General features: G+C 38.4%; 14 protein-coding genes, 1 long non-coding RNA gene and 1 pseudogene across 39 annotated transcripts; 6 read left to right on the forward strand and 10 right to left on the reverse strand.

Moving 5' to 3' along the window:
* Positions 1–21813: 21813 nt before the first annotated feature.
* On the reverse strand, positions 21814–23932 carry LOC113121400 (uncharacterized). Its single transcript, XR_003294721.2, has 2 exons — positions 23608–23932; positions 21814–22284 (listed from the first exon to the last, which is right to left on the reverse strand). It is a non-coding gene; the product is annotated as an uncharacterized LOC113121400 (long non-coding RNA).
* Positions 23349–28838, forward strand: rdh12l (retinol dehydrogenase 12, like). 6 transcript variants are annotated; one of them, XM_026291833.2, is made up of 9 exons: positions 23351–23520; positions 23737–23852; positions 26036–26191; positions 26277–26381; positions 26871–27080; positions 27246–27438; positions 27650–27756; positions 28283–28307; positions 28687–28838. In XM_026291833.2, the coding sequence occupies exons 1-7, from the start codon at positions 23507–23509 to the stop codon at positions 27750–27752; spliced, it is 897 nt and encodes a 298-aa protein (XP_026147618.1). In that variant the 5' UTR covers positions 23351–23506; the 3' UTR covers positions 27753–27756; positions 28283–28307; positions 28687–28838. The 6 variants fall into 6 exon arrangements, with proteins under 6 accessions (XP_026147619.1, XP_026147618.1, XP_026147617.1 ...); XM_026291832.2 differs by lacking the exon at positions 28283–28307; XM_026291831.2 differs by lacking the exon at positions 28687–28838 and having other exon boundaries at positions 27937–28395.
* Positions 28839–31150: 2312 nt separating this feature from the next.
* LOC113121398 (phthiocerol synthesis polyketide synthase type I PpsD-like) lies at positions 31151–42750 on the forward strand. Of its 3 annotated transcripts, XM_026291826.2 has the most exons (7): positions 31151–31326; positions 33360–33432; positions 33750–33903; positions 35392–35552; positions 35838–36044; positions 36230–36411; positions 36614–42750. In XM_026291826.2, exons 2-7 carry the CDS (start codon positions 33375–33377, stop codon positions 42161–42163), a joined length of 6312 nt encoding a protein of 2103 aa, XP_026147611.1. In that variant the 5' UTR covers positions 31151–31326; positions 33360–33374; the 3' UTR covers positions 42164–42750. The 3 variants fall into 3 exon arrangements, with proteins under 3 accessions (XP_026147611.1, XP_026147614.1, XP_026147613.1); XM_026291828.1 differs by lacking the exons at positions 31151–31326; positions 33360–33432; positions 33750–33903 and adding an exon at positions 33913–34365; XM_026291829.1 differs by lacking the exons at positions 31151–31326; positions 35392–35552; positions 35838–36044.
* Positions 42751–43718: 968 nt separating this feature from the next.
* Positions 43719–50447, reverse strand: pks1 (polyketide synthase 1). Its single transcript, XM_026292860.1, has 6 exons — positions 50390–50447; positions 50133–50286; positions 49881–50041; positions 49591–49794; positions 49314–49495; positions 43719–49205 (listed from the first exon to the last, which is right to left on the reverse strand). The coding sequence occupies exons 1-6, from the start codon at positions 50445–50447 to the stop codon at positions 43719–43721; spliced, it is 6246 nt and encodes a 2081-aa protein (XP_026148645.1).
* Positions 50448–51530: 1083 nt separating this feature from the next.
* On the reverse strand, positions 51531–59401 carry LOC113121696 (ATP-dependent zinc metalloprotease YME1L1-like). Of its 2 annotated transcripts, none has more exons than XM_026292403.2 (18): positions 59200–59401; positions 58482–58601; positions 57868–58036; positions 57594–57695; positions 57400–57485; positions 57029–57179; positions 56750–56857; positions 56200–56373; positions 55909–56061; positions 55687–55819; positions 55534–55596; positions 54967–55079; positions 54538–54693; positions 54196–54347; positions 53958–54084; positions 53591–53664; positions 52603–52689; positions 51531–52485 (listed from the first exon to the last, which is right to left on the reverse strand). In XM_026292403.2, exons 1-18 carry the CDS (start codon positions 59233–59235, stop codon positions 52345–52347), a joined length of 2145 nt encoding a protein of 714 aa, XP_026148188.1. In that variant the 5' UTR covers positions 59236–59401; the 3' UTR covers positions 51531–52344. The 2 variants fall into 2 exon arrangements, with proteins under 2 accessions (XP_026148188.1, XP_026148189.1); XM_026292404.2 differs by having other exon boundaries at positions 52345–52485; positions 56774–56857.
* A 107-nt stretch (positions 59402–59508) lies between these two features.
* mastl (microtubule associated serine/threonine kinase-like) lies at positions 59509–66059 on the forward strand. 2 transcript variants are annotated; one of them, XM_026292402.2, is made up of 13 exons: positions 59509–60105; positions 60226–60363; positions 60475–60614; positions 60725–60813; positions 60899–61005; positions 61112–61268; positions 61412–61560; positions 61874–62932; positions 63612–63753; positions 63904–63918; positions 64820–64933; positions 65081–65182; positions 65387–66059. In XM_026292402.2, the coding sequence occupies exons 1-13, from the start codon at positions 59938–59940 to the stop codon at positions 65542–65544; spliced, it is 2538 nt and encodes an 845-aa protein (XP_026148187.1). In that variant the 5' UTR covers positions 59509–59937; the 3' UTR covers positions 65545–66059. The 2 variants fall into 2 exon arrangements, with proteins under 2 accessions (XP_026148187.1, XP_026148186.1); XM_026292401.2 differs by lacking the exon at positions 63904–63918 and having other exon boundaries at positions 59549–60105; positions 65387–66057.
* Positions 66060–66345: 286 nt separating this feature from the next.
* acbd5a (acyl-CoA binding domain containing 5a) lies at positions 66346–76281 on the reverse strand. Of its 4 annotated transcripts, XM_026292452.1 has the most exons (14): positions 76175–76281; positions 75781–75901; positions 71953–72073; positions 71377–71449; positions 71152–71269; positions 71006–71038; positions 70498–70686; positions 70292–70417; positions 69794–69888; positions 69499–69712; positions 68733–68929; positions 68197–68256; positions 67920–68026; positions 66346–67835 (listed from the first exon to the last, which is right to left on the reverse strand). In XM_026292452.1, the coding sequence occupies exons 2-14, from the start codon at positions 75875–75877 to the stop codon at positions 67823–67825; spliced, it is 1443 nt and encodes a 480-aa protein (XP_026148237.1). In that variant the 5' UTR covers positions 75878–75901; positions 76175–76281; the 3' UTR covers positions 66346–67822. The 4 variants fall into 4 exon arrangements, with proteins under 4 accessions (XP_026148237.1, XP_026148238.1, XP_026148239.1 ...); XM_026292453.1 differs by lacking the exon at positions 71006–71038; XM_026292454.1 differs by lacking the exons at positions 75781–75901; positions 76175–76281 and adding an exon at positions 72172–73058 and having other exon boundaries at positions 71953–72130.
* Positions 76282–77237: 956 nt separating this feature from the next.
* Positions 77238–117555, forward strand: abi1a (abl-interactor 1a). Of its 12 annotated transcripts, XM_026292547.1 has the most exons (12): positions 77238–77466; positions 87858–88025; positions 100779–100955; positions 105719–105733; positions 106371–106474; positions 107005–107157; positions 110382–110479; positions 111691–111795; positions 114321–114578; positions 115714–115800; positions 116720–116905; positions 117004–117555. In XM_026292547.1, the coding sequence occupies exons 1-12, from the start codon at positions 77350–77352 to the stop codon at positions 117177–117179; spliced, it is 1644 nt and encodes a 547-aa protein (XP_026148332.1). In that variant the 5' UTR covers positions 77238–77349; the 3' UTR covers positions 117180–117555. The 12 variants fall into 12 exon arrangements, with proteins under 12 accessions (XP_026148332.1, XP_026148335.1, XP_026148336.1 ...); XM_026292550.1 differs by lacking the exon at positions 115714–115800; XM_026292551.1 differs by lacking the exon at positions 111691–111795.
* A 1162-nt stretch (positions 117556–118717) lies between these two features.
* pdss1 (prenyl (decaprenyl) diphosphate synthase, subunit 1) lies at positions 118718–123874 on the reverse strand. Of its 2 annotated transcripts, none has more exons than XM_026292562.1 (11): positions 123691–123874; positions 123257–123324; positions 121780–121864; positions 121338–121468; positions 121011–121152; positions 120771–120882; positions 120568–120677; positions 120383–120463; positions 120058–120171; positions 119809–119889; positions 118718–119587 (listed from the first exon to the last, which is right to left on the reverse strand). In XM_026292562.1, exons 1-11 carry the CDS (start codon positions 123844–123846, stop codon positions 119447–119449), a joined length of 1221 nt encoding a protein of 406 aa, XP_026148347.1. In that variant the 5' UTR covers positions 123847–123874; the 3' UTR covers positions 118718–119446. The 2 variants fall into 2 exon arrangements, with proteins under 2 accessions (XP_026148347.1, XP_026148346.1); XM_026292561.1 differs by having other exon boundaries at positions 121780–121912.
* Positions 123875–124103: 229 nt separating this feature from the next.
* LOC113121972 (uncharacterized) lies at positions 124104–126271 on the forward strand (annotated as a pseudogene).
* apbb1ip (amyloid beta (A4) precursor protein-binding, family B, member 1 interacting protein) lies at positions 124690–147292 on the reverse strand. The gene is made up of 14 exons (XM_026292006.2): positions 147076–147292; positions 143260–143319; positions 142321–142408; positions 139322–139596; positions 137922–137999; positions 135766–135925; positions 132865–132986; positions 131491–131565; positions 131228–131371; positions 130754–130864; positions 129126–129224; positions 128910–129033; positions 128738–128799; positions 124690–127872 (listed from the first exon to the last, which is right to left on the reverse strand). The coding sequence occupies exons 2-14, from the start codon at positions 143317–143319 to the stop codon at positions 127252–127254; spliced, it is 2019 nt and encodes a 672-aa protein (XP_026147791.1). The 5' UTR covers positions 147076–147292; the 3' UTR covers positions 124690–127251.
* Positions 147293–150015: 2723 nt separating this feature from the next.
* On the forward strand, positions 150016–155473 carry nell3 (NELL (neural EGFL like) family member 3). Its single transcript, XM_026292344.1, has 5 exons — positions 150016–150130; positions 150328–151014; positions 151550–152109; positions 152543–152609; positions 152850–155473. The coding sequence occupies exons 2-5, from the start codon at positions 150351–150353 to the stop codon at positions 154385–154387; spliced, it is 2829 nt and encodes a 942-aa protein (XP_026148129.1). The 5' UTR covers positions 150016–150130; positions 150328–150350; the 3' UTR covers positions 154388–155473.
* Positions 155474–168460: 12987 nt separating this feature from the next.
* Positions 168461–186198, reverse strand: gad2 (glutamate decarboxylase 2). Its single transcript, XM_026292195.1, has 16 exons — positions 185714–186198; positions 185335–185397; positions 185038–185166; positions 184178–184411; positions 182697–182787; positions 181700–181812; positions 181070–181185; positions 180537–180616; positions 179943–179997; positions 179641–179757; positions 178658–178722; positions 178480–178558; positions 173295–173444; positions 172909–173016; positions 171753–171842; positions 168461–168634 (listed from the first exon to the last, which is right to left on the reverse strand). The coding sequence occupies exons 1-16, from the start codon at positions 185787–185789 to the stop codon at positions 168461–168463; spliced, it is 1740 nt and encodes a 579-aa protein (XP_026147980.1). The 5' UTR covers positions 185790–186198.
* A 2128-nt stretch (positions 186199–188326) lies between these two features.
* On the reverse strand, positions 188327–237737 carry myo3a (myosin IIIA). Its single transcript, XM_026292287.1, has 37 exons — positions 237570–237737; positions 234775–234909; positions 226923–227027; positions 226669–226768; positions 221763–221839; positions 219264–219409; positions 215719–215784; positions 215430–215585; positions 215021–215062; positions 213978–214074; positions 213313–213429; positions 212800–212904; positions 212550–212633; positions 211751–211953; positions 210622–210720; positions 210389–210503; positions 209683–209809; positions 208968–209178; positions 208177–208324; positions 206380–206533; positions 205704–205792; positions 205461–205590; positions 204848–204930; positions 203457–203537; positions 203145–203350; positions 201052–201163; positions 200124–200286; positions 199972–200049; positions 199770–199893; positions 199474–199681; positions 198981–199332; positions 198319–198947; positions 198090–198234; positions 195032–195123; positions 193839–193879; positions 191216–191416; positions 188327–188477 (listed from the first exon to the last, which is right to left on the reverse strand). The coding sequence occupies exons 1-37, from the start codon at positions 237735–237737 to the stop codon at positions 188363–188365; spliced, it is 5304 nt and encodes a 1767-aa protein (XP_026148072.1). The 3' UTR covers positions 188327–188362.
* Positions 237738–251769: 14032 nt separating this feature from the next.
* Positions 251770–257879, reverse strand: LOC113121761 (coiled-coil domain-containing protein 106-like). The gene is made up of 5 exons (XM_026292528.1): positions 257779–257879; positions 253306–253523; positions 252924–253136; positions 252617–252823; positions 251770–252456 (listed from the first exon to the last, which is right to left on the reverse strand). The coding sequence occupies exons 2-5, from the start codon at positions 253511–253513 to the stop codon at positions 252077–252079; spliced, it is 1008 nt and encodes a 335-aa protein (XP_026148313.1). The 5' UTR covers positions 253514–253523; positions 257779–257879; the 3' UTR covers positions 251770–252076.
* A 1947-nt stretch (positions 257880–259826) lies between these two features.
* anxa13 (annexin A13) lies at positions 259827–268180 on the reverse strand. Its single transcript, XM_026292612.1, has 11 exons — positions 268044–268180; positions 266908–266983; positions 266692–266786; positions 266357–266527; positions 266176–266209; positions 263054–263133; positions 262770–262838; positions 262585–262686; positions 262205–262280; positions 261674–261786; positions 259827–261165 (listed from the first exon to the last, which is right to left on the reverse strand). Exons 1-11 carry the CDS (start codon positions 268056–268058, stop codon positions 261046–261048), a joined length of 951 nt encoding a protein of 316 aa, XP_026148397.1. The 5' UTR covers positions 268059–268180; the 3' UTR covers positions 259827–261045.
* Positions 268181–288358: the final 20178 nt, after the last annotated feature.

A 288358-nucleotide genomic window follows, 5' to 3' on the forward strand; every position in this document is an offset into this window, starting at 1 on the left:
CTGATATCTCCTACGTCTGTATTATCTACTGATAATATAGAGGATTGATGATGGGCGTGTCTCACCTTCAGAGGGTACAGCACAGGCTCTGAAGAAAATCACCTACATGCAACCTCAACTCACTGGCCACTCAGATAAAAAGAATGAGTTTATTCAGTGACTCTATCAGGGCAACAGTTTGCTTTGTGAAAGTGTGCCAAACCTGTATTATGGTTCATTCCTTGACTCTTTCTTTGACTCTTCATCACTCATGTTTCTTCATACACACAAGACTAACTTCTTGTGGTGGAGCGATGTTTTGCCTGAATAGAAAACACCAGTCTGTTATTTAGTGTCTCAAGTAATTCAATCTTTATTCCTTGCCCCCCAGAGTCACTCAAAGATAAAATTCTTGGTCCGTCTTCTTCATGTGGTTGCTTTTTTCCTCCTGACTACAGTCAAATGGGCCGGATTTCTGTTCATGCTCTCATGCTCTCTGGCTGCTTGCTAGCATTACCCATGGGAGTAGGGTTTCCTGTAGAGCTTCAGGAGGTCATGTCTCTCACATTACCACCTGTTAAGGGGAGCTTGTGAAGGTAGAGAAATGTAGTGAGGTGCAGCTATGGCCACATTTGGCACTCACCTGTTTGTGTACAAAAATGCTTTTATACTTTTAATAATATTTCATTTTTATTTTAAGAGATATTGCAGTTTGTTACTCTTATATTACCAATTCAATGTAACAAGTTGGACTATGGCCACCATCAGCATTTAAAGGTGTGTACATGTTTGTTTTAGATTGTGTATGAATTATCTAATATCTGGTTTACCTCTGTCATCAGTTTCACCACTTAATGAAAGATTACTGTAATCTGCTTTTATTGTGAAGTTTTTGTCAGCATTTTATTTTATTTTGACTACAGTGTATTTTTTTCTTGCAGTGTTCTGCATGAACGTATTTTAAACAAGTTTACATAAAAACAAATGACAGAATTTGTATTGACAGTGCACACTCTCAGACAGAGTTAAATAACATAGGGATCATATATCTGATATCTATGCATCCACTCATCAAAACAAAACAAGCCTAAATCACATTTCCTAAAAAGATTACTTAATGAGTCTGATGAGGGTAAGATCCTGTCCCCTAGATGCAGGATCTGCAGAGGGGTGGGGGTGGGGGGAGTAGTAGCATTGACTCCTCAGCTGCAGGCTGGTGCAGAGGAAAAGACTGAACTGTCGCAGTGTCTGAAGGTGAAGTCTGAGCTGCTTTGTTTAACTACAACAGCAATTTAACTCAAACCAGGTTACTTTAGAAATGAATGCATGCAGTAACAAAAGCATGTCTGTTACATCATTACATCTAGACGTCGGTAACAGGATGTGATTTTGAAGTCCATTTTGCCATTTACTGAACTTTGACTTAAATAAACATCAGATAGCTGTAGGTGCACCATTAATGAAAACAGTTATTCTTTAGGTTTGAATTCATAAAACTTACAGCGTTAGTTGTGTGGACAGATGCAAATGCACAAGATTGATATATATTGTTCCTATAGTTGTAGCTAATTGAGCACATGCATCACATATAATTTATTTTAGATATTAACTATGCTCACACCTTGACTCCTGGGCTGGTCTGGAGGTGGACAGGAGGCAAAAAAGAAACAAAAGAAGAGAGCAGGCAGAGGAGACAGAGGACATAGCCTCAGAAATAGAGGATGAGGAAGTGAGAGAAGAAGAAAAAACTGCAACGAAAATGTGGATAATACTAAATCAGAGGCACAGAAGCAGGGATGAGATGTCCAGTCAACTGGACTTTCTGGTATTGTTCTGGTATTTTTTTTATTCTCTATTTAGTGACTCAATATTTCATTGAAAAAAAATAACATGTTTCTAGTTAATGTCTAGAAACATGCAGAAGGGTCTTACTATCATCTATTACATATTATATAATGATATATATGATATATAATGATACATTCATGAACACCGACATACTGGTACCCTGCCGAAACCTCTTACAACCCCATGTAAAATTTCCTAAATCTTCCACTGCAGTGTAAGAATAGTAAATAAACGGCAATGCACAAGACAAAATACCTCTGATAGTCCAGAATAGCCTAAACAGCTTTAGAAGTTAAGGAAATGTGGGTTGGTGAAGTAATAAAGTGTAATAAGAGTGGCCTTCATCATCTTTCAAACAGGCTGGAAAACATGTGGAGGTCCCACAGTGGCCAGTCACACAAATCACACAAAGTGCAGACAACATTACATTACATTACATTACATTCAAGTGTATTCAGATTCACTAATGATTAACCCTTTAACAGTCTGCTCAGCTGTTCCTGTTGAAAAAATTGTTTAATTTAACTCAAGGAGCCTGCACGAAAAGAAAAACTGTGGCATCTAAGAATTTAAAACAGATTGATTTTTAATTGTTTTTAGTTGATTGCTGTTATCATTTCTCTTTTTAAAAAAAAAATTACAAATGTGTCTTGCATTTTATTTTATTTATAGTGGTTAACGACATGCCTGGTGAACTATTGCAGCTCTGTGGCTAACACTAAAAAGAGCTGTTAGTCTTTGCATACTCCCAGGTAAAGATTTATAAAATTCAAAAAACCTATTGCCACAGTTCAGAGTTATTAGTTTGTAATGTAAGTAAATGTTTTTTTAATTACAGTTACTGTACCAATTCTTACTGTCACTGAAAACTTGACTTCATACCCGGCAGCTCTTGTGCGTTTAAGGTTAAGAAAACATTTGGTTAGGGCTTAGGGAAAAATTGTGGTTTTGGCACTAGGATAATCAGTGCTTCCAATCCCATGCCTCTGGTCATAACTTTCCATTTCAATCTACACTACACTCCACTACAATCTAACTTACATCCTAACTTTTCCAAGTGTTTTGGGTTGTCTGAATGTAAGTCAGGTGAGTTAAGTCATGAAACAAAATGTAAAATTAGCAATAACTGTCTTTTCAAAACAGTAGATATTTTGTGGTTTACAGAAATTATGTTTTACATTGCAGTAAAATAGAAAAAGCTAATGAAAACAGTTTTTGTTAATAAGAGTCTCTAAATTGAATAGTTATTTGGTTTCACTGAAACAGTACATGAAGGTGTTACAAGGTGAAGAAGTGAAAAAGTAAGAACAAAAATTGAGCTCTCAACTCTGCTGGCCCTGAGAGCTCAACTCACTGCAACTTCGGAAGACACAACCAAAGAGGCTACACAAAAAGTGCTGCAAAAGAAATAACACAACCAAACCGACCCAGTCTCACAACTTCATATGAAATAGTGATTTAATATAGTTTCATGCACACTGACACAATGTCCTCTCTCAGCACAATTTTCCATCCATCCATCCATTTTCTATACCCGCTTTTTCCTGAAAGCCAGGGTCACGGGGATCTGCTGGAGCCTATCCCAGCTCTCTCTGGGTGAAAGGCAGGGGTCCACCCTGGACAGGTCCCCAGTCCATCACAGGGCCACATAGAGACAAACAACCTCACACACTCACACTCACTCCTATGGGCAATTTAGAGTCACCAATCAACCTGACATACATGTTTTTGGACTGTGGGAGGAAACCAGAGTACCTGGAGAAAACCCACACAAGCACAGGGAGAACATGCAAACTCCACACAGAAAGGCCACGTTGCGAACCCACGACCTTCTTAGCACAGTTTTCAAACTAATTCATTTCTCTGTCAGTGCTTTAAAGTATGAAGTAGGGCAACTTATCTTGCAGACAACACATAAATAAATGCGTTGATGTGCAGACTGCATAATAGAGGATTGAAGGTTTCATTTATCTGGGTTCCTGCACGTGTATGTGTTTAAGGTAATTAAGAAGTAGACATATAAGCCAAGCAAAAAAAATATATAATTAAGAAGCTTACACATAAAGCCTGGCAAGATTATTGGGATTTTAGTAACACAGGAAGGCATCTCTACATAAGGACATGTTAGTAAGAGTGGAATACAGGGCGGGACCCAGAGAGAGTTGATAGTTATGGCCCACGTGAGGATGGGACACACACATTCAATTATACACTTCACAGAATAAGCAAGCAGACAACTGGACTTGCAATCAACTAGAGACTGTCATACATATATTTGTTAAATATTTAAAGGAGACTGGGATATTAAAGAGAATCAAAGTTTTTTTTTTCTACCAATACTGCTCCACACTCCAGTCCAATAGGTGGCAGTAAAGCTCATTTAAGCTGTCTGCCAACCACAAATAAAAACAAAAAGCAGAAGAAGAAGAAGAACACGTCCCGCCAACGATTGTGACTTCATATGGCCAAACTACTGTCCAAGTTATTTTTACTTGTACTGCTTCGAAAGGCAATAAACAGACTATCTTTTTTTGGTTACATTTTAATGTTTTTCTCACAATCAGGTTCTGGCCTTACAGACCCTCTGAGCAAGCAGATATGGTGACAGTGGCAAACAACAGTATATTGTGTGCACATATAGTTACTGGTGTCTGGACTGATAATTTATGCAAAAATTATTAGTATTATTAGTTTTATTAAATGCATATTAGTTTGCTAACACTGGACGGGTACAGTCACTAGATAGTGGGCAACTCAGACTGTGACTACAGCTTAAATTAAGCAGGATGTTTTATGGGTGAACATTTAGCAGGTACTGTAGGAAAGCATTCATGCAATGCTTTGTCGGATTCACCTCAGTCCTTTTATCTTATAATGTGATTGTTAACGTCAGTCCAGTGCATTTAACAAGAAGATTATCTCTGCTGATTCCATGTTTAGCGGAAAATCTACTGTGCTCACACCTGCAGACAAACTTCCTGTTGTGACACTTACAAACAATATGAGTCATATTGTGTCTGATGGGGCTTGAATATGGTGCATGACGCTCATCACACTGCAACTAAAGAAACTGCATTGTGTGAAATTTTTGTAAGTCGAGGTTGTTCTAAACCAAACCTCCAATATTGTTTCATTGATTGGACACTAAAGTTGCTAACCCCTGAATGCAGTTGGCCTTTAGCGATATCAGAAGATGTTGCCATTAGTTTTTTCACCAGCACTTTGTATATTTAATGGGTGTGTTGAATAAAGACATGAAAGATCATGACTGTTCATATCTTATCAGAAAAGAAATATTGTGTAGTTACAGCAACAGGATGTGCTGACCTCCCCTTACTGTGGGTAAGGGTCCCTAACATCTCATTCAGCGGTTGAATATATTCACATATTTGTCCCACATAAATGCAGTGTACATCAAGCCATTCATATAGTGAAATTAAATCCTTGAATTTGTTAATTCACTTTGTTGTGTTGAAGGAATGTCATTCGGCTCGTCCACAAAAGACCATGTGATTTCATGAGTAAACAGAAACTCTGTTATCAGTTTCAGACACTTTAAAAACCTGCAAACATAATTGTGCCTCTTTTATGCTCACTGATATCATCATGCATGAACCGGGGTCACACAGAGTATTTGTCAGAGTCTTATTGGCTGGTGCTGATGTTTTCGTATTTAAAAAAAAAAGTAAAATGTAAAAGATAGTTCTGATGTTTGAGTATTCATTTTAAATAGAGTGGCTGAAAAATAAGATGAACACCAGTATAAGAAACTGGAAAATTATACCCTTGTGAAAGTGGAATTCAAAGCAGAGCTACACTGGATTGCATGAGAGTGTAATGTTGTAGCTATTTTATTATGACAATAAGATCATAGTACATTGCTTTATCCTGAATTTTGTCATCAGTAAGGTTATATTTTGTCAATAGTAATTTTTGCTAGCTGTTGCTTTATTTCTTCTTTAAATAGCCAGTACATAATGTTGTCATCACAGGTTAAGAAACTCCAAGCCCTCGGCAATAAGCTGGAGCTGCCTCTTGAGATGGACACCAAAACAACACCCACAGAAGATGGGCTCTTTCTATGAGCACCTTTGTGTAGGTGAAAATGTACTGCACTTTTAGAGTCACTGTTCATCATTAAGGTTATGTGTGCAAATGATTTCATCAATGCTTATATCTTCTTCTTCTACTAAAATCTAAATTCAGTCCTCAACTCCTCCCCTCCATGACAGGACAGGTTGGGAAAGGTGCCTTTCACTATTACAGAGTTAGTTCACACAAAAGTACCTCAACTTAGAGCAGCCAGTTCCTTCTGCCCAAATGTTGAGACAACATGTGCCAGTATTTAGCCTGGCTCAGTCAAATGGCACACCCAAAGACAGTCTTAAGACAGCTGACTCAAAGAAACTCTTCTACCTTTCACTGCCACTGTTTGTAACTGCACAGTAATTCAAGGTTAAGAAAAAACTAATTGCACAGGATTTGGGGATGAGAAAGTACGACAGGTTATTTCAATGTCAAATTGTGTCAATTGTGTTTGAACATGGGCTTAGAAAATTTTGTGTGTCATTAAAATGATTGGAACATGTTCAAGTATGTTTTTTTGTTTTGCATCAAGTCTTCACTGTTTCGAGTCACCATGCGTGCAAACAACAGAATCTAAAATCACATCTAATAAGCTGATTGACCTGGATTTTGGTACCATTGCGGAGACCACGCCAAGTGCCACCACATTACACTAATGACCCATTCCTTTCTCCTGGTACTGAACCTGCAAACAGGGACAGTGCAAGTGGAAACGGAAGGGGTCATGCCAACCTTTAGAAATTTTGTAGTATTTATACTGTGTGCTAGAAAGTGACTGCTCCACGTCTTTGAAAACTGAACTTGTGTCATTTACCACAGTCCCTCGTCTGCAGGCTCAGTGACAGTGCAAGAGAAAACGAAACCACAACTTTGTTGTTGTGGCAGATAACAAGACACAAAGAAGAACGCATGAATGGCCTAAATCTCTAGGTTGCAGACACAAGCATTCTTTTGTGGATGTGAGAGAGATGGATAGTGAGAGAAAGAAGGCCAGAGAGACAGACAAAGAGAGAGAGGTTGTTCACAAAGTATTCACTGGACTTGTTTCAAAGTGCACACTGTTAAGCTGACAACTGTTTGACCTGATAGACTCAAGCTCTCTGCCTCTTCCAGCCAAGAGTTTGGAGAAATTCATTCTCTGAGATGCTCCACATCCATTTGATACAACAGTTCAAACATTCAGACCAATGGATTTCTCCTTGTTTTCCGGTTTGCTAAATCGTAATTGTAATTGCAACACACTGGGGAAAACAGGGATAGCCATTCTAAACATGGGTGGAAAAAATGCATTCAGCATTTCACAGTATGTCGACTGAATAAATAATCATCACATACATATTACCTTTAATATTACGAATAAAACAAATTAGCTTCATTTATGTTGCTGTGCAGAGGTTCTATTTATAGGTTCTGATCCTCTAGCATATTTCCATCTCTTACCTTGCATGTAGGGCACAGTGCTTGACTCATTTCATTAAGCCATACAGGATGTTACTATTCTGCATCTGTACAGTGTAGAAGGCAAAACTGGATATAAAATGAGTAAGAAACATCAAACATTATAAACCATAAATGTGTGTTTCCTGGCTGCTGGTTTGGTGGTTTGATTCAATCTCTTTGATGATAATACGTGATAATGACTGTAGGTCATTATTGTGCTATCATACACAGAAGCATCAGAAAGCTGGTTGGGCTGGGTGCTGTTTTCTCTTCTTGTGCCTCATGTGAAATGCTGTTTCTACAGTAAATCTGCTGCATAGAGCCTTTTGACCTAAATTCAGTCTCTGGATTCTCATGTTTTAATTTCCAGGACACACACGCACACACACTGCTTAAGGCTTCTCATCTGCTCCAAAGCTCATATTTCAACCAAAAATGGCGTTAGACTAAACACTGTTTTAGTGCGATGTAATTAACATCCAGGCCAGTTCAATATCAAAACGCAAACATACTTTGCACGACATTTATCTGACCTACAGGTCTGAAGCCACCAGCCACCTTATCTGCTCAGCTCAAAAAACAGATACTGGCTGTATCTCAGTATTGGCAAAGCAAACAGAAATGCCTTTATCATTTGATGTAGAAACAGAGTTAACAGCCCAGCTGATTGCCATCACACTTCCTTCCCTGTGAGGTGCAGTGTAACCAGAGGGAGTGACCCTCACCGGGTCGCCTTATGCAACTAACCTCGTCTGAGGAAGAACATTTGCACTTACATAGGGAATTCACTGACTCCTCAACAAAATGAATAGAGCTGAGGAAATACATGAGCTGGGAGGGGGAGATGCATTACACAGCTGACAAAATCTCTCATTACACATGCATGCACCAAATAAAGGAGTGTTGAACTCAAAAGTTGGGATTGAGACATTAATTTAAGATTTCCATTACACAAAAATTGTCGTGTCTTTATAAAAATGAATAAACACTGCAGTGTGCATGCATTTGTCATTGTGGAGCTGTTTTTCCTGCTGAAGGCTCCCAAAACAAGCACAGACAATGTGTCTGGGATGCTGACGCAAACTCATGTATGAATACACACACACACACACACACACACACACACACACACACACACACACACACATATATATATATATATATATATAAAACTTTAGCGGATTGTGATTTAATATTTAGCATGGCTTGTGGGTTACGCCAATACACAGGACGTACACGTTCTAAATCAACATTTTGGAAATAAGAGCCCTGTACACAACCAGACACAGGCAAAACATGCGCCTTTTCACTGTGTAGGCAACTAGAATGGTTAAAGGAGAAGTGTTTGAAATGGACTAAAAAACGCAGCTGAAACATCACCTGTCTTTGGACAGAGTTTGGGGAGTTGTAGAGAAATGTGAAGCTTTTTGTCACTCATCAGAGCTGATGTCACTGGCACTGGTTGGGGCTAAAAACTACAAGACTGAATATTAAGAAACATACGGCTCATACACATGGATACAGCTGGATGCAACTGGTCTTCAGTTAATCTGTAGTGCTGGAGAAGTGTTGTGTTTAACGTGTACTCTGCACAGTTGATAGTGATTTGTTTCCACACACTGTTCTCTTTTTGATGTCCCGGTCACTCTTAAAGACATGTTGTTATGAGAACCAGGAAGCCAGAGATAACAACAATACGTTTTTCCTTCCTTTTGTTTAAAAATATTCATGGACTTAATCCAGTCTCTCTGTCTAATGGTCTGGTTATACCATAGAAGTTTTAATGCACTGCTTCCTATTGCACCAATATAAGATTAGCATATTAAAGAACAGGGTACAGTAGCAGATGTTTAACCACAAACTTGTAGTGGTGGTTAGTAAGTACAGTACCAAGGCCTGTGAAGATAAGATAAGATATCAGAAAATTAGGTCATTGCAGCAGTGAAGGATTGAGCAGAAATGAAAACACAACTCTTATAATCATTTTATATTTTATTATTTTTACTTTTACTTTGTTCACCTGGTAATAAGTTTATTTACATCATGCACACATTCATATATATATATATATATATATATCTTCATCCTCTTCAGGGTTTTTATTTGCATGTGCATGCATGGTGTGACATACCTAGTACTTTTTTTCTTTCTAGATAGAAAAATGAGCAGGAATTTTGTCAGGGAGACCAACACCGGATGTAATGCCACCGGATGTAATGCTCAGCATATTCAGAGAGGTGAAGCTGCACAACAGGTCAGTCAAAGGAATGGCTAAAGAATTTCACATTAGCTATCAAACACTGGCCAGATATTGCAATAAAATAAATCCATCAGTTCCTGAATTTGGCCATTCCTTCCAGTAGGATATATAGTATAGTTACTCCAGTGAAGTCAAAGCCATTTCCGAAGGCTGGACCCAGAAAGAAGAAGAAAAAGAAAAACCCAGGCAAGTTTCATACTCACCGATACTGGACTGAAGTAGAAAAAGTATTCGCTCAGCAGAGGATGAAAAAGTCCCTCTTCTCTCAAAGTGAAAAGAAAAAGACTAAGTCATCAACAAAGACAAACAAGAGAAGGAAAGAACAGAAGACAGAGTCATCATCAGATGAAAATAATGTTTCTGCTTGGTGTGTGTGGAGCCCTTCTCACACAGCCACCCCAGGGGGGAAATGATTGCAGTGCATCATGTGCAAGCAGTGGTCACACAAGGACTGCACGCCTGGACTGTCAGTGTGAATCTGTCAGAACTATGACTCTGGGTGTGGTAATGACTGACAAGATAAATTGAATATTATTGTTCTGTCTGTTGTTCTTTCTAGTGTTATATAATAGTAAATAAAAACACTCACAGGAAAGTTTTTTCCTGTGTAAGTTGTAATGTGATGTTAGGCTCTTGCATTTAATGAAATTCAACTTTTTACACTCAATTATTAGATTGTGTCATTTTTTTTTATTTTCCATCCATCCATCATCTATACCCTCTTAGTCCTAACCAGGGTCCCAGGGATCTGCTGGAGCCTATCCCAGCTCTCTTTGGGTGAAAGGCAGGGGTCCACCCTGGACAGGTCACCAGTCCATCACAGGGCCACATAGAGACAAACAACCTCACACACTCACACTCACTCCTATGGGCAATTTAGAGTCACCAATCAACCTGACATACATGTTTTTGGACTGTGGGAGGAAACCAGAGTACCTGGAGAAAACCCACACAAGCACAGGGAGAACATGCAGACTCCACACAGAAAGGCCCCTGATGGGTTTCTAACCAGGAACCTTCTTGATGTGAGGCAACAGTGCTAACCACTTAACCACTGTGCTGCTCTTTCTGAGGGATTTGTTTAAAAATAAAAAGTGTGACTACCAACCCAATCCTCTATTATCCTGACTGGGATTTATTTTAGTAACCTGGTCACTCACATGTGATTCTTACACAGCGGCGTGAGCAAATGAACCGCAGCTTCAGAAAAGTGGAAAAAAACCATCGACTATGTGAGACTGAGTCCCAGGCACCCTCGTCACATCAGCAGATGTGTGTTTAACAATGACTGACTCAAGCAATGAGAAGCAACATGTTTTTTCCTGGTCCCATGCCCCTCCAGCCAGTAGCGCCCCTAAGTGGTAGGCCCTCTATGTATGCATGTGGCACAACTAAAACATGCTTTTGTTCTAACTACCTGTGTAATATTAGTTCATGGGTGTAAATGGTGGACTGTCTTTCAGCTGTGTGATTTCTAAAGTTTCATGATGGATCCAGTCCATTTAATGCAGAAATTTAATTCATCAGTAATAGTGATAATCAGGCATTTTAAGAACATTAACATTATAAGAGTTACCAAAAATGCAAGTGGTTTCACCATGACAAATCATCCTTTTAGACTATAATATAGAATATAATGGAAATATATAATGCAGTAAGCCAGAAGCAGAAGATTGTGTAGAGTCCAAGAAACTACTTTGTAAAATTCAGTGAAAGGTATTTCATTGCAAGTGATTTCTAAGGAATTGTGCATTTTATTATTCTCAATATCAACTTAGGTTCTTCCACACCTGAGGAATACCAGGTAAAGATAAATCAAAACATAATCACTCATGTTCACATAAAATAGAAGAAGAGTTGACAATGAATAATACCACTATTCTCTTCTATTTCATCGCCCCAGAAATCCTGAACAAGTACACAGACACACTCTTGTTTTGCTCTTGGCACTTGCGGGACAGAGCATGCTTTCTTGCCAGTAGACCAGGGGGAGATGAGTTGCTGGAAGCCAGAAATAATGGCTGTGGGCGGGTTCAGTGTATATTCTGTATGTGCCAAGTCTCCCCTCAAATAACACTGTTGTATGCCCTGAAACTGGGAGGCACACAAACAAGGCCAGCTCCCTATTCTGCCTGAGTGACTGAAAACACAGAAGACACTTACAGTGATGCACGATTCTCTCCATTTCCACTTTTAGTTTTTTAACCTGCCTCTCGTTGAGCAGCACCCACTTGGTGTGAGTTCATTTCTCAATATTCAGAAATGAGCAAAAGATCTTTCCCATGTGTCTTTAGTAGACACATTCACTTGACTCTAAAACTTTTAGTACTTTTATTATTTTATTACCAACTGAAGTTAATTCGTGTTTCAAACCTCTGAACAAACAGACTCGCTGTGACAATTCACATATTACCTGCCTTCTTATTATTGACCTGGACTGTTTAATACATGTACAAGCTGTCAAATAATTAAGTCAAAATAAAATGTTATTATGGTTTGCCAGTGAATTCAGGAAGAAAAAATATAAGTTGAAATATACACTATTTTTATATTTATTATCATTTCCTTTATTCAAAATATGGCATTTTGAGAATCATTGAGGTCAATGCAGGGATTTTCATTTTGCAAATGTTTATCCTGCTCTCAACATTGTGGTGCTTCTTTCATTACCTTTTTGAGAAGCATAGATTCTGCAAATGCCCTTCATGTGGAGATGCATGTAAAATGTATGCAAACCTACACAGAGAACAATTATTATGGTTAACCACGGGTCACAGAGATTCTCAGAAGAGTTGATGCACATCCGTCCCCTATTTCACTGGTTCACTGTGGAGCAAACTGGAAAGAAATCTGTTCATCCATATCCAGTCAGAGAAGGCCATCAGACAGGAAAAATACATTGCTAAGCAGGTACAAAGTTTAGCATGCTGGTGTTAATGTGCTGACATTGGAAAAATGAGAAGTAAACACAGAGGACGGTTCTGGCTCCTGGAAATGTCATTACTTTGTCAACAAAGTCAGAGGCTTCCCGAAATTATTCTGGTTTATTTTGATTGTATTGTGAATGTCATTAACTACCAAAGTAACACATCCACTAAATGTCATGGTATTTCTTAGAAAACCACAAATGTTTATTTTTTAATAAAAAGTAATTTAGAGTCATTAGATTTCATCAGTGTCCATGAATATTTTTTCCATTTTTTCTGGGAAAGTATCAAGTAGGCAATATACCATGATAAATAAATCTGACCTTCTTTTAGCAATCTATCATCCCAGATCTTTATTATCGTCATTACGCAATGTTGTCACTACATAAGTTACATCCTTCCATTTAAGCATGACATCTACTCTGCTATGTTTAGGAACAGACTGTAACTTGCATTACATCTGTCTACAACCACTACGGGTCACTTCTTACTGTGTGCATGTTAATCAATCATAACATCTCCTCAACTATGTGTGTGTCAGTGCTAATGCTGCTAATCACCACTGACTCCATTTAGTGTAGTAGGGCCTTCCTGACCTATATTTTGGGACTGATACATGCTTATAATGTGTCTTCAATAGTAAATCTATTCTCAAATTGGCTGGTCCAACAGCTAAATACACATTGTATGTGACACAGCATACACGTGGAAAAGAAATAATCAAGTATAAAAATAAGAAACATCTCTAAATGAAATGTACGTGTAAGAAAATGAGCTTTAGTTTTCTTAGACAAACCTATAAGAAAGGTCACTTACAAATGCAAAAAAAAGAGGAGCAGAAACATGTCTCAGACAATCTTTTCAAGTATGAAGTGTGCCACAGGTAACTGAAACCTTAAACCCTTAAACTCTCCTCTGAACAGACACTCAAGAACATGAAAGGAATATCAATAGTTCATGGCTCAATATATTTTGTTCAGCTGGAATAGAAAGAACTGCCAAGGATCACAGCTTAAATCTGGTTTGTTCCTCTTCTTCATTCAGATGCATATAAACCCCTTTCTCTCTCAGCCTTGTGCTCTGGCTCTGTTTTCTTTTCAAAGTGCAGTTGTCTGTCCCTCCGGCTCTGCAGTCCACTTTCTGTGAACGTGTCCTGTGAATAGCAAAGAGCTCCTCACACCTATTTTACAGCAGACCACTTCTCTTTTTTGACAATGACAGCACTGTGCAGGCATGTCATTTGCATAGCAGCATGCTAGAACATAATGTGTATGAGACTGTTCATAGTAAATGTTATACAAAGCAGTTATTCATCTTCTGCATGTAGGATGTGGAGTTTTCACCACAAAGACTGCAGCTAAAATGTGTAGAAATACATATATGCATATAGGACTTGGTATCTTTTATGTGTGTGTTTCTTCTGCAGCAATTGCTACATACTGGTCTGTTATACAGTATGGTGCAGTGTTTAACATAACACCTACTACAGGACTCACTGCAATAGATAAATATGGGACCTTTACCAGTATTTTATAACACAGCTGCAGAAGCAGCAGGAACTCTGCATAGTGAGACTCATTGATGCATGGGCTTAAAAACTTTTTTTCTCACTAGCATTCAGTAAAATTGATGTAGAGTTTTAAATAGATGATATGACTGCAGCTTGTCACACACTGCAGTGTTTTTCTTCTTTGTTCATTCTGTGAACACTTTGTAATCCACTTTATCGGTCCTGAAATCTACTTTAAATACAAATTGGGATTATGTGAGATCTTATATTATGTAATCCCTGAAAGGAAAACAGATGAAATCTGTGTCCCAGTAGAGGTCATTGGAATTTAATTTAACCCACAGCAGGAGTGTCACAAAGGGCTGCACTGCCTGAAACAGTTTACAGAAAACACATGTATAGTGCTACCATGATTTACACAGTTAACTGGCAGGCATCAAACACACACTGCCCTCATGTTTCTCTATATCTGGTGTGGTAGTGCCTCTGCATGTTATATGTGTATGAAATGTCATTTATCTTCATGTATTATTCGTATTCTTATTATATGTCATACCTTTAGTTCTAAATAAACTAAGCAATTAAGAAACACAGTGTTATGGTCCAGGGATGGACTTCCTTCCCTGGACCTTTATTTTGGTTTATTGACTTCCTGTTCAGCCCAGGTGGCTTCAGGTAACTTAATTATGGTTGATGAGTCCCACCTGCTTTCTACTAGCCATGGGCCCAAGGGCCCTTTGTTTGGTGCTGGATTATTATTCCTATTCTCCTGCCTGCTTGGATTAGTTTTTATATGCACACATCGTACAGATACTGCGTGTTTGTCGCCTCGGAGTGTTTGCCTGAATGAACTGTGTGGATGGAGCAACATTGCGTGTTCTGTTTAATTTTTCCCTCACCTGTGACTTCTGAGTTTTTTCCTGCTACCATCACCATTCAGTTAAGTTACCTACCCTGCGTTTAGCTTGGAAATTAAATTTTAAAAAGCTATGGTCTGCACTTGGGTCCAGTCTCCCTCTTTTTCCCTTTGGGAAAACATAACACACAGACTTTCACTGTGTTGTTATTTGTGCCTTTAATATAACCCATTCATATTACGTAAAAAGCACACAGTGCACTTGTTCCTAATTGGTATTTTTTGGATCCAGTCTGTTTGAGGAGCCTAGTGGGCACATGAAGCAGACAGATGAGGTCAGGCTCTTTTGCTGTTGTAGGAGGGAGCCACACTATTATTGCTCCTCCCTTCAAATGTCCTTTTGTGCCACTCATCCATCACAGTCTCTGCCTTCAGCTGAAATGTGCTCTGCTTCTTGAGTGTTTTGCAGCCTGTCTCTGTATTTATATGTGCATGTGTGACTGCCAAATTACCGTCAAAGACAAAGGTTGTTGCGACATTGCTACAAAATTACTAGGTACAAACTATAATGCATCTAATTATTGAACAGAACATGATGTTCTTATGTGAAACTGCTGAAACTTATGAGATGCAGCATAGTATATTATATGTCAATGTTAATGTATGTACCCTATTATAATTTGTGGTTTGTTTGGGGATATAAATAAAATAGAAAAAAAATAAAAATGTCACAGGAGTGTGTAAAATGAGAAACCTAGACAGCTACCATCAACAATAAGACTTATAATAGTTGTAACAAAAATAATAATACAACACCAATTCAATTACTCTCCAAGATGTGCTTTTTGTAAAGAATCATGTTGCTGAACTCTTGCCAATTAATCTAATTATTTGCAAAATGTTCTACCAACTCTTCCTTGTTAGTACCGCTTACTCTTCCAGCTTATTGTTGCCTCACTTTCCAGTGCCACCCCAATACACAACAGGTAGTTGGCGAAACTCCAAGTATAGTTTTAATCCTTAAAAATATATTTTAAAAAGTAAAGGGTGTTGATGTGTTGAACTTGTGTTCAAATTCTCATCAAACATCTAATCTTAAAATTTATGGAGTATATTGGTTGAATACAGGATGGTATCATCTGCATATAATAATAATAATGATGATGATGATGGTGCAATACAATGCCAGTCAAAACATTTATATATATATATATAGAGAGAGAGAGAGAGGATGTATGACGACTGTAGGTCCAGAAAAGAACAACTCAAGGGCAAATTTTGGTATTACTCATTAGCATTCTCAATAATACCCTCAGGTAATGCAAAATTTTCCAAACCATTGGAAATGGTGACCATTAGTCATTTGTTTATTGAAATGCTTTGGTTAGCATTTAAAGGTAGGCTGGGTGATTGTGGAAAATCAATTTTAAATGTAGACAACCAAATAAATTATTTCTCTCCAGAACAACTTCTCTACAACACATGAATACACACTGACTACTGAGTGGTTGCTATTATGCAACAGATTCCATATTTTCATTGAAATCATATTTCTCTCAACATGAGTTGTACCACTGGAGGGGTCCTCTGGGTCATATTTTAGGTAGGGACAATAAATTGCTTGATATAAATCAAATATCAAACCGTGAGAACAGGAGGTGTGAGAACAATGGGAACAACAAACAGCTAGAGCATAAATCTCTCTAGATTTTATTATATTATATTATACATTTCAATGCACAATATAATATTTTAAGGACAAGATTATTCAGTGCTAAAATGATTTACTCGTCAAGTGGTATAACTGCCTAGAACAAGCAAAGAAAGAATGAGTAATAGAAACCAAGGGAATGATATATCCTTTATTTTGAATATCACATTTAAATGCTAGTAACCAAATGAAGGTGAAAGATGCTACAAACAAGGATGTATGTGGAAAAAATTTGCATAGTTACATGCCCTCTGGCAAAAAAAAATTAGGCTTTTCCTTTCTCATTTATCTCTTTATCCTATTCACTACTGTCAAACTGAACTGAACTTCAGTAAGGGGAATCCTGGCAAGGTCAACAGTCTTTCACAGGGATCAGATGATAGAGCCTAATAATTTTACTGTGGCTGCTGCAGTAAACCTCAGCTGCTCAACTGCTGCAAATATGACTGTGATGGATTAGAGCTGATACTGGATAATGCTCATACTTGTGAAACTACACATGATATGCAGGAAGAGGAAGCGAACACCAAATTTGCAATGTGAAAGTTAAACTTTAACAGAAATTACACATTCTCTTAGTAATAAAAGCAAAGATTATTGATGAAGTTGATGTCTCTATGTGGGTTTAGACTGGAGTAACATGTCAGAATGTAATGGCTGAATGAATTATGACAAAGTCACTCCCATGGTGAATAATTGGCACAGGTGAAATCTGAGCGATGACAAGAACAGTAAACGTGTCATGAGACGAGGCCTTGTTAAGTTACTGTACATACTTGTCAACAGATAAAAGGAACATGTTTTTCCCACTGTACAAAAGTCACCAGAAGTTATATTTTTGTTTGACTGAGCCAAATATCATGCAAAGTGACAACATTTCCAGATTTTTTTATCCACTATATTATTTAAATTGCAATAAAATAATTCTTTTAGGGATTTTAATATCTATATGTTTTCAAATATATTAAATACATTTCCTCTTCTTCCAGTTTCTACCAACATGTGTCTGGATGTGCTTAACAATGTGGTTGTCCGTTAGACTTTTTAGCGTTGCCTGATTACTAGACGATTCTTCTAAAAGCTCAGATACATATAAGTAATATGTCATAGTCCCCAACTGGAAAATGAAGTTCTCCTATCAGCAATCTCAGTCTACCCACACAGGAATTTAACAGTCTGCTAAAGTTGCCACAGTTTCTGTTTCCTTGGGACCCATCATGCCCTGTGGTTTACAAGATGATGTTGATAGCAAATTTATTCAGAAATGACATCACTTCAATTCCTGTATCTGTTGGTGGGTTATCATCTGAAGGCACTGGCACCACTTCTGACACTGTTCAGTTTGAAGTTTGCCACTACAATCCCTTCCCCTTCTCTTCACCTGATCCCTACTCTGGTCATTGTTAGTTTCACTGCCTAGACCTGTCAGCACCTGGTCAGTCAATTTTAGTTCCTGTAACATTTAATTTGGCATTCTGTTAAATCAAACCTTCTCATTCCTAAGTCTCCTTATTGTTGAGTGTATTTGTAGTGGTGCGTGTGTACTGTGAGTGCAAGTTCTGTACCAAATCCTGACAATTGCCACTGTTATACCGCACACTGCTATAGATGTCATAAAGCAGCCATTAAATCAGGCCACCCTTGTCCCACAGAGGCCAACTCCAGTCTTGACTCCTTGAAACAGCTCTATAAATAGCACTGAGACTTTACTGCAGGGCCATAATGAGTGTCTGCTCACCTTCAAAGGGTAACATAATCATAACCCTAAATTTACCACAGGGCCATTTGCATCTATCTTCAATTTTCTCTTTGAAGGAAAGAGCAGTTTTAGGTTGGTGTGACGCAGATGCTGTTTTCTAGTTTTCTGTGACACAGTTCAGCTATGATAATTCATGGCACATTATTATTAGATCAAAAGGTGGATATGAAGGACAGGGACTGAAAGGTGGGAACTCTGCAGAAATCTGATTTATGCTTCTGGTGTCCCTCTTCTGGCATATCTCAGAGACAAATCAAAGGTTGTGTACATTTATTTTGTCAGTCAGCCCTTTAAAAAGGGTCAGGGTTGTGTACAGGTTCACAATGTTCTGCTAAAATTCCAATAGTTTTGGTGATTTCCGATAAGAGATTTTCAGGATTTTTTTAATTCTGTGCTCAATTGAGCCTTTTCACAATGACGTCAGCTAACATGCTTGTTCCAGGATAGGTTTAGTGCCACAGGGGGATTTAAGAGAAAAGCTGCAGTTCAACATCCCCCTGAAGCTGGAAAAAATGCAATGTCAGTACTCACCAGCAATAGTTCTCAAATACTTTAAGCAATAGCATAAATAAGATACTGTTACAAGTAAGAGTTCTACATTCAAGATGTTACTTAATTAAAAGTACAAAGGTAGTATCATAAAAAATATATTTCAAATACCGAAAGGAAACATGTTCATTGTGTAGAATGGCACATTTAATGTAAATGTATATAATATTACTGGACTATTATTATTATTATTGATGCATTATTGTGCATCACTAATAGTATATGTGGAACTAATTTAACTACTTTACATTCTCATAATTTGAATTACTGTGCATTCCTTGCATTGGATGGCTGCAGAAATTTCAGAGACATATCTTATAATCTGGCAACGTCAAAGGTGCAGTCTTTACAGGGATCAAGTGATAGTATTATAGTGTCTGAGCCTTTTGGAGCAGAAGATAACAAAATGCATTGTGGGTATACATCATCTTTTGGGTGAATAAGAAATTAATATACAGAGACATTTCACCTATGACAATAGGTGACCATCAAAATGAAGAAGTTCATCTTGGACCACATTAACAACAGTGTGCCAGTGAACTTATAGTTGCATTCTTGTTTTACAATTTTAAAATAGGTTTTCACCATGTACATTATCTCTTGTTCTTGAATTGTTGTTATAAACTCAAAAAATAAAACAATAATTTTGGCAAATTGACCCTTTAAGCATATTAATCAGGCTAGTATAAAAAGAGTAAACTCATCACAGATTGAATATTAATATCTCTAGTCCTCATGCCTGTGTGCTACTTTTACATTAATAAGTAAAACTGTGATATGAGCCCAGAACAGCAAACGTATTGTAGACATAAAACTTGTTTTTTCTTGCTTACAAACTTTAGAGACCCATGGGAGAAAACATTCTTGACTTAAGATAACATTCCAGTTTTCATTTTTCCAGATAAAACACTGAGGAAAAGGCCTGAGACAAACTGCTATGGCTGGGCTGTGTGTGTGAGAGTAGTGTGGTGGTGACATGAAGGAGTCTATTATCTAGTGTATAACAAAACTAAATGAGTGTAATTATGAAGATATAAACATATCTCAGCAAGACGTTGCAACAGTTGAAAAAGCTATTACGTCTAAGACTGGATTAGCAACGACAAACAGCCTGAGCAAAAGAATTTGTGTGTTATGTAACCTCACAGCTAGGTGACGGAGGCTAGGAGGTTGTGAATACCTAGACATGGAAGGAATACAGACAAACAAGATTTGTCTGCGGAAGAAAGCTGATGCACTTGAAGATGTTTATCATGTCCCACAGAAGCACATAATCTGAAGTTAGAGCAGATAAGAGCTCGGTGTGGACTGCTGGCCGCCGGGAGTGTGAGAGGTAGAGGGAGGTAGTGAGGGACATGACCTTCTTATAATGTAAACATTAGTGTTGCTTATTCTGCCAGCTCTGTTACTGACCTGTTTAAGAGGGAAAGACATGCATTCATGTAATAGAGGTGGAAGGTTTGATTGTAGACACATCAATTTAAATCATTTAGAGATAAATACGTAGGTCTACAAACAGGAGTTTGTGAACACCTTTGCACATGCATAAATTACAGATACTTTGCAGTCTTTTAGTTTAGATATGTACTTCGGCTTTATAAAGGAGGCACCATGTGCTCTTCAGCTGCTGATTTTGTTGTCTTATATCTAAATCACCATAATAGAATTTTACACTGCATCTAAAATGTAAAGAAAAAGATTGTGGCTGTAAATGAACAGTTAACTAGATTGTCTATATACACGTAGGTTGAACTGTGGTTGGGTTTTTTTTTTCATTTGTTTTCAGTAGATTTCAGTGGAATCACTGAAGTCCTTTTATCATTTAGCATTACTGTATATATCAGTTAGTTGTGTTAATATCTGCTTTTGCCGCTATGTGTGAAAGATATAAAACAAGTCAAAAATATTTTAACAAGCTGGTCTTAAAAAGAAAACCAAGCTGATGTCTGAAGGTGAAAGGTGAAGTTTTCTGTCTGTTTATCTAAGCATTAAATGTCATTGTATCATGTATTAATTTAAAGATCTCTGTAATTAGAACTGAAACACAATATAAATAAAGTGTCTTGCTTGTTTTCATTTATGTAATATCACTGTTGTTGCTGTGACATTGACTTTGGCATGATAAAAGATAATTAAAGTTGATGAATACAAATAATGAATCTTTGCAAAGCAGCACAGCAACATAACAGGATGTCTCAAGTTTCACCATGTTACTCTCTATGTGCTTTTGTGATTTATACACATCTTTAAAATCAACATGTTAATTGTTTGTAATTGTTGCTCAACCTAGAGATGTTCTCCGTCACTTGTTTGTGTTTTTCCACTCTGCATAAAAATAAAAGCCTTACATCCCCTTGTTGTCCATCCGCCAAAGTTAATAGTCCCATTATAGCTAAGGGATTGTTCTCATAGTTTATTCAGTGCATCCTCTTGACTCTCCATTGTCTTGAACTCTCTGGGAGGCTCCTCCTAATATGGCTCCACTTATAACTTGGGTAAACTGTTATGTCTGATGTTTTTTTGTCACTAATGACAAAACAGTAGTCTATAAACAACAGCAAACATATGACAGAAAATAATAAACAAATGAGCGCATAGATTAGAATGTTAAGGATGATGATAATTTAGGATGATGCTAAAATCTAAATAAAAATCATAATGACATAGCCTTCATTGTACTGTTTTATATTGGTATTTCACTTCAGTAATGCATTTTCATGTATTTGTTGGACAACCTGTCACATATCCATGATTTACTTCAAGACAACCACAATAGTTTACAGTATATGAAAAATTAATTACCAGCCACTTAAAAACCACTTCCTGTGCCACTTGCCATCAGTTGTTTCTTAAATAAACATGGGAAATGAAGCTAAAGTGGAGGGTTGGACAGTCTGAGGGACACAATTCCACACAAATTTAATTTTGGTTCCTTTTTTCTAATCAGAGTGGGTACAATTTATATGAATACACATCTCTGTCTTTGTTTTTGTTGTCAAAATGTACATAAACTGTATGCAGAAGCAAATATACAAACACTCATACATTCCTTTACTGAGAAATGGGAAGGAAATGTGTGCTTGCGCACAGTCAGCTGATGACTAGTGTTTCCTGTTCTAATGACCTTCTGTCCGCAGCATATAATGTCTGTAATGTAAGAATGAGCCATCCATCGTGTTGAGGTGAAGTCTGAGGATGCATGATTAGGTCATTTCTGTTTCCTGCTAATTATTTACCAGCGGAGTGAGACCTCAGCCATGACTAGATTTAACCAAATTCCATCCTGTTAAGCTGGTGTCAAAGTAAGGCAGGCTTCCTCAGCTCATTCATGGTGATAGGTGGTATCTGACTGCCACCAGCTGGAGAAAGTAGCACAGTACATTGGAATATCTGGTTAAAATATGCTGACATATTTTAACATGCATTTCACAATCCAAAACCCAAAGAAATATACCAACTGTTTCAATCCTGTTTCCTGTTATTAAAAAAAACATTTATTATATAACACATAACTGGACAGTAGCTAAAATAAAGTACTACTATAACTACTATAACTACTACTACTACTACTACTACTACTACTTCTTCTTCATCTTTTCCTTTCGGCTGCTCCCTTCAGGGGTCGCCACAGTGAATCATCTGCCTCCATTAACCCTATCCTCTGTATCCTCCTCACCCACACCAACTATCCTCATGTCCTCCTTCACTACAACTACTACTAAAAGATAATAATAATAATAATCGCCCCCTACCCAGCTATATACATTCTAGTGACTTTTAGTGCATGTTTTATCTGACAGGGACAGGAAATTAAAAGACTAACAGTGATAAATTGTTGCATAGGTAGTTATCACTGAAACATATCATAAATAAATAATAGCTATTTACCAAATCATCAGTACATATAAAATACAGTTGGGTAATGTTTGCAAATAGATTGACTCAAATTCTGTGGTTAATGTTTTTATTTTTCATCATGATTTGCAGGCTACTTTTTTCTGCACTGCGCAATTATTTAACAATTTCAGGTACTTAGGAAATTAAGATTTTATAACAAGGCAAAAAATGCTTTTGGAATGTCATATTTGATGGTTTTACGTTTTAATAATATTGAGGGTTTAACTAGGTTACTTTGATTGTGAATAACATCAAAATATAAATTATAGAGGGTATTTATATTTATTGAGCTATTTCTCTTCCTAAGACTATATTAAATAAATTTTCAAATTGCGTTTTCTTTTAGTTAGACCTTAATGTCTAAGACGGGGCTCCCCTCCCATTCGAAGCCCACAAAAATAATCAAACCACAGACGATAGGGGCGGGCCTAAACCTAAAACATTAACCAATCAGCGTTGTCCATGATGAATAAAGTCGAAGTCGATTGGCTGGAAACCTGGCCAATCACTCATCAGTAGATACGATTTAATGACAGTTCCGCCTGTCGCCCTTTTCACGCACGCCTCCTTCAAGGTTTGCTGAATTTGTAAACAGCAGAATCTGACATTTAAGTTTTAGTTATTTGTTCGTTTTGGTTAGTTTTTGTGGCGTTTTCAGGCGTCATTTCCCTCCGACCGACTACGATGCAAATGTTACGGTAAGGAGTCTCATCAGCCTGAAACAGGCGATAACTCAACAAACTGAATATTAGTTATGATCAGGTGGTAAAGAAATGATTAGTTACCTTTTTAACACGACCATGGATAGATCATCGACTAACGCTTCTGTGAGGACAACGTGCGTGTTGAAACAAACCTGCTTTGTCGCACCCATTTTTTTTTTGCTAAATGAGAGTGATTTCTTAATTTCCCAGAAGTTTCTTCCTGTCTCCCTGGTCTTCTGCTGAAAGACTTGATGGCAAAACTGTGGTCATCACCGGTGCCAACACTGGTATTGGCAAAGAGACCGCCATCGACCTGGCAAAAAGAGGTGGGTCTGTAGTTTGAATGATATTTTTTTAAATCTAGTCCTAAACTGCACATGAGATTTTCCTTTTTGCTTTGTCATGTTTGCTCTTGCATCATGTGTGTCACATGGGTTTTTTTGGCATCTTCAAGTACTTTCAGTGTTCTTAGTAACAGCCCAGGTTGTTCTTACACAGTGATCCTCAAACTGTGGGGCGCAGCGAATGGGAGTAAACTAGTCTAATTGTGTGTATATCCTAATTCATAATTTTCTTTACTGACAAACACTATACACGCAAAATAAAACAACCACATACAAAGAAACGTGTCATTAAAAAAACACAAATAGAGGGAAACAAGAGGAACCATGGTGTGGGAAATAAATGTTTAACGTCGGCACTTAATTGTAGCGGAACAATAAGCAAACCTTCACGCAGCGACGCAATGATTAGTGGGCATAACAATGGATACATTTGTTACACGGACCCCTAAAAGAGCAGGCGACTCCACGCCAGCAGACAAAAACACGACAGACAGTAAGTAAATCAAGCAAAAAGCCAAACAAAAAGAAAATACGATGAAGCCGACCTGGGTCTTGGATTGACAGTGGGGCTGGTGGGGGCAGAGGAGAGACCCATGTGTGTTGTGTGCAGTGCAAAAACAGGCTCATTGCAGCCAGGAATAGTGATGATACCCACAGAATGACACCTTGACCTTGTTCTAGACTTTGTTGTTTTTTCAGTTATGTTTAATCTTTTTTTTTTTTTTTTGCACAGAATGCAACATGCCTAAGTAATTACACAATTGCACTTTCATTGTATTTGTTTTGAACTCTCTATTATTTATTTAGAAGTTATTTTGAAATAAGTTTCATTGTCATTTTTTTGGGGTGAAGTGGGGCTTGAAACTTTATGCTTGGCCTTAAGTGGGGAATGACATGAAAAGTTTGAGAACCACTGTTCTAACCTATTATAATATAGTTTATTCTATTTAACAAAAAAAAGCAGAACGTCTGACACTAAATTGAATATTACAATAAATAGAAGTTGTGATGTGGCTGCATTTTCTTTAGATTGATTTTTAAAGCGTTGAGAGCAGAGAGTACATTTTATTAATTGGTTAAGAAGAAATCACAACACAGAGATGTGAAGAGTGTTAATAAAATTATTTTTGTCTCTTCTTACAATAATTTTCAGAACTTTTGTACATTTTGTGTTGTTAGAGCTGAAGTGAAAGGAATTGTTTTTTTTTTTTTGTTTTTTTTAAAACAATAACTTCATACTCTGAAGAAATTAACCATCCATCCAGCCACGCCACAGAAAATCTGATATAACATAAGCTAGCCCTTATCTGTAAAATCAGTTTGTGGGTGGACTGCCATTCCTTTATTTGATTGTTTCTCAATCCTGACTCAACATGGAAGTCCTTCTGGTCCTCCATCTTTAATGCTGCCCCAGTAGTCTTATTTTGGCTCTAAAGAGTGAAGATAAAGGAGTAATGTCTTAAAAATGCCCAGTTAAACTGATCTGAAACTCTGTCAGGATCCCAAAAGTTTTATGCTCATATGGACAGACACATAACGAAACAAGTTTAAGACTCCCACATTTTTATTTTGTTTTCAGATTCACCATCTAGTTAAAAATCTGTTTAACGTTGTTTCTGATGGACAAAAGAACCCTGAACAGTTTTCTTCATTCATTAGAAAAAAAAATCTTCAAAATACATTATTTCCCATTTGAAAATAATATTTTAGCCTAAGAATTAAGCACATTTTAATTGTGCGACTTCTAGTTTGGAAAATACAGTTAAGCCAAAAATATAATGTTACATTATTTCATTATAGGATAAACTACTCATTTTTCATGCAGCTCCTTCAGAAACTACTCTGGGGTAATGTCACAGATTTGTGTTTGAAAATCTTTTTAAAACAAACACTGCTTTTTAAAAAAAAAAAAAAAAAAAACTGTGTGTGTGCTGTTCCTGTAAGAGGGAAATCCTGTGTTTGCCCCATGTTTCTTTCTGTCCATATTTAAACCTTTTGCATTAGTATGTTATATATCCACTAATGTACAGATTATGTCTTTAGAGGGTGCTGTTCACCCACTCATTACTCCTCTGTCTGTTGATTGTGCATGTTTATAAGGAACTAGTATGTTTATGCAGGCAGTGATTATGCTGTATTATGTGGATATCATTTTTTTTGTCTAGGGGCAAAGGTCATCATAGCATGCAGGGACATGGAGAAAGCAGAGGCTGCTGTGAAAGACGTCATCGAAAGCTCAGGCAATGAAAATGTCCTTTGCATGAAACTTGACTTGGCAGACAGCAGGTCAATAAAAGAATTTGCAGACGCCATCAACAAAGGTAGATCGATTTGTTCTTTAGAAAAGTGTACACACAAATGGACTTTAAACTAAAACATTTTACCTCTGAATGTTCTTTTCTACAGGAGAACCGAAACTTAACATCCTCATCAACAATGCCGGCGTGATGGTGTGTCCTTATGGGAAAACGGCAGATGGCTTTGAGATGCAGATCGGTGTCAATCACCTGGGTAAATAAATCCACATCATCTGTATATTGAGAAAACAAATTTTGTGATGTATGAATCATAGATAAACTATCTTAAAGTGGCCAGATTTCTTATTTTTTTATGAACACATGAACTATGAAATAGAACGCAGACTGCAAAAAAAATACTGATGAATTATACTGTAAGTATCATTGTTTGTTTAATTGGCTAATGATTTTCTCTCATGTGTGACTTAATATCAGTAGATTACAGTAGCTCTGGGGTCTCACCGGTTGTGTTAACAACCCAGTTGATGTGGGTGCTAACCACTACTCCACCGTGCCACCATTTATTTATGTTTATATTTAATTTATATTTATTATAATATAAATAAATGGTTTATATTATATATTATGTTGTATTATTGTATATTATAATTCTTCTCAATTGCTGCTTACACAAAAACACTTATGAAATTCAATATCTTTTGTCCAACTCTTGTTTTGAAAGTCATATTCCTTTTTTCTCCAGGTCATTTCCTCTTGACACATTTGCTGATTGATCTGATTAAAAGATCAGCACCAGCCAGGATTATCAATGTGTCTTCAATGGCTCACTCCTGGGGCTCCATCAATCTGGAGGACATCAACAGTGAGAATGGCTACGACAAGAATAAAGCCTATGCACAGAGTAAATTAGCCAACATCCTCTTCACCAGCTCGCTGGCCAAACGCCTAGAAGGTGTCTTATACCCATTTTTCTCATTTTTATTTTATTTTAGAACATCTACAAGTCATTTTTATTCTTTCCATCTAATTTAAAAGCTCTATTAGGCAACTTCAGTTTTAATGGGTAACTTATGTTGGACAGTGAAATTAAGCAGGGGATTCACTTTTGTTTTTCCAGGCACAGGTGTGACAGCATATTCTCTGCACCCTGGAGTCGTTCAGACAGATTTGTGGCGTCATCTGAATGGTCCTCAACAGTTCTTCATGAAAATTATTAGTCCATTCACCAAAAACTCTGTCCAGGGAGCTCAGACAACAATTTACTGTGCAGTGGAACCATCACTGGAGAAGGAGAGCGGAGGATACTACAGGTACAATTGGTTTTTACAAACAATCTAGCAATATTGAAGTTGACGTAATTTGCAGGGTTCCCACTGGACAGGCTACTAGTCAGTCACAGGGCTGTCCAAATCCAAAAGCTAGTAGTTATACAAAAATTGTTAGGTATGTAGGAAGTAAAATAAGGGGTGAGAGGTTATAAAAAAATCTAAATGGCTCTTTTTTTTTTGTCTTTGCCAACAGCGACTGTGCTCCCGCAAACTGCTCCGCTGCTGGGAAGGACAATGACTTGGCACAGAAGTTATGGGAGCTGAGCTGCCGTATGCTCTCAATAACATGGGAATGAGGAGGTAAAACAGATTTAAGTTTACAGTTTTTTGTTTAATTTTTTGGTTCCTCAGTAAGTGATGCAATGTCTCTTATTTCACCACTGCACTCCAATAAATAATAAAGCATCATCTTATTGAGTTTTTATACTCAGTTCTAATTAGGGGAAATACTAAATATATGAAGTTTGTTTTAATTTACAGAAACTACTTGCATGAGTTCCTGTACTGGTTTCTGGCACAAGGTTCATTCACTTTGCAATTCTGTTTGTGTTGCATATGCTTTATTTGTAAGTTTTAGTGAAATTTATGCAGTTTAATGTGCAAATGTAGGCCTACTCTGAAATTAAAGCAGAGAGCTAATCAACAATCAGAGGGGGGAAGAAGAAATCATGGAATTCTTTTAACATAATTTAAACTAAATGTATCTCAAAGGGGGAAAAAGACTAGTTTTCCACAAAAATTGAAATGTCCCTTAAATAGTTCTTAAACGTCATTTATTGTTTGTTCTTATTTTCTTGGGTATGCACCACTTTTGTACCACCTTTAGTCACTAGAGGGCAGTGAGGAGCAAGGTAGGGCTATTTCACCCATTTTTTTTTTTTTTTTTGTAGTTTTATTTAACACCCTTGACAAATGACACTGACGCTAAAAGCATGTTGACAATGAAAAAAAAAAAACGCAATTAAATGGGGGCCTTGTTTCACTGGCACATTTCAATAAACAGACCAAAAATCCTTGGCAATATGACTTGCATTGATTTTTGCTTCTATTTAAAGTTTTAAGCAAAATAATTCAAAGTGAATTGAGTATTGAATTGCCAATTGTAAAATAAATTGCAAATTGAAGAAAGAAACCAAAAAACTTCCATATTTTTCAGCAGCCAATATTTAGACACTCTGATATTATAGTAATGCATTAGTCTTTATTGTACTTTTTTTTCTTTGTTTCCAGATCCCTGTGGCTGTATTGTGTTACTTTTTTTGTCACTTAAGTGTTATGTTCTGTTTTTGCTGTTTCCATTTCATTTGTTTTTCATACTGTACCAAAACCTTCAGCATTTTCAAAGTACAGTCTGCTGGATATTAAAGTTGCATTGAACTCCATTGTCCTGTGTGTGAATCAACTTAAATACATTTTTGGTGTACAAAGTAGCCACATTTTGGAGATACAGTTGTGCTCATAAATTTGCATACCCCTTGTAATACTGGCTATTTGTAAAAGCTAGAAATAATCACACAGAAAACTTTTTGTAAGGGAAGTGGTGAGATAGCATTTTTAGAAACTGCAATTGTCATTATGATTTAAAAGAAAGTCACATGTTCTGCATGTTCAGTTTGCAAAAAAATTCCAGTATTTCTGAAATTGTGCCAGGCAGGGGTACTTAAAATTATCAGCAGATCTGTGTGACAGCCGGGCATACTCGTAGCATTTCTACAGTAAATATCAAGTATGACTCAAGGTTCTTCCCAAATCTGTTGCAGAAGTTCCCAGAAATGTGTTGCTTTTACTTTCTGTCTGATTCTGTCCAGTTCACCCCAAACCAGCTCGATTGGGTTTAAGTCTGGAGACATTGCTATAGTTTTTTCCACCTCTGGCGCTTTACCACCATTGTACCATTTTATGTTCTTCCCTGGACTTGGACTGCTTAAATTTCAATAAAACCTAGGAAAATGGGAATGTAATGAAACTTTTGACTAGAAATTACCGTTTTCTAATCTAGGAAAGATGGCTTAACAGAACCAAATCTTCAAGGAGGAAATAAATTGGAACAATCAAGAAATGGCAAATAAAAGCACAACTACCAGACAAAATAACCTGTGTATGAAGGGAAGGCCAACAAAACAAATAAGTGACTTTAGTTAATTAACAAGTTTTATGAAAAGTATAAAAATTGATCTTTAGCAGAGACTTAAAGACTGCAAGGGAAGGAGCAAGTTTGATGTATAACAGTAATTCTTTCCAAAGTCTAGGAGCTTCTACAGAAAAGGCATGTTCACCCCTAGACTTCTTTATTGAAGCTGGAATAACCAATAAAGAGATCTTTATTGGTTATTCTAAGGTTCTAGGTTCTATTGGGGCAATATGGCTTAAGAATGTCCAGAAGATAGCTAGGAGCTACATAATAAATTTTTTTAACATACAAAGGAAGCAAAGTGACCAAAACTCTAAATAGAGTTAGTGCTATTTGTATTTGAGCTGAAGATGGTCAATTCAATTTTGCTTCCATTTAAACATATGAATTTTGAAGCCATTCATGTTTTATCACCGAAGAGGCAGTCTGCCAAGGGTTGTAGGGGAGATTGCCAGGTAGATTAGTGATAGAGTATGGAAACTATGAAAAGGCAATCCAGTTTCCTGATGATAGCGCCAAGGGGGTGAATATATAGCAAATAAAGAATCAGAATAGACCAAATGTAGACCCTTGTGGGACGCCAGGGGCAGGAGAGGAAACAGAGTTACTAATATCAATATTAATACTCTCAAATATTTACAAGAGAGCTTTATATTACAAATGGAACAGCTTCTCAACAACTGTTTGGGGGATCAACGGTGCCACCACCTGTACTCCAACAAATTATAAGGTTTTATATAGTGAAACCTGCCACATTTGCTACTTAATGTTGTAGTTAGGATTGTGTTAACAGTAGAAGTATTAGCTTATATTATCTGCAGTGCTTTAAATTCGTTAATTTATGTTACGCCACATCAGTTAGTTTAATACGTATCTCTGTCCTTGTTTTGGGTTGAATGCAATTCACCCAAACCTACTCTGTATAAGGAACATCCTATTTCTTAACCATATTACATGCCATTCAGACAAACTCATCTGCTTTGTTAGAATAACCTAAACATTATCAAACATTATTGTTTTATTATTGTATTGTCACTGAAATGTTTCTTATTTTGCCAGTCCATCCTCGCCTTTTTGAAAATGATCAAGTATGGTATAATTGTACATATTATTTTTATCCATTTAAAGTTGTGGTGGGAGTAGCTTTCCCCCGTCCCATTTACAGTAAGTCACACTTTTAGGTCAAACCTTCAATTCTTTGGAAAATTCCCACCACACCTCTACAGCCTGCAGGGTGTGATCTTTAAAAGCAATAGGTTCCCTTTGTTTTAGTTTTCTTTTTGCATTTTCTCTCTAGGTTTAGTTTAGTTTGCAGCCCTTCTCCATATTTTCTATTTGTTCAAGTTACAGCGCATTGTCTCTTCACTTTTGTCCTTTTCTTTTCAAATATTCATTTTTATTATTCTTAATTTCTTTTTTTAAATTTTTATGTCGAGCCAAGCGATTTTCAAAATTTGATTAGAATAAATTAAAGAGTTACTTTTGCCGTTTTTGATAATTAGTAATTTTAAACCAAATCAACTCTGCATATCACCTACACTGCTGAGACCACCTTTTACAGACACTGCTGCATCCATCTGCTGAGCCGAGAGGCGTTCACAGACAGAATGGTCCTCACCCCACTTCCACTTTGACTTCAGAGGCGACGAGAGAGGGTCCACAAGCTGGGATCCGAAACACAGGTCAAATCACTACAGAATCCACGGGGTCCAGGATCCAACTGAACCATCATCTCTAAAGTAGGAATCCATCTTTTTCTATCAGTACCTGTTGGTGTCTTTGTCACTAGTCTCCCAGGTTGTGGGCATAACTCATATTTCCTACCTTCATTGAAGTAATCCTTTGATCTGAAATACAGCCCTCTCTAACCATCTAGATGTAGGTTAAGTAATAATAGCAAAGATCTAATCTCAATAAAAACTTTTATATCCAGATATACCAGTTCAAATCATTCCAACTGCTGCACTGCTGTATTTTTAAACTGTCCTCATTGCAGTTATCTTTGTAATTTCCAGTGATATACGTACAGTATTTAGCTGTCAATGTCACTTTATTGCCTTTATCAATTCACTGCAGTGACAGGGATCATTAGGTGATAAAAAAGTTTTTTTAACAATAGTTGTCTTTATTACTGTCTCTCAAAAAGCTGACAAGGCTCATAGTTTAGAAAGTGTTGAAGTGCAATAAAATTATTTGATTACGTCTTGGAAAAAAACAACTACCAGGACCATAAGATGATTCTTTTGAAAAAGGCAGCTGCTGTCACATAGCATTTGCATAACAATTTAGAAACAAGTATTATTGTAAATGTTGTAATTTCCCCAGAAGTTGCTTTTAGTTCCCCAAACATCTTATGTATGTATTAGTTCCAGGAAAACTTTCAAAATTATAAAATGACTGTATATGACATAATTGCAAATGACTGGATTTTAAAAGAGAAACTAAATGCAACTTTTGGAAAAAGCAACTTTTGCTGATAATTTAAGCTGATAATTAGAAAATTAAACAGTGCATCTGATAGTGCTTTCACTAAAACTCTAATTTATCTGCCCAGTTACAAAAATCATACATCTCCTCTTAAAATGTGTTACCAAATCACTGGTTTGACTACAACACAAATAATTCAATTTTTTTTTTTTTTTTACAAAAACTTCATTTACATATGCTTATTTGTTCTGAAGGTGATTTCAGTCCTTATTGGTTGCTTAATGCATCCAAAGGTAATTTCCAATACATTTCTATGTATTTATGAATACCATTGCTCCGGGTGTGTGTTCACTGCTGTGTGTGTGCACTTTGGGTGGTAATGCAATAAGGGTAATAACTTATTTCATTGTACAGTACTGTGCAGACATTTAAGGCACTTTAGATGTTTAAGATTGTTATCACACGGCACCATCAGGTGTCAAATTGATCGCAGGTTCGTTGTGCAGGACAACAAGCCCTTAAAGAACTGCAGCAGGTTCTCCAAGGTGCTGCAAAGTACCAGGAGAAACTGTGTGCAGGTCAAACAAAAAAGAACTGCTGCTTGTTTGTGGGCAAAGGGGAAGAGCTGAAAATACTGATTAGATTTAGGTTTTGTTCACTTTACCGCACTTTGATAAATGTAATTGATAAATTAAAATGTATTTAAGTCATTTATATTGAAAGCATACCCTGTGTATTTTTAGTGCCTAAATTTTTATGCACAATACTGTATATATTAAGAATTCAAACGTGACTATCTTTGTCCAGTTTGAGCGCATCTTTCCATACCTTGACCTTGTATTATCTAATCAAAATATAAAGTTAATGGAATATAAATCAAGGCCATATTTTTCCATGTGTTATCTTGTGCGTGTTATGCCATAAATGGGGCTAGTGATAACGACTCACCATTCTGAACAATGGCAGTAATTTGGTGTGCCTGAAAATCATCACCCCTTTGTTGGATAACATATTGATTTACTCATTTCACTTGGTCTAATCATTTGCAAGCCACCATAAATGTGTGCACTGAAGTCCTTCATCTCCATGGCCACGTATACAATCAGTCATTAATGTTTCATAATGAAAAGAAGCTGGTTATAAGAACCAACTCCAAGTCCTGTAGTGATACCATCAGTGAAGGAAAAGGCAATATATATGCAATGACATTCTGGTGTATGACTAAAGTGGACTAATTGCACAGTTTTACGGATACTGACCACAGTTATTTCTGCATGTGATGTCAGGAAGGAAGAATAATGTTGATGTGGTGGTGCAGTAAAGATTTTTTCCATTTCTCTCACAGTTATGGTCAGTCAGGATGGAAAAAACTGAAGACAGTATAGCAGTGGTGGGCATTGGATGCAATTTTCCAGGCGGTAAGCTATGTGAACTTTTTTGTTTGTATTTTTGGTGTCATAAATTTTCAGATTTACACATTTCACCCTTCCTCTTGTAATCTGTGATAAGATGAATGAACATTTTTTCTGAAAAACAAGTAATAATTTAGCTTTGTTATTTTGAACATATTTAATTGGTTCTGAAATATACAGATTGAAATGTGTTCACTTTCAGTCTCTTTAAAGTGTACATCTGTGTTGGTAAAATTAATATCTGTCAATTCTATGTCACAATTTATTTTGTTTAAATGAAGTTTCCATGATCTAATGCACTGTATCAATGTCTTTCTGAACAGGGGAAGGGCTTGACAATTTCTGGAAAGTTCTGGTAGATGGCAGAAATTGTTCTGTGCCAATTCCCAGGGAGAGGTTTGACTTAGCAAGCTGGTATGACCCGGATGACAACAAAGCGGGTAAATCCCGCACGGACAAGGCTGCTCTCATTGATGGGTATGGTATTCAAACTTTATTCTATAACCTATTTAGATAGGTCTTTTTACTCCATGTGGTATTTTTAGAGGATTCACCACAAGATGCAAACCACTGGCAGGGCTGAAAAATAAAAAGGCCAGGCTGCAGTTCAGAGAAAAAAAATTAGTAAATTAACAAATGATGGAAAGTGGAACGTGTGGAAACAGCTCAAAACAGCATGGTGGTTGCTTTCTGATGCATTATTACTTGTAGGAATGGCAAACTGGTATTTATTGATGATTTCACTGCTTACAGAATCAACATAATGTCTCGACTATATATTAATAACCTCCTTCTATCCATCCATTACTGTTTTTTCCTATTAACCACAGCAATTGGGGGCTGGAGCCAATCCTTCATCCCAATCCAACATTAAGAGAGAGGCGGGGTATACCCTGTACAAATCACCACTTGGTCTGACACTCACATTCACACCTACAGGTGATTTAGAGTCACCATTTAATCAATTAACCTATGCTTGGACTGTGAGATAAAGGCAAGAGTACCTGGAGAAAACCCATGCAGACATGGGGACAACATGCAAACTCCACACACATAGATCCCACGTTTGAATGGGAATATAAATTAACTTTATATCAAATGCAGTAAATGGAACCAAACCTAAATATAATCCGTATTTGCAACACTTTACCTTTAAACCAGCAGCAGTTCTCTCTGGTTTGACCTGTACACAGTTTCTCCTGGTACTTTGCAGCACCTTGGAGAAGCTGCTGCAGTTCTTCTGTAGATTCAGGCTGTCCCAGTGTTTCTGTCTCTTCATGTGATCCCAGATTGACTCCACACTGTGAGATCAGGGCTCTGTGGGGGTCAGACCATCTGCTGCAGGACTCCTGGTTCTTCTTGCCTCTGCAAATAGTTCTTCATGAACTCTAGAAGGTTCATTATTGACATGTCCTGCACAATGAATCTGGGATCAGTCTGACACCTGATGTTATTGTGTGATAAGAATCTAAAGTGCCTTAAATTTCTGCACAGTACTGTACAATTAAATTATTTTGTCAGAAATTACCATTGGAAGCATTATGCAATTATGTCATATACAGTAAGCAATTTTACAAATATGAACATTTCCCTGGAACTAATACAGAAATACAGAAACATTTGGGGAACGAAAAGCAACTTTAAAAAAAAACATATATTCTTTGTAAAGTAAATTTAAACAGGTCCCAAATTGTTGGATTGGGCTGAAATTGGGAAATGGGTTAGAGGTTGGGATGAACTCATGTGTGCCCTTGTAATAAACTGATAATATTACTGATTGTAGATTACCAGCAGGTGTGGGATGAGTCTCACACTTTTTACTATTATTGAACTTGCCTTAAAAGCCTATCGACATACCTCACACTTCTCACAATACACATAAATTAGACAACAAGAATAAAATTAATAGGTGGGGGGGGGGTATTTCACAAAATTAATCTAGTGGTTTTGACAAACTCCTTTCAGGTTCAATGAATTTGATCACAAGTTCTTTGGCATTGGTGACAGTGAAGTAGAACAAATGGACCCTCAACAAAAACAGCTCCTTCAGTGCGTCTACAGGGCTTTAGAGAACGCTGGAATTCCTATGGAGAAAGCCAGTGGGACCAGGATGGGAGTGTTTCTGGGTAAAACAAAACATGAACATGTTTCAAGTTGCACTTTACTCATAGCTGTGTGTAAAAATTAAACTAAAAGTGTAAAATGAGTGTTAAAATTAAACTTAAAATGTAATGTAAAAATTAAAACTCCATGCTGACTAAAAGGCAGCTACCTTCTTTTGGTTCAAATTCTTTATTTTAAACATCCAAATACCTACTACACTTCTTTGACTTTTCTAACTATCCAAATAGTCTCTAGTAACCAACAAGTGATGTGTAATTTTCCTATGTTTTATGTGGCTTGTATTATAGGCCTAATGAACAGGGATTATGAAACAAATGCTGCACATGTGCACCCAAGTGTGATCAACCACTGGACTGGCACAGGGCTTGCAATGAGTATAGCAGCAAACAGAGTGTCCTACATCTTCAACTTCACTGGACCTTCACTGTCTATAGACAGTGCCTGCTCATCATCGCTTGTTGCTCTTCATCTCGCCTGTCAGTCCATTAAACAAGGTCTGCAATGTGTATACAGTATGTGTAATCAAACCTTAAGGTAACCCGTAAAGCAATTCAGATGGAAAGCTCTTCCCCAGGACTGTTTTATTATGAGTGTTAAAAAGACAAATATAAATAATACTGCATAAGATTATAAACTACAATGATGAAATTTATAGATGAATTTACTTTTATCTTATCAGGAGACTGTGAGATGGCCTTGTGTGGAGGTGTCAGCTGTATCATAGAGCCAAGAGTGTTTGTTGCTCTCAGCAAGGCCAAAATGATCTCACCTGATGGGACCAGCAAACCTTTCTCCAACAGAGCAGATGGTTATGGTAGAGGGGAGGGCTGTGGGGTAGTTCTCCTGAAGCCTCTGAAAAAGGTCAGAATATTCAGAAAAGAATAACAGTTTTTCCATGTTTTTATTAACAGGCTGGCGTTAATTTAAAACTGACTGATTTACTATAACTAAGCATTTTATTCTTTTATTAACCAGATTTTAAACATTTTCTTTTAATTTTGAACAGGAATAAATGCACAATTTTGGTTCCATTGCCATTGTTTTATTTTCATCTGCTTTACAGGCTTTAGAAGATCATGACAATATCTGGGGCATTATCAGCAAAACAGCAGTCAACCAAGATGGTCACTCAGTCTCTCCAATCACCAAACCCTCCAAAACACAGCAAGAGGAGCTGCTGCGAAGAATCTATTCCCAGACTGACCTCGCAAATGTCCGGTACATAGAGGCACATGGGACCGGGACCCCAGTTGGAGACCCAACCGAAGCAGAAAGCATCTCCAATGTCATTGCTAAAGCCAGACCTCCTGGTTCAGAGATGCTGCGGATTGGATCTGTGAAGGGCAACATCGGACACACAGAATCTGCAGCTGGAGTGGCTGGACTCATTAAGGTACTCCTAATGATGAAGCATGAGACTATTGTTCCCTCAGTTTTCTACTCTGAAGAGACTGCAAGTGTAGATGCCAAAGCTCTGAACATTAAAGTTCCTAAGAAACCAGAAAAGTGGGAAGCCTCTGGTGCCAGAATTGCAGGAGTGAACAATTTTGGCTTTGGGGGTACAAATGCTCATGCCATTGTCAAACAGTACAAACATTCACCCACCAGGCGAAGGACTGATGAAACACAACCAAAATACTTTGTCATGTCTGCAAATTCCACAAAATCTCTGTACCTAATGATGGAAAACACTGGTAAACAACTAGCAGATAATGAAGTTGATCTAGATTCTCTTTTGTACACATCTGCTTGCAGAAGGAGCCATGCAAAACATAAATACAGAAAGGCCATCCTAGTTTCATCTGTAATGAATCTTAAAGAAGAGCTAAATGCTGCTCTTAGCAAAAATGTCAGCTTGTCCTACTCGGATCCAAGGTTAGTGTTCGTCTTCTGTGGGAATGGCACCACTTATCATGGCATGTGCAAGCAGCTACTACAACACGAGCCTGTATTCAGAGATAAGATCAAAGAGATTGCACAGCTTTTCCAAAGGCTGAGTATGTTCAACATCTTGCAACCGCTTGAGAGTGAGTTTGAGAGCAATGACTTCAAAAAGCCAGATATTATCCAACCGCTCCTCTTTGCCATCCAAGTTGCCATTGCCACTCTACTCAGGCACTGGGGTGTCAAGCCAGATGCAATACTGGGCCACTCCATAGGTGAGGTCGCAGCTGCTCACTGTTCTGGCCTTTTGTCACTGGAGGATGCAGTGAAAGTCATCTATTTCCGCAGCACACTTCAGAACTGTGTTACTGGGGGGAAGATGCTTGTGGTTAGCAACATGGCAGTAACAGAGGTAATTTCTCTACTCCCTCATTACTCTGGTAGTATTTGCCTCGCTGCTTTCAACAGCCCACAGTCCTGCACTCTCTCAGGTGATGCAGATGCCATTGAGAAGCTCTATAAGGAGCTAAGCACCTCACCTAATGACCAGCATCTGTTCCTTCGTGTACTAGATGTCCCTGCTGCTTACCACAGCCACATGATGGACCCAATTCTGACAGAAATTGAGGAGGGAATTGGCTCCTTACAAGTGAATGAAACTGACACAGAGTTGTTCTCAACAGTGACAGGCAAAGAAAACCAACAAGGTGATTTCTGCACAGGTCAGTATTGGGCTAGAAACATCCGTGACCCAGTTGTTTTTGAGCAGGCAGTGAGATCAGCAGCTAAAGGAAAGAAGAACACAGTCTTTGTAGAGATAGGGCCAAAAAGGACATTGCAGAGAAACATCATGGAATGTCTGGGTAATGACACAGCTGTTCTTGCCTCTGTGCAGCCAGGAAAAGATCGTGCAACAGTCATGTCAGTTGTTTCTAAGCTGTTTGAGTTGGGTGTTCATGTAGATTGGGACACGTTCTACAGAGGGTATGAGACAACGCCACTGCCTTTCCCAAAATACCAGTTTGATTGCTCAGACAGGGACGTTATCATTGGAGCAGCACAGAAAAACACAGCAAGTAATCATCCTGTGCTCTGTCAGACTGGAAGTGAAAGCAATGTTTTCAGTTGTGATCTGATGTCTGATTCTTCGTTCTACCTGAAAGAGCACAAGCACAATGATATACCTATAATTCCTGGTGCCTTCTATGCTGAGTTGGGCTTAGCTGCAATCATGGTCAGTGCCAAACCAAAAGTACCACTGAACTCACTACAGCTCAGTGTCACTTTCCACAGTCCATTTGTTTTAAGTAAGAGTTCACCTGAAATGAAGGTGAAACTGGAGCAATCAGAGGAAGGAACCAGTTTTAAAGCATTTTCCTCAACTGCAGTGTATGCATCAGGTACAGTTGTTTCCAAAAAACAGAGGCTTATTGAGGAACAGTGCATTTCCCTGAACTCCATATACAAAAGATGCACATCTGTAGTAAGTTCAAAGGAATTCTATTGGTATCTCTCTCAGGGTGGTTTTCAATATGGAGACATCTTCCAGAATAAGGGGAATGTGTATTTTGGAGAAGATCTTAGGGAGGCTTTTGCAGTTGTCAGAGTTCAAGAAGAACTGCAGTTTCAGTTGCATGACTACTGCATTCATCCAGTTGTGTTGGATTTTCTAATGCAGCTTCTCCCAGTTACAGTGAAGCACATGTTTGCTGGTAGGCCAGGATTTCCTGCCAAAATAGGACGTTTAACAGTGTTTGAACCCTTGCAAGATGAAATGATCATCTATCTGAGAGCAACTGATGTGTGTGAGGATAGCTTTGAGGTTAGTGGTTGCTTTGCAGATAAAGAAGGCAGAATTTTGGTTGAGGTTCAGCATGTGATAATCAAGTACCTTGGAAGTAATTCTCATGTGGTTGAGGAGTACTTCTACCATAATGCCTTCAGTGTAATCCCCAAAGGTATTATCTCTGCTACTCCTCCCAGGGCCTTGGTTTTCTCTGATGATATAGGGATCTCCAAAGGCCTCCAGCAACATTTGGACTCAAGATCAACATTTGTTTCCTTCACACATGCAAACACTATTTTGAGTCATGGGTTTCCAATTCTCTTGGAAAATCTCAATATCACAGATATTGAGAAAAACTTTGAGGAGGTCGTATTTTTGTGGGGCAAAGAAAACCTCACTTCACTGGCAGCTGATGTTGTCCTTCAGCATTTGTCAAGCTGCTGTGAGATTTTCCGCCAAATAGTCCTTGAGCTCAAGCGGATTCACTTTCCAAACTCCATCAGAGCAGTGACCTACTGTTCATCTGATATCACAGTAGACCACATAAGTCCGGGTTTTGTTCTCACTGGCATGACAAGATCATTTGCAGCCGAGTTACCAGACCTCTCATTTCAGCTGATTGATATAAACAGTAGCTCTGCTAATGATATAGTAGCTCTGTCTGAGGTCTTAAGATCATATCCTTGCAGCAAGTACCCAGAACTGGTGGTCAAAGACGGACAGATTTTGAAACCATCCATTGTCCGCACACCACTAGAAGCCACTGACAGGTTAGAGAACAGTTCTACCTCTACAATGTCTGATCCATGCATCCTTCAGACAGCTGATGCATTTAAGATTACTCAGCTGAGTGCCATTCACTTACACGAAGAGGACCAGCCAATCAGTGACACATCAGTTGAAATTCAGCCCAGTAAGATATGTGTTCATTCTTCTGATTACTTCCCTGTCAGTGCTTCACATCTAAAATTTGGTAACACATTGTACTGGAACAAACATTCATCTCAGAAGCACAAGCTACTGGCTCTTGATTTCAGTGGTACTGTTACAGCAGTTGGAAAAAAGGTAAAGAAACTGAAGGTAGGAGATCACATTGCATCATGTTACCCTGTGGTGGCAGCCAGCAAGGTCAGAGTTCCAGAGAGTGTCTGCTACAACACCAAACGATTCCCATTTCTACAAAAAACACCCTGTGTTTCCTATTTTGTGCTAGCATGGAAGATCCTGCATCAAGTCTTGCCCAAAGCCAAGCATCATCTAGGAATCATATCCTCTGTCTCAAACTCTGTTCTGATGGACGTTTTGGCACTTACTTCTTATAAATCAGGTTGGAATGTGGTTGCTGGCACACATTGCAATGGGTCTACTATAGATGCCAGTCAAATGGATGCATTCATTATGCTGCCTCCATTTGATGAATCCCTACTTACAAAACTTTGCAACTACCCAGGTGTGCAACATGTTGTCATCATCTGTGAATCTCAGATGCAGGATTTACTTGCTCAGGACATGCTCCAAAATGTAAAGGACAGTGTTCAGATCCACACAATTCAGATGCCAGTCATTTTGTCAAAGGGATCTTTGAGTGCACAAAGACCACACATTTATCAGTGGCTCTCATCCCTGAACTTGAGCAAGAAAATTGCTCTCAGACAGTTTACCTTTCAGAGTGTAAAATCTGACAGCATCAAAAGCCTTCATTTTGAGACCCACGAATCTTACTTTAGTGCAAAGAAGCTCGCTGTTATTGCTTTAGAAAAAGATGTCACATGCACGCCGTCTGAAATCCCATTGCAGCCAGCAAAAAAACAGCTATTCCGAAAGCGAGCAGTGTACATAGTGACTGGAGGTCTTTCTGGGCTGGGCTTTGAAACTGTCAAGTTTATCTCACAAAGAGGAGGCGAGTATATTGTCATTCTATCCAGGAGCAGGCCCTCACCAGATGTGCTGCAAGAAATACACCACATGGAGAAACAGTGTGGAAACAGCATCACTAGCATGGAGTGTGACATATCTGTGTCTGAGAAGGTCTATGAGGTTATCAGTGTCATAGGTCAGAGGTTTCCTGGTTGTCCAATTAGGGGAGTATTTCACAGTGCAGTTGTCTTGCATGATGGGCTGATTGAGACCCTCAACAGACCTCTTTATGAGAAAGTTCTTAAACCCAAAGTAAATGGTGCACTGAATCTGCACCATGCAACAAAGCACTGTCCGTTAGATTACTTTGTGTGCTACTCATCCATCTCGGCCTTTCTGGGAAATGCATCTCAAACAAACTATGCAGCAGCCAACACATTCCTTGACATGTTCTGTCAGTACAGGCGTAAAATTGGGCTGCCTGGACAGTCTATCAACTGGGGAGCCCTAAACCTTGGTCTTCTCTTGAACAAGGAGCACTTCCAGCGATTTCTGGAAGCAAAAGGCATGATGGTGCTGGAGGTGGCTGAAATTTATAAAAGCTTGGAGCAATGCCTTGTGCTCAACAGACCCCAACAGGCTGTTTGCAGATTTCACTTCAGAAACATCAGGTACAACATCCTTTCTCAAAATGCAGCCTTGACCATACGCCTGACTGCACTGGTAGAGGAGGCTTTCCAAAACTCCAAAGAGACAGATTCACAATCTGAACAAGCTGACTCTGTCTCACCAAAAAAATATGTCATATCTCTGCTTGGTGAGACCACTGGTTTGGACCAGAGTGAGCTAAAAGATGAGTCACTGCTTTCAACCTTGGGCATTGACTCCATGCAGGCTATGACTCTGCAGAATCTGATCTTTCAGGAGAGAGGTGTGAATGTGCCTTTGGTGAAACTGCTGGATCCTAATGCTACACTATCAACAGTGGTAAATATACTGAGTGAAGGAGCTGGAGGTGAAAGTTTCAGTGATGACCCAGACTCTCATCCAGTTGTAGACATGAGTAAACTTTCAACTAGACTGTAAAAATTAGAAATACAGATAGAGAAGCATGAAGAGAACTAGTTATCAGGATATACTGCAATACTCAAGTAGTTGTCACTGAAATCAGAGTTTATAAATTCCATTCCAATGCTGCATTAATGTGTTATTGCTACATGTTTTTACATTGTATTCTTTATTTAGTTGCCATTTTTTGGAAATGTTTGGCTCTGTTTATCATTTTGATTCAGTGTATGTTCATTGTATAGTTATTTTATGAGTGTAACCATGTAACATGCAATTTTATTCACTTTATTTGGAGACATTTTCAATTTTGAATGGATGTTTTATATTGCACTTTTACTCATTCTTATTATTGATATATTCATAGTGAAAACATATAACAAATATTTCAGTTAAATACATAATATATACAAAAATGATTGCTTTACCCTCATTTATAATCAATTAATAAATAAAACCAGAAAAAAAATGTTTATACTATTTGCATGCATTGTAGCTTAAAAAATTAGAATACATATATGTTTTTGGCATCCATAGAACATTTGTGCTGTTTTCAGGCAGCTTTGCTATGTATGGGACATCATAGGATAAAAATTCTCCCATGTTTTTCTTTACCTCATGCTTCATTATGACAATAAACAAAGCTATTGATTTGTGTATTTGATACATGCAATTCGCAAACATTATTTTATGCACATGACAAGAATGTCCAGTTCTAAATTAGTACGATAGTTTTAGTATTATGGAGTGTTCACCACCTGTGCACCTGAGTGGTTTTTGTAGATGTCTGTACACTGTGTGACATCTGTGGTTTGAGTCCAGCTGCAGACATTTGTCACAGGTCTCTCTCTGCTTCATAAGATGAGATAAGATGAACTTTAATCATACCCAAATGGAAGGTGGTCCTATAGTTAATTCGTAAGTCGGTGCTGAGCAGTGAGTTTAGTCAGTAGTTAGTTGTCATCTGCCATTGGCCTAAGGTTCTGTTGAGCCTGATGGCAGTAGGGATAAAGGATCTGTCTGTATGTCTGTTTCTCTGTGATTATATAAAGAAAACATACTTTAAAAAAGAAATATTACCAAAAAAAATCAACAAAATGTGTTGAAAAATGTAGGTCAAGATATTTTGAGTCATTTAAATTTTGAATTTTATTTTATAAACAGTGACATTAACTCATCTTAGGGTCATATTACACTGGACCCATCTACATAACAAAGACAATGGTTTATTTTGTGCAATAGAGGCAAAACTATATTCCACAATACACACAATAGTTGTTATAAGGATAAATTAACTACAGGACCTTGTTAGTTAAACATAAATATAAACATACAGTAACACCTGCTTTATTGTTTTAATCTCATTCTGTGATTTTAATTAGCTTTTCTGCAATATGATTTAAGCACATTCCTCATGTAAAACTGCAGGATTACTACAAACACTTGGTTATTACCAAAACTACACAGTGTAACTGAACATACTGATGATAATGGTTACCGTATAGATCTACTGCCAAGACATATTACAATAGAAATTAGAAAGTAATGCTGCACACATCATTATATACACATGAAATTATTCACTATTTAATACAATGGCTACCAAAGTGGCAAGTGTACTGCTGGGGTCCAGTATTCTAACCAAAGGTACATTTACACCTGTCTCCTGGAAAATTTTGTTTTGTAGAGTCATGGCCAACATCGAGTCAATACCCAGTGCACACAGAGCAGAGTCATCATCCAGTTCATCTACACTGACACTGCTTATGTCACTGACAATTGTTCTCACACTTTCATGCACAGAAGACAAATTTTGAAACCTGGGTTTGGTACTATCATCTCTGAGCTCCATTTCCACCAAAGATGACAGCCGCTCTCTGAGAGAGGGATTTTGTGAAAGAACATGAATGTTGAGATTTTTGAAGTTGAACTTGCATATAACCTGTTGTGGTCTGTTCATCAAAAGACACTTTTTGAGAGTCTCATGAACCTCACTCACATCCATTATCATCATTCCTTTTGCCTCCAGGAACTTTTGGAACTGGTCTTTGTTCAACAAGAGGCCAAGGTTCAAGGGACCCCAGTTGATGGACTGTCCAGCAAGTCCAAGGTTTCTCCGATAATGACAGAATGTGTCGAGAAAAGAATTAGCTGCTGCATAGTTACACTGTGAAGCATTGCCAATAAATGAAGATATGGAAGAGTAGCACACAAAGAAATCAAGTTTGTTGTGAAGTGTTGCATGGTGAAGATTTAGAGCACCACAGACTTTGGGTTGCAGCACCTTTTGAAAGAAGGACTCATCAATGTTTTCAATCAGAGCATCGTGCAATACTGCAGCACTGTGAAACACTCCTTTGACTGGACAAGAAAAGAACCTTTCTTCAATCTTTGAAATTACTTTCACTACCTGCATTGACACAGAAACATCACATTGAACATTTATGATAGTAACACCATATCTTTTCTGGAGGAGTTTCATTTCAAACTGCAGCTCATCTGTGGGAGTGCTTCTGGATAGTGTTGCGATACAGCCTCCACCGTTATGGGCGATAAACTTCACTGTCTCAAGTCCCAAGCCAGAAAGTCCCCCAGTCACAATATAAACACAGCTTTGTTTGAAGAGTGGTTCTGGACTTGTAAGTAAAGGTATATCAGACCCTGGATAATCAGATCCTCTGTGATCTATAACAACCTGCTGCACTGTCTTTGTTGTAAAGTAGGACTCAGCATCTGCATCAATATGAGGCTCATTTGTGCCTGTTAATTGAAACGTCTCCTTTTTCAGTGGTAGAGATTCTGACTCAAAGCCTAATGACATCAGCCAGTTAAAGATCTTCCTGTTTCGCGCTTGCAGATGTGATCTCTGCAGAATATTTGCTATATCCAGTTTATGGATATGCATGTGTTCACTTTTCAGTTCAAACATGTTTGATGACAGTGAGGATGACAGATGACTACTACACACAAAAAGAATGTGTTTGTCAAGGCCATCACTGGCATAAACTGGTTCCCCAGTGTAATCAAATGGGGTTAGAAATACAAATGTGTGGCCCTGATCCAAATTTAGAGGTGCTCCTCTGACATGTGGCAGAGAAGAAACATTCCAACCTGATCTGTTTGCTGTCAGAGCCAAAACCTTCATCAGTGCAGATGCTGAGTTTGAAGAAATAATAATTAACTTTCTGTGTTGCTGTTTTACCATAGGTAGCATCTGAAGGATCTCCCACGCCAATATAAAATAAGACATACATGGAGTCTCTTTAAGAAATGGGAGTTTCTTTATGCTGTAGCACACAGCTTCAGGAATTACAATTTTTGCAGCAGCAGTAACTGGATAACACGAGGCAATATGATCTCCTGCTCTTAAACTACGAACATCTTTCCCAACTGCGGTGACAACTCCACAGAAATCTAAAGCCAGAAGTTTGTGATTTTGAGATGCGTGCTTGTTCCAGTACATTGTCTTCCCAAACTTCAAATGTGAAGTGGTGACAGGAAAGTAATCAGATGAATGCACACATACACGGGTTAAATGAATCTCAACTGACTTCTCTTGGACAGGATTTCTATTTGTATCATAGGGGATGGCAGACAAATTAACCATTTTGTATGGATCAGCTGTCTGCAGTACAAAGTTGCTTAGACACATTGCCTTCATATCACTGCCAGAGATATCTGCGTCATTCATTGGGGTCCGTGCTATTTGTGTTGCTGATGCTTGCCCTTTGCTGATCATAACCTCTTGTTGGTTGCATGAGTTTATTACATGAAGCAGCATTTGAATGTCTTCACTGGTCACAGAAGCCAGATCAATCAGCTGGAAAAAGAGACCTGCTGTTTCTGCTGCACAACTCCTTGTCATACCAGAAAGGACAAAACCAGGACTGATGTGGTCCACAGTCAGTTCTGTCGATCTATAGGTTATGACACGGACAGTGCAACAATGTTTACTTTCTTTCAAGGCTAACACAATCTGGCGAAATAGCTCACAGCAATTAACAAAGCAGTCCAGCATCTTCTCAGGTGACAAATGGCTGAGATCCTCAGCAGCCCAGATGAAGAGAACATCCTTCAAATCTACACTGGTTTTGAGTGAGTGATACACTAAATCATACATTTGGTCTGACATCCAGTAGTCTCTGCTTTCCACAATGATTGACTCTGCATGGATATATGGTCTAAGTCCTTTAGCAATACCAAGTTTGTCTTCAAAAACTATTGCTTTTATTTTGCTGATTTGTAAAATTCTGTCTTCATTAATCGTCACTTTTTCACTGTGAAAAAACAGTGACTGAAGAGCATTTGAGCAGTTGCTCAAAAATGAGATTCTCACTGCCTTAAGTTCCACAAGTACTTTGCCATCCAAAGTGGAAAAGCAACCACATACTTCAAGGAAGTCCGCTGTCTCTTGTGTTGCTCGCAAGTACAGGACCATTTTCCCTTGTAGTGGTCCAGATATGGCAACACTACCAATAGCTGAGGGGTATCCCTGTTTGTTTGTTAGCCGTCCAATAGCTACCATGGCGGTCATTTGGAGGAAACAGTCTAATAACGCAGGGTGGATGAAATAGTCATGAAGATGTTTTAGAAGTTCTCCATGGGCTTCAATTACTGTCACAGCTTCCATAAATTCATCACCAAAATACACATCACTGAGCTGTTGAAAGACAGGGCCATATTCAAAACCTGCTTGTAAAAGAATTGAATAGATCTCTTCTCTTGTCATAACCACATTGCATCTTTGGAAGATCACATCAAGACAAATAGTTGGTTCCTCTAATAATGCTTGGCCATCTATATACCTGTACGTGCCGGATGCATGTGCTGTGACAGACGACTGTATTTTAAATGAACCCTCATTCTCTGCATGCTCCAGTGTCACTTTCAGCTGATGACAGTTTGAGCAGAGTGTAAGTAGACTCTCAAATGCAACACTGAACTTGAGCAGAGAAACAGGCTTCCTTGGCTTTAAAGTTGCCATCACTGAGGCATAAGCCAGTTCAATATAAAATGCACCAGGCACAATTGAAACACCATTGTTTTTATGCTCCCAAAGATACGGTGCCACCTCTTTCGAAAGGTTGTACATGTGCTCTTTGTTATCCTGCTTTATTTGGCTTACAAACATATGCGGAGAAAAAACAGATGAGTCTACACCTATTCTCACATGTTCAAAATTCTGTTCTTTCTTTGAGTGGTCGAACTGATAGACTGGTAGAGCTGTGGGCAATGTCTCCCAACCACTGTAGACATGATGCCAGTCCACATTTATGCCCAGTTCAAATAATTTTGCCACAGTAGACAAGATTGAGGCATAATCTTTTTCTGGCTGGACAGAGGAAAGAACTATGGCATCATTCCCCAGAATCTCCTGTATGTTTCTTTGCAGAACTCTACGAGGTCCAATCTCCACAAAGACCAAATTTCTTGTTGATTGCTTGCCTTTCGTTGCAGCACGCAGTGTTTGTTCAAATAAGACCGGCTTTCGAATGTTATTTGCCCAGTATCTGCCATTGCTGAAATCACCATCTAAATACTTGTCTCCAGTCACAGTTGAAAAAAGTTCACATTCCATATGGTTTACATCCAAAAAACCTATGTTTCTCTCAATGTCGTCTAGTATGGGGTCCATCATATTGCTGTGATAAGCTGCTGGAACATCCAAGACATGGAGAAAAGGATTTTTGTCTTTAAATAGCATCTTTAGCCTTTTGTGAAAGATATCAATTGCCTCTTCATCTCCTGACACTGTGCAGGACTGAGGACTGTTGAAAGCTGCAACACAAATCTTGCCAGGGAAGACCTGAACGACTTCTAATACCTTTTCTACGGCCACATTGCTAATCACAAGCATTTTTCCCCCCGCAACCTTGCTCTGAAGAGTACTACGGTGGTACAACACTTTAACCGCATCTTCAAGAGACAAAAGGCCAGAACAGTGAGCTGCAGCAACCTCGCCTACAGAGTGTCCAAGCACTGCATCAGGTTTGATACCCCAGTGCTTGAGGAGATTGGCAATGCCAACCTGAATGGCAAAAAGAAGAGGCTGGACAACATCTGGCCTGCTAAAATTATCATCATACTCACTACCAAGAAATTTACTGATGCTGATGTTTTTATGTCTCTGGAAGACATTCTCCACTTCTCTGACCTTATTGCTGAAAAAAGGAACTTCTCTCAGTAGCTGCATGCACATATCCCTGTAGGCAACCCCATTACCACAAAATACAAAGACCACATGGATGTCAGACCTTAGAGACTCAGCTTTTGTCTTCCGTACAGTTGTCAGCTGATGTTTTAAATCTGAGAGGGAAGATGTTAGAAAGGCCTTCCTATATTTGTGTCTGGAATGACTCCTTCCACATGCTGAGGTGTATGACAATGCCTGTAAGTCAACTGTTTCATTGTTGCATAGCTTCTGGTGGGTGTCAGTGATGGACAGGATAAATGATTTCTCAGAGGCTGCAGATATTACAAAGAGTTTTGGGCAGCCTTTTTGAATCTGTTTGAAATTTGTAGTCTGTTTGTGTTCTCTTACAATTACATGTGCATTTGTGCCACCAAACCCAAAGCTGTTGATCCCAGCTACCCTTCCTAATGGCCTATTTGTTTCCCATACTTCAGCTTTAGTTGGAATACTTACATTCAGAGCTTTGGCATCTACACTTGCAGTCTCTTCAGAGTAGAAAACTGAGGGAACAATAGTCTCATGCTTCATCATTAGGAGTACCTTAATGAGTCCAGCCACTCCAGCTGCAGATTCTGTGTGTCCGATGTTGCCCTTCACAGATCCAATCCGCAGCATCTCTGAACCAGGAGGTCTGGCTTTAGCAATGACATTGGAGATGCTTTCTGCTTCCGTTGGGTCTCCAACTGGGGTCCCGGTCCCATGTGCCTCTATGTACCGGACATTTGCGAGGTCAGTCTGGGAATAGATTCTTCGCAGCAGCTCCTCTTGCTGTGTTTTGGAGGGTTTGGTGATTGGAGAGACTGAGTGACCATCTTGGTTGACTGCTGTTTTGCTGATAATGCCCCATATTTTGTTCCAGTCTTTTATTGCCTTTGTAAAGAAATTCATGCCATTAACATTACTACCTCAGTCTTACATGCAATAATTTAATTACATTAAATGAAAAAATAAATTAATTAAATACAATTATGCACTTACATTTTTCAGAGGCTTCAGGAGAACTACCCCACAGCCCTCCCCTCTACCATAACCATCTGCTCTGTTGGAGAAAGGTTTGCTGGTCCCTTCAGGTGAGATCATTTTGGCCTTGCTGAGAGCAACAAACACTCTTGGCTCTATGATACAGCTGACACCTCCACACAAGGCCATCTCACAGTCTCCTGGTTGAAAGAGAGAATGAAATGAAACATGCAATGCAGTGTTTTGAATACCATGTTTTCGGGCATGACATTTGGACGGAAAGAGAACCAAATACCTTGCTTTATAGCCTGGCAGGCTAAATGTAGAGCCACCAAAGATGAGGAGCAGGCGCTGTCAATGGCAAAAGAAGGGCCAGTGAGATTAAAAGTGAAGGAAATTCTATTGGCAGCCACACTCATGGCCGTCCCAGTGCCGCTGTAGTGTGTTATTGTAGTAGGGTTGTTACTTCGGAGCATCTCGTAATCCCTGTTCATAAGACCTGCAACAGTACAATCAAAACAGAGTAAGATTAAATTGTGTATGATGAATCTCTGCATGCGGTTTTAAATGAGCTATAGTGCTCACCTATATAAACTCCAGTTCTGCTTCCACTAATGCTTTCCATAGCCATCCCTGCATCTTCCAATGCTCTGTATGTGCACTGAAGAAGGAGTTTCTGTTGAGGGTCCATGAAATCAGCCTCTGCTTCAGTGATGCCAAAAAACTTGTGATCAAACTCATTAAACCTACAACATAAAAGAAGCACATCCATCATAAATCAGTTTCTCTCAATAGATTAACACATTAACAATCAGCCTCAACATGCACGACACTTACCCTTCTATAAGAGCTGCTCTGGTTGTTTGTGTCTTTCCGGGTTTGAGGTCATCAGCACTATACCAAAAATTAGAGTCAAACCTCTCTGCGGGAATATCTACCACACAGTTCTTTCCCTTCAACAGAACTGTCCAGAAACTGTCCAGTGACTTGCCTAAAATGAAAAAGATCACAACACCATTAATGTACCTTGAGTGAAGATAACAAGAAAAACATTAAATCTAAATCCTTGTCATAGCATAATAAATAAGGCAAACCTCCAGGGAAATTGCATCCAATGCCGATGACCGCTATGCCATCTTTGGTGTTCTCCATTGTTTCTCATTAGTGAACTTCATTCATCTTTCATTCATCGAATAAAATGTAAACCTCTCTCCTTACTAAAGTTTGTGCAGTACTGGTTGGTGCCTCTGGTTAGTACTTCTGCTGCCAAACCTCTCACCCTTTATAACTGCTGGTCCAGGTGTCAATGAAAAGGGACAAGAGGGCACAACAATGCCCTGGCTTATTGCATCTCTGCTGGCCACATCTGAAACTAAATGCTCTAATTGTAGGTTAAGGTAACTCAAAGGTAGCACTAAATAAGCTTTTGTTCTTGATTTCCATTTGAGAGATCTGTCAGTATTGGCTTCTTTTGTTCTTTTGTTCTCTTATCAAAGGAAATAATTGTTTCCCCTGTGTTTCTTAAAATATTAGTTAATAAGACTGTTAAAGATAAAAACACAGAATAAAAGCATTATTTTATTTTCTTCTAAGCATAAACAAAATCTAGAGGATGTTTTCATTACATGACCACAGAGGAAAGTAATACAGATTCTTATGTATGTTGTGACAGTGGTAATGGTTAGTTATGTTAAAATTGGTGTAATTTCTATTTTTTGCATATATGCAGCATGAAAGATGTCACTTAGAGAATTATCAGTTTTTGTAGTTGCCCCAATGTTACAAAGCATTTTAGTTTAATGGATCTTCATTTTTGGTTTCCAGGCCTTCAAGCTTTAATTAATTCTACCTGCTACAATTTCCAGCTCTGATAAACCCACATCAACCAGTAGATACCTTTACGGCAGCAAAGAGCAGACTGGAAAATCAACCAACTGGTAACTATAATGGAGCATTTAACAAGTGTAAGAAGATAGAAGATCACTGACAATTCACTGACTCACAAACCTAAACCTAAAGTAGCAAAAAGGAAGGTGAATATAAAACTTCACCAGGTGGCTAAAAGCAAAACATAAAAGCTAATACTGCTCTTTGTCTACTGGATGCTCAAATGATCATTTATTTGATAATACATTGCTGATATCAGCTCTTTGACATGATAATACACTAATGTGGTGCAAAAGGCAAGACTTTATCCTGCTCCCAATTACCAAGGAAAATAAAAAACTAAAAGACTACAAGCTTAACTTTTATTGGAAATATATACTGTACAGATTTATGAATAAGAGTAACCCTTTTTTGAGATTCAGGTGGGCCTTTGACTGGAGTAACAAACAGAAAAGCCAGTCCTTTCACATCCTTTATAGTCACATTTTCCCTCTTTAGTTACAGGTGACCTTTGATTAGAATTTCACACATTTCAGAAAGAGGACAGACTTTGGGCACTTTAATAAATAAATAAACAAAAACTAACAGTAAATGGCAGCTGTAACTGAAATACACAAATTTAGAGAGAGAGAGAGAGAGAGAGAGAGAGAGAGAGACAAACAAATGTTCTGCAATGAACACTTATCACCTGTACAGTTAAATAGTACAATCTAGACTGATTTACTTTATGGTCCTGTGGTGTTCACTGGTCTGAACATGCTTAAAATTAGACAGACGCATAAATGAAATGTTTTGGTCTTAATTAACCATGATCTATGTCCAAGTCATTTGCCAGAGGTCATCTGTGTTGGCAGTAAAAGGATAATTAATGAAACCTCAAATATCTTTATAGACTCTAGTGGACAACCTGGTGGAGAACACTTATTTTCATCCAGTTAAACAGTGTAGTGCTTTACAAAATTACTATAAAATCACCTCATTTACATGAAATATCAAAATCAAAAGAAATTTGTTCAAATAAGAATTTATAAGGGGTAAAACAATTTCAGTGTCATCTTCACATTGATAAAAGGGATAGAAACAAGGCCGTCAAGGGGCCTGTGCTTGATTGCACAGCTTTATATACACATATGACACAAGTCTAAAATGTTTATTGAGGTATCTAGTGGTCAAGGAATTTGCCTTCCAGCACCAATTGGATTTCTTTGGCATCCAGAGTTTCGTATCTCAGCAGGGCATCAGCTAGTTCCTTGTGCTCCTTACTGTAGGTCTTCAGGATGTTTTTAGCACGTTCATACGAGTCCTGGGTGAGATAGAAAGAACAGTAAACTAGAAATTGATAAAAAAGAAGTTGTAAATTATGTGTATAAATATACTTGGAATCTAACATCAACACAATTTGTGGTGTGGAAAAACTTACCTTAAGTAAAGCCCTGACTTCCTGTTCGATGGCAGCTTGTGTTTCTGGACTCTGCTTGGATATGTCACCATATGTCATGACACCAAGCTGCAACAAAATGCAAATTACATCCTCAGATTCATGCACTGGCTGTTACTCATCATTATAATGCTGAAGCTGTGAGAGTTTAGGAGGCAAGTGTTATAGCTTTTTATTGTCAGGTATGATCATATTTTCTAGTAACAAATATACTACTAGATTTCATTCCACCTAAACAATATAAAACACTATCTGTTGGTTCTACTCAAACATTTAACAAGAGACACGTTGCATCTTTTCAGGCTGGGATCAGCTCGTGGCTGCAAGAAGACGTCTCTTCTTGGGTTTGTGGCTGCAGCCCCGAGCCTCACACAGACTTCTTTATTTATAGCAAACAAGGTTACACAATAGTTACACAGAAGACCTTTAACATATACTTCGTTCGCCTTAGAAACAAGGAAACTGGCTTTTGTCCTTATAGATTCATGAAGTTCAAACAGGGGACACTTGGTGTCACAAGTTCCTTGCCCTTGTCTGTTTCACTTCCCAAACTCATACATTCTTACAACATATGCACAACTGACAAGTGTTGAGCTGTCAACATTCAAAGCAGTCAAAAGTTCAGTTACACAACAAGATCACATGTACATTTACTCATGATAAACAATTTAGACTTTTGATCCTAAAAAGTGGGTAAATACGGTAAAATGATATAAAAACTTAGTATTATGCGGCACATAAGCAGAAATATTTGTAGCAGTATTAGTAGTGAATGTTTAGAATTTAGCTACATTACATTCACTAAAAATACAAATATGCTGATGCCCTATCCTAAAAACCTATATTGGTTGACAAATAATAAAAGTAAAGTAATAGTAAAATGCAGCTTGCCTAAATTTAAAGACAGACCTGCAGTAATATACAGAAAAAGACCAAGAACAGCATCGTAATCAGCCACACAAATTTTTACCTTGTCACTCATGCCGAACCTGGTCACCATCAATTTTGCTATTTTAGTTGCACCATCGAAGTCACTGGAAGCTCCTGAAATGCAAAATAACAACAGAAGTTTGAAACTACTGTCAAAGATACCCAAAACAAACACTCCATATTACCAAACAATTATTTTACTCTAGCAACAAAATAGCAATTCTGAAATTATCACAATTCAAACCAAAATAAAGATGTGCATGATTTGATACAAAAGCATTCCTTTTTATCTGCAGGAAACCACAAGCAGCACAAATTTATCTCTGCACCCCTTAACTGCATTTTAGATGCTGTTAGCAAATTATTAAGACCTAATGTTTAGTTATATCAAATCTTATATTTCATACCAGTGGTGATGTAGTCGTCTCCAAAAATAAGCTCCTCTGCTACACGACCACCCATACTAACATCCATCTGAGCCAGCAGCTGTGCTCGGGTCTCGCTCCAGTGGTCATTCTCTGGGAGCATGGACACCTTGACGACAGACAAGGAGAATAATGATATATTTGAGGAATTTTAGGACCTTGTTAAAGAAAAACAACTCACAGAGCACTGGTATGACATATATATAAAACCAACACTCACATGGCCAAGAGTTGGACCTCTTGGCATGATAGTAGCCTTATTGATGGGCATTGCATCTTTGGTGTAATAGGCAACGATTGCATGGCCGGACTCGTGGTAGGCTGTGATGGTTTTACTCTTCTTGTCAATGTTAACACTCCTCCTCTCAGGGCCTGGTATGAAAATTACACATTAAAAGGATTATGACTAAACTGAAGATGAAAGACTAAAATGTAGGGCATATGACTTAAATGTAAAATTTCTTAAATAGACCCCATTTGTATTGTGTTTGCTAAAGAAGCGTGTCTAGGTAATCTGACTTGTGTGATGCTCCACAGATCCAAGCACAGTATGTGTATTCACCCATGAGGATCTTGTCCTTAGCAAATTCCAGCTCCTTCATTGTGACCATTTCTTTCCCATCCACAGCTGCCTTGAGGACCGCCTGGTTGATCAGGTTCTCCAGCTCTGCTCCAGAGAAGCCCACAGTGCCCCGGGCAATAACCTTCACATCCACAGCTGTGAAAAAAACAAACACAAACAATGCTATCTTTACAGAGGGGATCAGTGTTCAAAAGACAATAGTGTCCTTGAAATGGCAAAGTTATTATTAAAGGTTTCAAATGATAGAAGATCTCTTGTTGCATTGTATTTGCTCAATAAAACCAGTTGCCAATTACAAATATTGTATGAAATGATAAAAATATAAGGGTAAGGCTACAGTTTAAAAGATCTGCTTTGTAATATTTACAAATAACTTTAAATACATATATTTCTTTACACTCTACCTACCAGGGTCAGCTTTGATCTTGGAGAGGTACCAGTTGAGAATTTCAGTTCGTCCTTTCACATCTGGGCGAGGAACTGTCACTTGCATGTCAAATCTCCCAGGCCTTACCAGAGCACTGAAAAATAGAAGTTGTAATTGCAGTTTTAATTAAGTATCACATATTCATAAATTCTGTTAAATTACTAAAAAATCTCACATAAATGCTTTTCTTTAGAAGCTGTGTAACAGCACAATAAGAAATGCAGAAGATACTCAAATACTTAAAATTATGTGTTGGATATTAATTAGCTGTCAATGCAAAATTAGAGAAGCAGCACCTTGAGAAAATATCTAAACAATGTTTGGCTTTATTTATCTTCAACTGTAAGTAATTTTCCATGCAAACATGCACAAAAATTAGTAACACTGTAGTCAATAAAAACACGTCCATGGTAACTTATATTTGGTGTTTGTTGTCCATAAGATTCAGTTTATCATTGTCTGAATAGAAATCAGGGCAAGAGCACAGGCACAAAACCTGTCAGGCATAATAATAATAGTAATAATAATAATGTGAACTGTAAACATACTTATCCAAAGCCTCAGCAAAGTTTGTTGCACCAATAACAATGACACCTTCGTTTGGTTTAAACCTGTTAAAAAACATTGAGAGTAAGGAAGTTAAAGACTAAAGTTAATTCACACTATGCAGTTTAACATAACTAAGTTACAATAAAACAGACCCATCCATTTCAGACAGCAGCTGGTTGATGGTTTGCCTGGAGTAAGGATGCATAGGAGACTCAATCCTCTTTCCACCAACACTGTCCAACTCATCAATGAAGATGACACATGGAGCATTAGCTTTTGCCTCTTCTGCACATCACAGAAAAAAAAAAGAGATTAGGACTGAGTGGAAACACTTTCAAATGTTATTCACACGATCTCACATCCAACACACTTACTAAAAAGGTTCCTGATGCGGCTTGCACCAACACCTACAAACATCTCGTCAAACTCTGACCCGGAGGCATAGTAGAAAGGGACATCAGCCTCCCCGGCCACAGCTCGTGCTAAGAGAGTCTTTCCTGTTCCTGGTGGACCAACAAGTAGGATCCCTGAAAGAATAAGAGAAAAAAAACAGGATAACAATAATATCATATGAAAAATATAGGAAAAGACCATTTTCTGAATTTGTGCACTAGACTATTTTCCTACACAATACCAGGAAATAAAATATGAAAAAGTTATAATACCTTTAGGAAGCTTTCCACCCAGAACTGTAAACTTCTGGGGATTTTTGAGAAACTCGACAACATCTTGTAATTCATTCTTGGCCTCCTCCGCTCCTTTGACATGATCAAAAGTCACATTCTTTATCTGAATGGGGTACACCGCTGGGTCAAGACCAGATGTGGTGCGGAATCTCTCTGTCAGTCCCACAGACAAACAAACAGAAAACAAAAACAAAAAAAAAAAGAGAGAGAGAAAAAAATCCCATCACTTTACTGTATTTCATAAAAAAACTGTGGTATTATAACTGCTTATCATACAATGTTTACTGAGGCACAGAAGTAAATACAAAGATCCAAATGTATGTTGCTTTTCCACATCTATTGCTACCAACTAATAAGTAGTTAGTTAAACCACACATACCTTGAAAACATACATAGCTGTAAAAAGATATTTAAGTACTAATATACAGTGCTATGCTGTAAAATAATCATTCTCTATCGTGACTTATTAACTATACTTTGTGTGTGTGCATATTTGCAAACACAGTAAAGGATGAAAACTTGAACAAACCAGCATCAGAAAAGGACCCTTTACCCGAGAGAAATGGGGTTCTTGACAATCCATAAGCACCAACAAGTAGGAGCACCAAGAGGATCAACCTGGTTCTCCTCAGTGAGTCTGTCAAAACACAGCAAAGATGGTTAGCAGGATTCAACTCAGCACCTCCCACACAAAGGAAATGTGGCTTTAGTGTTACTGACTGAGAGGAATCCTTTGATTATGTAAGAGTGCTTTTCTTTCCAGATGATAACTTTAATGCCCAGTTGCTAATGTAAGTGAGCCACATGCCTTGTGTTCTCTGTGTAAAGGCCTGTGACCTCATGAATCCCTCAGTGAAACCCATTTTGAAAGCTTCACTCTGATTTTCAGACAGGTTCCTTTGATTATTCACATGGTCCAGTGACTGTGCCTCTGGTTCCCTAACCCGCTGGATGAATCCCTATGAGAGAAACAAACCAAAAGCAGGTTAGTAAACTTCAACAGTCCACCATCCGCTATTTTGTTACTCTTTGTTTGTTAAACTAAATAAAACATTTAAACTGGTGAACAAAAAGTTGCTCTATCTAAATAAAGTAAATGCAGCACAAAAGATGCAATCTTCTCACTAGGCATGAAGTTAAAAAAAAAAAACTGCTGGAACTACGCAGTAATATGCTGACCTTCATGAAGGGTGACGTGTAGACCTCAGACTCCATTCTTCTGGCCTCTGATCTAAGTCTCTTGAAACCCCGAGTCTGGACCCAAACTAAATAGACATACATGGAAATATGAAATATTACCATAAATGCCAAGCACTTCATACAAATAGATAACTAACACACAGCAGGTTAAGTCCTCAAAGTCATTATCTTACCAGGCAAAAACTGTAATTGTGAGCAAACGTCTTTCAGAGGACTGTGGTATTGTCTGTGGAACATTGGTGAGCCAAACCCCCACAACTTTCTCTGTGGAAACCCTGTGAGAGAAAAAGTACCAAATATTTGTTCCAGCTTAAATAGTAGATGGCCATTGTGTAAATTAATCTCCTCTGATGTACAAAATGATCTCAGATCCTAGAATAATTGTTAAACTGTGCTTTGGGTCATTTTCTTATAACACCATGAAGTTGGGTAGCCTGAGCTGCTCACCATGTTTGTTGTGAAAGAAGCTGTCTGCAGAAACATGACTTGTCTTCCATATCAAAGGAACAGAGGGAGGTTCCTTTGGTCCTGGTATAGGCAGCAACCTGCTGACCACCTCGTCCAGCTGACCCACCTTGATCTCTGACAGACCAAGATCCCTCAAACTAACATTTGGCTGTAAAGAAATAAAAGCATAATTGGGTTGTGTATATTTTGATTTAAACAATTATTGTGGCAATTATATTATGGCTTTTTATAGCCTTTGAAAAAAACAACACCCGTTCACTCAGTTTATCAGATACAAAAAAAATGAACATATTGACTAATACAAGTTAGACCTGCTTCAGTATTGTAGGATTTGCAAAATAATTTCTATGAAAATAAAATATTGCAATACTGAAAAACAATGAAGTGTGTATTTTTGCATAATGCATAAGCTGTTTAAGAAAATACCACGTTTTGTCATATTTATTATGTCTTTTTATGTCTTTATAAGAACTTTTTTTGTCTTGTTCAGCATAACCATCAAATTAAAAAACATTCAGGTTCAGGCCATTAATAATTATCTATCATACCTGTATGGGCCTAAGTATGTGATGTATGCATGGTGCCCATCTCACCTCTTTGATATATGAATTGTGCTTTGGAGGGAAGTCTTTGTGCAGGCTCTGGATTGAAGCTGTGGCTGAGTTCTTCGGGGAGTGTAGGGCACTGACAATCTGGTTGAACGGAACTATCATCTGCCAAATACATCAACAACGCAGGGTCAAATACAGTCTGCCAACACGTGGTGAGATGCATAATCCTACAACTACCATAAGTACAAAACACTCACAAAACGTCATGTTTACAAATGTCTTTTAAAGGGGAATCTTCCAGAACTGATTATTTAAATACAATTACACACAGATAATTATTATGATCCACATACGTCAGCTATCGGTGTGTTACGTAAACTCAACTGATTGAGCTGAAGATTAACCCTGAGTTAACCCTATTACCGAACATTTACTTGATCAATCAAACGATGAAATCATGAGCAAAACTAAACTATACACACAAAAGCAACACAAACCGCTACGTGACGTAAACATGAGTCACGTACTGACGCAATCCGTCGTTGACTTGAAAACGCTAACGTTAACTGACGCTAGTCACGTTGTCACTGACAAAAAGAGGAGATTTGACAAAAAGACAACGGACAGGGCATATTACCGTTATATCTCCGATACCAGCCCTTCCTGTGCAAAGCCGACATTCAAACTAAAATACAGAGAAGCACAATATTTAGCTAGCTAAGGCTACTGTTAGCTAACGTTAACTGTCCAGTCGGCTTACCTGCTGTGGGTGAAACGATGTCGACAGTGAAAACATTTTTCCGGAGGACACTTCAAAATAAAGATTTGAAGAGCGAAGGTATGAGGACAGGCCCTCTATCTATTTCATAAATGAACTAATCCCTCTTTTTACACAACTTTGAACAGTTTAGCTCCTAACAGCAAATCGATGCTCCGACAATCACAGTGGAAATGGACTACAAAATGACGTCTACAATTACTTCCGTGTACAGCTTGAGTCATTGAATCCATTGTGAAACCGAGAGCCTTTTCAAAAATTGATTTTGAATGTTCAGATTGTATGTGACAAACTTAAACATAACTGTAATTTCTATTTTCTAATTACTTTTAACCATCTTTTAACCGAATGACAAGCTCTGGCAGTTATTAAACTACCTTATTATTTATCACCCATTGTGCCATCAACTGCCTGATTAAAAAACGAAAATCCTATTCGGGTAGCAAACATTACAATGTTTGGAGCAATATGATTTAGTTATTATTTTCAGAAATGAACGAATAACAAAGGTATCATTACATTAAATGAAGAACATGCCATTCTTTACGTACAGGCAGCTGCTTGGAGGACTAAAATGACGTCAGATGCGCCGCGAAAGATCAGTGGGATTCAAAATTTCAAAACAAACTCGAGGTTGTTGTTTTGTTACCTAAGGTTTATTTCCGAGCTAGACCTCTGTGGCAGACACAACTTAAATCCGCATATAAAACCGGCTAAATAATGGACCGAGGTGAAAGGCCCGACCTCAGATCAAGCGACAAACCGGTGGATATTCCTAAAGCACCTTCAATCGAGGATTTTATCGTGTTGAAGCCAATCAGCCGTGGTGCTTTTGGCAAGGTCTATCTTGCACGGAAGAAATGTAATCCACGATTATATGCCATTAAGGTGAGTCACCTTAGTAATTAAGTTATATACAGTTAAGTAGATGCTGCTAAATTGTCTTTAAAAAAACAAACCAAAAAACACTGACTCTAGCTTAACCTGGTTAAAAATACTCTGCGTCAGGTAATGAAGAAGGCAGAAATGGTTGATAAAAATATGACGGGACAGATGAAGGCAGAGAGAGACGCACTCGCATTGAGCAAAAGCCCCTTCGTGGTTCACCTATTTTACTCCCTTCAGACTGCCACCAACATTTATTTGGTAAGTTTCAGTGGTGACGCCTGTTCTGAGCAGCATTTACAGTATCTCATCTGTGAAGTCGTTATATATAATGTTAGTTGCTGTTAAACCTTCATTTCTTGGTGCTTGCAGGTAATGGAATACCTTATTGGTGGAGATGTCAAGTCTCTCCTTCACATTTATGGATATTTTGACCAGGATATGGCAGTGAAATACATCTCAGAGGTTGCTCTGGCTTTAGACTATCTTCATCGGCATGGTATAATCCACAGGTGCTTTGATGCTCTATTCGGTTTTCAATATCAATACATGTATATAAGACAGAGCAATGTGGGTGAGATTTAATGTGTGGCCTGATATTTACTCACTAATCCTTTTTTAGGGACCTGAAACCAGACAACATGCTTATAAACAATGAAGGCCACATCAAACTGACTGACTTTGGCCTTTCTAAAGTCAAGCTTGACAGAGGTATTAAATTCCCTCAGCTTGACAAATGATCAAAGTTTGTCACTAACACAATTGTCAATAATATCTTCTTTGCTCTTTGCATCAGAGCTCAACCTTGTGGATATTCTAACCACCCCATCCTTGGCTAAACCAAGTAAAGATTATTTTCGGACCCCTGGTCAAGTCCTTTCCTTAATCAGCCCGCTTGGATTCGTAAGTTGATTTGCATAATTTGGAATGGACATTGTCCTCTGTGCATGCTTCATGCATAGGTTGTGATGCATAATGACTCTTTCTTTTTGTATTTTATCAAACACAGAATACACCTGCAGGACGAGGCAAGCGTCACTGCAGTGCCTCTGCTGTGTCCAGTCACGTCAGCTGTGGCAAAGTGAAACAGAATAACTCACTAGCTTCGCCCCTAACAAACTCAAAAGACCAGCAATCCTCTCCAGCTTGCTACCCTTGGAAACTAGGTATGTATATATAGTACTTTTTTCATTCACTAGCCTTGTGGACTGAAGGATTATGTAAAAACTTGAAAAAGTTGTTATATAGCTTCTGCTAACGTCTTGGTAATTAGAAAGTCTGTTTTGGTTTATCTGTTTTGCCTGTACAGGACCTAACAACACATTGTTTAGACCTCAGAACCTGGCTAAAAATTTGACTCCCACTCTGCTGAAGAGCAGAAACAGGTTTGAGACAATGAGTCAAGGTAGCACCACTGATATAGAAGATGCTGCCAGTCCACTTTGGGAGTCTGAAGAGGTTGGTGATTTTACAACTATTACTGTTGGACATTTGTGACATACTAAATGTTTTGGTTAGGGTCAGTGGTTAAGAATGTCGCTTGACATTTAGGGGTGCCATGTTTTTTTCTAATCTAGAATACAGTACATAGTCTATGTATGAGAGGACAAATATAACAAAAAAAAAAGGAATTTATTGATTGATTAATTGCTGCTTTGCTTCTTATTTAAAATATGTCTTTATTAGTTCCTGTATTGACCTTTGCATTTTGTTGATTATTTAGTTTTAGTAGTTTAGTTTTCCCTTTTCTGTCTCCCTCACAAATGAACAGAACGTCAAAGAGGACTCTGGGTTTAAAGGGCCTGGACACAACTGTGCTCCCACAAAACCTGGATTTGCTGACTTTTCTGCTGAGGTCACCACTAGTCTGCCAAAGAAGCCAAATCCAGACCATCTTGAGAAAAACACTATCATAAGGAAGTCTGTTGACACAGGTCAGGAGGATCTTTGTTTGTCAGTGAGAGATGACACTCAAACTATAGTTCTTTCATCTGTGAAGAGAACATTTTCAGATGTAGACAGAAGTCCAGAACAACTGGAGCAAAAACCCAAGAAGAGTACCACTGACTACCAAAGATGCTACGAGATTCCAGAAGAAACCTCAAGGTTTCACACTGGCCTGACAGAAATATTTTCCACTGTGGAAATAGGTGAATTTATGGCATCCAGTGAAGGAACTGGATTAGCTGAAGGCCGGGTACCAAAGAGATCCAGTCCCATTGATGTGGCCAAAACCCTGTTTTGCGAACTGGAAGAGCAAGCAGAAGAAGATGTGTTTGAAGATGGAGCCAAAGATTTGTCACATTCAAGTTTCACATCACCCCTTGCTGAAAACAGTGATATTTGCAGGAGCTTGAGCCTCGACTCTGATGGGTCTGTGCATGAAACATCCCTGACTATGGGGAGCAAATTATCTCATAAACCCAGCAAGTCTTCCAGAGACAGGAATTCTGCATCATCTGATGAGGAAGAAAATAAAGATCCATCTGTCACACAGTCACTCCTACAGATTTCATCCTCTGTTACTGCTGAAAAACACAAACTTAGTAACTTTAGTTTGAGAGGTAAATCTCCATGTTCCTTTATGAACCGGCTCCCTGATCTGGGCTGTGGTATGGCACAGTCCCCCTCACTCCTCAAGCCACGAAATGCTGTAGCTTTCCGGAGCTACTGTAGCTCTATTAACCGCTCCAGTGTGTCTGGGATCTCTCGACTTAGCTTTCAGTCTATGGAAGCCATAGATGCAACCACATCAGCCTCTCATCACTGTTTCTCTGGCACTGTAACACCAGTGCAGAAAAAGCACAGCTGCAACAGCTCTCTCATACAGGTAGGCATGGAATCAATCAGTCAAAATAGCATTTTTCCTATTCTTAAACAGTCACAACATTTAGAATAAATATTTTCCATTGGCTGCTCAGTACTTGTATGAAAGTAATTGATAGTGTTGGCTGAAGGCTAGTGCCACATTGGATTTTTGCATGGGGTCTGTACAGGCTGTAGATGTGTCTCATTGACATGATTTTAATTGAGATTGTCCTCATGCAAGCATAATGATCCGTCTACTTTTTTTATGTCTGTGTTGATTCATCAAGTTGAGTCAAGCATGCCATCTAACAATAGTGACTACTCGACAAAATGACAGTAGTTACCCATAAATAAGTCACTTTGCTATATAAGTCACAGGACAAGCCAGAGGGGAAAAAAAACAGACTTATAGTCTGGAAAATATGGTAGATAAATAAATGTAGTGAGAGAACAGAAGGTCACTTGAGAACTATTTGATAATCGCGTTACTTTTTAAGCAGATATCTAAAATTCATTCATTTCCAGTATGGATGTTTAGTTTTTATAGACTTCTGTAATAGCAAACTGAATATCTTGGGATTTGCCTGGCAAAACCTAATTTGTTAATTTGAGCTTTAGGAAATGGGATAACATTTTTGGACTATGTTTTGATATTACTGATATTATTCTCATGTTATTTTTTTTTTGTTTCCTCACAACAGAGTCCTCAGCCCATGTCGATATTCTGCACCCCTTACAGGACTCCAAAGAGTGTTCGGAGAGGCACAGTGCCTGTTGAGCGTGGCCCCATTGTAGGAACCCCTGACTATTTGGCTCCAGAGCTTCTTTTAGGAAAACTACATGGTAAGACATAGATTGTAAAAGCTAATTTACTACAAATATATAAGCTTTTCTGTTGTATTTGATAGCCAAGGCAGACCTACGGTTTTATAGAACATTATGCTATAGTGTATATTTCACACTGGAACCCTTATGACAAGCTCTCGGTTTCAGGACATGGTCAGCATGGTAAGTTTATTATGATATTGCTAATTTTGCAAGCAAGCTTGCATTTTCACCTAGCATGCTAATATGCTATAGGAAATTGGCTGGTTTTTCCCTGTTTCCCAATTCTCACTGTTGTTTCTGTTTCTACCCTTTGGACTGGTTAACAAACTGTGGGGCTGATCATAGGGAAGGGGGCAACATTTTAAGTGTGATTACTAAGCCAAAAAAAATTGTATTGGCTAACATCATCATTAACGGTTTAAGAGTCAGATTTGTGGAGGCTGAAATGGACAAAGGGGGTTTTTGGCTCTAAAAATCAGTGTATTCTGTATACTCCTGCATGCTTCTGCTGACATGCAAAATGTCATCTAAAAACAACCTGTAAATTTGACATGCTATTATTCACTCAAATGTTAATATGCCGAGGGCTATATTACCTGTCAGTGGCACAATTCCATTTCGTAGCATGATTAGTGCTATTTCATGAACAGTCTGTCATGAATGAGCCTGTGTGGCAGAAAGTGTTTATTCGTCTGCAATTGTCTTTCTATAAATGCAATACAAAAAGTTGTTACAGTAATTGTAATTGTAAACTCTTTTGAGTTTACAATTACAGAAAAGTATTGATTCTTCTTTAGAAGTTCAATCGCCACAAAACATTGGTGTGTGTTGAATTTACAAAATTCATAAAATGAGGTTAGTTGTAAAATGTTCCACTGAAGTGAATTTTTGCTGTAATGTGTGAATCATATATACAGAGAATGTAAAGTTTATGTCCAGAGATTGACTCCCTCCCTCCATAATCTAACTTAGTCCCCGCTTCTGCCACTGCAGTACAATTAGTGCACTTTAACAGCAGAGGGAAATTGTTTGTGAAGCCAGCAAAGCTATGACATGTGACTTTTCTTTTGCTAACAACTAGACTGCATGGTGGATTGGTGGGCGCTAGGTGTGTGTCTTTTCGAGTTCCTCACAGGTGTACCGCCTTTTAACGACGAGACGCCTCAACTGGTGTTTCAGAATATTCTCAACAGAAGTGAGTTGGGTTTTCTATTGTAGTGTCATCATTCACACTGCAAAACACTCATTTTGTTTTGAGAGCTGAATTAATGATGTTAATTAACTTTCATTGCTTCTGTTACCACCTCACTCTTTTAAAAAAAAAAAAAAAAAAAAAATGTAGACATTCCATGGCCTGAGGGAGAGGAGGAGCTGTCTGAGCCTTCAAGTAATGCGATTGAAATCCTCCTGACAATGGACATGACAAAACGGGCTGGTCTCAAGGGTGAGGACCACTTTACAATTTAACAATTTTAATTTGAAGGAATTAGCCTGGTTACAGACCTCTGAATCACCTTTAAGTTTTTTCTCAGATTGATACTGAATGAGAGTTGCCCCCTGTCATACTCCAGGTCAACAGTCTAGTTGTAGGATATATTAAAGGGAAATGGTATGGTAATTCTGATAATTTTGTTTCAATTTCCACCAGAACTCAAGTGCCATCCCCTGTTTGAAGGCTTGGACTGGGACAACCTGCAGAACCAGCCAATGCCCTTCATACCTCAGCCAGAGGATGAAACTGACACTTCATACTTTGAGGCGAGAAACAACGCTCAGCACCTTGCTGTCTCTGGTTTCAGTTTATAGCATTACTGTCACATATGCTGTGTGTATGTGTGTGCACATTTGCTCTTAGTGAGAAAATCTCCCAAAATCAGAACCATTATATAAATAAATGCACAGTAATGATTTGGATTCTGATGGTGTATTGGTTCAAGGCTGTAATATATTTTTAAAACCTATATGTGATCATTACTCAGGTAGTTAGAAGCAGATATTCTAGAAAGTAAATATCTTGTAAAACTTTCTTATATTATAGTTGTGTGTCTAAAATTCAGAAATTCAAAAATCTTGTTTGCTGCTGGTTGAATTTATTAGAGATTTCTGTTATGTTTTATTAATGAAACAAAGTAACTCTCCATTTTATGTGGCACTGCATGGACAGTACCCTTGGATTCTCTTTGTGTACAGTACTGCGAAAGAAAATCACACTAATATATTCATGAATAATGTATGTAAAACATGTTATTTGATATTTGTGAAATTTTATGTTTCATTCTGAAGACAAAATAACTCTAATAAAATGTCTTTATAGGATAATGTATTTTATTCCCTTTTTGGAAAGTTACTATATAGGACAAATGCAGATTCATTTTATTAATGAGATTCCAAATTCACTTCCCTGCTGAGAGTTTAAGTGGGAAGATTGACACCGCTCTGCTCATTACAGCCAGCAGGCAGCACCTAAAATAGTAGAAAGGCTGAAAGGAGCTCATCTCACTCCATAGGGCTTTTTTCTCAACTGGGCACAGACATGGATCTTGTTATGACACATAAACATATTTCCCATAATGTCAGTGTATTTAAAATAATCTGGAGAAACTCAAATTCTTTATGAAAAGTTTTATTTTTATTTTAGGCTTAGATAATTACATGCAAACACCACTCTATCCACAGGCAGAGGGTGAAAAGGTCTTAGTACATTTCACTAGAAAGGTAAGCTATAATTATTTTTTTATTAAAACAGAATGGCTCTAGAAAGACTGGTGCTATTGCGAATGTAAACCTTTGTAAATATGACAGTAGTCTGTTAATAAATGGAAATGCAATTAAAATATTGCATTTTAAGTATCTAAACTGTATAGCTATTGTTTACAATTTGGATAGGTCTCATAGTTTTGCAAAAAAACCATGGTTACTATCACACAATATTTGCACAAACATACTATATTAAAAATAAAAATTATAATTAATTACAGAACATACAAAATATGACAGCAGAAACAAGTGTGTTATGCGGGAACATGGGCCTTTGCTGTACTGAAACAGCTGAGTGCTCTGTCTTAAAAAAAAAAAAAAAAAAAAAAAAAAAAACTTCTGCAAGACAAAAAACAAAAACAAAAAAAAACAGGCAGCACTCTGAAGTCAATAAACAACAACATATCAGTTTGTATATTTGTTGGTCCATTGATTCTAAATTCATTTTATTTTTTTTGCTGTTTGAAAATTGAGTGCTGTCTTTTTTCCTGACGGGCCTGGAGAATAATATAAAAAAAAAAGCCAAGTGGTTGGTGTATTAATAGTGGAAAATGATGCTGTCACCGATGAGTCTCACCACCTCATGCCTCACTAGGTAGTATGACAGTTTTGCTACAATATGCCAATACATGAAGTTGTATTGCCATTAACAGTAGGTGTGTACCATATGCGATTTGAGGCACTCTATTTGGAAAACAAAGCAGCAATGTGGAAACAGAAATCTGAGAATCTTTTCCATCCTCAGTCAATTTAAACATAAACCTCACTTAAAAAGCAAAATCTCAGCAAATGGCTAAAAACAATAAATACTAATTTCTAATTAACAGCTTCACAAATATATTACATTAATTCCTCTCTTCTAAACTAGTTATTTTATTTTTAGCAGCATTTTCTGGGCAACTGATGAAATCATGAATTGCGAAAATGGATAAATAGAGCTCTGAGCTCAAGAGAAAGCATCAGGCCCAATTTTTTGTGCAATGAAAGATTCCTTTATGGAATTAATAGATGAATTATTGTAGTTGGTTCACAAGCACACAGACAATATCCCAACTAAAAATCAGCCCCAACATAAACAAGTTCAAATTAGATCCTATTACAGTAGTGTCATCTTTAAAATGTTATACAATCATTTCATTATTTTGGATTACACAACCATTATGCAACACACTCCTTTTATCCTTCCACTTGTTACTACAGGTGCCCTTTTCATAGTGCATAAGCAAATTATTGCTCTGTGGCTCTAGGGGAGGACTTACAACCATTGACCACCCAAATAGTTTTGGGGAATTCACCTGTGTCCATGGGTGTTTGGGTCTGAGCAGGTTTAGTTGGTATGTCTATTAAAAGGAGAAAAATCAGTTAAACTGGGAAAATCATAAAAATCTAATATTTCAAATTTATATTTTAAAATAAACATATACCTTCTCCTCTGCAGGTGTTGGCAGATAAGCCATTGTAACACAAAGGGCCATGTCACAGTAAAGGCAAGACTGAGCGGAGAAATGTCAAAAGGCCACCAGGATGGTTTCTGTGTAAAATAAAAATAATGACATTACAGATTTTGCCTAAATCACTGTAGCTCCTGCTGATGATCCTGAAATTTCAATTTAGCTGAGGCTTTATAACACAGACGAGATCAGCCCACAGCTCTTAGAACTGTTTCAAAATATACTAAAAAAAACAATTTAATCTGTTGACCTGATTCCTCTTATTCGCTGGAGGTGATGTGTGAGTAGAAGACAGCTCCACTGATCTTGCCTGCAGAAAATAAAAAGCTCATTAACTTTAAGGAAAAACACAATTAAAATATGAATAAATATCTGCCCTCAGAATGTTATCTTCCTCCTCAAAAGTCTCATCTACACATTAAAATCATCATTTAGCAGGATTCCAGAAAAAAAGGTAATTCTAGATCAGTCAAAAATAAAACAAAAAAACTTCAAAACTGAAATTTCCAAATGATAGAAAATAATTGTACTAAATAAAATTGATGATGTTGATCATAAAAAATGAAGAACAGTCTATTTAAAATTAATCAATAAAAAAAAAATTCATAGATTTGTTTTCTGCCAATTAACTGATTAATCATCTAATTGTTTTATCTTTACCATCAAGCTTCAGTGCAACAAGTGTTTGACTTTGATTTCCTTATCACCTGCTGTTTTTGATTTATTACTCCTTTCATGTAACTCCATGTTCTGAAAACAGTAAATGACAGGGCAAGCTGGTCTGACCTGGCTAGCTGTTAGAGCCTCCAGGTTGCGCAATGTCTGCAGAATGCTCTGCATGTCCTCCTGCACTCGAGCCAACACCACAACTATCTGCTCATTCAAGCTCCCCCTGGATGTTGCTGCACCATCCCAATTGTTGCCATTCCCATCTTCACTGCTGTGAATGGGGCCCAGAGACTGGTGACTTGGAGACCGAGAGCCTAAAAAATAGGAAAGGTTTGACAGTGACACTTTCATACAGTACTTATATTAAAATGACATCCTTAGATAACAGCATAGAGATCATTTAGCAGCAGAAAAGGAGACAGAAAACAGGCCTTGTTTAACAGAAAGATTTAGCTAGCTCTAGAGATGTCCTAAGTGTTGGTATCAGTCCTATCAATAGATCAGTAAGAGCTTAAATAGTCTCTACTCTCTCTCCTTCTCTGGTGCGCCCTCTACCTGTGTATAGAGCAGCAATGGGGGAGGTGAGCCAGTAATGCAGATGGTACAAACAATATGAAACACCTGTTTTAGCACATTGTTATGAAGAGGCTGAAAACTAACTCAATTTTGTGAATGTGTCTGCTTGTGAGTGGCCTGCTCCTCCTCACCACTCATCTCCACAGCAGAGTAAAACTGGCAGACCAGGACTGGACATAAAAATCTGGAGAGCAACGGCTTGATTTATGTCATCAGTGCTGCAAACTGCAGTCAACCTCTTCAGAGTTTCATATAAACAGCACACAGAAACATGATCAAGTCTTGGGAGAAAATGGTGCAACCTTACCCCTTGTTCTTCTGACGCTGTAAATCATTTCTGCATCCAGGTTCTGTCTATGTGAGGCTATCCCATCAGTCTCTTCATCTTCTCCACATTTGATGACTTTTACTGGTCCTTGAACATCTTCCTGGTTCTCTGGCAGTATATGTAGTTCCTCCAGAGGCTGTAGGAGGTCGTAGTCTTCATCCATGTCATTGTGAGAGTGGTTATTCTCTAAGAACTGAAGATGCAGCATATGAAAACGAATCAATGATGGACTAATTTACTTAACATAATAATTGTGCTCTCTGTTTTTACTTGCCTCCTCCTGACCAAAGTGGTCCACAGAGTCACAGTAGATTTCATTATCTGAATCACTGGCCAAGTTATTTGGGCCAGATCCATCTACACTGGAATCTGAGATTAGTATAAAGGGCACAGAAAAAGATCAAAGGATCAGACTTGTCTTGTATTTTAATATAAACTGCACTGTAATAAGCAGGCTATGAAGGGGGCCAGCGTTCATTGGGGTTTGGGCTTTGTTTTCCATTTTAGTAGAAACATTAGTTTACTCTATTAAAAACAGTTCAGGAGCTACTGATGCATAAAGTGTTAAGACTCAATGTCTGCTGAGTTGGTACAACTGGGATAAAGCTTAGCAGATTAACTGATCACATGGTGCACAGACAGTGAGTGAGGTGATTGCAGAGTTCTCCACAAGCATTTAAAAACATTTTCTGGACATGTGAGACAAGTAAGAGAACAGGACATGAACCATAGGTGGAAAATGAACTAGAACAGAAAATATTGTATCTTTCACCTGCATGGTAGCCACTGTGCACAAGCTCACTGACTGAATCCTCCTGGATATTGACAGTGTTGGGTGCAGCTCTGGAATGACTCCCATTGATCAGATGGCTGACTCCATTGCAATAAATCTGTGAAGCTGCCATTTCAAATAGAACAAAAAATATAAATATATGTCAAAACCCACCCACTCCTCCTCAAAATAGTTTATAACTTTACCTTTTGTTTCCTCCCCTGTCGCTACTTCCTCCTCTTCTTCGTCATCCTCATCTTCCTCTGATCTCTCTCTCATTTCCTTTGACTGTAGCTTGGGAGGTCTGGTCTCCAGAGTGCCCTCCATTTCCATTGTTCTGACAATGCTTTTTGCGATGCTCTTTGATGGCATTAAATTCATCATTGTACCAAATTCTGTGCAACCACATGGAATTAATTACAACATTACAAATACAATACAAAATGCTTACTTTAGGATAAACTTGGTAATGTTTAATGTAATAAGATAAAAAGCAACACTGCCACTGTTTGCATGAGGTTTAATTGGATGACTATGGCAAAAAAATGAAATGAAAGTTTTTGATAAAATGTTGAATGTACTAAAACCATGTTCAACACCAGTAATGGGGCATGCATAACATGACTGCTAGCAAGCAATAAAAGCATCTCAACAAGAACACAAGACAAATGCAAATTATACCAACACACTGAAATTACACAATGATGTACTTGCCTTCCAGTTGCTTAGCAAACTGTGTCAAACGGGCTGAGCACATGACAAGAGGCAAATTATAAAAGTTTAAGCTCAACATGCTGTTTTTGGCATCACAGAAAAAGTGAGTGAACAATTGAAGAACTCCACCTGGTGAGTATATTTACCTGTGCTGAGGTCTGATATCTGTGTGATCTTTTTTTTTTCTTCAACCAGCTCATAGAATGGGCCAAGAACGCGCAACAGCTCCTCCACCTGATCTGTCATGGGCATGCCCTCCAAAATCTAAACAAATGATACCAACAAAATCAATAATTTAAAAACGCAGTTTCAAAATCACTTTAAGGTGCTTTGCAAAAACCTATAAATTGAGATTTAAGAGAAGAACATACCAGTTTTACTTCATCAACATAGGCTGCCATTGCTGCTTCTTTTGGCATATCACCAAGGGAATTCCATGCTTCCCTGAGTTATCAAAACAATATAAGCATCTCAGCAAAGCCATGCTTGGTGTGAAGAGCAAGTAAAAATGTTTTATTTGTACTAGTTTTCAACTTTGTCAATATGGTCAATTTATTTGAGCTCAACATTGTGTTACTTGGGGTGTCAAATGGTGACAATAATTGAACCAATGATTAGCACCTGGAACTATTCCCAGACTTGATTGTTTTTATAATCGCTCTCTTCCCTCAAATGTAATAGGAGCACAAGAAAAACTGTCCAGCTTAGTGGGTAAGAGGTCACATTCCAGGTTGCATTTCAATGAGCACCAAGTCCAGACATTGCCTAACTCAGCCTGAGACCGAACAAAAGTGGTAACACTGAACCAGAAAATAAGTGAAGAGAAATTTATTATGCCCAGGTTTGCACAACAGGGTCAGAGTAAGCATGTTATGCAATGGACACAGGTCTAATTAAATTGCTAATTAAATTAAGTATGAACATATCATCCCCCATATAGTCATTACCATTTTGCTCGGCCAACTGCATCCCAGAAGTGAGGTCGCTGTATATTGCACGCTCCCAGAGTTGCTTGTTTATAGTAACTGTAGAACTTCAGCATCATGTCATTGGAGGGCTGAAAGGGCCCTGTAAAACACAAACCCTTGTCTATTAAAGAATTTCACACTGTAAAATGTAATGTTCTCAATATATATTTCCCCCTCTTACAATTAAGTAAGGTATTCAGTCAATATTCAACAACTCAATATGATAAAGTCAAAAAGATTTTTGCAGACATTTTATAAATTAAATACCCCTCAGGCATGTCCTTAAGCCATTCCAGTGTCTCTATATATATTAGGTCACTCTCATGCTCAAAAGGTGAACCATCGGCCCAGTCTCAGGTCATGGGCCCTCTGGAGGAGGTTTTGTTCAAAGACCTCTCTGTATTTGGCTGCATTTAATTCTGATTTCATTTTTGACCAGTCTCGCTGACTTCAGAAGCTCTCATGCCTCATTTCTCATTTTAGCTGAACTGCCAACAGTAGGAAGAGTCCTCATAGTTCCAAACATCATCCATTTCATTCTGTAATAGTCCATCCTAGGAGATCTTTCTTGTCTACAAATGCTGCCTAGAGCTTCTTCGGCACCTATGGAAGACCTTGAAGGTGATTTGGAGAAAGGGAAGAGTTGCCAACCATTGGAGGTGTGGAGAGGGGGTCTCGATCCCCAAAGAGCAGAACTCGAAAGACATCAACCAGTTTTACATAATTTCACTGTGCTGAAGGAATGGTGTTTTTCAGCATCGTCTCACTAAGACTAACCAAGTTAGTCAGAAGGGTGGGATTCCTGCTACTCCTAGCTGCTTAGAGTACATGGGGTAGTCACACAGCTCATCACAGAAGCCCACGAGAACAGAGGTGACCTAGTCGTGCTGTGGTTGGACCTGGCTAATGTCTACGGGTCCATACCGCACACACTGGTCAAGCTTGCACTTCACCTCCATCATGTTTATAGTAAGCTCAAGGACCTAATCCTTGATTAGTATAATAAATTCATGATGCAGGTCACTTATGGGTCAGAAACATCAGAATGGCATCGCCTGAGGAAAGGAATAATAACAGGCTGTACAATCTGTGATTCTTTTCGCCCTTGCCATAAACATGGTGGTCAAGTCAGCTGAGGTGGAATGCAGAGGGCTCTTGACAACGTCTGGTGTACGGCAGCCCCCCATAAGAGCCTACATGGATGATCTCACCATCACTCCAACATTGGTACCAGGCAGTAGGTGGATCTCACAAGGGCTCCATTCCATCCTGCCCCAAGTCCTGTGGCCCTTATTGGACTATGCAGTCCCAATAAGAACTGTTGAGTCCCTGGAAGATTAGCAGCTTTCTTTGGAAATGACTAGGCCTTCCACGCAGTCTCACTATTGCTGTTTTGTACGGGACAAGTAACACCTTACAGCTACCCTTCAGGGACCTTGCTGAAGAATTTATGGCGGCACGCACAAGAGAATCCCTTCTGTACATGGACTGCAAACTATCAGCAGCTGGAAACAAAGTTAGGGCAGGGAGGAAATGGAGGGCTGAGAAAGCAGTGGACGTGGCGGAATCAGACAAAAGGCACTGGTGGGCATCCTGGTGACAGGCAGAGCAGGCTTGGGCTACTTCCTAAAGACCCAGGTCAGTAAGGCCCTGGGCAAGGAGAAACACCAGCTACTCCAGGAACAGGTCTGAGCAGGTGTGGAGGGAGACAGAGTGAGCAAAGCAGTGGGACTCCAGCAGCAAGAAGCATGGACAAGATGGGAGGGTACACTCCAGTGCAGGATCACCTAGGCAAACATCATGCAGGCAGACTTCCAGCAACTCCGATTCCTGGTGCAGGCAGTCTATGATGCTCTGCCTAGCCCGACAAACCTCCAGTGTTTGGGGAAAGAGTGAGATACCTTCCTGCTCTCTTTGCTCTTAAAGAGGCTCTTTGGAATATCTTCTCAGCAGCTGCCATTGTTAGTGCCATGAGCAGGTGCTGAAGGCAGTGGCTGACAGGCCACAGCCTCAGACTGGCAGCTGCAGGTTGACCTGGGAAAGCAACGTGCTCCCAGAGCACATTGCCAAAACATCACTGAGACCAGACATAATCATCACCTCTGAGGTTTTAAAATATCTGTTCATAATGGAACTTACAGTGCCCTGGGAAGAGGATATTGAGGAAGCCAATGAAAGGAAATGTACAAGGAACTGGTGGAGGAGTGCTAGAACAAAGGCTGGGGAATGTTCTATGAACCCACAGAAGTTGGATGAAGAGATTTTGCAGGATGCTCATTCTGCAAAATCCTCATGCAGTTGGGAGTTACAGCAGTAGCCAGGGGAAAGGGCATTTAATCCGTGAGCAAAGTCGCAGAGAAAGACACAAGACTCCAGGGTACTTCACTGATGATGCATCCCAGTGCATCCTAAGAGATGTGTCTTGTATACGTAGGCCTGGGCAATATGACCAAAATAGATAAATTATTTTCTGTGTTTTTATGAATTTAATAATTTTTTCCTGTCTTAGTCAACAAAAATATTTGATTCAAAAAGTTTTCTTAATCAAAATGATATGACGTTCCCTAGTAACTAGGGCCACAGGACAGAACATCACAAGCAAGTCTGTTCTACTTTTACATGTTGTAAAGATTGAATAAAATAAGGAATAAAATTACATGCAATTAAATTACATGCACCACTGGTGGACAATGTCTGGTGAAACAGTATCTGGGTTTAACAGGTTTAAGAACTACCTAAACAGCTACAGGTTTGTCATGCTGCCATTTTAAATAAAGTTTTTACAAACTTTACAAAGCACAATGGTCTGTCACACCTCAGGCAGACAGTTTCATGACTGAGGTTACATGACTACTGTTTTTTGGTATTAGCATTTTTTAGCTTCTGTGGGTGCCACTACTTAGTCTTGTTGACTTGCAAAGGCATCTTCAAGGAAACAGCAACACATTGAATGACTGCAGAGGAATCGCTAAGCTCTATTTTGCAGTTTAGGTATTTTTCCACATTGTTTGAAAAAACAAATTAATTAATTCAGTGGACTGTCCAGCCCTAGTCTATAGCAGCTGGTGATTATGTTTTTAAAAATGCCCACATTATTTGCATTAATAATTGTGTACTTTTAGTCTTTAATTTTGAATATGTGAATCAGGTACAGTTAAATGAAGTATGCTTGTATGTTTCCAAAAAGACCCCTGTGATTATAGGAAGTCACTTAATATACCTGCTGAATGAATACCATGTTGAATGTCAAACATATGAAAAGATTCAACTAATGAAGGATTTTGCATGCTGACGAAGCCATAATGTAATCGTCTGTGCATCCCTCTTCTTAATGTAATCGTCTGTGCATCCCTCTTCTCACTCGCAGATATAAAACATCTCAATGTGGGTGTGCAAAGCTGCTTTTTCTGGGTTTTGATTTTTGTCCTGATATGCAATTTGACTTATTGGACGTTATATACAAAGGTAGGAGCCTTTCTGAACTATGTCTAGTCATTTAATTTAGCCACAGGTAAACTCCTATGAAATGCTCGACACCCCTCAAGGAAAATTAAAGCAAACAGGATGCACATGAGGACAATTTGGAGTGCTACAGCACTGTTTTTAAAAACAGCTATATATTTAGTTACACACTGCTGGAAGGAAACAATAATACTATGGGCTAATGGTAAAGTGGATTAGGCATATTAGGCCGCACAAATCCAAAGCCCTGCACTGGACTAATTGTGACACCATTGTTTGATGTTAAAGTGCTGGGATAAACTGATCAAACTACACTTGTACACCGGTGTGTTAACAATCACTTACCATCCGGGGGTAAACTCTTGATCACTTTCACGGCGGCTTGAAACCTCAGCTCAGTCAAACGCCGTTCATCGTCCACTTTGACATTATCCACTTCCATAGTGTCACACTGAGAAAACTAAACCTACAGAAACGCAGCAACATTGAATACAAACATAACATAAAATAAAACAGCCAAAAGTAATACAACGTTATTGCTCGCTTAAATTTACAACACCGGCGTTAGTAGCTAGCTAAATAAGGTTCATGTTAATTTATCAACGATAGGACGTGGTTGGGTATCTAGGACACAGCAAAACAATAAGTCCGACTACACTTATAACGTCATATATTTAAGATAAATACAAATTATGCTTCCAGACCTCCTACGGAAGAGCTTTGGAAAAATCACACTTACAGGAGCTTCAAATCCTTGACAGTTATATATTTATCAGACGACAACCTGTCTTAAGCTCCCTGTCAGACGCCATAAAACTAAATAAAAACCGTACCGCGATGCACCCTGGGAATGGTATGCTGCTTGTTCCTACACGCTCCACAATCCTCCGCTTCAACTGAAACGTTTTAGTACGAATGTAGTTTCGGGGGCGAGCGAGCTGCTCTGTAGGACAAACACAAAAAGTTTACTGAATAAACGGAAAAACGGACTGAAAGTAGAAAAGTGTCAAATGTTGTGTAATCACATTTCAATGTCTACGCGAATTTGTAGCAACTATTTAATGTAGCTACAGTTTTCAGCAAAACTACACATCCCATAATGCTCTACAATTTTTTTTCTTCATACCACTTGGTGATAGAATAACAACAGAGAAAAGCAAGATGTCTCACGTTGCCTTTATTTTCGAGTACTACACCGTACTGTCAGGTGTATACAGCTACAGCCGTAACGATTGTTTGACAAATTAATTCCTCAAAAAAAAAAAACGAATTATTATTATTATTTGTTGTTATTTAAGCAATTTCTCAAGCAAAAATGAAAATCATTGCCACGTTTCCAAGGATAAAGACATGATGAACACTGGAGAAGATCTCATCCATGTGGCAGATGAAGCAGAAATAAATTCAGTTCTGGGCACTAAAGCAGATGGTTAAAATAATACATTGCACAAACAAAAACCTAGATTTTAAATAAATTCTTGTTGATCTTCTATTTCATAGTACGACTGTTCTCAAAGGAGTGTGTGTGGAAAAAAAAGTGGTGGAAAAAGTACTCAGATCCTTTTTAGTAGCCTAGTCAAAGTCGAAATCTCACAGTTATGATTATACTATGTTTAGTTTTATAACTATTCTTATGAAAGTTGTTTTATAACTGATTCTTAAAATTACTTAAAATTATATATTAAAATTATATATTAAATCTAATAAAATAAATGCAATAAAAAATAGGGTACAATATTTTCCTCCTGTCAAGTAGATACGATCTTCGGTTTTGTGGTTATTATGCCAAAGTGGGGCAGGAATCCCACAATAGCAGGCAAAGGAGTTTTCAGAGGCAGGGTCTAGTGGTTGTTTCAGTCTGAGGGAAGGCAGAGACAAGGCAGAGAGAAGGGAGGCTCTGCGGGGAGATGTAAGATGGCAGAGCTACAAATGCTGTTAGACGAAGAGATCCCGGCCGGTAAAAGAGCGCTTGTGGAGAGTTACCAAAACCTCACCAGAGTAGCAGACTACTGCGAGAGCAATTATGTCCAGGTAAGTGAGTGGGCCACCACGTTATCTTTCTAGAGCTGTTCGTCACGAAAAGCTGGCAACTCAGTGGTTGTTGGGGCATGAAATGTTGTTAAAGAAACTCAGTTTTAAAAATGGATCTCTTTTCCCAAAGCCTGGAGATAGAATTGCATTTTAATTCGGCTTTTATTGCTGTGGGGGCATTTTGACTATTTCTGGACTGTTCCGACTATTGATAATATATTTTCTGTGTACACAGAGGGTGTGTCTACTTTTTATTATCACAGTTAGGTTCAACACTGTTCCCATTCTCACTGACCGTGAGTTTTACAGCAGGTCACCGAAAACGTTTTAACTGTTTAAAATGAATGTATTTTATTTTGAAAAAATTAGTCACAAACTTGCCCACTGACGCTGCCTTATTCAGTGAAGAACTAAAAATCACACGAAACTAAGAAGCTTTATAAATATAATAATAACACATCTGCCCATTACATTTTCCTATAAATAAATCCACCATTTCCACAAACAATATGTTTGAACTCCTACTGGAATATTGCTGGGGAGATGTTTGTGTCTATATTGTAGTCACTCATGTCAGCTTTTATTGTTGCATTCTTTTTTAACCATTAAATATATTGTAATAGTACATTAAGACTTTTAAGCATAGAAGTGATTCATCCTGTGCAGTTTGTTTTGGGCAGGTCAAGACTTAAACACTAGTTCATCTTCGTTTACAGGCTGTGGGAAGAATGCAACCCATTGTTAGTTGGTTAGTAAAGGTTGGAGATGTTGGTTATGTTTTTTATCCTCAACTTATTCATGCAGATGGAGCTTCCTGTAATCTCTGCTGATGTATGTGAGGCAGCACATCGGTCTTCTAGTTGAGTTCTTTTTACTGAAGAAGCTAATTTAGCGTAAACTAATAAGGTGAAATTGTCTGTATTTAAATGGTGTTTTAAACTTTTTTTTTAATGCTGCTCATCAAAGAAATGATTATCACAGTGGAACTTCACAGGATCACAGTTGGCTTATTACAGTAACATCTGTGCTAAGCTATAATCAAAAAAAAAAAGTGAGAGCTGTCTATTGAGAACAACCTGAGTGACAGACAAACAGCAGTGGTGAGAAAACAATATCAGCAGGAAGACAAGCCACCATATCAGCAACAGAGGGTGTGTCTATTCCAGCTGTAGTCCCTAAAGGCTCTGTGTAAATTTTCTTTTCTTCCTTGTACTTGAATGATTTGGCATCGTTAGCCACGGCCTGAATGTTTTGTACCAGCTGTTGCCCACATAAACACTACAACACATCTCTAACCCAAAAATTAAGTCTAGGAAGCAATTTTTTTCCCTCTGTCACTTTTGAAAAGCAATATTTGTCATGGTGATTCAGTTACAATGAAATTAAATAATTTGGGAATTTACTTGAGGTGTTTACCACGCCCAGCTGTGTGATGTGATATAACTTACTACTACTTGTCCTAAGGAGTTTTGTTTGCTTTTGAGTTTTTAGCAGCAATGAGAATGTTTAGGATTTACAAATGAAGTTTTTGAAGACCAGAACTGATATATTCAAGAGCAGCAAAGAAGCTTGTGCATAGTTTTTCCATATTTGACCAATTTCATCCCAAAATGAAAACAATTTGCTCTTTTGTAGCACTTGGCGTCAAAGATAATGTGTCTGTTTGCAGAGGAAGTCCCAGTGTCAGGCCACTGTTCTTTTATCAGGTTACCGATATAAGTCATAATTTTTCAGGGGAAGATGTTTATGTAGATTTGGATAAAACCTTGACCTTTGACCTTTTTTGGTAAATGGAAAAATTGTTTTGTTTTTTTTTTTTTTTAGGAAACCATGTTTCCCTAAGTGAGGTACAGTAAAACGTAGGCTATTCCATGTTGTACCAGCAATAAAAAAATTCTTGCATTTTTTGGCAAAATCTAACACAACTGGTTGAGTTTAGATGACTTTTCAGAACATTGGGTTCTGGATGAAAAAATTCTTAATATTTCTAACAGTAAGGTGCCACATTCAGTATTGTTTTGTCATTGGTGCAAAAACTCAAGATAGAAACTCAGATAACCAATTTGTGATTGTGAACTTGTATTTGGCAAAAAAAACCTAGTTTAAAGTGCTGACATAAAAAGCAGGACTTTAAGCTTTTCAGCACACGTTGTGAGCTCTGTGTGAAGTGAGTGTCAGACTAACAGTGCACTTTTCATAAGCCCTCGCTTTTTGCTGTCAGTAGAAGCACACACACACACTTCTGTGCACTCCCAGCTGAAAAACACACATATCAACATGCCTCAGCTTGAATCAGCTTGTTCTTTTAGCACTTCTCCTTCACATTTTCATCCCCTCTTCTCTCTCTGTTCTTGTCATGCAGGCTTTGGCGTTGGTGCTGGTGTTTCAGCTCAGCAGGCTGAAGCAGATGGAGATAGCTCTTCTTAACTTAGCACACACCACTGCCCCACATTCTCAACTTAATAGTGATTTGTTTTTGTGTGTGTGTGTGTGTGTGTGTGTGTGTGTGTGTGTGTGTGTGTGTGTGTATATATATATGACACCTCTACAGTCTTCAGGGTAAAGTTATGTTTCCTGTTTGCCCTGCTGACTCTGAAGATAGGCTCCCTTGAAATGCTTTCTGGTCTGCAGCCTTGTATTTTAATATTTCCTGTTTATTATAGCCATTACATTTAGTTGCTGAAAACAGCATTGCTGTGATGATTACTGCACACTTGAAATGCATACCTCATTCAGTTTATTAGGTACACCTAATACCACTAAAAACTCTTCCTAGGTGAAGAGGTGCTTCTGTTATTTAGCCAAGCTGCATTGACATGAATGGTCTGAACAAAATAAGAGAAATACCTTTTAGTACAGCACAATGCAACATTATCATCTTCATGGATGAGCTATTGCAGGACTGTTGTTACACTGTTTTAGTTATAGCTTGGTGTACCAAGTAAATTGTCAAATGATGTTCATTTATTCATTGATGCATGTCAGCATACTGTTTGTTTAACCTGTGGTAATGAAACATATGCACAAGATGGGATATTACCAGGCACCATTTATTATTTCGAGGCTATTTTGTTTGATATTTGTCCAAAGAGTCAATTAATCATTTAGTCAGCAGAACATGAATGGGCAATGATTTTGAAAATTGATTGTTTTTAGTAATAGTAAATCAGTTAAACACTCAGCAGATGAAACAACAGTGGTGGATCTAGATGCCTGTTCTACTTGTTGCGCTGAAAAGTGTAAGACCCTATTTACAAACCTTTCCAAAATAAGAGCTTGAGTGTAATTCAACCATAGCACTGCCTGTTCCCCAGTAGCAGTCAAACTGTGTCTATAGCTGAACTGAAATTAAGGTAGCTTTAACATATTTATTCTTTGAGATGATATTGATATGAATTACAATTGTAACTGTATGGCAGGACTTTTATCATTTAATCACCGGATCATGTAATCTACATATTGTTATAACTCCCATCAAGGTGATGTCTTCAAAGAAAACAAAAAAAAATCAGCAAATCCTCATATTTTGTGAGATGTTTGGCATTTTTGAGTGATAAACTATTAATTATTAATTGACTGATTAGTTGTTTTCTAACTAGAAAAATGTAATATTATATTAGTCGAACAAATGTACCACCATTAACCCCTTATGAACATTGTAACAAAGCACTTTCCTGTGCACTACAAAAATATATCATAATGTGTTTCTTGGAATTTGATTGCACTGTCACAATCAGAAATTGTAGGACAAAGTTTGAGTGAAACTGAATTGTTTTTGTGCTAAAATCAAAATATTTCAAATGAAATCTCTGCCAGAAAGTGGCACTTATAGACAATACACTGTGACAAGGAATAGGGAAGTAGAAGTAAAATGTGGCAAATCAAGAGTTCATGACCTTGATCAGTCTCAGTGTTGCAAGCTCAGAGCGTGTGACTTTGCCTGCTGAGCCAGCATGATGCCCACTGCCCACTTATGCTTTTTTGATTTAAATAGAAAAGTCTGGACTGCTCCTGAATTAGTAGTTTTGAAATCTGGGCTGTTATGTTGTAATGCATGCAAGGTGGATCACACCTGAGAAGACTGTCCTCTTATTCGATTAGGGCTTTGACACAAACAGAGAGATGTCCTCATTATGTCCTGGTCATATAACTTTGTGTTATTTGCCCTTGGCCAGCTTCCCAGGAGAATTCATGTGAGTTTTCCCCTGGAAAAGAGCCTGGCCTACTCCAAGGCAATAAATATTGTTCTTTTTTTTGTTTTTTTTTTTAAACATCGCTCTGTCCTTTCTCCAAATCTCTCTCTCTGCCGACTGGCCTGGTTTTTCTTGCATCAGGGACAGGCCTCGCGGCTCTGAGCCTAGGCCCATTCATCCTTTTGACCACCTGTCACTCCTCCCCCCTCAACTGACTTCAGTTGGTTCGGTTTAGACCGCTGGTCTGATCCACCACAGGGTGGTTAAAATGTAGAGTTTTGGAAAATTTGGTGTATACCGACATTGTTTGAGGCTAACATTGCTTGTAGTTGGACTCAGGCGGAACTTAGTCCACTTTTGTAACAGTGTCAGCCTTGTATGGGTTGTTCAGTTTTCTACGTTAAAATAAGAGTGTGAATAATCCATCCACGCATCTTTTATGTAACTGTGACCCATTTCAAATGAAATCCTCTGAAAAATTGATTTTAAAAAAATGTGTCTTTAATTGTTAAGCATGTGCTGCAGGTGAGGTGGGAACAGTGACTTTCTACCTGGTGGCACTAATTACCAAGTCACTTAGAGAAGGTTAATGAGTTTCTTCCACGTGCAAACTTTTTGCTTTTGTCTGTGTGTGTCTCGTCGTGAATTTCTAATTGCATGCTGGCAGTTCTTCAAGGTCAGGTAGACCTTATGGCCTTTCAGTCAGCCTCCATCTGCCCTGCTGCAGGTGGAGAAATTATGAATTCAAGTATTGTCCTGCTGCATTTTTAAAGAGCCTAGACTTGGTTAAAAGAAGGATTGAAGTCCTTTCGTCTGCAGTTTTTATTTATTCTTCACACGTTTCACAGGCACTTTCACTGTCCCGTCTCCTCAGTAGGCTTGTGTTGCTGTTCTGTTTCTCACTGTTCCTTAATTTGAAGATGCTGATGTTTCTTCCCCTTCCACCCTGAAATCTAGGAGGAATAGAAAGATAACAAGGTCAGTCTTTAGAGATCAATGTCTTTAGCAGAGAGTGTTCTCCCTAACCACCTCAACTCAATTTGTAGCGTCCGTCAGAGCTGAAGTAGATTGCAGATGTTGCGTTAGTCAAAGAAAATGGCTGATTAGTAAATCTATTAATATCACTGACCTGTCTAAACATTGATGCTGTAAAAACCGCAGAGTTTGTATAGTGATGGACTAATTCACCACTTCCTCCCATTATGCAAAGAAGAAGCTAAAATATGGTGAACATGTAGGCTGCCATTGTGATGTAGTTTGCATACATAGAATCTGGTTTCAGTTCATAAATGATCTGAAATGCACACTTTTTATAACTTACTAAAAATCATTTTCATCAGAAAAATGACCACTTGCTGATATTGTAGATGCTGTCATGGCATGTTGATATCTACCCAAAATGATGGAAATCAGTTTGGGGGAAAAATGTATTTGATTTGTACTGTAGTTTTTAGCTACACTCATGTCCCATACACTAAAACAGAGGGGGCAGGGATTATAACCACCCCCTGCTGAGCCACAAGGGGCCAGTCGACCTACAGTGGCTTCAGTTCTGGGAGCCCTTGTTCAGACATAATATGCAATTTATTTTAAGTTACCTTATTTTTGATCTGCGATTTCTGATATTTTACAAACTAAACTAGAAATTGAGAAAATAATTTGCAATTTACTCAACAATAAAAACAATCATTGTTGCAGTCATTAAGTTAAGAGTACTAGCATCGATACCATATCAAGTTAAAGGTAATCAAGAGCAACAGAAACACTGTCCTTGAAGTACCTAGAGCTGTTGGGCTAAACTGCATCAGTGAGGTCACTTTTTTTTTTTAACTTATTAACTAATGCATTAGCTCATTTGATAACATGACCCCAGTCATTTCCCATATTTGCAAAATGAAAGAGGTGTTGCGTTATATGTTATCGTGACCGGGAGTCATAATGGACAAAACAGAGGGAATAAGAGCCAGACTGACAAATACCTCATTTTTAATGACCGTGCATCCTTTTGTGAAGTTATGCCTGATTAAATATATGGCTTCAGATTGCCATAGTAAACATGGAGCAGAGGAGAGTAACGCATTGTCTTTTTAAAAGCTAGATCATCAAAACCTTTGGCACTTTTTAAACCAGAAAAGAGCTAAATGAGCTTACTAGGTCATGTATTGTCTTGTTACCTTTGGGTAGCATCCTAAACTTGTCTTCCTTGTAATCTCGTATTAATTGGCCCTGCAGCTGCTAGGTGTCAGACAGCTACAATAGCTCTGGGCTGCCTCCTTTCTCACCTATGTCACCCTGTCCAGCCTGCATAATAAGCTGTCGATACCTCAGATGAAAGGGCCATGTGAGCTCTACGACCTTCCAGTTGCTGTAGACTCATCCTTCTCTAGGAGGTTTTACTCCTTTGGGAAGCTGAGAGTTTGTCAAGACTTTTCTCTTTTCAGGATGAACGTTTTCATTTTTAACCTGTCTTGTTTAGAGAATAGATAAACCTTTGGCTGCTGCTTTACAGTGTGTTTGTTTTTTCTTTCTCTGAGCTCATCCCTCACACTGATGGCCCATAGTGGCACTCTTCAACAGCACTTGAAGTCTTAAGACATGTTGGTGAATTCCAGTCATTCCTGAAAGTTTTTTTTTTCTTTTTTTTTCCCAGAGTGCATTTCCCTTCCAGACAAGTGGGAGCACATAAACCCAAATGTGCTTATCAGCTGCACAAATCCAGGGACAGACCATGCAGTGTTTTCTGTTGTTTTACTCTCAAATCTTCACACGTGTTTGAACAATCAGTGCAGTGAAAACAAATGTAGTCTGTTACTGAACTATTTTTTATGTTCCAGATATTGATTGGATAATTCAATGAAATTCACTAGTTTTGATTTAGATATTTTGTTTCAGTCCTGTGTCTTGACACTCTTTTTGGTCATGCCATACTCATTTCATCTATTTCCTAAGTCTGGTCATGGACACCTATGGTTCCACTGACCCCTGAACTGTTTCTTTTCATAGAGAGGAGGCCGACTATCACATTCTGATGAAGTCTACTTTCAAAGTATTCAAACTGGAATGTAATTCATTTGAATTATTTTGAACACAATGCATATTCTGTACATCAAATCCACCTCCCTGTGTCCCAAGCCACCTGCTACGTGTGTGATGTGCAACGAGGCCACATAATCATGCAAGTTAATCTTGATACGTTTGTGCTTGGGCATCAAGTCTGAAGAGATTATCCAGTGGACCTTGTTCCACTTGTTTCTAATGTCTCCTCTACTTGAGTTTGGTGGCAAGTTATCCGGTGAGTCTACAGCAGCGCTTCTTCCAAAGTCATCACACACCATCCATATCTTTGTTTGTGGTTTTGCCATCCACAGCAAAGTACCTAAACTTTTTGATTCAATGCTAGTTGCTTCAGAGCTGTGATTGTCTGATGAGCACAGCCTTTCTTACTTGTGTCTTGTTGCAGTTGTATCTCTTAGCTTACTAGCAGTAAATTGAATATCCTTTGCTGGTGAACTACTTCAAATCATCTGTTGCCAGGTCATAACAGTTTGAATATTTCTTTCCTGTGTTTGGGGGAAAAAAAAGGCTTTTCCTTTCCTTTTCTTTCCTGCTGTCTCAAGGCAACATCTTGTTTATAAAAGCATGATAGCACTTCTACAGCAGTTGTTGGCCGTTATCTTGCCAGACTGGATGGGTGAAGGAGTGCGATGTACTTCAGTGCGTCAGAGTTTCAAAAATGTCCCAAGAAACAAATCCGTTCTTGTGACTGCCACTCCCTTATCGCTCCCAACATTTGCAATCAATCATTTAAAGACATGTTTATTGTTTCAAGAATTTTATAATTTTCTCCCACATGCTGCAACTCTGGATGTATTTGAGTATCCTTTTCATTTAGCTTGTCTCAGCTCCCCACTATAAATTCATTGCAAGTAAACCACCTGAGTGTTTCTTCTTTGACCGCAGATCAGGTGATGACAGCCTGTCAACTCTCACCTGGATAGCCTGTAGCCTCTTCCACTCATTCTTTACTGAGCTAAGAAATATGAGATAAGATATCCCAAGAGCATCAAAGATCCTCATTCTTTGCATCTCTCTCTGTGGTAGTGTTACAGTACTTAGTACTCAGCTCTCCCATACTGTTGTTTACCCTTTGTAGTGAATAAACAATCACTTTATCCCTTTCCTGGAAAATGTTTCATATGAGTGGGAGCCTCTTAAGATGGCAATGCAATCAAGAGTCACATCTGTCCACTGATGACCTCACATCACATTGTCAGCACGATTGTGCTGGTTGTATGATTAACACAAGGCTTTTTTTTAAAAGAATGGTTAAAACTGTGAGATGGAGATATACAGACTTTAAGGTCTGAGTATTTGGGATGCATGAGACACCCTAGACTGTGCAATTTGCAAGATACTGTCTGCTAAATTAAAGACAAAAAAAACATCTTATATAGTTGTTAATGAAGGCAAAAATATTTTTTACATTTTTCCTGAGATTCAATCATAGTTTGAATAATATAAACTACCTCTGTTTTGCAGCTTTGTATAGGCCAACGATGCTGTACAGGCAACATGTGTTGCACAGTAATGTGTTTGACATCTCACCTCTATACAGCAAATACTGAATTCCTCTAGAAATCACTATAACATAAATAATGCCTTTTTGTTGGCTTTTATTGTTCCTAATTTTTCTGTAGCTATTACTCAGTCTCTCACGTTGCATATTACAATATCAATAATAGCTGTTTGCATGTGCACATAAATGACTGTGCTTTCAGCAGATGGACCTTTGCTCTGTGTCCTCTGGAGGAATCTCTGTGCTTTCATAAGGCTGAAACACCACCTATGCTGTCATATCCTCACTAAACCGAGGCTAACCAGCACTTTTTTTTTTTTTCCCCCCTACTACTGCCACCAATAATACTCTCCCACACCACTGCTGCCACCACCTACTCTTACTACAGCAGCCTGTTATCAAAGCCCAGTGTCACCCATCCAGGCAGTGTGCTCTGGACTCAACTTTATGAGACTCAACCTGTTGAGATCAAACACAATGGCTCAGTTTGGAGCGTGGCATTCTGCCTCAGCCTGTTATTACCACAGTTTGTCTGGTTTAGCCACTTTGTGGTTGCATATCTTGGTGAATATTAATGTGTTGTCACTTTAAGATGATATCGTGAAGAATATTTACTGTGCTGAGTACAGCAGCAAAGCATGTGACTGTGCTAAATGTAAGAATGCATATTGTGAGTGAATGGTAACACCTGGACATAACCAACATCCAAAATATTAATTACCTCCATCAAACTAATGTAGGCCTATGCTTCTGATGCCAACTGTGTAAAATACATTAAATAGATCTTTAACCAGTACAGCATGGTGGCTGAGTGGTTAGCACTCACGGCGGGAAGGTTGTGGGTTCGCAACCCGCCTTTCTCCCTGTGCTTGTGTGGGTTTTCTCCAGGTACTCTGGTTTCCTCCCACAGTCCAAAAACATGTATGTCAGGTTGATTGGTGACTCTAAATTGCCCATAGGAGTGAGTGTGAGTGTGTGAGGTTGTTTGTCTCTATGTGGCCCTGTGATGGACTGGTGACCATGGTGACTTCACAAGTTGACTTGTTCAGCATGTTATAAATACTCACAAAGGCGACGGGCAGTGACTGTTTTACACACTTTTTTTTTTCTTTATTCTGTGTGAAAGCCAAATATATTTACTAGTCTGTAATGCAGAACACAAGCTATGGGAAAGGTTGATATTATTATTTAGAAATTTTGATAATTTGTCGATAACAAAGTTATAATAATATTTTCTCAATATACAGACAATCCATTCATACAGTGTATTTTATACTTTCTCTAGTATGTTAGATTCTTTTAAGCTGCACATATATAAGTCTTCAAGTGCAGAAATGTAGTCAGCTGTTTAACCTCTGTTCCCAGTGTCCAATAAGGCTGCTGCAGGATGTGTTACATCATCTAAAATCCCTCCAGATAGAGGATGGTATCAAGGGACTGACAGTTGAGAGGGGAATTAATGTTTTGGCTGCTTTATTGGCTCACATCCACTACAAACATGACCTGGATACATATCTAGAAGATGGATGCAAATGTTATCTGATGTTAACAGTAGCAGGGTCCCTCTTCAGTCTTTTTCATGTCTTTATTATCTCCTCTTTCTAATCCCTTTTCATGCACAGGCGGAGGACAAAAGGAAAGCTCTGGAGGAGACCAAAGCCTACACCACCCAGTCCCTGGCCAGCGTGGCCTACCAGATCAATGCCTTAGCCAACAATGTACTGCAGCTGCTGGACATCCAGGCTTCGCAGCTGCGACGCATGGAGTCCTCTATCAATCACATCTCCCAGGTCAGAAATACACACAGATACACACACCACTGACCATACAGCTGTGAAAAATGGTGCCCCACATTTCCCTCTTTCCACTTTCACACTGACTTGGTTATTTGCAAAGATAGTATGAGGCTTTCTAAAGCATCCATGGTTCCTTTTATTGGTTTGGTAGTCAAGTCTTGTCTTGACTGGCTATGTGTTTGGTTGAATGACTGGTGTTCTGTTTGTCTTTCTGTGATGCTCTTGTCGTCTTCTGAAGCGCAAACGCAATGTAAAACATTTACTGCATTGAATGTGATATGTACAAAATTTTCAGTCATTAGTCTGAAAAACTAATTGCTGAGCATCTCTAATGCACACAAGTGATATCTAATATTTTCTCACTTATACTGTGCATTTTGAAAACTTTTCAGACATGCCTACTTTTATTTATTTAAAACAAAAGATCATCTTATGTTCTCATTTATTATTAATGACAGGAAAAATGGCCGTACAAATGTTAGATCCATAAACTGTAGCAATAAAATGACCTTTGCATTATATTAAAATTGCTTTGTGTATTTCCCACAGATTGTATTCTGACTTTATCAAGAGTTCAAATTAGGGGCAGGAGATGTGTTTGTGCACAATACTAATATAAATACTGATGTACAATACATATAAAATTATTTTGTCTGTATTTCCAACCCTTATACTAGATTTTTCCTATAACTTAAACTTATAGCAAAAACCCTGGCTTTTTTCTTTCTTAACCTTTTACACTCTCTACACCATGAGGCTTCTGCCATGTGCAGGTAAATCCAGTCACTCATCCAATGAAGGCATTAAGAGCTCAGACAAATCAAACTAAGAGGTCCACCCATGTGGGATCCCATAGATTAGGACCGGCACACATTCAAACCTGGAACGTGTATAACACACCCACAATTAATCCAAAACATGTAAAAGAATACGTGAAAAAGCAGAATTGGGTTGTTTCTTACAACATGTTATATGTTGTAATGGTGATACTGAGTGTGGAATGGAAAGAGGGGTTCATTTGGTTTTGTCTTTCCCATGCCTGATATCTGTGTTTTTCCTCTAGCAGGGCTTTGCTAAGTGTGTCAGAAACTGTTTTGAGGATACAGTGAAGGTCAGATTTTCAGTCTAATGGAAGGAAAGAGGACTTACGGACTTGATGCCTCAAAAGAGAGGGGAGAACGATCAGGCAAGTCAGAGAGCGGGAAGGCACAAGGAAATGGAAGATGGATTTTTACAAGCAAAGAATGGCTACTGGAAACCCCCCCTCAAAAAAAAGCATATTTACATTCTGGTTTGAAGTCCTGGAAAATAACATTCAGGTAGATACTCAGGTCACCGTGCCACCGAGCCTTGGTCTCCATGACAGTCCCCATGGGTAACATCAGAAAATCCTATGAAAGACAGACATGGTGCAGAAAAGAAAATCATTTCGTTACAGGCTTTACTGACTTTGTTTGACCTCTGTCTCATTGCAAGCGTGTGATAGTGCCTCTTGTCTTGTGCTCGGGAAATTCCATACTTCCTATGCTATATTTAAGCCCATGCTTGTGTACTTTGTGTAGCTACTGTGGCCATGGTGAAGTGTCCAACGTGAGCCAGATGGTGTCATGTTAGGTCAGGTAATGGTCAACACAGGAGTATTTTCCTCTTTTCTGGTTTCACAAAATACAGAAAAGCGAAGTTAAGCTGGAGTAAAAAAAATCACATTGCAAACTCATCTTCTTCCAGCTGATAATGATTGTTGCTACAGGAATAACACACTGCTCCCTACATCTATCTCATCTTTTCTAATTTGCATAATTTGTGAATGATTTAGCTGCTTTGCCTTGATAGAGCTAGAAAACACAGAATGCCTAACATCTCTCTCATTCACATCTTCATCTCCGTCTTGTTGTTTTCATGGATAAGTGAGAGGCAAGGTCTTAATGTGTTTGCCATAACTTAGCAAATCTTTGTTTTGATAATAAATAAACAGGGCTGTCAGCATTGTAGGTTGTGGGTGTGTTTTATTGCTCTCCAGTGCTGTTCAGAGATGGATCATTTCCTTGTTGCCCTTGCTGCTCATGGATGTAAGATTAGTGCTGGCCCTTGAGGCCGGTGTAGCCTTCTGCTGAGTGGGTAATGGAGAGGAAAGTCTTTAGCTTGTGGGGTCCATGTAGTTTTAACAGAAGAAAGGTAGATTTTATCTGGGGTGCACTTCAACATGATAAGTCATCTCCACAGCATGAATAAACACACTCCCAAATATGTTGGCTGTACATAACCACCCCATTTTTCTCTACTTATTTTCACACTCTTAGCTGATGCTGCTCTTCAGTTTCTGTCTTAAGCCTCAACCCATCCATGCTTGAAGCTGCAGATGCCTCAGGATGTGGCTCTCATACATTAATGTCTCAGTCAGTGTGTGGTGAGACAGCGCATGGCGTCAGGGCCATTTCCTTTGGTCTGCCCACTCTGGTCAGGGTGTGTCTGTTGGTGGTGGTGACATCTCTTTGACTGAAACTGAGGCATCCTTTTGAGCTGAATGCCAAGTATATTGTACTTTAAATTTATCAGTACAGCTTATTTCTTTATACTGCATGTGGTAAAAAAAAACGGAAGGGAAAGAGCACTGAGTAGAGCTGCCAACTCTAATCTCATTGTACTTCTATGAAATGGCAACATTTATCTTTAAAGTGCAGTTAAACTATTATGGGGTTGCAATTATTTGTTATTTTCTTTTAATTGTTCAAAGTGCAATATTCAAATTACATTTGTGTCAAATAGAGACAATTAGTAAACATTTCAGAAGCTGGAACCAGTGATTTGCTATGTTAAATTGCTTTGATGGTTAGTTGACTATAAAAATGGTTTGTTTTGGTTTGGTCTGTAATTTGTCCAATCAATTAAATTTCTTCAAATCAGTTTTTCTCCCCTGTTATATTTAGTCTGTTTTCAGTAGCAAAATAAAAGTATTTGCAACAAATAAAAATTACATGAGCATCTGTAAAATAAATCACGATCTTTCTGCTTTCTTCTCTGAATAATAATGTCATGACCCTTAGGCTGCAGCAGCTCATGGGGGTTTGATCAGTTTCAAGGCTAATCAAAAAAACTGTTTCTAATATTGGCATTTTCCATCAAGCCTGTCAAAAAGTGCATTTAAACATCATTTTAAACTGTATTTGGTTTGTTTCTACATGTGAAGTATGAATATGTAGTGATATTTGGTGAATGTCAGGAGCTTCCTGCAGTCTTAACTTAGTTGCATCCTTCTGTATTACAGATGCATAAATGTTTGTGTGTGCTGTCAGGTGTTTGTTTGCATGTCACTGTCACTTCCCCTGCTGTCATTGCCATTCATTGTCTGCAGCATTCAGGCCCAAGGGCTGATATGAGCATAAAGTAGCTTGCGGGGCTTCCACCTTGTGGTTACTGTGAAGTGGCTGCAAAGAAGCAGTGAACAGGGAGTGCTTTGTCTCTCCGGCGGAAGAAAATGCCTCACATTGAGAACCTCTTCGTGATGCCCAGAATAGAGAAGAAATAGTGTGTGGGGACACTTGTGCACACACACACACACACACACACACACACACACACACACACACACACACACACACACACACACACCCTCACATAGCCTACGTTCATTCTGCCACTCCTTTGTCCTTGTTATGATTGACTTCATCTTGACACATAAGTATCTGAAGACATCCGATCTTTGCCACATAAACTCAATTTTACAAAACTGAACCAAGAGGCATGAAGCTTATGCATGAATTTGAAAGTTAAACTTGGAAATTCATTGTTTCCAAGCCAGTAATTAAATCTGCTGTTGTGCACAATGCCTGGTCACAGTTTAAAACATTTATAACGAAGTTGGAATCAAAACAGACTATGATAGTACATTTTAGGAATAAAGATGAATCCTGCAAAAGGTGGACAATAAAAAATAAATGATGATGAATACAAAACAATACTAACTCATCACAGATAAATTTAGCATGAAGACCTCTGACATAGAGACAGTCTCACAAAAACCCCCATACATGCTGAAAAGCCTGATGTTTGTATGCATGTGGTTTAGATTGTTTTGCAGTGCAGCCCTCTTAGAAATTCCCTTCAGTTTTTGTAAATTATTTTAAAGTGTTAATTGGAACATTGTTGTCACAAAATAATTTTTCCACATCTGTCTCATGACAGCAATTGTGAGGAGTAGCACAGTATCAGCACTAAAATGGTTCAGAAATAAAAAGAAATTAAGTACATCTCAAACCATTTGTAACTTGTAAAAAAGATTATTTTGATGATCAAATGTAATTATGCTTAGCTAAAAGCAAAACACATGGCAAAGTGCAGATATAATAACAGATTATAGATGTGATTGCAGAAAGGGTATTTTAAAGCTCACTGTTTTGGCAGTGCTGTCGTTTTCACAATGTTGCCAGTGGCTTGAACTTTCACTTTGTTCTGACCAGTGTGTTGATTAAACCCAGTGACCACAGTGGGAAAGCAGCAGAGCAACGAGGTAAATGCAATAAACACCTGAAACATACACGCTACAGTGAGATGCACTTAATGGAGGTACACAATATTCTTATCTGATCACAGGTCAGCCCACCATTTGTGTTCAAAGTAGGGTTCAGTTTGTAGTTTTAGTTTCAGTCCAGCATGGATTTTATTTTATTTTTTTATGTTTCAGTCCTCATTCCTCAGATGTACAGCTTTCATACTGTTGCCCCCCAGCAGCTTGTGTGTTTTCATGAATGCAGGCTTGGGGTTGTGTCTGCTGGTTTGGTGACTTTTTGACCTCATGTTAAAGAGGTCTGGCATTCGTCCAAACAGGAAATTAAGCTTTGTGTGCGCGCGCGTGTGTGTTTGTGTGCGCGCGTGTGTGTACACATACTGTGTGTTTCCTCCTGATCCCACTGTTTGCCTCTGTAGATGGGTTTCTTTCGTCCTTCTCCTGGTGGGCTCCCCCACTTGCTGTGGAATTCATAGTTCCATGCAGAGTTTGTCTCTATTTCCCTTTTGTTCACTGTTTTTTTTATTATTAAATGACAAACATTTAAGGGATTATCAAAGTTATTGCAGATGGATATATTGTCGTTTTATCTCTAATCCAAGTAATCCTAAAGTTTTTTTCTATTGATAGTAAAATCCAATAAACACAGTAGACCTGACTGTAATTGTATTGTTACTATGTCACTTGAAGTGTTGATTAATTGATAAGTTCAACATCAGTAAAAGAGTAAATGTAATTGTGCATAAAAATACCAAACATTCACAGTTTTCAGGCTCCTCGGCCTCATATGATGTTTTTGTCATTTATTTTAGTTGCGGACAATATTGTGAGGTCGGAGCCATTTTTATGGCCGCATCCTCATTTCATAGCAGCAAATAGAAGTCAGTAGGGGACAACCTGACAATTTTAAAACTTGGAAATGGAGAAAGCTTTTTCATTCACTTCACAAGTGAGTGTTTTAAACCTGAATACCCTGCACCTGGCAAAAGAAAATTCACTGCTACTGATCGACTGTCTAAACCCAAAGGAAAACATGGCAAACAGAAATGTCAGTTTTGCTGAATAAAACCTTTCAACATTTCTTCTTCAATATTTATTTAATTATTGTGATGATCAGTCTTGATTAGAAGACACTTTTCAGCTGAAATTTGGCTTCGGTGTGTCTGCATTGTTGTATCATTGCTCTCAGCTTGTATGTAAACTTTAGGGCTGAGTCCAGATGATGTTTTGGCCACATATTCCAAAGTTAGATTGGCAAAAGCCTCTACTGAATTGTTTCTGTGTATCCATATATTAGCAAACTAAGTGTTGACCTTGGCATTGTCTCCTGGCTCTCTTTTAACACAGTGTCTTTGTTTCTGCTGGGAGAGGGGAAGAGATGATCTTTCCAAAATTTCACAGTCAGCTTCTGCTCCATCATACCACACAAGGCCTGTTAGATTTACCAGAGGAATCTGGTTTTTGAGGGATGTTTATCAAAAAGCTGCTGAGATCTCACCCTGTGGAGCTTGACCTCCCATTTTGGCCCTGAGTGCAGATGGAAGGACTAACATGCACTAACTGCTGAAAGAAACAGGCCCACTGCAGGGCTTTTGGACAAATGCAGAGGTGACGGCTTTCAGACTGGCTGTAATCACGCTGAGAAGCAGACCAGACAAACATATGCTCTGCTTCAACAGCCATTTTGGCTCAACACTGAGTAGGGAGTGTTGGATTGCACTTCCCCTACAGATGACGCCAGACAAAGCTACAGCTACAACAGCTGAGAAGCTCAGGCACGTGACCAGAAGTTTTACTGGTTTAAATCTAGATCAAGGTGCCAGAGAGCAGTTGGGTGGACTGCTGATCAGGGCCTGGATGGACTGGGCCCCTGTAGATCACAGGGGTCAAACTGAGGGCTCATTCAATAATGAACAAAGAAGAGGAAAACATTTCTCAAGTAAATAGAATGAATGAAATATGTTTCCTGACATTAATTTTATATTTTGTCTGTGTGAAATACTCGATCATTAGGGCGCCCCATAGCCATGTGGTTTTGGCAGTGCACCATATACATGTGCACAGTGTGTGCACAACAATAGTGGTTTGTGTCTGGACCACAAAAATTTGTTGCAGGTCTCCACCTTCTGTGTATCGCTTCCCCCCACTTTTCCTGTCCACCTCTGTGCAACCCACTGACAAATAAACACAATAATGCTCCCAAAAATAATAAGATAATAATAATATGTACAATTTGACTGGGTATTATGTCTGTCCATCTGCAGGTCAAGTATAAGACTATAGCCAGCAGTGAGTTAGTTCAGCATGAAGATGGCAAAACAGAAACATTCATCCATCTTCTTTCGCTTATCTGGGGCCGGGTCGTGGGGGCTGTAGACCTAAGCAGGGATGCCCAGATTTCCTTTTCCCTGGACACTTCCTCCAGGTCTTCCGGGGGGACACCGAGGCATTCCCAGGTCAGCCAAGAGACATAGTCCCTCCCGCGTGTCTTGGGTCTTCCCCGGGGTCTCCTCCCAGTGGGACATGCCCTTCTTTACCATGACGGACCGGTACACCGACTGCATTACTGCTGCTGATGCCCCGATGAGGGAAGGACGGAACAGAAACACGGGGTCTTTTTCAAAATGTAACAAAATCTGCCTGACTCCTCTAAGTGAGTCAGAAAACTACAAAATTATAACCAGACATACCAGGCATTATGTCTTAGTGGGCATTATTATTATTATTATTATTATATATTTTCATTATTATTATTATTTTATTTTAGGAAATGTAGGAAATAACTAATAAATTCAGAACAAGCAGGATGAGAGAGAAAACACGCGGCACAGCACATCCCTGCTCACGCATACGTATATCAACTTTAAGGTGTTAATGTGTGTAAGAGAGTGAGTGTCAAGCAGGGTTTTGGTGTGTCATGCTCAGTCAAATATCTCCTAGAAGAAAAACTTAAAAAGAGGAGAAGTTCATGTACGGTCCTCATCGGGCCGTCTTCACGTGTTAGCTGCGCCAACTACTGCGATAGATCCTGAATCCACAGTAAGCCTGAAATTAAGGTTGAAATGTGTTTAACAGACGCCTTATACTCGTTATCTCTTTATAATCCCACAAAACAAGGATGTCCAAATTGTGTACTTGTGTAAAGACAAGCTTATCTTACTCTCAGCCATGAACGGCCATTTAATACTACCCTCAGCCACATGTTACTTCATAGTTTCATGTGGTTTATATTTCATGCCAGTAAAAATAGTTCATGCAATTATGTTCTTGGACACCGTACCACGGGAACTCTGGGTACTTTGCAGTAATATGTGTATTATCTTAGAGTAGCAGGACGATGGATGTCATGCTGCCAGTTAGTTAAAACATTTTTTTTAAAGTCTTAGTCATCTACAGTCAAACTCTGTCATTAACTGTTGGCACATTTTTCTGGTTCGGCTAGCCACACATGAATGCACGTAGACACATTGGTATGTAGTCTTGCACTTATCTTGTATACTAACTCCCTGCTACTACAGTACAGTACATGATGTGCACATTTTCTTGTTTGTTTGTGTAATTGTGCAGAGCTGGCATTTTATTGAGGATATCATCCCCTGGCTGGCTGGTGAGACAAATTGCTGAACAGTCTGTTTTCATTTTCTCCAGTAAGTGCTGAAATGATCAGTCTGCAGATGCTTTTTTTTTTTTTCTGGACTTTTATATTTAACCTGCATACATTTTATGGTGCTGTGCCAGTCTGGAAATTATTAGGTTGTGCTTGCACAAGGCTTTGAAATTCACTGTGTCACTGGACTGAAAGATTTTTGCCCCTTTTTGCTGATGTTGTGTGGATGTATTTTGTCAGTGTGTGACCTGTTTCCCAAATCGTCCTGCCCTACCCTACTTTTCCCCATGATTGAGCAGTGTAAGTCAGTGTGAGGTAGAAAGGCTAGGTCAGAGGTTCACTGTGGGAAGAATCCTGGTTTTACATTTTAAGATTGAAGGTAACATTGAACAAGGGCAGCACGGTGGATGAGTGGCCAGCACTGTTGCCTAGGTTACATAAAAGCAATGATGTGGCAGAATGACATGAAAATATTGAGTGATCGAGTCACAAATAACAGGATAATCTTTTGTCAACTAGAGAAAGTCCTACAGAATATTAAAGTTATTCACTATAGCCCGCTCTCGTTCCCCATTACTGAAATGCTTATTTCAGTCAGACATGATGGACAACATTTCATTCCTTCATCTTCAGGCAAACAGTGACCAAACAAGTTATAAATTGTGGCTCCTAAACAGACAGGAATGTGTTGCCTCCTCAATCATGTAGAATATGCACTCCAGGCAACTGCATTCACACACTCTGTTAGACCCAGATGATAGACCTTTTGCTCTCATCTCTTTCGTATGCAGACAGCAATCCCAGACTGCCAACAGTGGAAAACATGTCAGTGTTTTCAAAGCGACGATGTCACGTCATTGAATTTTTGGGTGCTGAAGTTCAGACATTCAAAATAGGTGAACCTGTATCCTGTTTTGAGCTACAGCCTTACCCAAAATGGCAACAACCTGAATCAAGAAGATCAAATTACAAATGTTTAGGAACTTGTTGCTGCTAACAACACAATAAAAATCTGACTCAGCTGTATCCCAAAATAGGAAAAATGATCCCAGTCCAAAATGACCTCAACTGGAGTTTTTTTTTTTTTTCTCTCTGGTGAGAAAGTGGATGATGATGATATAGTTGGCAACAGGTCTGATGTTTGAAATCAACTCTTAAACCTTGTCATATAGGTGGTCGACTCTTCTCTGGGTGTGGGGAGAACTGGAGGGAATTAGAGCGTAATGGATGCAGAAATAGAAGTGAGTGGAGGGAGTAGGTGAGGATAATAGAGATGATGAGTTAAAAAAACAAAAGGGCTCAAACAAGAGAAGGCAGCCAGAAAAAAAGATGGTCCTTAAATTTTAAAAGCCTTTAGCTGATGGAGATGCCAAACACCAGAGCCAAAACTCCTCAGTGCCCTGGGAAAAAAGCCACAGGTCTGAAATATGGTCACAGTGATAGAGAACACATGTGAATCATCCACGTTTCAGTTTGACAAGATGTATTCAGAGTTCAGGCTATTTCCACTCAACACATGGACCATTGGGATAAAGTAAACACCTCTGATACCAGTTAAAATGTTGGTAGAAGCTGTCAAGGGAAGAGGCAGGCTATTAAAAAGATATTGCTCAGATTAAAGCTGAGCACTGGGTCAGTTGACGGGTCAAACCAGAATGCACTTTTCTATTTTACATGTTTGTCAGACCCTTTTAATGTTCTTTGCACACTGGTCAGTGGAAAAGCAAAGCACTCTCAGCAGGAGCGGAAGATCTCTGATGAAAGTGGTTTCGAGTTTACCCTTCTACACTTGGCAATGTTGGTCTGCGCTGTGACGGCAGGGCTGTTTTCTCAGCATACAGGAAGGAGATGAACTCACATGTTGCCTTCTCACTTCCTCCTTTTACCAGCTGTGAAGAGGTTTGTCCACACTCTGTTCTCTGATAAGGGAAGTACATCCAGCCAAGACCAGTTGCCTGCCCAGTTTACCTACATTTTTCTAATCTATAGTAGAACTTTTCCTCTTTTTTTTTTTTTTTTTTTTGAGTTTTGGCTGAAAACACCTACTTCCTCATAGAGTCATATGATGGCAACAGACCATGCACATGTCTGCACAATGGTCTTTATTACAATCAAAGAATTAAGTTGTCATGTTGGAGTCATAGTGAGGGGAAATGAGATTGAAAAATGAGATTGAAATGAATTTTTTTTTTTTTTTGGAAGCAAAATCAAATCAACAATGACTGCGTCACATCTACTTCTCTTTAAGCTATTACCTATGTTCTGTTTGGTTCCATCACAAATAAATACTGAATTCCGTCAGACTGCTGCAAGTGGAAGTCATAGACTGATTAGATTTTGGCCTAGTTGTTTCCAGACGATCCTGATTTACAACAGTCTAAATTTTTGGTGCACTGGCATATTCGCCTCATCTGGAAGTCTTTGCACTTTGGTTCTTATATTAAAAGCTTCTTGTGGCAGCCCAGATAAGGTAAAAACGTATGACTGTAGCAAACCCTGCCATCCCTCTTGATTCAAAGAGACAGAACGGATGTTTCCCTTTTTCAAACAGATCTCTGTGTATGAGTAACTTTGCCTGTTATGAAAAATTGATACAAATTCTGTCGTTTTGAACAATCCACCTTCTTTTACTCTTGCGTGTAAGATTCTTCTGTGCGTCATTCATTATGGATACTGGACTTCTCAGTTCTCTGGCCTGTATCTCATTGATGTTGCAGTATAAAATTGGACTTGATGTTCTCCAGAGATGTCTGTTCAATTGCACTGCAGTAGACGACACACCACTGCAAGTGTTGTTGATTTCCCCCAAACTCTGGGATGAGGGATACTTAAAGGCTAAGTCTGCCATGCAATGGAACAGTGCAGGGTAAAGAGACAGCTCAGTCAAGCTCCAGCTCCCTGTGGCATGAAAGGAAAGCTCTGTTGGCATGGTCCCTGACTCCTTCCACCCCTTGAGACATGTTTTAGTGGTCTGCCTCTACAGACATTGCAGCCTTTCATCAATAAGGAAGGGCAGCTGCTCCTGGACTCCTCTCGGCTATGTGGGAGTGGCAAAATAGAGCAGGGTTAGGAAATTCTGATCTCTGTAAGAACTGACAGTGGTGTGTAAACACTATAGTCAATATGCCGCGCTATGGCAACAATTAGTCAATTAGTGATTTTTATAAAAATCTGAGGGGTAACTGCATTTGTCTGTTTATATGAATGTGAAATGAATATATTTGGGGTTGTGGAAAATTTGGTATTGGTGTATATGTCAACAGTTAAGTAACTAATATGTCAACACAAAAATGCTAAACTTGGTTTGAACTTATTTAGAAACCATGTCTCTGTTACGGAAACCTTGACTCACAATGTAGAAAATCCCAAAGCAATAGAGGTGGTTCTGAACCTCCCAGCACTGAAGCCTTCACCTATCTAGGCAGCATTATACAAAAAGATGGTGGAACCAAAGAAGACATTCAGAGCAGAATAATATAGGCCTGAAATGTTCTCTGGATCATCAACAAGTATGGCATTCAACAAAATTTAACATCAAAACAAAACTGAAATTGTGCAGTAGCTGTGTGATACTCTACATTTTTTGGCCCAGTGAGATCTCAAACCAGGACCTTCTCCAAAAATGTAATCAAGACATTGGCACGCTGATCATGACAAGACGATGGAGGTAGCTAGGACACGTAATGAGGAACGGAGCAGGCACCTTACCAAAGATAGCCCTACACTGGACACCTGATGGGAAGAGGAGAAGAGGAAGGCCGAAAAACGACTTGGCACCAAACAGTGGAGCAGGAGATGAAGGATATGGGCCACACCTGGGGCATGCTGGAGCAGATGGCCAAAGACAGGCAGAAGTGGAGAGCCTTTGTTGCTGCCCAACACGCCTCAGGCGTTTAGGACAAATGATGAATGATGATGATGTGTCTTCGTTACATAAACCGACTTCATTCATCAGACAGCACTGAGCATGTGGGGTGAAAAAAGACTAACCTGATTTCTTAGTTTGGTTTTCCAAGAAGTTATTTTTATCATTTGAAGTCATTAAAGTTTCTGAATCTAATTTATTTTTGTGCAATTTATCGAACATTGGTGGAAATTCAGTGGGAAAATGGTTGTGGTCTCCAGAAGCATAAATAATGCATTGAAATGTGGAGCTAGCATTTTGCAAAAGGAAGATGAAAGAGATGCTTTGGTGATAATAGTAATCTGTGAGGATGTGATTTAAGTACACAATAGACTTAATTTTATTCTTCTGAAATATGAATGCAGTATTTTTAACATCACTTCAATTCTAACTAATCACGCTCTTATGCTTTTGTGTCCTTAATATTTTTTTTATGAATTGCCTTGTTAATTTGAGGGTTTGGGGCAAGTAAATTCATTTTCATCAATTAATTAGTGAAGCCCGAGTTGTTCAAATACACATGCTTCAGTCTTTTCTGCTGCTCAAGACCAGTTTTACTGCAGATTGTATTTACTATGCACTGGCTAAAAGTTTAAGATCCCAGTGATTAAATCATGATTTGATTATAGTTTCTTTAGCTGTTTTATGTAAAGTTTAATTCTCAGAGGTCCTTGTTGTACTCTCTGTTTCTACTCTGGCTTCAAATCACATCTGTTTTTTCTTCATTAACAGACAGTGGACATCCATAAGGAGAAGGTGGCCAGGCGGGAAATTGGGATCCTGACTACCAATAAGAACACGTCAAGGACCCATAAGATTATAGCGCCGGCAAATATGGAGCGGCCAGTCAGGTACATCAGGAAACCCATTGACTACAACATCCTGGACGATGTTGGCCATGGTGTTAAGGTAAGAAGACTTTCTCTTTTTTTCTCAGATTTTTAAAATTTTTGTTTCAGTCACTTAAGATCTATTCTTTCTCTTCAGTTAATTAGTTTATCTCTGCTTTTGTTCTTCCACTGTCTCGCTTGACTCTCTCTTTCTCCTACTCTCTGCCAAAGGTATTCCTATCTCCCTCCTACTCTCTCCCACTTTGACTCATTTTCTCGCTCATGCTCCATCTCTGTCTTGCTTTCTTTTTGATCTTCAGAAAGCATCCCTTCTGACCTTGCAGGAACATGTTCCAGTGTGGGTTAGTGGGAATGGGGTGGGGGCTGGAAATGAACTAAAAAAGTCATTACATCATATAGCCTTCAGAAAACAGCTCTATTCTTAGAGTGTTGTGAAAATGGTGAGTGGAGACAGATTTGCGAGATGTTTTAAAAGGCACTTTGATCCAGGCTGACATCATAATTTTGGTTTGAAATTTCTCTCTACCCTTTTAGGGAAGTAATGTTACAATTAGATTAGTTTTTTTTTTTTTTTTAACATCAGTTCAATCTGAAAGGCGGGAAAGAAGCTGATTTTAGACTGTCCCACATCGAGCTCTGATGAACCAAGTGTGATGTTTGCACTCCCTCACTGCCATTAGGACTCACTTTAAGGGCTTACTGGGTCGTCCTAATGACATAATTTCCTGATGGCTACAGGCATTTTTACGATTTCCATCTTCCCTCTTAAACATTCTCTTCCCCATCAATCAGCCAATCAATTACATCCATCAGACAGACTAGATTAGAGCCCTGCCATTATAAAGCTGTAGCGTTACAGGCATTGATAAAAGCTACTGTGACACTCTCAATTTACTGTGTAGGGAATTACAGTGGACCCTTACATCATGGCGGAAGGGATAATGTGTAGAGAGGTGTTTTATTTGACTAAGTTTCCTTCCACAGGGACCAGGTTTTCACCAATTATTATCAAATTTAGGTACTTTACAATATATGAAGATGTTATATTACATACAGTAACAGTTCTCTTTGAAGCTAGCGTTTAATTCACTAATCCACTTCGTTTTTAAGAGGAAAAACAATACATTCTCATTTCTGCTAAATATGAACTTAGAGGCTGGAGGCTGTTTTTCTTCGGTGGAAATAAGTGGGAAACAGCCAACCTCCATATGTACAAACTTTCTAAATCAGCCTAAACAAAGAAAAAACAAAACAGTGTAAACTAGTGAGCTTTAGATGCATCGGTAGGACGAAAGTGGACGTTTCCCGTTGGTTTTAGTGGTTATGAGAGGCTAAGTTAACCGTCGTGTGATTTTAGCTTAACATGTCAAACCATTTCTTTTATCATTAGTCAGCATAGTCAGTTTCCCAAATATTAAGTAGCATCCTAAATCCTGTTTTATTTGTTGCTGGACAAAACCTGAGGCCAATGAAGCCTCTTAACTTTGAAAACAGATTAGACAGACTGATTCTCCTCAGCAGCTCTTCACTGGAGACACAGTTTTCATTTGTCTCTCCTTTTTCTCATTCAGTCTTTGGATGTAGAAACTTGCATTTATAGCTCCATCTGTAAATGTCATCTCTCCTACACCTTTTGCACTCATGCAGCATTGTATCAGCACACTCCCACCTCCCTTCACAGTTCAGCTCTATGCAGTCACTGTTGTAGGCCTTTCCAGGTCCACATTAAACATGCTGGATGCAAACAAATGTATTGATCTTACAGATTTGATTGTGCTTTCATCTCCCCAAAGATTGTGGTGCCAGTATTCATCAGGCCTTATTTCATGCTTTTTGGCAAAGTATACTCTTGCAGCTTTGTGTTTGTTTTGTGACCAATGATTTTTTTTTTTTTTTTCTTCTTCTTCTTGGATGCTGTCTGTGGAGGCTGACTTCACTGCCTGATCAGTCACTGAATAACCAATTTCCACAGATAATCATCTTGCTAAGTCAGCAGCACTTACCCATCTGTTTTTCAATTCAAGGTTGTGTAAATCTTGATTTGTGTGAGGAGTCGTATTTCAAAGACGGCCAGTGTGAATTACATTACTGGCAGCATAGCTCGTCCTGTAGACTGCTGATGTTCTTGGACCCTCTCACAGTTTATCCTCTCTCACAAACTGGTTTCTTTTTTTTTTGTTAGATTTAGAAAACTGTTGCTTGTGTAGTTTTTCACATTGCACAAAACAAGCATACAATTTGAACTATAAAAAAAAAGTACTAAAATAAGGTGGACACGTTGAATCAATAGATTACTTTATTGAAAGTCTTTTTCTTTATGTCCTCAGAAAATGTAACACCTATTTCATGAGACGGGGGTGATCTTATGGAACATGCATTAAATTGACCTGGAAATGGGGTTGTTCAAACTCAGACTCAAACTGAAGCTTAACAGACCAAATACAGCAGTTTTATATTTTCATATAACAATTACAAATAGATATTTTAGAATTGCAGGGAATAAAGCGAACAAAATCAGATAATATCAATGGGACGCATCCATAGATTTGACTCTTTTGTGTCAAGTTAAATAAGAGTGTCCTCCTTGTGAGGATACCAGTGTCTAGTAGTACAACTGTGCCAGGTTGAAACCATCATGCTTCATTGCTGCTTTGAGATGGTGAAATGCATCTAGTTTAAGAACATTACGTATCACACTGGACTAATCTCAGTGGATTTTCTCCCTTTTTAACATCTTTAGTTTCATTTAGTAAGCAAATATGATGGAGAATACATCCTACATCACTCACCTCATCTTATCTATGCATGTCACAGCGGTAAAAGATAATCAATATTTAACCTCAATACCCCCATATTAATTCATACAGTCCTCTGAAGGCTGCTGTGAGATAACCCAGCTTTTATAAAATACCTACAGCCATGATTTACTTTACCAACCAGAATCAATATCTGAATAGGAATTTATATTGTGAGGCTGTTGGCTCCAGTTGAGTGTGAAACCTATTATCTGTACACATCAGCGTATGCATTGACCTAGATGTTGAATTGGTTTTGCTCTTACATGGTGTTTGTAAAGTTTAACACCAAAGCATGAACTGCAACACAGAGAAGGTAAGCTGTTCTCTGATCAGGCAGAGGAGTGAAGAAGAAAGGTACTGTGAGAAAAGTAAAGGTGAAATTCATCTAGTACCTAATCAGATTATTTTTTTTGGACACATCAGCATTATATCAGTAATCACCGGACTCTCCCAGCAGACAAATCAGGATGTTCCTGCACATTGAGGTGTACTGACAATGGCATGATGCATTTTAGCATTAAAATGAAAGATGAGATTTATTCTTCCAGTCAGCTGATGTTTAATCTAGTCAGGGAGCTTTCAGGGAATCTAGTGGTGATGATGTTAGGTGTGATTTTTGAAAGTAGATTGCATTCCTTCGACACAGTGACACTGTCAGGTTAGAGTTTGCAAGATTAGGAGAAAAGAACAGGCTGCTTAAGGGTTTTTTTTTTTTTTAAGGAATTCTGATATTTTTGCTATTTGAGTAATTTTTTTTTGTCTCTTTGTGTGTTGTCTGTAAGCCAACAAGTCAAAAAAGGGAAAGTCAGGTAGTATGTTTTCATATTACAGTATGAGGAAAATGTTTACTTTACATTAACAGTTATTGGGTACAGCAGTGATATGGTGTACAGAAAACAAAAAGTAACACCAGATCACATGTCTATTTCTATCAATTCCTTGTATGGAAATAGCACTACTGCCAGTAAGAATTAAAAAAAACATGTAGTTAGTCCAATGCAGAATGTAGACTCAATAAATGGCAATTGAAACAGCTTTCCTGAATAGCTAATTAAGGAATCTTTTTGTCACATTTCTTAGGTCAATTTCCAGTTTTAAAATTCTGACTTTTGAATTACGGACTTTAAAATGACCTTAATATGAGCATATGTGTCCACAGTTCATTGGGTGTAACCAAAGCATTTTCACACTGGGTGTAGCAAACAGGAAGATTAAAAAGGTCAGCAGTTGGCCTTGGCATCCGTAGCACGACCTAGATTGAAAACCGAAAGTCATCTAAACTAAGTGTAGTAAAATCTGAATGTTAAATTTACCACTCACAGCTGCAGTGAAGGTGCTTCCAGTTTTTATAGGGGTAGAGACCACTTCTGCTGACCTGTGGCCTCAGTTGTGTTTATGGCTTTATCCTGACTCTCCTTCTCTTATCGGCTTGTGATGCTACAGTACTTTCTGCAAAGGCCAGTGGGGACACTGCATTATAGATGAGCCCTGTGACTCTGAAGTTGTCACACTGCAGATCAATCCCAGTGCTACACTGCCTCTGCATTCTCTTTGACATCAACCCACACCAGTACTAGAGTGTTTTATATTATGAGGAATGTGATTATCTGAAATCCAAACATGAATGCACATGTAGATGCTCAGTATAGCTTCAAGTACATATTTATACAGCAGTTTTTTATGTATGTAAAATTCTTGATAAAAGATGATGTCAGACACCTTCTAATAAAAAACTTGTTTCACTTCTGTGTAGTAGCTTTGCTATCATATCCCAGAGGTTTGGCTATACCACAGGGTGTGGTAGGTTTGAGTAAAAAGAGCAACAATGAGGAGCCACGGTATTTTTTATTTTTTTCCTTTAGTATGACCTGAAATTTATGACATGAGACGTGTAAATACAACATGAAATAATTGTTCTCCTGCTCGCTTGTACTTTCTACTGATTTGTTTAGACATGGCCCTTTTTGACGTGACCTCTTTCTGTCTCTCTCTTCTGTGTTTTTTTTTCTTCACCTACACTAAGTGGCTAAAAGCCAAGGTAAGTCTAGTTTGTCTTATGACCCATTTTGTCATAATGTTAGATTTATCCAGTTCCGCTTCGCAGTGACATACATCTGATTATTGCGATCATTTCTAATGTTTATTTTCCATTAACAACTTGTAGTCCTTTTAGTGAAGAACACTATCTGTAACACCCTCCCTGTCAACTTACCAGCTTTGTACTTCTCATTTATTTTGCAGTTTGTGTAGTTGTCCATAAATGTTCACTAGTTTATTAAAAATACTTGTAGGCTTCCCAGACAACTCATATTTCTTTATACTGTACAAATATCCTAGAATTACGTATTCCAGATGTCAGTCAAAGCTTAGGGTATTTTGTAGTTACTTTCTTCTTGGGACACACGTGTTTTGCAAGAAGTCTTGTCGAAACCCAGAAGTTTGCAACCTTCAATCACAAGGAATTACCCAGAGAGTAAATTAAACACAGGCTGGGTTGACATTACACAACCCCAGTAAATATTTCCTGCTGAATTATACATTTGTGCTGCTGAAGAGTTGTCATCTGTGCAGCCTATAGCATTTGATTTTAATCAGATATGAGGTAATCACACAGTCTCTAAAGTAATTTATCCCTTATAAAAGCATCAATGTTTTTCCCCCCCTTCTAACCACAGCAGCATGGAAACAATCAGGCAATCAGAGGAGGAACACTATCGAGGACCAATCCACCAACGCAGAAGCCACCGAGCCCTCCCATGTCAGGGCGTGGCACTCTTGGGTAAGATCCCATTAAGTCACCAGGAAAGAAGACTAATCCTCTAATTATCAAATGCTGAATGAAAAAAAACAGAAGACTCTTGTGGGGGCAGTTAAAGAACATGCAGTTAAACTACATGTCACATTTATTTATTTACAATTATTTTATTTTTTGGCATCTGTGCCTTTTCACTATATGAAATGACACATGGAGCCACGAACATGCCCAGTGTTCCCAGACACATGAACAGTGTCAACAAAAGTCTGGGATCAGAGCTGAGATTTTATCTCTTAGTATCAGGTGGGCGTCATGCCCTGATGATGCCAGGCATCATCTGATGCACAGCAGGAGTCAGTGACACTAAAACAGATCTGAATTTCAAGTGTAAATCTTGATGTACTCAGATCAAGCCTGAAGCAAATATAGAATCCACCAGAATAAACCAGATTTACAATGTTTTAGTATAAATGAACTCACAGTTGTGATTACAGCATTTGTACACTAAATTCTGGTAATTTTGTTTCTGATTTTCTGTCTTCGGGCTGCTGCAGACGTAACACGCCCTACAAGACCCTCGAGCCGGTGAAGCCACCCACAGTACCCAATGACTACATGACCAGCCCTGCCCGACTAGGCAGCCAGTACGGCCAGCAGCACAGCCCTGGACGCACAGCCTCAGTCAACCAGAGGCAACGCACACACAGGTAGACGAGAAAGGAGGAGATAAATGGACTCATTTACACATACAGACAAAGGTTTCTATAATGTAAGGTTTTCCCATTTATCTCTTGTTTCATTTTATTGAAAATTAAATATCCTTTGCTTTTGGACTGTTAGGCCAGGCTCAAAGAGACAACAGCACCATGTGGGAAAACACAGACACCTCATCCATTTTAATTAGACTCTTTTATTGACAGAGGAGGTGCTGACACAGAGGGCTCAGGGAAAAAAAAAAACAGTTGGTTTATCTGGCAAGAAAAATGTAACCTGACTAGTTTTGCTTCAACACAGTGCATTGTCATCCATCAAGTGCATGTTGCTTGAGAATTAAATGGTATAATGTCATAAACAACTTCGCTTGAGGTTACATCAGTCTGATCTGGTACACAAGTGTGTAGATAACATGGAGTCAGTGTTGTCCTCAAATTATGATGATAATATGATAAAATTGAAGATATGATAGGTCAGAACCAATTTCATGGATAAAAAGTTTCTTAAATTTGCAATGCACGTGTTAATAAAATTCACATATGTTTTTTTTAATGGAAATGAGACAGTTTGACTGAAGAGAAAGAAGAGATCTTTTAGCAGTTTTGCCCCATGTTTGGATTGATATTAATTAGTATTATAGCTACACCTTTAAAAAGTAAAAAACAAAACACTGGGCCCCTTAATGTCAGTTTTTTCTAGTGTCTTCATTTATTTCAGCAGCTTAGAACATTGTCACACTTCTTTTTCTCCTCCGTTACACAAAATCCAGTATTTGTCTGACACGGCTTGGAGGATTTCACACCACGGCCAGAATCACTGTGATATTAATATCTGTAAAAGCTTCCAATATAAGGTGCTTTTTCAAAATCCCCAAAGTCAACTGTAGCATTCAAACACTTGAACACAGCTCTTAAGTTTTGTTCTTCAGAAATCTCCACACAGTAAGAAAGCGAGAGACTCTTCCATCGAATTTGAGTTATGAGTGACCGAAGCCACTTCATTAACTAAAAAGCCTGTTATGCTGACTGTGATGCTTATAAATATTACCTTTAATTTGTCCTACCCTTGCACAATTTCCCATTCTTGCTCATGTATGTTTGCAAAGCTTCTTATTTTACACAGAAGTTTCTATCATTTATCAGTTAAAGCTAAACTCCAGGTGTTGTTCTGTAATTAGTGACTTCAGAGGCTTAAAGGTGGTGGAGTAACAACAAAACAAATGCACAGAATGTTTGGCCGTTCACTCTCACTGTTAGTGATCTGAAGTTTGAAGTCACTGTAATATCGCTTCTACAAACTGATGCTGTCCTCAGTCAAGCTGTGTCTGCCACACTTCGGCTACTATTGCTGTGACATCACTATTTGATTACATGGGCTTGAAGTCAGCTGTGGTACTTCAGCTCATCAGTCACTGACATCCCTGACTGGGGCCTAAATTCAATTTAGGCATCAGTGTGTTCCTGCTGCATGATGGCAGCTATTACCTTTCTGTGGGAAGCATTACACAGGGATATGTAGATCTTTTAACAAACATGTCCGTTACACTTACCGTAGTAAACTAAAATTAATTTAAATAGCAAGTGTCATGTTAATCTGCTTTTTGATCTTACAGTTGTTTATGCACATTCAAAGCCTCAATAACAAAATTTACTCTTGCAGTTTGGGAGCTTTCAGTCTATCTCTTTTTTGATTCCCCTTGACAACACATTTATTTTTCATTGTCTCCATGGAATTTTGTCAGCTGTGTTCAAGTGGAACTTTTTTAATCCTGAGTGTACGTTGCAGACAGTCAATATAAACTACTCCACGAATTGAGAAGCGGTTGAATCAGACAGGAAGGTGGAGAAGGCTATATGGAGTTGGGTCCGTGACATTTCAAAGCGAAACAAAGAAGCAGCAAAGCAAGCTGGTAAAAAGATAAATGGGTTAGCAACAGAACGGGTAAGTTGTAAAGGGATTAGAATGGATAAATCCAAAACATGAAGGGGGGGGGGTTCACTTTCAAACAGGAATGACATGATACTGTATGGCCTTTATCCCCACAGACACTTAGCTCCCACTGCCCCCATATCCCTCAGTGGGGTAACCCCTGATATTTGTGCCTCGAGAGCCTCAGGGCTTGAGTGACATGGATCATGGGGGAAGCAGAGGATGAGGGGAAAGGGAATAAAGTGATGTGGGGGAGGTGGGGAGTGAGCCGTGGTTTAGTAGGATGAAAGGAATCGGGAAAGACAGATGCAAGAGGCTTGGAAGGAGAATGGGGAATCATTTTACAGGTGATAAAATAATAAGATGACTGGAGATCAGGCATGAAAGAGGACAAAAAAAAAAGAGAGGTGGGGCGAGAGCCTGAAGCTGAATTGAGGTCAGTCTGAGAGAGAAAGTGTGAGCAGGAGGGGGATTTAGCCTGCCAGGCCAGTGATAAGAGCCTCAGGGTCAAACACAAGTTGAAACAGTGCCTATACAGACTACTGCAGGGCTGACATGTTTCACATTTAATTACAATTTTACATACAAGCCAACGCGGTTTATCACCTATAAAACAGTATAACATGATGAATTTATGAGATTCTTGTTTTCAGACTAAATGTATTCATGATAACAGCACTAATTAGTATTATCAGTATTCTTTAGATCTGTTAGCAGCATCTGGATATACAATATTTAGAGAATTGCATCCATTTGGCAAGAGCAAATATGTCTAACAAAGTGTTTGTTCCAAATTTTGTCCAGGTTTTCTATTGTTTACTGTCAAGTAAAAGCAAAACCTATAATTAGACAAAATACACAGAGTGTATGATCATCTCTGATAAATTATTTCAAGTGTTGTGGGGGCAATTAGAGGATCTGAAGCATAGAGCTTAGGTGGTTTGCATGTTAAAAGCTTTATTGTCTGCTTTAACTCAGGACCATGCTCCTGCTTATTCTGTTGCTCTGACTGATTTTTACCAAACCTTCATGCAGAATAACTTGTGTTTTGCTTACTTGGGTGTGTCACTTTGCAGCTCAGTCCTAACAAGCCACTGAACCTGTTACATGTACAAGTAACAACTTAAATGTGAATTTTGTCTCAGTTTTTTTCAGCCTCATTCTAAATAGGGTTCAGATGCAGAAGAGTCACTATAGTGTGTCTGCGGTTTTACCTGCTGTGCAGTCTGAGAAGGTTTCCCTGAATAAAATTTTGTCCTCTTTCTCTTCTTTCTCTTGCCTCACATAGTGGAAGCAGCGGGGGTAGCAGTAGCAGGGAGAACAGCGGCAGTGGAATTGGCATTCCCATTGCTGTGCCTACACCCTCCATTCCCAACTCTGGACCAGGTGAGCTTTGATAAGCACATTTCATGCACTAACAGTAGTTTTTAGTTAATTGTTTCCCTGGTGTTTCAGAAATAGGGCAGACTGGTGCTTAACCAGCTGCAGGCCTTTTGTGAATGCTGCAATAAAACCTATCCCCTCCCTGTCCTACAGAGCTGCTAACATAAGAATTCCATTAGATTTGGTTTCATGCAATTTCGTTACCTTTCCCATGCTCTAAATGCATTTTCAGAGGATGTTTATTTTGATGGATATAATGAACAAAATTCTGCTACTATTGTAGCAGGAAATCTGCACAAATTCTCAGAAACTCATATCAGTTGAATTTTGATCAAGTAAAATGAAACTCTTTAATTATTGACAGATGATAAGAACACAGGGCTTAGCTGTTTACACAGTGCAGCCATGTGACCTTTAGTCAGAGTTTACTTTTGTGCATACATTAAAGAATAGAGAAATGATATTGAACACTAAATACTACTACTTTGCACCTTTTTCCTTTTAGTTCCTTGTAGTTTAGTTTTAGCATGCATATCTTTATGTAATTACATAGACAATGTAAATTATTAGTTCAGAATAATAAAAATGACACATTGAAAATTTGGAGCAACCAGCATCATTTTTTTTTTTTTTTTTTTTTTTTTTTTTAAAGAATATACATGTACAGTATATCAGTAGATAGATATCACTTAAGGTGTAAACGTAACATAATATTTACACATAGTGAGTCTACACATGTTTATTAGACAGGGATTATGCAGCCTATTGTGTTCTAAGCACAGCTAATTCTCTCTTCTACTGTGTAAATAGGCCAAGCTGCGTTAGGCCTTCTGCTTTACTGTGAAATAATATGGCCCACCTAACACTTTGCACAAGCTTCACATTGCAGCACTTTACACTATACACATGCCTGAGAAAGTGCTGTTTAACTTTTGCAAATGATTTATGGAGCAAGACATGTAGCAGCTATTTTACAAGGACTGACCACAGCAGTCTCTGCAAGGTGGCCACCATGGAAAGACTTAATTTATACCATAAAAAAGTGTGTCCAAGTGTGTGAGGGGCAGTGCTATGGCTTGACATCGAAGCACTCCCCTGCCCCCAAAAGGCTGTTGAGTAAATGTGATATAATAGTGTAGATGTGCGGGAAACAGCAAGGACAGACTTTGCTCTGCCTCTGTATTAAACAGCTACTAATACTATATTCTTTTCAGTCCCACCTATGTTTACTCCTCCGGGAGTCCCTCCACCTCCCCCACCCTTTCTTCCTCCCATGGTCGGGTTCGCCCCTCCACCACCACCACCACCGCCACCCATAGGTGAGACTCCTTGACCACTCAGGTCGCCGCTGTCATCTTTGCTGTCCAGGTGGTGGACAGCCAGCATGTGTATTATGATCTTCTCATGGCAGAGATGCACAAATAAGAGTGCTGTGGGTGTAGATGGGTGCTTGATTGTTTGTACACACTGGAAGCAAGGAGATTCTCCTTAACAGTTTATGGTACTGCTAAGATTTGACTGGCTAAATTAAGCTGTGTAGACCCTGTCCATTCTTGCTCGATGAGTAGACAGCTTCCTAATTAAGTAATGGAAAAACCTTCTCTTTAATGGGTTTCTTTCCCAAATTTGCAGTTGATTTAAAAAGTACTATTATAATTAATTGAAATAACACTAATAAGGAAATGAAAGAAGGGCACTATTTTGACTGGCTGTTGTCAAATAATAGCTGTGGCCAACTTTTCTTAGCCAATAAACTTGTTGACCTTATCACAACAGCCAAGATTCTCTGGTCGTTCAGCTTTGCTTGCAGTGTGAACAGACTGTACGTGCTTCTTTTTGGAGACACAGAGCGTACAATACTCTGTGGTTCTTATAAAGAAGCAACTGTTTTTTTTCCCTAATCAGTTAGGTAAACATTTTTCTTAACTGAGAGTTTTTGATTTTCTTCTCGGTGGTGATGGTGGTGGTGGTGGTGGCACTGGCACTCTACTTCCTAATTCTTCAGTTGTTTATTATTGAATAATGAAGTCTCATTTCAATTAAAGCTTGGCTAAGGTTAATTACTGTATGCAAAATCTCTGAAAATTTTCATTTTCATCTCATCTCATGCTCCTGTATATCTCTTAAAATATCCAAACTCCATTGGCAATTTGAATTGACACAGCAACCCGAAGTATAAGACTATACTACAAGATGCCCAACTAACATACTGTACTGGCAGAATTTCCATACAAATCTAGCTAGAAATTTATTTATGAATCTAATTTGCACAACTACAGTATATCATTGTTTGATTTTTTTATTTGCTTTTGCCCAGAAACATGATTGGGATTAAAGCTGCAGCAGACCCAGTTTTTCTGAATTCTTTGGATGAGACAGAGGCAGACATTTTGTTAATTAAGATTGTTCTGCCTGAAGCCAATTGCAGCAGTTGTTTGTGTGCTGACTTCAAAGTTAGACTATACAAGATGTTAAATAAAAATGTCTTATTCCATCGAAACTAGTTCTTATATAGAAATATTTATACAGTTCAGCCAACTGATGGTATGTTTGTAATGAAAGAAACTGGAGAGAATTTAAATTATGTTTCACAAAAATACGCAACATACAGTATATTAAATTTCAAAACATCATTCATATAACATTAGCTATCTGAATGACCCAATAACTTTGATTAGCTGAGCATGATGTTATTTTCCCCTCAGTCTAAATGACAATTCTGAAAAACAGATATTTATGTATGACAGTCTTATCTCCATTTACAAAGCTATAAACACTATTGCCTAATGCACATTTAATGTATTTGCTGAACTCTCTCTGAATCACTGTTATACTGATTTTGATTTACTGTCAAAGCTCTGCCAGACTGAGAGTCATTCAGCTGCTCTCCTTTGTATGTTTGTAGAGTTGCTGCTCAGATCTGACTGTTATAATCTTCAAGCTCTTGAACCAGATGATCACTTGAAACATCCACATTTTACCCTCAGAACATCACTGCACTGTCTTCATTGTAATTACTTCTCCGAGTGACAATAAGGAGTCATTTGTTTACTTTTGTGTTCCTGTGAATTTTTGCTTCCTTTGGTTCCACCCATTCTTATCTGGAAGCAGGAGCTCTCTTGAGAGACAACATGCTCTCTAGAAATATGAACAGGAAATACTCAAGCAGACCAATCTTTAACCATTTCTTTTCCCCCTATGTTTTTGTTTTTGCACACACACGCACACACACACACACACACACCAACTGCATTGACAACCTTCAAATATTTCAGCATATTTAATGTTGTTGCAATAATGCTGTTGTTGTTGAAGAGAAATTGTTTGATTGTTATAGTGTGCACTAAGTTATGACCTCTCCCTACAGATGTTTAAATAGATATTTATAATCTTTTCCATGAAAAAGATTTGAAGAAGTTATACTGTACTGCCACTTCTGCTGGCACCGGAAGGATTCGTCTCATCTATCGGTGGTCTTCTTATTCTTTCTCCCCTCTTTTCAACATGTTACATTTCTAAATAACTTTAAAGTTTAAAATTAAATCAGACAACCTCTTGGGCTTGTTGTGTTTTACCGATTTTTACCCCTATGAATTACGTCTACGTAACAGGTACATTGCTTCCACAAGCTCACCTGGTTTTTAATCGATTATGTCTTTTCAGAAGGTGTGGGGCTTTAATCAGTATTTAAAGCTCACATTAACTTTTTATGGTTTGATGATTCATGTGTTGGGTGCTTTTTCATCTCTCTTCCTCTTTCCATCTTCTCTGTCTAACTTCCCTTCCCTTTCCTTCCCTCTACGGTCCTTCCCATATTGCCTTTCCTGTCTTGGGGTGTTTGTAGCGGTGGCCCCTGGGCCTGGTCTGGGCCCCGCTCCAATGTCCCAGTTTGGAACCATCTCACGGCAGATTTCGCGGCACAATCCCTCCAATTCTTCTGTTTCTATGGTTTCGGCTACGGGCACCTACCGCCGGGCGCCGTCTGTCACTTCCCAGTTCTCCTTGCAGCAGCAGCAGCAGCTACAGCAGCAGCTACAACAGCAGCAGCTACAACAGCAGCCTCATGTTAATGGAGGCACTCCTGGCTATGGTCAGAACTCAAGTAAGGCCTTTCTGTCTCAGGTCCCAGCCTGCTTTTTAGATTCTAAACTCATTGAAGCACAAAAGCCTCATTCTTCAAGTCCAAAAAACACAGTCACAAACTAAATTAAGCTAACCTTTGTAGCCACAGAACCAATATTTCATATTTGGAAGTGAGTCAATGCTGTCTGAAGGTCACACTTGCATTCTTCTCAGAATTACTGACATTTCCTTTAACAATGCAAGTGCAGATTGCAGGTTTGTATATAACCATGGGAGTGTTTAGTATTGATGCAACCTCCTCCTTGACCACAAATACAATATGGAGTTTTTGGCTTCATGTAAAAACATGGTTGAAAGATTACTTGTAAATGTATTTCTCTGTATATCTGTTTTTTTTTTTTTTCTTTTAAACTTAAATTCCTACTGTCTAAAATGTACAAGGCCCATGTACACCTAGTCTTAACATATAATCAGTATCTGCATACACTGTCTGATGACAGTATTCATGGGGTTTTGTGTTGAGTCATTATAGCCTTTTTTTTTTTTTTTTTTTTCCAACTCTGCCTGCATTGAGATCAGATGCAAATTAGTTGGGCAGTACTTGTCCGGCATGCCAACAACAAACTGTTGATTACTTGTCCCTGATGATGGATTTAGCCAATAATCTGGGAAACGTCTAAAAAAGAAACTAATCCAAAGTTATGCATAGTTTACTCAGCAACACTCGGAGTACAGGAGGGGTTGAGGGTGAGGAATTTAAAGGCAAACAGTGCAGCCCTGTGGTCATTTTTAACAGGTGCAGTTTATCCTTGTGTATGATCTGTTGAGATGTTGCTGCTACAGACAGTTGACTGAATTCATATTCCAATTTTTAAAAATTTTTAAAAATTCATTAATATAATTAAGTCTATTGGTAATTTTCTCTATAGAATATTCAAACTACTATTAGTCAGTCTGCCTAATCAGATCAGCCCTAAATCAGCATATCACTCTGTGTCATTCTATTAGATGTGTAGAAGCTCAAACTCTGCTAATGTTATGTTTGCTTGGGTGATTTTAACTGCCTTCTGTACTTTCTTGGTGACTGATAGGCTTTCTCTTTTTGTGTTTGGTCTCTTTCTCTGTATTTCTGTCTTTCCTTTGCTGGCTTTCAGTATCTATTGCTCCTCCACCTCCCCCTATGCCCCAGCTGACTCCACAGATACCTCTAACTGGCTTTGTGGCCAGGATGCAGGAGAGCAGTAAGTGAAGACGCTAAGACATACTTTGCTCCTTTCCTCCAGCTATTTCCATATCCAGATTACCCAGCATGCATTGTGCTTGTTCATCCTCTTCCCTCTCTAGAATTAATACAACTTGTCTAACAATGTCTCTCAAAGAATGTCTTATTAGAGCTCCTTCATTGTTTATGCAACTTGTAAACAAATCTGTATGCTGTTTGGATACATTTGTTTAGAAAAAAATACAACAAATATTTTATTTATATATATATCTGCTTGAATAATCAGGTAGTAGAAGAACATAGAAATTGAGTTTGTTGCATGAAGGATATGTTGAGGCTGCCATTTTTTTTTAAGTTTTGTAAAGTGCAGTTTTTTTGTTTTTATTTTTTTATTTAGTCCCTAGATGAATGTTTAGGTTACAAAGTGCTGAAGGACACTGCAGATCAGAACAGGAGAAAACAGGACTCATCAAACATTACAAATCAGAAGTTACTTTATTTCTTGACAGAAGAGCAACTTTTAGTGGTTGTCAGATTAGAAAATAGTAAATCTATCGCCATTCCATATATAACTTATTGCCCAACATGGATGTAATCCTACAAATCTCTAACCTACTCAACAGCATGACTGAGCACATAAACATAATCATCAGATCATTTGTGTTAATAAATCATTTTTCTCTGTACATGCCTGAACAGAGTTTGAGGACAACACCAATAGGAGCACATTCTACAGGGATAAACATACAGTATATCATCTTACGTAGTGATCCATGGGACGTCCTAACAGTGATGTAGCCTGCTTGATGAGTTTATTATATGATATTATACTCTTTTGCATGTCTGTTTTTTTTTTTTTAGTATGCATGCATTCAGCTACCATCCATCACAGGCTCTTGTTGACCAGTGATTGTCTGAATTTTTCTCTGTTCCAACAGTTGCAGATACACCTACTCCTCCTCCCCCTCCCCCTCCAGATGATGTGCCTATATTTGATGATTCTCCCCCTCCGCCACCTCCTCCTCCAGCAGATTATGAGGAAGAGGATGCCGCTGTTGTTCACTACAGCGACCCATATGCTGATGGAGACCCACAATGGGCTCCCAAGAACTACATTGAAAAAGGTTAGATCAAAAGTTGAGCAATTGTTTGTCAGGTTTTAGTGTTTCACTTGATGCTCCTTACTAATGTTGTACGGCCCAAATAATTCTTCTTTCCTCAGTGGTGGCCATTTATGACTACACCAAGGATAAAGACGATGAGTTGTCTTTCATGGAGGGGGCAATCATTTATGTCGTCAAGAAGAACGATGATGGCTGGTTCGAGGGCGTCTGCAACGGTGTCACTGGCCTGTTTCCTGGGAACTATGTGGAGAGCATCATGCACTATACTGACTGAAAGGACATTGGAATAACAATGCTGTCTATTTATTCATTCAAACAATAATATCCACTAAGAGACTGATGGCAGCAACCGTGACTCCTCAGAAGCATAACCATAACTGTATGATCTCCTTTTGATATGACAAAATGTTCTTTTCCTTACTGATTGCAAATATGATAAAGAAGTAATATCAGTTTAGTTTGTTTTGGTGTTTTACAGGTGAGCGGGCCACATTTATGGAAATGTAGAAAAAAAGCTTCTAAAGAATTGGACTGTACATTCTTACATGGTATGATCTTAAAAATGCCTGGATAAATATTTGCAGTACAGAACTGAATCCTTTGTGAACAAGAGTGTTTGGTTTAATGGAACAAATAAAATATTAATATTATATATGCTCCTTCACTGAAGTGTTTGTACTGTTAGCTGTATATACTGTACTGTGAGCTGCAGCCACTCGGGTTTCTGTGATGTAAATTCAGTGAATGTCAATCATGATAGCTGCCATTGGTCGTGCCCTTGTGAGCTCATCTGTACAGGAAATGAATGAAGATATCGTATTAATAAATTAGAGATTTACATCAACTGTAAATGATATTTCAAAGACAGTCACACCTGAAAACAAGTCATAGCATAAAAGCATGGAAAATCTTAAAATGCAATGTTAAGTTTATTGCCACTATGCTTCCATTGTGTTGTAAAAATATTCACCTTTTTGCTTACTTTTTATTCCACTTAAAATTACTAAACTTTTTAGAATTTAAAATTCAAGCTTTCCCAGGATCTGCATTTAAATTAAAATCCTAAAAACAAAAGTTTACTTTTCCATGCGTATAGACGTTTAAAACAATAGCATATTCCATTTTTTCCACTTATCACACATTTTAAGATTATGTCACATCACTGTAACTAATTTAGAAATTTGATGTATACAAAATGTGTATGATCATTTGGTAAATGGTAATAAGGGACTGTGATTCTGATAGACAACAATCAGACTGGAATTGTCATGCCTAACACTGCCATGGGACAATTCAGATGTAATATTTTAGACCAGTGAACAACTCTAATACCTCCTCAGTCTTCTCAGAGGAACAATGGCTTTCTTGTTCAAGGACCATGCTGAATGCTTCGAACAGGAAATCCTCTGGGCTGCACAGGTGTACTTATTTAACTCTAGTCAAGTCAGCCAGTCCATATTACCATAGCTTTCTCTCAGGTCTGGGAATGATCTTGATAACACTGTATATTTTGGTTGGCCCATAAACATCTAACATGAACTGTTTTTTGACTGTCAAATGAAAGGTTGACCTGCAGTGGGTGGTGCCCATTCACCATTTTAAAATCATCCAGCTAATGCTAATGCTTCAAGTTTCCAGTAAATCATATTTTAGCTCAGTTTCATGGGTAATGTATTGAAATCTATCTCCCTAAGCTCTTCACTTGTACATATAATATGATGAATGAAAAATTAATGTACAGGCTTTTATAATAAACAATTCTATGTACAACATGAACGTGTGGTCGCTTTGAACAAATCACAAAGGCATGGGTTAAATAGAAAAACAAAATAGGTTTATTGAGCACACAGTCATTGTTGATGTTAAGGCCTTGATTGTTACAGGGCACTTTGCATTACAGAAGTAACCTCATAACATTTTACAACACACAGCTGTTTGGCCTTTGAGGTGTGGAAGGATCTTAAAAACATTATCGCAGATCCGGAGAAACACACCGATAACAACAATGCACTTCCGTCTCATTTGGAATTACGCAGATTGTGCAACTCCACAACTCAGGACTAGCTGGTAATAAACTGTCCTCACTCACAGTCAGCTAGTTTGAGGCATGGGAGGCAGTTACAGTAACGTATGACACAAAGGTTTGGTTTGCAGTTTTCACTGCTATTTGTTCATTTATAATTTAGAAAAATGTATTCTCGATTCTATGTAGGAAGGATTTACAATAAAATGCGAGCATGACCATTATTAAAAGGTTCACCCTCATGTATATTTTAGGAGTGGCTGAGAAAGCTATGAAACAACACATATTAGTTCAGACAGACTCCTCCTTGCTATTTTGATCCATTGATTCTGATTTAGTGTTCTGACAAACCAGCTTGTTAACATGTTGATTGGAACGATAAGAGCACCAGAGGTCTTTCTGAACCAAACTCACATTGCTTCTGTGGCTGTCTGTGTCTTGAGCTTAGCCCACATAGTGAAGTGAGGTTACTTTTAACAGGTAGCTGCCTGAAGTGAAGCCTGGCTGGAGAGGGAGGCTCACTTGTCTCTGGTAAGTACCATCTCAGTAAGCCTGATGAGGGCATCTCTCTCTGGGGACGGCCTGAGCATACTGATCTGTCTGATGGCTTCTTGACAGTAGTGCTGGGCCAGGTAGTTGGTTTGTTGTACACCATCACTCTGAGACAGAACAAAAGGACAGACAGGTGGTAAATGGTCACAACAGAGTTCACATACTTTTTGAGATTTTGAGACCTCTGAATACAGCTATTATACTGAATAGTTTTTGAAGATTTTTCAAACGTAGCTGAACGTTCATGATCTCACAAGGCTGTGAATTTAATAAAGTTTCAAGATCCTGCAAACATTAAATTTTGCTCATCATATATTAGTGGTCATACCTGAAGGACATACTGCCAGGCTCGATCTACATCTCCATTATAGCTGAAACGCCTCATGATCATTGCATGGAGCTCAGGAAACTGAATTTAAAAAAAAAAAAAAAAAAAAGTCATTGGACATTAAAAGACATTCTCCACTGCAAGACTGGCTGTGACAAAATGTGAATTTGTATGCAAATCTCTTTACTTTCTACCCTACAAGATCCTGGATCTACATGTGACCAGTTTTACTGCAGATGTTGGTCTCACCTGTTGACAGGCAAACAGGACTGGTCCAGTGGCCAATCCCAGTTTGAGATCTGCAGCTGAAGGCTTCCCCAGCTGGCTCGGTCTTGATGTGAAGTCCAAGACATCATCCACCAGCTACAAGACATCGTAAATGAACTCAACTTTTTGAGTTTACATTACAGGTGAAACAAAAACAATCTTCTGCAGCATAATTTCTTAATAAATATTTAGATTTTACTGTAAAGAATTAAACAATAGGTAGCTGACATTGTTTAGCTGGCATGGAGTCTAGCAGACAAAAAAGATTCAATCTGGCACCACATCTGGGAAATTGATCAGAAGGTACCTGAAACGCGATGCCAACATTTTTCCCATACTGGTAAGCTATTTCATGAACATCAGGATCAGAATTTACCAGAATGGACACCTTCAAAAAAATTGAGAAACAGCAGTCAACAAATAACATTAAGCACAGAAATCGAGTCTTTTCTCCAGTTCTGTGATATTTATGTGGAAACAGAACGTACATACTGCTTTACAACTGTTTGCAATAAGACTTGCTGTCTTCTTGAAAGTTTTCTCGAGATAATGTTTAAATCTCTCATTTTCATTTTCTTTGGAACCCAACTGCATGAATTCACCTGAAATCACAATTGGTATTCATTGGTATATACTGATGAGATCTTCCTACTAATTGTAACTAATGATGTACACTGAAAAGTGCTATACTCTACCTCGCACCAGGTCTTCTATGACCTGGGACAACACTTTTATCACTGTGTTGTTACCGATACGAGCCAAGGCCATGGAGGCGGCTGACAGGATGAAATCTCCTGCCAATATAGCCTAAAAGAAAAGACAAAAAACTTGATATAATCAATAAATAATGAATGACAGTGACGTAACACAGCAAACATTATGAGGTAAGACCGAAAAAAGAAAAAGTGAGATTTCTGAGCTTTTACTTGCGTTACCTTTTTCTCACCCCACACTTCATTGATGGTTCTTTTTCCTCTTCGTTGATCTGATCCATCGATAACATCATCATGCACCAGGCTGGCAGTGTGTATCATTTCTGAGATCATCGCTATGGCCCTCTGTCCTGGGAGCAAATCTCTACAAAGAACACATGACAGGTTGCAGCAAGTGAGACCAAATAAAATCCTAAATTATGCTTTATGATCTGATATGGTCATTTAGAAAGATATATCACAGATTAAGGTGCATTTTCTCTCTGACCAGTGTGTCACAGTTCACCTGTTGGCCACACATACAGTAATGTTACACTAATGCTCTTTTACCCAGCTTTGTTGCTGTGGATGTTGAGGGCCCGGGCCATTAGGACAACTATCATTGGTCGAATGGCCTTGCCCTTTCCGTCAAAGTAGTAGTCACATAAAGACTTCAGCTCTACTTTGGATACAAACAGTTCCTGTGAAACAGAGTAATAAAACACCATGTTTTTTTTATTTCAATCACAATCTACTGGTGCTTCCAAACACCAGATAACAGTAAAATGTCCTGTTAATTTGTAACCAATTTCTTTTTGAGACAACTATGGTGCGGTGACAACTGAAACAAATGTCTCTACAGTGACTGTGACTTACAAGGTCAAACCCAAGTAAAACCAACTTTGTGACAAAAAGGCTCCACGTAAACAAACAATTCTCTAACTCTAAATTAGCCTTAAAATTAGTTTAAAAGTATAATTAATATTTCCTGGTTGTTCCAGTTCAAACATACCTTTTTGATATCATCATATAAACTCTTTAGGTCCTTCTGCGCTAACATGAAGGGATCCTTGAGCTTTGCATCACTGTGTAGCGTTCTGCAACAGAAAAACTGTAATGTGGGATACAGCGACTGTGACTTGTGTCTGGACAGGGAGATACATAAACAATAAAAGTGAAATACATTGTCATTTAGAAGGTACATTTCAAACTGTAGTGTTTGTAAACGGCCTAATATTAGAAACTATACACAACAAAATGAATTTAATCGCCCCAGAGATTATTAGATCTCTAAAACACTAAAACTGTAGTGTTTGTAAACGGCCTAATATTAGAAACTATACACAACAAAATGAATTTAATCGCCCCAGAGATCTAATAATCTCTGGGGCGATCTATTTTATTTAAAAAAAAAAAAAAAAAAAAATGTCTTGATCAAAGTGACAACTGAGACAAATACACTCACCAGCCACTTTATTAGGTACACTTGTTGAATTGCTTAACACAAATAGCTCATCAGCCAATCACAAGGCAAGCACACACAACCATCTTTAGGGTGTACAGAGAAAAACGAAATATTCAGTGAGCAGCAGTTGTGTGGACAAAAATACCTTGTTGATGTCAGAGGTCAGAGGAGAAAGGGCAGACTGGTTCGAGATGATAGAAAGGCAACAGTAACTCAAATAACCACTCGTTACAACCAAGCTATGTAGAATACCATCTCTGAACTCACAGCATGTTGAACCTTGAAGCAGATGGACTATAGCAGCGGAAGACCACACTGGTGCCACTCCTGTCAGCTAAGAACAGGAAACTGAGGCTACAATTCACACAGGGTCATGAAAATTGGACAGTGGAAGGACAAATGTTGCCTGGTCTGATGAGTCTCGAGTTCAGCTGTGACATTCAGATGGTAGGGTCAGAATTTGGCTTAAACAACATGAAAGCATGGATCCATGGGGAGATTTTCCTGGCACACTTTGGGCCACCTAGTACCATGTGAGTGTCGTTTAAAGCCACATGCTTCCTATGTTTTGTTGCTGACCATGTCCATCCCTTTATAGCCACAGTGTACCCATCTTCTGATGGCTACTTCCAGCAGGATAATGCACCATGTCACAAAACTCAGATCATCTCAAACTGGTTTCTTGAACATGACAATGACTTCACTGTACTCCAATGGGCTCCACAGTCACCAGACCTCAATCCAATAGAGCACCTTTGGGATGTGGTGGAACGGGAGATTCACATCGTGGATGTGCAGCTGACAAATCAGCAGCAATGCATGATGCTATCATGTCAATATGGACCAAAACGTTTCCAACACCTTGTTGAATTTATGCCATGAAGATTTAAGGCAGTTCTGGAGGTGTACCTAACAAAATGGCTGGTGAGTGTGATTCATCAGTTTTAAAATGGGTTATCCCGCAGTGCTCAGCATTAAACCATGAAGTTATAATTATTATATTAGACTGAAGATCTGGACTCACCCGCTGACAGACGAGGTAAAGTTTAATGTTTTCTGGTTCATCTGTGTTGGTAGTGCCGATGGCCGCCCCTGGAAATCAAAAGAATGTGAAACCAAATAACAGTTTAGTTTGTGTCAGATGTGATCCTGTAACTTTGTCCATTTAGAAAACAACTATGCATAATTTAACTGAGTGTATTCATTCATTCATTCATTCATTCATTCATGTGTCCATAGTTAGGTCTGTGCTTGCACAACAAGCCAAAGACATCTGCCACAATTCACTATTAATTCAACAAAATGTCTCGCATACGACAGTGGCTGTTACACTGTCAGAAATGTCACTGAAGTACTACACCCGTTGTCCTAACAGGACCATGTTCATGTGAGTCCGGAACCAGGAATGAGTGACCTTCCTGGGTCTGACATGAAGCCCGCTGGATCCAAAAAACTCACCTGGTTTCTCGGACTTGAGCTCCAGGACGGCCGGCCCAGCGACAGCGTGGAGTAAGACACGGACCTGCAGTAAAAACGCCACACGGCTACAAATAAACTCGTGTTGGCAGAGTTTGTGCTCCACCTCCAACACGGCCTCCAACACGGAGCCGCCATGTTCTCCAGCGGCAGGCACCGGTCGTTATGAGACCGGAACCGGAAGCAGTGACGTGACGTAGCTACCGATGTTTCAAATTTTCCCTCAAATTATAATATATTTATTTTTCATTATATTTGTGCAATTTAATTCAGTTTAATATTCTAATAGAATATTTTAGTGATATGACAGTGACTAGCTGGAGGTTATTTCCACTTTACTGTTTTATTTTTGCACCTACATTTGTGTGAGCACTGTGCATTTGATGCAAGTGGAAATGGGGATCATCTGCAGAGTGCTGGTCTTTGCTCTGGAGGCAGCATCAATCTTCACATGTGTACATGTCCTGGACTTTGGCCCGAGAACCGGCTCAGGCTGTCACACTTATGACAACCAACCATCCCCACGTACTCTCAAGTCCAGGTGGGACAGGAATGTGTCAAACCTAGGCCTGTCCCGCAAAAAATGAATGGATAAAAAAGTGATTCTAGTGTTCACAAGGTTAAATGAATAGAGATTAGTACATTTGTAATGTCACCAACCAACCCTCTCTGCAGAAGCAGTCAATGAGGTTGGTGATGTTCACACTGTGAAGACCTGCATTTTTTCCAAATCCACTCCAGTGGTGACAGACTGCTATTAGGGCCTGTTTCTCTCTCACACAGATATGGTGGTCATCAGGTAAAAATCATAACTTTATTTTTTATTATACATGAATTTTGACAAGTTTGCTCCAATTCAAAAACAGATTTTTGTAAGAAACATATATAAGGATTTCCTTTGGTGTAAAAGCAGGTGCATGCTGCATTTTGAATTACATCACAAACACCTGCACACTTACAGTGGTTTTTTATATCACATGGTAGGCACACATATAGCATAATGACAGCAGATGTGTTCTCTGTTGGCTAAAATAGACCTGAACCACATTGAGTAGCAAAGACAACGGAATGAGGACATTGTGGCTTTTTGCAAGAACCCCCGACGAGGCCCACTCTCTATGTTTACATCTGTACTGTATCACTAGTGCATTATCTTATTAGTCATTAGGTTTAGCAAACTAAGGCAAACTTTTTATAGGTGTCTTATTTTGTTTGACATCAGTAAAATGTGACATGCTTTGATGGAAATTGTAAATCCAAGAACCAGGTGCATGATGTTCTCCTGATCTTTTGATTGTTTGATTGATTTCTAACTGTTTCTGTTGTTGATATGATAATCCCTTCACTAGCTTTTATGATGATCCCTTGATGTTTTATTCTAATTGTAAGTGAGGAGCTGGTGTGGAGGGATCAGTTCTACAATGGCAATGTGAAAACAGAGAGAGGCACATAGATACAGACAAAATGACTATAAAACATAGATTTCGATTATTATCAGGTAGCTGTCATTTATGCTCACACACTTTCTTGTACTTGCATTCTAGTTAGTTTACACAGTTGTTTCCTCATTTTTTTTCCTGAAGTCTATGCACTGTTTTAATCTTTAATTTCAACTGGAGCTGTTGTTCTGTGGGTAGCCAAGTCCTGGTTTCAGATTGGATCATTAGACATTTTGGTTCAAAGTGGAGAGATACAGCTCCTGAGGTTATACTGGTCATTTGGCATAACATCAGTACTTTATTTTCACTTCCTATTTAACAAATATACTGAAGTATAACAGCACTTTATTGTCAGCTTTTAAAAAGCTGTTGAACTTTGTGACTGATGAACATTTTTGGTCAGTCAGTTCAAATGACCCAGATAAATATTTGGTGAGTCATAAAAATAAAATATTTTCTCATCATTATTTTGGCCATGCCGTTATTTGTCTTGGGTTAAGAGTAGGAGATAACTTAGGAATTGAATTGGTAAGACATGAGTGGTGTTTTTCTATTAATTTAGGTAAAATTTGTGGACAAACAGGTAAACCTAAAAATCTGACGACATGTTTTTAACGATTTGTTTCAGTGTGCATTAGACGTGGGCTCTTGATGACTTATCATCACACAGGAACTTCTCTGATTGATTAAATGTGAACCTCATTTGTCTGAGCAGACAAGCAAAAAGATGTAATGACAGACTGTGCACTATGTTGGTAAATTTCACTTTCACAAATTTATGAAATGTGGTTTCTGTGATGTTGAAACCAGTAATGCTGGTGTTTGTTACAGATGTAAATACCAGGTTTGTGCTGAGTAACTGGATGGCCGAGTCTGCCATAAAAAAAGCAGAGATTGAGTTTTCTGAGATATGTGTCTAATAAATAATTTACATAAAATAATTACATAAAACATTTACCAGTTACTTTTCTGTGACAAGCTGTGAGATTTTTCTCCCACTAGGTGGAGCGGCTGCACCGTATCCTGTCTTCTCCTTTTGTTACACAAGAGACTGCAGAGGAGGCGGGGGCTATGCAGCAATACCTCCACTGTGGGCTAAGAGGTCAGCTGTTCTTCCTGACTGACTCTGACATGAAGGAAAGAGATTTACAACCTATCTGAGGTTTTTAGTGCATATCTCAGCAGATTTTCTCATGCTGCTATAATATATTTGGTCCCAAATATCAAGATCATGGCTGTTCTTTTGCACCATGTTTAACCACTATGTATGCCAAAATAAAGTCAAAAGTGCTGCTTTGAAAACGGTCCTGATTTTTTTTAATATGTACATACAACATTTCATCCTATTCATTTTCTGTACAGTAGGCACACATCAGAGAAGGCAGAGAAGGTCCAGTGTTTTTTTTTTTTGTAATATCTTTGAGAAATTACATTGGACTGATTGTCCAACTACAGTATGTTATATATAATGTGTTTTTAAATAGTCAGTGGCAGCAAATTGAATTGAATGAGACACTACTAATTTAGTCTAATTAAATATGCTGTTTGTGTGTTTTATGCCACCAGGGCCTTTTAAATGTTTCTCTAGGTGGCAGTATTTAAACAACTATTTGAAAACTAACCGTGAACACTGTGCCTACCAAACTAATAAGGAACATGATTAACAATATTTGCAGCCCTCTATGCTGGAAATATATACAATTTTATTAAAAAGTTTCTCTTTGAAATATAATAACAGCATTATATTTATATATATATATTTTTTTAATGACATACAAAAAAAATGGCACCTTGTGTTTGATAAGACAGATATTGTGCCATATTTTCTTAAAGCAAATTTCAACAGTCACTATTGTCTTTGAACTAAAGTTTTATCTCTGGTCTCAAGAAAAATCCCCCTCTTTCTTCTTTGATGCATGATTATTGGTTGGATAAGCAGGTAAAAATGCCGATATTGTTGAAGTGATTAAGTTGGTATTGATCTCCAGTGGCTTGGATATAAAAGTAGTTGTTTTGCTGAAATCAAGAAAAGACGGGTTAAAGGTTTTTCTCTGTACAGGCAGAGTTCGTACTATATTTATACTCTTCAAATTCCCTACTCAGGCTAATTATTGCTACGCTTCTTCTGCATGGCTAGCATCAGTTCTGACATGAAGTCTCCACTTCCTCCTTGCAGCGATGGTGTAGTCCTCGTTGGTGGAGCAGGAGGCATCTTCTTCACTGATCCAGTGGGCTTCACTGCTGCTCTTGGGGTGGAAGCAGGAGCAGCAGCAGGTGGAGGAGGTGGTGGAGGTGGTGGAGGTATTCCAGCCCCAGTGAACATTGGCTGAGGTGGAGGAGGTGGTAGAAATCCTGGATCTGGAGGTGGAGGAGGCAGAGACTCATCCATACTCGCAAAACAAGCTGGTGGTGGTGGTGGTAGAGAGTTCACTGGAGGCAGAGGTGGCAGAGAACTGAAACCAGAGGCTGGAGGAGGGGGTGGAAGGAAGTCTGGTGGGGCCTCAGAGGGATCATCAGTTGGAGGAGGTGGTGGTGGAGGAGGGAGGTTGTCCATTGCTTGTGGGTTGTGGGGGAAATTGGTTGGCAGGTGTCGCTGGGTAGCTGCAGGCTTTAACGTACTCTTGGCAGCCGAAGGAGGTGGTGGAGGAGGGAGGACTGGGTCTGGAGGTGGTGGGGGAAGAATCTCAGTTGATGGTGGGGGTGGAGGTGGGACATTTCCGAAATCCTGAGGAGACAGAATATAATAAAAAGATATCACGAGTGTACTGTATAAGATGGACAAAGATTTTTTCCACTTTTTTGGTTCTACACCTTATTTTTTATGGGGCTATAGGTCTCCTAGAAATAACACATTACATTGGCATTAATTGCAGGTTTAAGCAAGACCAAGTTTTGAAACAGTTGTTTAAGTTGTAGTTGTGTTTTGTTTAGGACTACAACTACAGATTATTTTTAGTATGCATTATTATACAGCTTAGCCTCATTCACACAGGGGCTGGAGCCAATTCCAGCTGACACTGTGTGGGAGGCAGGGTACTCCCTGGACAGATCACCAGTCTGTCACAGGGCTGACATATACAGACAAACACTCACACCTACAGGCAATTCACCAACTAACCTAACCCCAACCTGCATGTATTTGAACCATGTGAGGAAGTTGAGAAAGAAAACCAGAGAAAGTCTTGCTATGAGGGGACAGTGCTAACCACCACACCATCTTTCTGTCCATTATTGATTATGCATCTGACTTTTTTTCAAATCATTTATAGTGTATAAAATATTAAAAAAGAAAAAAAGCTTGCTTGATTTGTTTTGTCTTGTTTTGAAGCAAAAGAAAAGAATACAATGACAGAACTGCCAACTAGAAGAATTGCATTCTTGCCTGCAGTGAAATGTTTAATGTTGTTTTAACTTGTTTTGTCTGCATTTGTCTGTGATGTGTTATTATACATTTAAACTATTTGAATTTGGAACTTGTGAATACATTTCAAGGCATCCACTTAGGAAAACTGTGATGAGCGCTTTTCATTACTTTAACATTTTATAAAGTGATCATTTAAGCAATTAATCAATAATGAAGAGTTATTTACCTTTGACTGAAGTCCCGCTTGGGGTTTGGGAGCATGTCCGTTTGTCTGGCTCTGTGATTTAGCTACATGAGAAACATCGTGATGAAAAACAGTGTGCATGAAGCGATCAGTAATAATATAAATCCAGGTTTGTTTCATCTCAATGAAACACAAAATCTAAATCATATGTTACCTTTGGTGGTGGGTGAGGGTGCTGATGAATCAGAGGTTGCTGGAGAACTGCGGTTTGTCCACACAGAGTTGACAACTGCCTTCTTCTCAGCGGTTTTATAGTTTGCATACAACGAGGCACCGTACTGGATGTGCAAGAAACACACCACAGAGCATGGCATTTTACTTTCTGGGTTAGTGGAGATTGTATATTTTATTAAAAGTTGTTCAAATTTACCTTTGCAATCCGTATTCCAGTCATCCAAAGATTCATGGACCAAGCATCATCACAGCACAGGTACTTGATGTACTGGGACTCTTTCTGGATCTGAGGATGCTGCAGAGACAAGGCCACACAATAACTTCTTAAATTAGTGGTTTGGTAATTTGTCATATTTCTAAGATATACTCAGTTTTTGACAGTTTTATGTGATAATAAACTGAATATCTTTGGTTTTGGGGCAAAAGAAGAAATCTGAAGATTTAATCTTGAGATTTGGGAAGTGGTGCCAGTGCAGCAGGTTTTTCTCTGAGGATTTTTTTACAATAATAATTAAATGAGAAATATTCTGGAATTGAATATATATTAAACCAACAGATGGTCTTCTATATCTCCTCATATAACAGCAGTTGTTTATACATTTCAATTATTAATAGGTAATCATCCATCCATTTTCTATACCCACTTATTCCTAATTAGGGTCACAGGGATCCTTTACCTGGAGCCTACTCTAGTTCTCTTTGGGTGAAAGGCTCATGAAAAAATTAAGCCAACTTATTATAGTAAGAGCTAAGTCTTCCTATCATTGCATTACGAAACAACATAATTCTGTCCTTCCTGTTTACAAGAAGCAACGTTTTGTGCAGTGACTAAAATACACAAACGATTCATGATGGGGACAGATGGCACCTGTTGTCTAAACACTTCTGTATTCCATTATAGCATATTGGCTCTTGATCTTAGGAGTATCACAAGCGGGCAAAGCGGGTCTAAAGTCAGAATATTTAAGGGCAACTAATTAAACTGATTTCATATTTTCAACTCCTTTTATCTGGGGCAATCCAATCACCATCTGTGAACATAGAGAAAGAAATAAAGAAAGAGAAAATTTCTCTCAGGTACACCTATTTTGTTGTCTTTTCTTTGCTAGTTTCATCCAAGAATTGTTGTCTTACCCAGTCTTAATGGTTATAAACATATGCTGCACAGTGTTTCCTTGTCTAGAATTAAAGTCCAGAGTGTTGGTGCTAGGTGTTAGATATCACTTCAGACAGGTCCTCTGAAAATCTAACAGCTAAATGAAAAAGTTGTTTTATTCTTATCACTGAATTGCTGCAGTTCTGGCAGCTCTGAAACACCACTACGCCAATTTGTCGAAACACACCCTCATTTAACACTTTTTGAAGTATTTTTAACAAGTATTACGGTATGTTGCCCAAACAACAGGAACAAGAGACCATATGAAACCTGGTGAGCCTTCGAAAATGTCCTCTGACTTATGTGCTAAGTTCTTTCATTGTTTCCCAGACAAGACGGGGAAAAAAAGAACAAAAACTTTCACATCCCTTTAAGACGTGACCACCAACTCATCTAATTCTTTCTTTCTTCGTGATCAGCATTTCTCTTAAATGAGTACTCAAGGTGCCCTCGCTCACTGCTAATGGTCTCTGTTTGAAAGTAATTGTATGCATGTTGAATTTATTTTTAAGAGAGCTATAAAAAGTGGTACAGTTTTCTGTGTTTTCCAATACCTTCAGTGAGAGTGGACAGAACTGTTGCCTTTCACTTCTTCAAACTAAACTGTTTCATGCATTTCACACATTCAGTAAAGTGAGCAGCTGCGTAGGGGAAGTAGGCAGGCTTACCTTCAGAACAAAGCAGAAGTCAGTTGGGGCCTTGTATTTATTCTTAAAGTCTTTGCCACAGTAGACATTCACATTGTCAAACTGGACAAAACAGACGAGGTCACGGGATGACTGAAAAGAAATAAAAGAACGCATTACAAATGGACCTGTGTTGTCGATTTTGGTTTATTTTTTGTTATTTTTCTTTTTACTTTTGCTATTGAACTGATGGTTTACACTTTCAGTGCAGCAGCAGGGTATAGTGTATAGTGCGAATATATGCAAGCTATCCAGCAGGAATTAAAGCTCAGTGCATAAGACAAGAGGGGGTTACAGCTTAGTCCAAATGAAACACTTGTATTTCATTAAGTTTTTAGTTGACATTGCAAAAATATCTATTTGTCTGCTGTATTTTCATCTTTCACCACTGCTTCTGAATTGAATGCATCCTAGTATGAGTATTTTCTAGTGTCATTCACTCATTTAACTCCTGACCTTGGTCTTTCCTTTAGGCACATAATAAATTCCTGAAGCCCTCAGCTGGAAAAGCCTCTGCTTCCAGGACTTCTTGCCGTCTTCTTTGAGGTGCAGCACCCCCTCAAGATCAGGCACTATGATGGACGTCCCACAGAAGTTCTCCTGCAGAGGGATGATGGGGAAAAAAGGGGTCACTGAGAGGAGCTCCTTCTGGAAAAGCTCACTTGAAAGACAACATTTCACTTACGGGTTTGTGCATGTGAGCAAATGAGTGTATTTACCTGTACTAATATCTCTTTGTCTTTGTCCTTCATGTCTTTGAGAGCTTTCTTATCCTTCTTCCATAGATAAAAGTTCTGCAGGAATAAACATAAAGCACATTTATCATTATAGTAAGTATTACTCATGTAATAAACAATTTGCCAATACATTAATGAAATAACAACTATTACTAAGTGGTAAACTGCTCAGAATGAATATTAATCACCTGTTGATCCCCTGACTTTTCCTGTAGCAGTGTTATCATGCAAGTTTATCAATTTGATTTATGACACTTGCATGTAAAACCTGCATTCCCATAAGCTTCGGCTTTATTTTGTGCATGCTAACTCATTAAACTACAACAACACACATGGTGAACATTATAACTGCCAGGATGTTAGCATTGTCATTTGGAGCATGTTATGTACATGTTCACTTAAGTATTTATCTCAAATTGCTGCTGTCCTACAGTGACGCTACAGTACCACAAGGATGACATTAGACTCTTGATAATCAAATGTCTGTTTCTCAGATATGCACCATATGTTTTAAAATTTTTTGGAGTGTCTGTCTTAAATGCAGTCTCCAAAGTTTTCCTGTCCAGTAGAGGAAAAAACAATATTTACCTAGGATTTTTGTAAAACAAATATATCACAAATTAAACCTCATGCTGGCAGAATCAGCAGTGAAGAAAAAACATCTTAAATATCAGCTTTAAAAAACATGTGAAGAAAACATATTCACATGTGTGTCCGTGTTAAAGGGCGTGTTGGACTTCATGTCACAGTCTGAGCCTATCTGTTTTTATTACAGTGGGGGGAAAGCCCAAAAGGAAGTTATATTCTAGTAGCCCTTGTCAAAAGTTAAAACTGTAAATTAATAGGGACATACTGTATTAAACAGATCTGTCTCTTGCTGGGGAATAACACAGACATGACAGATTAGAAACAGAAAGTACAGATTATTAAATTAGAATATATCTGGGTGTAACGCAGCTATTTGTCTCTGTCAACAGATCGAACACATTAAATACTCTTAGATTATAAAATGTCCCATTATATTAACAAACATACCAAGATCTTGCTGTCTTTTCCCTGAAGCAGCTTTGTCTGATATATTACAGTGAGGACATAAATTTAAGACGTCATCCTACATGGAGGAAATACATCTCATAATTCAAATAACAATTCAGCAGTGGAAATAGCCAGATGGTGTTGAACTGATACAATGTGGAGATAGAGTTGCACAAAGCAAAGCCAAGAACAATGAGCTAGTTCACTGAGTGACAACACACACACACATCACCTCTGATCCCTCAGTATATAAGCAGAAATATATTTCAAGCTAAAGCTAGTGTGTGTGTTGGTTTATGAATGTGCATACAATGAACCAACCTGTGGGTTTTTGAAAACCTCATATTTTTCTGTCCGCTCCTTAAAGAGGATTTTGTTCTCACTGTCCCTTGTCCATGCTAAAAGTGGCTCCACAAGGTTCTCGTGGTCTTCAAATGTCCTTTCTGCCAAAAGAAAATTAAACTTCAATGTCAGAAAACTGACCTGTCCAGGGTGTACCCCTGCCTTTCACCCAAAGAGAGCTGGGATAGGCTCCAGCAGACCCCTGTGACCTGGTTAGGAAAAAGCGGGTATAGAAGATGGATGGATGGATGGATGTCAGAAAACTAGTAGTGAAAGCATCCATCCATCCATTATCTATACCCGCTTTTTCCTAACCAGGTCACAGGGGTCTGCTGGAGCCTATCCCAGCTCTCTTTGGGTGAAAGGCAGGGGTCCACCCTGGACAGGTCACCAGTCCATCACAGGGCCACATAGAGACAAACAACCTCACACACTCACACTCACTCCTATGGGCAATTTAGAGTCACCAATCAACCTGACATACATGTTTTTGGACTGTGGGAGGAAACCAGAGTACCTGGAGAAAACCCACACAAGCACAGGGAGAACATGAAAACTCCACACAGAAAGGTGGCGTCATTTATATAAAGTCACTATGTGTACAGTGTAATGTTTATTCAGTTATAGCACCTTTCAAATTACTCTGATGGCACAAGTTTTATTATGAGACAATTCCAGTAAAAGACTTGAGTCCTTTAGTCCAGTCAGATATTTACTTTTACTGCATTTGTTTTGAGTAATATTCTCCATGCATAATACAGGTACTAGTAGAATTCAAATACGACTGTAAATATGCTGGCTTTGGAAGAATAAAAATGCCTCCTGTTTCCTTTCTCATACAGGACGTAGTCTACAAGACATTATTATTTAAACCAGGCCATACGGCAGTCTTTAATCTTTTTTCACGTATTATAAAACATAGCAAAGCAAATGCTTTACCTTATGCACAGTAGTTTACTCTGTTATAAAACCTTTAAATAAGCTGAGCTTGGTTCAAACCAGTTTCACAGATGTACAATTGTCTATTTCAAATGGGCTGAATTACGAAAGGGCTTGAGAAAATATAACCCTCCCATTAGCTGGAAGGTCTTTAAATGGCACTAAACCTAGAAAATACATTAAGAGCACTTTCCACCTACTCTCCCTCTGCCTCTCTGCCCACCCAAACACTTGGTGCCACAGATCTCAGTCATGTACTGGACTATAGTTTAGCCATGCTCCCAAATTACAGGTTACCAACTAAGGCAGAGGCAGACATTAAATGAATTACTGCCATGGTTCCAGTCTGTAGTTTGACTATTACAGCCATTAAATAGAGAGTGTATAAATCTCTTTGAACTGCATTAACCACATGCTACATTTTCATAGTGCGGCTGGTGAGTCCATGGGTGAATCTGACAACACTTGTTTGAAGATGTTGCTGCTGTGGAGCTTTTGGGGTGTTTATAGGCCGTGATTATTCATGACTTTCATTAACCTTTAATGGTTCCTTGACTTTTTCATTCATAAGGTTAAAGATGGAGTAAAATGTTATAGTAGTTAGAGCGTAACACACTGAGGGATTTACCTCCATTTAAAAATAAACTCTTTAACATTTTCCATTGCTAAGTTAGTCACAGATGACACAAACCTTTCCACCCCTGTGCCTATGAGTCACATGGCTGACACACTGGAGTAGCAATCTGTATGTCAGACAGCTAAATTAAATATGGGCTATCATTTGGCTAAAGATAAACATGTTGACCAAAGAGATACATTCATTTCCTCATTTCAGATGATATAATATGTAAAGATTAAATTCCAAGCAAGGGTCAATTCCTCTTTTGAAAATTTTTTCCAGTGTTAATTGTACATTTTGCGCAGATGAGAATAAAGCTACGTAAAAGTTGTGTGATATTGTATCTGGCATTGCAAACGCCAGTTAGCATTGCTATTGTAAGATTTTTCTTGTTTTTAAGATTTAGAAGAAGCTGTTAGCTAATGCCACACACTCTAGTGTGCTTTTGTAAACCCTAGCATGCCAATCGTGCATTAGTCCACTGCTGGAAATAGTCCAGACCTACTGTCTAGTACTGTTTCATTGGTGTGCCAAGTTTAGAAAATGTTTTTGCTTTTCCTAAATAAAGACCTATGCAATTTTAAAGATTCCCTTTTTCTAAAAAAAGGAATGGACGTATATATATTATGAATATAATTTTCAAATCAAACAATATCGATTTAGATTTTTTTAGACTGCAACTGTTAATGATTTTACAACAAAAACAGTGGAGTAAAATGACCTAGCTCCATAACAATGGGATTAAGTTGTTAGAACAGGGGAGACAGATGGTAACGAGTGGTTGGAGAATCTGATGGCAGAAAAGTAGAGCACCTGAAGTAAATATAACACAGACAGCTGAGACAGAGGATCGCGATCATAAGGCTTCAATTTCTGCACAACAGGGAGGATGACTGACAGGGTCCAATACAGAAAATTAAGCGCACCTGTCTACACTGTATGTGTGCTTGTGTGTGTAAACGAGAGAGAGCGAGTCCAGGAAAGAGAGGTTGATGGATGTGAGTAAGCTTAGTGTTTCACTGTGAACACACTGCTGTAGCCATGCCAAGAAAAACACAGTCCATCATCTAGACCAGGCTGAAATATCCCACCATGCACATCGTTTGTGTGTGTGAGTGTGTGTTGACAATTCATATTAAAACACACTGAACATTTATGTTGCGCTATATCAACTCCTGGTCGTATATTAAAAATAATGGTGACTGTTGAAGTAGAGACACAAGGTCACCACTGGTACCTCCCGAGTTACAAATGCAGTCATATCACTGTGTGGAGCCTACAGCATGGTTCAGTACATGTGAAATTATACAGTAGTAACTCACCAAGTTGCAGTTCAGGGTATGTCTCGCACAGGCTCCAGTCCACATTGCAGTCACAGTGAGTCTTCTCAAACAGGTTGTCCAGAACTTCTCTGACACTCTGCCTCTCATCCACCATCAGAGTTTTGGAGCTGCCATCATTCATCATCACCTTCACCACCAACTGTTGGAAAAATGGGATTTTAACATTATTCTTATGTTTTGTCTAACTATTATAAAAGGCAAGTGAGAACTCTTATTTGAATGAGTAGTTTGAATGAGTCCTAGCTCAGTAGAGAAGGTGGAAAGTAGCTCTATATTTAACAGGTAGAGTGCTATCAATTTACTCAACTCTCAACAAGTTACATTTTTAACCCACTTTTAATGTAACAGGAGGTTTTCTGTGTGTGCAGAACAGATTAAGTTTCCAACATGTTTTGGAGAGTGCAGGTGTTTCTTGAGTAAGCATTTAAGCACATACAGCACAATCCAGTATAATTATAGGCATCATGCAGTAAATGGTTGCTTCTGCTTACTAGTGTTGACATTACTGGGGGTGGTTGAAAGCTAGTGCTTGTTTTTATTCTGTTGCACTAAGTTTTTAAAATATTAGGCCCAATTTATTTGTCTCTTTCTCCTGTCTTAGCACCTCATTCTCTCTAAGTCGATTGACATTGTTTTTGCTCTGTAGCAAGCAGCACTTTCTGCACAATCTCATACTTCCTCTCATCTGGAAACAAATCCAGCTTTGAGAAGGTGAGAAGTTTCACTGAACCAAGGTCAACCTTTCCTCGTGTCATAAAAATGTGAGTTTCAGAGATGTTATCACAAGAGGCTTTAGAGTATTAGATCAAGTTACTCAGTCTCGACCTTCCCTGGAAAAAAAAGGCTTTCCCATACAGTTGAATAAAGCATGACTGAATATCAAATTACTTTTCTTCTTACAGTACTTCCTCATGCACAGAAGGTGTCTTCTAAATACATGAGCTCTGCCAAAAGCCTACACAGGAATTAATATGTTTATATGTTTCTGAAACCTGTGGGCCCGGTGACCACAGAAAACATGAGCTCAGTGCTCAACTTGCTATCTGTATATAATTACCCACAGATGTCCCCATGAAAGTGGCCAATGTGCTTTGTTTTGGGGTAATTATAAAAAGATGCTCTTTTTAAAATTTTATTTTCGGCAACTTAAGAAATTGATCTCTGAAATGGATCAAACAGGGGATACATTTACTTCCATGCCATCAATTACCATATTTTCCAGACTATAAGTCACACTTTTTTTTTGTTCTCTGGCTTGTTGTGTGACAAAAAGCGAAACCACTTATATGCGTTAATTTACTGTCATTTTGTCATAGTGTCAGATGGCGCTCTTTAAGAAAATATTGTACCGCTAAAAAAGTAAAAACATGCTAAACATGTACATGCTAAAATATTTCTAATCTATCTATCTATTCAGTCTAAGTGAAAATACCCCACCAAAGAAAGAGCTATAGTGCAGATTACAAGCTGCAGATAATAATGTCTGCAGCTGAAATAAAGTTTGGAGTCATTGTCGGCATCCAGGCAACCTGAGAGAGGAGGAGGATATGCTGCTTCACCCTCCAACCGAAGATGCTTACTGGGCATAGAGGAGTGATATGAATTCAGTTATGCACTTTTGCTTGTTGCTATGCCTAGCCTACATTCTTTATAGGCTGATGTAGACTATAATTAGTAGATTAAAAAAGTGACTTATACACCGAAGCAACTTATATATGGTTTTTTTCTGTTCAACAGGACTGTACTTGTTACAAGTGACTAATATTCTGGTGCGAATTATAGTCCAGAAAATACAGTAAGTGTAGCAGTCATATTGTCAGTTCATATAAGTATGGTATGCAATTGACATGAAGCTAGTTTGGGTTTGTGTATCATTGTAGTTCCTTTGTGGGACTTTATACACTTTCATATGCTGCTTTAAGGGTGAGAAAGTGTGCACATATGTCCCAAAGAGAAAATCATGCTGCACTGCAGGATGTTGGCTGGATCAAAGTAGTCATAAGAAAAGGAGGAAAAAAGGGTGACATTGTTTGAACATCATAGTTTACTTTACATTCCTTTATATTGATATCCACATAGCTGTAATTCACGTCTTTAAATTTTAATGTTGCCCTTAGAGGTAAGATCAATCTTACCTTTTTCACTTTAGCTTCCTTGAGCTTCTCAAGAGCAAGCTTGATTTTGTCTGCTTTTGTGTCTGCGTCGATATCCTCCTAAATAGAACAAAGAATAACATGTAATGTTACAGATGAATCATGGTAGAATATGTGATCATTTGACTTCAGTTATGATGTTGATATGCTATCATGTCTTTGAATTAAAGCTACGCTGTATACCTGTAATAGGATCAATACTAAGAAATCATCTTTGATGTCAGTAAACTCTCCAAAAGCACCGTCATGTGATAACTTTAACAAAAAGTCGATAAATCAACTTTTATTTTTGCAAATATGAAGCTATAAGCATAGTGTAGTGTGAACACTGAATAGTGAAGTTCACACAAATGCAAAAAAACGGATTAAACAAACAAGGTACAGCATGTTTATTAGCTGTAGAGGTGACGTTAGGTAACTTTTATTGCCTTCACAATGAGCCAGGTTAGCTGCTGTTTGGGAGAGTTAGTTAATTTCATAACACTCACTAACTGGGTGGAGACGTGTCATTCCAAGAATTTCATTTCTCAGACGTAAGCTACGTTATTGAATATGAGTGCTTAGTGAAGGATCCCCTTCTCTGGTTTATAAATCAGGTGCTTTTTTAACATAAAAAAACTAAACCTACACTGCAGCTTTAATGAAGTTATAAACTTACACCTAACGATGACACATTCATTCTCTGCTTGAGCACAGCTGGTGTTTTTACCTGAGAAGAATGAGGTAACAAGTGCTGCTAAAGCAATAAGCTCTCAGGTGGTTTTACCCCCCACCACTGCCACACTACACCAGCCTATGGTATTGATCCTGTTTCTTTCCTGCCTCATGGCTGTATAAGTTTGATCTGTTCCAGACAGACTTTTTCCTGTTTCATCTCCCAAGTCTCTGGAACTGTAACAGATGCCTCCATCCAGGAACGGTTTCAACATGATCTCACCGTCCAGCTGTTAATAATACCTGACTTCCTAGTTCCACAAAGGCAAGACGAACTCACCAGAAATTAACATTTTGAGAACTGGTGATGTTTTTGTTGTGATACTGTCTTGTCACAAAGGTTTTTAGAGAACACTTACTCGTAGTAAACCGAAAACACGGCACAATAAAGCAGATTATGACGTTATTGGCACTTTCTGCTTTGCCATCACACATTTTAAGAGCCTAAAAATACACAGAATTTTTTGTTTTTTCTTCACTGTGTACCTCAGTGGTGGCGATTTCTTTAAAACACAGAAAAACCAAAATGAACTCTCTATTAGTCTGAAAAAACCCTGCTTAAAACTCTCACTTCTTAAATTTTTAACCAGTTCCTTGTGTAGAGAGGTTAAGAGGTAAGAGCAGATATGTTACTGTTATGTGGACACACTGCACACAGGCTGACACACCTTTGTAGGCTTTACAGCCTGAGGAGGCGGAGGTGGTAAAGGCGAGGTGCTAACATTGCTGCTTGTGCTGCTCGCTGTAGATGCCGCTGACGTGTGGGTTGAGGCTGGGTGGAAGCCCACGTCCTTCGGTGAAGGATGCAGCTCTGGCGGGGGCAGTGATGGCACCTTCAGACCTTGTATCTCTGCAGAGAGTTTCTCTTCAGTCGCATTAAGGTCAGCCACCAAATCAGCCATGAGTGCATCCAAATCATTGTCCTCCAGTTCATGGAGGGACTCTGGTGTTAAAAGCAGAAGCACAGGGTCAAGAAACAACTCTATGTATTTGAGTGGAAATAACAGCTTACTATTAAAATTATGGTCTAAGTTAAAATAGATAAGAAACAATTGTGACCTTGTATTTTAAAATGACTTGGGATTTATATTAAGAATTTGTTTCCTTTATTGTCTTTTTTTAAATCAACAGCATCGATTTATACAGCCTAGTGTTCAATTCTAGATAGAGTACATTCATATTCCTGCTGAGCCATACCTGTGGTCCCAATAACAAAAAGTAGGATCTATTGAGATAACATTGGAGAGGTTAATGGCATCCTGTCAGCCTCAGCCATACTTTGTGTTTATTGATAATTATTAGCATTAATTAATGTCCTAACCAAAGGTGGTGAACATAATAAAGATTACTTGCTATCACTTGCTAATATTTCATCATTATAGAAGTATTCATATCATGTCCAATATGATATGATCCAGATTTTTGAGATGTCACCAAAGTCTGTTGTTAAATATAACTAAACCATGAAATTTAGCAGATACAATTTATTTGTTGATCAAGAATTAAAATCTCCAATAATGAGCCAGAAGCAGTAGCACAAGAAAAAGGCCATTTACATTCTTCGATAAGGTGAATACTTGCAACTTTTTCAAATGTTATGGTAAGCATATTAGCATGCTGATGTTACCATTTAGCTTCTTTCTGTGCCTGAATAAAGACTTAAAGTGCCATTGTCGCAGTTCCTGGTTTTTTCTGTTTGTGTTTTGACATTTCCTCTTTTCTCGACCATTATTCCTTCAGTGTATGGTCCTGGAGTTCTTGCAAGGGTTGTACCAGCTGCCTTTGATTCCTTTGTCAGCTCCTCATATTCTTCTACTACTAACTAAAATTACACGTACGCTGTTCCTCCTGTGCCAGACTGTCTGAAGTGCCTTCTGCAGCCATAGTGTCCCATCACCTCGTCACCTGTATTCCTAGTGTTCCTTGTGATGTCCTTATGTGTGGATTTTGCTTGTTTTTGGAATCAAGTCTTTAGCCCGTTCCTCTGCATTTTTGTCACAGTTTGAATTGCCTTCATGTTTCAACCGATTTCCCACTAGCCACTGTTCTTTTTCCCCATTTTCTTTTTCAAAGGCTACTAGCGGTCACCTCTTTGAAACTGGTCCTGATGAGCTCCTGGCCTTTCACAGGAACCTATCTTGCCATTTGAAGGGAACATCTATGATTTGGCGGCGCTAAAAAAAACCCTTTATTTCAGAAGACCATTTTTTTTCAAGTCCCCAGTGTTACTAAGCTCCAGGACTCCTTCCAGCATTCCAAGACCACATTCTTCGAGTGTTCCTGAGCGGCTTTGTCCAGCGGCCCTTAGCTTTGCAGCATCCCTGAGCATCTGCTTTATAATGACTGTGAGCATCAGCTTGCCAGCAGCCCCAAGTCTGAAATGCCTTTTCTTAAGTCAGTCACTCACAGGTCAGCTGTTGCTGCTGAAATCACGTGTTCCTGGGTCACCTCTCTCCTCCGACACCATGTCTGTTCATCAATCTGTTTCCAAACCTTTTCCAGGGCTAGCAGGTGCCATTGACATCTTGACCTTTTTAGAGTTGGTCTCCCCAGTTGATGTCTCCCCAGCTTTAGAGTTGGCTTCTGGATCACCCTCTTCTTCAACACCACTTTAGCCCCTGACACCGCAGGGTTACTGGCCCTGTTCCTTAAAAGCTGGCATCCTTTGGCAACATCATGCCAGCTCCTCAGCTGGCCTTTCCATCTAATGCCACACCAGAATTGGCCGTTTCAGTTGATGTTACTGCAGCTCCAGATTCAGCCTCATCTAATGATGCCCAGCCTGGTCCAGAGTTGGCTGTCTTAACTGACACCCAACCAAATTCAGCCTATGCTGTGCTGCCGTCCAATTGTACTGTATCCCTTCCACAGCCCCTCTGTGTTTCTCGGCCTTCCAAGCACAACGATTTTCTTCATGGCCTCAATAAGGGGTTTCATCTTCATTGCTGTGTAACCTACAGAGGACTTCTAGTTTTTAAGTAGGAAGTTGATCCCACCAAGGCCTCCAACTCACTATCCAGAGGGAGCTCGTCCTTATTGCTGAATTCCCAAGCGGCTCCAACCACAGACATCATGGCCTTCTGCCTAAACTCTAGTCTCTGGGCCATCCAGCCGGCGTACCCTGCTCTTTGGTTTTCCATTCTCCAGGTTGTTCATCAAAGTTCACCTTGAGTCTTGACTCTCTTGGCTGTCCACCTGAAGTCACCTGGGCCCTGAAGAATCTTATTCTTGTTTGAAAATTGAATAGTTTGTTTCATGATTATTTTAGTTATGGCAAGGTAGATTTGTGTTTCTAAAATGCTTTGAGACATGTTTTAGTTATAAAGTGTGGCGTAACCAAAATGAACTGAAGATTAAAGTCCATACTGACATAATAAAAAAGAGAACAAGAAAAGAGAACTTACAGTAGAATAATAATGTTACATTGACCTTAGTCTCTAACTGAAGTAGCCAAAGTAGTAGCTAAAGAGTGTAGCAATATGCTGCTGTGTGCCTCTTTACTACCTTTCCATTACTTTTCTCTAAATAAGCTTGATAACTTTGTAGATTTTAGAGATAATTTGTTAAATGTAATATATCTTAGCCTTGCACTACCTTCGTGTTAATATATGAACACCCAGATTTCTGTAGTGTTTCTGCACATATGACAGACAAAATGTTAAGTCACCATTCAGGTCAGTGAAGCCGATGGAGAAGTTGACCTCCTTGTTGGTGGTGGGGAGAGGTGCAGTATGTGTGATCTCCTGTCCAAGGCTCTGCAGGGAAGAATGACCAAGGTGATGTGTTTACAAGTACATAAAAACAATATCTTTACAGCGCCTGGACCCCCAGTGACCTAAAAAATAAACTGTCCCCAAACATTACAATATTACACACTTAATATTACATATGTTTTTTGCTATTACACCTAAAAGGGTTTCTATGTGTAATACTGAACTCCCTCTGGTGAAAGGAGAGTGATTTAAAATGACTTATGGACTGGAAAACAGCATAAGAGTAATCATCAAGTCTTGCGTAATGTGTAATCTATAGCTAGTTCATGAGTTTGCCATTTGACCTCTCCTTAAAAACAAAGTGTAATTTATGATTGTTAGATGACCACAAAGAGTGTTGCCCCCCCACAGTGTCTGCTCTGCTTGCCAGTCTACAGTGTTTCAGTGAACAATGGTGATTTTTAGTTTGTCATCTGTGTCTAAAAAAGGAAACTCCAAGGCATTAGGTAACAGACTGAATCTTGCATATTAAGGGGGAAAACTGAAGTAAAAATGATCCTTTGTATGAACTATACTTCAATGGAAAAAAACAGAAAATATATTTGTTATTTTTGTTTTATTCCTGTGGTTATTTTAATTTCTAAGTTCATTTTTTCCATTTTACTATTGGTAATAAGTTTAAATAAATAAATTATACTAATGAGACAAAGAGAAAAGAAAAAAAAACATATTCAGTCCTTAGAAATTTAACTTCAGGCATTTATTTTCTGTTTCAAAGGCAAACATCAATGAGAGAGCATATATAACAATAAGTAATAAACAATAATATAAGTAATAAGGACTGTCAAACAAATAAGTTTTACAGTATAGTCATGTCAACTGCTTGAGCTTACCTGTGTTAGCAGGTCCATCTCCCCCAGCAGGTCACTGAACATGGCGTCGATGTCGTCCATCTGGTTAAATCAAGAACGGAAAATGTCAATGATCACACTTCAAACTGTTTTCCAGTGTAACAAGCAAAATGCTGTTGAAGCACCATGTGAACCAATCATCTGTATTGATTGGTGGTGCAAAGTATTTTCAGTGGTTGAATATGGTTGTCATGACAATTGACAGTGAATGTGTGTAAAGAATAAAGATAAATAAATAAAGAATAAAGAAGTAAATTCATCTACATGATGTAATGTTATCGTAAATACACATTCATTTACTCTGCCTGTGGTAAGCCACAGTACTGCAATAGTACTTGACTTTAAAATGTATGCAAGCGTAAAATGTGCCCTGAGGATATGATGTCTTGCAAAATATCTCCAACCCAGACCGAAGCAAGAAAAGAATGTATGCATATCTTCCAGGCATTCATTTTTTGCCAGAACCTGTCATGTCTTGCAGACTTTGAGCGCACGATATTATTTCATTTTTCCAATTTCTGTCAGATCCAGAAGAACTACTCACTATTTCACTGATAGACAATTGCCCCTCAGAAGCTTGAAACCACCGAACTGATATGATTAGGACATGTTTATGAATGTCATCTTCTAACCTTACTTTTAAAGCCACACTGACACAGCCTGAGTTTCACACATTAGTTGGATCCTCCAATTATTGCAACCAATTATATAACTATCAAATGTTAAATACACTCATGATTATATCACATTAGTAATAATTTCAAGTACTGTATTCTAAAAAAACTTAAATTAAAATACTTCAATACCAGAAACACTAATCCCTGCAACATGCTGAGTCCTAAGAAAAATGAAAACACTGACAGTTTAAAGTATCCACATTTGCATACTGAGGTTTGCTATAAATTGCTGATAAGGTTACAAGGCTGATTCATACACAGTGACAGATTTATACATATGTATGGAGTGAAATGTCAGCAACATCAAAATTCATTATTTCAGTTTGGACTAGCAAAATAACCTAAGGTCTGTCAATAGTAGCTGTGTTTTTCCTGAAAACAACTCTTCAAGATCCATCCATCTCTAAGCATGCACGGTAAGCAGTCTCATTAATAATTTGAAGCCAAATTTTTCAAAATAAATGTTATGATGGGCTAGAATGTGCAATCAGAAGAGTGTGTTGTTTTTTTTTTGTTGTTTTTCAGTAGTAGTCAAAGGCAGGATTTCGGAGGCATTGAGTTTATTCAGTCAGCAAAGATAAGAGTGGTCCCACAACAATGCCTGATTACCATATAGTGTATATAGATTAGTGTATACGCTCCACATGTATGGGACACCTGTGGCATTTTGATGTTGGAGATATCCAGTATGCGCCACTGTAACTGAGCAGCTAAATGTGCAATATTTTGAACATAATCCACAGCTGCTGTAACTGTTGTATCGACTTTTGACTTTATATCTAATAACTATAACTTATATCTGAATATTGAGTTGAAAATGACTGTGTTCAAGTTCCTGTTAGAAAAAGCTGGTGCAAGAGTTTGTGTGGTTAAGCTTACAGAATATGATTTCTCTGTCTTTGCAACCTTCACACCTTTTTAATTGATTTTCCTATTATGCTGTGATGATATTACGTATAAATATTTTCCATATTAGCTGAATTCTTTGATTGTCAAGCCATATTTTCCACGTGACATGGTTTTAGTTAGATCTGTCGAACGGCTGAAGCATGTGTGTCTACAACCTTTTATGTAAAGCTGAAGGAAGTGGTTAAAAAACCTGCACTTCCTGCAATGTGCAGCATTGAAATCGTATAGGAAATGGTGCCATGAACAGCCACCTGCAAACATCATGGTGCCGTTTCTCACTCACATTTTGAAACCTTTAATGGTATGATAACCGAATTTGTTTAGTAGAATATGTGTAAAATATTTTGCAGCTTTGGGTAAAAGAAACATAATAAGTAGTTTTAAAAATGCAAAGTGTGCTATAAGATACTGTAACACACATATGCATACTTGTATTTCTGGAGGTGTGAGGACACTCATAAGCCTAATTCTAACGCTAACCCTAAAACCAAGTTTTAACCCTCAAACAGCAGTCTGAAAAAAGTCAGGACTGGAATAATGTTGCTACTTGGCCAAAATGTCCTCACTTCCATTCCCTGATCCTGTTTTTTTTTTGCAACTGACATCATTGTCACAATGATGGAATTTTGGAATTTTGTCTATGTCAGCCCTTTGCTCAACGATCACAGAAAACACATAAACACTTTAGAGTATGTATTTTTTTAAGGTAATACCACAAAAAATACTGTGTCAAATTACTCCAGAAAACTGCTTTTCAAAGCTTTTGGTCCAATCTTGAAAACAAAAAGGTATACTTACAGGTCCCCTCAGGTTATTTATAAGGATGATTAACATTACAATAAACTGTTTTTGATTAGCATTTAGAAACTTTAAGTGGCTTATTAGCTGGGACTTACTTCCAGAAAAAATTGTGATGTCACAAATCATGTTCATGCATGCTCATCTTGATGATAAGTTGGGCTCAGATAAAATTTCCCTGTAGTGTTATAGTATGCACATATATCATTCTCACTGTAGATTTATTCACGTTGAGTGAGAGGGAGAGAATAACAGGATAATATACTTTCCTTTCAATAACTGCATTTACTCTACAACAGGCTTTATACTTATAATTCATATTCACATTACACTCACTGATCCTCCAGTTTAAAGAAGTACAACCATAGACAAATGTTGCTTCCTCATTCTGGCAACTCTATTTTCTTTTTTAGAAAACACTCTTTCATTTGTAATATAGTAAATAATAATAATAAGTCTTAAGGCAACAAAAACCAGACAACAGCTCAGTGTTGCTGCAGCGAAGCACAGCACAGTTTCCTCTTAGATCAAAACACACTCCTATCTAAATGCATTCTATTCTAAAGCCTGCAACAAACCAGAGGGCATAAAAACTTGGAATCATTACTGACATCAATTATTACACAAAAATCACAATAGCTATGGGTGTTCACTGGTAAGTGAAGATATAACAATAACTCATCTTTTGAAATGTTTTGATCCTTGTTACACCAATTAGTTTCAAGATAATTTCATAGTCCAAAAAATAAATGTACTCAACTGTAAAGTAGGCAAATCAGCAGCAGAGTTTGCTGACTTGCAAGGAATCATCACTGATTATTTAATAATACACAAAATCTTATTTATGTTTTGTGAAGGCAATTTGCTGAAATCAAACTCAAATGTATGTGATGTTATTTCATTTCTAAAGTCAAATATACAGAAGGTCCTGTCATCTGTGACAAACTCACAGCACTGATGGTTACTGAGTCATACAGCAGTCTGAGATTAGAGCTGGGTCCACCCAGTTAGAAAGCAATAGCACATAAGACCTTTTTTATTCACTAAGAAATGCCTAATGACAACCTCATCAATATACAGAAACCTAATCAAAGGCAACCTTTATCTCATGGGAATAAAAATATATATTGGACAATGTATTATCTTTTACAAGTCAGTTTAAATCACAATGTCTCATGGTATGTAAGATTTTCAGCCTGTTTTATTAATACCATCTGTTATATCATTAGAGTTAATGGCAATTGGATGTAATTAGATCTGAAAAAATAAATGTTCTGTCTGTGACAGCTCTATCAGCTACATCCAACAAACACACAGAACACACACAATAGTCAGGTACACTCAGAGGAAAGCAGCTCTGGGTGTTCACCGTTAACTGACGATCAACATCCAGTATAAAAGAGGCGTAACTCACCTTGTCAAATGTTTGAATCCTTAGTTCAGTAATTAGTTTCAAGATAACAACTTCATGAGAAGTTGTAGGTCCACCTACAACACTGTTCTATAATAAAGCTCAACACAAAGAGTAGTCATATGCAAGCAGTTTTGGGTGTGTTGATGTGGATTGCATCTGACTCTCGACTTCTTCCTGCTTAATGCGGAAGTTCAGGTCTGGACCTGTCACTGCATTCCTGCTTAGAGCTCGACACTTTCACAAGAGTCTTGTCTGGGCAGCACTGGGCCGTCCCTCGGTGCTCCTTATCTGCACTGTAGCACAGTACAACTGTTTCAAAGCCTCAAACAATGAGCAACCGAGAGAAAACTCACGTTTGCTGTGACTTCGAGTCAGGACTATGACGGTGATCGTGACTGACGACCACTTGAGCAGATCATCAAGTTTGTGGAGAGAGAGAGAGAAAAAAAAAAGCTTGTGTCTCAGTGGGATTGAGAGTATGGCTGAATCAGCATAAGGAATGTGACAGGTCTCAGTTAATAATTCACCTCACTGATAATGATTTACAGCAGGTCCTTAGACAAGTGGTAATGTGGTACGTCACAACAGGAAAGGATACCAGACTCCAGCTGAGCCACAGTGGTTTGAATTAACATAAATAAAAACTGTCTTATCTAGACAGCTCTACATATTTTGACTCATTTGTTGTACAATGACTAAAGTTACCGTACAATTCTCCTAAGCAGCTCGTGCAGTCTGAAATTGCTTTCACCTACACTTTTTTTTTTCACACAAAATCAGGAAGGAATGTCTTAAGACACTGGTGTGGTGCAACAAGGTCGGTTATCTTTAGGGGGGCATTGGGGAAGCAAGGAAAGTCAAGCTGTCAAGCTATGAATATCCTCTTGCTCTTATCTGACCATGCAGACACACAGCTCTATACAGTACATTTGCATTTGTCCTTGAGTCAGTGTGAAGGGCCAAAAAACAAGATTTCACATCTGTTTTTAAAATCTATTTTCAGCTAATAAGTACTGCACAAGTAGCATGATTGAAAATATGTTGTAGATTTGGAAGTTAAGGTCAAAACCTAAAATAAGCATCGTGACGCAAAATGATCCTTGAAAGAACAGACTGTCAATTATGCTTAAATCTTTGTATCTTCAAAGAATATATTAGCTACTATTTACATTGTTTAGCTGTTGTTACCACTTCGGTGTCATATTTTCCCTCAAGATCTCTCACTGCAGTGGGTCTTGGAAAGAAAGACCACCCTCTATGTGGAAAAGTCCTGTCATCATAGGGTAAAGCTGAGCACCATGGGGAGACCCCATATAACCTCCATTGCAACCAGAAGCCCTTTATGATTCCTGATGTATTAAGCAACACTCGGGGTACAGGCATGTACGTCATAAATATATAGACACTAAAGGCAGCCTTCCATTGGGTTTAAACATGAGCATGTCACTGAAAGTGGTCCAACAAAGTGGGTACTGATAATGTTTTTTACAGTGCATGTAGCACCTGATAGATGGCAGAATGGCAACTTTTTAGAAAGTTTATTAACTTTAGTGCATGGTGGTCACTCAAAGCAGAAGACAGGTGCAAAGCAAAGTCCTACTTTGCAAAGAGCGATCTGTTGCTTTCAAATAATTAGAAAACCTCGGACGGTAAGGCACGAAGTGTAAAACAGCATATTTTTAATCCATTAGTCTCCATCATGTCAAATCTGACACATAGCTAAAGCTAAAGAAAATGTGGCGATAATGACAAAACCAGTGGGCAGCTTCTAAAGTGATAGAGCATTTGTTAAACGTAATCATGCAGAGGACAAACTGTCATCAAGATGACGTTACAAGCGATGCATATAAGAGTCTTGTAGTGCCCTCTGTTTGTACTCTGCTGTACTGTACATGTCAAATACTGTTGAACTCAGTGGATGGTGCAGAACACTTTCTGCTTTTTCTCTTTTTGAGGCTATAATTCACACAAAAGAATAACTGTCTACTAAATGTATGTTTTCAGATGCATGAAGCTAATGTCTGGCTGGTTTCCTTGAGCTCCTTAGCAGGAATTATTTGCCAAAAGCATTCAACAAATGATGCCAGAAAAGAAAAATGATAACTGAAATAAAATAGATACTTAGATACAACATAAGTCATAATATAAGTCAGATTTTTTTTTTTTTTTTTGGCTTTCTGAGTCAAATGAAATAACTATCAAACATATCTAACATACTATAAATAATGTTTGACTTCATGCATTGGCACTGTCTAATGTCCAATTTTCTTTCTTTATTTGCTTGGCTATAATTGCCTTCCATACCGGCCTGGCTTTGAAATAATCAAACAGAAACCCAGAATCTGCCAGACTGCAAACACCAGATAACCTATAACCTAATACTGGTTGTCTGTTAGTGCAGAAGCACTAAAATTGCGAGTACAGGACAAGCCCCAAAAACCAGCTGTGGGTTTCACATTCCTGACTTCTGCCATAGATCTCTGCAACAAAGGTTTGACCTCTGCTGGCTCTGTCTACAAAGAGGGGCATTTGGTGTTGACAGGGCATGAAGGACAGTGTGTTGAGGACTAGCAGCTGTCTCAACATTCAGGATGTGCTAAACAAAAAAATACTGCCACTTTCTGCGACTTGGATGTCCGACAGTCAACAGTGAGTGAAATAAGAGGTGACAGTCATCAGAAAATATATGGCAGCACTGGAGAACATCATTCTGACAATGAAGAGACAAAATTTCCCCTTTGTTTTTATTGTAATTTTTTTAAAATTTCACATAAATATGAGAGCCAATATTAAAAAAATATGTTTTATTTTGCTTTCTTTTATCTCAGTGGATAATTCCTGCAAAGGGATTATAGGGAAGATGAAGGGTTAATTTGTGACCGGGGAAACCTGATGCTAATTAAGTCTTAGGAATGCCACATACTGACACTGTAGTGTAGAAGCCCCCAGAGTGGGTCAGAAATGGCCAGAGCCTGTGGTAATGCTTATGTCTAATGGTTTTTATTTCTTACTGACAGTCGGCAAAGAATAGTCTCACCAACCCGTGGATGTAAAGGTAATGTCCAGCTAAGATCTGCAGATCCAAGAGTCTGTGTCAAGGGTGTTGAAGTTTATTTTCAGTTGTGACAGAGGACTTTCAGTCTTACAGGCGATAAATGTGTTTTATACTACTTTTTCTACTTGGATAGTATTTTGGGGATTTTTGTAGATTGAGAATTTAAAGGTTAAGACTCTTTTTTCTTCTTTTTGCAGAGACACGGGGATATATATGCAAAATGTTTTTGCTGTCATCAGTACTGTTTCTGCTCTTCTCTTGGGTGTCACTGCACAATACCGCGCAAACTGTCGCAGAGATTTGCCGGGGGACGCACTGCCACGGCGCGGAATCAAGCGATCCAAGACCTTGCACCGGAGCGCGCTGTCCCGGGGGTCGGTCCTCCAGACCGCCGCGACAGTTCAACCCGACAACACAGGCGAGAGGGGCGCACATGTTTAGTAGCCACAGGGCGTACCCGAGCGATCCAAGAGCCGCGTCGGAAGCGTACCCGGCCGTCCAGCCCATCCACGGGCGGCACAGCGACACCAGCAGCGACACACGAATCAAAGCGTCTGAAGTTTTACCCGCAGGATGCACCGACGCAGACTGCGCTGCCCCTGTGAAACAATTTCAGCCCACGAATGACACACGAGACTGTAGAGGGATCGAGTGCAGACTGCCACTGATAATACGACCAAAACCTCGAGCAAAGTCTTGTGTGGGAGACGGATGTCTGGTCAGTTCAGAGAAGAGCGTCTCCTCTGCCGACAGCCAGCTTCCTCCTGTCCATCTGTCTGATAGAGCCGCGCAGTTTCTGGGGGATTTTCCGGAGTTTGGATATCCGTCTTCGGAACCTGGCGGCGCGCCTCTGGGTGTCCAGCTCACATGTGACATCAAGCCGGGTCTGCTATCTTCATCACCATTGTCTTCTAAAGTGTTATTTGTTGCGTTTACATAGTTATAAAGCTGATCTACTTGTTCCAAATGCATAATGTGTCTTTTATATGGAAGGTACACTGTGCAGTTGAACCACCTCGAAACCCTTTGGGTTGAGGGACAGTCTTCTAAAAAAAAAGTTGATTATTAGTAAATTATTATCATGCACTGAAAGCCATGTGGCCCATTTTCCAAGAAAATGGTCTGAAAACAAAGACTTTGTTGACCTTCAGTTCCAAAATGATATATGAAGAGCAAATGGAGTAGCTGAAGTGGAAAAATGTCTCAAAGTCAATTGTGCAGAAATTGTAGAGCACTTTGATGTTGGTCCATACTGGAAACTTTTAGTACACTTTCCATGGGCTAAGTGACTGCAATCACTCGCAGTCACATTTTTGCACCAGCATTGTTTGCAGAAGTAAAGCTTCTACACCAGACCTAATCCTATTCATCACTCTTCTATTTGATGAAGTTTTATTCAGTGTTTTTTTTTTATCTCAGGTGAGAATGAAGTTCACTCAGAAGATGCTCTCATCTTGCACCTCCAGCTGGCCAAGGGGCAGGAGAAGTTGGTGGAGGCCCTGCAAGCCCAGCAGACCGTCATTCGTGACCTGCAGCGGAAGCTCGTTGATCAACAGGAGGCGCTGCTGTCCCAGCAGAGGGAGGTCCTGGAGCAGCAGCGGCGAATGTATGAGCAGATGGATGTGGTGAAGGCCCAGTATGGCCTCCTCTCAGACACTATCAAACAGGTTTCCTTCCAGGGCCTCCAGGGTGAGCTGCAGAGCTACTTTGAGAGCCATCTGGCGGGTCTCCAGAGTCAGGCTCGCAGCCACCTACAAAAGTCCTACACTACCCACAAAATGGACATGAACTCAAAAATGATGGATGTAGTCGGGGAAGCTCATCTCCCACAACCTCTGCTGGGATGTCCTTCACCCTGTGGATCGGAGGAGTTCTGTGATTTTCAAAGGGACCCACCTCGCTGTGAGAAGTGCACTATGTGTCCACCAGGTTTTTTCCTGATCTCACAGTGCACGCCTACTGCAGACAGAATGTGTCAGGTACTGCTGTCCGTTAATACTGATATTAATGTTTTGGCAAAAATGGTGACACCATTTCAACTTCATGTTATAAAACCAGCTTACTGCACAAAGTGTTCATGAGTTTCATCTGATAGTCACTGTTTTTTGAGCAGATGCCATCAAGGCTGAAACATAACAACAGCTGATGTGAGGTAAAAGAGATCATCCACATTGACCACATTGGCTGATCTCATCCCTTATTGAATAAAAACAAAAAATTAAAAAGATATATATATTTTTTTGGTTGTTATTTAATGTAATGGACGCTACCACAAAATATCAGTTATCTGCAGTTTCAGAAACAAAAGCAAAGCTTTTTGTATTAGTTTTCAAAGATAGAGTCAAACCATGTTAGACCTACTGACAGTCAAAACGCATTCAAGATGATAATGCTAATTTGTATGAATTACAGGACAGAGATGAATGCCTTGAATTGCCAGACATTTGTGGAGAGCGAGTGAAGTGTCTTAATACTCCAGGTGATTTCAACACAATTCTTATTTTCATAATTAACCCAATGTATTACCTAATTTTGGACAGTGTCAAAAAGCATTGGTCATGTAGCATTTATATGCAGGAACCATTTTCTACCTCTTTATTCATATTTGATCATATTTTGGTACACTGGTGACAGAAGCATTGTTAGCTCACATGTCTGCAGAGGTGATAAGCATGTTTCTACTCTTTCTCCATTCTCTCTGGTGTATTTTACTGCACAGGGGGTTTCAGGTGTTTGGGAGTTTCTGAGAGAGATGCAGTGATGGGCTTGTGTGGCCATGGTTACTTCTACAACCAGGAGCTGCAGGAGTGTCAGGCCTGTTCGGATTGTGATGGAGAGGCTGTCACTGTTCCCTGCACAGCCATCAGTGATACAGTCTGCGGCCAGCTTTCAGAGAGCCGACTCTCACAGACCTGGGCAGCAAATGTGGCAGTTCCCCTTGCCAAGACCTCTGGTGCTCACGTCTTCCCCGGGCTTCAGCTGAACATCCGAGGTAAGGAGAGCAGTGATCTGCTGCTGAATGAGGCGGGTCAGGTGACCTTTCTGCAACATGGCCTGGTGTGGTTGGACCATAACTTTGCAATAAAGCACAGCTGCAGGAACTTCCTCCAGGTGGGGATAAGAATTAATGGGAGCCAGGAGGAGGAAGGTTGGGACCTCAGTGGCGTTCGCATTGAACAGCCAGATGGCAAGTATTTTCAGGGGGTAAGTGTCAGCAGTGGAGTTGAGGTGGAACCTAATCACACCTTCACTCTGTTGCTTAAAAGTCCAAATCAACACTGCAACCAGAGCAAGGATCTTCATGTCTATGATCTCACCACTCCCTCTCTAAGCCTGCTTTGGTTGTCTCATGATACCGGAGCTGTAGCTATGACAGCTCAAATGTCATTGCAGGTGCACTACCAGACCAGCTACCGCCCAACCTTCCGCATGACTTCAGTGTCTGACCCCTACATGATCACCCTCACTCATGACAACCGCGGGGTATGCTTCACTGAAAGCGGTGTAGTAAAGTTTGTCCTACAGCAGGCACTGTACTCCATGGGCCACACCTGTGTCCGAGAGGGCTTTTCCTTGATTGCCTACATTAATCACAATGGGACCAGCCAGGACATGATGCAGGCCTTTAAGACAGGGGTTAACTACAGGGACACCTCCATCACTCTTTCTGGTGCTGTAAGTGTGGAGAGCAGAGACACGCTGAGCTTTGAGATCACATCTCCATCCCAGTGCAACATCCGATACTTTGGTGACAGCACTGGTATCAGCATGCTAAGCCTTATCTGGATTCCTTCAGCTTTGTCGTCAGCCTTGACGGCTACTGTGTCCAGGACTGGTCTTCCATTTGGAGCGGTCAGGAATAAACCCCTGTTGTTTCAGCAGATCAGTGCAGACATGCCGCAGGTTCATTTGGCCCGTTCAGGTGAGCCAAATAGCCGGAAGAACTTTATATTTCATGAAAAAGGGACAGCAAACATAGTCCTTAGCCTCAAGCTGATCCACTCCTGTAATATAGTAAAACTCACTTTGCACCGGGTGGAGGGTCCAGGTCAGGGAGGACAGGCTGGTCCTGTGGCTCAGCAGGTGTCAGGATACATGCCTGAAGAGAGTGAATGGGCCAGTATAGGGCTGAGGGCCTCATTTCAGGTCCGGAACGGCACAGCTGTCTATGTTACTCTGGACTGTATCCGTGGACGAGTTAACCAGATAACACACGAGGGAGGCACTAACGTTTCAATCCTCTGGGTTGCAGTGTGATCCAAGAAGAGGTGGAGGCTTTGCCATTGATATATTTTGTGAAAAAGACAGTTTTGCAGATTTCTGTTCCACATATTCTATCAGGTTATGGTTTTAATTGTGTATTTCATCACCTGATTTAGACTTTTATATTGAAAATGTTTTGGGGTATGATTCACAAAACGTAAGTACTGCTTTTGCTTGAAGTACTTCGGCTGGTTGAGCAGTGACCAATTCTATACTGAATGACTGAGTGTGTGTGCGTGTGTGTGTGTGTGTGTGTGCATTATATGCGATAGTGTACATAGGTGCTTATACATGTATGTGTTTGTGTGTCCACACACATTGGCATGCCTAATTGCAGCTGTTTACTATCTAGCCTATGTCTTTCCAAGTCCTGCAAATATTTTAACATGCTTACTGTCTGCATCAAATCTTTTTTGTATGACATCATGTTGTATTATATAATTTAAAGGAACAATTTTGGAAATACGCTTACTCCCAGATAGGTAGTCTAGCAGAAAAACTGGAAACAGGAGAAAGGGTTTTTCTGAAGCTCACAAAACAGTTATATCTTGTGTGGTAATCCACATGAAAAACAGCATTTAAAATGTGGTTCCTAGCAGGACTACTTCCTGTCTGGAATTTCCAACTTCCTGGAAATTGCTCTGATTGAACAAATAACCTTTACAAAGCATTTTTTTCTTTTGTTTGTTTGTTTGTTGGTGGATTTTCAAATAGGCAGGCAGCTTTATATCATCACAGGCAGCTGCTTCTCCATTTCCAGTTTTTACTGTATCTGTCTCTTGTCCACAAAGCAAATCAGCATATTTTCCAACATATAATTTAATAGATTTGTCATCAAACTTATATGAATTACCAAATATACACTAGTGGAGTGTAGTAAACTTTAAACAAGCTGGAGTTTGTGTAATTGATGATGTTTTTGATTATATTTATTTAGGAATCGTCTCATACATTAGCACATGTATAGTCCAACATAGTATTATGGGGTGTGCAAACATTATACATTGTTATTCTTGCCTAAATGCTGTTTCCCTGTGAAGAGATGCCATGCATATTATTCCTAATTGCCTGTGTGTGTGTTCTGTCCTCTAAGCAATTAGGAATAATTTAGTGTTTCTGGGATTTGGCAGCAGAGCTGCTACTGAAATTGTTCAGCTTTATTCTCACTTTGTTATGTTTATTTTTTTATTTTGTTTTTTATTATTTTTGTGGGTGTCGTTGGGCTCCCTGCAGGTTTTACAGTGTGGAATGTCAATGCATGTATGCTTGTTAAACATCAAATAAAAATGTACATATATTTTGAGAGAAAAATGACTTTGAAAAAGATTTTCAGCTTTTGTCTCTCAGAGATGATGATAATTAGTGTTACATGAACAAAAAAGTGTCCAACGACATAATTTGACCTCTAATGTGACGTTTATTCCAGTATCATGATTTTACAGTGGGTGTACCTATCCTGACATCCAGGATGACTGCTATTTTCCCTCAAATTAAAGGGCAAAAGTTTAACATTCAGACGTTACTCATTCCCTTTAATCTCAAACATACTGAACCTATTTGAAAACAACCTAAATCAGCAGCAAAGGTGCCAAAATTTAAGCCCTAATACCTGGAAAATTATATACTGTATTTTCCTCTCAATTGGTCTTAATCAAGTTCAAAATGTGCTCCCATTACTACCTATAAGAGAACTGCTCTTTGGCTTAAACATAACAAATAGTCTGGGAGTCAGTGAGAGGGAGAGAGAAACAAGAAGTCTGGTTGTGAGAAACAATCAAATGTTTTTGTCGGTTCCCTGAATTGAAAACAGGTGTTTCAGCGGAGCAGTTCTCCAGATGTCAGATCAGGCCCACAGCAGATGAAGAAGTTCAGAGACATCAGAAAGGAAAGGAAAGGGAAAAAAGAAAGATGTCTTTAGTGAAAAGAAATGTTTTTAAAGCTCCTCAACTGAATATTTTCTATATTAATAATGGATCAAAGACTTATAATGGGCAAAACATCACTTACAGTGACAAAATCACAGAAAGTTATCACCCAGATTTGTACTTTCTCTTGGAAGCACAATCCTTCTAGCGAGCCTGTTAGCCTTTAGATGGCTTTTTGGATCGCTTTTTTAAGTTTTGCTTCAGTTTCATTGCTGGCAAATTCCACGTTTACCACATCTTCAGCAGCCACCAGATGACACATTGACTGTTGTGAACACTAATGCATGGAACTGAGATCCATCATGGAAAGACGATACTTACTTTTGGGATACTTTTGTACCCACTTTTTAATTGCTGCCACAAACCGTAATTGCATTACTACAGTAACTACACACACCTCAGTCCACAGACCATCACACATGTTTCTCATACTAGCAGAAATAGTAGACCCTGACACATTCATTGATCATTACTCGAATAAACAAGGCAAAATGGAAACTACTCTTGCTACTTACACCCAGGTAGATCCATTTAAACCCAAACTAGAAAAAGATACATCACCCAAACACAGAAGAAATCTGCAGACTGAAGCAATTAATTACTAACATATGAGCTGAAATAGTTCCACAGGACAGTTGTGTGATTTTGTGGCGGGTTTTGTGGAGCTCTGCTACCATCTACTGCGCAAAAAATCTTTTGCTTTAAACAGATTTTGTGTAAAAACAAAATCAATCAGTTTATCCAATCATTAACGCTGTTAAACCTGTCATAGCCAGGCTGCCACATCAGGAACAAGCTGTAACACAACAATGATATATTCTTATTGTCATTTGAGTGCTTTCACACATGGCAGCCTTGCTAACGTGTTTCTGTTTTACACAATATAGCAAAACTCTCATTCATTATGAGTAGTATTTTTTGGACACACTTCCTTTCTTCACTCTTCCTTTATAACTCTCTTTTTGATGTCCATCACCTTTTGATGACTCCACTATGTTCTCTTGCAATGTGCTCTTTAGAGAAAACATCTGCTTTTTGCAAATGGAAAAAAAAAGCAATGATAGAAATAAAAATCAACCATAAAAAGCTGAAGATCAGAAAACCAAAGCAACGAGCTGAAAGACAAAGTGTGGACCTGCAGATTTGGGTGATAATGATTTGGTTTACTATAGACACCATTCTCACATACGAGTCGTCATGTGATCCAGCAAAATGCTGACTATAGCAGCTTTAACTGGGAGGATGCTAATCTTTGTTTTATTTTTTTGTGCAGGAAACACACATAAATGACCTTTCATACAGATGCATTACACAAAGTTTGCCTGCCACAATCAGTCTGACACAATCAAAGAATTTCAGAATTCAGAAATTGAATTCATACATTTTGTAAAGTAAAACACCACAAAGGTCCCATGTTTCCTGATGGGCTGCAGACTTGCATGTTAGTTTATCCATGGCAAAAGAGAAAGAAATCATTCATCACCACAATGCAGCTGTTGCTAGTTTATTTGCTTTCTGAGGGTTTTTGTTTTTGGAGTTCACTCAAACAGTCAATGGCATGCAAGGAAGTTACTCTAATGCAACAAAAAAAAATCTGATTTCAAAAGCACAACTGTTCAACATCTAATTAACCGCTTGATTTAACTTCTTTTTCAGTTCAGAAAGTTTTTTTTTATTTAAAACTTTGACTGCATATCTGAAAAATGCATCAGTGTCATGTTGACACATCAGTCACAGTGATTTGTGATTGAGGTCAACACCCTCTTAACCTAAATCTGGCCCCATTCTGCTCTGATGTTGACCTGACAAACCTGGACACAAGCTTTCTTTAATCAGAAGTGTATGTCACTGTAAGAGCCAAAGGCATGTTGTCTGCAGTGACATGTTTAGACCAAGTGGTTAGGTTGCAAACATCAAGACAGTGTGTACAGATGATTTATTGGGTGTGAAGAAAATTTGCAATGATGTTGATTTTCTATCCTGCTTGTTGGTTTCTTTGGAGAATTAATCAAATCAAATAGTTTAACCAGGGAAACTAAGGGTATTGCACAGTGTGAAGTCTTCATTCTGGAAATGTTTGCAACATTGACTTATATGGGGAAATCAACTTTCGTCATGTAGACAGTTGTTACCAATTTTTGTGTTTAGTTTGTTTTAAATGGCCCCAAATTGCTCATTTGATAGCATCTTTTATAGGTCTGCCCACATTTAAATCAAACTTCAAACCATGTGCATAAACTTGTTGAATGAGTTGAAGTGGATTAATTCATTTAGACAGGAAACTGTGTCATTTGAGCTGAAACAAAGAGCTATTTTCTTAGAGTAAAACATATGAAGCTGGTGGTGTCACTCAGCTGGTGAAATTCCAGTTTTTCTCTACTACCTTATCACATTTCTGTTTGGAGTTGAGAGCACAGAGATTTTACTCTGGCTCCTTTTCCTTTTAAGCGTCAAAATATCTCATAATGTTAGCCTTTGCAAATGCAGTACACTTCTTTTACCTTTATGTGAGCAGCTTTGTGAAGTTATACTTAGACATAGCATTGCTTTTCTAACAGGCAAACATGCTCGCAATGACAACAGCTGCAGCAGCAACATTCATGTTTAGCATCTTCGCCGACTTCAATGAACATGTTAGGATGGTAACTGAAGAAAGATCACTGCAGCTGATGAAAATGTCATTAGTTTTGTGATTGGACTTGTATTGTAATCAAAATGTAAAAAATTGAAATTCCTACTTGATGATGGTGATAGCTAAAAGGTCAGAGGGTTGGCAGCATTATTACAGTTGATCATAAACAGAACCCACACTTTCACAGCAGTTAGTCCAAGTTTGTGATCAGCCTAATGTTGATGCCAGAACAAAAGTCAGGAGATCACCAAAGTCAATAGTGTCATGTTGGGAACCATCTGGGGACCATAATGATCTAAAATAGTCACAATTGCATTTGGACTGCAATACATTATTTGTCTGATATTTATTTTGCTCCGTACTTCACTGTTCATAACGTTTCACTGCTAATTCTCAAATTGTAAAGGTTTAATTCATCCATCCATTATCTATACCTGCTTATTCCTATTTAGGGTCCCAGGGATCTGCTGGAGCCTATCCCAGCTCTCTCTGGGTGAAAGGCAGGGGTCCACCCTGGACAGGTCACCAGTCCATCACAGGGCCACATAGAGACAAACAACCTCACACACTCACACTCACTCCTATGGGCAATTTAGAGTCACCAATCAACCTGACATACATGTTTTTGGATGGTGGGAGGAAACCAGAGTACCTGGAGCAAACAGGTTTAATTTGATTGCTGAAATTACCTCTGGTTCTACTAATTTTGAGAGATATTTGTCTGATGTAAAATCGAATATGTGACTTGATGAAAAACTACATCTATATCTTTGGCTTGATCTCTCAGTCTTCATTTAATCAAAATCCTGGTTCATCCTGCCTTTTGTGTGCATCCAGTCATTTGTTGCAATGTCCTTCCCTCCTTCATCCATCTGGTCTGGTGATTCTCTCCTCGTTAGAGTGGCTACTGATGCAGGAGGGAATGAGCTGGTCGGTCAGTAGCCACAAACACGCAGTGGGATTCATATTGAACACTCTATGAAAAGGTTCCTCATGTGACAACAGAAAAAGATAACCATCAAGTCCGTTCATAGTCCTAAGATTTACATTGAACAGAGAATAATCTATGAAGAAATATTATTAATAAAACCTGTTTCCTCTAATATTGCATTAGCAAAATTTGCTTTCTATAGGACATTTTGGCTGGCAGAAGTTATAGTGGCATTGAAAATAAAATCGCTGGACATGCTGTGTCTCCCTTTTCTAGTCTTGGCAAACGCTCTGCTTCATTCCCTCCTTTCTCTGGTTCATTTCCCAAACGCAGCATTTAATTTTCTTGTTCTTTAGCCGACATTAATAATTTCTAAGTCAAGGCCAATCTGAAACTCCAGAGCCATGGGATCAGTCAGTCTGGGTGTAGAAATAAATACCTGTGTGTCAGTCTGTGTGTGTGTGTGTGTGTGTGTCATATACACATGTAAATGTAAAAGGGAATGAACCCTGTCTTGCTGTCTGCATGAAAAGGCCATTTAAAGTGCTGATGATGAATAATTGGTTGGCTGAAAGCGAGCGAGTCCCTCTGGTGTATATTTAAACAGCAGAGAGGTGCTTTTACTCACATCAACTCCCTAGTGGCCTGTGAGGTTAATTGCTTTCTGCAGTAGGCGCTTACACAATAATGTCTCACTGAATGCATTCACCACAATAAGTTGAGCATAGTGATGTGGGTGTGGGTGGGTGCAATTCTTTGCAACAGCATGCTTAGGTAGCAGGCAGGCTACCGAGTGAGGTCGAAGAAGCTAATGAGTATGAATGCCTTTGAGTAACGAAGAGGGCTTAACCACCACACAAAAAACACGGCACAAATGTCTCAACATGAAGAGGATCTTAGGCTTAAAGTTTTTTGGGGTTTTTTTTCTCAACAAAATGAGGTAGTCCAACAATAATAGCAGTGGCTGGAGCTCAGCATCTGGGGATTTACAGGTAAAATGATGTGTGGGCATTAACAAAAATTTAAATTATGGCTTGAAATCTTAGGTTTTTAGCCAGCAAATAGAAATAAAATGTCAAAAACATTATTATTTTTTTTGTTTTTAGAATATACTGATCTGTCTCTTCTATCAGTACAATCTCATTTGCTCATGTCTTTCAAAATGGTTGCAAAAAGAAAGTTTTTTTTTTTCTCAAACCACCTTTGAGAAAGTGTTTTCTCAAAGGTGGTTAGATTTAGAGAACCATGATTTAGGGAACCATGTTTTGGTTAAAATGACAATGTATTAGGGGAAGTTTGTGGCCATAGTTGAATATCAATAGAAAATGGAAGGAAAACAATGGTCTACGAAGTTAAAGTCCAATGTTTTGTTGGACTTTCCCTAACCTCCACCATATTGTTTCAATATGTCACTGAACCTTTTCCTGGTTCAATATTTTTGTTTTTCGACAACGCTGGAAAAACAAGAGGCTTTGTTTTAGTAGTATGGCTGTTCTCAGATCTCGGGGATGAATTGAATAAGTACAGTGTTACAACTAAAACAACACTCATCATGTAGAAACTACAATTGTCCTTAAATCTGCATTAGCTGAGCTTTTTTGGCTGCAATAAACTGTAAACACAGCATTCACATATGGCGACTATGTCTGTTTGGTGCTTGGCGGGTTGTATACAAAGATTTATCAGAGCTTTTTTTTTACTGAAAACATCTGTCTGCAGCGAGATAGAATCAAAACAGCAAATTTATGGCCTAATCAAAACAATGAGATGAAACAGTGAAAAGGCTCTTCAGAGTGGAGGGCAGCTGGATGAGTCAAGTCAAGTGATAATTTGCATTGGATTTTTCACTACAAACAACCCATTTCATATTGCACACACTGTAGTTATTTGGCCCATAATGACAAGATCAGTTTTAAATTTAGATGCTTTACAAGTTAGTTTGTTTTTTGACTTTCAAACCAACAAATCCAGTAGGTGGATCCTGCTGGGATGCTTCAAGCTGCTCAACTGATAAATAACACAACATATGGAAAAACCAGACCTTTGTATTATGGCTTCTTCTGCTGTCAGCTAAGCATATGGCCTCTTCCCTGAGGTGTCTCGGCTTTCGTGTGTTAGCTGAGTCACGTCAGAGTGAAACTGAATGCTAAAGGATGAATCGCCAGCTTCTGGGCTGACGTTCAATTTCAGAATGCAGCTCATAAGACTACGAGGTGAATGCTACCAATTCCAACACACACCAACATCTGGCGTGTCTCAGCTGTCCTACACACACATACACACACATTTGTTTTCATTCTTCATAGAGATTTTACACTGATTTCCATTCACTTCCTGAAGACCTACCCTCACTTTAACAGTACCCACCACTTTTCTAACCCTAACCTTACAGTAACCTTAAACCAAGTCATCACCCTAAAATATGACGATTTACATGGTAGGGACCAACATCTGGTCTCCATGAGGGGGCAGAGTCCCCACAGTGTGAGTAATACCAGGTGCACACTTACATATAGGGTCTGTTTTCAAGAAGACTTCAGTCGTTTATAGGAACTTGAGAATCTTTTGGTCTTTCTGTCAAAATGCTTTTGTAAGCCTTCCTCGAGCCAGCCACCCTGACTTTACCATCTGTTGCTTTGCTCATAAATCACTGCCAAGTTTGAGAAATGAGTAACCTCACTGACTTAAACTTTATGACATGTTTGCTACATTTCTCCTATCTGCAGATCCTGTGTTTGGACAGAGTAGCTTTTCTCTTCTCTGTGTAATCACATGTAGGATTAAAGTGTTGGGTCTGTGATGTGCTCCACATGCCTGGCGTTGCTGTAAACACTAGATACATCATCCAGGAGATAAACCGTTCGTGTAGGAACATCTCGGATGACTGAGACGATGAAACTGTGTGCGATGGCTCGCTGAGAAATGGCAGCAGTGGTCAATTCGTCATTATTTGTGTTCATTTTTAATCTGTGAAGAGAGCAATGAAACATTTAGCCTGTGGTTTGTCTGGATGATAACAGCATCAGTGAGTCTGTGGAACTAGTGTGTCAAGGCTATTAACAGTTTTAATGGTTCTTTACCTGTTTAAAAAAACAGAAACAAAAAAAAATTAATAAAACTGTGCTTCGTTGGCTTCATCAATTCATGGGTAATAATTTAAAACTGGAGAGATATTACTTTTGAGATTGCTATGAAGTTATCTGTACTTATATAGACACGTTCATCCTTCCATAATCTACAATTTTCGTTCATTCATAGCTGTTCTCATCTGAAATTAGGCAAGAGGTGGTGGAGAATAGATCAGTAGTCCATCACAGGGCCTTTCCTTGAAACTGATGATGGGTGATTGTCTTGTCCCCAACAGGGACTATAAGTCGAGTATTATCACTGAGACGATATTTCCTCCAAAATGTTACTGAGCAGGTTGGCTTTGAAGTTTAAGGAATATATTCATGAAAAGGGAGGAACCTTTTTTATTAATTTTCCTCTAATGACCTGCCAAAATACAAGTGGAACATTAATATAAATAAATAAATAAATAAATAATTGTTGAAAATCTCGTCCCCAGCACAAGAATACTGTTTCTAAATATTTCTACATGCACTTATACATATGCTGCAGTTATCAGAATCAAATGGGCAGATTAGCAGCCTCAGAGGCCAAATATTTCATTGCTCTCTTTACAGATTAAAAATGAACACAAATAATGACTAATTGACCACTGCTGCCATTTCTCAGCGATCCACCGTGCACAGTTTCATCGTCTCAGTCATCCGAGATGTTCCTACACGAGCGGTTTATCTCCTGGATGATGTATCTAGTGGTTACAGCAACGCTTTAATCCTACATGTGATGAAAAGATGAGCTAAACCATCTGGGAACCTTTAACATATTGCAGGACGTCTTTTTAAAAAAATCTTTTCTTCTTTCATTTGCACTTAAAAGCATGTTATAATCAGAAACGACTGAGGGGGAAAAAAAACACAACTCATTGAGACTATAACAGAAAAACGTCTTGATTTGCCAAAGAAATTCCAATTACATTTATAGTACATGCCTATTGTGAGCCAAGGTGAAAAATACACTCCCTTTTGCTTCTTCATGATTAAATTGTAGGGAAACAGTGCCACCTACAGAGAAATAATCTACCTGATGTTGTTCAGAGATACATTACTTTTTTGGACTGGAGTGGTATGAAAAGGCATCATATTTTACATTTGTGAAGCTTATACCTTTATTATTATTATTATTATTATTATTATCAAGGAAAAGTGATTATGTTGTATGGTTCATTGTGAGAGCATCTCATTCTACACCAATAACAGGTCATTTTTAAAGCGAAACTGATCTTTCAGCTTTCCAAAGGTTGTTAAATATGAAGTATACATATTAGAATTTGCACTGTACTGTGTTCCAATGAGTTTGGATGCAATTCATTATGTATTCATTTGTTACTTACAAAGTACTAAACCATGGATGGTAATGTTCAAAAAAAGATGACATAAATAAGAACAAATACATTGCAGGCACTGAAACTATGTTCTTACCTTGTAGTAGTATTTATTTAGTGTTATTTGATATGATACTTCATTTGTATGCATGGCATATGTATACCAAAGAAAAAAAAAAAGAAAGAAACATTCAAAAAAATATTTGTTTGGACAATAATTATTTTAATTTTCCCAAGAGCAACATATAGTTCAGGACAAATGAATGTTTGAGTGAAACTATCACAGCGATTTGCAGAATATATGGTTCAAAATTGCACAACATTAGTGAAAATTATCTGAATACCATGGGTATTGTTAGTTCTCATAAACAAACAATATGTTCTTCAAGCCAGCAACCAGTTTATGTTATTATTATTTTATAACTAAGTTAAAGGCTAACAACACCTGCACTGGGCAGGTTTTTGGACAATCAAGCCCAAATGCTGTTATTTCTCATACATCCCTTAAAGAGTCAAGGGCCATGGTAAAACTAAATCAAAAACAGTGATGTTATGACACCATGACACGAGTCAACATACTCTCTCAGACGCATAAACAGAATGACAGCGGAAAGCCAAGAAAGAGGAAAGTGCAAGAATACATTGCCACTGCTATAAGAGGTCAAAGCGAAAGAGTGAGAAAAGGTCATCAATGCAGATGCAGAGCCAAAAAGAGCTTTCAGGGAGACATGCTAAAGAACTACATTTATATATAATATTCTACGTTATGAGCTGCGACAGTCTTCAAGCAGAAGAGAAAGATAGAGGGTACAGATAGATCAAGCGTGAAGAGGAATACAATGCTAGGCAAAGTTAGCATGCTTGCAGCACAGAGAAACTTTACAAGAAGCCCAAGACAGAGAAGTCACATGTAAAGGCTAGAGCGACAGTGCACTAATCTACAGGCTGAGCTATACATTGGACACTAAAGCTAATTACAGGAGCTACACATACTGTAAATATTTGTACATAAATAGATATATAGGAGATTGAATATCAAACAAGCTGTATAGGCAAGGCATTGCATGCACGTGCAAAGGAAGCAAGTCTAGCAGCAGCGAGAGAAATAAAATGTCTGGCTTTCCAAGACTACCACAGTCAGACTGCTTTGCACTGTGATAAATCTAATGTTGTCTGTGTCACAGTGTGTGTACCAGTTTTTTTAGGGAACCAACAGATATAAGATCAATAAATCTGTAAAACTCCAGCTACTGTCAGTTTAACAAGAAAGCCTGTAGCTATAAACTGCAAAAAATTAATGAAATCCAACAGGCCCTTGATTGATGGCACATTCAGACCAAAGCGCTTAAGTTACATCTTTTAGAAGAATTTTTTTTTAACATCAACATTTGAACAACCAATGGACATTGCACGTTATTAAGTCATGTGTATACTCTAAAGTGCACAAGCTCCTCTTTGGAGGTAAACTAGACGATACTGGCAAATTCTTTACTAAGGCAACACAGTTACAAACACACGAAGGTACACGTCGGCACATACTGTCAAGTATCACGTGTGCACAAAAAACACAGGGCTTCAGAGTCAAAATGGCTTTGCATATTGATTTAAAATCCAAACACCAGAGTATCCCTCTTCATCGCTGAATAAGGGTTACAGTTCAAGGTGAAATCTGTCAGTATTTTTAAAGCCAGTCCCTGAAACATGTTTTCTTTGAAATAGCTAGTCACAAACCAAGAAAAGTATCTGACATACGTACATACACATATGGGAAAAAGCCTTCTGAACTAACAGGATGAAAATACAAGTTATCTATATTTCAGAAAATATGAATAGCTTTACTTCACAAATAGCCTCTGGTTATAGGTCTTATATACACATATGTATACATAAAGATATGTATTTAGGACATCTTGAAATAGTATTTACAATCTATGATCTAAAGTGATTGTACACTGACTGACATGTTGAGGAATTTGTGCTTTTCAAACTTGTTCTAATGAAAATGTTAGAGAGAAACTCTTGTTAATCAGAGTTTGTATTCCATTAACTAATCCAACTACATAAAGCAATGTTTTTAGTTCAGTGTGTGCTAATTACTATGTATTTGGTCTGGAAACTTGAACATTTGAATTTATTGTCTTTATGTTTTGCAGGGTATATAGACTGAACCCATATTTGAATATTGCTTGTGAATAAAGACAAAACTTCAGTTGCAGTATCAAGGGATGCTTTTCCTCCCCAGATGGTTTAGTGCAAGTGATGTCAGTTCTACACTAGCTGCAAATGTAGTGATGTTCCTATATACAAAAATGCCATTATTGCACTCTTCTGATTTTCTTAAGATCCTCTATCTTCCAAATCATCGACTGACAAACAAGCTTTTTTTTTTTTTTAGGTATGATACAGCTGATGAGAGATCTTCTCAATCAATGTTAAAATACTTAACATTTCCATTCTGGCACATGTGGCATCACATGTGGCATCACATGTGGTAACTGGTGGTGAAAGTAAGTGCATTTAAATAATACAGTTCCCAGAAATTAAAATGGCCAAGTTGCCAGGAACAATGCTGGGCTGCAAAGTAATTTTGATGTTGTTGCCATGGTCAGTACAGCGGTTCCTATGATGCCCACTGATCCAAAAAGCAGCTTCCCATCATGTCTGGATTCATCTGTTAACAAGCCCTGGGAGTATGTACCTTTTCACCTCTAAGTTCCAATTAAGTGCACTGCGAGTAATACTTAATTTGGTAAGTAAGGAAACTGATTATATATATCATCAGTAAGTCATTTGTATCATGTGAGCTCAATATAAACTAAGATTTTTTTCAAAAGTCTTAATAAGAGACTTTTGACGTATATTAAACAGTGCCTGGCCTCTTGGTTTTGACCCTTAAGTACAAATTCCTTAACAAAATTGAAATTAATAAAATTCTTTGTTGGCCCTTCAAGAGCTGGGGGCCTTTGTGGCTGTAAACTTTTCCCAGGTGGTAAGTACAGCTTTTCTGTTTACAATGCAACTAAACAAACTGTGGCCTGACAGGTCTGGTTGCTCTGTTTTAGTAAAAAAGACTAAAGCAGGTTGTCAACAATATCATCTGACAGGATAATACTTCACTGTACTTTGTATTAGATGAAATGCTTTGACAAAGTTGGAGTATACAGTAACAATGAATACTACTACTGTACCATATGCAGGGCATAAATTATAGCATCCAATAAGCTGAATTTCTATCAGTACACTGGGCTTCATACACTGAAAAGCTTTAGAGTTATAACCATGTTATCTCTGAAGTGCTGATTATCATTATGATATGTTAGGCTAAATAAACATAAAGCCAAATTGTAAATGGTTCGCAGTTTGATATGTGCAATGTAGACAGCTGGTAATGTCAACCAAAGTCGGTTAAACAAGCATCCACCACTTTAAATGTATTAGAAAACAGACAAAGCATCAAGAGGTGTTAATATAGCTGTCAAAGGCTGAGCTGATGCATGATGGATTGAGAAGCACATAAATGCTTTGTTGTCAAGTCCTTTTCACGAAAATTTTCTTTTCATGTAAACGTTTCAAAATCCATAATGCGACCTTCTCTGTTTGGGACACTTATTGAACGTTACAGCACCAGTTAAGGGACCTGGTGCAGTTAACTTCTTGAAGTATTATGTGCAGATGTAAAGGCAGTTGATTAAGCTGAGGTAAGGTGAAGTACCTTTTTTGTTTTAAACCACAAGTTTAAAATGTGAAGTAATAATAGAACACAAGCACATTTGGCACTTAACTATATACTCAGCAAATGAGACATGATTAAAAAATAAACTCTTCCTTACTGACCTACAGCACAAGCATTTCATATCACAAAAAATACGTTTAAAGTTACATCACTTACACTACTTAGGGATCTACTGTACTATGAGAAGGGCAGACAGAAGCACTTTTACATAGCTTTGGACCAAGTTAGTCCATGGCAAAGCTACAATACATAATTTATCCATATAGCTCTACATCTTTTTTCTGAAGTGTACATATTTGACTTTGGAGGAAAGAGAAAAAAAAGTTTACCAGTACATTCACGACAACAATTCATCCGTCAGGGGGAAACATACAGGAGGATTTGGTGAGGTGAGTCTTATAGGTCTTGGCCGAGGCGTTCAATCTCCTCAATAAGAAAGTCGATGTCCTCGAAGGTAGCAGCGGGATTTGAGATCACCATGCGGAAAAAGTTGACCTTGTCCCCTTGTGGTTGGTAGCTGACCATGGTTGTCCCGTACTCCATCATTCTGGCCTTTATCACTGGAGCCACCTGATAGTATAAAATACATACAGCAGGAATTATTGTTGCCCCAGAAAACAGAAGAATACGGTTATTACTAATTCTAGAGACAATGTCACTGCACTAGTTTGGATTGTTTGGCCAGATGACTGTGGCAATTATTAATTTTAAAATTAAGCATAAAACAAATTAAGTCACTAATGGAATTACTTTAAAAATACTTTAGATCTGTTCTTTTTAGAAATATCAATATTAGGATCACTCTTACAGTAAATTATACAATAAATATTTAGATTTAGATCTGGCAGCAGCCTCTCCTCCTCTGCTGCTGTGGTGGGAATCATCTTGTTTAGAGTATTCAACCAGTAGATATTTAAAACTAACTCTCCTGCATTTTCCCATGAAGCGGCTTAGGCCATTAACACAGAGTATAACATAAAGACATCCGTGCTGTTTAGCAAATTATTCAGCGGAAGTGAAAATTGAGAAGAAGCCTTTTAAATTGATCTTATATCTGTTCATTCCTCCACCTGGTTTCTCAACCCCTCCACGTACAGAGACGTTATTGTCAGTGGAAATCAACTTCTGTTTCTGAAAGGGATGTAATTGTCAGTGCACAGGAATTTATAGCTCCTGAAGGGGACACTGTCATCAGCACACTGCACAGTGAAGCTTCTGGATGGGGCATTCCTGTTGGTACATCGGAGCATAGGTTCTGACAGAGTGGGCAGTTGTAATGTAGGTAGGGACAGTGACTCAGGGACAGGGATGAGGACTGAGGTGACAGGGATGGAAACACTGGTAGTTGGGACAGAGATACTGGCAGCTGGAATCAAGGGATCTGCCCTGGTGACAAAGCTGTTGTTGGCACAGGACCCTTGAAGAGCAGGCTTAGTGGCAGACAGGGCCAAATGTCAGATGAGAGGACCCCTGGGCCAAAAAACTTAAAACTAAATGCCTCATGTTCAGCCCACAGAGCAGCTTCCTCTTCATCTCAGGCTTCTGGACACCAAGGTTTGCATGGTAGGTGGAACTAAAGCTGGAACTGTGGTTGTGGTTTAGAGAATATAACCAAGGTGGGATCAAGTCACAGACTGAGCACAAAAGATTAATTGGGGAAAAGCAATGCAAATCTGAATGAATACAATAAAGCAAAAACACTTTCATACTCTGATTTAAACACTAAATTCTGTTTCTTAGATGGAGTCCTTTTCTGGTCACATTCCAGTCATTCTCCAATCATGTTGACCTATGACCTTCTGTGTCTCTCACATTAGGCAGTCCATAACATCGGTGCATAGTCAGTCTGAATACAATGCTGAGCTGCACATCCTTGTTCCTACACTGCTGTTTACTTTCAGAAATTCAATTCCCTCCAAGTCCACAGTCTCTGTATTAGCATGTAGGTGATTTTTTCTTTTTTTTTATGTCTTGTGTTCATGTTCACTAATCGTTGTTATGCCCCAGGCTGTACTCAGGGACTAAGCTCAGGTTTATGTCATATTGTCATGTAAGCAGTGTTATATTGTCAAATTAGATTAAATAAAATTATATTAGGTGACACTTTATTGATCCACTAGCAGAGAAATTCAGAAAATAATAAATAACAAAAAAGTTGTTGCAACAAAAGATGAAGACTTTCACAGAAGTGCACAGACTGAAATATATTTTTGTTTAGTCAGACAGTTTTTATGACTTTGTATAAACAATGACCAGTTAGAACTATTTGTTTTCCTTCAGTGTTTGTACTCTTAATAAAAATATTAATTCACTCTGTTCATTGTGTCTGTGTATAATTGGAGCTGAGCACATTTATTTAATTTTATTTTTTTTAGTAACTACAAGAGTCAGGAGGATTTCATCTGTGTGCTGCTGCCTCACAGATGAGTGATCTTCAGGGAGGAAAGCAGTGACATTCATTTATTCTGTGCTCGGCAGTTGTGGCAGATTAAATTACTAGTTTGAAACACATATTTCTTGTTTGACAAACACCAGTGTCCATTTAACTGAGGAGAATGTTTCAATATCTGTGTCGCTAAAATATCATATTTGGGTATCATTGCTGATATTACAGAAACTAGAAAGTATTGTAGAAACTAGATATTACTGTATTTATTGTATTCTTATGACCTATAATGAACTTCTGGATATATGCAAGATATTCTTTAAGTTGCCAGTATGCTCAAGCTTTAGCTTAAGAACTTAACTGTGACTTATATAACATTAATGTCCAGTATAATCTAGCAAGAATTTTAATAAATCCCAGAAAATTAGAATAGACTTTTAATGTTCTACTGGATCCTCAAGGGCCTGAATTTGGTTAGTCAGTGACATTTGAAGGAATACAGTCTACTGGAGTGGTGGGTTGTGTGTAAAGGCTTACATATAACAGCTGCAGTGATGTGGTTAGTACTCTATACTCATCACATAATCAGTAATTTCTTTTAAATCTCTTGCAGGTGTTCTGCTGCAGTTGGCAAGACTGCAGTCTCTGTAAAATAATCAATCAAGTGGTGTGGATTTCCCTCAAATCAGTCATTTAGAAGAGGTCATTAAGGCATGTGGAAATTGATAATAAAAACTCATCCAGTTCAGACTTTTTTCGTCAGGCTGCTTGATGTGCTAATCGGATACCATGACATCATCCTTCAGTCTCAATGTCAGAGTCCGCGAAATGAAAGCAAGCTGGCCGAACACTCAGTCTAGTGAAGCATGACTGTGGTGCTTTTTCAATCAAACTTTCGAAAACAAAAGGAAACCTCTCCATCTGATGAATTATGAGAAAGATGGTAATGATTTATAGTTGATGGTTTTTTGGAGAACGAGTAAATGGAGGGCTCTTTGTATGGCTGGCATGTCCACCATCTGTTTGTCCTAATTGTCAATTAGTAGTCCCCTGCTGATGTGCTCCACTTTGTACCATCCTTTCTCTGTGATAGTGAATACTAATTTAAAAAATGATTAATACATTTATTTCATTTGTAAAGAGGAAAGTATTTTTTAAATTGTGATTGTAAAAAAAGCTATGTTGTCTCCAATGAGGAGAGCATGCGATGGTCAAGCTGGATAGGAATGACAGGCTTGTAGGGCATGTGAAAGGTGTTTTTGGTAGATACAACAGACAGGCTTCTTATCTCTGCTCACCCACCTTGTGCAAACGTTTCTTTCTCTCCTCTTTGTCCTCCATGTAGCGGATCCCAGGAGGGAGGTACCAAAAGCAGACATTAGTGTGCTGAGGCTGTGAGAACACAGAGTCAAGAAGAGCGTAAGACCAAAAACATGCCCTGGTAGGCTGCATCTGAGAAACAAATGAATATTACTGACTTTATGAGAAATTATCATGACATAAATTATTTTTAATGTGAAGATTTCTTTAATACCAATCCGCACTACGCACAAGGCATACCCTGTAAAAACACACACACACACACACATACATCTATGTGCATTTAGCCATGTTGACCATACATTTGTTGGTGATGTTGCAGAACTGAAAGATTTTATTCACACCTCAAAAAACAAAATCTATTAGGTGTTCTCAGCATCAGACAGGTACCCTGCCTCCTTCTCAGATACTGTCTATATTTCTGAAAGCACACCACTGCTGTATTTTTTTGGGATCTGAAGTCTTGCTAGAGCTGTCTGCCTGCCTGTGACTGGAAAAGCATTCATTACCAGTCGCTGACTAGCCATGCACATCAGCTTCATTTATAAAGCTGTGCTCATTTGGCAGTAGTATATTGAACATGAGATTGATTTAATGGCTCAATGGGAGGCACAGTCAAGTGAACATCTGGGCTTATGCCCACAGGATGTGTTTTTTTATTTTTCTTATCATCCTTTAGGTTATGATGCTCTTAGCTTTTTTGTGTCTCAGCAAGAAAACAAGAAGATTAGAGACATTAAGGAATTTTCACTATAAATGACTCTGGGTACTCTCCTTTTTTACAAAAAAGATTTTTAGCTTAATTTCTCCATCATACCTGGATAGCTTTTGTTGTTGTAGTTTTGCTTGGTAGAGGTTATTTTAGACACAGAGCTATTCATATGCGTATGAGCAATTACAGACCGTTATGCTATTCATTAAACATAATAGCAGCATATTATACTGGCAGCTAGAGGTAACAATGGCATTCATCCAACACAAAGTAACAGTGGACTGCGTGCTGTCAAGTCACCCATAATGACAGTGAATACGCTGAAGTAAAAGGAGAAACATGGATTATTGTTAGCTACTTTTCTCTAATTGTGTCGTTGTGGCTAAATGATCCTTGTTGAGAGAAAAAAGATAGGTATGGACATACTTTCCCATCAAAGACCATCTCATATCCTTCTCTGTCTTTGATCTTGTTGTAGAGGTACTCCGACAGCTCCAGACACTTGTCAATCTGAGCTTCAAATCCAATGGTTCCCTGTCAAAAATATGCACATCTGTTATTTAAACTAAAGGCACCTGGTTTGTGCACACAAACAAGGAATTGTAACTCCTATTGAATTGTAATTCCTTAATTGTAATTCCTATTGATGTCATGTATTACAGTGGTGTGGCCCACATTACACACTGTTGAAAGGTATAGCTGAATGCTTTTTGATATCTATCGTCATATAACCCTAAAAATGTATATTTTTCAAATAACAGCATGCAAATATAAGAAAGAGAGCAAATTCCAAGGTTAGCTATTTTCTGTACCTTGGCCCTCCACATGAGCCACAGCTTGAAGATGTCCACATGGCGTCCACACTGCAATGCTTTGTCTCCCGTGTCATAGGAAAGGTCATAGTGTTTGTCTTGCTGGAACAGGTAGCAGGCGTGCATCTGGTTGCAGTTCTGCATCAGACCCTGTCAAGAGATGATATCCAGAATTTTATAATTGCCATGGTCCACTTGATGATTTCAGTCCACTCCCTTTGTTTTAGCTTTATGCTTCTCTTGGTTTTCCATATTACAGTTATTCATTCCTGCCCTGCTACTTCCCTGGTTTCCTCCTGACATTACCCACACTGCTCAGCGGCTATGCATTGTTCTAATCACCTGTTCAGTACTTAACACCGTGTTCCTTAGTTACCAGTTGGTAGTTTGTCTTATGTGTTTTTACCAGAGTTTCCAGTATTATTTCCTAATGCTGCCTCTTGTTACCAGAACTGATTTATGTTTTTGCCTGCACACATTATTCATGTTTACAAAATTCATGTTTGAATTTTTAGTTGGGACTGAACATTGATCTTGCATTTGATTAACCTACCCTTGCTGTTACCTGCACCAACAAAGGCAGTTGCCTTTAGAGCTGTACCACTGTTTGACTTGAGCCTTGATCTGAAGTCTGACAGTACAGTCTGGCCAGGGATGGACCCAGCAGACATGGACCTTGTCCACAAAGTGCTTGCAACCGAAGCAGAAGCCATTCACTGCTCTGAGTACCAGCTGTCTCTACCCATCATGCTCACCTACAAGACACATGACACGATCAGTTACAGGGCTTTCACTTGAGGTCTAAGCTGCCACCCCAGTATATCTGCCCACGCATGCTCCTGCAAAACCGTATCCAACAGAACCACAACTGTCTCTGCATGAGAGATCTTTGAGCTACAGCCTATCACATTTGCCACAGAGTCCTCCCAAGCAGCCTACATCATCTTCCTGCTCACTGGACACTTCAAGCTTTGAGGAAATGTGGAGTGGGATTGCAGCTCTGAGGTTTGCTCCTTGGTAGCCTTGTTCAGAAAAGACACCAGGAGGTGTGAGCAAAATGTTCTAGGTAGACAAGGGACTAGTACTTCTTTGAACAGAAACAGAAAGCAGCAGATCACACAACTCAATTTCAGACAATGATCAGCAAGTGAAAAACAAGATGTCCTTTACAACACCTATCATCATGGACTGTCTGATCACTTGAAAGATGAGCTGTCAGAATAAGAATTACCCATGAGGTTGGGTGAATTAATCAAAATTGACAATGACTTCTAAAATGCCAGAGAGAGAGTGGCACAGGCGGCTATCCTGTTTCCGTGGCCTTGGCCTTAAAACTGTGTCATGCCTTTGTTGCTTCAGCCCTGCAGTCACTCACCCAGAGTTGAGCCTCCTCAGATGCAGCTGGGTAAGACCCAACTGCTGCAAACACAAAGACAGCAGCCCATGTAAAATAGCCTGTTTTTATATTATGGATGTTCTGGGAATTTTCTTTTAAAACGTCCAGCAAAAAGAACAATGAAGAGGGTACTGATTAGCCAGATTCTTCACTCCTCTCTGCCCTCTGGACCACCACTATACACCTGGCTTTTCCTTTCCGAACACATCTTCATTCCCTCAGCAGCATTGATGGCCAATGCTGATGTTATTGATCATAATCTGGTGGAGCAACTGGATCTACAGATGGAGCCATTAGCGAGGGCACTCTTTATTCCTTGTCTGGACCTGGGTTTCCAAGTCACTGGCAGTGGCGTAATTCAACCTTTCTCACCCCATGCTGGACATGGGATTTTCTTTCTTGAAACAGACAAGATGCTGCAACCATGTGTTGATTATTGAGGTTTAAACAACATAACCCTTCCTTTCATAGCATTAGCATAGCATTAGCAGCATTTAAGCTACTACAGCTCAAAATGATCTTCCCCACAGTCAAACTGTGAAACATCTACCATTCACTGCATATAACTGAGGGGGGTGAGTGCAAAATGACCTTTAATACGCCCAGTGAACTCTATGAGTACTTAATCATGTTGTTTGTCCTAGCCAGACTCTAGTTTATGATGTTCTCCAGGACATGCTAAACAGCTTTGTGTTTATCTAGATGATCTTCTGAGCTACACCCAGGATGCTCAAGAGCACACATATAGTGTCCAAGCAACTTCTACAGTGTCTTCTAGAGAATCAGCTCTTTGTAAAGACAGATAGGTGCAAATTTAGTTGTGGCTGTCCTCTCAGTTTTGTCATTGCTAGAGGGAATATCAAAACAGATACTGTCCTCCAGTGCAAGGTTTATCTGGTCCCCAGCTGTTCTGCCTTCTAAAGACTCAAAGCCAGATTTACCCCTACACCTGGTCTCACTATCCCTGACACCTGTTAACACTTTGTGGTGGAGATAGATTCTTCAGAGATTGGAGAATATGCAATATTGTCAGGGTAGTTGACTCATAATCGGAAACTGCATCCCTTTGCTTTTTCTCTTATAAACTTTCGTCAGCAAATTTAATAAAATTATCGGGCACTGAGAGTTCTTGGTGTGGAAATTGGCCCTGGAGAAATGGAGGAATTGGCTGGAATGCACAGAGTAGCCATTTAGTGTGGACATGTCATAAAAATCTGGAGTTTTTTTGTTCCACTAAAAGTCTAAATGCCCAAAAGGCCTAGCAGGCCTTATTATATAATACATTGTTTCAACTTTCCAATAGACTTGGCATAAAAAACACCAAGCCTGATGCTTTATGCCATGTTGATCAGGCAGAGGAAAGACTTGCAGGGTTAAAAGAAATTCTTCCTACTACATGTGTGGTAAAAGCCATAACATGGTTAATAGAGCAGAGTGTCAGCGATGGACTACCCTGCTAATCATTTATGTGTTCCTCTTCATGTTTGTTCACAGCTGTTGAAGTGAGGGCTCTCCAGGCTGACATGCCATGTGGGGCCAATACATATGCTCTTCTTGGTGTGATAGCTCTTTAGGAGGTGAACCATAATGAAGGATGTTTTGGAGTTTTGGCTGCCTGTCCTGTTTGCTCACCACACCAGGTTTTACATAAGACTGACAGGTCTTCTACAGTCACTCTCCATTCCTCATCATTCCTGGTCCCATATCGCCATAAATTTCATGACTAAGTTATCTACATCCAATGTTAACACAGCTGTATTCATCACCATTGACCAGTTCTCCAAGTTTCCCACTTTGAATGAAACCGCTTTGTGCCCCTACCTAAATTACCTTCCATCAGACTATGATTAATACTATACCGGCCACCTTATTAGTTACACCTTGCTAGTATCAGATTGAGCGCCCTTTTGCCTTCAGAACTGCCATAATTATTCATGGCATAGATTCAACAAGGTTTTGGAAATATTCCTCAGAGGTTTTGGTCCGTATTCACATGATAGCATCATGTATTGTTGCAGATTTGTTGGTTGCACATCCGTGATGTGAATCTCTTGTTCCACCACATCCCAAAGGTGCTCTATTGGATTGAGATCTGGTGACCATGTAGGCCATTGGAGTACAGTGAACTCATTGTCATGTTTAAGAAACCAGTTCGAGATGAAGTTTGCGACATGGTGCATTATAAGTCAGATCAAGTCAAATCAGAAGATGGGTACACTGTGGCCATAAAGGGCTGGACCTGGTCACCAACAATACTCAGGTAGGCTGTGGTGTTTCAATGATGCTCAGTTGGTACTAAGGGGCTCAAAGTGTGCCAAGAAAATCTCCCCCCACACGGTCACAACAGCACCTCCAGCCTGATCTGTTCATACAAGGCAGGAAGGATCCATGCTTTCATGATGTTTACACCAAATTCTGACCCTACCATCTGAATGTCACAGCTAAAATCGAGACTCATCAGACCAGGCAACATTTTTCCTTCTATTGTCCAATTTTCATGACCCTGTGTGAATTGTAGCCTCATTTTCCTGTTCTTAGCTGAGATGGTATTCTGCATACAATGGCTGTAACAAGTGGGTATTCAAGTTACTGTTGTCTTTCTATCACCTCGAACCAGTCTGCCCCTTCTCCTCTGACCTCTGACATCAACAAGGTATTTTTCTCCACACAACTGCTGCTCACTGAATATTTTCTGTTTTTCTCTGTAAACCCTAAAGATGGTTGTGTGTAAAATCCCAGTAGATGAGCAGTTTCTGAAATACTTAGACCAGCCCATCTGGCACCAACAACCATGCCGCATTCAAAGTCGTTTATATCCCCTTTCTTCCCCATTCTCATGCTCGGTTTGAACTTCACCAAGTCGTCTCGACCACGTCTACATGACTAAATGCACTGAGTTGCTGCCATGTGATTGGGTGATCAGCTATATGTGTTAACAAGCAATTAAACAGGTGTACCTATTAGAGTGTACCTATTAGAGTGAGTGTATTGTGTATGTTTAGGACAGTTTCCATCTCTTGGAAGTTTTTCCTGCTTCTGGGTGCCATGATCAGTACCCAGAGTATTTTCTGAGTATTTTTCTGAGTATTTTCCCCAGCATGAATCTACAGATGGAAATGACCCTTCAGTGCTTCTCCTTCCAGACCCCAGCCTCATGGTTTGAACAGTTGTTGTGGGAAGAAAATGCTCAAAATTCCTTGGCTAGGGTTTCCATTGGTCTGTCTTCTTTTCAATTCATTTGTGGTTTTCAACTTGCTGTTCCCTGACCAGGACAGGGCAGCCACTGTCTCCTCAGCACAAACCTTTATCCAGAAATGCTGCCGAAGGCTTGTCCACCCTCTTTCACCTGTCCCATGTTGCAAAACGGTGGCCAACAGACACTATGTTTCTGCTCCATGCTCCTGCTCTTGACAAAATGTATGCTTCTCCACCAAGAAATACTTCTTAGAGTGAATCCAGGAACCTGGACCCAGCTTCATCAGGCTCTTTCTCCTCTCCAAGGTCATTAACTCCAATGCCATATGTCTTCACCTCCCCAGCACCTGGAGAATCCCCCTATGTTCAGATCAAACCCATCAGGGAAAGTCCATTGGCTGTACCTTGGGCTGTAGCTTGACCATGTATTTCTTTAACCTGCCTTTGCTGTTACCTAGACCAATAGAGGCATTTGCCTTTAGAACTGTCTTGCTTGTAGTTCCAAACTTGGAGTCTGACAATAATCACCACAAGAAAACAAACACGAATCTCCAAAGTATGTGATGATGACAGTTTACGTGGGATGAGGCATACCTCCTCTCTGACCAGCAGGGCAGAACACTGTAGAGGGACTGACATCATTTTGTGTGGATTCCATGTTACTGAATTGGCCCTGCAGTTAACAAAAACAACCATCATGCATCATTATTTCAAGTACTTATTACCTTCTAACCCTTGTCAGTTTGTTTCTACCCAGAATCTAGTCACTTGCCTCTCCACTCCATCCAACTTCCACCTGTGTCTCCTGGACATGAGGAGACTTCCTCCCCATGCACCCTAACAGGATAGAAGAACAATGTTACTTATACATCTTTCACTGTAAATATAACCTTAAGGTCCTAGGTTATTTAGCACATTTAGCATCATGCACCTGTCCATTTTTCACCATTTCAGTTTGTTATCGACCTTGCATTTAAGGAATTTTACTTTTTGCACAATTTTGAGTATAATACTGACAATATGTCAATAATCTGCATGGACATTATTTAATGGAAATTCCATGTTATAAAGTATAAGTGTGAGACTTAAAATACATAAGCATTTACCAGAAAAGGGATGGTCTGCCAAAATAGATGGTATTAAGTTACATTATTGGAGCTATAGGATCTGCATTTTTAGCCCAGTTTGGATGTTATTACAAACATTTCTAGATCTAGTAACCTCATAATGTTTGCTAATGGCTTTTTAAAAAGCCAGAAACATACAATTTTTGATTAACTGCATCCACAAAAGCATAGAATGTATGTTTTTCCATCTGAGCTATTTGAGGAATGATGGACAAGACCATGTATGGCTCTTAATAGAGGTGTCCCCCTGTCAAGAATAAATCACCTTCATTAACAGATAGAGTTCGTTCAGTGAGAGGGCCCATGATGGCAAAGTCAGGGGAGATGATTTATAGCCTCTGTTGCAGTTTTTCTAATCTCCAGTGTTAGATAGGAAATGGCTAGCTCCTATCTGGGTCAACCAAAAGCAGTTAGAGTCGAGACAAACCTAATAGATTTGTCAAACTCCGTGGTGAGCTTTCTATTTTAATGTATCCCTTCCCTAAAAGCCTTTCTGCGAAGAATTATTGTGCATCATGTATGTGTGAAGTAATAACATTTTAAAGCTGGCAGTAGGAACCATTTTGATTTCTGTCCATATAATTTAATATTTTAGATTAGAAAATATTTTGTTGTTTGTTTTACTCACATCTACGTGCATCCAGATGTTGTACTTTTTGCAGATGTCAGAAATGGCAATAAGAGGGTCGAATGCTCCATATACTGTTGTTCCAGCAGTTGCACTTACGAAGAAAGGTACAAAACCCTACAAAAGCACAAAGAACCCCCCAAAAACTACACTATAAATAAAGCATTTACTGTCAGTGCTGATATGATCCCTATTTCATTCATCATCACTGTAGTTTTAGCTGAATCAATACTACTGTATAAAGTCAATGTTGTGTGAAGGAATATCTATTTATTTCTGCTTTATAGATTGTACCACATTACCTTCTGTTTTGCCTCCAGTATTCTCCTCTCAAGGTCAGCTGGGATCAATTTACCACTTCAAAAAAAAAAAAAAAACTTTAGTTGCTTCTTGAGATTACTCTGGTGGTATATAACCAACGTTTTGTAAGAAAAATATGAAGGGTCATAAAATGATTGAGGAAGGAGTAAAAAAAAATCTGTATCACAAATGTGTTTTTCTTTTGTTGATTTTTTGTGACATGGGGGTGAAACATTTATTTAAATTAAACTAAGACGTTTAGAAGGGAAATGGCTCTCAATGGCCAAAAAAGTTGGAAGCCACTGGTTTATTTTTAATCATATATTTTATTATATAATTGTATTGCATGTCATTTGAAGTAGCATCTTCATCTGCAAACTAACTAAACCTGTCATATGAATGTAGTGGAGTAATAAAAAATTTCCTTCAGCATTTCAAAGGGTACCAAAAAAACTGAAATGCTTCAGTTAAGTTTAAGTACTTAAGTTTAGTGCAGAAGCTGATTCAAATGCACTTTCCAGCAATGGCTATTATCTTGTAGTAACTTGTGATATGCATCTTTCATTTACATGGTTGAAAAGTGAGGACATCTTTACCTTTCATCCGCTTTGATGCAAATCACACTTTCAGTTCCAATGCCAAGAGCTGCCGCACCTTTTTTGATTGAAAAATGGCTCTGAAAGATAACGGGGAAAAAATAAAACAGTAATTGCATTTAAATATTTGCAAGACACCAAGTCACAGCAGGGGGAAATAAATGTCAAATATGTAGCCCAATGTGTTCAAATAGTGGAAGGTTTGTGCTAATGTTTTTTTTTTTTTTTTTGCTTGCAGCATCTTTCACATGACCTTTAAGGATGAAAGAGATAACATATAATGTGACAGACACACCAGTGACCTTGTGTGGTTCTGCATTTGACACATATAGTGTCAGTTTTATATCAGCAGTGGCGGTGTGGAAGTGGCACAAAGTCATTTTAAAACAATTTTAGCAAGGTGATAGCTAATATGTATGACAGCTTTCTGTAATCATTTTGATATTTGCTAATTAGATTTTTGTGATCCAATAGGACACGTACTGATGCTACAGGGAAACATTTATCAAATGGACTGAATTATAGATACCTACATGTTCAGATGTGAAGGCCACCAGCCTAGGAACAGATGACATTCCTTTCTCCTTCACTTCAGGGAACATCTTGAAGCGGGCCAGCAGCATGGCATACATATTTGAAATAGCACCACCTAGAGGGCAGACAGAGCTCAGTAATTTTCAGCTATTCAGTCAATGTCAGTCCGCATCACCACAGCACGTCTCAGGAGAGTGATGCAGGGTTTCTAACGGACACAAAACAAAATATCTGTGCATGCTTAAAATTAAGAAACTACCATCATAAAACCTTTTGTTTCCAGTGTATGAAAAACATGTCAAGAGATGACACAGCATCCAAAATCAGAGCTCACTGTCACATCCAATCACAGTCTTTGTCATAAAATTTTCAAATGATTGCTCCTAATCATGTGCCAACCAGAAGTGCACGGAAGAAAGATGGAGGGATGATGGGATGGGGGCTAAGTTGAAAAAAAGAAAATTATTTTATGCTAATTGGCTTTGAAACGAGTTCCATTTATATAATCAAAATGCAAATTAATACATTACTGCACACACACACACACACACACAATCAGTTCCATTTTCAGTGCAAGACAGGGATAGTGGGATTGGTGTGTGATTGTGGTGTCCTACATATAAACATACCAGGAGAAAAAATTCCATCTCCTCGCCCGTCTGGCCAGCCAATGATCTCCCTCATCTTCTTCAGGGTGACGTATTCCAGGAGCACAAAGACAGGAGCCACCTCATAGGTGAACCTGTGTTGCACAGGGGACATCACATGGTGCTGGCTACACAAAATGTGCCATGACTCATCACTGAAAAATAGCCAATAACCGGCCATTTTTCCCTGTAGTGTGCAGGGCATATTTAGAGTTAAGTGTTGTCCCCCAGAGGTAGAGAGAAAAAAACTGTTCACATTTGTGAAGGATAAAAAAATATTTTCTGTACTAAAAATGTAGAATTATTTTTTGACAGACATATTACAGGCTTTTTTCCTTCATTTAAGGGACAAAGAGGTCTTAACTTGCACATCCATTAGTATCAATGCAAACACTAAAAACAGGTTTAACTGTTTTTTTATACTTCCATTATTTTTTCTCCATCTGTTTTTCCTCATGTCACGTTTTACAGACTCAACTCTCATATTTTCATCCATCCTGCGACATTAAAAACATAATTCCCAATTTGTAACTACAGTTCGTTTTTCTATCAGTAGATATCGTGTTTGCAACAGTGTTTTACAAAAACCCTGTTTCAAGATCAGGTTTAGACGGCATCACTCTGCATATGCCAAGGCTGCCTCTTGCTGTTTTTTTGACCCCAAAAACACACACTAAAATTAGCTTCAGATTAGTCTGAATTTAATTCCAGAGCTAATTTTCTCCCCTTGAATACCCCTGGGGATCAGAGGTGAGGGGGAGGGATAAAAAACAGAGGTGGGAGGAGTGCAAAGGGGGTGTAAGGGAGGGGTCTGCCTTTCATTTCACCCTTTTCATTTGCCATCCTTGAGTGAAAAAAAAAAAAGATATCAGCCAGTGCAGACGCAGACCAGAGTGCACGCAAAAGGGCCGGAAATGGAATTCATTGTCATTACCATTATCACCATTTAATATCATGAAGCAGCAGGCAGCATACTTACATATTGGTGTTGGCAGTGGATGTTAGCCAATCGGCTGCCAGTCCAACCATGTCTAATCCTGTAGAGAGCTGATTGAAGTACCTGGGGTGGGCTGAATAAAACAGAGGGAAAGGAAAACGAAAGAGGGGAACAACATGAGACGGCAGCAATTTGAACCGTTTTTATCTGGTGCCATGAAACGTGAAACATGCTTTTTACGTATTAATGCTGAGTTTGTGTAAAAGAAAAACTATCATCATAAGAACACTTTAATTAAAGGTTAGAAATGAAGCTGCAGTGATATTTGAAATCATCTTAACAAATAATAAAAAATATTTTGTGTGCCATAAGTAATGTAGGTATTTAGCAGAGTGTAATTATATCAAAACTGAGTTTACCCACCTTTGTTTTATAATAAAAGCTACATTACACACAGATGAGCTTCAAAAATATTTAAAGTGTCTGTAGCTTTTGTAAAGTAGACAGGAATGTATTATTTTCTTAAAGACATGATGTTAAAAGTCTTATTCAGGTTAATTAGACAGATTTTCCTATTTATCCCGTCTTTATCTTAAAAACACTCAATGAATGCTTTATTTTAACCCTCCTTATTTATTACAGATATGCAGTAAATGAACATTTAATAAATGTTTAGAATGCATAATTCACTATAAATTATTAACTACACAGTTAAGTTTGTAAACTAATATATGAAGAACAATCATATAGGCCTATTATATACAGATAATGAATAGCAGCATATACTAATATACTATAGGCCTATATAGGATGTGTAAAATGTCCTTACTTGGCTATTTAATTATGATCAATATATTTTTTTAATTTGATGGAGAGTGAAATCTGTCCTGTGATATTGTTGTACATGTCCTTCTGCACGTGTCACTCAGGATAATGGACTGGGTTTGTGCAGCACAGTCATTAGTCTATTATCTCCTACTTGGTGAACCAGATTTACTGCGCCACCGCATTTATCGGTCTGATGGTCCGCAGGACGAAAATAAGAGGCAGGTTCCAGGTTTCAGGTTTTCAGGAAGAATAAATTAATGGTTATTTTTCTCGTTTAAACAGGTTTTTTGAGACATTTACATGCCATGTTTCTTTTCAAGTGACCGATGTCATTTTTGAGACTCTCCTGCCCTTTAAAATGTAAACTGACTTTTTTCCAATCAGTGTTTCTACAGAAACTGATCTATAGAGTTTATCAATATTAATGATATTACAGCATTTTAAGGTTACAATTTAGGACTTGTAATAGCTTTGTGATTTTTCCATTTACATCCAATTCTCGTTTTGCAGTAAGAGTCTACCTACTGTAGTATAGTAATATTTCAGCAGGGCCGGACATCAGGCCTATTCCTAAAAGATGAAGCTTTGATAGACTATTTTTCAACGTGGTTTTATCAAATCAAATTTTAAAAAATAAAAACCAGTGGGCTATTTATCCAACATGCATCCAAGACTCAAACTTAAAGCAGTCCTACCTGTTTTGATGGCGTATTTCAGAGTAGCGCGACAGCTTATCAAAATATCATCCAGAGTCGCAGGTTCGTCCTGCAGCTCCCAGTTGTTCATCTGAAGCAGCTCGTTTGGATAATGGAAATCAATCACTTTCGTTTCCCTGTCGAAAGACTCCACGATGTAGGCCAGTAAAATATCCACAACTTCTTGCAGGAAGGTCATTGTTTTGGTGTCACCGTCCATGGCAGGTAACAGATCTGGGAAAAGGGATTTCGTGATTCATGTTACATGGACGACTCAGAAAAAAATATGTTCTCAAGCAGCATTAAGATGCACATGTGTAGGCCTTTAAAACAGCATCACAAGTCCGAAATCATCCCACAGGCCCCCAAACCAAAAAATAAAAATAAAAATTTCTTTATCTTATTTTTACACGTCTTAAAACGGAAGTACATTTTCACCTCAGAACAAAACATTTTGCTGAAGGTGACCTCTCTAAAATGATCAGTGGTGGGCGACAGATCTGTTTTCCTTCTAGACAGTGATTTCACTCGCGTCATTGTTTCCACTCCAGTTTCATGTGAATTGAACATTTTATTGCCTGGGAATAAAGATTTATTTTCTTTATTATCATCACAAATAATATCATGGATTTAAATTACCTCGATTCGCACAACACCAATCGCAGTCAACACGCTGGCAGATATTCAATAAATATGTTGAGAATAATAAGCTCACTTAAATAAACAACTTATTTGTGCTGTTATTATTATTTATTTATTTATTTTTTGCTGAATAAATTAAGCAAATCAGTGCCAGACAACGTGTGGACTCAGAAACAGGTCAGTAATCGAAGGCCCGGGTTAACAGTGTGCTTATGTACCTGTTGAATAGAGGTCGGAGAAGACAACAGCCGCTTTGGTGCAGTTGCAGGATTTGTTGCAGCCGCAGGTGCCTGCAGCCGTCTGTGGCGGCTCTGCAGGTTTCTCCACTTCCCCGACATTGAGCAGCGCTGTGGAGACCACAAACCAGCACCGAGATATTTTATGACTCTTTTGACAAGGTAAGGACAGAAATAGAACAGATGAAAATAATAGGCAGGTCGCCCAAACTGCGTCCCGTCCACCCTCCCATCCCCTGTTCTCTTCACATTCAATCCGCTCGCTATGAGCCAACGTACCACATAATTTCGATCCAATTCCTCCAGACAATTTTTGGGCCGCTGCTTGGCACCAAGCCCTGGCTGGAAGAGAGAAGACATAAATCAAATCAAAACAAAGACTGAACAGGTTTCAGGTTCAACTTTAAGACAGAAGAAAAGCAAAAAGCACCATGCAACTTGGGATAAACCATGTAAATAAAATACCTTCAGCAGATTAAACCCATAAACAAAAGGGGCGTAAAAGCAGATTATCGACTATAAATATAGCAGGCCTGTTTGGTAGCTAGTGAATCAGTGGCATTAACACCAAATACAGAGCACTGACTTGAGACAATGCGCTGGAATTAGCGCTGCGCCTGGTCCATCAGAGGTGGTTTGAAGACAAAAAGCCACTCACGTGTATTGGGGCTCTGACTCCCAGGGTTGGCCCCCGCATTATCTCCGCCAAGAGCCCAGAAACCATGGGATGCCATTGTTGCCGGTAGTTATGAGCTGCAGGAGACACCGACACCAACAGAGCCCATCCACACTCAACGACCGGGAGCTGTTCAAAGCTGATACAGTGCTGAAGCTGACCAGACCTGCCCGACTGCCGAAAATCCAGCCGTGCATCCGATGGAGGCTTTATGCTGCTGCAAAGCCTCGAAAACAAAACGACTGGTGCGTGGGGAAAAATACAAAATGCGTGGTCTTTCTGGAGGCGTCCACAGGTGCAGGAAGCATGAAGAAGCGTCTTCCCAGAGAAATTCGCAAACACTTGACCGGCGCCTCTCAGTCAGCGCGTCCACGCAAAGCACTTCATGGAGAAAAAATAGCACATAGTCTAAGCAAGTTCAGTGCGCAATGTGCAATGTGCGCAAATATCTACAGTGGAAAGTCTGCTTTGGATGGAAGCGTGCTACATCTCGAATGAAAAAATGACAAGCAAAAAGCAAACAGAAGAGCAAAGCCAGGAGGTGGTGAAAAGTGCTTTTGAAAAGCAGCTCTAAGCTACAGCTGCTGGTAAATATGCGGCACATAAACCATGCCTAATTGCATCTAACCTAAATTTCACGTCACTAGAGAAATTCCATCGTGATTCACTTCAGGTCATGACGAACTGCGTTGCGTCGTGCGTCGTGACTTCCATACATCCCCAACATTTTGTCCCCTGCGTGCAGAGCTCACCCTCCATGCAGACAGTGAATGCCAGCTAATTTATCTGCCCGGCAATCGCAGACCTATTTCTTGGAGACCGGCTGCTCTAATTGCCCGCCTCCGGTGGAAGAAACAGCAGGGCTGCAAGGAGACTTGGTTGAAATACACAAAGTGCGCATTTAGGTCCCTCCTCTCTCCCCTCAGTGTCGGGGTACGTTACTCCAAAGTATTAAGTATACTTCTTTTATTTACTCTTCTCGTTTTAACAATGATAAATCCCAAAACCAATTATTTGGGTATTTGACTTCACCTAAAGTAGAATATCATGGTTGATGTCCAGTGTTTGCTCCTTTAAATAAAACTAAGGTAGTAGTTCCTGTAAATCCTTAGATTTCCTAATTATAAATCTGTATGGGAGCAGGTATATAGGTTTAATAATAATAATGATAATAAAAATAATAATACTAAGGTTTAAAAAAATAAATAAATAAATAAACGAACTTGACCTTGAAATGATTAAAAAATTACTTGTTACCAATTACAATATTAGAGTCTGACAGAGTCACTGCCTCACAGTTTTCATATCTATGAATGAAGGCAAACTGACCCTGGGGCCATCAAAACGAGCCAGAGCCGTCTCTGTTATGATTTATGGATGCAATCCAGCAATCATTTAATAACAAAACGACTTATTGAAAAAGATGGAACCCTTAGTCAAAGCCATAACAATAGTCTAATATACTGGAGGTTTTCCTACAACTCTATTAATTTAGCTTTTCTCCAAGAATATGGAAACATTTCTTAGGGTTTTATAATGCTTCTTGGAGTATTCTTTAAAAAATATGCATCTATTTGCAAAATCAGCCAGTCTTCCTCTTCTATTTTGTCCAACCAGCCATTGTTAGTAAGCATATGCAGGATCATAAGAAACAGAAACATCCATCCATTATCTATACCCATTTATTCCTAACCAGGGTCACAGGGATCTGCTGGAGCCTAAAACAGAAACATATACCTTCCTATTTGTCTTTGTTAGACTTTATTTAGTCATATTTAACAACATGTTGGGGATTTGCTACCACTCCCAGTGGGGGTTCTTTAAAATGTCTCACAAAGGTCAGAGATTGAATGGAAAAGTACAGTCTTTACAAAACTGGTCTGATATCAGCACAGCTGCATCTGTTTACTCCTGATAGCTTGGGCTTGGATTTTATACCTAGTATCTACAAGAAGCTGGTCTTCATTTTAAATGAAGTGCATATACTATTCAAAATGGACTCAATGGTCACTTTGTTTTAAAATACAGGCAGTAAAAAAAAGAAAACATACAACATAGTACCACTTCAAAATTGCCTCTTGGGTAATGGAGGTAAGCTCACAGGGATTTTGATATATGTAATGTTTGGATGAACAGACCATACATAACAGGAAAGAAGAAGACGTACATTTCTTATAACAACACTAAAGCTTACTTTCCAAAGATAAAAACTTCAAAAAGAATTGAAATGAGATGTATCCAAGTGGAATAGCATGATTTGCATATTTACATGATCTACAGACATTATAACATTATATCTGATGTTTAAATGTGCACGTCTCACACATAATAACTGAAAAATCAAAAGTTTTGAAAGGAAACAAAGTGAAATAGACAAAATATCCACTTTTACAATTGTGTAAATAAACCCAGCAAATGTGAGCTTGTTATTACATTCACCTTCAACCTATTTCTGCTGCAATGAGATTAATTAGACTAGCAGTTATTTATAATCAGTGCCATTAATATCTTTAATTTCCACGACCAAACAATTTTAAAAGGTTTTTGAAGAAGCTGTGATGAATCGCAATCTCAGAGTGTGTGTCATGTCAAAGATTATCTGTCAAATGTCTAAAAGGTTCAGTCTTGTATTCAGTACTGTTTAATCAGCCTTCGTCTCTGGGAGGTCTTCCTCAGTAGACGTCTGTAGTCGTACGGGTTCTCCTCAGACTGGCTCTCTGTGGAGGGTGTTCTGGGAGCAGGGCACCTGCAGGACAACACAGGAGACAGCAGTGACATTCAGCAAAGAGGTAGAAAAACAATAGGATAGGAGATGGTTTAGAAACAAAACAAAACGAGAAAGACGATGAAAAGATTTGTGTTCAGGAGGAATGTTTCATATAGTTTGTCATTGTCAGTAGCCATTTATCATGTACATGGTCTGTCAGAGGCGATGGCCAGGCAGAATTGGAATTAAAATTGAGACATGGATTTGTCACTGTCCGTCTTTTGACTAGCTGGAACGTGAAATGCAATTTTGTGGCAACAAAAAAAAAAAAAAAAAAACAAATCTCCATAAATGCAAGTGCCTCCTCACATCAATGAGATACTGGTGCTAACCAATAAAATTATTACCAAATTCAGAACTAGGATTATGTTTTTCAGCTGCAGCCTTTAATTCAAGGTAAAATAAGATAAACTTCATTCATCGCCAAAGTAAAATTTATGACACCATTAAAATTTTACAACTTTTATATATGTTTTTGCTGACTTCAAATACTTCAACCTTTCACCTTGCTTCAGTAACATCACTGTTCACTGTGGTTAATATCAGGCTGAAGAGCAGTTCAGTTTCAAACTCTCTTTCTTTGTTTCTTTGGTGCAGTAATTTCAGTTTATGTAAGTTTATGTTATCTAGAGAGATTATTATAAAGAGCTTTTATTTTATGCAATCACCTTATTTCATCTTGTATTATCAGCATACTAGGATTAGCATGTACCCTATATATATATATATATATATATATATATATATATATATATATATATATATATACACACACTAAAAATAAGAGTCTCTATGTTTTAAATAAAATGTATTACAAAACATTTAATTCTTAAAAAAAAATTGCATTTTGAAAAACCTTTGACTGGAGTTTGTGAGGCAGCCATACTGTCAATCCAAGCCTATATTGTACATTGCATTGTATATTATACAGTTAGCATGCACTATAGACTGTATAAAGATGAATGACATGACAGCTCCTCAGTAGGGAGACACCGTAAATCAATCGCCCCCTGGTGGCTTCAGTGTAGAGACAGCATTTTGGTCTTGCCCAAACAATTGATTACTCTCCTATTTTGTCCCAGCACCTTTTTGGACAATTTAGTCTTTTTACAAAAAAAATGAAAAATGTCTAAAAGCTCCCAAAGAAAACCAATCTTTAAGATGACAAAAAATAATTTCTCTTGATCTTTGCAAAGATGTTTCTACACATTGATTGCGCTCCACCTGTGTTAAATTAAATTGATTGGCCATGACTTGGAAAGACACACACCTCTCTTTAGCAAAAACCAAGCCATGAGGTCAAAGGAACTGCCTGCAGAGCTCAGGGACAGGATAGTTGATAAGCTCAGAGCTGGGGAAGGCTACAAAATCATTCTGCTGCACTGAAGGTTCCCAGGAGCCCAGTGGCCTCCATAATACTCAAATGGAAGAGGTTTGGCACAAGCAGGACTACTCATGATCTGGTCATCTGGCCAAACTGAGCAGTCATGGGAGAAGGGCCTTAGTAAGAGAGGTGACCAAGAACCTGATGATCCTGTGTGGAGATGGGTCCAAGTCCCAGGACAACCATCACTGCAGCACTCCACCTATCTGAGTTTTATGGCAGAATGACTACATAGAAACGTCTCCTCAGTGGAAAACACACGAAAGTTGCTTGGAGTTTGCTAAAAAAAAAAAAGCACCTAAAGGACTCCCAGACTATGAGGAACAAGATTCTCTGGTCTGATGAAACCAAGACTAAAACTGTTTGGCCTCAATTCTAAACGTTACATCTGGAGGAAACCGGTCATGTCTCATCAGCTGCCCAATACCATCCCAGCAGTGAAGCAGGGTGGTGGCAGCATCAGGCTGTGGGGGTGTTTTTCAGCAACAGGGACTGGGAGACTGGTCAGGGTTGAGGGAAAGCTGAATGGAGCAAAGTACAGAGATATGTCCTTGATAAAAACCTGTTCCCCAGCACTCAGGACCTCAGTCTGGACCAAAGGTTCACCTTCCAACATGACAACAACTCTAAGCACACAGCCAAGACAACACAGGAGTGACTTAGGGACAACTCTGTGAATGTCCTTTAGTGGCCCAGCCAGAGCCCTGACTTGAACCCTGTCCAACATCTGTGGAGAGACCTGAAATGGTCCCCATCCAACCTGACTGAGCTTGAGAGGATTTTCAAAGAAGAATGTCAGAAAATCCCCCAATCCAGGTGTGCAAAGCTTGTTTCGTCACACCCAAAAGAATAAAGGCTGTAATTGCTGCCAAAGGTGTTTCAACTAAGTACTGAATAAAGGGTCTGAATACTTATGTAAATGTGATATTTCAGTTGTCCATTTCTGATAAATTTACACTTTGTCATTATGTGGCACTGAGTGTAGATTAACAGGTTTGTCTTGTAGTATCAGGCTGCAACATAACATATTTGAAAAAAGTAAAGGGGGTCTTTCTGAATGCACTGTACAACATGCATAACTTTTATCATTGGAAAATCAAATATCCAAACGTCAATTCAGGCTACCTGTTATATTTCTATGAGTTACTGTGTACCTGCACAGTGATGTCCTCTAACTGTAAGACTCCAAAACTACAGGTTAGCTCTCTGCTGCTATTAGTGAGGATGCGAGGAACTGGCAGGTTTGATCAAGCTGAAGCAAAAAGAGGTCAAATCTGTTTCTCTGACTATACCATCCTTACATTACAGAATTAATAACTTTTTCCAAAAATACCTGTTGTCTTTTGCAGGTGTGTTCACCTCTGGTTCAGTTTCAGCTGTTTCTCTGGTCTGGCTACCAGCAGCAGCTGGTGGCTGGTCTGCCGGTTGTCTCTCATCTACGGACTGCCTCCTGCTGCTGGATGTGGATGGTTCAGATCTGCTGGGGGACAGGCCCTCGTAGTACTCATCATCTGCATCCAGGTGCTTCCCTAGACTAAAGCACAAACAAACTCACTGTCAGGCACACATTCAGGACTCAAGTTTTAGTTTTTGAGAATTGGTTACATTTAAATTAGGATGTCACCTCTTCCAAATGCTGGTCTGAACCGATAGTGGTCATAATAAAGACACTTAGTAGCCAGATCCTTCTGATATTTATATCTATCAAAAAGGTATATGTTCTTTCAGTCTATAGTGTCGGACAATACTAAAAAACAAATGGGGGCTGCATACCATGCAAAGCAACTATATGAGTCTTTGAAACCCGAGTTATTTGTGTTCATTTCCATCCATCCATTATCTATACCTGCTTATTCCTAACTGGGGTCCCAGGGATCTGCTGGAGCCTATCCCAGCTCTCTTTGGGTGAAAGGCAGGGGTCCACCCTGGACAGGTCACCAGTCCATCACAGGGCCACATAGAGACAAACAACCTCACACACTCACACTCACTCCTATGGGCAATTTAGAGTCACCAATCAACCTGACATACATGTTTTTGGACTGTGGGAGGAAACCAGAGTACCTGGAGAAAACCCACACAAGCACAGGGAGAACATGCAGACTCCACACAGAAAGGCCCCTGATGGGTTTCAAACCAGGAACCTTCTTGCTGTGAGGCAACAGTGCTAACCACTCAGCTAACGTGCTGCCCATTTGTGTTTATTTATACACTGAAATCCACAAAAGAAAATTATGCATTTTGAATTATAGACATAAAATTACAAAAGAAGAACCACCACTCATGCAATTCAGTCTTGATTAAATTTGTACAAGAAAAAAACAGGATTTATAAAAGCTTTGCCTACCAGCAAATGACATGGGCATGATACTGTAGATCACAGGTATAACCCATCTTAAATAACTAAAACTGGACAAAAATATTTTATAAATCACACAAAACATTTATCAAAAAATGAAAACTATGATGATGCTATGAAACTGAACTGAACACCATTTGAACAGCAGTGAGAAAAAGACAATATTCATGTGCATGTCAATAAGTCTCACACATTATTATGTGCTACTGAAAAACGGTCTATGAGAAAACTGTGGCAAACTCAGGAACATAAACAGTGTCTTGTAAAATTTGATCTTACTCTAACAACAGGATGAGTTTGACCCCTGATCTTTAAACAAAGATTTAGAGGCAATGTGCAATCATCTCACTGAAGAATTATAGTAGCTGTACTATTGTAGATGTAATATTCTCCCTGTTGCCTGGGCCATTTGCTGAATTATGTCATTGATGCAGCCGTGGCAAAGAAAAACCTCTGACACTGTCTCATACAACAGAATTTTATCAGCTTTTTATCCACAGAGCTGGAGCCACACTGAAAACTGTTTACTCACTAAGGTTTATTGAAGTTCTTGGGTTAAAATAGCCCAAAATTGGTGAAAAAAAGCTGTGATGAATTAAAATGTTTTAAAACTAAAGTCTAAGCAAACTTATTAATTGTTTTAATAGATCTGTGTTTACACCTTTTTGTTATCAAAGGTAACTTCTAAATCATTGTGACCAATACCGACATTGTTGGTTGTAGCCCACCGCCGGTGCACCACTTTGGTCCAGACTGAAATTTTGTGATGACAGCTAGCTAGCATACTGTATATATGAATAACCCATGTTTAGCCATCACAGAAACAATTCACTTTTGCTGAGCTGGTGTTTTTTTCCCCTGTTTTCCCTGGTTCACTGCTCGCTAACTACCCAGTTTCCCTTCTGTTCATTTACCACGAACGACATTGTTTCCTGTGGAATTTCACAAGGACTTTAATTCCAGGTGCTTTAAATGGTAAATATGTTGTAGGTTGTTTCATGAGCTGGAAACTGGCAGAATCACATTGTATACTGTAAACATGTAAGAGATCATTGCCTTGATACCAGCACTAAAATTTAGATATCTGTGGCACACTATCACTCTTTCCCCATTTCTCCTTCTGCATGTTTTTACCCTCATGCCCTCTTATCACTTCTGTCTCCAGTTTTCACTCCTCATACCACCCACGTTTTCCCATCTCCCATCCTCCTCTGCTGTCAGCTTCAGCCAGAGATGCAATCTTTCCTGCTGACCTTCTCATCTGTAATGATGCATGTAAACTGCTCCTGTCCATCGCTGGCTTTATTTATCTAACAAATTATTATCCTTGATGTTTAGCGCTGTGTAGCACAGTGTGTGTGCGCATCAGGATTTGTGTGTCTCAGAGTGCTATGATAAAGTACCCTGGCTCCTACTTGTTCAGCTTATCGGTCTATCTTCACCCCAGCACTTTGGGTGGTACACTCACCTTGTGACCTACACAGCACATTCTTATGCAGGAGTGCACACATCAACAACACTTTTTTTTCTTTTGTTTTACATTTATCTTACATGCAGGAACATTTTGCTCTTTATAGATGAAACTTTTCAAACTTACTCCTCTTTCCTGGGCTTGCGTTTATCATCTTGGATGGACCTCTGAGTGGAGAAGACAAAGGACAGATTATTAAATGTCAAACACTGCTAATCACTGCACAAACATGGTTTTAGAACGATGATCCTCAACCATTTTGACTTGTCTGTTTTGATGTCATCACAGGTTGTATATGTGTGTGTGAATAATTTCTAGACATGCAACCTCCATTCTTCTGGTAGAGTGGCATTAAACTTTGTACTGATATTTATGGCCACCAGATGCCAAAATGATTTTTCCCCTGACTCTAATGCGAGCACAAAATTGACATTGCAGTAAAATTTGTAAAGACATCTAGATTTCTTGTGATTTGTTCTAAATTTGATGACTTCATGAAATTTCACAATACAATCGGCCACAGCCAACAGTTAACAGGGCTATTATATATAGATGCAGTAATGTGATAATAATTTTATAAATAGAAATTGTTTGTTTACATTTAAAATATCTATCATGTATAAATTGTAAACGTTTCAACTTAACATATGAGCATTATTGACCATATTATATTAGCATGCTGGCATTAGCATTTAGCTCAAAGCATCACTGTCCTAAATGTATCAAGGAGAAATGTGCTGCAAAAAGTACAATATCACAGGGCTTCTAAGATATACCTTTTAGTATTAATCCTGCTCAGATTGGTTGATTTGAAAAGGTTTGAGAGACCTAAGGAGGCTAAATGATCTAATACTTAACAAATAAAGATTAAAATGAAGAAAATAAAACCTAATTTTTTTGTCACACAAACTGTCAGGTATCTATTTTTGGCTTTCCAATAGTCTTTATCATAACATGACTGATCTTTTTTGTGAAACCTTAAAATGACATAAAGTTTATTTACCATTTTCATAATCACATTTGAAAGAGTGAGCTTCTACTATATCACTTTTTTCTTTAAATGTCTGTATTTCCATTATTCATTTACTAAAAGTCTTGATTAGTTGATTTATAGCTGCATAAAGAGAGTAAACAAACTTCAAATGCTGCAAAAAGAGCTGCTTTGCATACAAAATAAAACACATTTCCAGATATTTTTGCAATAGTATGTTTGCTACAGCCAAATAAAATAGAGCACTGGAGAAACCAATAGCAAGGAAATCTGACAGCAAAGTTTGTTCTAGCATTCAAAACCATTCACCTCCTTTTCTGTGACTCACATGAATCAGGTTGTAATAGGTGGAGTCCTCTGGGGTGTTCAAGGTTTTTGGCTGCTGGGTCCTCCGGGGGGTCCTGGACAGTCTCTTCTCAGCTGAGAAGTAAAGCAAACAAACAAAAAAAGGTTAAAAATATCAGACAATACTTTTATGTTGCTTGTATTGAGATGCAGAAGCTAAGACAAAAACCCCCAAAAACTCAACACTGATTTGTTACCTTTTATTCCGAAGAAAAAATGACCCTAAATGATCATCATGGCAGTATTCAATGAATTATAGCAGTTGATATATAATAAAGTGTTTGGTATTTACTTTTCTGGGTTGCCTATTTTCTTTTAACTTGCTTCTTCTGATTTGTTGCATTTAAAGTACATGGTGTCTGTGGGCTCTTGATTTTAGATTTCAGAGTTTAAGATTGTGTTGCATCTCTAACGTTAACAACGAGACATTAGTATTTGTACCATTTCTATGATAAACTTCTCACATTACTATAGTTTACCACAGGTTTGTCTTGTATTGTATTGTATTGCATCCACAGGGCTAGAAAAAGAATACAGTAACAAAAATTGGTCTTTATATACATTGCATACAATGTTTTTTTTGATAGTGAAATGATTGCTATGATATGTACAGGCCCATAGTACCAATTTGGGATAGTGGTAGCTTAAACAAGTGAGCTTTTCTATCCTTTAGTCTCATTACTGGAAAGACTGAATCTTCCTCATCACACTGAGCAAGGTTCTTAACCCTAACAAATTTCAGGTATGAACGTGTGTAATTGTGTGAATGTGATCCATGCATTCCTGTAAAACAGAGACTCTAAGGGAAATAAAGATGAAAAAAAAAAACAAAAAAGTATGTTAGGGATGTGTTTGGGTGGCTTATTATGCATAGCATATTCCAAACTCTTGGACTGGTGACCTGTCCAGGGTGTACCCCTGCCTTCCACCCGAGAGAGAGCTGGGATAGGCTCCAGCAGATCCCCGTGACCCTGAGCCAGGAAAAGCGGGTATAGAAAATGGATGGATGGATGGATATTCCAAATCCTAGTGGATGATTTTAATCTATCTATCAGTGATATGCTGTAAGAAGATCTCTCATATATGTATTCGCAATTATAATTATATTACAACGACCTTTGCTTGTTGGTTAGTATTAATCTGTTCATGCAAGGGTGAAACACACAGCAAAAACAATGTCATGTGCAGAACCTTTCAGGTAAAGGAGGTGAAAAGTTTGTAATATTATCGAACTACTCAATCTAAAGGTCATTCAGTATTATTCAAACAAGTAATGCCAATTTCACACACCCTCTTATTAATTCCTGTCATAATTGTAGGAAATGCTGCCTCACAAAACGCGATTAACATTTGGTGACCTTTCCCATGAAGAACATTGTGACTGGCATTCCCCTGCTTTCTCCATGTTTCCCAGATTATTCTTATGAAGTTTATTATGTCAATGAAATTGATGAGGACAGCTTAGTGCTCTCAATGGATAAATGACCTCATGTGGCAGAGAGGCAGAATTTAATAGGGAGTTGCAGCAGACCTTGTAAATAACACAGATAATTCATTCTGCTTTTCCTCAGGCAATGCATTGTCCTAAAGAAAAGTCTGTAAAGGGCAAACATGGCCAGATCTAAGGAAACCTGTGTATTACTGTAGTAACTCTATGTTGAGTGTGCAATACAGTATGTGGAAAATTTCACTACTTAGTGTATGTTTATCATCAAATTAAAATCAGGTGAAATCTGCACTTGTGGCAATTTAATTTGAAGGAGAAGTTTAACATTTTGGGAAATATTTGTACTTGCTTCCTTGGTGAGTGAGATGAAAATATTGATATAACTTGATATGAAAAGAATAGACCTGGCACCATTCATAACAAAATTTGTCTATCAGGAACAACTCATTGCTCATTGCTAAGTTACATTACATGCTCATTCAATACACTCAAGGGTTGGACTCATGTCACAGGTAGCTTACTGTGGATAATGTTGGCTAACATTGACATAGATTGTTATATAGTGTCAACTGTAACATTTGATCAATAATGTGTAAATGTTAATTAAAAGAACATCAGAATTGGTAATTGATGCCACAGTGACTGCTGCTCAGCAAAAGTTCGACTGTAGGCTGTATTTGAATATTCCATTTCTATAATACTTGTATAAGATTTAGAAAAGATTGAGGTCATTATAATCTTCACTCCAAAATAGATTCAAAACAAATTTCATAATCAGAATCAGACACATATTACTAAAAGCTTCAAAAGATACATACACTCTATAAACTCAAATGATCCAATGCCAGAATAATCACGAGGCCAACCAAGAAAAGGCAGTCATTCATCTTACTGCATAATAATTTTATCATTTCCTTGAGACACCTGAACTTACAATGATGATGCCATTTCAGCTGCCAGCTTGATTTTGCAAAGATGTGAACTTTCAATTTGCCCACATCCACCACCACCCCCACCCGCAAAAGCAATTACAGCTATCATCTGTGCAAATCAAATTTTGTTTTTGATGACACATGGGCAGAAGAGTGCTGCCTATTTTGGCACTTGACTTTCCCTGGTTTCCTGATCTAATCAGGTTACATGAGAGAGAAAAGAGAATAATGTCCACTGATAACATCATGTTACTCGGACAGTTGAATTTAAAAAAAGAGAGAACAAGATGAACAGTGTGCAGATTCCTGTTTCCAGCTCACACATCTGGATAGGGACATGTTTATTCTCAAATCCTGCTTTTATTTAAACATAATCTCTTTTTTTGTTTTAGTTTGGTGGGGAAAACCTCTGAGGCAGCCTTACCTATTTGTATGAATGTTTCTGAGTTTCATATATCTACCTACGACGAATGCCGCAAAATAAAAAAATGAAAAGAATAGACCCATTTCTTCCTTGTACAGGTAGCCCGTCTTTTTTATAATCATCTGAGTTTAAAAACCAGAAGCAAAAAATGAATATTAACCTTAGGTTAATCCACAAAAACATTTTGCATTACTGCTTTATAATCTGGTTTTCACGGAGCAAATCTCACTTGTCTTACTTGATCTGTGAACCTGGGGAGCAAAGCCATTGATCGCTTTTCCTCTGACAAACATGCCATTGTTCTCTGGGTTTGATTGATGGGCCTGTATGATCTCATTCAACTTCTGCTGCAAGGCAAGAAAGTCCTCAGAATTCTTTGTAATCTGTTGAAGAGATATAAAAACAATATAGTGCTGGAGTGGAAACAACAAGACAGAGTTAAAACAAAATGCATTTAAGATTATTACCCCTTTGGTAAAGCTCTGTAGTTGCTCTGCTTCTTTCTGGGCTGTTTGCTTGTTGGCCTTCAGGTTCTTCCTGTCCTTGTACCCTCTGAAGTTACTCTGGATCTTCACTGCAGCTTGTTCTTCTTCCAGCCTCTCTTTTTCTGCATCTGTCATCTCTTTAGGTTCTATCACAACATCACTAACATCCAGGGCCTCCTCTTCTGCTTCCTTTTTAATTTCTTCTTCTGCATTATTAGGACTCACAGCTTCTTCGTTTGCTTTATTTTGTGCTTCTCTTTCTGCCTTCAGTTTTTTTCTATCTCTGTGGCCTCTGAAGTTACTTTGAATTACAGTAGCAGCTTTTTCCTCATCCAGCCCTGGGTTCTCAACACATGCATCTGATGTTGATTCTTCTGTCTCCGTTGCCTGTTCTTCTTTTGAAGGTTCTGGTGTAACCTCTTCCTTTTTCTTTTTCTTGGGGAGCTTCCCTTCCTCCTCAAGTCGCTTGCGCTCCTTGTGGCCACGGAAGTTACTCTGAATCACCACAGCTGCTTTAGTCTCATCTGCGTCGACTGACTTTGCATCATTTGAAGAAACTTCCACTTCTTTTGTTGATTCTTCTTCTTTGTCTTCAGGTTTGACTTCTTCTGCTGATGTTTGGACTTCTGGCGCCTCTTCCTCACCTGTAGGGCTGCTTTCTGTGGGTACTTCTTCTTCACTGGTTGGGTTATTTTCTTTCTGTTTCTTAGCTGGGAGCTTGCCTTCGTCCTGTAACCTCTTCCTTTCTTTGTGACCTCTGAAATTACTCTGGATAACAGTAGCTGCCTTGGTCTGCTCCTCCAAATTGACAGCCTCTTCCCCTGTAGTATTTTCCTGGCCACTGTCTTCCTTATTGTCCTCTATCTGCCCTTCCTTTCCAGCATCTGCTGCTGTGTCCTCAGTCACTGCTTCATCTGTCACTTCGATATGCTCATCTTCTGGCACCTGTGTATTATCACTGTCATCATTCTCCTCTGCTACATAAGTACTTTCTTCCTCCTCATCATTTTCTCCTTGCTTATCAGCTGCCTTTTCTTCTTTTTCCTCTGTCTTTTCTTCTCCATCTTCTTCTTTGCTGGTAGACTTTTGCTCACCTTCCTTTTCCTCTGGTAACGATAGTTCAGCCGCAGCTATTGCATTTTTTCTCTCCTTAAAGTTTTTCCTCTCTTTGTAGCCCCTGTAGTTGCTCTGAAGAACTATGGCAGCCTTAGTTTCTTCATCCTCATTCTTTGCTTCATCGTTTTGAGTAGAGGCATCTTCTGCATTGGCACTCTTCTCTGGTTCAACCATTTGTTCTTCCTTTTCTTCCGGTGTCTTCTCTGTGTTCTCTTTCTCTTTAGCTTCCCTTGAAACAAAATAGATCAGTACATCTTGGTCAAAAATTATTTTGCCATTTTTTCAGTGCTATCTTGTGCACATTTTCTTTCTTATACCGTTTTCTTTTGAAGCTTTTTCTTTCCCTGTGACCTCTGTAGTGGGCCTGAATCTTGGTTGCAGCTTTGTTCTTCTGATCTACCAACTCCTTGTATTTCTTTCTTGCAAGATATCCCCTGCAAACTGAAGAGGGAGTCCAGATGTGAAGTAATATTATACACTCGAAAATTGCATTTTTATTCCAACTGGGATTGTTCTTACCAGCCTGAAACTGAATGATGATCTTTGCTTTGTTTTTGTCATCAGCTACCCGCTTTCGAACTTTATGACCTCTGTAAGCTGGAGATTAAATCCTAAATTAGTATGAACGCTCCATGAGTCTGGGACCCTAAGAGAGTGTACGTTTTACTAACCTGACTGTAGCACCACAGCACTGTCTTCCCGCTTTGTTAATATCCGTTGGTACCGCTTTGCTCCCAGCCATCCTCGGACATAAGCCTGGAGCAGAATCAGTCGTTGTGTTGCTTGCTGCACCATTAAATTCAGATGTTCAACATGGTAGTACTTGAGAAAGACCTGAAACACAAGACACATAAAACACTTTATTCATTACACTATCAACATCAGTTTTAATGGCCCCCTTGACTGTGAGCTTAGGATCAAGTACAGGGTCAAGTGAGCAGTTTGGATTAATTTCAGGTTTACTAATATTAATTCATTAGCATGAATTAAAATACTGTATAATGAAAAGCAATAGCACCTGTTTGCAGTCCAGCACATAACATCCTTTCTCATACTGGTCTGACTTCCAGTGTCTTGTAGTAATCTTCTACACTAAATAGGTGAAGTCTGAGTTTAATTGGTCCTGGACCTTATTTGCATGGCTTTGCTTTTGTGGCTATTATTATAGTGAGACTGTATAAACAAGACAGACTCAAATGGGATTTATTTCGACGTCAGCGCTATTATGAGGCCACTACAAATAAACAGTGTAGACCATGAAGTGCTGATTTGGCTGCTTGATGACAGAACAGTTTTTCCAGTGATTTTCTGAGTTGCACTGAGGTTCAGTGTACTCATCATGATGAGTCCTCAGTGGCTCTGAAGGGAGCTTTGCAAAGACAAAGATCCTACAGAGTTATGGGAAATGTAGTCTACAGGGTTGGACCATTGTATGGATTGAAAAGAAGGTTATCTGGTCCTGTGCTGCTTCAATTTTGAATTTTGTTAACCTGTTTCCTGTTAATACCACAAAATTGTGGAAGGAAATAATAAATCACTGTAGTCCAACTTTAAAGGCATTTCAGTAAGGTGTTACAGACCTAAAATATCTCTTCTTACCTTAGTTTTTCCCATTGCCCAGTTCTCCAGCTTGGCCTTCTCCAGGATTGCAGCACAAGTTTCAGGACCCACAGCTGGCTCCTCATGAGCATGGAAGGCCAAAATATAGTACCTGAAACAGTCAGTATAATCAGCAGGATACTAATGTAAGCACATATTACACACTGATGGTGTCATGGTCGTCTCCAGGATTTCACTTCCTGGTGGGGATAGTCCGGACTTCCTCCTTATCACAGGAGTAGGATTTTTTATTTATTTATGTTTGTTGAGAAGAAAGATTAGCATCTCAGACACAAAACACAGATATCCACTACCATTAATTTGCTTTTAAATTGCTTTAGAAAGCCACTGTGTTTACTAAACTGGACCTGCAGAACATCCTTGTTTATCGTTAGAAGGATAAACAAGGGGGGCAAATAGAAGACATCTTTTAATGCTTTATGAATAAAGGGTAATGCCATTTGGTCTCACCAATACATCCTCAGCATTTTAGGGGCTGGTATATGATGTACTCTGAAATATGTCTCATTTCTTTGGTGATATTCTGATCTTCAAATCTACACGAACACGTATCTCACTTGACAGCATTTTTGCTGAAGCTCCTGGAGAAGCAGCTCTTCATCAAGGCAGGTCTCATTCACCCTGTGTCTCTTCCCATGTTTGTAGATTAAACCAGCAACACCCAGGTGGAGTCTAGTATGGAAGGCAGCAGTGGACTGCCTGGTCTCCAGAGCTATTTGCTCTTGGTGAGAAGTGTCTCCATTTGAGTACTTTTGTTGCAAATAATAACCTCACTTATGTTTCAGCATGGACTGGTGACCTGTCCAGGGTGTACCCCTGCCTTTCACCCAAAGAGAGCTGGGATAGGCTCCAGCAGATCCCTGTGACCCTGGTTAAGGAATAAGTGGGTATAGATGATGGATGGATGGATGAATGGATTCTGAAGTCATTATAATACTGAAGCCACTTTCATAAAAGTTGCAAATAATCTTTTAATTTTGATTCTTGATCTCTGCTCAGTTTTTATTATATTAGATTACACTAAAACGTGGGTTGATATCATAGATGTGGCAAATGTATACCCCATTTTCATACTCTTCTATCCTGTTTGTCTGAAACAAAATGCCAGATGTTCCAAAACTTATTCTCTAGAAAAGTCCATTCTGTTTGTCATTAACTGTTATATAATTTGTCCTCCTCCTGCTATGGCAAGGCTGCCAAACAGTGTTGTTCTTCTGTTCTCCAGTGCGCCTTAGGTCAGACGGTATGCTTGTCCATCTGGGATTTGTCCCTGAATATAGAGTCTTGAAAACTAGCCCCCTGTTTTGTTCCACCTCTTCTTATCTGTAGTTATCAGTCCTATTGGTGTTTGACTCTGTGTCCCCAGTTCACAGAGAATTCCACCAATCTTCCACATCTCTCATATCAAACCTGTCAAAGTGAGTCTTAGGTGCTCTCTTCCAGACATTCTCTGTCCACCCAACTGTTTGATACAGTAAATGACAGTAATTTGCAGTGAACAGGCTTCCAAGATTCTGTCAGAGAGAGTTGGGGTTGTCCTGCCTGGTAGAATGGGTGGTGTACGATCCTGAAGAGCCATATTAGGTGACCCAAAGGTTCATACTAGATTGTGTTTTGACTGAGGAATTCCGTAACACTAAACCATCCTGGGATTGGGATTAATCCATCCTGGGGATTGTTGAGAAATGTTCTTTGTCCTTTGTCATGGTCCACACAGAGATTTCACTTCCTGGCTTCACCCAAATCACCAATTTGCCTCATTTGAGATCCAGGGTTTCCTCTTCTCAAGCAAAAAATGTCATTATAGAACATGGTAATAGAACCGAATAATGTATTGATAAAAGTAGTGAACTAGCTATAAATTAATCCATCCATTATAATACATCCGCTTATTCCTAATTAGGGTCGCGGGGATCTGCTGGAGCTTATCTCCAGCTCTCTTAGGGTAAAAGGAAGGGTACACCCTGGACAGGTTAGCTATAAATTCAGATATTGGCATATATTGCTCCATTGAGCCTTAATAATCTACTTCTTTCTGAAGTAGACTTCGAGGGAAGTAAGAATCTGCTGACCTTTTTATGAAGTTAGCAAAGAGGATGCGGTGAGAGTAACCCTGCCGTCTGATCTTGGCTGTCTCCAGGACACCAGTGTATCGCAACTGAACAAGCACCTTCTCTCGGTCAAATTTACTGGCTTGTCGATCATTGTTGGGTTTGATACAGCGCACAAAGTGAGGCTGCCCTGCCACCATCTTGGACAGCAGGTCCATCAGAGAGTACTAGTGGGAACATAAGAAACGCAGAATGAAACCCATTAGGCAATAGGACTGCTAAAAAATACACAACTGGTTAGTAATGAATCTTAAAATAAATAGATATTCTTACTCTGAAGTAGGAGGCAACTGTTTGTGTTCTCATGTTGGTGGTTTCTCTTGGGTGGTAAGGTGTGTCTCCATGCTCACCTGGCTGGACAAATGCAGATTGAACTTGTCAAGAACATTCTGTCCTGAACTAAAATAAATGTAACTATTATCACACTGATGGACACCCATATATCATCATTAAAATAATCATGTCCAGCATATTTCCATTACAATTTCTACTGTATTATGTGTTTATCATCAAATTATCTCATTTCCTTTTGAAAAGTCACCAATCGCATCACATAAATACAACTTGCCTGGATGTTTTCTGCTAAAATTATGATAGAATTTGACAAAATCTGACATATTCCAAAATCAATACTCTTTGCACTATTAGCTCTCAATATCTACTAAAAATCGACATAAAACTGTATTAACCTGCATTCTGCACATATTTGGTAGCACCTTAGCAAAATTCTGCATCAGCATAGCTAGCTCTCATCCTAATACTGTATGTGGTATTTTAAACACACATTGTGTCAACTTAAAAAGGAAGCCTTTGATGAGCTTTTTGTCTAACATATGTAGATGAGTGGAAATGGATTCAAGAACTCATCAAACACAGTTCATTTAAATGTAGGCACTGTCAATTGCTTTTATGTGAGGAAACTGCCTCCATCCTTACATTTAGCCCGCACAGGCAATTTCGTTCCACCACAATCTAAACTAATTAATGTAAGTACGTCACAAAATTAAGTTGCCAGGAGAGGGTATTAGTTGGCTTTGGGCAACTAAAAGGGATTATTGAATGCTTGGAATGCAAAATTTAAAGTTTTAATACTTTTAAAAGCATTTTTAAAACACTGACTCCGATAACCAGCATCAACACAGCATAACCTCCTACATCTAGAGGGCATGATATAAAAATACATTTAGTTAAAAAAAGTGAGGTGGCATACATGCAGAAGCACAGTGACATCAACACAGGATTTATGTGTAACAGAAAGAGACCACAGAATTTTAATCTATCTGTACATTTTAGGAGATCTACAACAAGTACAAGGTGTGTGCACTCAACCACAAACTATATGGAAATATGTCAGTTACCTCACTGAAAGAAAAAGACCTGTATAAGGTTAGCACTCCCATCTTTATTGATAAAAATGCAGAGACAGAGAAAGGTGAGGAGAAAAGAAAACAAAGGTAAAAAACAATGTCAGAATCTAATTTCTGTAGGTTAAAACTAAGTAGGAATAAAATTACAAAAACTGTAGAGACAAGAGGCTGAATTTGAATTTAAGAGCAGTTCTTGGCTGTTAAAGAATGGGAAACAAATAAATCGAACCAATTTTCAGAAGAAGTTCTTCATGCTGGAGATAAAATAGTGATAATGCAAGACAGTCCTGTAAGTACCTTGGCCAAGGTGACGGTGCGTGTCGGGGTCTGTGGGCTGTGCATTGTGTTTATGCCTTTACCCTTGGTGTGGGCAAGGTTACCTGTGAGATAAACAAAGAGAGGATGAGAGTCATTTGGCAAACTGCCCTGACTAGGGGACAGTTAGTAAAATCATCCACAGAAATGGAGCTGTATACATGTTTTTAGTTAACAGGAAGGCCAGTAAAAATTTCTCTAAAAGTTTGGATGTCTAGCTTAGATAAGCTATTATTTATTTGGTCCAGTAAAGCGGCTTCACAATGACACATATTTCTACTTTCTACTACTTCTAATGTGTCACAATCAGTCACTTCTGATAGCCTGCAGCTTGCCCTGCTAACCAATGATAGTCTCTCTGCAAAGGCCTACTTAGTCCAATAAATATTTAGGGATGAGGGGAAAACTATCTATGAAGTGTAACAGCAGGCTGTTGTTTAAGTTTATAATTCAGAATATATTTACTACATTAATGCTGGATATAAGCTGTTTATTTGAAAGGCCATATCAAGCAAACCTATTTCTTACTGCTTTTATTATGTTGTTCCTTTCTATAAGTTGTTTAGAGCAATAGTGTGTGTAGTGTCACCTTTACCTGTTTTGGTAAGGGGATGAGTGACAAGTTTGCGAGTAAGCTCATTCTCTGACGACCTCAGCAGCAGGACAATGTCAGCTGGTAGTGTGTCTCTGTTCTTGGCTAAGAAGCCTGCAGCATTGTAAATCACCTTAGGTTTTGGCCAGGAGGAAAAAGCCTGAAATCAAATCTCTGTACCCATATTTTTACAATCAATTATCAATTAATACAACTTTGAGTGGACAGTCTAGGGCCAATAATTACCTTTCCGGCGTAATGGTGTATACCAAAGCCAAGGTCAACTCTCTTTGGTCTCCAGAAGCTTTTGGATTTAAGATTATCTTCAAATTTCTCTAAAAGAGCAAATTGCACTTTGGTTAATTATCTTCACAACTACCCAAGGCTATCTAAGTGAGAAGTCAGAAGGAGAACTCTTCAGTGTATTATGCTCGCACTGTGAAAAAATTATACCTCACTTAAAAATGAAACCATTTTGAATGTGGGTTTTGACACTCACTGTTCCCTCTCAGATTTTGTTCTGTGGACATGAACAACACTGGTTAATCTAATTGCTAGAAATAAATAATTATACTTAAGTCATTCCTTCAAGTTCTCAAACACCTTATTTTGCTGACCCATCCATCCATTATCTATACCCGCTTATTCCTATTTAGGGTCACAGGGTCACCAGTCCATCACAGGGCTTTGCTGGCCCATTTTTTTCTATAATTGTTTTCAGAATGAGCCTAAAAAGCTTCTTTTTCGCCCTCTACTTTAAAAAATGGTTATTGACACTGAACAAAAAACTCTCTCCCTATAGTTCAAAAAATGTGTGACCTTAAACTGCAGCTGTTGGGGTGTTAGGAGAGAAAGAATTAACATCTTTAATTAATTATTACTCAGAAAATAAAGACTCCAACATTAAGCTGAAGGGACTGACCTACGAGGGTCTGGTCAGTGGCCTGTGGAAAGCGACTCTCCTCATCCAGAAGGGAGAGCATGCCCATGGGCTTCTGCAGGAACAAGTCCAAGAGAGGCCGGTTGTCCTCATACTCAATCATCCGAGCATCCACATCTTCATTAAGGTACTCATCCTTTAAAGAATTAGGATACAAAGATCTCAACAGATCTTATGTGCAGATCTTATACGAAACATGACAGACCTTCAACATTCAATTGTATTTCTTTAATTACATGCTTGAGCATTTGGAAAACTTAAACCTTAACATAAGATTAACTATGTATTTACACAATGGAGATGTTTGACAACATAAAATGCCTAAAAAGCTAAATTAAAGCCAGAATTTGTTGCCTCGTGTTTTTTTTTACTGTAGTTATGAAATCCTGATTCCCTGTTTTTACAAAAGTGTTTTGGAGGGCAAAGCGAGTTTAGGGCTCCTCTTTATACTGAGCCAACCTGGCTGGGGTGATAACTTTGCCCCAATACCTCAGATCGAAATCCAATCAATAATTGCATAATGTTAAACTTAATAAAACACTGGAGTAGCCCGACATCAAGCTATTCACAGGGGCCACCTTGCATGTCCAAGCATCGTGAGTCTGATGATCACACCTCCCTTTGTATTTTAGCTGGGCTCAGATACTTGAGTGTTCCTGACTTCCATATGGCCTCTGACTCTGCTTTTAGACATCCTCTGCTTGGTTCTAACTACCTGGACAACATCTGGTAATTGAAAACTATCCCAGGAGACTACCTATTGAACCTGGTTAAGATATTGGACTGCAGTTAAAGAAAAGGGAACCTTAAGGGAAATCCTTCAAGTTCATAAGTTGAAGGAGTTCACAAGTTCAAAACCCTACACTTTTTTCTCCTACACTACAAGATCATAACCCCAGTGGTAAAACACAAGAAAACAAATTTTAAAAAAAAAACAGATATTTTAAAAGATGTATGTTTAGTAGGATAGATGTAGCTCTGTGTTTACTTATGACTTTTGTTTTGGTGGAATTCTGGTTGAAACTAGAGAGCCTTCATGTTTTACACATATTTTGCTCTGGTTATCATGTTTTTGTCTACTGCATAATAGTTTTGCTGTTCTTGGTAATAATCTACACATCGCAAAAAATAACAGAAACAAAGAAAAACTAGTGAATGAAAAGGTGTGTCCAAACTTTAAACTGTACTGGTAGAGTAAAAGCTTATGAATTGGTGATAAAACCTTGGTTACTTTCAATACACTTAATTGTACTATAGATGTGACCAATTACTAAGGCTTGTTAAACTCAGTGTATATCCCCTATGCACTGCATATATGGTACACAGCCTAGGAGAAATGTATTTCTGGGCCTGGTGCCAATAATACCCAAGAGTGAGTTTAAGTCCAAAGCTAAGTGTCTTCAACTCCTAATTGACCCTCGTTTGTGATGATTTATAGCTTCCCTTCATGGTTGAGACCAAATCATTTAACATTAGCAAACCATTCTCTGCCCCCCCAAGGCATAACAAACCCATGAGACTGCATAGAGGGAAAACCATGATGAACCTCATTCTCTCATAAATAAAGAAAGGAGCATATTTTACCCTCGTCATTTCTCCTAAAGTGTTGAGTGACAAATGGTGACAGGTTTTCACTAGATAGACAGAAATGAGGTAGAACCAAGGTGAAAAAAAAACATACAAAGTTCTCTCTCGAAGCGATTCAAGACCTCGGAAAGAATTACTTGGTTTCAGATACAGGGTAAGGTGAATATGGGTGTGGACTGGACTGGAATTTACCTGTTCCCAAGCAAATATATGCTGATTGAAGTAAAACTGGATCTGCTCATTGGCAATGTTGATGCACAGCTGCTCAAAAGAGTTCTTCTTAAAGTTCTCAAAGCCAAAGATGTCTAGGATCCCAATGTTCAAGCCCTTGTCATCGTCTCTGGAGGTGATAAGAACAAAACACCATTTCACAATGTATTTTTTACTAGCTTTGTTCACTGGTGTTCTTAGATACACAAAATGAATAGGTGAATATTATTAGTGGCAGAGTTTGGACGCTAAATATCACCACTTAAAAATACATTTCCCAGAAGAAGTTTCTTTTTTTTTTTTTTTTGATTCCTGAAAATGACAGGGTCTAGTTATGGCATCTTGTCACAGTTTGTGACTAGTCAGAGTAATACCTTTTAGGCTGATCTGTTTGAATATTTTTTAGTAAGGGGACAAGGTAATTCTCATTAATAAGAACAGAAGTTAAAGCAACATACTTAGGGGTTATAGACATATATATTTTTAGCTTTCTTATCCTACTAATGATCTTTCCAGCTGTCAGAATTGCCTTCCAAACTCTTGGGTGGGTCAAGAGCTCTGGGTTGGGAATCTGTGGTCTTGACTATGGCATACTAATGTGTATCAAGATGAACTGACATTAATGTTCAACCCTTTACTGGATTTTTGGGCAGATTACAAAACTAGATCCAATTTCTATTTATTTATCTATTTACTTGTTTTCCAGAAAAAAGCAGGCAATGACCTCATTCTAAAATAATGACAAACACATTAAATCACACTCTTATTCTCACCCTAGGTGGCTGTCGGGCCGCAGCAGTGTGTTGATGCGGTTGACAATCCAGCTGAAGAGGCGGCCGTAGAGAGCCTTGCCCATAGCGTCTCTTACCTCTGCCGCCTTTTCCACTGTGTTGGGCCTGACGATTGTCTCTCCCCGGGCCACAACACAGTGGGAGGTCAGGGCTTCCTGGAGCTCATCTGAACGAATACACAGCAGTGATGCCACTGAGGGGACATGAGATAACGGATAAGATGAAAGTTACCTGGAATGAGTGTAAGTAATACAGGCAAGGTGTGCAACTTTAACTGTCCTCATTCAGACTCAGAAATAAGGTTGCTGTTCTGGGTTTACAGAAAAATAAGTGATGAAGAACACATATTCCCCATCACACTGAATTAATCAATCTCATCTCCACATCTCTGTAAATAATCAGTCAGAACTGATGCTTACATATAGACAATATAATGCAGGAAAAAAACTACGTGCTGCAAATTCACTGCAAATGTATGTTTAGTTATGATGTTTCTGTAACTCTGCAATGGCCTGTCAGTACTGTTAGATAATTCATCTCCTATATTTAGATCCACTCCACCTGGAGCTTTCTGTAGTGTTTAGGGGAAGAGCAGAAGAGGGAGAGAGAGAGGGGGGATGTAGCAGAAGAAAATTCAGTCATCTTTGGTTTTATGTCATGGCATATTGTGTAGATATGCCCCCCTCTCTAGTCTCACCATTCTCTAGTACAGAGATGTTGGAGATATTACTCTTGTCTGTTTGGTGCTCTGAGGCAACCGGACAAAACTCGATATCACCAGAGGTGAGGATGGCTGCAAGAGTGCTGTAAACACTGCCCAGCTCCTGCAGAAGCCAAAGACATGGAGAAACATTGTAGAAATAGCAAATACTGTCACATCTTATAATCATACTGACTGTACTGTTATTTTAAATAGTCTGTAAAGTTTTTTTTTTTTTTTTAATATATCCTTATCAACCTATGTAAAATCTAGTTAGCTATTATAGCACCTTCTATAGCTAAATTGATCAAATGAGAGTGGTATTCAACAAACCTTAATTCTATTAACAAAAATACAGATTAAGTACAGTTAAAACAATTTAAGTACAGTAAATAAATGAAAACCTAAATATACCATGTGGGAATTTGCACATGCAAGAAAGACTCTTCTAATACAGAAGTTCATGTCTGAGAAATATGTTTCATTGTAGATAAATCTGCATGATGAGACTGCCTGCATGTGCCTGCAACTTTATGCTCCATCACAAGTCATACAGTGGACCTTAGTAGTTCTGAAGCATATACTTAGATGTTGTCGCTTTTGTTACACAGTCATCAGCATGTGGGTTAGGATCAAGGTTATGGTATTAAACTTTGTGACCAGGCTACATTCAGCGTTTCCTATTAATGAAAATAGTATGTACCTCCAGGGTGAATCCAATGACTTTGAAGCACTGCTCCACCGTATCAAACTGCTCTTTGTAGAAAGTGTTGCTCACTATGTCAGGCCCTAATTTAATGTGCTCATTGCACAGATACCTGCAAAAGAAAAAGGAAAAACAAAGATCAGGACTGGCCGCTTGGGAAGTATAGAATTTACAGTGTGAGGAGGAAAAGAATTGTGTTTAAGAGAAGAGCTATTGAAACTCAAACCTACTTTGGTGTTTTACTGTCTGAGAGCTTGTAGTGGGCTAGTTTCTTCCTGTCTGCCAGGCCAGCATAAATGTAGTAGAAGATGTGGAAATTCCTCTCTCCTCTGTAGGGACACAGAGAAATGTAGCTTGAAATTCAGGGTGTGTGATATTATGATCTTATTAGCGTGTTATTTCATCATTCTCACTACTGTTTTGCTACTACTGTTTTGCACACAGATGGAGGATACCTCTCACAAGGCTGAATGGTGAGTTCCTGATTTGTTGTTTACACCTGACTAAACATGGTAAACAGTTATCAGAGATGTCCATATGATCAGATTTTATTTTGGTTGAGAGGCTCCACTTAGTCAGTGAAAACATTTATATCTTCTGTAGCTCTATTTTGTTAGTCTGAGTAATGAACAGAACTGATGTCGTCAATAAATCCTGGATTAATGCCTAGTTGAAATAATAGCACAGAGCAATTTCACCAAATACCATTCAAATGTGTTAAAGTCTTTAATATGTATATTCAGCTAACTAGTCTCCTCACCAAAACCATACCCCCTGACAAAGATAATCAAAAATAAACACATTTCTAAAGCATCATTCTTGAAAAACCACAGACAAACCTTGTTTGCTATCGCCCCACGATTACTGGTTTAATAACAAACTAAATGAGTGCAGCTGTGCTCAGCTCTTGCAGCCAAATCAAACCCTCTCTGACCTGTGTGTCTGTTTTCTAATGATATACTTGAGCCGGCCTTTGAAGTTCCACTAAGGACACCTGCAAAACCACAATCTTTGATCAAACAGGAAATAAGTTAGCCCCTGCACTTGACCCGGTCCGCTCCACAGACACATGATAAGAAGAAAAGACGGACTGACTGAAGTGCAGGTTGAAGGTAAATGCCACAAGTTTCAGATGAAGTAGCAGAGGTAAAAGGAAGAGAGACTATTACGCACTGATCCCTCACCAGCAGGCAGAAAAAACAGCCTTTGTAGCAAAGTTCTTTTGCAAAATAACAACAGATGTGATTTAAGTTTCTGTGGGTGAAATTACGGCTGTAACTGTTATAAATGTCATGAGGCTGCTGACATCAGAAAAGAAACAAAAACAACACAAAGAAGGAAAGAAGTAGTGATATTTACACTGCCTGGTGGACGACTCTAGATTTCTCCAGTAGGTACTCAGATATCTGTGCTCCGACCACTGTTCCCCCACCGGTGAATTTCATCTCCAGGTATTTTCCAAAGCGGCTGGAGTTGTCATTGATGACGGTGCAGGCATTTCCAAATGCCTCCACCAGGCTGTTGACCAGCAGGATCTTCTCCTGGAGCGTTCGATTATTGGCCTAAATAAAACATTATTCCAGCTCAGTTACTGGGAAATCAATACAGAGGACACAATAATTATTTTACAAGAAACTATACATTAACGTTTGTCATGAGCTTTTCTATTCATGTTATTCCCATCAATAGAGACTGACATTACTTATTTTGTTCCACCAGGTAAAATAAGTGCAAAAAGTAAAGTCAAATTTAAGTTTCCAATAAAGTTGCAAATTATTGCTTAAAGTGATGTGTCAGTAACTTTTAGATGCTGTATTTTCTGTGATTGTGTATATACACCCTGGCTGCTGGTTCAGAATAGAGCCATTAAAAACTATAATGCTATAGTTCTGTTGGTCTGAAATGATTCAAACAAATGATTCACAATGATTCCTTATCAAACAAAAATATAGTTTTTATTTTTGACTGTGGAGTCTTTTGTTTCAAATAACATTTCACTCGTTTTTGATATTTGCCTTTGGTCGATATGTGATTCTTAAACAGCTTCTGATTCAGATTTTGTTTTATCTTTGTTTACTTTGTGAAAGCCAAAGGGGACCCAGATAAAGTATTAATGAAGGTTAATGAAATGCTGTGTTAAGGGAGCATTATGGCTCACCTTTCCAAGAACTGTCAGCTGCTGCACCAACAGATGAGCACTCTCTGTTTTCCCTGCTCCACTTTCCCCACTGATCACAACACACTGCACAGAAATCACAGAAGTTTCTATACAATTTACAATAGTAATGCAGAAAATAAAATCACATTACATGGACAAACACCATTAATGCACCAGGCTCATGTTTATACGGTAGATATTAATAAATGTTCAGAAAGTTAATAATTCAGTATAATGTGAGCACAATTACCTGGTCTGCATTGTAAGACACCATGGATTGGTAGGCAATATCAGCCACAGCAAAGATGTGTGGAGGGTTAACTGTGCGCTTAGCTCCTATGTATAACTTGGTATACTATATAGAAAATAAATGAAAAGACTTATTTAAAACATGCACATAAATGTATTTGATACCATAAAATGGATATTATGTACAAGACAAGGTAATTAATGTTATTAAAAATAAATGTACTACTTTACACAACAGTATAATATTTCATTCTGTTCTGTTCTGTTTGTTAGGAAAGAGGAATGAAAAATAGCTACAAACTGGAGGCAAAGAAAAACATGATGATTAAGAGGAAAATACTCAGTGAGGCATGGCAGAGGCTAAGAAACAGGGGCAGTCTGTGTGAATGTGTGGAGAGGTGAGGCAGAATGTAGAAGCACTAATAAGATGTGCTGGGCTATAGTCAGTGCTTTATTGACCAAACAAACACGTATTCATAAAAGAAACACACAAAAAATGTCTATATCCACAAACCTCAGGAATGTATATTTCCATCTTATGGAAAGGATTGACTGCAATGAGGATGTCTCCCACATACGTATAAATTTGATCTCTTCCATAGCGACTTTGAAGCTGCTCAGTGACTGTGTTCTGAAAAAAGCACCAAGCTCAGTTCAGTTTTCACGTATGTCATGTTTCCAGGCACTTAAATCCTATACAAAGTATTAGTCAGCTAATTTCAACTGCAAAAAATTAAAAGCTGTTACAGCCAAGTAGAATGTAAGCAGGTAGAATTTGAGCATGCACAGTATTATCTTCATGTGTAAAATTAAGACTGAAAGTTTGTCTGTTTGTTAACCTCAGCTTAGAAACTCCATCTGCTAAAACAACAACAAAAAAAAACAACAAAAAACAAAAAAACAACTCATGCATCGTGGATCAACCAAAAGCTCCAGTAAATCTGCAAAATTGCACATGGTGAGATTATTTGAGATTATTTCAGTCTCAGATAACGACTCATTTTAACTCATTCTAAACAGGCCATGTCTCTTCACAATAATGTGAATAATCTTGTCCTTTGTAATGAAATATGAGGAGAGTTGTATAACATCTGACAACTGATTGTAAATTGTTCACACCATTTTTGGTCTACATTGTGTTTCAGTCATAATCCCATCCCAGACTGATGCCTCTCTTACCTCATCTAGCACTTCTAGGGTGGCGAGGTCGTCCACCTCCTCTATGTCAGTTTGTGACTTCATGTGGCTTCCTTTCTTAGTGTGGATACGTTCATGCCTGTAATCCACAGAACGGCCCAAACAAGACTCTATTTATATAATGTATATACAGTATCAGTAATCAGGATTAAACTCACTATAGTACAGACTTCAGCAGTGCACTGTCCTTCCAATGTTATTTGCTAATGCAGAGAGACACATATATTAACTTGAAAAAACCTCTATAGCATTAGTACTGAATCAAAGAGCTCATCACTATACAGTTCCCTTTCCCCTGAAAGCTTTGTCTTGTGTGTGAGTGGCTTAATGGTGGTTTCACTACAAGCTGATTGTATTAAACCTGCTGCTTACTTGTTAACCACATTGTAAAAAATGTTATAACTGTCTGATTCCATTATATCTCAGTCAGCCCAGATTTTACTGGCCATCTCAGAGACACAGGTCACTTTCTTTTCTTCTCGGCAATGTAGCAACAAATTGTACCAGAAGGCATCATTTAAAATATTTGCTGTACTCCTACAGACACAACCTATCAACATCATGACTGACATCTGCAGTACATCTACTTGCACATTTTGTGGAGTGAAGAATAACTCATTACATTCAACTGTATCCTCATTTCATCTGATTGATCAGCCACATACAACAAAAAAAAGATCATTAATAATTTGATGATGGTGGTAATTTCCCACTGTGCTTGCAATTATTCTCTGCTACAGCTCAGTTTATCTTAAAATTAATGATGGATATTTGTAATTGGTTTATTGTTACACCACAGCATCAATTGATAGGACATTACATAAAAACAGAGGAAATAATGATGACATGACTCAGAAAACTCACAACAATATTAACAGTGGGAGGGTGGCAGCATGTAAAAATACCCCTTGTAGGTGGCTGCAAATACATGTGCAATCACAACTACAACATGAGGTCTGACTTCACTAACAAAGCCAATTATCATCTACTCCTACTATGGCTTAAAGGTCATGTATGCATGTTACCTGTCATTATTGTCTGCGCTTCTGTCTGTCTTTCCATGATGGCTTCAGTGATAGAAATGGAATTAATATTTTATGATTGTAGAGAAAAAACACATTTCCTGGGCAATCATTTAGACTCATGTGACACACACTGTGCAGCCTGCACTTTATTTCAAGTGAAGCTGGAGCACGACTGAGCTGTTTATGTGAGAGTGACGGGGCTTGTGAAACATCCAGCAAGCAGGTGATTTGGATTATATTGTCTGCAAGTTAAGCTGCAGTATAGCAAAAAAAAAAAAGCAAGGCCAAAGCTAGTATTCTTCTTGTACAGCTAGACAAATAGAAGGATGGCATTTTACAAACTAAAAATGTAACATCCTTTCAAATGTGGGATGTTTGAAAGGAAGGATACAATAAACTAAGACAGTACCTTGTTTTTTCAATGACTCCTATTTGCTGGTTGAGATCAATGAGTTCAATCAGTTGTTTTTGCAATATTTTCTCTCTTCCAACAATCTGTTTGATGAACTCATGCTGGAGCAGGTCTAGTACATTTGGTCTCAGCTCAAAATCTTTAATCAGACATCTGTGGGAAGGAAGAAGAAAGAGCAATGCAATGGGTTTCTTAGATTTATATTCAAAGCATCTGGTTATGTGCTATCAGTGGAAACATTTATTATTCACAGAGGCATAACAAACACACTAGCATCCATACTCACTTGCAGATGAAGTCATTAAAGTTGTCTGACCAGAGCTCCGGTTGGTGGAGAGTAGGTGGAGGATTTCTGTTAAAGGAAGGAATGGAAAAGATAAATGGAAAGATAAGATGAGATGGGATGGGATTTACAGAGGGGGCAGCGAACAAAAGGCAGAGGCACTGAGTGGAACGAAAGAGTGAAATCTTAACACAAGCACTATTTTTCATTGATAGACATCCAGGGGTATATCTACAGTGACATGAGGTAATAAGAAATGACTCTGCACCTGTGCAACTAGGTGGTATTGACACAGTTTATGGCAGAAAATCAATAGTCAGTAATACTGGAAATAAAATATATAAACACACTTTATAAGCTTATGGTTTCTCCTGTAAAAATCCCATTCAAAGAGACACATGTTGTTAAGATGTCAAACATAACAAGGACTCAGCCTCGGAACAAATGAGCTAATTTGCTATAATTCCTTTTTTTGCTTTAAGTACCTTTTTACAAGGGGGTTCCTGGCAAATGGTGAGAAAGTCAGTGCTGCCTGCTAATGTACCAGGGCCTTTTTCATGTTGGCTCTGACAGCAATAAATTGGTTTAATGAGAGGACATACATCTCCTCTTTATCACGCAACACACCCAACATAGACAGCAAATGCATCAGACATTTATTTAGCATCTGCTAATGCTGTGACTATTAAGCTGTTTTTCTTACTCAGAAGACAAACAGAACCTTTGGGAGACAAAGAGTCACACACGAGCTGCTTAAATTATACAACAATTTCATTTTTAAAGTTTGAATTCCCTGGATACAAACATGAGGACTGTTTTCATGGTAATATGTTTATGCAAGTGTTTGCCCACTTTCTCCCACTATAAAGTCACGTTTTACAATAAGCAAGAAAACTGCAAATGTTCTCTGGTGCATATATACATTTACAGATAAAAGCTCAGTCCTTTTTGTTTATATGCCGTATGTCTATGTTCACATATAGTTTCATGTGGATGGGGTGATGTTTATTGGTGTGACTTCACTATCTGCTGCAGAAGATTTTTTTTTTTTTTTTTTTAACGAAATCCTGTCCCACTACGGTACAAGTGGTTGACACACTAACAAAAACATTTTAAATTCCGTAAATCTTGAATTACTTGACATACTGCTACTGTATGTAACTTCCAATGGTCATAAATAAATACTTAAGATTATACTCCATTTTGCTTCATTAACTAGATTCTTAGAAAGTAAGTACTAACTTAAGTTATAAAGTAAATGCAGCACAGTAAAAAGTACAATATTTGCCTCTAAAATTAAATCTATGTATGACATAGAAGAAAATACTCCGCGTACAAAACAGTATTCGAGTACTGTTCTTTTGTTAAGTAAATGCACTTAGTTACTTTGCACCACTGTATGGATTAAACTGGTACTGGTGCCTACTTGTAAATGCAGTAGCACCACCACCAGTATGACCACCAGTATAGTCTCTGTATATTGTAAAAATCAGTGAAGAAGAACTGAGGAATGTAAAAACCCAACAAAGTGAGGCATGTTCATTGATCTTCTGTTTCTTTTTAGCCAGCCTAAATGAAATAAGCAGGGTGTGGTTCAATCGATGCCTTCAGCGGGGCTTTTTCTGTGACTGACAGTGGTGAGAAGTGATGAGTGAGAACAAAGACCCTGAAGCTCTGTCTGCAGCAGTCACATAGTATCTGAGAAAGCTATGTGATGGCTCCTGGTGAACAACCCCCCTGGGTGTACACAGCTATGACACAGGAGCTGTCTGTGTGTGTGTGTCTGTGTGTGTGTGAGAGAGAGGTGTGTAGCAAGGGACAAAGGGTTGTGCTGTTAAAATGACAGCGATGGTAAGTGCTTATACAGCTCTCACACTGGAATCAGGAGACGATAAACAATTATATTTCACCTTCAGCCCACAATACACACAGATGAGAAAAGGGTGGCTGTGCTCTCAGACGAATGGGATCAGTGCCAAGAGGGGAGTGGTAGAGGGATAAGCCCCTGCGAGCAGAAAAAAGCTGTTTGAAGTGTAAAGACTGTACTTTGCAAAAGCAAAAGCAAATCACTGCACTAGGGAGCAGGAGATTTTCTGGACTGCAGTATACAGAGAGTCCATTATTCCACCTTTATATTCCTGTCCACATGTAGAGGAGGAATGAAAACACACATTGCTCACCACTGTCTGTGTCAGTGTAAAATATCTACTTGTTTAAGCTTTACTGTTGAAAAAGTGTTGTATAAGCTGTACACAGTAAACCACTATAGGCCTTGACAGAACCCTGCCGCCAGAGTTTTAATGAGAACCCGGAGAACTGAGCACATTACTCTGGTTCTGACAGTTTTACACTGGCTTCCAGAATAGTTTTAAAGTGCTAATGCTGGTTTAGAAGTCACTCATTGATATGGGGTCAAATTACATTTTTGGTCTCCTTCATCAGAAATGTATTTTAATATAAACAGAGCAGGACTCAGAGAGTCAGGAAGCAGTCAGCTTGAAGAACCTGAAGTCAACACTAAACACGGGGAGGCCGTTTTAGTGACTGTGCTGTACATAGATTGGTCCAGTTTCCTGGATGATGAGCCAACTCAAAAGAACTTTGAAATCTGAAATAAAAACTCTGCTGTTTTCCTTTGACTGATTGGCTTCTCTGCTGTGCTTTTTGTACATCAAATTTCAACTTTTTAAATGTGGCATCACTGAAAGACATAAATAACTTTATCATTTAAAAATACGAAACACGATGTGCAATTTCATGAACTTTGTTGTTGTTGTATAATTCTATACAATCTGCAACAATTTAAAAAATTCACAGGATGAAAAATCTTACATAAATTATAGCTTTTCTAAGTGCAGTTACTTGTCACGCAGCTAAGACGGTGCCCTTTTTGCTGAAGTAAACAATGTTCTCACAATTTTTAGTTCCTCCAACGCTTTAGTCAGCTGGATGCTGACATGTCATGTCTAATGATGATAATACAAGCTGTGGCCATTTGCTGAGAGACTTTTGTATAATATATCCCTTCACGTCTTCACATTTGCAAAGGGCTCTGATTCCTCATTTCATAAAGTTGTAATTTGGTCTGCACCTTTTAGTTCCTGAGAGTGAAATATGCAGATGACAAAAACAAAAAGACTTTGTTGTTTGTTTTTTGTACTTACAGGGTGTCATTAATCAAAATACTGTAAGTCACAAAAGAAATATATCTGTTTAGTAATAAATAAAGCAAATCTAAAAGAAAAAGTTCATTGCAATGAGCAAAGTCATTTAATCATGAATCCGTCCTAATTTTTAAGTTTGTATTTTAGTTCAGGTGCAGCCTTCGAGTTCAGAACTATAAGGTGGATTATTTATTTATTTATTTATTTGTGCTTTTAATTTGAATACATGCATTCAGGGGAGCACACTGACTCACGCTGACCTTAGCAAGTACCATGGTTCCAAGTACTGATTCAGATTAGTTGAATAAACCAATTATACTGGGTTCAGAGTCACAGCCCCAGGTACAGATGATAGGTAATTGTGTAGGTGTGGTGGAGGCTCACCTGGGTATTTTAAAAAGGGCTCTCATCGGGTGGAGGTCAGACAGAGGAGGGTCCCCATCTCCGAGCTCTATGGCAGTGATGCCAAGTGACCAAACATCACAACGAGCATCGTAGGTTGAGTCTAGCTGCTGCTCACATGCTATTACCTGGAGCACAACATGTCAAAACATCAGGCATTTGCAAAGTAGCTGAATAAGATTTGAGATTTGAACCTTGAGGCAAGGTTATAGTCTATACATAATCAGATGTGGGAAATTAACTGATCCTCAGCCTAACAAGTCATCACCCTAAAAGTAAAAGCTGTACGTATTGAGACCATTGTTCCCATAAGGATATCAAGTCCCCAAAATGTGTGAACAAATTTATGACCCTATAATACGAGTAATACACCAACCCCCCTGACACATGCAGTCTATCAGTGTCCTCAGGGCAACATGGTGCCCTGTCAACAATGTGAATCATCTCTGAGTGGGAGACGTACACACACACACACACACACACACAAATATGTTCAGCATTACAGTCGAATATCTGAAATCAATATAATTTACATTTCCAGTGGATATGTACTCTTCCTCTACAGAATACACACACACTCACATGTATATTCTAAATATATTTAGTGTTTTAAATTCATTTCTTGTTTCCCACATCAAGAGCCTCTGTATCAGTCAAATAATTCCTTGTGTCCAACATACCTGGACAATAAATCCAATTTTGATTCTGATTCATTGGTACCAGACAAACACACATCACCTGATCACTAATAATAACAAGTCCTAAAACACACAAACTACACAAACATAATTCTTTATGGAAAACAAAAGATACCCCCCCCCCCCCCCTTCATTGTTCTGTCATACTTTCAAAAAGTTTCAAAGACAGTTTTATTAAAATATTTGTCAAAATAGATACACGCCTAAATAATAAATAAATGCTCTTTTCAAAAGTAAAACTTATCCAAAATGTTACATAACACAACTTACCCCACACCATTTTACATAACCAAATCTTCTTTAGAAAGTAAGTCTATGTGGGTATAAATCCAGCGGGAATGTGTGTAAAAAAAAGGTCAGCAAAAATCTTGTTTTTCTTGTAAAGAGATCATTACTTAAAGAATTCCCTTCTTGATCTCCAGATCAACCAAACTCTTTGGAGCCTACTCCGCAGCCACCAACTTCTTTCTTAGAAGTTTGTAGATGAACATCTCACTCAAATTAGATTAAAAACCTTGAGTCCAGACAGAGCACGTCATGCATTTGCACAGCATGCAAACCTCATGTAAAGGAAGGGAATAGAGGGAGACTAAGTCAGAGGACAGCACCCTTAATGGGAAAAAAAGACATTTAAAACTATCAAGTGTAGTGTCTGCAAAATGCAGGTGTGCTATTAAAGAGTACAGGTTTGAGCATTTTATCCCTACTCTTACTGGTGGTTAATCTACCCTGGTCTTGATCAGTGTTTAGGTTAAATGTGCAGATGGGTGGTTATGGGATGCCTGTACAAGTTTAGGTTTTTTCACAGGTGTTGTGGGTTCAGCTCAATGAAATATAAATGAAAGGTGTCCTCTTGATAACCCAAACATACCACAGATCCTGCTAAACACTTGTTCTGACATTGAAGTTACGTGTAAATGCTGTCGCGGCTAGAAGGTTGAACCTTATTCAAATTTAATCATTTCAGAGTCAAGACATCTGCTGAAGTCAAGTCGTATCCCCTTACACTATGTATTCAACAGATGCCTGGAGTTTAAAATAGCAACACAACAAAACACATTGTGTACATATAATATGAGTTCATGTGGACTGTGTGAACTTTGTGACTTTTTGCTTAATGGATACACAAAATAATGTAATACATCTAATGTTGTCAAAAAAAAAAAGGGTCAAGATTGATGCAGCAGAAGCAGCAATATTTTCTTTCTCAATTCACACATTGCTTTCTTTTCAAAAACTACGTTACCCATAACTCCAGAGTCACAACAGGCTTTAAACTTTTTTTTCACATGGAAATTCATAAGTGCCACACATATGAAACTATATACAGAAACTACAACTGCTTCCCAGTTGTATAACTGAAATAACAAAACACTCCCATATGGAAACAGCCTTTGCATAGTAACAACGCTGATCACATGAGTCAGGAGCAAAAACCTCAAGCAGGGACCTCACTTTATATCAATGCTCATACAACACCCAAGAATGTCACGTTAACCTTATGCCAAAAGTAAAGGACAAGGGGATGTAACTATTTACTGGTAAAATATTATCAGTTGTTGATGTGACTACTACTATATAGAGGCTATATGTATTGCTAGCGCACTGAGCCATGATTAGACAAATAATGGAGGCTGCCCATTCCACATTTTTCATGAACACTATATTTGACAGGGTTATCTCTTTGATGCCTATTAACTGTGGCTGACTGGGATCTGCTCCAGGCTAATGTAGTGGAAAGGGTAGAAGCTGTGGGAGCATTTATAGACCAGTTTTACTGTACCTCTGGAGCCATCCAGAAGGGAGTTCCCACAGAGGTATTCCTCCGTAGACGAGTATTTGTCAGCTGGGCTGAAACACCTGCAGGGGAGAGAATGCACACTTCAGCCATTGTACTCGCACTCTTAGGACTCAGTAGAGACATTTTGCACTCATCGCCATAGCTTCCTTGACATGAGTGTGTGTTCTCTGGTAAAATTGATCTGTGAACAGTAAACATCAGGGTGCTGCTCAGCTGATAGGAAGCTGAATGGATCTTACATGCCACTGTTGGAGCTGTCACTATGCTCACTTGTACACAGGAACATCAAGCTCCTATGTTTTTATGTTTTTTCTCCAAATGATAGATTGCTTTGAATGACAAATTCTCAAATGACTGCAGATGATTTCACTGGACATTTTAAAAACAACATTTGAATAGAAATCAACTGTAAACAGGCTTTGGCAGCTGGAGAAAACATTTGTGTCTTCTCAGAACCATATATTATTATATCCATGTGATTTTTTTAACTCATGTTAGATGTATCTGCCTATACAGTAAATATATAACAAAATCAGGGTATAATAGTGAAGTCAGAGGTAGAGGAATTAGGCAGACCTAGGACTGCAGAGAGAAAAAGATGGCATATGTGTCCTTATGTGTGTGTTAATGTGTCCAAAAAGCCTGACATGGGACATGCTGACCCACAATCGTGACTTCAGTCCAGTCCAAGCAAATCAGTGTTATGCTCCTCTGTGATGTATCCCAAGGCTAACTCAACTGAAGCAGCCAGATCAGGAGCAACCAGGACAAAAGCAGAGCCCTGAGGCAAAAACAGCTAACAACAAACAAAAGGTGGTGTACTGGAGCATGACACACTGATGTAGAACAGTGTCTTTGTCTTGCATATTATGTTTTTATGTGTTTCTGAGTTACAGTTGCTGCTAAACCAAACTCAGATGATTTTCTGCAGAATGTGTCTTCACATTCAGATGTGCAGCATAAAAGCTTTGAGGGAATGAAGGGTTAATTAGTGACCAACCAAGAACCAACAAAATACCCACATAACAACATCCAGAAATATGTTCAAAAAAATGTCATTTGTGCATACATGTTCACAGCCTTTCCGCAGCAACAAAGAAATTAAAATAAAACATTAATACAGCAAAAATGTAATTTCTTCCACCAGTGTTTTGACAACCTTATTACTACGGTACAGTAATGCAGTGATTCTCTGTTGAGTGCTGGTGGACTGAGGCCATGGGTGGAGAGAAATGCCATGATGAGCAATGAAGAGAAAAGCGGTTTTGTAGCAAATTTCAAAAGGGATTATGATCAAGTGCAGAAGGGGGTACGTATGCATGAGGCTGACAAACCCACATGCTGTCATTGAACCAGAGAACCACATTAACATCAACCCACATTAATGAGATGCAGGCATACATGCAAGAAGCATGAAACAACAATTATTCGGTCAAGCTTATGGTACATATATGTGTGCTTTAATATATATGTGACATATTTCAGTGTCTAAAGATACAGACACACAAAAAGCCCCACTCTCACAGCCCGTCTCTTTCCACTACATTAGCCCGGAGTAGAGCCTGGTGGGCCACACTTAATAATCAACACAGAGATAACGCTGTAAATTAGAATATTCATGAGAGACCCATGAACGAACCGCTCCTCTCATTTTTCTGCTTCTCTCTTTGCAGCAACTTTAGCTATTTTGTTTCTCTGCTGAAGATGAGTCACTGCGGGGGCTTTATCTCTTCAGCTGCTTAGTGTAGCATGTGCCCCACCACATGAAAAACCATTAATCCCAGTGTGACGCAGTGCCTGCGTGTCGTCAAGCATGAATCTGCCCCTTTTTATCGTCATTTTCGTCGCTTTTTATACACTGGCTTATTCCTGAACTGCTATTCCTCCCTTTCTGATGTCACATAACCAATATCTGATGCAAACTTGAATCAGCAACATTAAAGACTTGCAGATCAGCAAAAGCAAAACATGTTAGACATTTTCATGGTTGTTGTTTTTCCACATTCATGAGCAGGAACAAAATTCAGTATGTCAGGATTCATTCATTTGATGTGTGAATGAGACTAAAAAATGTTTCTTGTACAGTTTTTAAGTACTACAAGGTATAAAAGCATGGCAATAATCACCAACCTTACACAAAGTGACAGTTTCACCTTTATAGATATCGTGTTATAGTCACTGATGTTATAGTTGCTGATGCTTCACTTTCTCACCTCCAACTATACCTTTATTTCAACCTTTCCCTTACCTTTAATGTTGACAGGTATTCGTTACTGAGTTCATGTTATTATAAAACCCACTCTGTAATGTCCCAGATAGTGTTTCCTCTTGTACCCTCTACTCCCATATGCATTTATGTTGCATAGCAAGCAAAATATAAGAGCAGATATGGGTAAATATGCATTTTGACAAGATAAGGTAATGTGGAAGGTGATTCTTGGCAGTATGGTTATTGAATGATTTAATGGAAGGTGGCACAGTGTAACAGTGGTTGGCCTCTCAGCAAGGCTCTGGGTTTAAACCTCATTTGCATGTTTTCCCTGTGATTGTGCAGGTTTTCTTCAGGTACTCTGGTACCACAGTCCAAAGACATGTCAAGTTAGGTTGACTGGTGTTTTTCAATAAGTTCCCTGTTTATTATCTCATTATCTCAAGTGTTTTATGTAATGGATTATTTCCATTGATGTTGAACCATTCTGATAGGGCGTTCATCTGAAGTAAACACAAATCATCAGATTACAAAAAAAATATAAAATGTTAGATGATGTCTGAAGTGCTCTACTGTACAATACCTTCTGTGGGACTTTTACAATGTACTTGAAACTGCAATAATATAGTTTGTCTTCATTCTGCAATAGCACCATTCCTGTTTAAAGAAACAGATCTACTTCAATCTTGGTAATTGTATCATGTCCCCAAGGCTTTGATTTCCAATGCAAAAACATTTCATAATGTATAATACTTCTCATACCTTGATACTGTGTCAAAACATTTTGCTCAGTCCGACTCAAGCTACAATTGGACAAATCTGCTTGGATTAAACCCCTTTTCTCCACATCACTGGTGGTTTTGTTTCATTCTCCAGAGGCTCAGTTACATGATATATTCAATTATTTAGATTTGTATGATGTGTTTATGCACAATTATGATATAAAAAGCTCAAAACTGTATAATTTAATTTGTATTTCTACTTGACCAGAATAGGAAAAATTTAGAGACAAGACAAAGCAAGACAGTATGTGCAGTTTCCTAGATTGTCTATCCCTAATACACACTAGTTCTAGACGTCCTGTTTTGACATTTACTGATAGATATGTAACCCCCACTCTTATCAAGAGGGACTCAAAATGCATTATCACTGTAGTGTCATCACCAAGGACTCTTTATGCAGCGAAGTTGATGCAGATGGACCAGACTGCGACATGGCACCTCTTCACAACCACTAAACCACCTGTTCAATAAGAAGAACATTGGATGACTCGACTTTCCTATTGAATAGAAGGCTCATTATTTTATGCAGATGTCGATGGAGCTGCTTTCTCTACTCTCACCTCCTCCATTCATTTTAAAAATAACGGTTTCCTGTTTGTTGTTCAGTATTCTGATCACTTATTAAAATGAATATTGATTAATTGTGAGTTTATTAACTTTCAGCAACTATTGGGAACTGTTACCACACAATTGGCTAACACCAAAAAAATTAACACAAAAATGAATGAACTGTAAGTCCGTAAATATGTTTGGATGTACAGTAACAATTTACTGAACTCATGTTGTGATTTAGTTTTTCACATGGTGTCTTGTGATTTTCAGTAAATATAACACAAACAAATGTCCTTTAAGCTCCTATGTTGCATACACTGGGTTCAGATTTGGAGATGGTAGCAGATTATAATGTGAGCACTGAAATTATCATTTAAAATAGAATTAAACAGATAAGGCTTTGAAAAAGGGATTATCAGTGAGGTTAGCAGTAATTATTTGAGTGAAATTAAAATATTTCGATATGCTATCTGTTTGTTGTAGTAGTTTGTGGTGTTTCTTATTTGGTGCGGACTGTTGTATCTTCAGAGTAACCTTATAGAGTACCATAAAAGCCTATAGAACCGGAGGTTTAAGAAAAATTTAAATGAGCAGCTGTAAAAAGGCCCATTATGCAAATGTAAATGAAAAAAAAAAGAATTAATTTTTTGAAGACTTAACACTTACAAGACATTTCAGAGGGTACACTGACTTACAGTTTGAGTTACATCTCTGTCTTCTCTAAACTGGTGCAATAAAAGGTGCTTCCTCTCACTGATTTGTGAGGAGAAATAAGCTGTTCAGGAGGTAAATGGCAGCACTGCTACATATTAGCAACACATTCGCATATTAAGTGATTCCATTAATACCCTCCCTAACCTCCTAGTCCTTACATAAGAGCTGTGCACTTCTATGCTTCATGGTTAGAAAGTGGCTTTTCAAAGAAGCCCACAATTAACAGAATAAGTGCCAACCTACACACTTGTTGAGGGGGGAATATTTTTGTCCTCAAAACAGGCAGCTTGTTTTTAAGCCCCTGAAGAAAACTGGGGTGAGTCATCCCCTGAAAATAATCAGAATCACTTTGCCTATCATGAGCCTTCAGTCCAGGAGCTATGGTGTTCCTCATTTGGTTAAGAAAACCCAAAAGCAAACCAGGGCAAACACAGAGTGAATAGCAACAATGTCTGCTGCTGTCTGCCACAGCCTTGTCGGATTGTGCAAACGTATTTTAACTTATTTGGCAAAAGACTGAAAGCAATGGATTTGACCCTCTTCTGTTAAATATGCCCAAACATGATTTCACAGATTATGGAGGAGAAGTACAATAAAGATGGCCTGTCTTTTGCAAAGACACATTACATACCAAAATCCACAAGTTTGATCCCTCCTTGTGTTGTCAGCAGGATGTTGTTGCCTTTGACGTCACGGTGGATGGTCTTGTTGATGTGCAGGTGGTGGAGGCCCTATGAAAAAAGGGGGTTAACAGTTTTGTTTTTTTTTTCTGACAAGCACCTGCCTCCAAAATTATCCCATTGAAACTCATTTCACTGATTGCTCTGCCGAAACATGCAGTTCACCATTGTCTCTCCCCATGCACATTCAAAAGGCCAGACGTACCATAAGTGCCTCATGCAAGATGTAGGCAATAATGGCTTCATCCATTCTGTCCCCTCTTCTCAGCATGCCTTTTGCCAGATCTGTCACCGAGCCGCCATTGCAAAGCTGTAGCAGAAAACACACAACGGAAAGAGAACAATGGGCGAATGCTCAACACTGAGTCAGCACTTACTGTGTAGCTCCTCTTGTACAACATGTTAAAATATGGGGGAGCTTAGATGTGCAGAAACAACAGAGGATGAAAATGTTTTGATTGAAAGATTTCACAGTGAGAAAAGGGATGCTAAAAGTAGTTCTGTCAATCTTTAGTGGATTATCTTTCTGAGGCAGCTTGGTAGGAGATGAAATTCATGCTCATGGAGAGAATACAGATTTGGGGAGAATAGTCTAATCAACACTGTGATGACTGAGCAGGATACATAATAAAGCTATACAACATGTTAGAAACATTTATAGTCCAAAATTTCACACTGGGCATAAAGTTTAATCAGCCTGAAGAGTTTCTGTTTCTCAAAGAAAAAAAAAAAAAGCTTAATTTTTGTTTTTAGAGGTGTTTTCTTTTGATATACAGCATCTAGTTGTGGTCTGCACTGTTGATAGCAATTCCTCTTGGGAAATTATAGAAAATTACCCAGTGGATTGCTATGGCAACAATAATAACCCTTAATTTGGGCCTTTCTTAGGAAGATGCCAGAGGTGTGTGAAAAATAAAAAGCTCGAAAATGTCAATTATGTTGCTGGAAGCTGGATGTGAACAGAAATGGTGGATTCTGCATGTGAAAGCTGTTTTCAAACACACACCTCGTCACCTCGTAGTAAAAGATATCATCTACAGGCGCATTAGAAATATAGTCACATCTCTCTTTTCTCGTTGATTATCATTTGTGAATGTTTTGCACACATCACACACAACTCACGTCTTTAATCCTACTCACATCTAAAAAACGTGTTGTTCTAGACAGGAAACATCCACTTAATCTCTTTATGTATTAAACACGTTCTTTTAAACTAATTCCCTGCACTTGTAAACTAAAAGATTGGACGTGCAGTGGTGTATCGTTATTGAGGAAGCATCAATCTCCTGCAGTGATCATAGTGAAAATGATTAGACACAGTGACAAAGACAGACACAAAGACACAGTGCTATACACAAAACACAGTATGGGGCTTTTAATGCAACTTTTATTTTTATATGACAGTTAGGAAATTAGCATATTCACTTATTGGTCTGATTTTCAGTAAAAACTGTATGACTGTCTCTCAGATCCTAAGAAGAAAAGTACTGACTGGTAAATTAATAGCATACTAACACAGATATAATATTTGTGGTTGTGCGGCCAAATCTCCAAATGGGGACCCATTTTGCCTTCTCATTATAATTCCGCCCACAGGGCTTGATTGCCTATGCACACACTTTGCCAAAGTGTTTCTGTGCTACGTACTGCAGCTAATTGAGTGCACCGCAGGAAGCTATAAATTGGTTCATCCATTTAAAGTCTACAGTGAATACTTCTAAATCAGTAACAGAACACAGTGTTTAATTTATGTTAAAAAATGTTTGGTATTTTTTCGTTTTTTATATTTCATCAATATTTGATTTGATATATGATAGTTCCTTTTCATACATAGACACTTAATAAAAAAAGCCAGTAGTCAGCCATAGTCAGCTTTTTGACTCCCGTAATTTTTTTCTGTTTTTTTCTTTTTTGCCTTCGCAGTTGATTTGCATATTTTTGTATTTCCTCTCTGTGCAGTTCTTTTATGTCTTTTTGTAGTTTTATGTTCTTGTAGTTGCTTTGTTTACTTCATTGTACTTTGTATGAAGCTCCTAAATGTTTATAGTTAAATAAATAAATAGGATATCAAGGTAAGAAGGTAAATAATTTTGCTTCGATTTTGCAGCCAGCACCATCCTGCAGCCAATGCTATAACTGGTCCTTGCCTCAAATTATGCGTATTTATTCCAATAATCAGTTTTTTTTTTTCATAATGTCTTATTTATTTATTTAGTTAATTGTCAACATTTTGTAAATTCTAAATTTTTGTCTGTAGACGTTTGATGTAGAAACTCTGGGCATCAATAATCCTTCCATGCACTAGATGACCTTGACTAAGTGTTGGCATAAGTTTTCAATGCTGTGCGTGCTGTCTACTTTCTACCTCCCTATCAGTCTACCTATCCATCAGGAGCCCAAAGGGCTGTTGGAGGATGGATTGCATGTATCTCAGCTGCCACACAGGGAGCTTAATCACTGCTTCGCTCTTCCGTCAAACTGCAGTTAAGCAGAGAATACTTTCACAAGCAGCACAGTGCTCTGACAATGAGCTGTGCCTGACGTCAGTCCACATCACTGCTGCCATATCACCTGTCATCATTAAATTACACAGGGCAGACAGACAAAAATCCATATTAATGAGAGGTCCGGTGCCCTAGATTTAGCTGGACTAAACATTGCCACTCTCACCAGAGACACACATTCAGAAAACATGCTCAACATGAACATTAATTATTTGAGATGTGGTGAAGACTAAAACCTCTGCGGGGTGGAGATGTATTAAAGCTGTATCAGTCAGTTGGGTCTATTATAAAAAAGAAAGTAGTAGCGCGCACGTGAGTTTTCACAGAAGTATCAATTTTCAAAGAATAAACTGAATGCATTGAATATTGAGTGGGATATTCTCCATTACAAATGAGATCAGGTGCTTGTTTAGTGATGCAAATGAAAGTAGTCGATGAAAGACGAGTAAAAGTAGCGGATGAAACAAATGTTAAGATGAAACGCACAGGACTGACCCACACGTGATGTAAACCACACAGGTGCTAACTTTTTACTCAGCTATCTTTGATGTACATTTCCTTGCAAATATTAATCTACATTAAATATTTATTTACTGTCAGGTTATTGGAAATTGCATCATGTCTGCAACTCTGAAAAAGTGTGTGACCCATGTGTGTGCGACATACTGGATTGTGTCCAGAGAAAGGCACTGCCATTGTTACTGTAGCCTTATCGTTTTCATGGGCATAATAGTGGGGGTGTCTGCTTTCTGGCACAGTTTAGTGAAAAGTTGAAACAAGGAATACCATTTCAAATCTCATTGTCTACTAATGACTGCAGAAGGCAGGGCATGTCAGAACAGAAACTAAATACAGGATAAATACAGGCATCAGCAATTTCCATCCATCCATCCATTATCCATACTCTGTTATTCCTAACCAGGGTCCCAGGGATCAGCTGGAGCCTATCCCAGCTCTCTTTGGGTGAAAGGCAGGGGTCCACCCTGGACAGGTCACCAGTCCATCACAGGGCCACATAGAGACAAACAACCTCACACACTCACACTCACTCCTATGGGCAATTTAGAGTCACCAATCAACCTGACATACATGTTTTTGGACTGTGGGAGGAAACCAGAGTACCTGGAGAAAACCCACACAAGCACAGGGAGAACATGAAGACTCCACACAGAAAGGCCCCTGATGGGTTTCTAACCAGGAACCTTCTTGCTGTGAGGCAACAATGCTAACCAAACTTATAAGTCATCATTATCATCTAAACACTGGTTTAGATGATACTTATGTAAATATAAAACCTTACCAAAAATGGTTTGGATTACTAAGCACTACAGCATACAGTGGGTGTACCTGGAAACATCAGTCAAACATGTTAAAAATGGCAAACTGTTTAACCTCCTACAACCTGGCGTCCACACATATGGACATGACATTTTTGGTTGTCTGCAGCATAATACTTAATTCTGTCTAACTGAAACCTGCTATACACAAATATGGGTCAACTGTTCCCACAGACAAAAAGGACATTCCTAGTTTGGTGTAGTAGTTTTGGAGTGTTACAATAAAGCAAAAACAAAAGCAATAACAAAACATAAGCAGATTGTCAAGGTTTTTGGATATGTTGCATGTTTTGTTTTTCCCTATCCATGTTCAGAAGTTGTATATTATAGTTATATATGCAACAGTGACAATGAGAAATGTTGAAAACAGTGTTCAGGCTGGAAATAAGAGATTTGCACTTTGTTGCACAATAGTGTCTTGATTGTGTTCTGAGGAAACCCAGACTGAGTGTTCCCATATCTTTTTTTGAAGAAGTGCTTCATGTTCAAAGATGATGTCTGATTATTATGTTTATTGGTTCCACCTAACCCCAAATAGCTAGAAGTCTAAAATGCAAACCAAACCAAAGATCAGGTCTTAGGAGGTTAAAGGAAAATAAAAGCACAGAAGGAAACATAAGCAACCATAGAAATGGCTGATGTATAAAAATGTGTTTTAAGAAGTGTTGACGCAGCAATTCCACCAAACTTCACTGAGGCTGTTCCAAATACAAGGGGCATGATCAATCAGGAACAATTGGAAACGTTGTTTGTGAAGTGAACAGGCCTGGACTTCTTGAAGGGTATAGTTAAGAGACAGCCCTCTCATTCATTTAAAAGTAATATGTAAAATTTAAAAATCACTCCTAAAACTAACCAGTGACCAGTGCACTGATACTAAAATAGCTGTGATGTGCATGTGTCTCTTAACACCTGTTAAAATCCTGGCAGCTAGGTTCTGCACTAATTGCAGACAAACAGCCAAAGTTGATAAATATCAGGTTACAGTTGGTCTCCACAGGGTATCTCTGTTACACTGATGCAAATATTAGACAGTTCCAAAAACCTTCACAACATGCAGAGTCAAAACTTAAAATCTATCTTGGAGATCAACAAGGTGTTTCTGTCCTTTAATAGTGATCTCTTTACAAATAATCTGGTTAAAAAAAAAACTGATGATGTTGGAGGTGTGACAACACGAAACATTTAATCATGAAAGCAAACTTAAAATGTATTATGGGCACAGAACAATGTAATTGTAATTTAGCATCATAGAAAATTTTAGTTAAATCTTAAAGGTTGGCCTTAACAGGGTTTTAGGTGAAACATAGGAGCTCACAATTTAAATGCACATCCAAATCAGATTTTTATTTATAATTAGAGAATAAAAGTCGCTCAATCACCGGTATCTTTGAAGTATTTTTTGCTCTCCAGGAGCAAAATTAGGCTGTCAAACATGAAAGCTTCCCATCTCTGTCCACATCCGCCGTCATAAAGGAGCACTCTATAGAGGCAAAGCCAAAAGCTTGCGGACCTCAATGAGGAGCTAACAAAGTAGAGGATGCAATTTGTATGAATGCTGCTCATAATGAGCAGCACAGAGCAGAGAAAAGCCCCACTCAGCAGAGCTAAAGGATGGAAAATTGCAGTTTAGAAAAGAGGGACAGTAACCATGGTGAATGACCAACTCACTCCCCACTTTCCTGTCTCTTCCCAGCTAAACCCCCATGTGCTTCAGAGCACACACACACACACACACACACGCACATGCACACACACACACTCACTCAGAGCCACAAAGCCACTTGCTAAACTGTCAGGCTGTGATTTCACCATCAGGATTAGCCTCCAGATTTGGACTGCTAGCTGCAGATTTTTGCAAGGGAAATTTTGAAATGAAAAACCACAGAGGACACAGGAAATAAACAAAGTAGCAAACTAAGTGAGCTACTCGAGCACCAGATTTGTGGTTTTACTACTACAAAAATTGAGTCCTAATAAAAGCAACATGATACCAACCTAACAATCGCAATACAAAACTAGAACAGAAAATTCTTATCAAAAAAAAAAAGGTCTTTGTTATTGCTACATGACCACATGGACCACATAGCATTATTTAGCATCATGGACTGTACTTGATATCCAAGCAAAGTAATTGCAGGGTCTGCTACCAAGGTCAGGGGGGAGGACAGTGATGAAAAGGGAAAGAAACAGAAGATGGAGAGGTGAAAACAATCTACTGGATTAGCATAACACTGCTCCTGTTGATGCAAAGCTCATTGAGCTTGAATTACAGAAATATGGGCACTGTGTTCTAGCACTACTGTGCCTGATAATGAGGAAAGAGCAGTGCAGCCAGCACAATGTGGACTTGAGTTGGTAGAGATGGGCATTATTTTCTTTTCAGTGTTTCTAGATCATAAAGAGAGCATGTAGCTGCATGCATAACCCACTGAAGGTTTAAACATTCCAATTAATTAAAATGCCAATAAAAAATGTTATTAAAACTAAATTAGGCTACATACTGGAATTGAGTGATTACCAGAAAGACTTCCTTTTATATCCTTTTAAAATGATTTTCTTGAGCTGGTTCTTCATCATCATGATATTTTTCATGGCATCTAACGGAGGGTTTTGAAAGGGTAGGTGGAATATGGACCTCAATGTTTGTTTATCGGTTTATGTTGTATTTCTTGTTTTGTTTTTTTGGTTTTATTTCCTAATTGTTCAAAATTAATGTATGTACTGCCTTTTCATTTTGTATAGTAGGCGATCGACAGAAAAATGTATGAACATATGTTGTATATATGTTGGTGAAGATGGAATTACCTTCGATGTAAAGATGGACAATGTATCAGAAAGTGGTAGCAAAATGTGTCACAAAAGCAAGATGTTAATCTATTTAGTAGTTATTGAGCAGTCAATTTTCATTTTGAATGAATGATGATCTGCTGGTGTTGCTAAATGAAAAGACAGTTATGTTTTACTTCTGTTGACCATGATTTTAATTTTTAAATTCTGTATTTTGTGGTAATCATGGGGTAGTGGGAATCTTTTGTGATGTTTTTTTTTTCTCTTAAAACAAGAAAATGTCCTACCTTAACCTTTAAGAAAAATCTGGGGATTACAATGGTCAATAAAACTCTTTATCTGGGGACCATGAAAATTTCCTAGCAGTCCACCCAATATTCGTGACATTTTTTGACTAAAATTGCCGTAGCTATTTAGTTATCTCACTATCGTGACTGAAAGTGTTACATTACATTTTTTATAAACACATCAAGAACCCCATGGGCCACAGCTTTGACACTGTGTTCTAGCACTGTGTTCTCTTCACTACTTCCTGCATTTGCTCTCATGAAACTACATCAAATTTGCTGAGCATGTTTACCAGACATCCCCAGGTTTGTACTGTTCTCTATCAAAGCAGGAACACAAATTACATGGTCAGAAGCTCAAAGGTAAAGAAAACAGATATCCACCACTGGGTTTACCCCACAAATTCTGAGGTTGACCTCTATTACATATTTGTCTGGAATCTGACATTTCAAAAGGCTACAAGAGGCAAGATATTTTTAGATGTAAAGAAAGCAACATAGCACCAAGGTCCCCTTGAGCCTTCACATAAAATATCAGAAATTCACAGCTGCATCAAGCCATGCCCATACATCAGCAGGTGCAAGAGAGCAGAATAAATGCTATGGTTTTTCCCAAAATCATGCCATTTTACATTCGGCCGCCAATCCAAGTGCACAACCAGCGTTAAAAAAACATGCTCTATCCAGATCCTAACATCACAAATTAGCTGCAAATAAGAGATTTTGGCCTGTGTTCGAACCTGCCAGGTGTATAAACAAATTCATTAAGACAGCGCCTGTAAACAGAAATCCCTACTCTGCTGCTCTCAGCACAGAAACAAAACCCCACTTGCAACAAGCCCATGATGCTAAATGTTCTGTGACCAAATCCCCCAGGTGGCCTATAAGTAAACTCCTAGACTCTCTCTGGTGGTTTAAACTGTTGCGTAATACCTGGCCAGATTTGGTCACTGTTGCATACACTCAACAAGGCATTCTGTGTGAAGTACAACTGCACCATTAATCTGCACTTACCCACTCGCTGTCTTCACAGTACAGCCATAGTATCAAGAGAAATACTATTTAATTCTTTAGTCAAATACATAGGTTGTGGCAAGCACACAGTGGGTTTTTCAATTCAAATGCGATTAGCGTCCTACCTCCAGTACTAGCCACAGCTGATCCCCACATTTCACATCCTTCTTGTAGTACATGCCATAGAATTTCACAACATTGGGGTGGTCAGAAAGAGCTTTGAGGATGTTGTACTCTGCTTCAATCTCCTCATCAATATCCTGCAAAGAAAGAGCACAGATTGGTTTAGATTACACATTCAATGACACATTCCCTCACATACAATGCCATGTTTGCCAATCATGTTTCCTTTATTTGAAGTTCTATACCAAAGGATATAAAAAGAATGTATATGCCATATGAGCTAACAATAGCAATACATGCTATCTTGACTAAACATGATAATCACTGTTCCAGGCCAAAACTCAGAAACGGCACGGCAACAGACAGCATAAAAGTCGGCTCCCCTGGAGCGGATCCCATCCGAAAGTTGTATGTCCAGATATTTCACCAAAGATCGTCAGATAAATTTGAATAGTCTAACAGTTTTTATATCTAATAAAAGCTTAAAGTCTCACGATTCAAATGGTATAAAGCAATTTAAGATTGAATAATCACAGCGACTACAGTTTCTTAATATTTAACAACAGTACAAATACAGTACAGTACGCTGGTTCTTACCTTTCTGTCGTGATACTTCATACGTGTACTCAAACATGGAGGGTCACATATCGTTTTATTCGTTAGAATCCATAGAACAAAGTGCACCCATGTTTTAGTCCAAAGACCTATTATTATACAGTAAATCCATAAAACCATCGTCCTCCTCATAAAAGGCTGTAATCCGGTTCGTTTTACGGTTGATTTCGCCGTTTATTCAATAAAGTTTGACATAGCAAGCTTCTGTGAACCACATGAGGCCTCAACCGACCCTTTACATTTCAGTGTAAGAAGAGGGTACAAACTAATCTGTTTCATTACTTGCTGAGTAATGTTCGGTAACTGAAAATCTTGATCCTTTTTGCTCAAAAAGATGAATTAGGCATGCACCAGCTCTCTCTCTGTGAAATAAAAGTGTTCTTTGCTTTAGGCTAAATTTTACCTGAGACTCATGCCATGGTGCCAAATCTGATATTCAATCAATGCTAAATCCCTGCATTCAAAAAAGAGTAAATAAATTATCTGCCATGATATGTCCCACTGATGATGAAAGCAGCAATTTGAAGAATAAGAAGCAAATTGCTAAGACATTTAGCTGATGGTTGCAGATGGAGGAATATTTAGAGGAAATGTGTTTGCTACATATCATGTGTCAGGAAAGCAGAACTGCATGATGTCTAACTTGCCAAAATATGAAATAATGAGTCAGTCAGTATACTGATGAATCAATTCAGATTTACAGAAGATCTTCAATCATACTGTTTACACCACAGACTACATATAAAATTAGGCAACATCTGATCACTTTCCCCCATGATGCAAAACCAAAGCAGAAATATCATGAATCTACAGGCAGTCATGTTGCTATTGTGGTGCATTTTGCAGCCAGATTCTGCAGAATCTAGTTCCAGGCAAACTATCAAAGGCCATAAATCGTTAGAAAAACACCTGTTTTTCGTAACAAAAATCAGAAACATTACCAGAGATCAGTGTGATAATATATGCCTGAAATGTTGGAAATCAGCTTAGGAAAAAAACTGTTTCATTTATACCTTGAATTTTTAGTTTGGCTCATTTCTCACCCCACTGAGGTGACAAGGTTTATAACCATTCTGCATCCTTTCACCAGCAACACACCACACCACAATACAAATATTAACCTGAATCCAAGAAAACAAATCATTTGTATCATTGTATCATTTGTGCAAATCCTAACATTTAACATTTTCTTTCAACCTATAAGCCTATAAGCTGTTCTACTAAGAGGGATAAAAACCTTTTAAAAAAATATTGTCAAGAACCTTTAAATAATTATTCTTGAATGAAATAGTCCAGTGTATAAAAGTCACCCATCCATCCATCTGCTGGAGCCTCTCCCAGCTCTCTTTGGGTGAAAGGCAGGGGTCCACCCTGGACAGGTCACCAGTCCATCACAGGGCCACATAGAGACCAACAACCTCACACACTCACACTCACTCCTATGGGCAATTTAGAGTCACCAATCAACCTGACATACATGTTTTTGGACTGTGGGAGGAAACCAGAGTACCTGGAGAAAACTAAAAGTCAACTATTCATGTTTTATATTTTTCACATGTGAATATGTATATCCATCTTTTTTAAATACAAATTGGAAGAAAGACACAGTGGATGATTAGGTAGAGCAATATGAATAAAATAATGAAAGCAAATGAAAAACTGGTTGCTCTGTTCTGTGTTGGTGTCCTGAATCTATAAAATACATGTATTATATATGTGACAGATGTAGTGCCAGAAACAGATTCTCTCTGTGACTCCACCAAGATCACTAACACAGCACAAGCAGAGAGCTGCTTTAACAACCACTACAACATGTATACAGCACAGAGTGAGGATATTATCTAAAAAGTAAAGGCATGTAAACTTCAGACCAGGCCAAGGCTAAAAGAAAGATTTGGGACTGAAGTAAATGAACTGTATGCAACCTTGACAACTGTGTTTTATCTAAAGATTTTATCTGCACTCATTCTCCTTTAATTTTACTTCAAGTTCATTTTTTACTAGTTGCTGTTTCCTGTTTTGATTTTTGCCTATGTACTTTTAACTTGTCTTTTATTTCTGTAAAGCACTTTGCATTACTCAGTGTATGAAATGTGTTATATAAGTAAACTTGCCTTGCCTGTGCAGATCAACATTTGTCTTAATTTATTGTTGGATATTTCAGATAAGGAAGTCAACTTACATGGATGGGATCCAGTATCTTCACAGCTGCTTTACTTCCATCAGCTTTGTTGAGCACCTTATAGACTTTTCCATATGTTCCTTTCCCAATTGTCTCAATGATTTCCCAGGTGTCAGTGGGATCTGGAAAGTTGTCAAAGACAATCGATTTCCCTGATTGTGGAAACATATTCAGGAGAGATCTCCTGTGGCAGAAACACAGACGGGTCAATGTTAGAAAATAAAGTGGCAGCTTGGAAAGAGTATTATAGTATATAGTATTATAAACTGCATCAGATGCAGGCTGCTGTGCTAAAATTGTTATTAATCCATGAAAGCACTTAATGAATATATTAGTTAAGAGCTCAGCTGAGGGTAAATTAAAGCTCTGTGCAAGAACTTTCTTTTGATTCAAAATGTAATACTCATTTAAAATTTAACTATGCTGATTACACTATACATATGTCTGTCTGTGAGTGATTTATACAAAATTCCTGTGTGGCAACCAATATTCAGCACAGTCCTTAAAACACTGGCTATATAATTATTTTAAGGACTGATGTTGTCTGCAATCATATTGTATTTAACACACCTTAGCTAAGGTAAGAGTACTGAGCAGTTACACTGTAATCTCAGTGACTGCTGCATTCAGATATCAACTACTTACAATGATGGCAACTCATGCTTATCTATTTGTTCATTAAACAGGAATTTCTAGTCAATAAATGTTAAGCTGGTATTTGTTACTCATAATATTTCACCTTTTCAAAAATAATATCTCAAAACAAATTAAAAGCATTTCGTACTTCACTTAGTTTTGTTTATGCCTGGACTATATGGGTTTATTCTACTTTCTGTCACAAACCGAAAAAAACAGCATCTTGCTTTCAAAAGCTGATATGAGTTGCCCTATGTCATTTCCCTTTTTGCATTGTTGATGCAACATTTAGCAATGCATATAAAATAACATAAACTCTAGGATATACACTAAATACAATAAGTGCTGCACAGATATATGAAAATTCTAATAATAATAATAACAGACAATTAAAATCCTTTAAGGAAAACACTTTACACTTCCCATGAACGTTTAAAGGCACAGGTGACTGTTTCTGTTTAGACAGTTGTGCATTAAAAACTGTGGAAGAATCCACACAAAATGAGAAACACAATAACAACAGAGTAAGTTAAAACAAACTTACATTGTTCTTTCAGTAAGTCCTGGGACATTTTTGAAAACACTTAATCCATTTCTGTGCAAAAGGTTAGCATGGAGGCAGGGGCAGGCTAGCCTGGCCTGGCAGTGAGTGTAAACCACAGAGGAGGAGCTAGCGTGTGTTAATCTCACTAGCAATTCTCTGCTTCATGGGAAACCATCTCTAAGTGGTAGGAGATACAGTGGGATTAGCAGGAATTAGCCAGTGTTGCAGCATTAGCCTTTCCACATATAGATGTCCATTCATACACAAAGGAAAGCTGGTTAGAGGCCCATAGTGCACAGTGCTGCATGAGGACCATCTCTCATTTTCTTAGCAATAGTCACTTTATTTATGTTGAGGAGGGATGGCTACCCAAAGTGTCATTTTGATGAATTTCCCAAAAGTTATTGTATTTAAAATAAGCTGTTTTGACAAAGTGAGAATAAATCACAATAGATCAGCAAAAACTGGCACACATACATCATTTTGTCATTGCCTATGCAGAGCAATTAGACTTCTATACATGCATCTATGTGTAGATAATGGCACTTGTGTTAGCCTGATGCACAGTGCCTAAGTAACATGCAGACATCTTCAATAATACATTACTGTCTGTATATGTGACAACATGCTGTGACACATGAGACAGGAGGGCGAAACCCAAGCACTTACACTGGACACCTCCAACAGGAGCGCATGCTACAAGGAAATAACCCCTTACAAGAGAAACTGTGAGTGTGTGTCTATGTGTGTGTGTTTGTGTCTGTATGCATGGTCTTATCTAACCTTACGTGGCCTGGAGCACTGGCTGGCTGTCACTTTTGGTTAGTTGTTTAAGTATGTGGTATTAACCACAGTATCCGTGCAAGCGCACATAGAATGAGCTGAAGTTTTGTAGATGAGCATAGATTTATTTTAAAAACAGATGCACTATCACATTATTGCAGTAAAACATTCTCATGTTAAAAATTTAAATTGTTAAATCACAGATGACACAGTCCAAAATGAAAATATGCTCTTTGATCTGTGTGATATGTAAGCAGTGGCTTGTCTACTTGAAGCCTTTGGAGGAAACAGAAGATCCATTTGCAAAAGGAAACACCAACATGGACTAATGTGTGACACTAGAGACTGCTGATCTACAAGCAACAAGAGATCTACGATACTTTTGCTTACAGTGCATGAGTTTCATAAAGGAACCGAGATGCAAATGAGCATTAATAGAAAACTACAGATAATAATTCTCAAACCAGAAAAATCCTGTTTGACAGATTTTCTCCTTGATGCTTTTGCCAGCATGCAAACACCAATAAAAGTGTTGCTGTAATAATTATCGGTTACGTGTGAAAAATAATTATTTTTTTGTCAGGGTTTAGGTTTAGAAAAAGTTATTTTAGGTAAGCAAAGTTTTTGTATTACTGCTTAGAAAGCAATAGCAATAGTAACAACTTTTTTTTGCACATTTAACAAACACACTTCACTGATTAAAATGTTATCAAATCATGTTAATCATTAAAAGCTGTTTCACAATTTCAGTAATTAGATTTACTGACCTTTGTTGAATAATGGTGAGAAGAAACAAAGCGAAAAGAGACACGTGTGGTAAGTTCAAAGCATAGATTTTCACACATACACAAATGCATCCACACACACACACACACATACACACACACATACCTCTGAGCCACTCCCAAAGTTTGCAAATGACTAATCCAAATCAAGTAGCCAGGTTTTCATTTTGTAAAGCAGGGGAAGCAAATAAAAGATGCTTACATTAAGCCAGCCAAGAAAATATATGCAATGTGTCAGTTTTGAGTTCTTAGCATTAGCAGCATATTTAGAGACATCAAAAATCCAAATTCATTATCATACTTACACTTTCTTAAGTGCATTTACATGCTTGGATATCAGTTGTGGGTGACAGCATTAGCAAGCAAGAGTACTGTAGGTTGTTGTTCCTGTGTGGCCTCGTCTGCTATATATTATACATCGGGAATAAGCAACACAATATTGCAGAGCATGTCAAAATTACTAGGCTCAAGTAATTAGCTTTAGTATGAGACTACCAGTAGCCAACAGCCAATGAGACAAGCTAAGAACAGACAAGTGCATGATCGGCAACGATGAGAGGGCGTAACAGGCCGTGACTGCACTGCAGTGCTCTCAGGATCCTTTAGCAGTGTCCCATTACACAGACACTGCCGGGGAAAGAGCCCCTGTGGGGCCAAGCTACACCTGAACTGAGAGGTTGTTGGGTTTAAAACCTGCTTCAAATAGACTCAGAGGGTTTTCACAATAACATCAGATTGACACATTCATCACATTTTGAAATTTGAGACTGGTAAATTGCAAATAGACACAACATTAACTCTAAAGATCAGCAGTAAAACAATGGACCAAGACTTAAAGGAATCTGTTTCAGGGTTTTACAGTGCTAAACAAATCAAGAGAGCAGTGTTTTCCAATGGAAACTGGGCAATTTTTAAACAGTACAAACCATTTTTTAATAACGCATTGATAAATACGTTAATAAGTTGCCAAGTTGCAAATAATTGGTAATAATTATCAATTTGTTTACTAATGCTAGATTCGTTTTAGTCATTAGTAATAAAGTTGGTGTTTATCCTAGGCATGCAACACACTTGCCCTCTCATATAAGAGCTCTAATGTCTTACCAAAATACAATTAATAATACCAATAAATATTGTTTTTTAGAAAATGTGATTCATTACTCTAATGACTTGTTCACTCATAAAAATTGATGCCATTCTAGGAAGTAACAACCTTGTGACCATTTTTAAACTCATGCTGTAACTAGCACCAAGAATTATTTATTTATTCATTCATGTATTTCTTTATTTTTTACTGCAAGCTTTTGAGAAACTCTTACGTTTACAATGCTAATGATGTTTTCAGATAGTTAAAACTGTGCTATTTGTTTACTTTAATAATACATTTGATATGACAATACACACAACACTGAGAAGCTCCACGCTATTACATCTTCTAACAATCTATTTATGTTGTGCAAAAGTGAAATTTCATGCAGCTATGACTTGCTCTTGCAAATTATTGATTCGCCTCAAACTGTCAGAAACTAATTGCTTCAGTGGCGGAGTATTAATCTATCATACAGACTAACAGATGGCACAGTGATTGTTTTACCAATAAAACACTCAGAGGCAGATAAACTCTCACTGAACATGAGATCTAAAGATCATTGTGTTGTATTTTTATTTAATTGTTGTTGTTCAAGCTTCATTTATTTTGAATATGTAAGAAAAAATTGAAACATTTTAAAAATATTTTCACCATGTCTATTAATATGATTCTGACTCAATGATAATCGTTTCCTAAAATCTAAAATCACATATTCTGAACATCATCAGTGCTGAGTAGTTTTTATTATTGCTTCCAAAATAGACTTTTCTCGTGTGAGAAGAGAACACAGAATAAGACTTGATGCTTTTCTTGAATTCAATGAAAATAACATTTCTCCATGATCAGCTTAGATTGACTTTGGCTATGTAAACATTTTTACAACACGTATGCATGCACACACACACATATACATACACACATATATTTATATATATAGCAGCAGAAAGGAGATTTCAAAGGTGACAAAACAAAAACTGAGTATGAAATGGCTGAAAGGAAGATCGAATTTTTCGATTTTAACAGAGGAACTACAGTAGGTCCATTGCCTTGACAATAAAACCTCATTAATCATTTGGTTTTGAGGCCCCTGGTTTTCTAACAGTAATATATCTACGGGCCAGTGATGTCTCTGTCCATTACACAACTGGATCCTTTGTCATCGCACCCATCCTCCCACTGATGACCCCCATGCTCTACGTCTGTGAGGGAACCTGCATGATCAATGACTTATGTGTGGCTCCCTCAAGCACATCTTCCAGGCTTGGACGACTGCAGGAAACCAACCTAATTTCTTGCTCCGCTGCTTTACAAATGTCCCGTGGAAGCTGAACTAAGACCAAGGATGGAGATGCACTGATGGCCTTAATAGCCTTATGATTAGTGTGGGCAAAGGTCCAGCTCAGTGTGCAGACGAGACACACGTCCAAGCTTAATTGTTAGACCTAGTTGAAAGTGAAAATATTTGAAATATATAAATCCTGGATTACAGATAATTATTGACGATTATGGTTGTAAAAAAGTCACAGTTTGGGGAAAGTTCTTGTTTAGGGTTAAAATAAGTATTTTATTAAAATTAGATTACCTTGTCATAATAGTTATAATAAATGCATAAAGTTAAGGCTGTGAATTGATAAAACAAACCAATGCTGGCTGTCAGGAGGGAATGGGGACCAATCAGCTGTGGTTTGCCAGTTCATTCCTGCACTTTCTTTCCTAACATAGACTTTTTCGCTCTTTATACTTTGTCACCTCATTTTCTAATTAGCTTCTGACATAATTACTACAGATGCTAGAAGCTGCCTATCAATAAAATGTAACTAAGGCATGTGAAAAACTGGTGGCACGAATGACCTTTGATGTAATGTTTTTACCAGAGGATACACTGTACTTTACAACTTTACTATAGATACAGTAACAATATTGTGCAAAAACTTGCTATGAAGTACACAAAGTCTGCCTCTCTTTTCCTTATACCACATATGAATTATTGGATGTGAACCCATGTGCAACACAGGGAATTTTGTGGCTGGTTTTATAAGCAGTTAAGCGGCTTAATTTGCTAACAGGTACTGCTTCGCTTACCCATTGATCACCTGCTAGTCTCAACTCTGTGAAGAATCATCATCTCTGACACTGCACTGACGAGATAACTCATCTTATGCAACACTCATATTATAAGAGTGGCTTGTCCTTAATTCAACCCTCTCAGTTTGTACATATTTTGACTGTCAAAAAAATCTCTACAAATTTACAGACCTTAATAAAGGTAGAGGTTTCTGTGATTTTCTGCTTGTAAAACTGTACTTATTTCAAATTATGACATACATTTGTTGAACCTGAAAAAACAGAAATCATGTGATCGCTCAAACACACATTTTTGTATTTCTTTATGCATTAGTGAATGATCAAAGAATCTTAATAATGTTTTAAGCCCATCGAAAACAATTTCACACTAAACAATGATTACATCCATCATCATCATCTATACCCACTTATTCCTAACCAGGGTCCCAGGGATCTGCTGGAGCCTGTCCCAGCTCTCTTTGGGTGAAAGGCAGGGGTCCACCCTGGACAGGTCACCAGTCCATCACAGGGCCACATAGAGACAAACAACCTCACACACTCACACTCACTCCTATGGGCAATTTAGAGTCACCAATCAACCTGACATACATGTTTTTGGACTGTGGGAGGAAACCAGAGTACCTGGAGAAAACCCACACAAGCACAGGGAGAACATGCAAACTCCACACATTCTGCGAGCTAATATTTTTGGACGTCATGTGTTAGGGTTCAAATTATATGTAAACATTACGTCATGTTGCTTTAAATGTGACATTGATTTTGCTTTGTTAGCATGTTGTCTGAGCCTCTCGCTGTGTGTGCTGCTCTACTATAAACTGCAGAAATTGGACACTGGTGTGCTAAATATTTGCATGACCTCAAACTGCTGCTCATGTGATACTTCTGGCAGTAGTTTTGCTTCAGTGGTGACATGTGGGTCTGGTTCAGGTTTGAGCGACTGACTGATAAGCATATTGATCAAAACGGCCTCTTCCAGTTTGTGCACATGTAGGAATTGATAGCAGCCTTGTATTGGTTCTGACAACATCAGTGCTGCATCATGTGCACGCTGCTGTGTCCTGTTCTGCCATTACAAAGTTAATACTTGTCAGAATGAATTAATTGTGCTTATTTATTTTGTCTAGCACATGGTAAAACCATCAATGATGAGTTCAAGTGCAGGAAACCATGCAAATAAATGTTTAAATTTCATGTGTCCACTGACCTACAAGGGCTCAGTGTTGTCAACAGCTAAGTCAAAGTCCAAATGCTTTTTTTTTTTTTTGTCCACATGTTTTACTGCTAAGACATTTCATGCAAACAACATTATGCCACTGCTCATTACTCCCCTGGACTAATCACGCGGTCATACCCAAAAGTGCACAGTGGAATAATAGCACGTCAGACACAATCAGGCGAAAATTAGAGATCACTTCAAGGATATTTAAGGAGGGCTGCTCTGATTGTTGATGTCTCTGTGATGCAGATCAGTAAATGGCTGGCTGGGTCTGCAGCACCCGAGTCAACTCCATCTGTGAGGACTGACTGAATAAGGCTACTGATGAGGCTATTGTGGTCGTAGGTACGTGGGGTGAATGCTTGACAACCCGTGACTGGCCTCAGTGACTGGTTGCCATTGTAGCAAACCACTGTTCCATGACTTCCCCAGCTGTGGTATAGAGCATATCCTGAGTCACCCAAATGAGTATTGGGATTGTGCATTTGATAGAAAGATCATTAGGACATCATTGGCTCCATATACACATATGAAGTTCTATTTAGCCAGCCTTTTTTCAGCTGACCTTACAGCCTTGCTAATTAACATTGGTTTGTTTTGGGACTCTTTACTGGTGCTTTTGTAGAGCAGTGAAATTATATGTATTATCAATTTTCCTTTTCTCTGTCATTTCTACAGAGCACAATGCAGTCTGGATGTTGTAGTTTGTTTGCTATTTAAGGTAGGTTAAAGATAAGATAAACTATTAAGGCCTGAGGGGAAAATTCATAGTGTATTTAATTAATTTATTAATATATTTATTTACTGTATATTTGAGTTAAGCAAAGGCAAAAAGGCCTTGAGATTAAATCAGGAAAAAAAAAAACAGATGTGTGCATGTACTTGCTAGCTAACTAATCTAAATATGGAATAGCTTATGAGCTTTGCTTTGCATGTCATGTTAATGAATTTGTCATGGGTTTTGTGATGTGATTCAGGTGAGTGTGTCTATAACAACCTTTGATATACAAAAATTCATTCTCATTTAGATCTCCATAATTGCAGATCTTAGTATGGGGCTTCTTTGAGACATTTGTTCATAGCACCCTCCACAGCTCTGCAGACGTTACTGTAATTTTACCAAAGGAGGTTACAGTCAGTCTGTGGTTAACTATTTGTGTTCTCTGTGAAGCAACACAATTACTGTGCATATGTTGAAGATATTTAATACTTCATTCATTTTATTATTTGTTTTTCTTTTTTTAACAAAAAAATATTAAAGAAATTAGAAATACAGCTAGGGACATGGGTGCTTTAAGTTAAAAGCTAAAATGCTCCTGACAACTACTAGTTCCAGCTGGTGGCTGAGACAAGCTAAAACACAAACAGTAAAATCCTAATATGCTGTTGTAGCAATATAATGTTTACTATGTTCACAGTCTTGTTGTGTCAGCATGCTCACTATTCCTGATTGTCAGTAAACACAAAGTCCAGAAATGTCATTGGTTAGTTCTGCAGCATTAAGCATTAAACTTTTTTGATTTGTTTAAGGCACTAAAGGAGAAGTTAGGAATCATCACACTGACTGCACCTCATTCAGTGTAAGATATCACAGTTTGTAGCAACGTTTATGGCAAAACATCTACTAGTTTTTGAATAGTTGTCATCCCCAGAGTGATGTTACTAGGGTCACTGCACTAGTATTTCAGTATCTAAGTGCACTAGACTGCACAATAAGAACAACTAGCAAGATCTGCCTGTTTCTGCCCGCTTCTGTGGCATCATGTAAGAACAATCACTAATGTTCCTGACATGATGCTGAGTAGTCTCAAGAGTGACTCATCATCATCAAAACAGACTGTGCCCTCTCCCCCAGTGAGTTGTATAACATGATGATGCAAATGCCTTCGTTGCTCTTCTGTATTCAGTTCCCTTCCATAATTTGATGAGCGTATATGTGAGTATTTTCATCCTTGCATCCCTGAAACCTCTAAAAGTATACTATTTCCCTTATTAGGTATGACAGCATGCAAACAAAACTGTTTTTGGTCTTTGTACCATATATGCACAAACATTGTTTTCAGTGTTCTGCAAAGCTTTGAGGTTTATCTCAGACTGTTGAGATTCATAGATATTAACAAATACACCCACCTCTCTTGCCATGATCTGTCATGTGGTCACCCCACAAGAAAAAAAGAAACAAACCACACAGTACACAAAAGCATGTGAACAGAAAGGGGCATGCAGTGGGGAGAAGTGCAGTGTGTGGAAACAAACGTTCATTAAGAAAGTCAGAAATGCTGAATTAAAATCTTTTATCACAGTAGAGGCCAAGTAGAAGGAAATACCCAGGCTCAGTTTCCCCTAATCTGACAGAATCCCTCTTTCCCAATATAAAAGAGAGACTAGACTTGACCAACATTATCAGATAATTTTTAGAGACAGTGTGTCTTTCTCACCAAGCTCTCACTTGTGGACAATATAATTATCATGTCAGACATGTCAAAGCGATCCCCTTATTGTCAAACCTCACGTCTTTCTCTTTCCAGATATGACAACAGTGATATACATTTAATGGACAGTGGCATTTCAGTCATTTCACTCTTCCTCTTTCGCCTTTATTTCTTTTTACTTTCACTTTTTTCTATTACCTCTGTTGAAGCAGGCCCACAAGACACAGTGTCTGCCTGCATCCAGTCTCTTTCAGATGATTTTTTTTTTTTTTTGTGCCAAAGATGTGTTTTTTTTTTCTTGCGTCACTGGTAGAATAACCAACAGGATTTGAGGGTGGGGTTGGTGTTCCTTCATGCTGTCATCTTACATTTTCTTCTGCATCACATACCATCATCTCCTCTGTATCCAAGTAATGCATTTGTGGAAGTAGCTGTCACGTTTCACCATTTTCTGTTAATGAAAATCCTTGTTACACTGCTACCAAGTATAAATAATAGTACCATATTATTTATATTTAAAGATAGAAAATATATATAACTGTACATTGTACAGTTGGCCATATATTACCATTTGGGAGTACCTTTTGGAGCCTATATCATGCATCCATTTGTCATTTTTTGCTCTTTCATTTCCCATGACGCTGCCTTGTCAGTCTGAGGACACCCGGGGGTGCAAACCAAAAAACAGGAAGTCTCTGTCCCTGAAAATAGAGGTTGTACCACCTTCACATATTTCCCTCAGTGGGAAGAGACAAGGTCATGGAGGTGCTGTACACACAAATAGCTCAACTTTATTGTAGCATGATGGAGGTAAAGTGATGGAGGTAAAGCTCAGACTTGATTGTTATATGGTAACCATGCTAGTAGTAGTACATTGATGCACCTCATATGTCACAGCCGAGTGTACCCATCTTGTTTCTTCAGAAATGGAAATAATGCTTGAAGCAAATCATGACTGTGGCAGCATGATGTCCCCACCCCCTTCTATCCCCAGTGGCTATAAGGAAGGGGCTGCCTTTGCCCAGACGTTCTCAGTGTGAGGGGGGAGATGAGATTTGGTTTATAGGGTGCTGTTTGCTGAATTCCCCCAGAATATATTATGCCCCCCTCTGCGCTTTTAAGCTTGCAAGACTATTATCCAGCAGCCCCCAGTAAGGTCTTATCAGTGGCAGCCAGATGGAGAGCCACACCAGCAATACCTTACGACTTGTTGATTGAGCAGTGCTAGCAGAAAGGCTGTCATTGTGAAGAGGTTCTGTGGTTTCTGATTAGCATCTTTGCTTTTTTTCTGTATTTTATAATTGGGATGAGAAGGATTATTAATGACTATTATTTCACTGGCTGCATTTGTCAGACTGGACAGCTTTTAGTGTTTAGAAAAATCCAACAGGGAAGAATAACTGACATAGCTAAAATGGCATTTTATCTGTAAAGATTTGTTTAAGCATGTGTCTATTTTTGAATGTATGTCTGTGACTATACATGCATCTTCAGTGGCTATAATATGACATACTCTACACTGTAGATGAAGCTTACTGGTAACCTTTTAGATGTAATCTAAAGTGGTAGGTGCGATGGGGGGGGTGTCTGTATGATGTGTCTGGCTACAAACAATAGAAAATGACAGGACTGTACTGGATGCAACACTGTCCTCTAGTGCCTCTTACCACTAGCAACTCCACAACCTGCTGTTGTCTAGTGATCTCATGCAGTAAACAAGCCAGAGGATTAGACACTATAGGTGGGAGGTCAAGAAAATGTCCAAGCATGTTTAAAATGCTGGAGATGAAACTGTGATTGCATAGTCTTTACTGCACCACCAGTCATTTTGTGTCGCTGCAGGAAAAGGACACGAATAGGCATCCACCAGTGTGCAGTCTCCAGCCCCCACCTTAATTCTCCCACAGGAGGAAATACCCATAATGCACTACTTGATTCTTTTGTACTAAACTGGCGTCACATTGGTGCACTGACCTACTTTTTCATTAGTGAACAAGTTATTTTAAAATTTCATTAGCAGAAAGAACAGGGACAAAGAAATGTCACATATGCACACAGAAGAAATGTCTTCATTTTTTGGGAATTCATATCTGGACATTCACACCTGTCTCTTCACGTGCACCCTGTCTTCCACCAGTGCTGAAGTGTGTGTGTCCAAATGAAGGGCAGAACATGAGCAACTCTGATGACTACTGTGTTCAGGCCCTCTGACTAGGATGTCGTTTTTGATAAGGAGGAATATACACTATTGCTTTATTGAGTTTACACCCAGTGCACCCTGCAGACACACTATAAAACATGCTTAATTCTCAGAGTTGACTTGGGTGCCAAACTTGAAATCAGACCTTACTCTGTTTCCAAAAAAACTGAACTAGCAACGGTTCCTAACTAATGTTGGTAGACAAGAATAGTTTTTGAAATTGTCAAATTAAAGTGATGAAATTAAGGAATTTAATTTAAGGGGATTTCTTAGTACCAAGACTGGATCTTTGCACTAAGAAAACCTAACCAGTTCCTGAATGTACCTTTGTATGTACATATTAGTGAAGTGGTATCATTTTTCATCATTCTTTAACTCTTTGCAATAAGTGTATTTCCAAAAATATAATTTCTTTAACACAAGACTATATTTTTTAACATTGAACTTAATAGAAAAAACAAATACCAGCTGTGACCTCTACTTAATATGATAGATTTTAGAAGACTAGAAAATAACACAGAATTCCTATGTGCATTTGTGCACTATAAACATTCTGCTACATGCACAAAAATATGTTTTTTGTAATTGTGCCTACTTAATGGCAAAAGTTAAGGCGCACCTCTAAAGTCTTGTGTACCTTCAAATAATAGGCTGGGGAATCTGAGTACTGTTACTCAGAATCTTGCAATAATCTCAGTAGGACGTGTCATTATGCTCACAGGTTTTCAAACCAAAAACTGTTCCCTAGAGAGCATAAAATTGAGCACTTAAGTCTGAGCTGTTTTCCTCCATTACAAGCTTTTTAATCCTTTATATAATATGACTGAAGCTTTTCTTTTACAGGTCTGAGATACCCTGCCGGTGTAACAAGAAAACAGAACCACAACGCAGTTCAAACACATTATACTCGCACCATTAAAAGGGTGATTGGTGGTTATTACAAGAGACTTTCTGTGAGAACATCCAGATGCTCTTTTGTTAAGGCCAGGATCAAAACTGGACGAGGACGAGGAGGGGTTAATTTTTGTACCCATCAGCCTGAATGACTTGGCACCTGCAACCAGGAAAGACACGAAATGGAGTCCCAGCTGTCCCCACATCAACGTGAGTCAAAAAGGCCGGGGTAGGAGGAGACAGTGCTTCAGGCTCGATTAGGTCCACATCCTATCTCCATCTTCAACTCTGAGCTCCACCACCGTGAGTCATTAGCACAAAATTCACAGCTGTCACTCTGGAGTGTTAGCAGGGGGAGGTTGCATTTTATTACCTTTTTTTGGGAGATGCAGACTGACTGCAGCCCTAATATACCTCAACAAAATCCTGTTTATTACTCACTGTGTTTATCTTCATTTCAGGCTTTGCAGAACGCCTGACTTTGCATCTCGTGACTAGGAGAGGAGAACATACATTTGCATGCCTCAAGAGGTGGGACAAGATGAGAACTGGCAGAGAAATACACCCGCCCTTTTCTACCTCACAGCTGAGCAGACCAGCATGCACCTGTCCCCTCTGGCTGTAAACCGGCAAAGAGGAACTTTAGGCCACTCATGGCCACCTCTGCTGGCATAAAACATTACTACACTATCCAAAACACTGGTTTGTTTTTGGTTAAAAGATGACACCGAAAAGAAAAGAGATGGAGAAGTGATAGGTAATGAGAAATGACTGAATGAGTTCATAGCAGAGGAGGTTGGGGGCTGGGGAGGAGGGGACGGGGGGCAGACAGATTGGGATGTGAGACTGAAAGATAAGCATATAGCCAGTGTGTGAGTGGGAGTGACAGTGACAGACTTCCATGCAAAGATAAACAACCCGTGTGCAGCCCTTGTAATAGCTTTGCATGAGTAATTTGTCACTCCATGTGAAAAGGAAAGGCAACAATTTACACTGACACCATTGCCCAAGGATATTTTACCAAGTTTTTCCACCTCTCTACACCATTAATGCTGCCCACACCCCGTGGTCAAGAGGCTAAAATCTGCCTTTTGACAACAGGGCAGAATTTAATAACCAATACAGCTGCTTCACATTTGCTGTGGGTGTTGATGTGATAGTGTTGTTTTACTTTCTGTTTTTACTTTCTTTTACCGTACCTTGACCTTGGATAAAATAATCTTTATTCCTTCTGTAAAAGGTTACAAATATTTCAAAGATCTATCATACAGAAGCCATGTGTAGTAGTATCCTGTCATACTTTGTGGTCTAGGACACTACCATGACTTACAGTAAGAAAAATATATCCATAGCAGTATTTAATTTTTGTTGGCAATTCAGAAACATTAACACACTTTGAAACAAATGCAATTTTTAAATCACTGTTTAATTACAGCATATTAATCACAATGTGACGTCAACAAATTTACTCTTGCAAAGTTTATGAACTTATGTACTTGGTAAACTAGGGGATGAAAAATGGAAATTGATAATCTGCCATTTTGGATTAAATGAGATGAGTTATTTATAAACAGTCAAACATGTGAACACTGCCATCTGGTGGGTGTGTCTAACACACACATCTGTTCTTTAATAATCAAAAGATCCATTATTTTCAACCCTTAAATTAGCTGAAAATAAGTTTTTATATATTACTAATATTTTGAAAATAATTACCATCTCTGGTCCGTGACACAGAAAACATAGTAAAAAATGTAAAAATGCCACATTAAATATTTAAAGGAGATGTAAGTAAAAAACAAAACCAACTTGTTTCAATTATTCCATCTGATTAAATAATCATTAACTTATTAAAATGCTTTCTCCAGCACCCCCCAGCTGCTGCAGATGAGAATGCAACACCCTCTGCCTTTTTCCTGAGATGGGCAGAAGCTCGCCATTAGCTTTCATCTGGTCGATTCTCCTCGACAGTTCAGCATCGCTATCAATGACCAAAGTGCACCTCTGTGCGTAGCTGACCAAAGTCTCTTCTCCTTGCCGAAACATTCCCACCAAGGGAACCATGTCTTTGCCAGCTAAGTGGAGCTCGGCAATTGAAGCTGTGTTGGCGATGGTGTTCCGGTCAATTCCAAGATGGCGGAAGGCTTCACTCATGCTTTTCTTCCTGATGAAGGCAGACAGGACTTGTTTGTAGCGGTGGATAACATACTGGACACCTGTGGCTGCAGGACAGAAAGTGCAATTCATTTTGTGGGAAGTGTGGTTCTTACAAAAGTGGTATATACAATATAGTGGTAAATATAGTGATGGGCTTTTGATAACTGATTCAACTAAATGTATTTCCTATTTTATTGTTTTATGTATAACATGCTTAAAGTCTACCTCTTTTCCTGCTGTAGTCTTTCCCTTTCTTTGATCTTTTTTTGTCCTTATGGTGTTTCTTCTTTCTGTGTTCACTCGAAGCGGCTGAAACTTCAGATGAATCTGATGCTTCAGAACCACTGTCACTGCTGTCAGATGAACTAGAAGAAGCTCTTACTCGCTTTCGAGATTTGTTTTCTGAGTGCTGCACTTTGCTGTGTTTAGGAGCTGAGCATGATCAACAAAGACATGATGATGACATGAGTGAAAGCATCCAATAAAATATATTGTCAAACGAGAAGTCTGCAGCTTCGCTTCTGGGACTGACCTTCAGTGGCTGGACTGGGGGATGCAAACGTTGGCAATGAGCGATTTCTTGTGAGATTCTCAATCTGGCTCCTAAGGAATTTGCGGTCTTGCATAAGGTCCTCCACCTGTCTCTCTAGAGCAGCAATGCGCTCTTGTTTACTCTCCAGCAGGCACTGCAGCTTGGTGATGGTCAGCAGGACTCTTGGGGGCAGATTCTCTACTTGTGGTGCAGCTAAGGAAATGGGAATTGGCCACGTGGACGTCACAATAAACTGGTTATGTACTATTTTAGCTGCAACTCAGCCTTTAACTGGTAGTAAAAGTATATCAGTTGTTTGTAATACAATCTCATGTGTGTAATTGCACCAGTGTATGAGTATTAATCTGACACCTTTGCTTACCTGACATCGCACTGCTGGGTGTGTTGTCCTGAACAGCATCTGTCGAGGTTCCTGTTTGAAGATTCTCCCATTTGATGATACAGAGGTCGTCTTGTTCCTGCTTCAGCCAGCTCTGAGAGCTGAGCCTGTCCTTGGTCCCCACAGAGCTGGAGTCAATCTCTACACTGGGGGAATAACCTGACGGCTCCTGCTGCCACACGGACGACATCTCTTCAAACCTGGGAATATACAAAAAGGTATGTCACATGGGTTTGACACAAATGCATGAGGTTGGAGGGACAGAGGTGTTGCTGTCTGCGGTTGTAATCCAATTAGTACAGCAATGTCAAATTTTAGGATGGTACTCCCCTGTGAAAATTCATCACATTCAAAGGCCTACACTTATTTTGAAATCTCTCCAAGAAATAATTTTGGTCAGATATTGAAGGACCTTAACTGCACCACCACTGTACAGGTGAAGAAGGCACAGCACTGGTTGTCTTTTCTGAGGACACTTAAAAACGTCAGACTGCCACAAGAGCTGCTGGTAACCTTTTACCACTGCTCTATAGAAAGCACCCATGTCTCAATATGGTATGTCATTTGTAATGTAGTGGATGGGAAGCTGCTTCAGTATGTCATTTCGAGCGCATGAAGGATTATTGGATTATGCAGCTACACTGTATGTTTACAGAACATTGTGGGGAATATGCTTAACTCTATGTATTTATCCAGCTGACAAACAGTCTGATAGGTTATGTAGTAAACATGCTTCGTCACTTCGTCACTTGATTGTCAGTTCAGTTACTGTTTCAAACTAAAGCACTAACCTCATCTTTGCTTGTTCAGCTGCTGTGTTTACTGTCAACAGCTGGCAGTGAATGAACTTGGCAGTTTCCATAGCACCAAGATAGAGACCTTATAATTATGGACTCTGTATCTAATAATTATGAGATAAAAATCTTCCAATTATGAGATCTTTATGAAACACGGATCTCGTAATTATAAGATGATACACCAACATGATAGAGAAGAAAATATTACATGATTGGCATTTTGTTTTTCTCTGTTGTATGGAATGTGCCTCTATACACACTAATTCAATAAGGCTAAACTAAAAGTATGACTCATGCTTTACTCATTTCATGAATAACACATAGGAACTCATTTGATGATTTATGATGTTTTTCTTTCCCAAGAGGTCTTTTTTAATGGTTTACGGAGATCAAACAAATATCAAGACAAGAAACAAATTTGTGATTTTAACTGTGACCTTACCTTCGTTGGTTCTGTAAGGATTAAATGACCACATGAACAGTGACTTGTGTTGAAAAGGTTCTTTGTGCACTGCATTAACCAAACAACAACTTACATTGTATCCATAAAGCAGCTTCTGATTTAGCTGCTTCTGAACAAACACGCTTCATAATTACAAGATCAGCTCTTCTATGAGAGAGCAAGTCAAAATTGCCAGATACAAAAGACATAATTACAAAATAAGGCTTCCAGCTTTTTATTTGGAGAATGTAATGGATTTCTGTAATACCTTGTACCTTCACAAGTAGTATACCTATTTTCCAGATTCGAAACAAACAACATTTACTGGATACAACAAGATTGTTTTGTTTTTTGGTTTTAACCACTGAACCTGAATGTAAGGTTGTTTTGTTGAAATGTTAAAAAAAAGGAATATTTAAATTATAGGTGTCACTCAAAATCTGCATTGAACTGCCTATATACAAATTCATTCAAGTTTTAATTAGGCCACATTAATATGGAAATCTGTATGGAAAAAAACAAGCATTAGTTCATGCATGTGATACTTAATGACTTTTGGAACGTGCATATATATTAACAATAAATCATACATATCTAAATACAAGAACAATGCATTAATCCATGCAGAGACTGAAGTCTTTTCATCATCATAATAACTGGATTTAGATTCAGTGTGCTTATCATCCTGCAGTTAAACGAACAGACATCACAGCTCAGATCCCATCTGTTGAATATTGTAATCTTCATTAACTACACTCAGCAGTAGCTTTCCATGACATCTCAGGTGGCCCTTTAGGAGGTGATTTATAATTAATATTTGACTAACGATCTTTGCCGCATCCAGGTGATTTGATTTTTTTGATTTTGCAATGTTTTTTTTTTCTTTACACTGAATAACGTAATGGTTTGAAATGAATGAAATTACTAGTGACCTAATCATTTATTGAGCGTTGCAAACGTTCATGATATATTACGCATTAATCACACATTAGTTAAGCGTGAGTTAAGAATGAACAGTGAATTTCAGCTCACATCCTAATTTTATTTTACAAGCAGGCTTCATACCCTTCTTTATGGTGCTTTATGGTGTGAAAAAAACAAAGAGCTGTTTGCCGGTTGATCATATTTTCATGAATTTTAGTCATGAACATGGACTATCTGTAAATCAGAATTAGATTATATACATAAAGCAGTTATGAATATTTCTAAAGTCTAGTTTCTTTGACGAAGATGTCCCAATTGGTCAAATGGTTCGAGAAAAACCTTCCCAAAAACTTCTCACTAAATCAGCTTCAAAGTGTATTCACTTCTAAATACCAGTGATCTAGAGTAGTGCTTGATGTACTCTATACGACAAAGTATATTCTAAATACACATGGATGTGTGTCTATTTGAATTTGAGGACAGATAAAGGAAAAGGTAAGTATGTCACCAGAAAAATATTCACCCCTTTGTGTCTTGAAACAAAACATAAAAAACTCCATGTTGTTCTTATAACTTTCCCATAGAGGATAATTCACATTGTAAACCAAATAGCTCTTTCTGTAGCTGAACGTAATAGATGGTTTCTACTGTTCAACTTCAGTGAGATCAAACGTTGGGCTGCAGTGTACAGAAACAGGCACCCTGTTATTTTCACATGAAACCTAAACTAATGGTTGGAAGTGATAAGACTTTGTGATACATTGTGAAAAATAGAAATAAAAGGATAATGAGTGTTTTTAAGTAATGAAGATTAAATGCAGGATCTAATACAGGATGTGTCTTGGGTTCTTGTGGCTCATTAGAAACCAATGATTAAGTCATGAGTTTATTAGTTAATGGTTAATGGTTCCATGGTTAATAAATTTTAACCATGAGCTTCTTCATGAATTAGTTTGGATACCCCTGAAATACAGTTACATAAAAAGAGCAAAACAAACCCGTTCTCATAGAAATATGCTGCAGAATGACCCCCTGTACATTACTGCATTACTGTCACATTTATAGGCTGGGAAGTAGTACATAAGTACTTATTATTTATTATGATGTTTTTGTTTGTTGTGAAAGAAGTGTAGTACAGCACAGCCAACAATGGAGCATTAAAACTGAAAACATTTAGTAAGTGCTATTACCCAGTCCCAAGAAAATAGAAGCAACAGGTTGAAGTAATTCACACTGGGTACTATAATGAGTACTAATGTCATACAGGAAATCTGATGTTGTTTCTGTTGCTGATTAAGTCAAAATAGAAGCAGAGGCCAAGATATACCAACTTTTTAGCTCCTCAAGCTCCAGAAAATCTGAATCCTATATTTCTCATAATGCAAGTGAATCGTGTCTTTCAGTGGTTCCCACCCAGATATAACCCTTATACCATTATCAGGGTTAACCTTCTTGTACTTCCTGTGAGTGTAGTTTACTTTAGAGACCTGTGCTTTGTGGGCATGAGCAGAAATCGACAGGTCAGACACTGTGCATGGTGCTAACAGACAAACATTAATACTGAATGGACAGATATTATTTGACCCCTCAATACTTGATGTGTGAAGTTTTATTTTTGGCTTTTTTTATGTTAACAGGTGTTTGGATTTTTACTATTAGATATATGTATCTATTATTTAATGACTTTTCGTCAGATGTGAAGATTCTTTATTGTAATTTGACAACAAAAGCCTTTCCACACTGAGCAGTTATGCATGTGTTTTACAATCTTATTATAAAGTGTTCATCCACCGATTTGTTGCAGGACGTGAACATCACTTGTTTTACTTCATGTTTCCTTAACATGTGCATGCTGCAGTACCCAAACACAGCACTGAGAGCTGCAGTGATTAATCTGGTCCCAGCATCTAACATAACATGCTGTTATGAGAATTACTCTCGCATGAACAACCGCAGTCCGAAAAGAAATCTTTATATTTTTCACTAATGATAATGTACGGGAATAAATAACAAACTGCGATTAACATAATGGAATGATGTTATTCTGAACTGCACTGCTTTATTAGTTTGTTTTTTTTTTGTTTTTTTTATAAAGATATTAACAGCACATTTGGCATGACAGGAATTATAACATCCGAAGGTATAGTGTTTGGCAGGCAATAAACAGCCAACCATCTCTTCTTGCAGCGTTTTTAATTAGCCCTTACCAAGATGGATGCTAATGACTATAATTACCAGTAAAAAGACAAGTAAAGGAGCAACAGAGCAAGTGAAACACATAAGAAAACGTACCTTCAACAGGGTCCAGACGATAAAAGTGGTGTGGACGAGGCTCTTCTGATAGTGCTGTTGCTTTAATAAGTATAAACAGGGAAGTTTAAAAAAAAAAAAAAAAAAAAAAAAACAGCGAAACTACATGTGTGTCTGAAAGAGGGGCGGTGCCAGTGCGCCGTGATGTTGAGTGAAACATCATGGTGCCTTCAAGGACCCGACGGAAAGTCAGACTTTTCATAGCTATGAGGACTATGAAAGCCCATTTCTGCCTCTAAGATAAAAAAAAAAAAACAAACAAATATTGTGGTGATTTCTCAAATTAATTAATGAGTTCTGTAAACTATGACTTTGTACGTATAATGAGATAAAAAGAATGACTTAATGAATATAAGACAATATAATGAGACACACTCTCAAAAATCATGGCTTTTAGTCTCATATTAATGTTTTTTCAATTTAGCCTACCCTAATAAGTAAGTAATGTGCATTAATGAGCTGTCTGCCATCTGACTGCAAATACCTTCAAGCTCACATCTTATTGGGTTTTGTTAACAGGAGATATTTAATTAGTATTGAAAGTTAGAGCAGCCACAATACTATAAAAGTAGGACACTCTAGTAAAACTTGTCATAATTAGGACAAGTGCCCCTGGTAACTTTATATATTATTATTTAATTGTCATACAGTAATGTGAAAGCACTGGGTTTTTTTTTTCTGCTGTAGTAAGTTATAACTGGGACTATTTCTGATGGGCTGTTTTCCAAAATAACATTTTTATTACATTTCCATAAAAAAGAGCAAAGATATAATTTTCATCAGATATTACATGTTAGTCAACATCTTTACAAGGAATTCCAGGAACCAGTTTATGGTATTTTTGAGCTTTATTTAATTTGCTATTCATTTTACAATAGGCAATTCAATGTGCCATGTAATTAGAAAATTAATTTTGTAAATTCACAATTCAATGTGCAAAGTGGCAATTCAGTACATAATTAATTTGAATCTTTTAGTTAAAATTTTACACGAAAGGTAAATCAATTGCATGTCCTGTTGCCACAGGCTTTTGGTTTCTATATTCAAATGTACCAGTGAAACTGCGCCCCCAGTCGATTGCATTTAACCTCCCTAGTAGGTGCTTCCAACCATACAAGGTTCTGCTGCCCATTGTCAGTGAATGAGTGCAAATATTGGGGGAAACACTTGTAAATCCATCACTTAGCACCAATCTACATGCTACAACAGGAGAACAGGCTACCTGCCATCCATCCATCCATCCATCATCTATACCTGCTTATTCCTAATTAGGGTCACAGGGATCTGCTGGAGCCTATCCCAGCTCTCTTTGGGTGAAAGGGAAAGAGAGCCTTTCACCTATTTTACTGAATGAAAATGTTTTGCAATGAATGCAGTTTTTTTTTTTTACCCTTACTAGCCCCACAATGGGGAAATTGCATTACCCACCCACAGCAGCAGTTGGAGGTTCAGTGCCTTGCTCAAGGGTCTCACCTCAGTCATGGTATTGAAGGTGAAGAGAGCACTGGCTGTTCACTCTGACAATTCCTGCTAGTCCTGAGACTTGAACCCACAACTTCCAGGTTACAAGTCAGACTCTCTATCCATTAGGCCACAATCTATAAATGGCTTCAAATTTCCACATTACTTTATTAGCATTATAAGTACAGTATGTTGTGTAAATAAAAGTTTTAATAAATAAAAGTTTCTTGCATCTGAAACAGTGAAACAGGCCCTCAGTTCTCATGGTGAGGTTTCATGCAATGATCTTGGAAAACAGGCTGAAAATACTGTGAAAGACCATGGCAACATAAATACACCATAAAGGCTTCTATCATTACACATTAAGCACTACAGCTGCTTGTGCTTATGTTTTAACTGAGTTATTACTGACACTATTCAGTTATTCATGAGTATGAATGGATCACAAACTCACTGATACTGCATATGTATGAGGAGCAGATTTAGTTGTATTTCAGTATTTTGAAAAAGAAATGTGTGTAGTACTTCATCAGATTGTCAAAAAGGTAAAAAAAAAAAAGAAGACACAATTATGTTACTGGACACTTTATTTGCAGTTAGACTAAATTTCTTTGGCTATAGAGAGGTAAACCCTTGTCACATGTCCAAACTGATGCCCCATTTGATGTACAGTAACTATCTCATGTACTGGAGTTCACCTGAGTATCTACTCAGCTTGTTCCAAAATGCCTACATAGTGGTAGTTTCAACAGATCTGAGCTGCCTTATATAGACATGCAAATGACACAGACTGTCAAGACTGTCCAGATTTAACTCGTTAACTCATCTAAAGACCATAATCAGGTTTCTTTTCATATACAATCAGGCATACCCAAAACAACGAAATAATCTTATATATTAACAATAAAATACAAGACTATATAACAGCGTGAGGTGCGTTTGGACATCATGTTGTATGCCACATTCTTTAAATCATTATAGTTTTTTTTAGTTAGCAACTCATGAAATAAGTAATTTTCAGTGGCTCACTGGTGAAGACAATATATTAATCCTTCCACATGTTCGCATGTCTTATTTGATACCAGCTCATACACGTTCCTTGCAAACGTTCACATTTCTTCATTTGAAAACACACACTTCAAGCCATGATGAGTGATTGCATTGGTTTTTACAGCAGTGAGGTATAACAGTCACTGAGTTTGGTGCACTGAAGATTAAATTAAAAAAAGTTCACAATTATTTCAACTAAAGTAATATATTAAAATGATAGTAATAATGCATATGCAGCAGCAGAACTTGAAATGATTTTTTTTGCCAGTGTACAAACATGTCTTATGTTTACAGAGTGGTTATCCCATCAAATCTTGAACTATCTGGTCATCAGTGTGAATAGATGACTCCCACATACATTGGAAATATATACATTTGGTGCTTGCATACAGTGGCTAAAAATTACTTGCCACATTGTGAAGGTGTTAAAAACTGAGCTAAAAAATTACTAAGAAATGGGCAGTACTTGACGGACAGTTTCACAAAAAGATTAGTCCTAGATAACAGAATTCAGTTCAACGTCTGAAATGTTAAAAATGAGTCACTCACAATCACCGTAACTCAAGAGTTTAGATGAGACATGGTTAATCATTTCATCAGTTCACTATCCTCCCTACAAAATGTCACTTTTAGAGATGAAGTAGTGTTAATTTATTAGACCAAAAAACAACAGTGGCCATGATATAAACATACTCTGCTGTTTGTCTTCCACCTCCAATCAGCCTGCCTCTCCATCTTTCACTGGCAGATGGCCAGGAGGAGACGTTTAAAGTCTCCGCTGCACTCGTTCTTCAGGGCATCCTTCAGAGACACATCATACTTCTCCAGGTACATGTCTTTGATAGTCTCCAAATCATACTGTTGACAAAATTAAAAGCCTTTAAACATTGTACTTGTTCATAGCAGAATTTGTGATTGGTGAATATTGGTGAACATTGTTGATCAAACAAGATGCTAAATTTCCTGGTGACCCCTCCTCTGAAAACCGAATGCAAAAAGGTCATGCACACTTCAGCCAAATACTGTAAACCAGTAACCAAATGCAATAATATAATATATAATATATTTTTTGTGTAACTCAGTGTATTTACAAGCACAGATTACAATTTTCTTTAATAATCTTATTTCTTAAACACAATAAACACAATAAGATAAGATAAACTTTATTCATTCCCAAAGGGAAATTCAGGTAGACTAGTAAATAATTAGTAAGTCAGTAGTTAAGAGTAGTCAGTTGTCAATTGTCATCTGCCATTGGCTAAGGTGTTGTAGAGCCTGATGACAGTGGGGATGAATCAAATATATGTGTGCTTTGTACAAATGCTATCTACACATTGCTAAATGCATTTTAAATTTACTTCATCACCTCAGAGCGACACACAATGATACGTATAAGGGTGTCCTCATCAGTGCCTGCTCCTTTCATTGCCTTATTCAGACGCCTGGCAAAGTAGAGCTGAGGATTCTTAGCAACTCTCACTGTAGGGAGAAAAGAACATTTCTATTACACTTAATTGTAGTTTACACTACGTTTCACAATCATCAGCCACTCTTTCTTATATAGGCATAAATAAGCTTCAGTTTATTCAACACCTCCCTCAGTCTGTGACATTGGATACTGACAAACAGGTTATTCTACCATCAGATGTATAAAACATAGCCTTAGTTTCCAAATGTTTATCTGATGCTGTTTTAATGTTTCACATTCTACTATTATGATTTGTATATTTTTTCAATTTAATATGACTTCTGCAAAAAAGAGTTATTCTTTAGGACTATACAACAATAAAACAGATTCTAAATTGTGACTTCTAGTGAATGATGAATGTTTATTTATTCAGGTCACAGACTGTGTTTACTGTATTTTAACATTCAACATCTTGTACTTTATACTAACCAAGAGCAATGTAGCATTTTCTCAGTGTCCCCGAAGTCTCATTTGCAATGGCATCTAGGATTTCAGTTCCAGAGAGCTATGGAGAGCAAATTACTAGTTCAAGTTGAGGACTTCATTTAAGCATTTTATTTTCCTAAACTCCTCAAAACAATTTGGATTTAGTGATAAATCATTTAATTGTATGTTTAAATGTACCACAATTAAACAAGTTCAGGACATTCTGCCCTAAATACGTTATGGCTGTATAAATTAGAGTACAGTTCCAAGAACCAACAACACTTGAAACCAATGTAATGTAAGTATCAAGTCTGATTAATTCACATGCTAACTGGAGATGATATTTCCTGTTCAGCAATGGACAGGGAGAAATCAAAAACTACCTGTTCATATATCTTGAAAGTGGCCTGCAGCTGCAGATAATTTCTGGAGGCCAGGATGTGGCTGAAGGTGGACTCATCTGTCCCAAAACGTCCCTCACCAGCCTAGGTCAAACAGTTATCATTTTCATAATTGATGAACCTGCTGTGGGAGTATTGTGATGATGCATTGCACAGAAACACAGTACCTCAAACAGTGATGTAGCATCTTGTTCAGCCAGATCCTCATCCACCTCGTAACTCTCATCTCTTTCGCCCTGTGAGAAGAAAATTAAGATGATATTTGATGTGTAGAAGGGCCTTTCTGTCTGACGCAAGCAACTGTATCTGGTCTTTGTTTTACTAATGAGAGGGAGTCTGGACCATGGCCAGTGTGTGTTTACAGGCCAAGAATGGGCACAGGGAGAGTGAGCTCTATTTCAACAGGAGGAGTTCAGTTACATGAGTGCCACAAAAACTCAAAGCCACTTACCTGCAAAAGAGCTGTGAGCAGATTTCTTACATCCCCACTTGTATCTCCTTCAATGTCCGCTTCTAGATCACGTTCATGCACTGAAAATGAAATACAAGGCAAAAAAAGGACAGTCAAATCAGCTCAAATCAGTCTTTATTTATAAGCACTTACAAAAAACCAAGGAGTGCTTCACAACCAACAAAATTAAAAACATCAAGTAATTAGTAAATAATACAAAGTAAAAACCAATACAAACAAAGAAAATCCACTAGCCCTAGTGATCGATAGGTTAGAATATATAGATAAATTATATATAAAAGGAATCAGTGCAGTAATGCAGCGTATGTCAGGTGGGAGTGAACTGCACAATTTGAAGCACCCCATTGTTTACATGTAGACCTAGAAACATCAGTAACTGACTCTTGAAACAACTTTCGCTTTGTGTTGCCTTCAATGTGTATGCATAATAGTCATTGAGTTATCAGTGACAAAAAATTTGAATCAAGAGGGAACCTCTTTTTTGAGGCCAAATCAAGACAATTTTGGACAAATGATAAAGTTCTGCAACCAAATTCAATTGTTCTTCTGCCCTGACAAAATCTGTCGGCCTGCCGTTCTACATAAACCTAGACACACTTGCAAAAAATGTTGAAGACAGTAAATTACATTTGAAGATTGTACTGGAAATGACTGAGGACCTGTGAAAACTATGTGGGACAGCAAGTTGAGCTGTCAGGTGTTTTAATGCTGGCAATGCAAACACAGGATAAGAGAGATGAAGTTTTTGCCAGGTTTATTTAGTGACTAAGCATAGAAAAACAACCCCAAGTAGCCGGCCAACAAGAGAACAGAAACAAGAGGCAGCCGCCTTCATTCCAAATGCCAACTCTGGTTACAGAAGACAAGGTGGCATTGTTCTGGAGGATGCCCTTAGACCTAGACATGAGGTTGGGATTTTTCTGGTGGATCACCCAGCTCATAGATAGATGAAGCTAGTGTTGTTCTGGAGGACAACCCCAAACGTGGGCATTAAGCAAGTGTGTTGGAGCATTCTGGTTGGCAGCCTTGGAGGTAGGCCGGGAACTGTGGTCATTCTGGAGGGTTGTCTTGAAGAAGAACAGAGAGCTGAGCCTATTCCAGAAGGTGTCCTTGAAGGCAAGGAACTGGGAGCTAAGACTTACTAAAAACAGTCCTGCATGAGTTAAAACAACAACTCCAGTCTACTTCTTGGAAGTGATTCTTAAGACATTGTGAAAACCGAAGCATTTAATCCAAACCGATTCTGACCTGCGTTCTAACTCAGCTTCTGTCATTTTTATATCTGTAACTGCTCGTTGTCTCACTGTCTGCCACTGCAAACAGCTATATCACTAGACCTGATTAATCGATAAGTATGTTTTTTACGCACTATTTTAAAATTTTATTTTATCGATACTATCAGTTTGTTGTTGTGGCCCTTGTGGAGACCACTCAGTTGGGTAGCCCCAGTGTTGCAGTCAGTTGGAGCCACTCAAGTGGATGACCATGGCCAAAAACAGGAACAATAAGCGTGGTGTCTGCTGGTGATGGGACAGGGAATGAAAAGGTGTTGGCAACATCAGTTGTTGACCCACAAATGTTGGGTAGGGACAGAAATAATAGAAACGATTCCCAGAGCTCATACTCCACTGAATTCATGGTAGAAACAAGTTAATGGTTAATTAAATAACCGTGAAAGTACAAGCATATGTGAACTACTTGACCACAAGATGACAAAAAAAACACAGAGTGGACAGAGACTTAGAAAATGTAAAGAAATGAAAGGAGACCACAGATGACTAGTGCACAAACCAATAATAAAGGACACAAGGTATAACAACCTAAAACTTATTTTGACTACCTCACATAAAAAACCTCCCTGATTAAAAGACATTCATCAAGACTGCACAGAAGTATTTGTAACATGCAGAAAAACAATATTCCCACATTGAGTTGCCACAATACTAACTGTGTCTGAAGTCGTTTTTTTTATATTAGAAAGTAACAGATTTGGTTTTGTTTGCATTTAGTATGTGCTGTATGAGCTGAGACTGTAAAAATATTAACACAGAGACAGGTTTATGAAGTGCAAAGCTATATAAAACCCTACCATTGGCAAAATAATGAGTTTCATTCATTTTAACACCTAAATATTTACATATGCAGCATATAGAAAGAATAAAAGAAGGACGATTATCGAACCTTGGGGTACCCCATTAACAAGAGTAAGCCAGTTCTAACTGAGCCCATTTAGTTTCACTGCCTTTCGCCATTTAGATACAGAGGAGCTGTCTGACCAGGCAAAGACTGAGGGAGAGGGAGCTGCAATAGTGCGGTCTGACAAAGCCCAAGAAGAGGACAAGTATTGACATGTTGTTAGAGGAGATATACAAGACCACACATACAATATGACCTATGTTTTAAGGACATACAAGTTAAACATATCACTTTATTAATGGTTATTTGTCTGATGCCGTTCGCAGACCCTGAGCTGACGAAGCGTTAGGCTGTTTTTGAAACCTACTTTTACCCAAGCAACAAGCGGATACTCAGCTGAGTCAACAAAGCCATCAACTAACAACATGCTTAGCTAACCACAAGCCAAGCAAACAATAAGATCATCATCAGTTACCAATATGACAGCTAATAACAATTAAAGACACTAATATATTTGGATATTTGGAGAAATTGTCTCACAGAGTTTTGAGCTTTTATCCAGGCATGAGCACTTCAAATCAATGATGAAAAGTTTCAAGCTTGAACTTGATAATATCAGTGTCTGAAATCTTATACGTGACAAAAAAATGTTTGTAAATACTGTCAGCTAGTGTCAGCATTGTTTTAGTGAACGGAGAGTCAAAGCAGGAAGGGCCTTGACTAAACAATGTGTGACTATACAGTACACAGCTTGCGACAGGAATAGTATTGTACGTGGCACATGTACTGTAGCCCGAAATTACTCACAATTGAGTCAGTTTCCTCCATTGTTCATGATCCTAGAAAGCTAACAACTGACAGTACCTTAGTGGATTTAACAAATGCAAATAATACGTTTTTTCTGACCATAAGATTCCCACATGTTCATGAAAATAAATCTTCTCCTGCAAGATGTTTTGGCTTACCCTGGAAGTAGCATTCCTTGAACATTGCAATGTCCTGTTGAGAACAATTTGATACAATAAATTAAACGTTTGAATATTCTACTTTTTGATTTTGTAAAAAATTAGGGATTAACATTTAAAGTCATTGACTAAAGCGCCTAATATGTCTTTTTTTTTTTAAAGGTGCCAATTTACAACTTACAGCGTTGGTGGCTGTGCAGAGGATCTCCACAAGGACATCCTCATCGGTGCCTGGACCCTTCATGGCCTTCCTCAGCTCCTTCACAGCAAAAACAACAGGTGGGTCCAGCATTGCAAGAATGGCCTTCTCAAAGCTACCTGACAGCTCGCTCTTCAAAACATCCACCAACTCCTGTCACAGAGGGATAATAGAAAAATAAAACACAAAAAATGATGATTTTCCGATGTATTTCAAATTAAAATAATTAATCTAATCATTCTTAGAGTACACATATTATATGGTAAAACACATGTTTAATAAACATGGTGTTCTGTGTATTACTGAATGGCACTCACATCATCGTATTTTTCAAAATAAGCCTGTTTAATTTCCTGTCGCTGAGCTGAACTGCGGTTTGCCAAAATGTCAATTATGGCCTGCTCATCCGTTCCTAATGAGAAAAAAAATACAAAGCAGATGCAGTACAAAAAAAGAAATGTAATTGGTAAAAAATATTTTGCAGGGATGTTATTAGAATTCAAAAACAAATTTTCACAATATTTCCAACTTACCAAAACCTTTACAGGCTTTGCGGATTGCCTTGATGTCAGCCACCACATCAAAATCCTCATAGGGCACGATTGTGGGCTGAAAAAAAACAAAAGCAGCCACTTATGCAGACTGTAGCTAAATTACAAAGCTAAAAACAGCTTCTCATAACACACAGTGATTGTTTCCAAATGGATTCATGATGGAAATGCAGGAGCAGCTGGCAAATGGCAGAGAGGAGCACAAAGACACAATGCTGCAATTGAGAAAAGAAGTGTTTAAACAAACTTGGTGAGAGGAGAATGAATACCAGCAGTTACCAGAGTGAGGTTCAGGGGCCAACACTGGACTGAGGAGAGGATTTAAAAGGCCCCCAAAATGGAAATACACAATCTTTACCAGGGAATGTAGAGTATATGGTTGGTTCAAATATTGCTTATAAATATATATTATATATGTTATAAATATTATTATAACACCCAAAACTTCCCCAACCAGTTTTTTTAAAATGTTGTTGGAATTATTTTCTTAACATATATAAACTAAAACACCATAAATGTGCTGTTTGACGTTGGTAGCCTACGACAACACACAAATAAACAGAAATAGACACCTTTTCTGTGCACTATAGACATTTGCTTTTATCTAACACGCAGACAGACCGTATAGCCCCCCACCCCTGTCTGAAATAACGGAGCCGTGATGGATTCCGCAGGGGAGTGGCTCTTTCCTCTGCGTAAAGCACGACACGGTTCTCACGGTGTGATTGGCAACGTTTGCTTCGTCTGCTATTTAAAGAAACGTGAAATATTGTGGCTCCGAAGCCACGTAGCCTCCAAATCCAGTCGAAATAACAAGCGTGCACCGCGATTTATATGTTTTGCGCAAGAACTGAGGGCGAATTGAGGCGCAGCTGTGCTCGTCCCATCCTGTGAAATGGCAATAAATATGTAGTAGATGTTTAAAGTGACCGCGAACTCACACAAAACCATAACATTCACCCTGACGATTGGCTGGATCTAAACCCTAATGCCATCCATCAACTTGAAGACGCGAATGAAAAACTTGTGAAACCCAAACTACTGATTGTTCGTCGTTTTTTGTGTGTAATTTCTATAACAAACGCACAAAATACTGAGGATGACGTTGCGTTACTTACTTGACAGTTGCCCATGTTTTGTACGATGTTGATCGAGCAGCTGGTGATATTTTGGGTAGAAGTTGAGGAGTAGTTTTGTGATATCTGGCCTCTCCTGAACCAAAGCGCACTGCGGCCCAAAGAGGCACAGTCCAGTAAGTGACGTAACCACGGGCCGCCGGTTTAACCATTTCCATCCACAGTCACTGCTGCTACACACTGTATAGTGAGTTCATCACGCTTTGTGTTATTATGGTGTCAGCTCAGCATCTGTATAAAACCATGCGCTGTATTAGTAGTTGACTTTCCTACATCATGATATGATATCACATGATAACCATCCATGTATGTATTTCATAAAGCTATGGAAATGTTGCATGCTATATATTATTTTGTACTCCATCTAACTAATACTACCCCAAAAACTTGAGTTCAGGAGATAATAAATCAAAAGGTACCTTTTTTTGTAGAATTTATTGTTTCACATTATAACCACCAACCTTGCAATCCTATGCTCTAAGCATTAGTATTGTTCCTTCAAACTGTCCCTACATCATAATTACTCACCCACTGTGGAGGAAAGTGGCTGCTTCCCTGCACAATAAAACCCTTAGCATATGAAAACTAAATACTTGGAAACAGTATCTGTGTAAACTGCAGCAATTAAGAGTCTGCTAATGTCACACTAACAAAGACATGCAATGAGAGGGCATGAGTCACTTCACTATATAATTAACTATACATTAGCTGGAAGACCAATCAAGGAAAGAACATTATAATGAGCAAATTAGCAAGATGTTATATCAAAATATGCACATTAAACAGTAAAATGTATTCAGCTCATAAATCAGCAGGAAGAAAACAACATCTTCACTGACCTATGTAAGCTCAAGCTTAAACCTTATGGCAAAGCAGAAGTGGATGTAGCTGGAAACAGAGAGACACCTAGTCTGGCTCTTTTTGAAAACATTATTCAGGCACATAAACCCTGAAAAATTGCTAATTATAGTTTTTACACTTTTTAGGGATTAAATAATAAATGACCTTGCAGGATGTGATAGAGTGAATTTGTTACGTTCAGACTAAGACAGACTTGTATTTTAGTGACTTGTAGTTTGACTTCTAATTTGTTTAGAAAGACAGGTGACTTTACTCAAAAAAAATCTCTACTTAAAATGTTATTGAACAAAAAAAGAGAGAACCATAAAAAAGAGTTTTGAATTGTACTTTTGGCTTTCTTTTTACATAAAAATGTATTGCGGCACAAAATCCTATTTTCACATGTTCATCTATCATGGGAAGAACTAAGGGGTCTGAGCCCATTTTTCATGCATAATTAATATAGCACCAGAGAACACACTTGTTTTTGTTTTCATGAACTGGTCAAAATCTTCATGTTTTTCGCATTAACTTTATTTTGTATTTCTCTCCCCTAAACATCAGAGTGAGCAGTCAGAGGATAGTTCGTCTGACGTTACGGTCCTCATTTCACAGTCGATGGAAGAGGCCACTGAGGCTGTTATCGTTGAACTGTCAAACAAAGAAAGGAAGCATTCAGGGGCCAGCCAAAGAAAGAGCTGCAATGACATGCCGGCCTCGGACCCAGGCTCATGACCTGCAGCACAACCTGCTTAGGGTCTGGCTAGCTCATAAAAATCTGAAAAAAGCCTATTGTAGTTTCACTTTAAAATGGTAAACAAAGTCTTAATTCTTAATACTTAGAGAAAACAAAACATCTCTAGCAAAGATGTCCTATTTATTTTTGTGCAGAGATGCTGTTTTTTTTTATTTCAAGTCAACTTTTTTTTAGCACTTGCCCCATTGTATTTATAGTAAAATTTACTTCACCAATGAAATCAATACTGTTATAATCATGCATGCTGTACAGTTATTCAAATATATAGCACTCTGATCTATAAAAGATAACAGAGCTTTAAGCTGCCATGTTAACAGCAGCACAATCACTCAGTACAGACAAATTTGTACACGACATAGTTGCCTATTTCAACTCTTCAAAATCAAAAGCAGTGTGATTATGAGCTTTTATAAGCACAACAGGCTTTTCTTGCATGGAACAATGCTTGGCTAATAAATGGTGCATTGTTTACCTGCTCCTGTGGTAAAATCCCAGCAGTTTGGAGTCCTCTGGTCCTTCTCGCTGTACCCAGGTGGTAGTTTGGGGCACCACTTCCTGGCATCCCCCAGATGCTGTGCTGCATTGTCTCATTATGCTACAAACATTAGCAGAGTTGAAATATCAATAGCAATCATAGAGTCTAAAAACAATTTTGAGATCAGAAGTGTGATTATTGGAATAACATCATTAAAATGAAACTAACATTATGCTTTATTTCAAATTTTAAGGATTATTACGGAACTAACTTTTAGTTCATCATTGGTATTTATCCTTTTTTCCTTTTCTATCTGTTGTTTCCTCTCCTTAACTTGATTGCAAAGGTCTTTGTAATACTGCTTTTTGGTCTCCTGAAGAAAAAATAATATTAAAAAAGTTTTATAAACAATATCTAAAAGCATCTAGGAAGAAATCTGCAGATGTTTCACCTCTTTGTTGATGTCAGACAACATCCTGCTGCTTGTCAGTTGTATGACGGCAACATCTTGCAGTTCAGAAGCTTTCCCCTGCAGAAACTTGACTATGAACCTGTTGGCTCTGTATGAGCTGATGCTGTGTTAAATATGAAGCAACACTTCCATCTATTGGCTACATATGCTGCCTACAGTTTAAATTGGACTGTGATGCTTTTATTGTCCTCACATCCTATGAAAAGACCAAAACCAACAATGAATTGATCCTAAAGTGTGTATGGAAATCCACATGTACCTTATTAATCTCTACCACACAGGTCCGCTGTTATTCAAAACCATAAACACATTGTCCCATTACCCTGGGTGACAATATTACTTCATTAGCACAAATACATATACTGTGTTTTGCTTTGAGACAGTCCGACACAGACCATCCTGTTGTGGTAAATTCTTACTATAGTGCCCAATCAGTATTAGTCAATACCCAACAAACACACTCTATGCTCTATTGAGTAATGTTTATCAAAAACTACAATGGCTAGCTGTTTTAGGAAATTATTTAACTTTTATTTCATAAATTTCCAAATAATCTCAAATGTTTATATCTTTACTTGGAACCAAAGGTTTAGCAGCTAAGATCTGCAGACTGGGTGGATAAGTACAAAAGTGCTGAGAGACAAAGTGACACATTGTTTGGTTTGGCCTTTTCTTCAAACAAAAGGAAAGTAATAGGGAATTATCAGCCATATCATGCTACTACAACAACTACTACTACTACTACTAATAATAATAATCATAATAATGAACAAACAGAGTACATTTAATACACTTGTGATGTAACATACAATGATAGATGCATGGACAGAGGCTGTCCTCTTGGGGTCGACATTTGCCAAACTTACAGTTCCTTTCAGTGTTAGCAATGGCAAAGGAGCTGGGGGAAAAGAATAAACATGAAAACACCTGCGTTAAACTAAAATGCTCTGATACTGGTGCTATTTTCACTTTGGCAATGTGTGAGAGTATAGTAAGCAGAGGATTAATGCCTAACTATTTTCATATTCAATTAAATAAGTCCTTTGCCAAACAAAAATTGCAGCATTTGCAGCACTGCCTGTAAGGACTTTTACGTTATTCTCAGTTTTCTATCATTAATTGAACATGGTATCAATGGGTTTTGAACTGTTGGTCAGATACAAACAGGTACTGAAACTGTGACTGACACTAGACCTATGCATTCCTTAGACAGTGGTCAATATACCCATATGATTATTTTTTTCTGTAATTGCCTCTTCTTGAGATATAGTGATTCTCTGAACATATACATGTAATAGTCTTAAATCTAATTTTTATCTCAACTCATCTTTACTGTTACATACAGTATTTCAAAAGAGCTGAGATCTTGATTTTACTACCATAAAGGAAATCAATAAATGATCTGTTCTGTAACCCAGGTAGTCTCCTCCCTCTGAAAGTAAAACAGACCTTTCTATGAGATTTGTCCATTTAGCTCCCACTCTACCAAAGTCCACTCATAAATTGTACTATCAGACTGACTCACATTCTCGTCAAGGGTTTGACTGCAAACACTCACTCTTTGTGTTCAGTAGGCTTCCCATAAGTGGAGGTGTGTGTGTGTGTAGGGGTTGTATTATCATAAAGACCGTCATTACAATATGAAGGAGCTTCATCCTGATGACATAACAATTCACTGCTTCAGTAAAGTTGATTTTATTCTGACCATTCTTTAGCTATGAACGCCCATTTTTAACATAAAAAGGAGAAATGCAATAATAATAATAATGATAATGTAATTATTCCTATTTTCATTATGTTTTGCTTTTTTTTTTCTCTGACATTTTGCATGCACATGCTTGCCTCTCACTCTTGGTTATAGAGCTTATTTTCACCCCAGTGCTAAAACAACTGCATCTTATAAGTTTATTGCCAAGTCATGTTGATTTCCAAAACTTATTAATGGCCCAGAAAACATCCCAACACATTATTTGACAGCTGTTTTATTACAATCAGCTATATTCTATGATTGTGATCATAAAAGAAATGCATTAAAAAATAGAAACATGAGCATCTACAGTTCCTCTAAAAACCAGACCATCTGCTTGTAAAGATCATTTTGGTGAACAACAGTAAGTGGACCTTGTGGTGAGATAGTTTCCTCACACGTGACGTCTGTTTAAAGCTGCCACTTGGATATTCTTATGTGAAGCATCTACTGAATGAATTGTGTAATTCATAGTATACTGTGTAAAATCATGTGAACAACCCATATGTAATTGTGAATTTCTCATGGGTATGACTACAGACATTATTAAATTACTCCAATAGCTTGCACTCTCCGGACAAGGCTAACCCTTGTCTCTCTTCCTCTCTCCATTGTGTTCATATTGTCCTTCTCCTTCCTTCCGTGTGTTTGTTCCTTTCTCCTGTATGTGGAAATAGTGTGCTTGTGTTTTCCCTCTTGTGTGTTTGTGTAGTCTGTCCTCCTGCCAGGTTGTCATGGTGCAGGAGAGATTGCGTGGCTCAGGTCTCTTTGGTGGCACCTGTAATTGCTGAACATCCTTCCAGACCATGCTGCTCCTGTATGTTTGCAGTCTACAGTTTTGTCATTCTGAGTGTCCAGAATGCATTTAGGCTATGTTAATGTTATGTTCAATTGGAATTGACCTGAGTGGACTTGAGTATATTTTGGAGCCTGGCTGCAAGCTTTTGGTCTCATTCAGCCACAGGGGCATTGATGAGTCCAGTACTAGTGTTGAATGGCAACTACTGTCTTACACCTGACAATCCTGTTCTTCCTGAGTCTGAGATTGAGGCTTCTTTAATTTGGTGAATGGTAAAGGAAAATGGAAAAAATTGCTTGGCAGTTGCATCCCCTCTTTAGAGTCCTAAATCAGTCAAATCTCAATGCATATGATACACATCTTTCATGAATTAGTACAATTTACACATGGTTGATAAACATCTGTATCATTTAAGAAACCATGAAAAAGATGCTTTCAGTCATTTCAGATCTTGACTTATAATTATCGTGTTTTAATGCTGTCTTCAAAATCAAAAGTCAGGAGCTGCTTGTAGCTAATGAAACCAGGCATTTCTTATTGCTCGTATTAAATCAAGAAAAGTTAGATATGGGTATCCACTTACTTTAGGCAACATAGTGTACTTTTTCTTGCTCATATTATTTGTGTTTTACTACCTTCCAAGGTCAGCAAAGTTTCATTTTATACCCGCTGATTGTGTCTTGTTTTCCCTTATCTTATCTAGTATTTTGAAGCGCCACGAATACACCATTATGCACACAGTATGATTCAGAATTTTCCAACACAAATGATTGAGAGTGAATGACTAACAGCGTGTGAATGATCTCACATTGGTCCCTGAGAGAGGTCACCTCGTTCCCATCAATCAGCCGCCTGCCTGCTACCTGGAGGCAGAAACAGTGAGGATAAAGCACAGCTACCTTCTGGAAATTGCTATAATTGAGTGATTAAGATCGATGACGTCAAATGAAAGCTAATTTTTTACTGAATGAACGTTTATTTAGCCTTCATTCAAACACATCGGTGTGACTGTGACTCACCAGTATACTGGCCTTGGGCTTTGTGCTTGGCATCTGTGTTTGTGCTGCAGCAGTCCCTGTTGAAAGACAGAGTGATGATGATGAGTCAAAAAGACTGTTTTTTTACATAGTGTAAAATCAAAACAAATTGGATTATTAGATGAGTGGACCTGCCTTTGTCCTTTCCATGCTGGATGTCCTTTTGTGATGCCTCCACTTTTGCGTAAATAGTGCTAGGCCCATAATTATTGTCAGAATCATCCTCATGTTCATCACTGCTGAAATGATGATGAGCCCTGAAATACAATTCATGCACTGAATTGAATTTCAAGTAGATCTTTAGGGTTAAATAACTTTTATCACTGTACATCACTTACATGCAGGGTCCATTGTCATTACAAACACAGGAAAAAATGCCAATTGACATTTTGGGTTTGGGTGTTTTCACCTCCACTATCCACTCAACCATTTTATTGCTGGCCCTCTCATTTGTCACCTCCACATTGCCCCTGCCCTGTGGAAACCAGGTGGATATTCACAGCATACACTTTAAACTGGAATCAAAGGCATGCAACCATGCAATTACAGTAAATATCTGTGTGGAAAAAGGTTTGTGTGCATCAGGAAAGCCCCATCATCTCATGCTACAAAAATCAGTTGTATTTATAGCTATACGTTTTTAAAAATGTAATCATGCAGAAAGGCAACAACATGCATGGACATATTAGAAGGAATATAGAAGATACATTTTTGGTTTGCTTTTTCGACATAATCAAGAATTTCTCAATGGCCACAGAACAGTGTCATAATTTTAAACCAATTTCCTTCTTTTTATTATTTTAATTATTTGTTTTACATGCTTTTAATTCTCTTTAAGTGAAACGTTATAATAGGGGCTTGGTTTTATACAATACAAACTGGAAGAACATCCAAAAGATCACTGCACATACCACTGCGGATTCAGCTGGACACTGAGAAAAATGTGTTAGTGACTCCTCTTCACTTTTCATGATTTCCCTAGATAGATAGACAGACAGACAGATAGATAGATAGATAGACAGACAGACAGATAGATAGATAGATAGACAGACAGACAGATAGATAGATAGATAGACAGACAGATAGATAGATAGACAGACAGACAGATAGATAGATAGATAGACAGACAGATAGATAGATAGATAGATAGATAGATAGATAGATAGATAGATAGATAAAGTGATACGTGGATGATGATATATGGTAAATACATATTTTATTGACTCCTGCTGCAACATTAAAATATTGTAGACCTACACATGAATGTTTTAATCTGATCATATATTAGGTTACATATGACTCTGAAAAGTGTCATTTTTTATCATAAGGAGTCTATTTACCTTTGTTAATCTTACTTAAGTACAATTTTGAATGTAAAGTTATATTTCTCCTTTACTTAGCTAAAAGTTCATACTATGGAGGGGAATCATTTTGTCAGGAAAAAAAGGCAAAAAACAAAAACAAACATTTACAAAGAATAAGCACTAGTAGAGTTTAAACCCTTCTATTGATACATTTAACCACCTAAAAACACGCAGTGACGTGTGGCCGAGCAACATATTTACCCTGTGATGGTTCATAGGTGGCGTGTTGAGGGAACCGGAATCAAAGAGGGAAGATAACAAATGAGGGGGAGCAGAGCAGACGGTGAGCTTTGAATTTGGTATGTTAACATTTAAAATCCGCAGAACGGAGCTAATGACGTCATGACGCAGAGCGTAAGAAGCACCTTCCTCACGTCCGCATTACATCGGCGACACACCCCCACGAAGACGGCGCTGTTTGCCGCGCTTGTAGCCCTTCAACCCCTTTTCCCTAAACTCCAACAAGATATGCAGGAAGTAGAGAATTTTTATTTTTTATATTCAAATTGAGCTGAATTTTATTCTGACAGGCAGCAGTTTCCTAATATCTAGACCCTAAAAGTGAGTCATTATTTCATCTGAAGATGGCATGGATTCAATTAGCTCCATTCTGTGGAAACATTTTTAAAGATAAGAAAAATACTAATCTTACAAATAAGTGTAGTTACTATGAAATAACTTAATGCACTCCACTTATAGTGGTTAATGTTAGCTGATGTCGGCAAACTTTAGACAGATAATCCTGTGTAATGCACATTACTGAGTCAGTTTGGTTAGCACTGTTGCCTCACATCAAGAAGGTTCCTGGTTTGAAACCCATCAGGGACTTTTCTGTGTGGAGTTTGCATGTTCTCCCTGTGCTTGTGTGGGTTTTCTCCAGGTACTCTGGTTTCCTCCCACAGTCCAAAAACATGTATGTCAGGTTGATTGGTGACTCTAAATTGCCCATAGGAGTGAGTGTGAGTGTGTGAGGTTGTTTGTCTCTATGGGGCCCTGTGATGGACTGGTGACCTGTCCAGGGTGGACCCCTGCCTTTCACCCAAAGAGAGCTGGGATAGGCTCCAGCAAATCCTGTGACCCTGGTTAGGAATAAGTAGGTATAGAAGATGGATGGATCTGCACTTTTTTTCCCCTGGAATTTAAAAAAAAAAAAAAAAAAAAGAGAACAGACATAATCAAAGAGACAAAATCTACAGACAGTTTTAGGCACAGGTATGACACAAAACCAAGCTAATAATAAAATCATTAACGGTGCATCTTTGGGAGTGGCATGTGATGGGTTCATAAGTGGGAGCCTAATAAACAAGACTGCTTTTTTTCAGGTTGAGTTGGAATCACTGAGAACTGAGTTTTGGGATTTTTGACATTTTGATAATTGCTTTTCTGCTGGAAATGGTAAAGAACATGCAGCATTTGGGATCATCTTTTATTGTCTTGAGAAGAGGAACTTGAGACTAAACAGACCTGACAGCCTCAGGGAAACGTTAATGCCTAAATATGTTATGTGACTAGTGCATAGTGGGTTAGGTGATCTATGGGCTGCTGCATCCCAGCTGTTTGTAGCTAATGGAACGATATTGGATTTTGTCCAATTACGAGAACTACTGGCAATTTTAGAGGGCTCAGTGAGGTTCATGAGGTTCTTGTATTGATGATTGAGGGTTTTGTAAAAACAATATCATCTCTGTACAGACTGATCTTATAATGTGTGTTAGGTGTATGAATCCCTTTAGTGTTGATATTTTGAGGAATGGCTGCTACTAGAGCCTCAGTGAAAAATGGCAAACAGGTCAGGGGAGAGCAGGCATACTTACCTTGTTCCCCATTGACTAATTTAATGATATTGATCCATTTAATTAAAATTTACTGCAAGTTCTGGGGTAATGACTTGTGTTCACTCCCAGCCATTTAGAATAGAGCCTAACGAATAATGCGGGTCCTGTTACCTTCAGTCTTAAAACAGAAAACAATGCATAGAGATATACAAACCTGGGTCGAATTGTGAGTGGGAGGAAGAACAACCTGCTGTTGAAGATTTTAAACTTCAGCTGGATGTTTCAGAACAGTAGAATCACCTTTCTCCTCCCACAGTCCAAAAACATGTATGTCAGGTTGATTGGTGACTCTAAATTGCCCATAGGAGTGAGTGTGAGTGTGTGAGGTTGTTTGTCTCTATGTGGCCCTGTGATGGACTGGTGACCTGTCCAGGGTGGACCCCTGCCTTTCACCCAAAGAGAGCTGGGATAGGCTCCAGCTGATCGTGTCTCTAACCGTGACCCTTGTTAGTAATAACCGGTATAGATAATGAATGGAAGTTGTCTATTGAAAATCTTTTGTTTGTAGGAAAGATGCCGACTTTCCTCTAATGTGTCCGTCCAGTTCTGGGGTGCATGGAAGGGTCTTTAATGAGAGATATGTTAAAGGACCATCCAGTGATTTGTCTGTGTTAACTTTCACTGAAGTGTAATAATTGTAAAGACAGGACAATGAATGATCTGGGTTAGGGCCATATAGATTTCTATATTTCTGGATGCTGGTGATCGGGGAAATAAAGGATTTTGCTGATATAGCAGGGGGCTAAACATTTCATATTTAATTGGGATGACTTTACTTGCTTTCCTGTTTACATAGAACATGCACAATCAACAAGCAGAGTCAGACTTAACACCAAATAGGAGATATACAGCATATAGTTAGACTCCCAAGCCCACAGTACAGTAGGCATACACAAGGCATTAACACAAAGATGTTGCAAGTCACAGCTGGACTACATCTGTGTGTGGGTGTGGATTTTTGGGGGTGTTCTGTCTTCCAAATAGCAGAGTATATTGTCTGACAGGAGCAAGAAGAAGAATTTCTCTGTGAAATGGGCTCTTCTCAGCACACAGGGGCTGAAGGGCTTCTGTAATTGGGAGAGGTGTCATTCAGCCCCAGCAGTTAATCACAACAGATAGAAAATTGCAGCCTCAAAGGACTCATCATTTCAGGAAAGTCTCTTTTTCCTACAAGGGAACATGAGTATTTGTACATTGAGCCCAGGAAATTCACTACCTCCTGTCAAATCCGCGGAGACTGTACACTGTGATACCAAGTTCAAATCATATGAAACAGAATGCACACTGTCTGCAGCAGACATAAATTTACAGCAGCATGTAATTTAATTTATAAATATCTGAAATACTGGCTGTGGGGGGTAGAAGGAATCCCAGTTAATCTGATTAACAACATCTCAGGTTTCAGTAATGGATTTAGACAAATGTCAACATTAATATTTGGAGATTTGTCAGTGCTAGGAAGAAACATCTCCCTCATTAAGTACATGCCTGGCCCTTTTTGTTTAGAAAGGTGAATAGTCTCAGACACCTTTTGTCCTGTTTTCTGTATGTACCTTACTGGCAGAATGTTTAGTAAGTTGATTGTGTTTAGTGTTATTGATATGTTTATTTATTAAAGTCCAGTCAGTGTGTAAGATAAGTCATCCCTTGACTATAGGCAACCAACCATGTGATCACAGATTAAGGAAGAATAGTTGATTTCAGTGAATCCATGGTAGAGAGGAGCACAAGTGAAACAGGTCTGATTTTTTTGTTATGCCAGAATTGATCATGGCTAAGATGCCATCAGACAAAATCCAATTAACTTTTACTGCAGTGTCATTGAATTCTTTTACTTTTAGTACATAAAGTTGGCTATATTTTGATGCTAAAACTTTTGTATTTAAAGTACTTTCATTACACTACTACTACTCTCATTTGAGACAAGACAGTGTCTGATGTATGTACAAAATGTCTATTGGTGTTACACCATTTTTTTCTGGCCACTAATTTTCTGTGACCTGAGAACTATTTCTATGTATGGTAACATCACCAGAATCACAATTAAATATGACTGTGTTGTCTAATCATAACCTAACCCTAACTGATTGAAACACAAGTACATCAAACTGTATTTTAATGACACCATCTCAAACTTTCTAAATAAAATGAACTTCACTAAGTGTGTTATCTCCCTGCCGATGGCGTCTGTATTGCCAGACTGGGCAGTCTTAAATAAAAATGCTTAGCTCGCTTCAAAAATTGCAATGTTTGCCCTGTCAATCCAAATGAAGGCCTTTCTTTTCTGGTGGATACCACATGACATGCTCCTTGGAACAACATTGGTCATCTGCAATAATTATTCTCAGTATTGAGTAAAAAGTCAATATCACATTAATGTTTTCACATTTTCACATTCAGCATCAGTAGGTGCTAAGAGGTGATTTGTCTTTTCTAATATAGCAGGAAAGTGACCATTTTCAGTGTTTTGATGAGCTGTGTTTCTGTAAGTAATCAAATTGTGTGTATGACTGAATATTGACTGGCTCAAGTATGTAAATGATTAAATGTGTACATTATGGATAATCTGCCAGCCTTTCAGTTGTGGAGGTGGTTGAGGTGGTGGAGGAGTATAATAGAAGCTCTCTGTGAGTCATGGGTGCTCACGTCACCATTGGCCCCTCTAATGATCAAGCCACCACTAAGGTCATGAGGGTTGTGTAGGAGTCCAGAATGGGGCTTCGGAGGATCGAGGAACAGGACCTTGTAGGCGTGTTATGTGCCTGCTGGCTGTGGTCTTGAACGAGTCGAACATAACTGCTATGAATGCTTTCTCAAAATCAAGAGAAAATTGAGCGTGGTTCAGATGCCATCAAATGATCTCCGTCCGAGCAGGTTTGGGATGTACTGGACAGATGGGTGAAAAACAAAGCAACACATTTGTGGTAACCTCTGCATGAGTGTTTTGAGAAGAACCTTCTGAATTGATATCAGTTGTAGAAATAATGCTGCAGGTGTGTCCAGCTGTTATACAGCTGTGCTCATAAATTTAAATACCTCTGCCTGGCACAATGTGAGAAATACTGAACATTTTTAAAAGCTATAAATGATCGTGCAGAAAACTTTTCTTTAAATGGAAAGTAGTCAGATAGTATCTTTTGTAATTGCAGACGTTCTGCAAGTTCGGTTATATTTAGCAAAAAATGGTATTTGTGAGCACAACTGTATCTGCAAGAGGTATTTGTATGTCATTTTTGGATACTGAATTTCTTCTGAAGTTGTTTAGTACAATTTAAGAATAGAAATTGCTATTACAGTATGTAGCCTAATACAGTATGTAATGTTCCGTAGTTTCATATGAGTTCATACACATCTCCCAGTAGGTGCACCCCATGTATACACCCCCTTGTTGTACTGTGATGACTACTATTCCTCTACATCCCATGTCATCATACTCCTCCACCCTCACCACCCCTTCCTTTCTTCTTTGTCCCTGCATCTGAAAGACAGATGAGTCAGCAATGTAGCATGCTGGCTTGTGCCAAATGATAAGCTTCCTCTCATGTTCTGTCCCCCCTCCTTTTCACTGCCATCCATCTCTACCCACACGTCTCTGCCACAAAGGGTTGTGATTCCCTTTGTGGCTGTGGATTTGCGTTATGGCAGCAACAAGAGGGGAGCTGGATATGGATATACTGATTTGGTGGAATAAGTGAAAAATAAATGAGTACTTGAATCTCCTCCAATGAGCGGTGCTTTTAAGGCATTAAAAAAATTAAATGCTTCCTTTAGAAACATTTCAGATGGTTCTAATTAAGTGAAATTTTTCTCTCCAGCACATATCGAAGCAACACAACACCTGTAGCAAGGTAATAGTGTAGCCCCAGATGCTGTTTAATGCGCAGAAAGAAAAAAAACATTTATTACATGCAGTTTCTTTAGTTGGTCCACCTGTGTGTTTCCTTTCAGCCCATGAAGATAATTTTTCAAGCCTCATTTAAAATATGTAAAAGTAAAAGCTATTTTTATTTTGAACTTTGATTAAAATAATAGATTGATGGCCTATCCAGGGGCTGAGAGGAATTGCAGATTCAGGTGATATATATATATATATATATATATATATATATATGTATATATATATATTTTTTTTTTTGTGGGTTTATTACTCCTTTCACATTACACATCATCATTTGACACAAATTACTGCAGTTTTAAGTGTGCGGACAAACAAGGAAATCTAAATTTTTTAAATGTGCAATTTAAATATATAAAGATTCAAATATGTAAAGAATCAATTATTCAATTCAATTTTTCAATTCAATTCAATTTTATTTGTATAGTGCCAAATCACAATACAAATCATCTCAAGGCACTTTACAAAAACTAAAACTAAAAACCCAACAATTCCCTTATGAGCAGCACTTGGCGACAGTGGAGAGGAAAAACTCCCTTTAATGGAAGAAAAAACCTCCAGCAGAACCAGGCTCAGTTTGGGCGGCCATCTGCCTCGACTGGTTGGGGTGAGTGGATAGAGCAGAGAGAAAAGAACAGCAACAATAAACAAGAAATAGACACTGCAGGTTGGTGGGGCCAGTAACTGCACATCAGCGATATACAGCTCCAGGACCAGGGACACCCGCAGAAGTTACAGAGAGAAAGAGAGGGAGAGAGAGCACAAACTAGAGAGAGAGAGAGAGCACAAGGTTAGTGACATTCAATGGTGGAATATACATGTGAAGTGGGAGGAGAGGAGGAGAGGGGAGGGTTAGGGGCGCTCAGTGCACCGATGGTCCTCAGGCAGTCTAGGCCTATAGCAGCATAACTAACTAAGGGATGGTTCAGGGTTGCCTGAAGCCAGCCCTAACTATATGCTTTGTCAAAGAAGAAGGTTTTAAGTCTAGCCTTAAAGTACAGAGAGTGTCTGCCTCCTGAACCCAGACTGGGAGCTGGTTCTACAGGAGAGGAGCTTGATAGCTAAAGGCTCTGCCTCCCATTCTGCTTTTGGAAACATATATGACACAACTGTGAAAATAATACACACCAAAAACATCTTTCATTGCTCTTGTCATGGTCCTAGAAAGAAATGTTAAGGACTTTTAAACTGGACATCAGTAGTTACTGCATCGCTGTGTCATGTTTTTTTTTTTTTTTATCTCATAGTGATTTTTCTACACTGGCTCATGGGAAAAAAAACACACAAAAAGGTTGAGGCACAAACATTAAAGGTGCATTAACTAATTTCCATTTGGCCTCCAGAGGGGCTCCCTAGGGACCAATAAACTCACCTTGTATCACATCATGTTTCCTGGCAACATGAGCTATAGAGTCCAGACTGTGAGAAACTGTACAAAAGGCAGCCTCAGTTCAAAGCTAGTATTAGCTAAATAACAAGTACCAGCTCAACAGTATCGTTGCAGCGCAATAATGCTGGACAGGTGCAGAGGGGAAGAAGTACTGTACCAGCAGTTGGGCCTCCATGCACAGAACTAGATCTGGAACCAAACTCCTGGAAAAGGGCTAGACTCTGCCAGGGCAGGTGTGGGGATACTTATGAGCCCCCAGGTGAGTTCTGCTGTCTTGGAGTTTACCCCAGACTACGAGAGGGTCACCATTATGTGACTTCAAATTGCTTGGAGGAAGTCTATGTTCCAAAAGAACAATTTAGAAGATCTGACTTTCTGGAGAGGTTGGAAAGTTGTTGGTACCTGTCATACCGGCAGCCTGAGAACCCACTGAGGTAATTGAGAAGCTCCTCAGGGGCAACTCTTCAACCTTGTCTTCACCTAACATTACCAGAGGTGTCGTGGGAGTTTTGCACATCAAGTCCATATGTTTTGGGGGATAGTGAAGGAGTATGGGGTGCTGTTGGCTTCTTCCGATGGTAACCTTTAGCACACACTTGGGTGATTTGGAGTGTTGGAGCTGGAATGTAAATTAGTACCTCCAAGTCTGAGGCCATGGTTTTCTCCTGAAAAACACTGGATTGGTCCCTTGAGGGAAGAGAGTTGAGAGTGAGTTGCTGCCTCAAATGAAGGAATTCTAGTATCTCAAAGTCTTGTTCACAAGTGAGTGTAAAATGAAGCCATCAGCTATAATGCAGGCATTTCTACCAGACCATTGTGGTGAAGAGGAAACTGAGCTGAAAGGCAAAGCTTTTAATTTACCAGTCAATCTACATTACAATCCTCACCTATAGTCACAAACTTTGTCTACTGACCAAAAGAATGAGATCACAAATACATATGGCTGAAATGGATTTCCTCCGTTAGGTGGAAGGGCTCCGCCTCAAAGATAGGATGCAGAGTTCAGACATATAGCTGGGACTCATAGTATAGTTGCTGCACCTTAAAAATTCCAGGGTACATTCTCCTGAAATGTACAATACATTTTTACAAAGATGAGTAACTAACATGTAATACGTTATTATTAATTATTTTTTAATATGTTATTAGAAATTTTTAGATTTCGGGTAAATTTCATTTTAATTTTGTTTTCATTAATACATCCAGTGATTGATTTATTAGAAAAGTCTAATGGGAACACAGAGTTTCTAAGTGCTACCCAAACCAAGCTCATCATTTCCCTTGCATCATGGCACACGTCTGGTGTAGTATTTTTGCAGCATTTCTTCATTCATATTCATTTTAATTTTGCAGTGCTTTTTCTTAATATTTGTGCTTTTACTTTAACTATACTTTGTCCCTAGGGACCATTGTACTTTTCATCTCTGATGTTTCTCTGTTTTATTTCCCTCAAGCAGCATTTATTAGCAAAGCTCCAAAAGTGCTCTTGTAAGCAAGAATCAATGCTAACATGTTTATTTTACACAGATCTCCTTCGCAATGTAATTTTTCTGCATCAGAGTCAAAAGGCAGAATTTGTGGATTTGAAAAAATATATTAATAAAGCAAGAAATTATATTCCCTTTGACTTAATACCAACCTGACCAAGAATTATTTAGGAATTTTAAAATAACAATGTACCTTTTTTTTCCCTTTTTTGCAGGGGTCTGGAGTCAGCATTTGATACCATCTACTCTGCCTGCTTCCTGCAGAGCTTCCATTGATCTTTGTCCAAAAGACCACAACAAGCCATAAAAGCATTTCAGGAAAGTCGCCAAGACATGCATATGCCAAAGTGGTTATGATACACAAGGCTTTTAAAGGCCAGGTTTTCTCCAACTGCATGTCCACATGAAGAATAAGCAAACAAACCTGAGACAGGGATGATTACTAAGCACAAATGCATCATGGGAGTGTCTTCTATCAGTCTCCTGTGGGATTAGAAATATTATAAAATAAACAGATCACAAATGAGAGTGAAAATGCTGTAAGAGCGTGTCAGATGCAAAAATAACACACTGTGAACTATAGACAAACATATTAAACACAGTAAATTTTCATATAAATATTTATTGCAGAGGAGGTATCTTTTATGTACATGCTATCACAATATAACACAATATAAATCTACCAAATATTCCCATATATTGATGCTATAAGCTTGTCATAGAGCAGTAGTTATAACAAGCACATAATACAATGGGTTAGGGACAGTATCACTCACTATACAATTTGTAACAGTCCATAAAAGATCTTTTTCTTTTTTTTTTGGTTCTACCAAGGGCAGTGAAACATTGGTCCTACTAATTTCTTGAAATCATGCAGAAGCCACAAGAGCAAGATTTACGACGTTACAGCATTGAATAGTAGTACTAGCAATAATAGTTGTATTTGCCATTAGCTGACTCGGTTTGGTCACAAGATAATAGAGGTCAGGTTTAAATGAAAGCAGCTAGTCAAGAGAACGCATCAGTGTAAAGAGTTGTTGGAGACAAAAAGCTACAGGACACAATGTTGTCTATGTCAAAATGGTACAAGAACAATGGTCTCGATTTGTATACGCAACTAAAATGGTTGGGGTTAAAATGTTCACTGATTCATTGATGATCCAGCTAAAATACAAAGATTATTTCCAGAGAAACAGATGATAAGACACATTTTAACACACAGACTGCTATGGACTGACCAAACTGAAGAATGCTGGAAATAAAACATCAGAGTACAATGACTGAAAAACTGGGAAAAAAATTCTTAGCATAATGGTGGGATATTGAACTCTGTTATTTATACTGCTAGAAATTTTAACCATATTTGTGTCTTTTTTCTGCACCTATCACTAATCTGGAAAATTCCCTGTCCCTGTCCAAGTGTGTTTATGTTTAACAAAATTAAATGCATAAAATTATAAAAATGTGTCCTGACACCAATATATATATATATATATATATCCCTTGTGTTTCATAAACTCTTTCTGACTTTGGTGTCTTTTTGAAAATTTTTCAATGATTTTTCCAAGATCATAGTTTAAGGACTTGAATGAGCTGTATGTGGACTAAATAATTATCATGAATTGAATATATCTGCTTATTTAAAAATTTAAAAGATTTTTCTACATATACAAAAAATGATTCTAGTTTTATACAGGGCAGTAAAATACAATGCGGCAGTGATTCCAAAGACGAAAGTCAGTTTTGAAAAAGAAAGGGGTTTTGAAGTGCTGCATTTGTCACACCAGAGGTCAGGATTCCCCATATAATTGCATTTTGCATCTGTTGACATAATGCATATGAAAGCTGATGCCAAACATATGTTTCAAAATATCATTACTGATCCAGTAAAGAATTAGAATCAACCCATGCACAGTTGCAGTTGTTTTCAGACACCATTCCTAAAGGAGCTCATAAAGCAGAGGAGATGACAAATCTGAAGCTGAAAGGCAAACACTCTAGATCTGAAGTGTTTCAGATGAGTCCCCCACAGGTCAGTGGGAGAGGTCATTTCTCAGTAGATGCAGCCAGTTATAAGAACTAACATTTAAATCACATTTTTGTAGTCCAGCTATGGAGTCGTGCCATCACGTAGGATATGCCAGGATTTTTCTGTTGAGCTGTGCCAATAAAATTTTGCATTTTAAGAACTGTGTTTATTCAACTGAGGATTTAACAAAATTCTCATCAACAACCACTGATTTTTATCACAACTAGTAAGGAATCCTGTAGATACTGGATATTTTTCCATGAAGGATTTCACAGCAATAATAAATTTCAATCAGTGACAACGTTCAGTAATATGATGTAAGTCTCACAAGATATCAGAGTACTGTAGATGTTATAATACAATACAATACAATAGTTTTTGCACAACTGGAAATATTGTGTTATGAGCTTATGTTACTATAATTTTGAATATAAGTGGGGGTATTTTTTGTCACTTTCAAGGTTGAATATTTTTATTTAGATATATTGATAAAAAAAACACTTCAAAAGGTTTAGTCAAATTACTAATTGACAACTACTTTGGTAAATCTAATTCTAAAACTAACAAAATGAAACAGTTGGCCCCAGAAAAAAACATGCTACCTTTCAAGACTGAAACACAAAGAATAATAATGTTTGATGCTCTGTTTAAGAAATACTTCAGTTTTTATTTTTGTAGACCATTATTTTTCTTTCGGTAATGGTAGTGGACTCACCAAAATAATTGCTTAGATCTGGAAAGGAGGCAATATTGCAATGGGTCCAACAAGAAGAGAAACATGACTGGTCACGTGATCAGATATGACAGGTTATCTGATATTGTTTATGTAAACCACCTTATTTGGAGATTAGAAAATTGGAAATCACTGAAAAACATCTAATGAACAACTAAACTAAAATTTTAAACATTTGTTTAGCAAATAGGTCTTGTGTTGTAGTCAGTGACATTTGCTTTCCTTGGTATGAGAAACACTGGACAGTCAGGACTTTGAACACAGTGTGTCAGAGGCAGAAAAATAGCTACATCCATAAAAAATGAAAATCAACACTAATCATCTGTTCTTTTATATACTGTACTGCTTATGCTCATACTCTGTTAGATTGTTGTGTCACTCTAGTGCCTATCGTTAATTTCTATAATTTCTATAAATTTCTTCTCTTGCCTACTCCAACCTGTCTCTATTACATCATAATCAACCATTGCCTGCCTTTTTGACTATGACTGTGTGTATTAAAGATATTAAAAGTAAACCCGAACTAAACTCTCTGATTCAAAATCATGCTATTAAGTCCTTACCTGAACATGACAGGCCAAAAAATGAACTCAACCAAATCCAAATCAATGCAGAAACAACTTCTGGATGTTCGGTGTGAGGACCTTCAACACAGGAATGCCAGATTTCTTCGTTTCTTGGCTCTTTACACAGGCCAAATGCATGTTATACTTATCTCCAAAACCAGTTCCAGTAGATGATTATCCAGGCCTAAGCCTCGTCCAGCCCACATCTCTATCCACATGTACATCGCCAAAGCTGCAGCCCTATTTGTCACTACTCGAGTGTTTTTCAAGTGGCTCATAGAATTTGACTCACTGTCCTCAAATGTTTGGACTACAGCACTCTACTTTCCCTGTAGAGTGTTTCAGGTTGACCTACATAATCTCCCTCCCAACTGGCTGTCTCAAGCTAGTGGGGAATTGGGAACACCAGTCAGAGATCTGCTCCTTCCTTCAGTTTTTCTTTGCCAATCTCCAAAGGTGTTTGATCAGATGGCCCTGGCTCAGAAGCTGCAGTTACATAAGAGGAGATTGATGGACTATTCTATAATCTTCCCAACTGTGGCTGCAAAAAGGAAATGGAATAAAGAAGCCCTTTATCACGCTTAATACCATGGTTTCATGGTTACAGTGGAAAGCCTTTTTTACAGAAAGCCTTCATTTTTACAAAGTTGGACCATCTCAATGTTTTCCACTTGGAGATCAGAGGATAATGCCTATATGGATATTTGGTGATGCCATTTGGCCTCATGGATGCTCCAGCCACCTTTCAAAGCCTGGTAAACAATGTCAAGTTTGTTTTTGTCTGCCTTGATGACCTTTTGACTTTTTCCAAGACCCTGGAGTCACATTTGCGGCATGCCAAAGTTCTGCACAAACCCCTGGAAAAGCAGCT

The sequence above is a fragment of the Mastacembelus armatus genome, chromosome 20, assembly GCF_900324485.2.
Source record: "Mastacembelus armatus chromosome 20, fMasArm1.2, whole genome shotgun sequence".
Classification (NCBI taxonomy): Eukaryota; Metazoa; Chordata; class Actinopteri; order Synbranchiformes; family Mastacembelidae; genus Mastacembelus; species Mastacembelus armatus.

Excerpts from the sequence above, each read along its gene's own strand:
- myo3a (XM_026292287.1), bottom strand. The coding sequence starts at position 237,737 with ATGTTTCCACAATCAGGGAAATCGATTGTCTTTGACAACTTTCCAGAT. Across the intron at positions 215,785-219,263 it reads GCCCTTTTTAAAATACCCAG|AAATCCTCCACCTACTCTCC; the intron begins GTGAGCCTCCAC and ends TTCCTTTAACAG. Across the intron at positions 209,179-209,682 it reads CATCTCTGTACTAGAGAATG|TGGCATCACTGCTGTGTATT; the intron begins GTGAGACTAGAG and ends ATGTCCCCTCAG.
- rdh12l (XM_026291833.2), top strand. Across the intron at positions 26,192-26,276 it reads TGCAGACGCCATCAACAAAG|GAGAACCGAAACTTAACATC; the intron begins GTAGATCGATTT and ends TCTTTTCTACAG. Across the intron at positions 27,081-27,245 it reads GCTGGCCAAACGCCTAGAAG|GCACAGGTGTGACAGCATAT; the intron begins GTGTCTTATACC and ends TTGTTTTTCCAG.
- apbb1ip (XM_026292006.2), bottom strand. The coding sequence starts at position 143,319 with ATGGACGACATCGACGCCATGTTCAGTGACCTGCTGGGGGAGATGGAC. Across the intron at positions 139,597-142,320 it reads CGGCTTCACTGACCTGAATG|AGTCCCTCCATGAACTGGAG; the intron begins GTGACTTAACAT and ends TTTTAACACCAG. Across the intron at positions 131,372-131,490 it reads ACAAAGAGATATTAGTACAG|GAGAACTTCTGTGGGACGTC; the intron begins GTAAATACACTC and ends ATCCCTCTGCAG.
- acbd5a (XM_026292452.1), bottom strand. The coding sequence starts at position 75,877 with ATGGAAGTGGATAATGTCAAAGTGGACGATGAACGGCGTTTGACTGAG. Across the intron at positions 71,270-71,376 it reads ATGTTGATGAAGTAAAACTG|ATTTTGGAGGGCATGCCCAT; the intron begins GTATGTTCTTCT and ends TCATTTGTTTAG. Across the intron at positions 71,039-71,151 it reads GATATCAGACCTCAGCACAG|CCCGTTTGACACAGTTTGCT; the intron begins GTAAATATACTC and ends TCATGTGCTCAG.
- anxa13 (XM_026292612.1), bottom strand. Across the intron at positions 266,528-266,691 it reads ATTTTGAAAAATACGATGAT|GAGTTGGTGGATGTTTTGAA; the intron begins GTGAGTGCCATT and ends CCTCTGTGACAG. Across the intron at positions 262,687-262,769 it reads ATGCTACATCACTGTTTGAG|GCTGGTGAGGGACGTTTTGG; the intron begins GTACTGTGTTTC and ends TGTTTGACCTAG.
- LOC113121398 (XM_026291826.2), top strand. The coding sequence starts at position 33,375 with ATGGAAAAAACTGAAGACAGTATAGCAGTGGTGGGCATTGGATGCAAT. Across the intron at positions 33,904-35,391 it reads AAGGCTGCTCTCATTGATGG|GTTCAATGAATTTGATCACA; the intron begins GTATGGTATTCA and ends AACTCCTTTCAG. Across the intron at positions 35,553-35,837 it reads CAGGATGGGAGTGTTTCTGG|GCCTAATGAACAGGGATTAT; the intron begins GTAAAACAAAAC and ends CTTGTATTATAG.
- mastl (XM_026292402.2), top strand. The coding sequence starts at position 59,938 with ATGGACCGAGGTGAAAGGCCCGACCTCAGATCAAGCGACAAACCGGTG. Across the intron at positions 60,814-60,898 it reads TAAAGTCAAGCTTGACAGAG|AGCTCAACCTTGTGGATATT; the intron begins GTATTAAATTCC and ends TCTTTGCATCAG. Across the intron at positions 61,561-61,873 it reads CACTTTGGGAGTCTGAAGAG|AACGTCAAAGAGGACTCTGG; the intron begins GTTGGTGATTTT and ends ACAAATGAACAG.
- LOC113121761 (XM_026292528.1), bottom strand. The coding sequence starts at position 253,513 with ATGTCGTCCGTGTGGCAGCAGGAGCCGTCAGGTTATTCCCCCAGTGTA. Across the intron at positions 253,137-253,305 it reads ACCCAGCAGTGCGATGTCAG|CTGCACCACAAGTAGAGAAT; the intron begins GTAAGCAAAGGT and ends CCATTTCCTTAG. Across the intron at positions 252,457-252,616 it reads AGACTACAGCAGGAAAAGAG|CCACAGGTGTCCAGTATGTT; the intron begins GTAGACTTTAAG and ends TCTGTCCTGCAG.
- gad2 (XM_026292195.1), bottom strand. The coding sequence starts at position 185,789 with ATGGCATCCCATGGTTTCTGGGCTCTTGGCGGAGATAATGCGGGGGCC. Across the intron at positions 171,843-172,908 it reads AGATGGTCTTTGATGGGAAA|CCTCAGCACACTAATGTCTG; the intron begins GTATGTCCATAC and ends GTGTTCTCACAG. Across the intron at positions 168,635-171,752 it reads GAAAGAAACGTTTGCACAAG|GTGGCTCCAGTGATAAAGGC; the intron begins GTGGGTGAGCAG and ends TTATACTATCAG.
- nell3 (XM_026292344.1), top strand. The coding sequence starts at position 150,351 with ATGTTTTTGCTGTCATCAGTACTGTTTCTGCTCTTCTCTTGGGTGTCA. Across the intron at positions 151,015-151,549 it reads CACATGTGACATCAAGCCGG|GTGAGAATGAAGTTCACTCA; the intron begins GTCTGCTATCTT and ends TTTTTATCTCAG. Across the intron at positions 152,610-152,849 it reads GAAGTGTCTTAATACTCCAG|GGGGTTTCAGGTGTTTGGGA; the intron begins GTGATTTCAACA and ends TTTACTGCACAG.
- LOC113121696 (XM_026292403.2), bottom strand. The coding sequence starts at position 59,235 with ATGTTTTCACTGTCGACATCGTTTCACCCACAGCAG. Across the intron at positions 55,820-55,908 it reads CCGCATCAGGAACCTTTTTA|AAGAGGCAAAAGCTAATGCT; the intron begins GTAAGTGTGTTG and ends TGTGATGTGCAG. Across the intron at positions 55,597-55,686 it reads CTGCTGTCTGAAATGGATGG|GTTTAAACCAAACGAAGGTG; the intron begins GTCTGTTTTATT and ends GTTTTTTAACAG.
- pks1 (XM_026292860.1), bottom strand. The coding sequence starts at position 50,447 with ATGGAGAACACCAAAGATGGCATAGCGGTCATCGGCATTGGATGCAAT. Across the intron at positions 50,042-50,132 it reads AGAGCAGCTCTTATAGAAGG|GTTTAATGAGTTTGATCACA; the intron begins GTAAGTGTCGTG and ends TTTATGTTGTAG. Across the intron at positions 49,206-49,313 it reads TCCTGAAGCCTCTGAAAAAT|GCAATAAAAGACTGGAACAA; the intron begins GTAAGTGCATAA and ends TTCTTTACAAAG.
- pdss1 (XM_026292561.1), bottom strand. The coding sequence starts at position 123,846 with ATGGCGGCTCCGTGTTGGAGGCCGTGTTGGAGGTGGAGCACAAACTCT. Across the intron at positions 123,325-123,690 it reads GCTCAAGTCCGAGAAACCAG|GGGCGGCCATCGGCACTACC; the intron begins GTGAGTTTTTTG and ends TTTGATTTCCAG. Across the intron at positions 120,172-120,382 it reads ATGTTGGCATCGCGTTTCAG|CTGGTGGATGATGTCTTGGA; the intron begins GTACCTTCTGAT and ends GATGTCTTGTAG.
- abi1a (XM_026292547.1), top strand. The coding sequence starts at position 77,350 with ATGGCAGAGCTACAAATGCTGTTAGACGAAGAGATCCCGGCCGGTAAA. Across the intron at positions 110,480-111,690 it reads CATTCCCAACTCTGGACCAG|TCCCACCTATGTTTACTCCT; the intron begins GTGAGCTTTGAT and ends TATTCTTTTCAG. Across the intron at positions 115,801-116,719 it reads GGCCAGGATGCAGGAGAGCA|TTGCAGATACACCTACTCCT; the intron begins GTAAGTGAAGAC and ends CTGTTCCAACAG.